This window comes from Nycticebus coucang, chromosome 12 (genome assembly GCF_027406575.1).
Source record: "Nycticebus coucang isolate mNycCou1 chromosome 12, mNycCou1.pri, whole genome shotgun sequence".
Lineage (NCBI taxonomy): Eukaryota > Metazoa > Chordata > Mammalia > Primates > Lorisidae > Nycticebus > Nycticebus coucang.
The window spans coordinates 67687924-67902385 of NC_069791.1; the positions used below are offsets into that span (position 1 = coordinate 67687924).

Below are 214462 nucleotides of genomic sequence, written 5' to 3' on the forward strand. Positions count from 1 at the left end.
CTTGTCCCTTATTTATTTGCCTGAGCCGAGTGGAACATTTTAATCTGTACAAGATCATCTCCATTCCAGGGATGGGTGTGGTGGCTCACGCCTGTAATCCTAGCACTCTGGGAGGCTGAGGCAGGTTCCAGTTACCTGCCTGAGTTACCAGGTTTGAGTTACCTGCCTGAGTTACCAGGTTCGAGACCAGCCTGAGCCAGAGCAAGACCTCATCTCTAAAAACAGATGGGTGCTGTGGGGGGTGCCTATAGTCCCAGCTACTTGGGAGGCTAAGGCAAGAGAATCGCTTTGAGCCCAAGAGTTTGAGGTTGCTGTGAGCTATGGAGCCATGGCACTCTACCAAGAGGGACAAAGTAAGACTGTCTAAGGAAAAAAAAAGAGTCAGATCCATTCCAAAGAAATGTTTTCTTTCTTAGATGAAATTAGATTTCAGAAAACATTCCTTCCGTGACTGTGAATTGACACTGAGCTGATCACTGAGCAGATATAATGGATTAGCCAAGGTCCCCATCTGTTGAGTCACTTCTGTGTCTGCATTTGTTGACCGTTATCAGAGAGATGAGAACTGTTCTGGAATTAGCCATAGTTCAGGCAGCATGGGTTGCCTTCTTCTGGACAAGCATAAAGAGATTGGCCTTGGCAGGGTTTTGGTTCTTGTGACCCTTATCACTAGGAGAGGACAATTCTGCCTGATTTCACAGACTTCCACTTGGAAGATGGAGATGAATGTACGAAGATGTCTTCTGACCTTTCCTTTCACGTTCTTAATTTCTTAAACTATTTCTGCAATGGTCGAAAAGCTGATAAATGGATTTCAACATGCTTTCAAAATGTTTCCCACTTCAATGGCCCTGTTCATCCAACAAAAATAGCAAATACTCTTGTTTTCTTCCTTTTTTGATATGGTTACACTTTGCAGTAGATAACGGAGATAGTAAATACCAACTACAATCTTTGTTCTGAAGGAGTTTTAAGGCTGCAAAGCCAATACACATAAAACAGCAAACTGTGAGAAAGTCTATAAGCAAGGTAGGACAAAAAATTACAGTTAAATAATTATTTTTTAATGGCTGTATTCCTTCTAGGTCATCAGTTCCATGAAGCCAGAAACTGAATTTGTCTTTTTATTTTTTCTTTTCTGAGACAGAGTCTCACTATGTCACCCTTAGTAGAGTGCTATGGTATCACAGCTCACAGCAACCTCAAACTCTTGGGCTAAAGCAATTCTCTTCCCTCAGTCTCCCAAGTAGCTGGGACTACAGGTGCCCACCAAGAAGTCCAGCTGTTTTTTTGTTGCAGTTGTTGTTTAGCTGCCCCTGGCTAGGTTAGAGCCCACCAGCCTTGGTGTATGTGGCTGGCACGGATCGAATCTGTCTTTTTCACCATCATTGTATTCCCAGCACCTAGTATAGTGCCTGGAATATAGGAGGTGCGTAGCTATTTATTGTCTGACAGAACAATAGCAGCAATTTAATAATTGGGTTTAATAATTGTTATCTGGGAGTGATGTTGCATGAATTTGCAGGAGTGGGGCATTGCATGCCTATTGCATGAATTTTTTTCCTTACAAATTCACTTATTAAACTTTCAACATCTGAGCAAACCACACATAAACTACCTTGTTTCCCCAAAAATAAGACAGTGTCTTATTTTAAGGTGTGCTCCCAAAGATGCGCTAGGTCTTATTTTCAGGGGACGTCTTATCGTTCCTGTAAGTAGGTCTTATTTTCGGAAGATGTCTTATTTTCGGGAAAACGGGGTAGGTATAACTTGAGTGCCTACCTTAGTGGATAACTGGGATACTTAATGTTCCTACATGTAGGGGCAATATGCACCTACATAGTTATCATAGATAACTGCTGTCTTGGTTGAATTTGAGAAATACTGGAAAGCACTTCTTTTAAAAAAAAAGTCTTATTTTTCCATTAGATATTCTCTGGAGTTGTGAAGGTGTTGAAGTGTTCCAATTTCTGATAAAAGCACAGAAATGACACCCTAAACCTTTATTCTTTCAGCATTTTTGCAGGCTCTATTAAAATGGGGGCCCAGGCTAAACTGTGGAGATAATATTCTGCTTGTATTATGACTGGGCTGTGCTTATAATGATGGAAATTAGATTAGATAGGGATCAGAGAAGCAACTTTCAGATTAAAACTCTGAGAGAAGCACCTATAGATCGTTCCAAAAAACCTAAAGAATTAGGACTTGACATTGAAAAGCATTTATAACTGATAGTATCTTTGGGTTCAAAACCCCTGATTTCACATTTTGAAGTTCAAAGGATTCTGTCATTTTTCTCAGTAACTATGCTGTTATCTCCAAGATAGCAAAGCTGACAGGAACAAGATCAGCCTATGGATTGGGAGCTAAACCTACATCTCCTGACTCCCGGACCCCCTTTCTTTTCTTTTCTTTTCTTTTTTCTTTCTTTCTTTTTTTTTTTTTTTGAGACAGATCCTCAAGCTGTCGCCTGGGTAGAGTGCCTTGGCATCACAGCTCACAGCAACCTCATATTCTTGGGCTTAATTGATTCTCTTGCCTTAGCCTCCCAAGTAGTTGGGACTACAGGTGCCCTCCATAGTGCCTGGCTATTTTTTTTTGCCACAGTTGTCGTTGTTTTAGCAGGTCCTGGCCAGGTTCGAACCCGGTTATGTGGCCAGCACCCTACCCACTGAGCTATGGGCACCAGCCAACCAGGCTTTCTGTTGCATCTTTGTTACACAAGCTGCCAAACATCCTTTCTGCACCCAGAAGTGTTCCCCATGGCTTTGGAAGCACTGGAATGCTGGGTGTTTAATTCTGGAGATTAGTAGGAGATTGAATTCTTTGGAATGATCCCACAACCCTGAACAAAAAGGTGAAACCTGTCCACTTTGATAGATGAAACCTGTCCACTTCGGTTCAATGGGCAATTCGAAAATACAAAACAGTTGCTGAAAAATTATATTAGAGATGAGCTATTTCCACCATTATGATGTTTGCTTTTCTTTAATGCAATTTAGTTCAAGCAGAAAGGCTTGGGAGGGGCTACGTGAGATGCTTTAGTAGTTACTGGAAGCAGATGCAGGGAGTGAGGAAGGCGACCACACAGATCTGCAGCAGGGCAATCAGAGGCTTTCCACCAGGCCTGTGCTTAGGACCCTGGCTGTGCCCACGGGAAATTTAATTCAGAGCTCCTTCTGCCTCATAAATCCAGGGCAGCTGGCAGCTCTCCCGGGGAGACTAGAGCTAAACTCCAAGGGCATCTGACGCCAGACTGGCCAACCCCTACAATGCGTGCTGAGGGTTGGGACCCAGGTGTGTCAGGTTGGAATTCTATTCCAACCTTAGGACAAAATATCTATTTACAAGCTCTACACTTACTTAATTTAAAGATGCACTCATCGCCAGGGAAGGAGAGGCTTCATTATACATCAGAAAGCTGAAAAGCTGGAATTATTCTGACATGTCTTAGGGCCAAAGGGGAAGGCCTGACTTTTGACTGTGTTCTGGATCTTTTTCCCCAAGTGCACGTGCGAAGTGGACCTCTGGCCACTGGGGTTTGTAGAGTGGGGCGTTCCCGTGTCATGGACCCCACGCCCGTCCCCAAGATGCTGGAAGGCGTCGGGCTATGGGTAGGCGAGAAGGCATCTAGCCACCTGCTGGCTGTCAGGCTCTGGAACGATCCGGCCTCCCTCCACCCCCACCCGCTGCAGAAGCCGCCGGGCCTGGCGAGTTCCCGCGGGTGGGGAGCCTCAGGCCCCGCCCACCGCGCCTGGGGAGGCGGGGCCTGTGCCACGTGACAGCGCGCCGAGCAGTGAGGCCCCGCCCGGCCGGAGGAGGCCCGGCTGCGACCCGGTCCGCTCGCTGAGGATCCTCCCGGCCGCCTGCGCGTTCCCTCAGGCAGCAGACCCAGTCTCCGGCCCCGGGCTCGCTGGCTGCGGGAGTGGCCTCAAGATGGATGAAGACGGCGGTGGCGAAGGCGGCGGCGGTGAGTGTCGGAGGTGTGGTCGGCCGGCTGGCGGCCTGGGGCCACGGATCGCGGGCGGGGACCCAGGCAGGGGTCGGGAGGTGAGGTCCGCCTGAGGACACGATACCTGCTGCCCAGCAGGTGCGGGCTGGCGACCGCGAGAGGCCCGAGGCGCGCGCGGCCGGGGCCTGAGGCTGGGGCCCTGGAAGTGGGGATTAGGAGGGGGCGGGCCGGGGTAGCCGCGCAGCCCGAACAAGGGTCCGGGTGCAAGGCAGGCGCCGCCACGGGCCGGGGTGGTACAGGGGCTTTGGGCCAGGGCTCGAGGGTCGCTCTTCGGAGGCGGCGGACCTTCTGGGGCGACCTTCCAGGCATTTTGTTGCCAAGGGCGTCTACGCCCTCCTGAGCCCGGCGTTTCCGATGACCCCTTTCAGCTCCTTTTCTCAGGTGGTCGGAAGCGAGTGAGCCGGTGGTAAACCGGGAGGGGAAAGTTTTGAATTGGGGCTCCCTCGGGGCACAGGAGGGGAGGTGAGGGGAGGGGGAGAGGTTGGAAATCTTGGCAATTTTTTTGGCTTTAGGTCAGAAGAGGTTGTTGGAATTTCTGAAACGAGGAGGGGGCAGTTCGAGTCCAGATCTGGTTAGCATATTATGAATTAGTAAACGTTACAGATACAGAGTAAGGGAAAAAAAAAAAACAACGAGTCGGTTCAGTCGAGGGTGGGAGTCAGGAGCCACGGCCAGCACGGGGGTGGGGTGAGGAGAGAGATGCAGGTGTGGAGAATACCTTTCTGAAGCGAGTGGTGTCATTGCGCCTGGTGTGGCCCAGGTTTTCTGAGTCGGACGTTCAGTTTCCTTTTGCTGGAAGAGTCGTGTTTGCTATAAATTATTTCGTGGGTTACAAATTACTGTTGGGTTATGCTATGAATTAGCTTTTAAAAACAGGATAACGTGCCTCTGTATAAAGTGGGTCATTGATTGGGAAAGCAAAGGGTTAATGCCCATATTTTACAGGAATAGCCGAAGTTGAGGTTCTCTATACTTTTGCAGAAGATCCTTTTTGCTGACAGACCAAGTCATCAGAACACCATGTAATACGGGAGCATTTAGAAAAGTCTTAATTACAGGCTGGTGGAGCAGCTGCCTGTAAGAATCAGCAGTATTGAATGCTTCAGGATGAAGTGGTTAATCAAGGTGCCTTCCCCGAATTCAAGTGCTGTTCAGAGGGAAATGTTTTTGCTGAGAGAAGGGATGTGGCGCGGTCGAGATGGTGGGAAGGGAAGTTGGCAACAGTCATGGCATTTGGCGACTTAATTTCTCGTAGTTGAAGCTAGGGGTAGCACTGTGGCACCGAGTGGGCGTGTTTATGAAAGAGGGTGCTGTGGAAAGAAGGAGCCCAGTTGCAAACCCTCCTACATACCCAGGCTGTCCTTCTGGAGACTGGAGATCCTAAGTAATGGATTCCCTGTTGGTGCCATGCTTCCTGCCTGTCACAATTTGGCATAGCTCTTTTCTCTTGTTAGAAAATAAAGACAACTGTAATATTTAAACGTTTGACATTAGACTCAAGGTAGCTAGCTTAGCTGGCTTGGTGATTTTGTTTGGAAGGTGCTTTCAACTCTGTGAGTGAAGAAATGTAGACTTAGAGGTAAAAGCAGGCATAAAAAGAAAAAAAAAACCCTAAAGTACTCCAGAAATTTACAGATAGATCTTGAGTATTATAGCAAAGGATGGTATTAAGTATCAAAAGTCTTAAAACAACTACCTTTGGTCTGTTAATAATATCCTTTTTGGGAATACATCACAGGAAAGCAAACTTGAAATAAATGCCTGAAGTTTATGCATTATACCATCTATAATAGTAAAAAATGGCAAATAGTAATGCACAATGGTAGGGGAATGGTGAAGTAAATTATGGAAGTTTACTGGATGAAACATTTTCCAACTTTTACAAATAAGCGGTTTTAGTCCGGGTGCAGTGTAAACCTAGCACTCCAGTAGGCCGTGGTGGGTGGATTGCTTGAGCTCAGGGGTTTGAGACCAGCCTGAGCAAGAGTGAGACTCTGTCTTTACTAAAATTAGAAAAACTGAGGCAGGAGGATCACTTGAGCCTAAGAGTTTGAGGTTGCTGTGAGCTATCATGATGCCATGGCACTCTACTGATGGTGACAAAATGAGAGTCTGTCACAAAAAGAAGAGGCACTTTTATACATCATGGTCTAAACATGGTAAAAACTGTTGGCATTATGAATTTTTTTTTTTTGTAGAGACAGAGTCTCACTGTACCGCCCTCGGGTAGAGTGCCATGGCGTCACACGGCTCACAGCAACCTCTAACTCTTGGGCTTACGCGATTCTCTTGCCTCAGCCTCCCGAGTAGGGCATTATGAATTTTTTTTTTTTTTTGGCCGGGGCTGGGTTTGAACCCGCCACCTCTGGCATATGGGACCGGCGCCCTACTCCTTGAGCCACAGGCGCCGCCCCGGCATTATGAATTTTTAATGTTCTTAGTTTTTATATTGTCCAGATTTCTAGAATAAAGTATATATTACTTTTAAATTTGAAAAAGAACCCACCTTATAAAAGGCATGCGAATGTTTTATTTAATTTTTATTTTTTGTTGAGACAGAGTCTTTCTTTTCTTTTCTTTTCTTTTTTTTTTTTTTGAGACAGACTCTCACTATGTTACCCTTAGTAGAGAGCTGTGGCGTCACAGCTCACAGCAACCTCAAACTCTTGGGCTTAAGTGATTCTCTTGCCTCAGCCTCCCAAGTAGCTGGGGCTACAGGCACCTGCCACAACTCCCGGCTATTTATTTATTTATTTTTTGCAGTTGTTGTTATTTAGCTGGCCCAGGCTGGGTTGGAACCCACCAGCCTGGGTATATGTGGCTGGCGTGGTAACCACCGTGCTACAGGCGCCAAGCCAAGTTTCGCTTTTTTGCCCCCAGGTGGCATCATAGCTCACAACAACCTCAAACTCTTAGCATTAAGTGATCCTCTTGCCTCAGCCTTCCAAGTAGCTGGGACTACAGGTCTTGCTCTTGCTCAGGTTTTCAACAGGTGAGCTCAAGCGATCCATCCGTCTGGGCCTCCTAGAGTGCTGGGATTATAGGATTACAGGCATGACCCACCATATCTGGCCCATGTGAATGTTTTAAATGTATCATTTAATTCACCTCACTGGAGCATTTAACAATGAACATGTATTTATTATCTACTGAAATGCTAGGAAGCATGCTAGATATTGGAAAACAACTTTTAAGCTTTACTGATTTGGCTTAAGATCTTTTTTCCTGGCTTGGCGCCTGTGGCTGAAACAGCTAAGGCGCTAGCCACATACACTTGAGCTAGAGGGTTTGAATCCAGCCTGGGCCCACCAAACAATGACAGCTGCAACCAAAAAATAGCTGGGCGTTGTGGTGGGCGCCTGTAGTCCCAGCTACTTGGGAGGCTGAGGCAAGAGAATCGCTTAAGTCTAGGAGTTGGAGGTTACTGTGAGAGGTGATGCTACGGTACTCTACCCAGGGGGATAGCTTGAGGCTCTGTCTCAAAACAAAACAAAACTTTTTTCCTTGCATTGTGGAAGTCACTTAAACATATTTTTTGGCAATCTTAGGATAAGTATTTATTTAAAATATGTCTATCTGGCCATTTATTTATTTATTGCCTAGGCTGGAGTGCTATGGCATTGGTGTAGCTCACAGCAACCGCAAACTCCTGGGCTCAAGGGAACCTTCTGCCTCAGCAGGCACCTGCCATGATGCCTGGTTAATTTTTCTATTTTTTTTTTTTTTTTTTTTTTTTTTTAGTAGAGATGGAGTCTTGCTTTTGGTTCATACTGGTTTTGAACTCCTGAGCTCAAGGGATCCACCTACCTGGGCCTCCCACAGTGCTGGGATTAACAGGAGTGAGCCACCACACCCGGCCCTAAGTATTTATTTTTGAATCGACTGAAAAATCTTTCAAAGTTTTGAAATATGAGTCACTGTGATTATTGTATAAACTCGTGCTTATATTTAACTCTTGATTGTTTTGCAGTTAATATGCCTGTTTACAGTTCTTATAGTTAAAGCCATTTAGATTTTTTAAAAATGCTTTGCTTTAAAATTCATGTTTTTAAAAAGAAAGCTCAACTCTTTGAGAGAAAAAAGTTTCAATTGCCAAGCTGATTGTAAGGCATAACATTTTGGGGGAATATTTTTAGAGTATACGAATACATTGAACTGTATCCAGGGGAGTCAATTTTAGTTTATTTAAATGATAAGGTAAATATTTAAACAGTGGTCACAGCAAAACCCAAAGAAAATTTAAAAGGTCTTTTTTTGTTAATGTATTGGTCGGGTTAAAAGACTTAAAAATTGATTCCTGCTTGCTGTTTCTATAATTTAATTTTGATTTTTTTTCTGAGGAATTATTCTTTTTTTTTTTTTAAATTTTATTTAGGGAAGAACAGAGACAAAGACAAAAGACAGACTGAGACAGACAGAGAGGAATTATTGGTGCAAGATAAGGACAGGGAGGATGGTGGCATGAATAACTGGAAGGCAGTTACAAGGAGGAGCAAGACAGGGTACAAGATCACAAGAACAAATTGTTCTTTTTTTTTAGAGACAGAGACTCATGCTATCGCCCTTGGTAAAGTGCTGTGGTGTAACACAGCTCACAGCAACCTCCAACTCCTGGGCCCAGGCGATTCTCTTGCCTCAGCCTCCCGAGTAGCTGGGAGTACAGGCACCTGCCACACTGCCTGGCTAATTTTGTTGTTGCAGTTTGGTCGGGGCCGGGTTTGAACCCATCACCCTTGGTATATGGGGCTGGCGCCCCAAGAACAAATTGTTCTTATAATGTGTGTGGAGTGTAGTTAAGGTATTTTTTATTTCTTTTGGACTTTGTTGACTTTCAGTTTTTGTAGAACAGTTCTCGAACTATGTCTCCACTTAAGAGGTAACTGGCAGTTTGGCTCATTGTCACCATCTTCATGCCCAGTTTGAGAGTCTGTGGGATTGATGTTCCTGGATAGACCATCCATGACACTTTAACTGGTGTTCCCTCCCCACCCGACTTCGCTCCCATCAATGTAGATGAGGGTTGAGTCTGTGCTTCACATGAAGAGATGCTACTCATCTCGGCACACACGTTGAAAATCACTCATAGTAAATTATGTGTAAATTAAGACTAGATTGTGATCTTCCTTTCACCTGTCAGACAAGCAGTAACTCCTAAGTTTGAAAACAGTCTGTTGCCAAGGTTGTCTCAAACGTTTATGGTAGTAGTGTAAATTAGTCACATCTGTAAAAGAGACAGAGCTAGCCTGTGTCCTGTTGGCTCAGATCCATTTCTTGCCCTTTCCCTGCAGGACTCACCTCTGCAGGCAGTATTTCCCAGGCGGCTGGGTTAGAGCTGGTTTATCCAGTGGGAGACTGAAGGGCAGAAAGAAGGATGAAACCAGGTTATTTCTCCTCCCCTCTAACTGCTTGAAACGTTATCTCTTCTGTCCTTTCGGCTCCAGCTCCTACACTTTGGAAATACTTCTTCCCTTTGACTTTCCAACCAAAAAGTGGAAGTCCCTTTTTTTCTTGCTGATCTCTGGATTGTCTTACTGTTTCCTTTTTGATGTTGCAGTTTTTCCATGACATATATAACCAGATCCTTATATTAAATTCTTTCTATTTCAGATCCTTAAAGGGATGACTTTCTCTGAATGGACCCTGATAGATACAGAACCATTGGACAATAGCTTTTAAATTATAGGCATATAAATCCTTTGGCCCAGTGATCCAGTTCTAGGAATTTAACCTGCAGATGTATTTGTATGTGTGCAGGATTACATAGGAGCAAAATTATTTATAGCCTTGTTTGAATGTCCATCAACAGGAGACCAGTCAGATAAATCATACCTTCTGAGATGGCAAACAAAGTTGTGAAGTTGTGGAAAGAAATGGAAGGCTCTTTCTAAATTGATATGTAAATATCTCCAAAATATCCTAAAGTTATAAGAGCAAAGTGTAGCAAAATGTGCATTGTATGCTACCATTTCTGGTATTTTTTTTTGTTTGTTTTTTTGACAGGGTCTCACTATGTTGCTCTTGGTGGAATGCTGTGGCATCACAACTCACAGCAACCTCAAACTCTTGGGCTTAAGTGATTCTCTCGCCTCAGCCTCCCAAGTAGCTGGGACTACAGGTGCCCACCACAATGCCTGGCTATTTTTTGGTTGTAGTTGTTGTTTGGCAGGCTCAGGCTGCATTCGAACCAGCTTCCGTGTATGTGGCTGGCGCCCTAGCCTCTGAGCCACAGGCGCTGAGCCTCTGGCATTTTTTTTTTTTTTTAAATAAGTGCTTGTATATGTATGAAAATTCTCTGAAGATTAAAGAAGGAACTAGTAACAGTGGTTACCTGTTTTGGAAGGTTGGTGGGAACTGAGTGGATGGATAGGGAATATAGGTGAGAAGGAAGCTTTTCACTATATGCCTTTTTGTTTTTGAAATTCAAAAAAGTTTCAGTAAGCATCTTCACTTTTTCTAAAATTGGAGTACAATTTCATGAAAAAAATTCTCTTTTTGAGGGAATTTCTATATATTAAAAACAACACAATATTAAATGTAAAGTTATAAAAATGTTGCTCATTTTTTCAGTCTATTCATAGGAAATTAACCAGTGTGTTTTAGAATGTTTAAAATGGACATGATAGATGCTGTTAGATTATGCTGAGAGCATATTCTTTTGTATTCTTTTACTTCAAATATCCATAGTGTCCTTACCAAATACCGGGTTCTATGCTTGGCATGAGAGGTATAGTGGTGAATAAGGCAGAAAGACTTCTCATGTTCGTGGAGCTTATGTTTAGCTGGGGAGAAAAATGAAAAAGGTAAACAGGTGTATATAAAATAATTGCAGATTATGCTAAACATGTTAAAGGAAATCAGCAAAAGGTTGGAGAAGGAGCATGGGGATGGGATGAGAGAAGTATAGGGAAAGCTGCTGAAGAAGTGATTTCAACCTCTGTGCTGAGAACATTTTTAAAGATTATTAATTAAATTATTTTCAGAAGAAGTTTAAAGCACAGTAAGTATATTCTTTTTTTCCCCTCTGTTTTGGGGTCAACATAATTTAAGTGTGCTGTGGAAGTTTAACTACAGGTTCAAGTGTGCATGAGATAAAAAAGGTTGAAACACTGCTCTAAGGCAGTTCTTTTCAGGTGCATCCTCTATAGTGGGCCAGGCAGAGGGTAAGGCACCCGGCAGGGATCCTCAAACTTTTTAAACAGGGGGCCAGTTCACTGTCCCTCAGACAGTTGGAGGGCCGTACTATAGTTAAAAAAAAAACTATGTAGTACAGACTAAAATCTGGTATGCTGATGCCCCCAGCTTTATTTTTATTACTAAGAACTGCCTTAGCTATATGGGTTTTTTTCTGGTTCCATACAAAACGCAGAATCATTTTTTCCAAATCTTGAAAGTATGATGTTGGTATTTTGATAGGAATGGCATTGAATAGGTAGATTGCTTTGGGAAGTATAGACATTTTAACAATGTTGATTCTTCCCATCCATGAGCATGGTATGTTCTTCCATTTGTTAATATCCTCTGCTATTTCCTTTCTGAGGATATCATAATTTTCTTTTCTTTTTTTTTATTTTTTGTAGAGACAGAGTCTCACTTTATGACCTTCGGTAGAGTGCCGTGGCCTCACACAGCTGACAGCAACCTCCAACTCCTGGGCTTAAGTGATTCTCTTGCCTCAGTCTCCCGAGTAGCTGGGACTACAGGTGCCCACCACAATGCCCGGCTATTTTTTGGTTGCAGTTTGGCCCGGGCCGGGTTTGAACCCGCCACCCTCGGTATATGGGGCTGGCGCCCTACCGACTGAGCCACAGGCGCCACCCATCATAATTTTTTTTATAGAGATCCTTCACCTCCTTCGTTAGGTATATTCCTAGGTATTTCATTTTCTTTGAAACTATGGTGAAGGGAGTTGTGTCCTTAATTAGCTTCTCATCTTGACTGTTCTTGGCGTATACAAAGGCTACTGACTTGTGGACACTGATTTTATATCCTGAAACATTACTGTATTTTTTGATGACTTCTAGGAGTCTTGTGGTTGAGCCTTTGGGGTTCTCTAAGTATAAGATACCAGATTTTAGTTTGTACTACAAAGCCATAGTGCTCAAGACAGCATGGTACTGGTACAAAAACAGAGACATAGACACTTGGAATCGAATTGAAAACCAAGAAATGAAACTAACATTTTACAACCACCTAATCTTCGATAAACCAAACAAGAACATATCTTGGGGGAAAGACTCCCTATTCAATAAATGGTGTTGGGAGAACTGGATGTCTACATGTAAAAGACTGAAACTGGACCCACACCTCTCCCCACTCACAAAAATTGATTCAAGATGGATAAAGGACTTAAATTTAAGGCATGAAACAATAAAAATCCTCCAAGAAAGCATAGGAAAAACCCTGGAAGATATTGGCCTGGGGAAAGACTTCATGAAGAAGACTGCCATGGCAATTGCAACAACAACAAAAACAAACAAATGGGACTTCATTAAACTGAAAAGCTTCTGTACAGCTAAGGAGACAATAACCAAAGCAAAGAGACAACCTACACAATGGGAAAGGATATTTGCATATTTTCGATCAGACAAAAGCTTGATAACTAGGATCTATAGAGAACTCAAATTAATCCACATGAAAAAAGCCAACAATTCCGTATATCAATGGGCAAGAGACATGAATAGAACCTTCTCTAAAGATGACAGACGAATGGCTAACAAACACATGAAAAAATGTTCATCATCTCTATATATTAGAGAAATGCAAATCAAAACAACCCTGAGATATCATCTAACCCCAGTGAGAATGGCCCACATCACAAAATCTCAAAACTGCAGATGCTGGCATGGATGTGGAGAGAAGGGAACACTTTTACACTGCTGGTGGGACTGCAAACTAGTACAACCTTTCTGGAAGGAAGTATGGAGAAACCTCAAAGCACTCAAGCTAGACCTCCCATTTGATCCTGCAATCCCATTACTGGGCATCTACCCAGAAGGAAAAAAATCCTTTTATCATAAGGACACTTGTACTAGACTGTTTATTGTAGCTCAATTTACAGTTGCCAAAATGTGGAAACAGCCTAAATGCCCACCAACCCAGGAATGGATTAACAAGCTGTGGTATATGTATACCATGGAATAGTATTCAGCTATTAAAAAAAATGGAGACTTTACATCCTTCGTATTAACTTGGATGGAAGTGGAAGACATTATTCTTAGTAAAGCATCACAAGAATGGAGAAGCATGAATCCTATGTACTCAATTTTGATATGAGGACAATTAATGACAAGGTTATGTGGGGGGAGGAAAAGCAGAGGGATGGAGGGAGGGGGGTGGGGCCTTGGTGTGTGTCACACTTTATGGGGGCAAGACATGATTGCAAGAGGGACTTTATCTAACAAATGCAATCAGTGTAACCTGGCTTATTGTACCCTCAATGAATCCCCAACAACAACAACAACAACAAAAACTATGAACAAATTCCTATGCATACTGCACATATCTTATTTTGAAGTAAAAAAACAAAATGGGAACAAATACAATCACACTGCCTCATGTGGCCGCGGGCTGTAGTTTGAGGACCCCTGGTTGAAAGCAGCTTTGTAGGGTGGTGCCTGTGGCTCAGTTGGTAGGGCGCTGGCCCCATATTCTGAGGGTGACGGGTTCATACCGGCCCTGGCCAAACTGCAACAAAAAAATAGCTGGCCATTGTGGCAGGCATCTATAATCCCAGCTACTCGGGAGGCTGAAGGAAGAGAATCGCCTAAGCCCAAGAGCTGGAGGTTGCTGTGAGCTGTGATGCTATGGCACTCTACCGAGGGTGACACAATGAGTTTGGCCGGGGCTGGGTTTGAACCTGCCACACTTGGTATATGGGGCTGGCGCCCTACCCACTAAGCCACAGGTACTGTCCATATGTTTCAGTGTTTTTAGCTACTATTTACTTAATGCCCTCTGTCCTGTGTGCTTTACTTACCTTAATTTAATTACTGTTTGCATTATCACTTTTTACAGATAGGGAAATGGAAGCATAGGGAAGCTATGTAATTTGCCTTAAATTTCACAGCTAATAAGTAGTGGAGCTGTGATTTAAACCCAGACTTTTTGTTTACATAGTATTCTTAACCATTGAACTCTACCTTTTTAAGAAGAGTTATCTTGATTCCTGACTGGATGATGGTTTGGAGGAGAAGGGAGGACTTGGGGGACACCAGTGAGGGAGTTGTTGCAGTAGTTCAGGTAAGAGAGGGGCTTGGTGGCTCAGGGTAGTGGTGGTTAAAAACATACAGGAAAGTACAAAAAGTAATGAAACAAGCACTCATGTTCAATGTTTACATTACTCAGAATTGATACAATAGCTGTTAGCGTTCTGGATTGTTTCAGGTCTTTCTATTTTTTAAAATATTTTTCTGTGTATAGTACACTCCCCTGAATAATGCACACCCATGTTTTTTGCCCAAACTTTCAGGAAAAAAACCTTTCATTTTAATTATTATTTTTTCATATTATTATTATTATTATTTTTTTTTGTAGAGACAGAGTCTCACTTTATGGCCCTCAGTAGAGTGCCGTGGCCTCACACAGCTCACAGCAACCTCCAACTCCTGGGCTTAAGCGATTCTCTTGCCTCAGCCTCCCGAGTAGCTGAGACTACAGGCGCCCGCCACAACGCCCGGCTATTTTTTGGTTGCAGTTTGGCCGGGGCCGGGTTTGAACCCGCCACCCTTGGTATATGGGGCCGGCGCCTTACTGGCTGAGCCACAGGCGCCGCCCTTTTTTCATATTATTTATTTATTTATTTATTTTGAGACAGAGTCTCAAGCTGTGGCCCTGGGTAGAGTGCTATGGCGTGACAGCTCACAGCAACTTCAAACTCTTGGGCTCAGTGGGATGTTTACCAGGGCCTCTTCTAGTTGGAAGCCCCCAAACTCTTAATTTTTCTTCCCCTCCCTCCCCTAAGGCTGGTGGAGAGTCTGCTGATCATCTTGGATTCTCATTCATCTGTTAAATTTGGTATTTTGGTTTCTGCTGTGAATTGGCAAATTACTTAGGAGAAAAGTGGCTCAGATGATTCGGCTCAGTTCCTTGCACTTCCGTTCTCTTTGGGATCCTGGCCTCCTGAATCCTCACTGCATGGGTAGCTCTCTGATACCTCCAAATAATTGTTTTTAATAATTTATTCAGTGTCTTTAGTTGTTCTTGGTAGAAGAGTTGGTCTGTAATGAACTAGTCAGCTTGTACTAGAAGCAAAATCTAAGGAATTCAGTTCTAGTATTTTTTTTTTTTTTTTGTAGAGACAGAGTTTCACTTTATGGGCCTCGGTAGAGTGCCATGGCCTCACACAGCTCACAGCAATCTCCAACTCCTGGGCTTAAGCGATTCTCCTGCCTCAGCCTCCCGAGCAGCTGGGACTACAGGCGCCCGCCACAACACCCGGCTATTTTTTGGTTGCAGTTTGGCCGGGGCCGGGCTTGAACCCGCCACCCTCCGTATATGGGGCCGGCGCCCTACTGACTGAGCCACAGGCGCCGCCCTCAGTTCTAGTATTTAAAATTGACTTGTCTATGAGATATCCAAGTAGAGATGATAGGTAAGGCAATTGGCTACTTAGAAAGCTAACTTGGGTCAACACTGAGAAGATTTTTTTTTTTTTTTTTTTTGTAGAGACAGTCTTACTTTATGGCCCTCAGTAGAGTGCCGTGGCCTCACCCAGCTCACAGCAACCTCCAACTCCTGGGCTTAAGCGATTCTCTTGCCTCAGCCTCCCGAGTAGCTGGGACTACAGGCGCCCGCCACAACGCCCAGCTATTTTTTGGTTGCAGTTTGGCCGGGGCCGGGTTTGAACCCGCCACCCTCGGTATATAGGGCCGGCGCCCTACCCATTGAGCCACAGGCGCCGCCCAACACTGAGAAGATTTTAATTCATGAGAATGGATGAGATCACCTAGGGGAGAGAGTTGAGATAGAGGAGAAAAATTCCAAGACTGAGGACACCACAGCAAAGGAAACTGAGAAGGGGTAACCAGTGAAGTCCAGGAAACCTTGAAGATTGTATGACATTGCAGAAGTTAAGCAAGGAGTGTTTTAAGAAGAGATAGCTGTGTTGAATGCTCCTGAGAGGATTAAAATGAGGCTGGAAAAGTGTTAACTAGACTTGGTTAACAAAGAAAAAGTATTTGGGGAGAGGCTTTGTTTCTTGGCTCAAAGAAAAACTATTTGGGGAGAGGTAGGGTCCTAGATATTGTAGATTAGAGTGGGCTAAGCATCGAGTGGGGAAAGATGTGTGCCTGCTGATGAATGAAGGCATGTGCCATGGCCCTTAAATGGAAGTTTGGTATTTTGGGAGAATGGAGGGAGAGGCCAGAGTGGTTGGAGTTCAGTGAGAGAAAAAGGCTTGTTTGTTTTGCAATGAAATATTTCTCAAGTAAGTCATCTTTTTTTTTGTAGAGACAGAGTCTCACTTTATTGCCCTCAGTAGAGTGCGGTGGGGTCACACAGCTCACAGCAACCTCCAACTCCTGGGCTTAGGCGATTCTCTTGCCTCAGCCTCCCGAGTAGCTGTGACTACAGGTGGCACAATGCTTGGTGGTTTTTTTGATGCAATTTGGCCGGGGCCGGGTTTGAACCCACCACTGTCAGTATATGGGGCTGGTGCCCTACCCACTGAGCCACAGGCGCTGCCCTTTTCTTTTTTGTGAGACAGCCTCACTGTGTTGCTCTCTGGAGAGTGCCATAGCATTATAGCTCACAGAAACCTCCAACTCTTGGGCGTAAGTGATTGTCCTGCCTCAGCCTCCCAAGTAGCTGGTACTACGGGTGCCCACCACAACGCCCAGCTATTTTTTGGTTGTACTTGTCATTGTTTGGCAGGCTTGGGCTGGATTCGAACTTGTCAGATCTGGTGTATGTGGCTGGCACCCTAGCCACTGAGTTACAGCCGCCGAGCCTCAAGTAAGTCATTTTGATAGAGGAACAAGTATTTCATATTGGGTGTGTTATAGCAATTCTGCGTGCATGTTCGAACTCTTTCGTATAGTAACTTTAAGAGAGGTAGATTAGTTTTAAGAAGTAATTGGCAGATCCTTTAGAAAGCTTGTTTGTAATATAGGACTTTGAAACATTCAAAGTGAAAGGAGATTTAAAAGTAGAGTTTATCAAAGTACCCTAAATACTGCTTAAGACATAATAGAACATATTTTGAGTTTGTGGGAAGATGGTAAATCATTTAAACAAGAATAGAAAAATTATAATTCTCCATCCTGATTTTTGAAGTTAACCAAACTTACAAACTTGTTTGTTTTTTGTTTTTTTTTTTTGAGACAGAGTGCTGTGTCATAGGTCACGGCAACCTCAAACTCTTGGGCTCAAGTGATTCTCTAGCCTCAGCCTCCCAAGCAGCTGGGATGACAGGTGCCCACCACGATCCCAGACTATTTTTAGAGACAGGGGTCTTACTCTGGCTCAGGCTGGTCTCCAACCAGTGAGCTCAAGCAATCCACCCACCTTGGCCTCCCAGAGTGCTAGGATTGCAGGTGTGAGCCACCATGACAGGCTAATTTACAAAGTTTTTTTTTGCAGTTTCTGGCTGGGCTGGGTTTGAATCCGCCACCTCTGGTATATGGGGACAGTGCCCTACTCCTTTGAGCCACAGGTGCCGCCCCAATTTACAAACCCTTTTTTTTTTTTTGTAGAGACAGAGTCTCACTTTATGGCCCACGGTAGAGTGCCATGGCATCACACAGCTCACAGCAACCTCCAACTCCTGGGCTTAAGGGACTCTCCTGCCTCAGCCTCCCAAGTAGCTGCGACTACAGGCGCCCGCCACAACGCCCAGCTATTTCTTGGTTGCAGTTCAGCCAGGGCCTGGCTCGAGCCCTCCACCCTTGGAATATGGGGCCGGTGCCCCACCAACTGAGCCACAGGCCCCGCCCAATTTACAAACTTTTTAATGTTAATGTCAGGCCCCCAATTAACATAGAATAGGCATGAGATTCTGTAGTGGTTTATAATTTGGCTAGAGGCAATTCAGCAAGCATTGATTTTTGGATAAATGTCTTTTAGTACTATGTAAATATTAGAAGAGATTCACCTGAGTCAATTCAGTTGGCCAAGAAGATGTTGATTTACTTTCCCAGAGCAAATTTACTCTTTCAGCTAACTTGGTTTTCAGTAAGTCACCAGGAGCACTGTTTAAATAGAATAATATAAAATTTCTTGTCTTATACTCTTTTCAAGGTTGTTGTTAATTACTGTACTCTTCTTTTTGAAAAATGTATTCTCGTAATTAATAAAATCAGTTTGCTATAAAACTAAGCATTTGGATAATGATTGAAAAGTATTTCCCAATGTCTAGGTAATTAGTGATCCCCTCCCACCCCCCCAGTTTTCATCCAGATGTTTGGCAATGTGTAGATACAGCCTTGCTGCAATTTTCTCATTCACTTTCATGGGAACATGTAATAGTCTCCGTTTATTTTGGACAACAGAGTTTCCTTTTTCTGTGGACAGATACATATGAACACATGCTCTTTGAGTGGAGCTTGTGGTCCTCTGAGAATTCTTTGAAGGAGGAAATGGGTTGACCTATTTCGTTGCTATGAAGCAAAAACAATCTTGTTTTCATTTTTTAGTGAACATCTGGGTTGCATTTCACATTTAGGAAGTTCTTTAAAACCACATTTTGATAATATGAGGGTTTATTAAAGTAGTAACTATTTAACTTTTTTTTTTTTTTTTTGCAGTTTTTGGCCAGGGCTAGGCTTGAACATGCCACCTCCGGCATATGGGTCTGGCGCCCTACTCCTTTGAGCCACAGGAACCGCCCACTATTTAACTATTTTTATAGTTGATTTAAGTACTAGGGTGGCCATTAGACTTTAAAAAATGTATACTGTAACTTTTTTTTTTTTTTTTTCCAGACAGAGTTTCATTATGTCGCCCTTGGTATAGTGCTGTGGCATCCAAATTCATAGCAACCCTCAAACTCTTGGGCTTAAGTGATTCTCTTGCCTCAGCCTCCCAAGTAGCTGGGACTACAGGTGCCCACCACAACGCCTGGCTATTTTTTGTTGCAGTTGTCATCGTTTCAGCTGGCCCAGGCTGGGTTTGAACCCGCCTACCTTGGTGTATATGGCTGGCACCATAACCACTGTGCTACAGGTTGTATATGGCTGGCACCATAACCACTGTGCTACAGGTGCCAAGCCAATATATATATTTTTAAGATCCAGAGAATTCAAGGCTAAACATTTTTTCTTTCTATAAAATAAATTATAAGTCTTGATATGAAACCATAAAATGGGATCTAGATAATTTGGGGTGGTAGAGGGAAGGATTAATTGATCAACCCGTTTCTTTCTCTTTTTTTTTTTTTGTAGAGACAGAGTCTCACTTTATAGCCCTTGGTAGAGTGCCGTGGCATCACACAGCTCACAGCAACCTCCAACTCCTGGGCTTCAGCGATTCTCTTGCCTCAGCCTCCTGAGTAGCTGGGACTACAGGCGCCCGCCACAACGCCTGGCTACTTTTTGGTTGCAGTTCAGCCGGGGCTGGGTTTGAACCCACCACCCTTGGTATATGGGGCTGGCGCCTTTACCGACTGAGCCACAGGCGCCGCCCCTTCTTTCTCTTTTTTTTGAGACAGTCTCACTTTGTCACCCTTGGTAGAGTGCCATGGTGTCATAGCTCACAGCAACCTCAAACTCCTGGGCTTAAGTGATTCTCTTGCCTTAGCCTCCTAAGTAGCTGGGACTATAGGTGCCCACCATGACGCCCAGCTATTTTTAGATATGATGTCTTGCTCTGGCTTAGGGTGGTGGTGAACCTGTGAGGTCAGGCAATCCATCCGCTTCCGCCTCCCAAGTGCAGGGATTATAGGCGTGAGCCACCGTGCCCAGCCCAAGCTGTTTATTTCTGTGTTGCTCATTGCCATATACAGTAGAACCTCCATAGTTGACCACTTCCCTACATCGACCCACCTCCTTAAGTTGACCTGATTTTCATAGAGCAGACATGCACCACATGTACATATCAATACAGTAGGTCTAGTTCCTTACATTGCCCACCTCTATGTTGACTATTTTGAACCTCAACTTACAGAGGTTCTACCGTAGTTTGTGGTCGTCGTTGTAGCCTTTTTTGCCTCTGTGTAACAGACACTTGGTTTTCTATCACAAATCCATCTTTTATTTATTTATTTTTTGTTTGAGACAGGGGGTACCATGGTGTCACAGCTCACAGCAACCTCAAACTCAGGGGCTTAAGCAGTTCTGTTGCCTTAGCCACCCAAATAGCTGGGACTACACGTGCCCACCACAGCGCCTTGCTATTTTTAGAGATGAGGTCTTGCTCTGGTTCAGGCTGGTCTTGAACTTGTGAGCTCAGGCAATCCACCCACCTTGACCTCGCAGGGTACTAGGATTATAGGCATGAACACCTCACAAATCCATCTTCCTTGTTTACAGAACCGTGATTTGTTTATATATCCATAAGAGAATGGGACCTTATCATCACAAAGGGGTGAAATCTTAAATGATTTGAGCAGACCATTTTTTGCGTCTATTGGAGGAGAGGTGGGAGTGTAACCCAAGTCTGGCCAATGTGAAGGCCAGTTTGTAGAGGGCTTCTCAGAGAAGTTTCTTCCTTCTAAAATAAGGAGACAGTTCCATTTCTTACACTGCCAGTGGTCCTCAAACTTTTTAAACAGGGGGCCAGTTCACTGTCCCTCAGACCATTGGAGGGGTGGACTATAGTTTAAAAAAAAACAACTATGAACAAATTCCTATGCACACTGCACATATCTTATTTGAAGTAAAAAAACAAAACGGGAACAAATACAATCACATCGTCACATGTGGCCTGCGTGCCGTAGTTTGAGGACCTCTGCTTGGGCCCAGGTAGATAGCCAGCCTCTATTCATGGTGTCTCTAAACTTTACCTATTTCCAAGCCCACGTGCTGAGGATGACCAACTGGATTCTTGCTGCTGCTGCTGAATTTATCCTACTCAGGAACCTCCTTGTCTTCACACTTCCTATAGTATGGGACAATAAATACTCTTCTTGTTTAAACAGTTGAGTAGGAGTATATAGTCCCTTAGAGATAAAGGTGCCTGGACTGATACAGGCTGTGTAGCAGATAGGTTTCATTCTTTCATTCATTCAACAAGGATCTCATTGTCATAGAGTGCAAAGGGAAAAGTATCTTTTCTCTTCTATAAATATTCATTAAGCATGTATATTTATTATTTTAAGAACTGAACTAGGTTATATTTTCTTTTTGGTATATTAACACTTTTCTCCCACTTTTAAATAAAGAAAATATATTTTCCTATGCTTAGAGATATGTTAGTAGTTTCATTTGGCAAATCTTTATGATGGTATTTATTTTAACAAACATTTAGGAAACTGCAATAATCAAAAGTGGCAGACAATTGGCAATTTAATATTCTGTTAGAATACAGGACTTTCTTTTAGTTGTTACCAGAGAGGAAATAGAAGAAAATGATCAAGAATGCTCTTTTCCGAGTTTCAACAATTAGATTAAAATTTTTTTGAGTTGAGGGAAGGATCAGACAAATTAATTCTTTTTTGTTTGTGTTAGAGTATGGGAAAATTGCAGAATTTAGTGTCTTTTAAATATTTGGCCTGTTCACATGATGAGGCTGTATTTCCCATGTGTAGGAGGAGAATGATTTCAGACTTTGATTCAGTATATGGCCACACTTCTGAGAGCATGAAACATTTTGAGAATAAAATGATGCCTTTCATTGCCTTATGTGTAAAGATTTTAATATTGGATAAGGGTTCTTCTAAAACGTTGCATTTACTCGGGAATCATAGGGTGTTTGCTATGGATTCTTAAAGTAATATGTTTCTGAAATTTAGCCTTTTCATATAAAATTGTGGTTAAGCTGTTTACCAGTCAGATGTTTACTAGGATGTTTCTGTTTTCACAAAAGAAAGTCATACCTTTTCTTCCTTTCTTTTTTTTTTATTTCTTTTTCTTTTTTTTCTTTTTCTTTTCTTCCTTTCTATGGTCAGACTGGTCTTTCTTTTTTTAATTTTTTTTTTTATTTCTCACGCCTGTAATCCTAGCACTCTGGGAGGCTGAGGTGGGTGGATTGCTTGAGCTCATGGGTTCGAGGGGAGACCCCATCTCTACTAAAAATAGAAAAGCGAGACCCCATCTCTACTAAAAATAGAAAAACTAAAGTGAGAGGATTGCTTGAACCCGAGTTGGAGGTTGCTATGAGCTATGACGCCATGGCACTCTACCCAGGCAATAGCTTGAGACATTTCCTCTGTGTTCTGCTTCTAATAGTGCTTGGACATTTGGTTTTAGGATTTAAGTCCCTTTCTATTACGTTTACACTGCCTTCACATGTCCCCCACCTCCTTTTTTCTTTTCCCACTGAAGGAATCTGGGGCCTTCTCTCTTTGCCCTGTCTTACTGACAGGTATTACATATTATGATCCTGGTGAAGAGTGGACTATCTTGCATCTAAAGATGGTAATTTTAGAAGTGTTTTGGCTAAGTTTTGCATTAAAACTTTTATTTCTTTTTTCCACTTTACCTATATAGGTTGAGATATGTTGAAAAAGAATTTCCCTCTTCAGTGAAAAGTCTGCTATCCTAGTTCTTCTAGCCACCTTGATATTTGGTGCAGTCCTGCTTAAGAGTTCTGAAATTGGGAGTGTGCCCTTGAGCCCATTGTTTGAACCAGTGGTCAATGGACTCCCTTTGGTGAAAATATCTAGCAGAAGTTTTTGAATTTCAGGAGTTTGGCATGGGTGGTTTTATTTTGGTTTCCGCAATCAAGAAATATAGTTGGTTGGATTGGTGACTGGAAATTTCGGGAAGAGATTTTATAGGAGTGCCATTTCTTTAAAGAATCATACCATTCCAACTTTGGTGAAAGGGATTAAAGGCCAAGCTTGTTGGGTGGTCTTTTTAAACTGGCGTCTTCCTTACATTATAGAGCAACGAGACTGTCTTTTAGTATAAGTCCTTAACTTTATTAGAGGCTTAAAATTGAAGATTATCTTTTTCCTAATTTCCCTAAGATTCTCCTCCCACTTTCCCTCCTTCCATCCATTGATGGGATGCTGAAGCACAGCAGCACTGTGATAGACAGCCTTTCCCATCCCAAGCCACACTTCTTTCTTGCTGACTTTGTCGGGATGAATCATGCTGGAGATAACCATGCAGCCATTCCTGAATAGTCTTACTCTTATGGGATGGGAGAGTTGCTCTACCCTCTGGTCTCTGGGAATTAGGATTTCAGAATTTTTGCTTATTTGTGATATCAGGTCAGCTAGTGAAGATATTTCAGATAATTCTAATTCAAGGCAGAAAGTTTTGTTGTTTGTACTTTATCTGGTGATGGTCAACTGCAATGTTAATGGTTTGTTTGGGGAATTTCTGTGTATACTTTCTGTATGCTGATGAGTTTAAACATTTGAACCTGATTGTTAAATTTGGCATCAACATATTTTTGTGTGAATATATGCAGCTCTGTTGTTTCTAGCCTTGTGACTTTGTGTAAGTTAATCTCCCAAGCTTCAATTTTCTCATGTAAAATGGATATTAAAAAACAAATGAAATGATTTATATTAAAAAATTTATCAAAAATCTTGAATAATTAGGCATTCAAAAATTATTAGTCATCGGGTGGGCATGGTGGCTCACGCCTGTAATCTTAGCACTCTGGGAGACTGAGGTGAGTGGATTGCTTGAGCTTAGGGGTTTAAGACCAGCCTGAGCAAGAGTGTCTACTAAAAATAGAAAAAAATAGGAGTAGTGACAAGTGCCTGTAGCCCAGCTAGTCAGGAGGCTGAGGCAAGAAGATTGCCTGAAGAGTTTGAGGTTGCTGTGAGCTATGATGCTATGGTACTGTACCCAGGGCAACAGAGTGAGGCTCTGTCTCAAAGAACAAATGAAAAAATAAAAACAAAAACCCAAAAACTGTTGGTCATCATCATAATTATGACCACCTTCCCATATTTATTTTTCAAGCAAGATGAGTTGGAAGAATTGCTATTGTTGGTTTTGGGAATCATTGATTGGCAATACGATTATTGTACCTTTTCTTCCCAACTTTGTATTTTGAAAATATTCAAATCTAGGGCAGCGCCTGTGGCTCAAGGAGTAGGGCGCTGGTCCCATATGCCAGAGGTGGCAGGTTCAAACCCAGCCCCGGCCAAAAACCAAAAAAAAAAAAAAAAAAAAAGAAAATATTCAAATCTACAGAAAAGTTGAAGGCACAGTACAGTGAATATGCATATACCCATCACTTAAATTCATAAGTTAACATTATAGCACGTTCATTTTGTCTCTCTTTAATATATATTATAAAAAGTGTTTTTGTTATGGAATCATTTGAAAGTAAATTTCAAACATCATAATACTTTTCCCCTAAATACTTTAGCATTTGTTTTTTAAGGACGTTTTCCATAACCACAATCATTATCACACTTAGGAAAACTAACAGTAATTCCATAATATTATTTCACACATAGTTCAAACTCTACTTTTCCCTAGTTGTTTCCAAAATGTCTTCTATAGCCTTTTTAAAAAAAACCTATGCAGGCCCTGTAGTCCCAGCTACTTGGGAGGCTGAGGCAGGAGAATTGCCTAAGCCCAGGAGTTGGAGGTTGCTGTGAGCTGTGTGATGCCACGGCACTCTACCGAGGGCAATAAAGTGAAACTCTGTCTCTACAAAAAAAATAAAAACCTATGTAGGCTATAATCAAAATTTACTCCTTGGATTTAGTTATCTCTTCAGTCTCTTAATTGTGTGTGTGTGTATGTGTGTGCGAGCACGCACATGCCATAAACTTTTTGGAAGAGTCCAGGCTCATTGCCCAAAATTATTATTTGCATCCTGTAGATTAGATTGTATGTAATAGCAGAAGAAATAAATGCTTTGGTTTCTTTACTGTCATTTTAAAAATTATAAATATGTTGAAATCATCTACTTGACGCAAGGACAAAGTCACATTCATTTTTCTTGTTCTTTGGTAAATGGGGATTGAGTTGGTAACTACCAAAAGGAATTACTAAAAGCCCAGATGTCAATGGAGTATGTGTGTGAGTGAACTTGGAATAAGCATATACAGTGGTTTCTTAGACCTACATCCATATGGAGGTGATTAGTTACCTGGCTTAACATAGTACAGATTTTATTTTAGTATTTGGCTGTGATTTTATAAAGACGTGAACCTCAGAATTGGAAAATTTAGTGAGACAAATTATATTTACATAATTTAAAAGAGGTGCTTTTGCTGTCAAATCCTTGGATGAAGAACAAACCTTAAATCTCTCAGGAATGGAGTCTTCCTTTTTCTTCTTCCCTCCCTCAACACTTTCCTATTGATAAAAAAAAAAAACAAAACAAAACTTGGGCGCTGTGCCTGTGGCTCAGTGGGTAGGGCACAGGCTCTATATAACAAGGGTGGCGGGTTCAAACTAGGCCCCAGCCAAACTGCAACAAAAAATAGCTGGGCGTTGTGGCAGGCACCTGTAGTCCCAGCTACTCGGGAGTCTGAGGCAAGAGAATCGCCTAAGCCCAAGAGTTTGAGTTTGCTGTGAGCTGTGACATCACAGTACTCTACCGATTGGGACAAAATGAAACGTTGTCTTAAAAAAAAAAAAAGCTTTCGCTGTAGCTGAGACTAATACAGGATCCAGCTGTAACTTTTTTGTTGTTCATATATCCGGAGATGGTCATAGCAAACTCATTGTATGAAAAGTCAATAAAGGAAAGGGCAGGGTGGGAAAAAAAACGACACTCTATAAAAGTATTCAAGAAATAGCAACAGGATCTAGGAGTCTCCCTTTCAGATGACTGATTTAAATTCCATTCTGAAGTACTAATTTTGTTTGTGACTAGTCTAGATGGAATTTTAGTTTTTTAATATTATGCACATACCATGTAACCAGAGAATATACATGAAGATGACACATTGTTTTTAGTGGGAGGCAGAATATATTAACACCGTGAGAATTCAGAGGATTGAACTCTGTCATAAAACAGGGCAAAGAGTCTTCAAAATATGGTTCATTCAAATGCGTGTTGGTATAGAGAGCAATGATGTGTGAAAGAAAGCCAAGTTCTCTTAAATTTGTTCAGGAGTACTCAAATTTTTGTGTTTACCATAAAGCAAATAAGTTTGTATTTATCTGTTTAATCAAATGAAATTTTAAATTTGTCTGCTTCAATGTTATTACTATAGAAGCTTTGCATTTTTAATCAACTCTGTCTTTAAGTACATATCATCACCCTGTAGTGGAAAATGAACTATGTCTTTTAAAACAGTTTTTGTGATTAATGTAACAATCATAAGACTAGCGATTTTCACTTACTTGAGTGTCTCAAGCATTTTGTTTTTCTTTTTTTGTGTTAAGGGGGTCATATTTCTTCTAATTGTAGCCAGACATCCTGTTTGGGGGCCATTTGAGACCAGGACTGCTTGTGAAATCATGCAGTTCTGTTATTCTTTTTAGGTTTGATTTTATGGACAGATTTCCTTGAAATCCCATACTCTTATTTTTAGATACTCTTTTGCATTTCTGTGTTATATAAAATAATTCAGGACTTCAGTAATAAATGTATTTTTCAGCACAAGAACGTTGTTCAATGTCTTAAGGCTGTTTAAACTTAATAGGAAAAATAAACCGATGGCGCTTCATCACATATAATCCACAAGTACTAATGAACACATTTATGGAAAGATAATTTTGCTTTCCTTCATAGATCGTTGCTGTATCTGTGCCAGCAAGAACGATATTTTGAAAAGTCCTTGCTATTTTACACTAAGAAAGTTCTGTCTCCTTGGTTCTCACAAGTTTCTATTTTCTGCCTCCCACTGAAAGAAACATTTTTTGTAATCTTTCAAGAAACTTCCTACATGTCTTCCCCCCCCCCACCTTATTTATTACTCTATTTTGTTTTTAAACTTTAAGAAAGGTTTTTTGAGACATAGTCTCACTATGTCGCCCTTGGTAGAATGCTGTGGCATCACAGCTCACAGCAACCTCCAATTCTTGGGTTTAAGGGATTCTCTTGGGTGGTGCCTGTGGCTTAGTGGGTAGGGCCCTGGCCCCATATACTGCGGGTAGTGGGTTCGAACCCGGCCCCAGCCAAACTGCAACAAAAAAAAAAATAGCTGAGCATTGTGGTGGACGCCTGTAGTCACAGCTACTTGGGAGGCTGAGGCAAGAGAATCTTGCCTAAGCCCAGGAGTTGGTGGTTGCTGTGAGCTGTGATGGGCGATAAAGTGAGACTCTCCTCTTTAAAAAAAAAAAAAAAAAAAGAACAAAAACAAAATAAGAGATTCTCTTGCCTCAGCCTCCCAAGTAGCTGGGACTACAGGTGTGGTAGCTTCTTTTTGGATTTATAAATTATTGATTTGCTGCTTTTTAGACCTCTGCATTTTTTTTTTTTTTTTTTTTTGAGGCACAGCCTCAAGCCGTCACCCTGGGTAGAGTGCTGTGGTATCACAGCTCACAGCAACCTCCAACTCCTGGGCTCAAGCGATTCTCTTGCCTCCGCTTCCCAAATAGCTGGGACTACAGGCATCCGCCACAATGCCCGGCTAATTTTTTTTTTTTTTTTTTTTCCGGCTAATTTTTTTGTTGCAGCTGTTGTTGTTTGGTGGTCCCGGGCTGGATTCAAACCTGCCAGCTCAGGTGTAAGTGGCTGGCGCCTTAGTCACTTGAGGCACAGGTGCTGAGCCTAGACCGCTGCATTTTTGAAGTAATTTCTGATGTAATGAAATACCCTGTTTCCCCGAAAATAAGACATCCTCCGAAAATAAGACCTACTTACAGGAAAGATAAGATGTCCCCTGAAAATAAGACCTAGTGCATCTTTGGGAGCACACCTTAAAATAAGACACTGTCTTATTTTCGGGAAACAGGGTATTATAGGAGAGTGGGATGGTGAACCTTCAGTCTATTTGGTTATAAAGTACCTGTTCTTTTTTTAATTTTTTTGTAGAGACAGAGTCTCACTTTATGGCCCTCAGTAGAGTGCCATGGCATCACACAGCTCACAGCAACCTCCAACTCCTGGGCTTAAGTGATTCTCTTGCCTCAGCCTCCTGAGTAGCTGGGACTACAGGCGCCCGCCACAACGCCCGGCTATTTTTTTTTTGGTTGCAGTTCAGCCGGGGCCGGGTTTGAACCCACCACCCTCGGTATATGGGTCCGGCGCCTTACCGACTGAGCCACAGGGGCCGCCCTAATTTTTTTTTGAGACAGAGTTTTAATCTATAGCCCTGGATAGAGTGCCATAGTGTCATAGCTCAGAGCAACTTCCAACTCGGGCTCAAGTATTCCTCTTGCCTCAGTTTTTCTGTTTTTAGTAGAGATGGGGGTCTCACTGTTTTTGCTCAGGCTGGTCTTGAACTCATGAGCTCAAGCATTCCACCCACCTTGGCCTCCCAGAGTGCAAGGATTACAGGTAGGAGCCACTGTGCCTGGCCTCAAACTCTCATTGAACACCAAACTTTCTTTTCTTTTTTTTTTTTGTCACCTGGGTAGAGTGCTGTGGCATCACAGCTCACAGCAACCTCCAACTCCTGGGCTCAAGCGATTCTCCTGCCTCCACCTCCCAAGTAGCTGGGACTACAGGCGCCCACCACAATGCTCAGCTATTTTTGTTTTTTTTTTTTTGGTTGAAGCCGACATTGTTGTTTGGCAGGCCAGGGCTGGATTCGAACCCGCCAGCTCAGGTGTATGTGGCTGGCACCTTAGCCTCTTGAGCCACAGGTGCTGAGCCAGAACACCAAACTTTCATCCCCGGTTCACCCTGAAATCCCAACAACTGATAGGAAAGTAATTTGAAATAGCAAAGAGACTGGGAAAAGGGGGCTAGGAGAAATGGGGAGACTTTGGTTAAAGTGTATAGTCCTTGCAGTTAGTTATAGGATGAATAATTGCTGGAGGCCTAATGTACAGTGCTGTGACTATAGTTAGTCATAATGTATTTTATACTTGAAATTTGCTAAGGAAGATTTTAAGTATTTTCACACCACACACACAGAAGGCAACTGTGTAAGGTGATGGGCATGTTAATTAGCTTGACTGTGGCAGTCATTTCACAGTGTTTCTGTATATCAAGACAACATGTTGTACACCTGGAATACGTATAATATATAATATAAAGTGAGACTCTGTCTCAAAAAAAAAAAAAAAAGCCTCTAGCTTTATTGCTCTCAGTAGAGTGCCCTGGTGTCACACAGCTCACAGCAACCTCCAACTCCTGGGCCTCTTGCCTCAGCCTCCTGAGTAGCTGGGACTATAGGTGCCCACCACAACGCTTGGCTATTTTTTTTGTTGCGGTGTGGCAGGGGCCGGGTTTGAACACGTCACCTTTGGTATATGAGACTGGTGCCCTACTTACTGAGCCACAGGCGCTGCCTAATTTTTTTTTTTTTTTTTTTTTTTTTTTTTTAGTGTTTCTATATATCAAGACAACAACTCGCCATTGGTAGAGTGTCACGGCATTACAGCTCACAGCAACCTCAGACTCTTGAGCTTAAGCGATTCTCTTGCCTCAGCCTCCCAGGTAACTGGGACTACAGGTGCCCGCCACAACACCTGGCTATTTTTTTTTTTTGTTGCAGTTGTTTAGCTGTCCTGGGCCAAGTCGGAACCTGCTGCCTTCGGTGTATGTGGCTGGCGCGTAACCACTGTGCTATAGGCGCTGAGCCAAAAATATTTTTTTATGTAGATTGAATTCCCTGCTTGGGGAGAGTAGGAGCTCTGTGGGTATGTATCAACAGCCCAAGTACATTTTTTATGTGGATTTTCTATTTTTATGTATTATGGGGGCATCTCAGCCTAATGGTTCTTCTCCTGACTTCAAGGGAAACCTATCATTGGGCAGGCTTTTCTCACAAACACAGAAAACACAGTGAACCTTCCCGTTTAAGAGGATATCTAGTGAGAAAAGATACTACGTATAACTCTAAGAAAGCCACACAACTACCTTCATCTTATATTTAACACATTGACTGCCACAACTAAAAAAATTCTTTTTGCCTTGGGGCCATGGTATTTTATTAGGTCAAGGTAGGTCAAGAAATGTGTGAGTTACATGTGCTTCAAGAGGCCCTGGGCTCAAAAGTAGTTTAAGTTAAATACAATTACATGATAGTTAATGTGTTAAACGTATATGGAAAGCAAAGACCTCCAGATGGATGAAAAAACTCAACAGCATAAAAGAGAAAATTTAATACAAAATTTCTATAGAAAGATAGACTGACTGTGAAAGAAAGAACGCAGAAGATAAAAGATCAGATTAAAAAAAAGATCATAGGTAACTTCCAGGGAAGACGTGACTTGGGCACTAGCATTTGTCTAACTTCCTACCCCACCTCTCTCCTTGAATCACCAGATCCTGATGTAAGTAATTGAGAGGAGAACAAAAAGGTTGAAAAGCTGAATCATAATAGATGGTGGGATCAGAGTGAAGAAATACCGGGACCTGACTCATCACTGTTTCCTAAGACTTCTGTAGGGCAACAAGAAGCACCAGAAGATGTGATGTTGGCTCTGCTAATTTGGAAGAGCAGAGTGAGTGAGGCCTAACAATCCCCAATGGTCACAGGCAGCTGGGGCTGGGCTTATTCCCGTGCAGCAACAACCGGAGGAATAGCACAAACCGGAGGCCAAAGGACATGTGTGGCTTCACCATGCTGAAAACTACTAGTGCTTCTCCTTGACACCACAGTCTTCCTTCCTGGTGTGTTGGGTGGTGTCCCACCCATCTAGAGTGGAAACCAGGTCAGAAGGAGTTAGGTATAGAAACTAGAACCCAGAACCAACACAATAGATTCATGAAGGAGACCCAACAGATCTAAAGTTCCCTTGAAGCTGGACCTTCCTGGAATTGGAAATGTAGTTCATATATGCTCAAGTCCTGTAGCTTACAAATTTAAAGAGTTGAAAAAAATAAAACAACAACAAACAGGCTCCTTCCCTGTCCCCCCCTTAGCATTCTAAAGAGAACCAATTATTCTTTTCTTTTGGAAAAAATTTGGCCTAAGTATCATTGTTCAATTGTTTTTCAAAGTAAAAGAGCAGCATGTTGCTGGAAGAAAATAGGAGGGGTATATAGTTTTTGAGGCAGAGGCAAAGTATAATGTTGGAAAAAGATTAATTATAGAAACTAGAAATAAATTTCAGATTGAATCTGCTGTGTGCTGTTTTTAATACAATTCAAAAAAGACTGAAGTAATTTGAAAGATGAGATAAGGCAACAGGCCAAGCTGAGAGCTAGTTGGTTGAGAGGCAGATGGAATTATAAAATGAACCACATGAGCTGGAGAGAGATACTGAAATGATATAAATGCATTTGCAGAATTTTAAAATGCCATTAGGGTTCATGAAGAGCAAAATTTACAATGTGGACAGTTAAATTATTGCTGTGAGTTAAGTGTTGTTTCTCAAGAAGATTCCTAACAAATAGAAACAGTAATCAAAGAGTCAATGGGAAAAAGTGTCTTTGAGCTGCAAAAGAATACCAGCCACTTCTGTATATTCAGAGTTTATTATGCATTAGATGAAATTAATGGAAAAAGCAAGATATATTCTAACATAAACTGGGCCCTGTGGCATACGCCTATAATCCTAGCACTCTGTAAGGTTGAGGCGGGTGGATTGCTTGAGCTCACGAGTTGGAGACCAGTCTGAGCCAGAGGGAGATCTCGTCTCTAAAAATAGCCAGGTGTTGTGGTGGGTGCCTGTAGTCCTAACTCCTCAGAGGCTAAGGCAGGGGAATTGCTTAAGCCAAGAGTTTGAGGTTGCTGTGAGCTGTGATGCCACGGCAATCAACTGAGGGCAACAAAGCACGACTCTGTCTCAAAAAAAAAAAAAAAAATATATATATATATATATATTCATTCTAATGCATATAGGACTAAGGAAAGTACCTTATAAATAGCCAGTGAGAAGTGGAATAGGGGAGAGATTATTTATGAAGAAAGAAAAGGATGGTTTTAGACTTTTCTACAACATCTGCTAGAAGATAGTGTAGTGGAGCTAAAGCCAAGAGTTTTAAAGGGAACAAAGGTAGTGACCAAAGAATTAAATAATTGTCCTAACTGTTGTTAATTTGTGAAGGCAACATAAAAATGTTCTCTGATAATAGAAGTGGGAGCTAGAACATGGCCTTCAGTGGGCATTCACCCTGCTTTTGGACTTTGGAGTTATGTGAGCTAATGTGTTTCTCTACTGTTGAAGGTTGTTTTAGCTTTTTTCTTCTACCTGTACCTGAAATCTTTCTATATGCCATCTGTAAGGTTTTCTTAAACCTTTGTCCCAGTGCAGCGGGCAGCTCATGGCTGTAATTCTAACACTTTGGGAGGCCAAGGCAGAATTGCTTGTTGCCAGGAGTTCAAGACCAGCTTGGGCAACATAGCAACATAGTGAGACCTTGTTTCTACAGTAAAATTAAAAAATTAGCCAAGTGTGATGGCATGTAGTTGTAGCCTGAGTTGCTTGGGGAGGCTGAGGCAGGAGGATTGCTTGAACCTGGTGAGTTCAAGGCTGCAGTGATATATATATATATATATATTTTTTTTTTTTTTTGAGACAGGGTCTCCCTCCATTGAGTGCTGTAGTGTCATAGCTCACAGCAACCTCAAACTCTTGTTTGGGCAATTCTCTTGCCTCAGCCCCCTGAATAGCTGGCACTACAGGCACCCACCATAACTCTGGGCTGTTTTTTTTTTTTTAAGAGATGGGGTCTTGCTGTTGCTCAGGCTGGTCTCAAAATTTGTAAAGTCAGGCAATCCACCCGCCTCAGCCTCATCCTGGGCATATTGACACTTGGGTGTCAGTGAGATCCTGTCTCTCTAAGAACAAAACTTTTTGATAGGTATATTCCAATCAACTAACAGACTAATTGGAATAACTCATATGGGGTGGTTTTATTATTAAAACTGATACTGAATTGAAGTAATTTAAGCATAAATGTAAATCTAAATAATCACAGGCTTGTACAAATATTACAAATCAAAGTTTAAATGTTGTAAATCTTGAAAGAGAAGATATGTAATGAAGAAAATCCCAATTATTCAATACCAATACCAATAATAGGCCAGGCATCATGGCTCATGCCCGTAAATCCTAGCACTCTGGGAGGCCCAGGTGGGTGGATAGCTTGTGCTCACAAGTTTGAGACCAGCCTGTGCAAGAGCAAGACCCCGTCTCTACTAAAAAAAAAAAAAAAAAAAAATAGAAAAATTGAGGCAAGAGGATCTCTTGAGTCCAAGAGTTGGAGGTTGCTGTGAGCTATGACACCATAGTACTCTACCAAGGGCAATACAGTAAGACTGTCTCAAAAACAACAACAATAATAATAATAAATCTAGATGCAGATTAGCTAATAGAAATTGGGAAGTAGCTTGGGAGGATTATAATGTGGGACATTGACTGCTGGGAGAAAATAAAAGCCCAGGCTTTACTGTTTTATTTTTCACATTTATAATTAGAAAAATATAGATGGTAGTATGATTAAAAAAATTAAAGATAACCTGCTAGAAAATTCAAAGTAGGATGTACATGTTCTTCACCACCAGAGGAAGAAAAACATAAATAAATTTGATCCTGGGACAAGGTCATGTCAGTCAGAAGGACCATGATTTGGTTTTTGTTTTCTTCATTGGCTTTTAAAACGTAGTTAGAGGATAATTACCTATGTGGTCATACATGTTAGAAAATCTTTAAGAGTCAAATGCCATTTTTAGGAGTGGATTAATAGGAGATTACCCATTTTGTGATATGTATTTGTTTAGAAATTTAGGTCATCTGCAATTAATCTCCACACTCTGGGGTATTTTTGGACAGATCTTTACTAAGGCCTTACAGTTAGTAGGGCTTGGGTGGTGTTATTGGAGATGAAAATGGGGAAGGTTGGGCGGCGCCTGTGGCTCAGTCGGTGAGGCGCCGGCCCCATATACCAAGGGTGGCGGGTTCAAAGCCGGCCCTGGCCGAACTGCAACCAAAAAATAGCCGGGCGTTGTGGTGGGCGCCTGTAGTCCCAGCTACTCGGGAGGCTGAGGCAAGAGAATCGCTTAAGCCCAGGAGTTGGAGGTTGCTGTGAGCTGTGTGAGGCCACGGCACTCTACTGAGGGCCATAAAGTGAGACTCTGTCTCTACAAAAAAAAAAAATAAAAACTTAAAAAAAAAAAAAAAAGGAAAATGGGGAAGGTTGCTCCTCTGGGCATGTGCACCTTTAAAGGTTGTTAAGGCTGCAGTAGAGTGGAGAGAGCACTATGAGCTGCCCCATTGGGGCATCAGTGGTCACCAGGGGAGGAGCCAGAATTTGTGAGGCTTGAAACTCTTATAATTTGAAAGGCCTTCTTTAAGAAAAATAATACAAATTTAGGTATCAGAGTGAAAATTCAGTTAGAATGATAAAAGTCAACAACTTACACATTTTAAAAAGTTTTTAAAACTACAGGGAACTAAAATGCAGAAGAATAACATTCTTTTATATACTTGGCACAATTTTGTGATACTTTTCCTCCCTACATTTTTTGTTGCCCACTCCAGCTAATTGATCCCTTTATATAACAATTTTGAAACATATTTCATTATAAAGAAATTAGAGGCAATTCAGTCTTCTAGGATGGTTGAGAGAAATTTCAATTATAATAATCTGAGAAAACCTCTCTTTCGAGGTTTTGATCAGAGTTTTATTTTCCATTTTAAAGCAAGACAATTTTGGACATTTTGAAGCTTCTCCCTATCTTTCAGTGTTTGGATTCTAATAGGGCCCGTCTTCATGTGATATTTGAATTTTTTTTCTTATTAATCCCCTTCCATTTTAGGACATACAGGTGGTCAAGGTATATCATGTAGAGGATAATTACCTCTATCTGAATTTTATGGCCATCCTGTATTTGAATTTTAGAATGATAAAATATTCTGAAAAAATACATAAAATTGGCCTGGTATGGTGGCTCGTGCCTGTAATCCTAGTACTCTGGGAGGCCAAGGCGGGTGGAGTGCCCTGAGCTCACAGGTTCGAGACGAGCCTGAGCAAGAGCAAGATCCCATCTCTAAAATTAGCCGGGCATTGTGGTAGGTGCCTGTAGTCCAGGTACTTGGGAAGCTTGAAGCAAGAGAATCACTTGAGCCCAAGAGTTTGAGGTTACTGTGAGCTATGATGCCACTGCACTCTACTGAGGGTGACAAAGTAAAACTGTCCCAAAAAGAAACCCATAAAATTTTCTGCAATTGATATAGATACAAAGCCAACTGAAATACATTGTTAAATTCACTGAGCGGTGAATAGGTTTAGGAGTTTTGTCATCTGAAAACCTGTTTCTGCTGGCTTTTTTGTTGGCTTTGCCTTTTGTGCCATTTCATTAAAACAAGATGCATCAGGCTTGGTGCCCTTAGTACAGTGGTTTTGGTGCCACACACATACACCAGGGCTGTGGGTTTGAACCCAGCCTGGGCCAGCTAAATAACAGTGACAACTGCAACAAAAAATAGCGGGGTGTTGTGGTGGGCGCCTGTAGTCGCAGCTACTTGGGAGGCGGAGGCAAGAGAATTGCTTAAGCCCAAGGGTTTGAGGTTGCTGTGAGCTGTGATGCCACAATACTCTACTGAGGGTTACATAGTGAGACTCTCAGAAAAAAAAAAAAAACCCAAAATGCATCAGATATTTTTTTGAGACAAAATTTGACACATCAAGCTGCATAGAATATGCAGTAAGCTTATTTTCTATTTTAGTGCTAGTATAGGTTTAAAATCTACAAATATAGGAATTCTAATAAATTCTAATTTCAACTTTAATGTCTTTTTTAATGCTTAATTTATAATATATGTTGTATGATCAGGTATATTTCTTATATTGAGTAGATGTTAATGAGAATCAGATTCTCTTTCTGAAAATTTACTTCTCTGCTGATTTAAAATTTTTTACATAGACTATTTTCTGACTCTGATTCAAACCTCTTTTCTCTTTTTACTACTTATGTTGGCACTGTAAGACATTCATATTAAAATATCACCTCTGACTTTACACTTTTGCATCATTTCATTGGGTAAGTAGGTATAGGGTACAGAAGTAATAATATTCCTGGAAGTCATTTGTCCATTTGGCATGACTGAATATGATTTAATTATACATAGAAGTGGCTGAAAGATGCCTGAGTATATCCCACTAAACCCAAATTAAATATATTTCCTGCTGAACCTATCTTTATGGATTGTCCAAATATCTATCCTTTTAAGATGCCACCTGCCAGGAGAAGTGTGGTGGAGGGGAAAGTAGAATGGAAAAAGCTGTCTCTTAACCAGTGAAGCTTTCTGGAGATTAAAGTGTCTTTATCTTAATCATGAGAATACATCCTCCCCTCACCCTTTCCCCACCCCAGCACTTTGGAAAAGCCATACAAAGTGTGGGACTTTGAAGCGTGGCTTAGCTGCCTGGTCACCAACCATTGCTAGGAGTTAGAAAGGGGTGTCCAAACTGCAGCTGGTGGGCCCGTGATGATTTTGTGAGGACCTTTTTTGCTTATCTCTTCTTACCAAGAGCAGTTTGTTTTCTTATGTCTGGAGATGAGATCCCTAATCTTTTGCTCTTAATTTCTGTTAACTCTTCAGGACAGATTTATGGCAGAGAGCCTGCTGGGTTAGCAATTTTGGGGGAAGGAATAGCATTTTTTGAGCGCTTGAAATTAGGCACAAAATTAGGTATGCATCTGTTCACTAGAACCACCTTGGAAGGCACAGGTTTTACCTTTCAGAACTGAAAGGCTGTACCCCAGGGCACCATTCTCCATCACCTGGCCTGGGTCTTTTTTTTGTTCCCAGGTCTCTCATGCAGCCTCAGGATTGGTGATTCTTGGTCCACTCTGGGGTCACAGCAAAGAGGCTGCCTGGGGAGTGGCAGTGGAGTTGGGGAAGAGTTTGGGAGGGACTGGACAGGCTGTTGGTTGTTGAATGACAGAGAATTCCTGTTAATGAAAACATCTGGGTTCCTTTCTTGAGCTCATGCCCTGTTAGGCCACGTTTATGGAAATGTAATGAACCCTGGCCCTGAGTAATGTTACCTAGAAGGTAGTATTTTCTAAAAAGGTAGCTCTGCCTCATTTATACCCTCCCTCCCTCTATTCCTCCTTCCTTCCTTCATCACATTACAGTAGTTTACACAAACATGAAGAGCCTTTTCTAGCCCCTGTCCTCCTACTTAGAAATAATTTTCATTAGTTTATTTATCTTTACAAATACTTATGCATAGTGTTTATGCAATTACAATAAAACATTTTTTTGAAATAAGATCTTGCTTTTTTTTTTTTTTTTTGAGACAGTCACACTGTCAACTTGGTAGAGTGCTATGGTGTCATTAGCTCACAGCAATCTCAAACTCTTGGGCTCAGGTGATTCTCTTGCCTCAGCCTCCCAAGTAGGTGGGACTACAGGCGCCCACAACACCTGGCTGTTTTTATTTACTATTATTATTTTTTTAGAGACAGAATCTTACTTTATCTCTCTTGGTAGAATTACATGGCGTCACAGCTCACAGCAACTCCTGGGCTTAGGTGATTCTCTTGCCTCAGCCTCTTGAGTAGCTGGGACTATAGGCGTCTGGAACAATGCCTGGCTATTTTTTTGTTACAGTTTGGCCAGGGCTGGGTTTGAACCCACTGCCCTCAGTATATGGGGGCCGCCGCCCTACCCACTGAGCCACAGGTGCCGCCTGTCCTGGCTGTTTTTAGAGATGAGGTCTCGCTCTGGTTCAGACTGGTCTTGAACGTGTGAGCTCAGGCAGTCCACCTGCCTCGGCCTCCCAGAATGCTAGGATTACAGATGTGAGGCACCACACCTGGCCCAGGATCTTACTTTTGCCCAGGTATTATCATAGCTTACTGCAACAAACTCCTGGGCTCAAGTGATCTTCCAGCCTCAGCGTCTGGAATAGCTGGGACTGCAGGCATGCACCACCACACTTGGTTAATTTTTTCTTTTCTTTTTTTTTTTTTTTTTCCAAGATTAAGTCTCACTATCTTGCCCTCGGTAGAATGCCATGGTGTCACAGTTCACAGCAACCTCAAACTGTTGGGCTTAAGCGATTCTCTTGCCTCAGCCTCCTGAGTAGCTGGGACTACAGGAACCTGCCACAATGCCCGGCTATGTTGTTGTTGTTATAGTTGTCATTGTTTAGCATGCCTGGGCTGGGTTTGAACCCTCCAGCCCTGATGTATGTGGCTGGTGCCCTAATCACTAAGCTATGGATGCCCAGCCAATGTTTTCTATTTTTGTTGAGACAGTCTTGCTATGTTATTCAGGCTGATCTTGAACTCCTGGCCTCAAGTGATCTCTCACCTCGGCCTCCCAAAGTGCTAGGATTCCAGGTGTGAGCCACCAGGCCTGGCCAAAAATATAAATTCTTATTGCTGTCTTCTTTTACACTTGGCCTTTTTCATTTAATATCTGGAGATCATTTTATATTACTACACAGAGCTCTTTACTTTTTTCTTTGAGCTAATAGCTGTTATTGTTTATTGAGTTCTTCCTATGCTCTGAGTCTTGTTCTAACCCTTTCTTTCCTTCAGTTTTTTTTTTTTTTTTGAGACGGAGCCTCAAGCTGTTGCCCTGGGTAGAGTGCTGTAGCATCACAGCTCACAGCAACCTCCAACTCCTGGGCTCAAGCAATTCTCCTGCCTCCGCCTCCCAAGTAGCTGGGACTACAGGCGCCTGCCACAACGCCTGGCTATTTTTTTTTGGTTGCAGCCGTCATTGTTGTTTGGCAGGCCCGGGCTGGATTCAAACCTACCAGCTCAGGTGTATGTGGCTGGTGCCTTAGTTGCTTGAGCCACAGGCACCGAGCCTTTCCGTCAGTTTTTTAACAGCTACATCAGTTTTTTAACAGCTATATAGTAGCCCATTGTCTGGATGTATCAGTTTATTTAACCAGTACCTTACTGAAGGACACTTGGATTGTTTCTAATTTTCTGGTACTTATGTTACAGAGAATAGTCTTCTTGTTGCAGGAAGATGACGCTCAATGGACAGAAAGAGCATCCAAACACCATGTTTATAAGAGGAAGGGCTTTATTTCAGCCAGTGGAGCAAATGGTATAGAAGAATTCAAAATGGCTACACTCCCTGACTGGCTTGGTCTTTCCCTTTTTATCTCCAGTCTAAAAATTCCAACCCATGGGTACCTTTCTCATTGGTCAGTTTGAATCAAGCTGGAGAAGCAGGTTCTATCTTTTACAGAATCGTGGGCTTTCACCTCAGCTTCCAAGTCCCAGGAAGTTAAGTTTTTATAAATTCCTGAGAGCTGAGTCCCCACGGGAAGGCCACTGCAGGTGTAATCCTTGGGGTGTCCTTGAGAAGACCTCTGTTCTCCTAGACCTCACCCTTCCCTAGTATCCTCTCTCACTGTGAATATGTCATTTTTTGCAGATTTATTTGAGAGAGAAATTTTCCCAAGTGTGATTCTAGAGCCTAAAAGAAAATGTTTGAAATGTTGGTAGACATTATCAAACGTCCATCCACACCCACTATTTTTTATTTCTACTATGAGAATGCCTGATTCCTCACAGTTTCATCGACAGAGTATTCTGTTAGACTTTTGGATTTGTAACAGTACAATGGGTCAGAAATGGTATCTCAGTTTAGTTTTCAGTCACTTTCTTTCATATGTCCATTTATCTATTGCATTATTAGTGTTTTTCTTTTCAATATCTAGAAGATCTTTGTATATTAGGATTATTTCCATGGATTGCAAATGCTGTCTTCCAATTTGCCATATCTCTTTTAACTTTATGACCTTTTGTTTGCTTGTTTTTTTTTTTTTTTTTTTGTAGAGACAGAGTCTCACTGTACCGCCCTTGGTAGAGTGCCGTGGCGTCACACGGCTCACAGCAACCTCTAACTCTTGGGCTTACGCGATTCTCTTGCCTCAGCCTCCCATGTTTGCTTGTTTTTTAATTGCTATTTTGCCATGCAGAAGATCTTGCTTTTTTTTATGCAGTAAGGTGTGTTTATTTTTTCGTTTTCAGCATCTAAATTTTGAGTCATACTTAGAAAGGCCTTTCCCATTTCATGATTATAAAGAAATTTTCCCGTGTTGTCTGTTTTCTTCCTTTTCTTTCTTTCTTTTTTTTTTTTTTTTTTTTGAGACAGAGTCTCACTTTGTTGCGTTGATATAGTGCTGGAACCCCAAACTTCTGGGCTCAAATGATTCTTCAGGCTTAGCCTCTTAAGTAGCTGGTAGTATAGTCGTACACCCCCATGCTCAGCTAATTTTTCTAGTTTTTGTAGAGACTGTTAACTCAGGCTGCTCTCAAAGTCCTATCTCGCCTTGGGCTCCCAGAATGCTAAGATTACAGATGTGAGCCACTGCGCCCAGCCTCTTCCTATACTTTTATGGTTTCCAGTTTAACATTTGAATCTTTGAACTTTTTGGAGTTTATCTTGGTGTATTATATGAGGCATAAATACAGCATTATTTTTTTTCTCCTAAAGGCTATGTTGTCCCAACACCACTTATGGTCCCAACACCATCTTTACCCTGTTGCTTTTATCATACTACTTTTTTTTTTTTTTTTAAATACAGTCTCACTTTGTTGCCCTTGGTAGAGTGCTGTAGTGTCATAGTTCACAGCAACTTCAAAGTCCAGTGGAGCCTCCTGAGTAGCTGGGACTACAGGCATCCATCACCATGCTTAGCTATTTTTAGACAGTTCTCACTGTTGCTCAGGCTGGTCTCAAACTCCTGAGCTCAAGCAATACACCAGCCTCAGCCTCCCAAAGTGCTAGAATTACAGGCATGAGCCACCATGCTTGGCCTCTTTATCATGTTCTAAATTTCCATCTGATCTTAGTTTTTCTGGACTTACTATTCTGTTCCATTTGTTTGTCTATTCATCAGTACCTCTTGGTTTTCCTCATTTGAGGCCATGGTATTTTAATATCAGCTAGGGTTAATCTCCTCCCCTTCTCATTTTTCTTCCTTTTGAGAGTTTTTCTGGCTATTCTTAGTTATTTTCCCTCATGATCTTCAGAATCTGTTCATCTAACAACAGAAAATAAACGGCTCCTGATTTCATTCTGATTGCATTCAATTTATAAATCAGAGAGTATGACATCTTTGTGATGTGCCTTTTTTGCTCCAAGAATGTGATATGCCTTTTCTTTTTTTTTTTTTTGTAGAGACAGAGTCTCACTTTATTGCCCTCAGTAGAGTGCCGTGGCGTCACACGGCTCACAGCAACCTCCAGCTCTTGGGCTTACATGATTCTCTTGCCTCAGCCTCCCAAGTAGCTGGGACTACAGGCGCCCGCCACAACGCCCGGCTATTTTTTTTGTTGTAGTTTGGCCGGGGCTGGGTTTGAACCCGCCACCCTCGGCATATGGGGCTGGCGCCCTACTCACTGAGCCGCAGGCGCCGCCCCCGTGATATGCCTTTTCTTTCTTTCTTTTTTTTTTTTTGAAAATCTTTATTTTGAACTTTATAAGAAGCAATGAAGTACCCCATAGACCTGTGTTAAATGTTGTCTACAGTGCAAAATCCCTGATCTAACATATGTAATAATTGCCAAGAGAACAGTGCTCTTGTTGAGCTTGTATTCAGTCAGGTTAAAACAATGGACAATAAAAGAATGAACACATTCCTCACATGTGTGATTCACTCTTGTCTAAATTCCCCAATCAGTAACATCTTTCCTTTCTATACTGCTACTTATTCAAGATCTTGAAGAAATATTGAACCTCTGATAGGCCGTCCTCTGGCAGACCTGTACAGTGAACAGCATTCTGGATCTTAGTTTTACCAGTTTCCTCTGAGGGTTCCAGGGAGTAAATGCCAAGCAATTTCAGGGTCAGTAGGTCCACAGAATTCTCGAAATGTCTTTGTAAGATTATTCTGTTGAATTTCCATTGCTACACAGGGCCAGAATATATTTCTGTTACCATCTCATTATACTCAAATACTACTCCTTTATAAACTTCATAGAACTCTTCCACATTAACCTGATCCATGTTGAACATCTGCATGGCTGAGATTTCAAAACCTGCATGTCGGATGGTCATCAGGATCTTCCCTAATAGTCCTTCACTGACAGCATGGGGCTTAAGAATGCAGCAAGTACAGTTGGTAAATTTAGCAGTACCTAATGGCCTACCACCTCCACTTGAGGGAAATAAAGAACTCTATTTCTTATAAAAGGGCCTTGATTGCTATTTTACATGAAAATCCATTGCTTCTCTCCTTGAAATCATCATCATTTTGAGTTTGGTTATAGTAAACCCAGCTTTGTTTATTAAGTCAATTATTTTTCTAGCCTTTGATATTGCATCTGGTTTAATCAAGGCTAACGTTTTTTTCTTTCCTACTGCCCAGTTCACGGGCTGTATATTGATCCCCATAGTGAAATAACACCAATTGTCGAGAAAAGACATTAACTTTGTTGCCTATAAATAAATCTTCAAAGTGTAGGTTTCCATATTTGGTCCTCTTTAAAAAGGTATGATGGGGTGGCTCCTGTAGCTCAAAGGAGTAGGGTGCTGGCCCCATATGCCGAAGGTGGCAGTTTCAAGCCCAGCCCCGGACAAAAACTGCAAAAAAAAAAAAAAGCATGATGATTTTTTTACATCTCGCATTTCAACAGATCTATCTTCTGGGTAAAATAAAAGTTTGTAATGACGAAGTGAAGCATTTAGATCATACCATTCTTAGTTTCAGATCTCGGCACAAGGAAACTGGTAATGTTGAGACAGGAAAACAGCACCACCAACACCAATATCCGGTTACTGTGGCAACAAGACCTGCCTTTTCATTTGTTCAAGTCTGTTATTCAAGGGTGTTCAAGTTTTCCTTTCACTTATATAAATTTTATACATGTATTATTAAATTTATTTCTGAATACTTGATGTCTTATTGCTATTGGAAGTGAAGTATTTTATTCCACTTTATCGACTATTTGAATTTATGAAAACCATTGATTTCTGTACATTGATTTTATCTTACTAGCTTAGTAAATTATCTTATTTTTTAATCTTTCTGTTTTTAGAAATATAGCTTATCGTTTTGTTCTCTTGGATATTCTACTTATATTTATTTCTTTGGCAGATGATAATTTTGTCTCCTTTCTAATTTTTATTCTTTTGATTTTTGTATCTTGTTTAATTGCATTGGCCAATGAGTTTTACTATGAAAATGTTCATTTTGAGCTATCAGTGGGCCTTCCATATGGAGATGTAGATTTAGAGCTTAGGAGTAATAATAGGGGTAGACATCAACTTTGGAAGTCATTAACTGAAAAATGGTGATAGAAATACTGGAAGCTTGGCTCAGTGGCTGGGGTATCAGCCACATACACCGGAGCTGGTGGGTTCGGACCCAGCCCGCGCCTGCCAAACAACAATGACAACTGCAACCAAAAAATAGCTGGGCATTGTGGCAGGCACCTGTAGTCCCAGCTACTTGGGAGGCTGAGGCAAGAGAATCACTTAAGCCCAAGAGTTTGAGGTTGCTGTGAGCTGTGACACAGCACTCTACTGAGGGTGACATAGTGAGACACTGTCTCAAAAAAACTAAAACAAAATATGGGTGGCGCCTGTGGCTTAGTGGGTAGGGTGCCGGACCCATATATTGAGGGTGGTGGGGTTCGAACCCAGCCCTGGCCAAACTGCCACAAAACATGGTTGTGCGTTCTGGTGGGCACCTGTAGTCTCAGCTACTTGGGAGGCTGAGGCAAGAGAATCACCTAAGTCCAGGAGTTGGAGGTTTCTGTGAGCTGTGATGCAGTAGCACTCTACCAAGGGCAATAAAGTGAGACTCTGTCTCTTAAAACAACACAAAACAAGGTGGCGCCTGTGGCTCAAGGAGTAGGGCACCGGCCCCATATGCCGGAGGTGGTGGGTTCAAACCCAGCCCCGGCCAAAAACTGCAAAAAAAAAAAACCCCAAAACAACACAACACAAAACAAAAGAAACAAACAAAAAAGAAATACTGGAAGCTTACATGTTTCCTAAAGGAGAAAGTGCTAAATGGGAGAGAACAGAGCTGAGGATGGATTGTGGGCAATGGTGGACAGAGACCCAGAGGAAACTGGGAATGAAGATCTCTTCTTTTTTTTATTTCTCTTTTAAATAGACTTTATATTGATTGATTAATTGATTCTCTATCACCCTAGGTAGAATGCCATGGCGTTATAGCTCACAACAACCTTGTCTCCTGGGTTCAAGCGGTCCTCTTGCCTCAGCCTCCCGAGTAGCAGGGACTGTAGGCTCCTGCCTCAATAGACTTTATTTTTAGAGTTCCCACATTCATGCAGCCTCTCCCACTATCAATACCCCCCACACAGTGGTCCATTTGTGCCAGTCCGTGAAGCTACACGGACACATCATTACCCAGAATCCATTAGGGTTCAATCTGGATGTGGTATATTCTATGAGTTTAGACCAATGTTTGATGATTTATCTATTATACAGGATAGTTTCATTGAAGCGTTTTCTTTTTAAAGTTTTCTTTGCTTAAAGTTTCAATATGTTTACCCATATGTAGAGGTTAGTTGCAACATATTTCAGGGTTTTTTTTTTTTTTTTTTTGTAGAGACAGAGTCTCCTTGGTAGAGTGCCATGGCATCACACAGCTCACAGCAACCTCCAACTCCTGGGCTTAAGTAATTCTCTTGCCTCAGCCTCCCAAGTAGCTGGGACTACAGGTGCCTGCCACAATACCCGGCTATTTTTTGGTTGCAGTTAAGCCGGGGCCGGGTTTGAACCCGCCACCCTCGGTATATGGGGCCGGCGCCCTACCGACTGAGCCACAGGCGCCGCCCGGTTTTTTTGTTTTTTTGTTTTTGAGACAGAGTCTCACTTTGTCACCCTCAGTAGCGTGCTGTTGTGTCTTAGCTCACAGCAATCTCAGACTCTTGGGTTCAAGCGATCCTCTTGCCTCAGCCTCCCAAGTAGCTGGGACTATAAGCGCCTGCCACAATGCCTAGCTATATTTTTAGAGATGGGGGTCTCGTTCTTACTCAGGCTGGTCTCAAACTCATGAGCTCAAGTGATCCACCTGCCTCGGCCTTCCAAGTACTGGGATTATAGGTATTAGCCACTGTACTCAGCCTACATTTCAGTTTGTATTTCTTTCCTAAGCATACTACTTAATATACTTTATTTAACCTAATACTTCATTGGTCTTGATTGACCTTCATCTAGTTTATTAGCAGTCATTCCTTTAATCTTCAGTGTTTTTTTCTCAGACTTTTTGTTCTTTTTAAAAGAGAAGTAAAGGCTGGGCACCCATAGCTCAGTGGTTAGGGTGCTCACAATGTGCTCCGGGGATAGTGGGTTCAAACCTGGCCCAGGCCTGCTAAACAACAACAACAACAAATAGCCAGGTGTTGTGGGTGTCTGTTGTCCCAGCTAGTAGGGAGGCTGAGGCAAGAGAATCGTTTGAGCTCAAGAGTTTGAGGTTGCTGTGAGCCATGATGCCACAGCACTCTACCGAGGGTGACAAAGTGAGACTCTGTTTCAATAAAAAAAAAACTCTGGTTCAATAAAAAAAAAAAAGAGAGAGAGAGAGAAGTAAAGAATTTCCTTTAGGGAATTGTTTATAGATGGCTACCTATGGGGGATTTATGCTTGAGGATTGTTCCTTTTTTGTTACAAAAGAAGCAATTAAATAGACACTAAGATTCACAATTTTTAAACATTTTTGTGGAAGTGAAATGACAAAACTATTTAAAAAGAACACAACTCATATATTACTAATAGTTTCTTTTTCTATAGAATTCTGTAGAAAGTTCTATAGTCATTTTCCTGAATTGATTGATAATTAACCTCCAAGGAGACTTGCTAAAGTAGAAACATTGTCTAAGATACTTAAAATGTATTTTCTTCTATAAATTAGAATGTTAAAAGTGAAAACCTTGTTATCTTTGCCACATAGGTGACTATTCATATTGTATAACATCTCAGCCAAATTGTTTTACATTTTCAGAATGCAGTAGAGGGTGAATACTTTTCATGAGTTGTCACTAAATCTTGGGTTTGCCACTCTTACCATCCTGGAAGTTGGTTGACTTTTGGACTTATCAAAAAAGTTAAGATATATTTATAAGTGATAGTCAAATTCCTTTGCATTGCTTGGACATAACTGTAACATTCTAGTTGGCAATAACTTTTTTTTTGGAGATGGTCTAACTGTCACCCATGCAGGCTGGAGTGTAGTGGCCTGATCATAGCTCAACCTCCAATTCTTGGGCTCAAGCCATTTACCTGCCTCACCCTCTTGAGTAGCTAGGACTATAGATGTGTGCCACCATGACTGGCTAACCTTTAAAAAAAAAAATTTGAGACAGTCTCACTTTATCACCCTCGTGCTGTGGCATCATAGCTCACAGCTACCTCAAACTCTTGGGCTCAAGCAATTCTTTTGTCTTCAGAGTAGCTGGGACTACTGGCATCTGCCACAATGCCTGGCTATTTTTTAGAGATGGGGTCTTGCTTTTGTTCAGGCTGGTCTCGAACCTGTGAGCTTGGGTAGTCTACCCCCTTCGGCCTCCCAGAGTGCTAAGATTACAGGTGTGAGCCACTGTGCCTGGCTGAACTTTTTGAAAAATTTTTTGTGGAAATGGAGTCCTGCTATGTTGGTCAGGGTGGTCTCAAATTCCTGGCCTCAAATCATTTTCCTGCCTGGGCCTTCAGAAGCACTGAAGGTGCTTACAGGATTACAGGTGGGAGCCACTATGCCCAGTCTTTGTGTTTGTGCTTTTAATAAAAATCAGAACAGACCAGGAGCTCACGCCTGTAATCCTAGCACTCTGGAAGGCCAAGCTGGGTGGATTGTTTGAGCTCATGAGTTCAAGATCAGCCTGAGCAAAGAGCAGGACCTTGTTTCTACTAAAAATAGAAAAAAATGAGGCAAGAGGATTGCTTGAGCTCAAGAGTTGGCGGTTGCCGTGAGCTATGCTGACGCCACGGCCCAGGCGACAGCTTGAGACTCTTGTCTCAAGAAATAAGAACAGAATGACAAAGGTGGGTGCTTCTAGCTTAGTAACTAATTTCACTGATGTTGTAGTTTTCTCACCTTTTTATCAGTGGGAACATGAGCTGTCCTTTGGAAACTAATGTAGCTGGAGTTGTCCCCCAGGCAACTGTGTACTCTGTGGCAATTTTGTTGCACTTGTGCCTCCAGTGTCTAACAGATCATCAGTTCTAGTCTAAAGTGGATTGTGAAGGTAGTTTGTGTAGAACTTGCTTTGAGAGAACTGAAACATTGCCTGATGAGGTGTCATGTTGGGAACTGCTCCTGTACTATGTGATGTCTGCTGTTGAGGACTTTTTCTACTTTTTGTTTTTTTGAGACAGTCTCAAGCCGTCACCCTGGCTAGAGTGCTATCGCATCACAGCTCACAGCAGCCTCCAACTCTTGGGCTAAGCAATTCTCTTGCCTCAGTCTCCCAAGTAGCTGTGACTACAGGCGTCCGCCACAATGCCCGGCTATTATTATTATTATTATTATTATTATTATTTGGTTATAGTTGTCATTGTTCTTTAGCAGAACTGGGCCGTGTTCGAATCCGCCACCCTAGGTGTATGTGGCTGGCGCCCTTGCTGACTGAGCCACTGGTGCCGCCCTCCTTTGAGAGGAGAGGAGGCTGCTTCCCCAAAAAGTATTCTTCCATTTGACATGAGTCTTCTGTGAGCTGTGAAGAAATCTGTTTCCCCAATAACAAAAGAAAAAAAAAGTCAGAAGCTGATCAAGGCCCATTAATCTTGAGGCAACTATTTTGATCATTGATCATTTGTATGGATAATTATAACTTTATTCATTTGTGTTAAAGAGAGCTTTCATAGAACTTTAACTGGTAAATTAAAAAAATTTGAAAATCTCTTTGAAACAATACTTTGTAGCAGGTAGATGTAAGTATACTATCAGAAGAATGGAGACTTAAAGTTAATTATAAGAAATGGTTATTTGCTGTTAATATATTCTCTGGAATTTCTAAAACCCTGTCTGTGTTTACATGGCATACTTTAAGATTCTACAGCTGTCTTCATATTTTTATCATGTAATCCTAGACTCTTTAGTTAGAAAATTAAAGTGGCCTATTGGCCCAACAATCCTCCTTAAGTACCAGGTTATTAGGTTTGCTGAAGCTGTTAATTATTGGAGGGATGTACACGTATGAGTTCCTAAATTGGCTAGGCTGATTTAATTAATTTTTTTTTTTTTTTTTGCAGTTTTTGGCCGGGGCTGGGTTCGAACCTGCCACCTCTGGCATCCGGGGCCTGTGCCCTACCACTTTGAGCCACAGGCGCCGCCCAATTTTTTTTTTTTTTTTTAGACAGAGTCTCAAGCTGTTGCCCTGGGTAGAGTGCTATGGAGTTACAGCTCATAGCAATCCAAAACTCTTGGTCTTAAGCGATTCTCTTGCTTCAGTCTCCCAAGTAGCTGGGACTACAGGTGCCCGCCACAACACCCGGCTATTTTTGTTGTTGTTGTTGCAGTTGTCATTGTTGTTTTAGCTGGCTGGGGTGTGTTTGAATCCCCCAGCCTTGGTGTATGTGGCCTGCGTCCTGCTGACTGAGCTGCAGGTGCTGCAGCTGATTTAATTTTTCAGCAATAGCCAATCCTAGCTGAAGGAATTTAAATACAAATCAGTATAGGTCAGCAGAATTTATTTATTTATTTTTTCTTTTTTAACAACCTGGATGGATTTGAAAGCAGAATTTTATTTTATTTTTTTTTTAGAGACAGAGTCTCACTATGTCCCCCTCAGTAGAGTGCTGTGGCGTCATAGCTCACAGTAACACTCTGCTCTTGGGCTTAGGTGATTCTCTTGCCTCAGCCTCCTGAGTAACTGGGACTACAGACGCCTGCCAGAAAACCTGGCTATTGTTTTTGTTGTTGCAGTTTGGCTGGGCCTGGGTTCGAGCCCGCCACCCTACTTACTGAGCCATAGGCACTGCCCCACAGTTTCTTTAAACAGTAGAAGAATTGTGTCTCCTGACCTATACTGGTTTTCCTTAATAGTTTTTTTTTTTTTTTCTAATGGGAGACTTTATCCTTTTGATAGTATAGAGATGTAAAGAGGAGAATGGGAAACTCCACACTTTAATGGGGTTTCTCTCCCTAACAATGGCTTTACAGTTTGCTTGAATGAGCAGCAAGATACCACCAGCTGTTGTCTTACTTGACTCACATGTGGCATTTTACTTTTCTTCTTCTTCTTTTTTTTTTTTTTGTAGAGACAGAATCTCACTTTATTGCCCTCGGTGGAGTTCTGTGGCGTCACAGCTCACAGCAACCTCCAACTCCTGGGCTTAGGAGATTCTCTTGCCTCAACCTCCCAAGTAGCTGGGACTACAGGTGCCCACCACAACGCCCAGCTATTCTTTTGTTGCAGTTTGGCCAGGGCTGGGTTTAAACCCACCACCCTTGGTATATGGGGCCCGTGTCCTACCCATTGAGCCATAGGTGCTGCCCAGCATTTTACTTTTCATTTCAATGTAATTTCTTCTAAGTGACTACCATGTGTAAGAGAGAACCTGTGATAATTTTCTGAGAGGATTTAATGAAACCTAGTGGCTGTTCTTAGGAAGCTTTGTGAGGATGCCATGGAAATAATTCATGAGTACTGAGCACGATCTAGCAAGCACTAAGCCAGTTTTGACTACAGTGATTCGGGCAGGTTGTGGGAAAGGTGGTCTTCAAGTCTTAAAGGATGAAGGTTGGTTAGGTATACTGTGAGGAAGAAATACGTGTGTGTCAGAGAAGTGTGATGTGCTCAGGCAATGAGCATTTAGTATGAGCAAGGGTTTGCCAGGAGATTAGGTTGGGAACATCATTCAAGGCCAGATAAGAGCCACTAAATGAAGGATCAGAGGTGTTCATTCTTTTGCTGAGTGGCTGGGGAAGAACCATTGGTAACATAATTAAACTCAATTATCTTATTTATTTATTTATTTATTTGTGACAGTCTCATTGTGTTGCCCTGGGGATCATAGCTTACAGCAACCTCAGACTCTTGGGCTCAAGCAATCTCCTTGCCTCAGCCCTAAAGTATCTGGGACTATAGACACTCACCACACCTTCTACCTAGTTTTTCTATTTTTAGTAGAGACATGGTCTTGCTTTGCTCTGGTTGGTCTCAAACTCCTGAGCTCAGGTGATCCACCTGCCTGGACCTCCCAGAATATTAGGATTACTGGCATGACCCACCACACCTGGCCTTAATTGTCTTCTTTACCAGCTTGTGCCATGTCCCTATTTTTTCAAGCCCTGTTGTTATTAACTAAAAGGAAGCCCAATGCCCATTGTCTCCTTCAGGATGATTCTTCTTGACCTAGGAATTGTCCTGTAGAACTCCAAGGATTCGTTATATACAGAGGGGTTAGTCCCATCATAAGGTAGGAAAACTGGAGGGCCTGAGAGGTACAGCTCTTTTAGTTTACACTCACATACTTAGCTCTTATTCCCTAAATGCAGCTGATTGATAAAGTCACTAGGTCCTCCAGGGGCTTCCAGTTACAGGTTTTTTGTTTTTTTTTGTAGAGACAGAGTCTCACTGTACTGCCCTTGGGTAGAGTGCCGTGGCGTCACACGGCTCACAGCAACCTCTAACTCTTGGGCTTACGCGATTCTCTTGCCTCAGCCTCCCAAGCAGCTGGGACTACAGGCGCCCGCCACAACGCCCAGCTATTTTTCTGTTGCAGTTTGGCCGGGGCTGGGTCCGAACCCGTCACCCTCAGCATATGGGGCCGGCGCCTTACTCACTGAGCCACAGGCACCGCCCGAATTTTGAATTCTTGAGAAGACAAACCTTGGTCAGAATCCAGAAGATAAAACTTTTATTTTATTTTTTTGAGACAGAGTCTTACTATGTCACCCTGGGTAGAGTGCCATAGCGTCATAGCTCACAGCAACCTCAAACTCTTGGGCTTAAGTGATTCTCTTGCCTCAGCTTCCCAAGTAACTGGGACTATAGGTGCCTGCCCCAACACCCAGCTACTTTTTGTTACAGTTTGGCCGGGGCCAGGTTTGAACCTGCCACCCTTGGTATATGGGGCTGGCACCCTACGCACTGAGCCACAGGCGCCACCCTGGTAATAGGTCTTAAAATAGGGGAGAAGCTGGTACTCTGATGAAGAGACAGATTTATTATCTCAAAACAAAAACTTACTGGGGAGGTAGAATCCTCAGGATTTGGTGACATGTTAGATACAGGTCAAGGTTAATCTTGTTTAACTTGGTAAATAGTAAAGACTGGAAGGTATGGAACAGGAGAAACAGAATGTGTAGAGGATGAGATAATTAATTTTGAGGCACACTGAGATATATGTGTGTGTGTATATATATGATCTAGTGAAGATGTCTAGGAGGCAGTTGAATACACTTGTGTGATCAACGTGTACATGATTGTTGAGGTTGTGAAAAAACTGGGATAACTAGACAAAGTTTAGAATTGAAGAAAGTGAATGACTGAGGATTAAAGTTTAGGGAACAGCAATATTTAAGGAGCTTGGGAATAAAGAGGAATACTGGGGTGTTAGGAGACTAAGATAGGATGGACTCAGGAAGTCAGAGTAGAAGTGCTGAAGAGTGGTTTAGAGTGAGTAAGGAGCAGAGGGCTGCAGGAAGGCAGGGGTGTGGTGTCAAGAGTACTAAACATTCTGGCTGAGAGGCTAGCCCCTGGAAATGGATATACCAGTCAGGATTTCGGGTTGCAAATCACAGAAAATGATACTGACTTATTTATATATATAAGGAAATCATTGAAAGGGTTTTGGGGAAGTTACACAACCTACAGGAAGTTTAGAGAGCTATGCCCAGAAAATTGACCATAGACAAAGGAAGTGGGGCAGTCAGTCCACAACCACCCCCAGACCACATGGACAGTTCTGTTCTTCTGCAGCTACTACTGCTGAGTACTCTTGTTGCTAGCACTAGCAAAATGATTTCCTAATTGCCTGTTCTTGTCACACTCTTTTTGGTCTGAGCTTTGGGCAGAAGCTTAGGCTTCTGTGATGTCAGGCTTATGACAGGGGGCTACAGGGAGAGCCACGGCATGGCTCTTTTGCTTCCATGATGGCAAATGGTTCATTACTGCAGACCATGTGGCCTGGCTGTCACTGTCTTCCTGGTGCTCTTAGCAGGTGCAGGGGAATAGCAGTTGGGAGAATAAATGGAGGATGGGAAGTGGTAGTGCCAGGGAGAGCCTGGGTAGAGACCCCTGCACCCTCTTGTTGGGAGACCTAACCTGAGTGTCCCCAAGGCCTACAGCCAGACTTAGAACTTGCTTAATCTAGGATTGTCACTGGGTGCTTCTTGTAGCCCCAATTCCTAAGGCCTCCCTGAGTTTGGCTGTGCTACTCTGCATGTTGGAGAATTAATTTGCCTCCTGGTTTATAGTAATAGCCAGAATTGTGCATATAATCTGGAATAGGTTTAAGGGTGGTTGAGTTTATCCAGGACTTGGGATTGGTAGTGAGTCTAGTGGAAGAGTAGAAGGTAAGGCAGCCATTGAGAAGGTGCATCTTGGGGAAGAACTGGGAGGGAAGTGAAGTCTTGAGGATACAAAGAGATGGAGAAAAGAAGTGGGCTTAAAGGCTTGGGTACAGATTGGGACAAGAATGCAGAGTAAGTAGACTTTTACAGGTAATGGCCAGAGAAGGATTTTAGGATTGGAGTATTGAGAAGAAGGCCTTGTCAGTTTTTCAAGACTGCAATGAGGTATCCTTAGAGTTGTGAAAGAGGGGGAATTGATTCCAATCTTAGCCATAAAGTTGATACTTTAAAACCAATGTAGTCTCCTTGGAGGGAAGGAAAGGGATAGCTGCCAGTCCAGTAAGAGAGGGAAGACCATCCAAGAGGGGTGTTAGCTGAAAGGACTGGCCCAGAGGCAGAGCTATACTGTGGTCTCTGGAGATCAGGCATCGGAGAGCCTGCCCCCAGAGTGAAGATGCAGGCAGTGTTACTAGTGAACTCGTGTTCTGTGGGTGTACTTAGGGAGAGACCAGTGCCTCCAGATCCTGATGCTCCCCCCCCCCCTTTATTTTTAGACAGAGTTCTCTTTGTTGTGCCCTGGGTAGAGTGCAGTGGTGTGATGCTAACTTATTTCGATCTCAAACTCCTGGGCTTAAGTGATCCTCCTGCGTCAGCCTCCTGAGTAGCTGTGATTACAGATGCCTGCCACAACGCCCAGCTAATTTTTTCTATTTTTGTGGAGACTGGATCTTGCTCTTGCCCAGGCTGGTCTCCAACTCCTGACCTCCAGCAATTCTCTCACCTAAGCCTCCCAGAGTGCTAGGATTACAGGCATGAGCCACCACACCCAGCCTTGATGCTTTTATTAAACTGTTGAGTTCATCCCCCTTGGATGTGTTCACATAGCAGTTTTCTAAGTATGAATGGGCTTCCTATTTGGAAGATGATGTATTGAACGTATTAACTTCTAGTGTTATCTTATGAGGTTTTATTTATCTCTATGAATCCATCAGTTAACATTGAGAGAGTACAGTAAACAAGTTTACTCAAGGACTCATTTGTTTGGCTGTTATTTTTATTTATTTATTTATTTGAGACAGTTTTACTATGTTGCCCTCTAGGGTGCTGTGACGTCACAGCTCACAGCAACCTCAAACTCTTGGGCAAAGCAATTCTCTTGCCTCAGCCTCCAAGTAGCAGGGACTACAAGTACCTCCCACAACACCCATCTATTTTCTTGTTGCAGTTGTCATTATTGTTTAGCTGGCCCAGGCTGGGTTTGAACCCATCAGCCTAGGTGCATGTGGCCAGTGCTATAACCACTGTGCTACGGGTGCCACCCTGGTTATTTCTTTTTTTTTTTTTTGTAGAGACAGTCTCACTTTATGGCCCTCGGTAGAGTGCCGTGGCCTCACACAGCTCACAGCAACCTCCAACTCCTGGGCTTAAGCGATTCTCTTGCCTCAGCCTCCTGAGTAGCTGGGACTACAGGTGCCCGCCACAACGCCCGGCTATTTTTTGGTTGCCGTTTGGCCGGGGCCGGGTTTGAACCCGCCACCCTTGGTATATGGGGCCGGCGCCTTCCCGACTGAGCCACAGGCGCCGCCCCGGTTATTTCTTATTATAAATTTGTAATGGGCAAACTGAACCCATTTTTTAAATTGATACAGAGTCTCATTTTGTCACCCTCTGTAGAGTACGGTGGTGTCACAGCTCACAGCAACCTCAAACTCTTGGGCTCAAGTGATTCTCTTGCCTCAGCCTCTTGAGTAGCTGGGACTACAGGTGCCCACCTCAATGCCTGATTTTGTTGTTGTTACTGTTTTTTAGCAGGCCCAAACTCAGGTCGAACCCACCAGCCCCAGTGCATGTGGCTGGAGCCCTAACCATTGAGCTACAAGTGCCGAGCCCATACACAGATTTCTAAAATATGATTAGTGTATGTATACCTGAATGATGGATTCATCCCTGGCATATAACCAATCCTACAGAGGACTATAACTGGGTGAAGCTCCTTTTGAAACTCCCATGGTGCTGCCCATGGTGCTGCCAATGGTGCTGCCAACCCTACAGAGATGTTGTCCTGATGTCACAGGAGCTGAGAACAAGTTTTGCCTTCCTGTAGCACTCATTTGAATCTCTGTGTTCATTCTTTTCCCTTTATCTAGGAGATGTTTCTCCCAGACCCTATTCTTTATCTGGCGAACTCCTCCTCCAGGTCCATCCCTTCTCTCTCTCTCGCTCTCTTTTTTTGGTTGCAAAGTTAGAATGCATGGTTTAGAGAGGAAAGGAAAAAAAGAGAAAGCTTGTTTCAGGTCTGAGGAAATCTAGGGAGAGAAAAAAGAAAAAGTAAGGGAGGATTAATTTGGGGAAAGTCCAGTGGCCCCAAATTCCAGTCTTCCACCCCCGCCTTGGGAGCATGAGTGAGGAATTAGATCAGTTTTATACAAGAGTTTTTAAAAAATCAAATCACAACAAAGCTGACTTGTCTACTCTTTAGGCCTGCTGAATCACTGTCCATCTTTCATTCTGGCCAGTCTTTCCTCTCTACCATAGACGTTATTCTGGCTCTCCTAGGCCTCCACCTGTGTCCCAGTCTGGGGTTTTCACAGGTGTGAACACCAAGTCAGAGTGAGGTTGCTTCAGAGTCCAGCCCACGTGTCTATCCAGACTCACAAGTGGAGTACAGGGCTCCCAGGGCAGAGAGGGTGAGAGGGGCAGACTCTGCCCAGAGAGTCCTTGCATTGGACAGGGCATCAGACAGCATCCCAAGGGCTTGCCCTCCCTCACTCCAACTCAGGTGGAGGGGGAGCAGCTGTCTGAATCTGAGGGCATCCAACATCAGCAGGAGGTTGAGAAGAGCTGTGTCACTGGGGTCACTGAACCAGGACTTGATGGGGATGGCATTGTCTGGATGGCTCCTGTAAGCCCCGGGTGAGTTATCTAGGATCATAATATTGAAGAGGTCACTGTGGACCACGGAGAGGTCCTTGATGTAGCTGCCCAACTGCAAAGTGCAGTGCTGTCGGTAGTATCTCCTCTTGAGAATGCTTCTGCTACTGTTCTGTTTATTTGCCACAGCATAGCCATAGATCTCCATGCCTGCTGTAAACACCACCAGCTCATCGCACTGGCTTACTACTTCTAAGAAGAAATATACTTGGGGCCTCTTATGTACAAAAAACCAGACAGGATGTTTGTCTATTACCACCTTGAAGATGAAGTCAGGAGGCTTTCTAGGCCAGACTGTGGGTCTCAGGACCCCATCAGAGTGGAAGTGAGTAAGTGTCTCATCCACATCCAGCACCAGGATCTTCCTCTTTACCTGGGCTAGCCAATTCTGGGACTTAAGGAGAGGATATCGTGTCAGACAGTTTGGTACTGAATTACTGTGTGGATCTGCTTCCCCAAAAGGCAAATGAAGAAGCTCCAGAGCTTGGTGGTGAAGGCCACGAATGTGTGCAGCCCCAGCAGACACTGCGTCCACATCATCCTGATGACCCTGGAACTGCCGGCCTCCCATGGCCCAAGCTCTGCCAGCTCCCTGGGGGCAGCCCCTCACCACCATGAGGGAAAACTGAGTGGCAGGAGAGGCTGCAGAAAGGGTCAAGCAGTGGGTGGCTCAGAAAGCCAAATCTGGCCAGGGAAAAGCCCAGCGGAACTGGGAGCTGGGGGACAGTGTGGGCAGCCCATAGGGGCCCACATGGGTTCCGAGAAGGTTGTTGGCTGAGATACATTGACTAGGAAGGGGTCCTCTGAGACCAGGAGAGAAGGGGAAGGATAATTGGGGGCGGGGGCTTTAGGGGCAGAGGCTAGAGGCGGGGAAGAGGGAAAAGCCTCTCTCTCTTTAAAAGTTTATTTCAAAATATGAAGGAGATGCAAGTGTTTTAGGTTACATGGATTGCTTTTGTAATGCTTGAGTCCCAGCTATAGATGTGCCCAACATGCAGATAGTGTTCATAGTACCAGTTAGGTAGGTTTTTCCTCCTCCCCTCCTTTTCCTTTTCCCCTGGCTGACTTTTCCTTTTCCCCTGGCTAAGTTTTGCTTCCCTTGGTGCATGTTTGCTCTTCTGTTCATTCCAATTTAATAGTGAGAACATGTGGTGTTTTTCCATTCTTCAGGTACTGTACTTAGGAGAATAGTCTCCAATTCTATCCAGATTTTTGCAAAAGGTATTGATTTATCTTTTTTATGGCTGTGTATTATTCTGTGTATACATATACCACATTTCATTTTTTTTTTTTAAGACAGAGTCTCACTTTGTTGCCCCTGGTAGAGTGCAGTGGCATCATAGCTCACAGCAACCTCAAACTATTGGGCTCGAGTAATTCTCTTGCCTCAGCCTCCCAAGTAGCTGGGACTACAGGTGCCTGCCACAATGCCCAGCTATTTTTAGAGATGAGTCTCGCTCTGGCTCAGGCTGGTCTTGAATGTGTGAGCTCAGGCAATTCACCTGCCTCAGACTCCCAGAGTGTTAGGATTACAGGCGTAAGCCACCGCTCCCAGCCTTATGTAACACATTTCGTTAATCCACTCGTGAATTGGTGGGCACTTGGGTTGATTCCACATCTTTGCAATTAATTATACATTGTGCTACAGTGAACGTGTGAGCATGATGTCTTTTTGATGAAAAACCTTCTTTTCCTTTGGGCAAATACCCAAAGGTGGGATTGCTGGATTGAGTGTTAGGATTACAGGCGTAAGCCACTGCTCCCAGCCTTATGTAACACATTTCGTTAATCCACTCGTGAATTGGTGGGCACTTGGGTTGATTCCACATCTTTGCAATTAATTATACAGTGTGCTGCAGTGAACATGTGAGGGTGATGTCTTTTTGATGAAAAACCTTCTTTTCCTTTGGGCAAATACCCAACGGTGGGATTGCTGGATTGAATGGTAGGTCTACTTTTAATTCTTTGAGGAATTTTCATGCTGTTTTCCATAGAGGTTGTACTGATTTGTAGACCTATCAACAGTAGCTGAGGATGTTCAACCATTTTTTTTTTTCCTTCTCCACGCATTGGAAGAATAAGAGTTGTCTTGGGTCATGTAGTAAATATACAAATACTAATAAATGCTAATTAGCAAGAAGAAGTCTATGCTTACTTTTCATGATACCTAACACTACAGATAAGCAAAAAACGCCTTCACAAAATTGGCATGCAGCCTGTGGGCCATAAATTGGACACCCCTGGCTTAATTGTCCCTTTCTGTATCCATGTCAGCATCTGTTGTTTCTGGACTTTTTAATAAAAGCCATTCTGACTGGAGTAAGGTGATATATCTCATTGTGGTTTTAATTTTGCATTTCCTTGATGATCAGTGACATTGGGAATGTTTTCATATGTTTATTCACCATTTGTCTTCTTTTGAAAAGCTTCTGTTCATGTCTTTTGCCCACTTAAATCTTTGTGCACATAAACTATAGAGAATGTAGAGAAAATGGACAAGCCTGGAAATACAACCTCCCAAGACTCAACCAGGAAGAAATAAAACTCCTGAATAGACCAATTATGAACAACGAGATCAAAACAGTAATAAAATACATCCCCACAAAAAAGCCCTAGACCAGATAGATTCACAGCTGACTTCTGTCAGACCTACAAAGAAGACCTGGTACTTACAATACAGAAATTATTGAGTAGGGAATCCTTACCAATTATTCTCCATAATAAATTGAAAAGGAGGGAATCCTTCTCAATTAATTCTGTAAAGCCAGTTTCACCTTAATAGCAGAACCAGGAAAGGACACAGCATAAAAAGAAAACTGCAGACCAATTTCCTTTATGAATATAGGTGCAAAAATCCTCCAAAAATACTGGCAAATCAAATTCAGCATATAAACACACACACAAATACTACAACCAAGTGGGCTTCATCCCAGGGATGGTTCAGCATGTGTAAATCGATAATTCACCACATAAACAAAATAAATAGTTCACCACATAAACAAAAGCAAAAATATAAACTATACGATCATTTCAGTAGAGGCAGAAAAAGCATTCAACAAAATTTAGCACCCTTTCATGATAAAAACCTTCAACAAAATAGACATAGAAAGAATATATTTCAGAATTATAAAAGCCATATATGACAAATCCACAGCCAACATACTTAATGGGGAAAAGTTGAAAGCACTCCCCCTAAGAACAAAACAAGGATGCCCACTGTCACCACTTCTGTTCAATGTGGTGCTAGAAGTCCTAGCCAGAGCAATCAGGCAAGAGAAGAATATTAAAGGTATTCCAGTTGGGAAAGAGGAGGTCAAACTATTGCTCTTCACTGAGGGGATCTTGTATCTAGAAAATCCCAAGGGTTCTACCCAGAGTCTCCTGTAATTGATAAATAAATTCAGCAAAGTCTGAGGATACAAAATCAATGTACATAAATCAGTAGCATTTCTATTTGCTAATAACATTGAGTGGAGAGTCAAATCAAAGATTCAGTACCATAGCTACAAAGAAAACAAAATACCTGAGTATATACATAACCAAGGAGGTGAAAGATCTCTACAGGGAGAACTACAAAACTCTGAGGAAACAAATGGAAAAGCATATCATGCTGATAGGCAGAATCAGCATTGTTAAAATGTCCATTCTCTCTTTTCCCTCATAGAATTTATCGACATTTTAAATTTGCTTTCCCTAGTAGAATGTCAAATACAGCTTTCCCTACTAGACAGAAAGTATGAGAGGGAAGAGGCCACCCATGTGCTTGGGTTCACTCATGAATTATTCTATTACAGACGACAGTGCCTGGAAAGAGAGCAGGTGCTGGTTAGTAGTTGGTGAAGTCTGGGGGTTGGGTTGGTGCACTTGAGAGGGAAAAGGCCAAGCTGAGGCACCATGATGAGTGATAAAATCATTTTGTATTTCTGGATGGAAGTGGCACTACTGATTTTTTTTTTTCTTTTGATTGTAAAGGTACAAGCTCTAAACTTTAGAACTGCAGAGGAAAATTAAAACTGTAATTCTGGGCGGCGCCTGTGGCTCAGTGAGTAGGGCGCCGGCCCCATATACCGAGGGTTGTGGGTTCAACCCCAGCCCTGGCCAAACTGCAACCAAAAAATAGCCGGGCGTTGTGGCGGGTGCCTGTAGTCCCAGCTGCCCGGGAGGCTGAGGCAAGAGAATCACGTAAGCCCAGGAGCTGGACGTTGCTGTGAGCCGTGTGACGCCACGGCACTCTACGAGGGCAGTAAAGTGAGACTCTGTCTCTACAAAAAAAAAAACAAAAAAAAAAACTGTAATTCTATCATTATCACTCTTTTGGTTTGCACGTCTTGACTTCCGTGAGTGAATATGTATAAGTTCTTTAAAATACAGATGGAATTTCAATATATTGCAGACTATGTCATCATTAAATGGCTGCACTGTATTTTTTTTTTTTTTTTTTTTTTGAGGCAGAGTCTTGCTATGTCGCCCTCAGTAGAATGCCATGGCATCAAAGCTCACAGCAACCTCAAATTCTTGGGCTTTAGTGATTCTCTTGCCTCAGCCTCCCAAGTAGCTGGGACTATAACACCCTCCACATGCCCAGCTATTTTTTTTGTTATAGTTATCATTGTTGTTTAGCAGGCCTTGTTGTTTAACCCACCAGCCCCAGTGTGTGGTCAGCTTCCTAACTACTGAGCTATGGACACGGAGCGTTTTTTTTTTTTTTTTTTTGAGACAGAGTTTTACTCTGTCGCCATTGGTAGAGTGATGTGGTGTCATAGCTCACAGCAACCTCAAACTCTTGGGCTCAAGTGATTCTCTTACCTCAGCTGCCCAAGTATCTGGCTATTTTTAGAGACAAGGTCTTGTTCTGGCTCAGGCTGATCTGGAACTTATGAGCTCAGGCAATCCACCTGCCTCGGCCTCCCAGAGCTCTAGGATTACAGGCATGAGTCACAGTGCCCGGCTCACTGTATTTTGTTTTATGTGTCCTCCTATTGTGGTCACTTAGGTCTCTTCTGGTTTTTTTTGGCAGTTTTTGGCCGGGGCTGGGTTTGAACCCGCCACCTCTGGCATATGGAGCCGATGCCCTACTCCTATGAGCCACAGGCACAGCCCTTTTCTGTTTTTTTTTTTTTGTTGTTGTTGTTGTTTTTACCACTGTGATGAGTATTCTTCAGATTATAATTTTAGTCTCTCAAGATACAGAATGTTATGTTTGGTAGCTGATAGGATAGGAGGTAAATTGGGATTCTAAGTTTTTTTTTTTTTTTTTTGAGACAGAGTCTCGCTTTATACCCCTTAGTAGAGTGGAATCATAGTTCATAGCAACCTCAAACCCTTGGGCTATAGTAATCCCCTTGCCTCAGTCTCCCAAGTAGCTGGGACTACAGGTACCAGCTACAATGGCTGGCTGTTTTTAAGAGATGGGGTTCTCACTCTAGCTCAGGCTGGTCTTGAACTCCTGAGCTCAAGCATTCTACCCACCTTGGCCTCCCAGAGTGCTAGGATTATAGGTGTGAGCCACTGTGCCCAACCTGGATTCCAAGTTTTTATTTTTGACTAGTTTTGTATTTTAGGGTTTGCATTAGTCATTCTGATTTTTTTTCCTTTGCATTAGTCATTTGATGCAAAAAGTTCCTTTTTTTCCCCTGGTAGAATGGGAATAGGTATTTTATCTTTAGATTTGTTTCATGGAGAAACTCCTTGTTTCTAGCTGAAGGATATTAATAGTAATTAATGTAATCATAACAATAATAGCACCAATAATAGTGGTTAAATGTATCACTTTCCATGTGGAGTATGAGTTCATTTGTAGACTTTACAGTAGCCTTGAGATAAGTACTATAAGCCCCATTCACAGGGTAAGAAAACCAAGGCTTAACCAAATCAAATTAACTTGCACAGGGACGTAAAGGTGAGCTGAGCTGTGGACCCATGGCTGCCTAATCCTATTGTCTGCGTTGGCAAGCACGCTCTCATCATTCTTTTTGTCTTTTAGGAAAGTAAGCACACCTGATAGTAGTGAGATATAATTCCTTTATAAGGTTAAAGAGACACTATTTTTTAAACTAGAAGCAGGAACATTTTGTCATTTTTAAGACATATTTAGATTTAAGATGTAATTGCTTTTCTTCGACAGTAGCAGATAAGAGTAGCTAATCAGTAAGAGGACTCTGGTGCTCTGGCCAGCTATGAAAACTATGTATTTCCTCCTTGGATCCCCTTATACTTTTTTTGGCTGATTCAAGTTTTACCTTCTGTTCCTGTTTTATTCTGTTGCTGGACAGCTGTTAAACATCTGTTACTCTGCTCAGAGAATGTGCGGTTCGTTTTGTATATCTATACAGTGGCGCTCTGTATCCTGTTTGTATGTGCCCTGGGAGGCTTCAGAATGGTCTCACACAGCGATTGTATAGTGCCTTATGTTTTCCTTGTCACTGCATCCTCAATAACTCACTAATTACCAATAAAAATGTCTAGGAAAATTAGATACTTTTTCTCCTCAGGGGAATAAAGGGAAAGAAGATAAGATAAAGTGGAAGGAGGAAATCTCCTATAAAAAAGGGCGGATTTTACATTCTTAAAAATACAGCAGTGTTCTCTAGTGTGAGGGAATCCTTTTGTGGATCTTGTCTGTGGGAAGAGTTGATAGAAAGCGTGGGAGGACACTGCTCAGAGCAGGAGCAGCCCGGATTTCCAGAAGCTAAATGTTAAAGTTGAGCATGGTTTGGATGCAGATAAGAAGTTCTTTGGCTTCCTCTACTTGCTTTAAAATTGTTCATTTTTTATTTTTAAGGTCATTTGGGGGGAAATTCTTTACTCCCAGCCTCGATCTCTCAGTGTGGCCTGACCCCTGAGTTCTACCCTCCCACACAACTTGAGAACTTGATTCTTTTCTCACAAAGACTTCTTTCCAACCCTCCCCCAACCCAAAAGACTCCATATTTGGAGCTAAGTATTTTGAACAGAGCTCTGGCTAGAGGGCATGTTACGTATATTCTTCTGTCCCATGTACGTGGAAAAGTACAAGCTTTAAAGCCCATGTATATGAAAATAGAAAATGTTCCTCTAAGTCAGGGGACACATCATTTTCAGTTTTGGGTATCCTATATGTATGTGATCCATTCCCTTTAACTTGCCTCTTTGAAACTGGAAAGAAGTGATCAGTAGTGACTTGAGATGATGAAAGGGAATAGAGAATCAAGAAAATAATTTCTTTTGTGAGCCTTGTTTTAAACAGAGTTAAACACTTAAATAAGAATGTAAAATAAGGGAAAAGTTTGTATTTTAACATTCTTTTTTTTTTTTTAACTCCAATCCCAGGAGAGATCACACATTTGTTATTAACAAATAATTTTTTTTCTTTTTTTTTAGAGATAAGAGTCTCATTATGTTGCCCTCAGTAGAGTGCCTTGGTGTTACAGCTTATAGCAACCTCCAGCTCCTGGGCTTAGGTGATTCTCTTGCCTCAGCCTCCTGAGTAGCTGGAACTACAGGCACCTGCCACAATGCCTGGCTATTTATTGTGGCAGTTTGGCCAGGGCCAGGCTCAAACCCACCACCCTTGGTTTATGAGGCTGGTGCCCTACCTGCTGAGCCACAGGCACCGCCCTTAACAAATAATTTTTAAAATAAATCTGTGTCAGAATGAACGGGAGTAATTAACTGGTTGTTGTTGAAATCTAGCCCATCTACCACATTTTCACAATTGCAGAAACACAGGCTGGATGCAAAGATCAGAGACTTCTTGTTGAAACCACAAGGGGATTTCAGTCTAGGTTAAGTTGCTCATCTTAGGAAGATCCAATTGTTGAGACAACAAGGATGGCCAAGGAAAAATAGAATTTATAAGTCTGTCTTGTTTGGAAAATAGGAAAAGCTACCTGTTTTCCATAGGTCTCTGTGACTATGGGAGATCATCATCACACCTGGCTAATTTTTAATTTTTATTTTTGTGGTGTTGGAGCCTTCGTCTTGGTCAGGTTGGTCTCAAACTCCTGGCTTCAAGCAATCCTCTTGCCTCAGCTTCCCAGAGTGCTAGGATTACGGGCATGAGACAATTTGCCTGGCCATGATTTTTTTAAAATCAGGAAGTGCTTGTTGAATTTTATCAAATGCTATTTTTTCATCTATTGAAATGAACATGTGTTTTTCATTATGAACCTTTCTGTAGTATTCAGCTTTTTAAGAGAAACCATTTGCACATATCTAATCCGTTGACTTGAGGCTTAGAACTCCTTCGAAATGCTAACTTTACAGCTGTCTTCTGCATGTGTTTTTCCTTGAATTTAATTTCTCCATCAATCTGTTCCTATCCGCTTTCTTTTTTTATAGGGATTTCAGCATTTCTGGGCGTTAGCGATTTATTCTTTAAAAAAACGCCTGTCATTTCTCGAGTTTAGACAAGGAGAGCATACTGTGTGCTCTTCTGAACCAGTCTCTGGGACTTTAAAACTGCCAGCCTTCGTTATTAAAGTTCTGTCCTATAGGAACCTTCAAGGTCTAATAACCTTTGAGATGTTGTGTTGCTTTGCTTTGAGATGCTGGCTGAGAATCAGAGTTTGGATTTGGATTACATAACCTGACAACAGGGGGTGAAATTTTGTGAGGTAACAAATAAAAAGTTTTTATCAGGGCCTTAACCATAAAGTGACTGGAAGAATCCCCTGGTGGCATTTCCAGCCCAGACTGCCAACTTCATCTTCTTCCCTGGACTGTGAAATAAAAACCAAAAGGATTCCAGTTTGCCTGCTGTACCTCAAAATAGCACTCTCTTAGCTCCCCACCCTCATCTAAACCTTAAATTCGTCAGGTGTCCTACCTTTTAGATGTCTGTGAATGGGAAATAGAATGCCAGATGTTCTATAGCTGTATCCAGTCTGCTAAAGATGGAGATGTGGTTCAGGCCGTCCATCAAGGAATGAGGAAGTATCTCTACTACTTTCTAAGCAAGTTTAATTGGAGACATTGTTTGTGGGTGTGGATGCATTGACAGGTAGGGGAGGATGTCAGGATAGGGAGACCTATCCAGTTTAAAAAGGAAGCCAATTACAGATGCATTTTTGTTTGTTGGTTGGTTTTCTAAACAACTTCTTTGAGGTAAGGTTTGTCAAGCTAGTAATAGAGGTTTATGTTCTGGGCCTCCCGGCGATGAGTATTACAAATTGGGTTTTCTTTGTTTAAAGATGAAACATTTTTCTTGCTTTCTTTTTTTTTTTTCTTTAATTTATTTTTATTTTTTTATTTTTTTTGCAGTTTTTGGCCAGGGCTGGGTTTGAACCCACCACCTCTGGCATATGGGGCCGGTGCCCTAATTCTTTGAGCCACAGGTGCCGCCCTTTTTTCTTTCTTTAAAAAAATGATATTTTCAGTGTAGACTCTGTCCATTTAATTTTTTTTTTTCAAGCTTCATCATAATATAGTCCCTGTTTGGACAATGTTTATCCCATAACTTGATCTTTGTATCCAAAGCGATTTCTATGCATAATTCATTGGCTGTATGACAGTGAATACATCTTCTTTTTCCATGTTGCTCAGGGAGGGTCCATATGGCATTGTTCTTGATTCTCACCATAACGTAAAACTTTCACAATGTCCGGAGCCCTTGATGTCCTGCAAATGAAGGAGGAGGTTGTCCTCAAATTCCTTGCAGTAGGTACCCACTTTAGTGGCACCGACCTTGATTTCCAAATGGAACAGTACAGCTACAAAAGGAAAAGTGATGGGATCTACATCCTAAATCTGAAAAGGACCTGGGAGAAGCTTCTGTTGGCAGCTTGTGCCATTGTTGCCATTTAAAACCCTGCTGATGTCAGTGTATCCTCTAGGAATACTGTTCAGTGAGCTGTGCCGAAGTTTACTGCTGCCCCTGGAGCCACTCCTATTGCTGGCTACTTCACCCCCAGAACCTTTGCTAACCACATCCAGGGAGCTGTTCCAGAAGCTGTGTCTTCTGGTGGTTACTGATCCCTGGCCTAACCACCGGCCTTTCACAGAGGCATCTTATGTTAATCTGCCTACTAGTGCTCTGTGTAACACAGATTCTCTTCTGCATTATGTGGACATCTTCATCCCATGCAAGGACAAGGGAGTTCACTCAGTAGGTGGTGGATACTGGGCTGGGAAGTTCTCCACATGTGTGGCACCATCTCCTGTGAACACCTGTGGAGGTCATGCCTGACCTCTAGTTCTACAGAGATCCTGAAGAGATTGAAAAGAAAGAGCAGATGGCTGCTGAGAAAGCTGTGACCAAGAAGGAATTTCAGAGTGAATGGACTGTTTCAACTCCTGAATTTACTATTACCCAGCCTGAGGTTGCAAACTGGTCTGAAGGCTGCAGGTGCCCTCTGTCCCTATGCAGCAGTTCTCAACTGAAGACTGGTCTTCAGCTTGCGGTGCTCAGGCCACGGAATGGGTAGGAATAACAACTGAGTGGTCTTAAGCTGTTCTTTCACAAGCTGTTTTTTTTTTTTTTTTTTTAGAGACAGAGTCTCACTTTGTTGCCCTCGGTAGAGTGCTATGACATCACAGCTCACAGCAACCTCTAGCTCCTGGGCTTAGGCGATTCTCTTGCCTCAGCCTCCCGAGTAGCTGGGACTACAGGCACCTGCCATGTTGGCCTGGCTGTTTTTTTGTTGCAATTTGACTGGGGCCGGGTTTGAACCTGCCACTCTAAGTATATGGGGCTGGTGCCTTACTCACTGAGCCACAAAGTGCCGCCCTTATAAACTCTTAAGATAGAAATAAGCTTGGTAGAAAATAAACACTAGTTTTGTTTTTTTTTTTTTTTTTTTGAGACAGAGTCTCAAATTGTCACCTTGAGTAGAGTGCTGTGGCGTCACAGCTCACAGCAACCTCAAACTCTTGGGCTCAAGTGATTTTCTTGGTTCACCCTCCCAAGTAGCTGGGACTACAGGTGCCTGCCACAGTGCTTAGCTGTTTTTAGAGACAGGGTCTCGCTCCAGCTCAGGCTGATCTGGAACTTGTGAGCTCAGGTGATCTGCTGCCTCGACCTCCCAGAGTGCTGGGGTTATAGGCAAGAGTCACCACGTCCCGCCCCGACTTCAGTTTTTAAAAATAGAAAAAAAATGTATACATCTTGTTGGACAATATGACATAAATAATACTGTATTGTCTTGATTTATACTTCAAACCTTACTAATACTAAACATTTTATTCAATACTGATAGGCTTCAGTGCTTCAGTAATCATTGGTTTAAAATTTGTTTTGAGGCTTGGCTCCCGCAGCACAGTGTTTATGGAGCTAGCCACATGCACTGAGGCTGGCAGGTTCAAACCCGGCCTGGGTCAGCTAAACAACAATGACAACTGCAACAATAACAAAAAAATAGCTAGGCGTTGTGATGGGCACCCGTAGTTCTAGCTACTTGGGAGGTTGAGGCAAGAGAATCACTTAAACCCAACAGTTTGAGATTGCTGTGAGCTGTGATGCCACGGCACTCTACCGAGGGTGACATTATTTGACTCTGTCTCAAAAAGAAAAACATTAGTTTTGAGAGCCACCATCGAGTATTGCTTGTTTTAGTTTTTCTGACGTATGTGTGAATTCATGGAAAATGAAAAATAGGCATAAGGTAACAGAATATGGAACCAAGGATCCTGGATTCTAGGATTCCAAAGTGAGTCACTAAAAAACTTACTTTATTTTTATTTTTTTTGAGACAGACTCTCAAGCTCTGGGTAGAATGCTGTGGAGTCGCAGCTCACAGCAACCTCAAACTCTTGGGCTTAAGCCAGTGGTTCTTAACCTGTGGGTTGCAACCCCTTTGTAACAATGACAACACATCGCAGCATTAGGAAGGTTGAGAACCACTATCTTAATTGATTCTCTTGCCTCAGCCTCCCAAGCAACTGGGACTACAGGAGCCCGTCACAATGCCCGGCTATTTTTTGGTTGCAGTTGTCGTTGTTTAGCAGGCCCAGGTTGGGCTCCAACCCGCCAGCCTCGGTGTATGTGGCTGGCACCCTACTCACTGAGCTATGGGTGCCTAGCCCCAAAACTTTTTTTTTTTTGGTAGAGACAGAGTCTCACTGTACTGCCCTTGGGTAGAGTGCTGTGGTGTCACACGGCTCATAGCAACCTCTACTCTTGGGCTTACGCGATTCTCTTGCCTCAGCCTCCCGAGCAGCTGGGACTATAGGCGCCCGCCACAACGCCCGGCTATTTTTTGGTTGCAGTTTGGCCAGGGCTGGGTTTGAACCCGCCACCCTCGGCATATGGGGCCGGCACCCTACTCACTGAGCCACAGGCGCCGCCCCAAAACTTATTTTTTAAAACAAACTTACTGAAGTACAGTTCTCATACCATAAAATTCAGCCATTTAAATGTAAAGTTCAATTACTTGTAGTAAATTCACAGAGCTGTGTGACTATTAATCTAGTTTTAGACCATTTTCATCACCCCCAAAGATCCCTCATTCCTGTTTGTGGTCAATTCCTGCACCAACCCCAGCCACCACTAATTTGGTTTCTGTTTCTGTAGATTTGCCTTTTCTGGATATGTAACACAAATAAAATCATGCAGTATATGGTATTTTGCAGCTGATTTCTTTCACTTCACATAATGTTTTCAGGTTTTATTTATGTTGTAGCATGTATCAGTAGTTTTTTTCTTTTCTTTTTAGTGGAATAATACCACATTGTAAGGATATGCCACAATTTAGCCATTCATTCATGCATTGATGGACATTTGGGTTGTTTCTACCTTTTAGCTGTTGTAAATTGTGCTATTATGAATGTTTGTATACAGGTATTTATTTGAATACCTGTTTTCAGATTTTGGGGTATATACCTGAGTAGAGTGCTGTGGCCTCACAGCTAACAGCAACCTCCAACTCTTAGGCTCAAGTGACTCTCTTGCCTTCGCCTCCCAAGTAGCTGGGACTACAGTTGCCCACCACAATGCCCAGCTACTTTTTGGTTGTAGTTGTCATTGTGGTTTAGCAGGCCTGGGCTGGATTCGAACCCGCCAGCTCTGGTGTATGTGGCTGGCACCCTAGCCGCTTTACCTATTTTTGTACCACTACCATGCTTTTGTTGTTGCAGCTTCAGTGAATACATTCCAGTACATACTTAACCAACTAAAGCTTCTTAATAGTATTTAGATCATCCCTCTCAATATAAGCAAAATTCAAGTACAGAGTATTCTCTCTAAGAGTTTATATGAGGAGAAAACAGTATGATAGATCTGGAGGAATGTGGGTTTGAAGAGGATGGGATGGGAGAGATTTAAACATGTTTATAGATTGATAGAAAAAAATTGAGAGAGAGGGTGTGTCTTAGGGATCAGGGTCTTGGAGGAGTAAAGGAATTAAAGTCCCCAGCATAGGCTTCTAGGTCCAGCATAGAGTAGACATCAGTGCAATGAAAGATGCTTACCTTTATCTGACACTGTACTGGCTATTCACTCCCTATGAAAGCTAAAATTACTGTAAACCGATATTAACCCATTGTTTTTGTTTTTGTAAACTAAATATGAAGGACTTGAAAATTGGGTTAAAAATTTTAGGCATTTAAAGTTAAATGTATGCATGAAAGAAATCTAGTCATTCTTCTTTATTAGATCTTGCCATCAGGATTGATTTTTTGTATTAATGAGTACAGTCTTTCCTCTTTGGGAGTAAGTTTTGATAAATCAAACAGGATTGAGATTAAGTTGTGACCTAAAAAACTTAATTTTGATATAAAAGGCATGTTTTGGTCCTGTAATATTTCAGATTTTTTTTTTTTTATTGCCACATCTTTACAGAGTTTTTTTTTTTTTGTAGAGACAGAGTCTCACTGTACCGCCCTCGGGTAGAGTGCTGTGGCGTCACACAGCTCACAGCAACCTCTAACTCTTGGGTTTACGCGATTCTCTTGCCTCAGCCTCCCGAGGAGCTGGGACTACAGGTGCCCGCCACAACGCCCGGCTATTTTTTTTTTCTTTTTGTTGCAGTTTGGCCGGGGCTGGGTTTGAACCCACCACCCTCGGCACATGGGCCCGGCGCCCTACTCACTGAGCCACAGGCGCCGCCCATCTTTACAGAGTTTTTTAAGAAAAGGGTAGAATGATGTTTTGTGAAGTGTTGGTTTGTGTGGTCAAGAGGACAAGTGACATAATTAAGTGCTGATTATAAAAGAAATAAGTAACACTAGAAATGGACCAAGCTATACTAACGCAGCCTGGATCCCAGACTGCTTACGCTATTAAAGTCTTTATCATTAGTAACTTGCCATTACTAATGGCCAAACACATTAGTGTTTTTTTTTTTTAGCTCTATCTTTATTTCTGTGTATATATGTCTATAACTTAGGATAAAATATGAAACGTTTATTTCTGTGTTATGGGGCTATAGCTGCATTTTCTTTAGCGTCTCATTTGCTTTTTCTGTATGAACATTTGTTTTTGCTTATTGTATAAGCAAAATAGGGTTGTTGCTGTGAGTTGTGACGTCGCTGCACTCTACCCAGGGCGACAGCTCGAGACTTTGTCTCAAAAAAAAGAAAAAAAGAAAAGAAAAAAGATTCAGCACTTCAAAGTAACATTTGCCTGGGATTCTTCTCAATATGTTAAAATGTTAATGACCTCTTCCTTGGGCAAGTGTTATCACTGTGACAGGGATATGGAGTAGGAAAGCAAGAGGCTTGCCTTGAGAGGCCCAGAGAGAATGGTTAGTGCTCATTTGGTATCATATTTTTAAATGAGTAAGCCCCGATGTTCCTTTAGTAATGTACCTTGACATTTCTGCCTTTAAAAGTCCAGCTGGTGTTGCATTAGCACTTTGATCATATCCCATTTGGTGGCTGTGGAGAACACCCTGGCAGAAGGGACTATAGCTCCTTTGTCCTTGAGCCAGGTGTTCTTCTTTGTCCCCCTGCTGGTTTTCCCTGGAATGGTTCACAGGACCTGTATAACTGGAGGTCAGGGTGTGCAGGTTCTTTTGTGTAGTCACCAGGGTATAGAAAACACCTGGTTTTTTCCTTAGACAACTTTATTTTGAACTAATTTGTGGATTCATAAAAAATTGCAAAGAGAGTATAGGGAGGTCTCACTTGCCCTTCACCCATTTCCTCATCTTGGTTATATCTTTTTTTTGTTGTGATTTTTTTTGGCCGGGGCTGGGTTTGAACCCGCCACCTCTGGCATATGGGATCAGTGCCCTACTCCTTGAGCCACAGGCGCCGCCTGGTTATATCTTATATGACTATAATGCAATATCAAAATCAAGAAAATCGCACTGATAAAAGTTGTGTGTATAGTTCTGTGTCATCTTGTCACATATGTAGATTCATGTAATCACCACTGCAATCAAAATACAGAAATGTCCCATCACCACAAAGATCTCCCTGTGCTACCTCTCCTGTCCTCTAATCCTTCCTTAACCTTAAATAATGACTAATAAATATATAGGGTAGACCTAAAGTTCATGTGCAATTTAAAGTTACAACTGTTTTAAATTGCACACAAACTTTCTGTGCACACTGTATTATCCATCTCTGTAATTTTATATAAATGTAACCATATAGTTTATAACTTTCTGAGGTTGGCTTATTGTGGTGGGGGAGGGGCAGAGCCTTACTCTGTCACCCTGGGTGGAGTACTATGGCATCATAGCTCACAGCAACCTCTGGCTCGAGCGATCCTCTTGCCTCAGCCTCCCAAGTAGCCTGGCAAGTTTTTCTATTGTTTTCTATTCTACTAGCCACAATGCCTGGCTAGTTTTTCTATTTTTAGTAGATATGGGGATCTTGCATGGGCTGGTCTTGAACACCTGAGCTCAAGCAATCCAGCTGCCTCAGCTTCCCAGAGTGCTAGTATTACTGGCCTGAGCCTGCTTTCTTGGTTTTTAACTGAGGATTTTACCCTTACATTCTATCAAATAGTTTTGTGTTTAGTTCATTCATTTTTATTGCTAAATAATATTCCATGGATGGGTGTGTCACAGATACAATACTTGGGTTGTTTCCAGATTTTGGATATAAGTAAAGCTTCTGTGAACATCTGTGTACAGGTTTTTTTTTTGTTTTTTGGGTTTTTTTTTGAGACAGAGTCTTACTGTGTCACCCTGGGTAGAGTGCTGGGCATCACAGCTCACAGTAATCTCAAACTCTTGGGTTTAAGCAATTCTCTTGCCTGAGCCTCCGAAGTAGCTGGGATTACAGGTGTCCACCACAATGCTCAGCTATTTTTTGGTTGCAGTTGTCATTGTTGTTTAGCAGGCCCAGGCTGGGCTCGAACCTGCCAGGTTCGATGTATGTGGCCAGCACCCTACTCACTGAGCTACAGGTGCTGAGCCTGCGTATAGGTTTTTGTGTGGACATACACTTAAGTTTCTTTGGGATAAATGCAAAAGAGTGATTATTACTGGGTCATATGGTAAATGTATGCTTAATTTGTATGAAACTGCCAAGCTGTTTCCAGAGAGCTATATCATTTTACATTCCCACTAACAATGTATGAGAGATCCAGATTCTCTGCATCCTTTCCAGCCTTTTGGTATTATCACTTTAATTTTAGCTGTTTTAATAGATGTATCATGAAATCGCTTCATGGTCTTAATTTGCATTTCTTTAACGACTAGTGGGCTGAACATCATTTCATGTGCTTACTTGCCATACCTTCATTGGTGAAATGTTTGTGTTTTGCCCATTAAAAAATAAAAAATTGGATTGTTTGCTTTTACTGCCAGGTTTTGAGAGTCCTTTATCAAATATGTGGCTTGCAAATTTTTTCTCTCCATCTGTAGCTTATCTTTTCATCTTCTTAACACTTTGTAGAGCAAAAGGTGTTCGTTTTGATGAGGTCTAATTTAATTTTTTTTAATGGATTGTCAGTCATGTTGGTATCATGTCTAGTAACTCTTTACTCAGTCCTAGCTCCCAAAGATTTTGGTTTTTTTCCTAGAAGTTTTATAGTTTTACATTTAAGCTTATGCTTAATTTAATTTTGGGGTAAAAGTTGAAGTTTAGATCAAAGTTCATTATTTTGCCTATGAATATATAATTAATTGTTCCAGCACCATTTTCTTTTTTTTTTGAGGCAGAGTCTCACTATGTTGCCCTTGGTAGAGTGCTGGGGCGTCACAGCTCACAGCAACCTCCAACTCTTGGGCTTAAGCAATTCTCTTGTCTCAGCCTCCCAAGTAGCTGGGACTACAGGCGCCCACCACAATGCCCAATTTTCTTGTTGCAGTTGTCATTGCTTAGCTGGCCTGGGCCAGGCTCAAACATGCCAGCCTTGGTGCATGTGGCTGGTGCCATAACACCGTAACCACTGTGTTACAGGTACTGAGCCTCCAGCACCATTTTTTTTTTTTCTATTGGCACCAGCATCATTTTTTGAAAGGAATATCCTCCTGGCCAGGTGCAGTGGTTCACGCCCGTAATCCTAGCACTCTTTGGAGGCCAAGGCAGGTGGATTGCCTGAGCTCACCAGTTTGAGACCAGTCTGAGCAAAAAAGCAAGACCCCGTCTCTACTAGAAATAGAAAAAGTGAGGCAAGAGGAGTGCTTGAGCCTAAGAGTTGGAGGTTGCTGTGAGCTATGACACCATGGCACTCTACCCAGGGTCACAGCTTGAGACTGTCTCATTAATTAAAAGAAAATAAAAAACTATATCCTCTCTCTATTGGATTGTTTTATACCTTTGTCTGAAATCACTTGGGTGTATTAGTGTAGACTCTTTTGTGTTCTCTGTTCTGTTCCATTGATTTGTGTATCTGCTAATGCCACAGTTTTGAATAATATGTAAGTCTCAAAATCAGGGAGAATGATTCCTCCAACTTAAGTTTTTCTTCAAAATTGTTCTAGATATTCTAATTCTTTTGACTTACCATTATAAATTTGAGAATGATCTTTGCTATATCTTAACTTCCTGGAATTTTGATAAGAATGATAATAAACCTATATATCAATTTGGGGATAACTGACATCTTTACTATGATAAGTCTTTTAATCTGTGATCATAGTATGTCTCTCCATTTATTTAGATACTTATTTCTTTCATCAGTATTTTGTATAATTTCCGGTACATGTTTTACTAGATTTATACCCAAGTATTAAGGATTTTCTTTTTTTGGAGAAAAAGAATAGGAAAAGAATAGATGGAGGTAATAGTGGTGTTGCATGTTAAATTTTGGCTTTCCTCATACTCATTGCTAAGAGAAATACAATAGATTTTTATATGTTGATCTTCCTTACATCCTGCAGTTTTATTAAACTCACTTATACGATTTAGGAGGTTTTTAAAAATTCTCTGGGATTTCCTGTATAGACTGTCCTGTAATCTGCTAGGAATATTTTTACTATTTCCTTGTAATATCTATCCCTTGTATTTCCTTTTCTTGCTTTATTGCACTAGCTGGAACTTCCTATACTAGTTGTTTCTAATATTTCTTTATCCTCTTAATATCTCATTATTGTTCATTGCTTCTTTTTTTTTTTTTTTCATTGTTATATTGGATTTTTATTTCTATTATTTTCAATTTTTTACACTTTTCTTTTTTTACTTCAGATTAATAGGTAACAATTAGGTTACAATGTTTGCATTTGTTAGGTAGAGTCCCCATTGTAGTTGTGTCTCACACCCGGAAATGTGCCATATACCCTTACATTGTACCCATTAAGTGGGAACACACAAATCCCTCTCCCTCTTCCTTCTTCCTCAACTTGAATTTAATTTTTTTTTTTTTTTTTTTTTTTTTTTATTGTTGGGGATTCATTGAGGGTACAATAAGCCAGGTTACACTGATTGCAATTGTTAGGTAAAGTCCCTCTTGCAATCGTGTCTTGCCCCCATAAAGTGTGACACACACCAAGGCCCCACCTCCCTCCCTCCGTCCCTCTTTCTGCTTCCCCCCCATAACCTTAATTGTCATTAATTGTCCTCATATCAAAATTGAGTACATAGGATTCATGCTTCTCCATTCTTGTGATGCTTTACTAAGAATAATGTCTTCCACTTCCATCCAGGTTAATACGAAGGATGTAAAGTCTCCATTTTTTTTAATGGCTGAATAGTATTCCATGGTATACATATAACACAGCTTGTTAATCCATTCCTGGGTTGGTGGGCATTTAGGCTGTTTCCACATTTTGGCGATTGTAAATTGAACTGCAATAAACAGTCTAGTACAAGTGTCCTTATGATAAAAGGATTTTTTTCCTTCTGGGTAGATGCCCAGTAATGGGATTGCAGGATCAAATGGGAGGTCTAGCTTGAGTGCTTTGAGGTTTCTCCATACTTCCTTCCAGAAAGGTTGTACTAGTTTGCAGTCCCACCAGCAGTGTAAAAGTGTTCCCTTCTCTCCACATCCACGCCAGCATCTGCAGTTTTGAGATTTTGTGATGTGGGCCATTCTCACTGGGGTTAGATGATATTTCAGGGTTATTTGATTTGCATTTCTCTAATATATAGAGATGATGAACATTTTTTCATGTGTTTGTTAGCCATTCGTCTGTCTTCTTTAGAGAAGGTTCTATTCATGTCTCTTGCCCATTGATATATGGGATTGTTGGCTTTTTTCATGTGGATTAATTTGAGTTCTCTATAGATCCTAGTTATCAAGCTTTTGTCTGATCGAAAATATGCAAATATCCTTTCCCATTGTGTAGGTTGTCTCTTCGTTTGGTTATTGTCTCCTTAGCTGTACAGAAGCTTTTCAGTTTAATGAAGTCCCATTTGTTTATTTTTGTTGTTGTTGCAATTGCCATGGCAGTCTTCTTCATGAAGTCTTTCCCCAGGCCAATATCTTCCAGTGTTTTTCCTATGCTTTCTTGGAGGATTTTTATTGTTTCATGCCTTAAATTTAAGTCCTTTATCCATCTTGAATCAATTTTTGTGAGTGGGGAAAGGTGTGGGTCCAGTTTCAGTCTTTTACATGTAGACATCCAGTTCTCCCAGCACCATTTATTGAATAGGGAGTCTTTCCCCTAAGGTATGTTCTTGTTTGGTTTATCGAAGATTAGGTGGTTGTAAGATGTTAGTTTCATTTCTTGGTTTTCAGTTCGATTCCAAGTGTCTATGTCTCTGTTTTTGTACCAGTACCATGCTGTCTTGACCATTATGGCTTTGTAGTACAGACTAAAATCTGGTATGCTGATGCCCCCAGCTTTATTTTTATTACTAAGAACTGCCTTAGCTATACGGGTTTTTTTCCGGTTCCATACAAAACGCAGAATCATTTTTTCTTTCTTTTTTTTTTTTTGTAGAGACAGAGTGTCACTTTATGCCCCTTGGGTAGAGTGCCATGGCATCACACAGCTCACAGCAACCTCCAACTCCTGGGCTTAAGCGATTCTCTTGCCTCAGCCTCCCGAGTAGCTGGGACTACAGGCGCCCACCACAACGCCCAGCTATTTTTTTTTTGGTTGCAGTTCAGCCAGGGCCGGGTTTGAACCCGCCACCCTTGGTATATTGGGCTGGCGCCTTACTGACTGAGCCACAGGCGCCGCCCCAAAATCATTTTTTCTAAATCTTGAAAGTACCATGTTGGTATTTTAATAGGAATGACATCGAATAGGTAGATTGCTTTGGGAAGTATAGACATTTTAACGATGTTGATTCTTCCCATCCTTGAGCATGGTATGTTCTTCCATTTGTTAATATCCTCTGCTATTTCCTTTCTGAGGATTTCATAGTTTTCTTTATAGAGGTCCTTCACCTCCTTCATTAGGTATATTCCTAGGTATTTCATTTTCTTTGAAACTATGGTGAAGGGAGTTGTGTCCTTAATTAGCTTCTCATCTTGACTGTTATTGGTGTATACAAAGGCTACTGACTTGTGGACATTGATTTTATATCCTGAAACATTACTATATTTTTTGATGACTTCTAGGAGTCTTGTGGTTGAGTCTTTGGGGTTCTCTAAGTATAAGATCATGTCGTCAGCAAAGGGGGAGAGTTTGACCTCCTCTGCTCCCATTTGGATTCCCTTTATTTCCTTGTCTTGCCTAATTGTATTGGCTAGAACTTCCAGCACTATGTTGAATAGTAAAGGTGACAGAGGACAACCTTGTCTGGTTCCAGTTGTAAGAGGAAAAGCTTTCAGTTTACTCCATTCAGTAAAATATTGGCTGTGGGTTTGTCATAGATAGCTTCAATCAGTTTTAGAAATGTGCCACCTATGCCTATACTCTTCAGTGTTTTAATTAGAAAAGGATGCTGGATTTTATCAAATGCTTTTTCTGCATCTATTGAGAGGATCATGTGATCTTTATTTTTGCCTCTGTTAATATGGTGGATAACGTTTATGGACTTGCATATGTTAAACCAGCCTTGCATCCCTGGGATGAAGCCTACTTGATCATGATGAATGACTTTTTTGATGATAAGCTGTAATGTATTGGCTAGGATTTTGTTGAGAATTTTTGCATCTATATTCATGAGTGAGATTGGTCTGAAATTCTCCTTTTTGTTTGGGTCTTTTCCTGGTTTTGGGATCAGGTTGATGTTTGCTTCATAGAATGTGTTGGGGAAGATTCCTTCTTCCTCAATTTTTTGGAATAATTTCTGCAGCACAGGAATAAGCTCTTCCTTGAAGGTTTGATAGAATTCTAGAGTGAAGCCATCTGGACCAGGGCATTTTTTGGTTGGAAAATTTTTTATTGTTTCTTTGATCTCAGTGTTTGAAATTGGTCTGTTTAGGAGCTCTATTTCTTCCTGGCTGAGTCTAGGGAGAAGGTGTGATTCCAAATATTTATCCATTTCCTTCACATTGTCAAATTTCTGGGCATAGAGTTTCTGGTGTTCATTGCTTCTTGAATAGCAGTGGTAAGAGCAAAATTTTTGCCCTATTCTCAATATTGGAAATCTCTCTTACCTTTATGTTTGAGGTTAGCAACATGTATGTATGATTTTTTTGGTAGATGTACTGTATCTAGTTGAGGAAATTCCCCTCTGTTTTTAGTGTCTGAGTTTTAATCATAAATTAGTATTGATTTTTTTCCATTTTTTTGTGTGTATCAATTGATAAGGTTTTTCTTATTTATCCTGTTACAATATGTTGGATTACATTGATTCATTTTAAAATATTGAAACAGATTTTTGTCACTGGAATAAACCTACTTGGTTCTGGTGAGTATGTGTGTGTCCTTTTGTTAAGGATCTTTACATCTGTATTCATGAAGGATATTGGTTAGTGAGTTTTTTGGTTTTTTTTTTTACACTATCTTTGTCTCATTTTGGTATTAAGGTAATACTAGCTTCTTTTTTTTTTTTTTTTTTGAGACACAGTCTCAAGCTGTCACCCTGGGTAGAGTGCTATAGCATTATCATAGCTCACAGCAACCTCCAGCTCTTGGGCTCAAGTGATCTTCTTGCCTAGCCTCCCAAGTAGCTGGGACTACAGGTGCCTGCCACAACGCCTAGCTATTTTTTTTTTTTTTGGCAGTTTTTGGCCGGGCTGGGTTTGAACCTTCCAACTGCGGCATATGGGGCTAGCGCCCTATTCTTTTGAGCCACAGGCACCACCTGCCCACCTATTTTTTTTTTTTTTTTTTTGCATTTGTTGTTTAGCTGGCCTGGACCAGGTTTGAACCCACCAGCTTCTGTATATGGCCGACACCCTACGCACTGAGCAACAGATGCTACCCTTAATTCTTCTATGTTCAGTAGAATTCTCCAAGAAATAAGGTACTTAGAGAATTCTTTTTTGGGAGTTTTAAAATTGCAACTTCAATTGTGTTTAGTATATAATATTATAGGCTCTTCAAACTATTTCATTTTAGGTGAGTGGCAGTAGTTTTCTTAAAGGAACTGTGCATGTCATCAGTTTAGTAGTTTGTAGTATTTCTTTATCCTGTTAATATCTCAAGAGACTGTAGTGATATCCTGTTTCATTCCTTATTATGGTAATTTGTGCCTTTTTCTTTCTTTTTTTTTTTTTTTTTTTTGAGACAGGGTCTTGGTCTGTTGCCTACGGTAGAGTACAGTGTTGTTGTCCAAGCTCCCATGTTTGATCTCTTCTCTCTTTTGATCTTGTTAGAAAGTTGTCAATTTTAATCTGTCTTTTAAAGGACTGTCATTTTTGTTTCATTGATTCCCCCCTCTGTTTCTGTTTTCAGTTTTATTGCTGCTTATTATTTCCTTCTTCTTATTTTAGGTTTATTTTGCTCTTCCTTTTTTAGTTTTTTTGAGCTGGGGATTTAGAATATTTATTTGATACTTTTTCCTCTTTTCTAATGGAATTATTTTAATGCTGTAAATTTCCCTCCTAGCACTGCTTTAGGTATGGTCCACAAAATTTGTTGATGTTGTCTTTTCATTAATTTCAGTGTATTTGTATTTTATTTATTTAATTTACTTTTTTGAGACAGGGTCTCATTATGTCACCCTCGGTAGAGTGCCATGGCATCACAGCTCACAGCAACCTCAAACTCTTGGGCTTAAGTGATTCTCTTGACTCAGCCTCCTAAGTAGCTGGGACTACAGGCACCCACCACAATGCCCAGTTATTTATTTTTTTGTTTGTTTGTTTTTGTTGCATTTGTTACTGTTGTTTAGCTGGCCTGGGCCAGGCTTGAATCTGCCAGCTTCGGCGCATGTGGCTGGCTCTGTAACTACTGTGCTATGGGCACTGAGCCTCTGGTTTGCTTCTTTTGTCAAAGAGTGCATTGATACGATTTCAGTTTTTTTTTTTTTTTTTGAGAGAGTTTCACCTTCTCACCCTCTGTAGAGTGCTGTGTCATCACAGCTCACAGAAAACTCAACATCTTGGGCTTAAGCGATTCTCTTGCCTTACCCTCCCAAGTAGCTGGGTCTACAGGCGCCTGCCACGATACCCAGCTGTTTTTTGTTTGCAGTTGTCATTGTTGCTTAGCAGGCTGGGGCCGGGCTCCAACCTGCCAGCCTCGGTGTATGTGGCTGGCACCCTACTCACTGAGCCATGGGAGCCAAGCCTGATTTCATTTCTTTTAAAAATTTATTTTTGGCTGGGCGTGGTGGCTCACACCTGTAATCCTAGCGCTATGGGAGGCCGAGGCAGGTAGATTGCTTAGCTCATGAGTTTAAGACCAGCCTGCACAAGAGCAAGAACCTGTCTTTACTAAAAATATAAAAACTGAGGCAAGGCTTAGCTGTTAAGCGCCAGCCACATACACCACCCAGGCCAGCAAAACAACAATGACGGCTGCAACCAAAATATAGCCAGGCATTGTGGCGGGCTCCTGTAGTCCCAGCTACTTGGGAGGCGGAGGCAAGAGAATCGCTTGAGCCCAGGAATTGGAGGTTGCTGTGAGCTATGATGCCACAGTACTCTACCCAGGGTGACAGCTTGAGACTCTGTCTCAAAAAAAAAAAAAAAAAAAAAACCTCAAAAAACTGAGGCAAGAGGATCACTTTAGCCCAGGAGTTAGAAGTTGCTGAAGTTGCTGTGAGCTCTGATGATGCCATAGCACTCTACTCAGGGCGACAGAGTGAGACTATGTCTCAAAAAAAAATTATTTTGAGGTTGTTTTATGCACCAGGATATATGGTCTATTCTGGTATGTAGTTGTGTTTGTTTAATATGTATTAGATTAGGACCTGCATATATATTTTTTTCTTTACAAAAAATAGTTTATTGCACAAAATATAGGGAATTCCCAAACACACTTAAGTTTATATATATTAAAACAAAAAACCATGCTTTTTGAAGTTACAATTTGTTATACATGGTGACACCTTTCCCCTGAATGCCACAACTTGAGGATTCTTTTGTGAGGAAATTTTTAATAGAAATGAGTAACTTTTATTTATTATTATTATTATTATTATTATTTTTGGCTGGGGCTGGGTTTGAACCTGCCACCTCCAGCATATGGGGCCGGCGCCCCACCCCTCTGAGCCACAGGTGCCGCCCGAAATGAGTAACTTTTAAAACCATTGAATTTTCTATTCCCTCTAGGACCTGCATATTTTTGAAGGACCATTATTCAGCCTACCATATGCTATTGTCTATCCCTTAAGAGATTAAATATCTATCCCACATGTAGTATACAGTTGTCCCTTGATATCCATGGGAGATTGGTTGTAGGAATCCCCTTGGATACCAAAACTCATGGATACTCAAGTCTCACAGCTGGCCCAGGGAAACCTGCGGATATGAAGTTAGCCTTCCATATCCCCAAGTTCTGCATCCTATGAACCATTCGATCCATGGTTGGTTGAATCCATGGGTGCAGAACACAAGGATACTGAGGGCTGACTCTTATTCCAACATCCCCACAGTCTCAACCCATATAGCATCAATTCACAGTTGAAAATATCTCATCTGGGGCGGCGCCTGTGGCTCAGTTGGTAAGGCGCCGGCTCCATATACCGAGGGTGGCAGGTTCAAAACCGGCCCCGGCTGAACTGCAAACCAAAAAATAGCTGGGCGTTGTGGTGGGCGCCTGTAGTCCCAGCTGCTCAGGAGGCTGAGGCAAGAGAATCGCTTAAGCCCAGGAGTTGGAGGTTGCTGTGAGCTGTGTGATGCCATGGCACTCTACCGAGGGCGATAAAGTGAGACTCTGTCTCTACAAAAAAAAAAAAAAAAAAAGAAAGAAAATATCTCATCTAAATATCATCAACTTGTAAGTCCCAAATCTCATTTCAAACAGGTGTGGGTGAGACTCTGGGTACAGTCTATCCTGGGACAAAATTTCTTTCCATCTGTGGACCTTCGAAGCTAGAAAACAAGTTGTCTGTTCCCAAAATACAGTAGTGGGACAAGCATAAGATATCAGTTGTAGAGCGGCGCCTGTGGCTCAGTGAGTAGGCCCCATATACCGAGGGTGGCGGGTTCAAACCCAGCCCCGGCCAAACTGCAACAAAAAAATAGCCGGGCATTGTGGCGGGCGCCTGTAGTCCCAGCTGCTCGGGAGGCTGAGGCAAGAGAATCACATAAGCCCAAGAGCTGGAGGTTGCTGTGAGCCGCGTGTGACGCCACGGCACTCTACCGAGGGCAGTAAAGTGAGACTCTGTCTCTACAAAAAAAAAAAAGATATCAGTTGTAGACATTTCCATTCCAGAAAAGAGAAAAATGGAAGGAAGAAAAGAGTTATCAATCCCAAGCAGCTTCAGAATCTAACTAGCGAACTTTCACTAAATTTCAGGGCCTGAGAAGAATCCTCTGTGGCTTGAGGCTCCATCCTGTGGGCCCAAGGCTCTACCAACAAAGTCATCTTTCCTTTTTCTTGAAGGGTAGCATGTGTTTGTAGCTGAGTAGTTTTAGCAACCTGTTTCCTGTCTGTAGAATTTTGAGAATTCAACAGCTTTTTTTCATTTTGTCCTCTCTCTGTCCTTTTCATTCCAAGCTGGCAGAGTTTCTCTACTGTTAAAAAATTCTCCAAAATCTTATGGGTCTCCTGTGTATTTCATAGGGATTTACTCCATTAGACAAGAGGCTTCTCCACAGATGTTTCCTTTGTAATCCCATTTCTGCTGAGATGATTGAAGAGATCCATGAGTGACAGCCCTAATCTTTTCAGAGCTTTTCTGTGTGAATGAATATTTTGACCTTTAATTCTTGCAAAGTACTAGGAAACTGTTGGCCAGCCCCAGTCTGGGCTTTTTCTTTAGAACATGTTTTTCTGACAGTGAATCGCCTAATTTTGTCTTTTGCAATCTGGGTAGCCTCAGAATTTCCCAAATTAAGTCCTAGTCTCTTTTTGTATGACAGTTTCCTTTTTATTTTTTAATCTCACATTTTACTGTAACCAACAAGCCAGGTTGTACCTTTAACACTTTGCTTGGAAATTGCCTCAGTTAAATATCTAAATTTATCACTTAGGAAGGAGTTTTCTTTTTCATATGATTTAGGAGACAGTTCAGCTAAGCTCTGATTAGGCATGTAATAGTTTAGTCTGTAATAGTTTCCAGAAACAGGTAGATCATGTCTTTGTGAGCCCTCACCAGTAGTACATTTAATGTCCTCACCCCACCCTTTTTTTTTTTTAAACAGAGTCTCCCTAAAGTTCAATGGTATCATAGCTCACAGCAACCTCAAACTCTTGGGCTCAAGAAATCCCCTTGCCTCAGCCTCCTGAGTAGCTGGGACTACAGGTGCCTGCCACAATGCCCAGCTATTTTTTTTTGCTGTTGCAGTTGTCATTGTTGTTTAGCTGGCTTGGGCCGGGTTTGAACCCGCCAGCCTCAGTGTATGAGCGCCACCTGAGCTATGAGTGCCACCCTGCCTGGCTATCTTTGGTAGAGATGGGGTCTCGCTCTTGCTCAGGCTGGTCTCAAACTCATGAGCTCAAGCACTCCATCTGTCTCAGCCTCCCAGAGTGCTAGGATTACAGGTGTGAGCCACCACTCCCGGCCTTAATGTCCACTTTTCTACCAACAATGTGTTTATTATGGTTTAGGTATAGACTTTCTCTATTGTGCTTCTTTTCTCGGTGTTCTTGGTGGCGTAGTCTTCAACGCACCTGTGGCTCAGTGAGTAGGGTGCCGGCCCCATATACTGAGGGTGGTGGGTTCAAACCCAGCCCCAGCCAAACTGCAGCAAAAAAATAGCTGGGCATTGTGGCGAGCGCCTGTAGTCCCAGCTACTTGGGAGGCTGAGGCAAGAGAAGCGCCTAAACCTAGGAGTTGGAGGTTGCTGTGAGCTGTGACGCTACGGCACTCTACCAAGGGTGATAAAGTGAGACTCTGTCTCTAAAAAAAAAAAAACAAAAAAACCCCAACAAAACCAAAAATTAACATTTCTACGAACAGTCGACTTAAGGCAATGTAGACTTTTTCTATCATTTTCTTCAAAGTTCTTCCGGTCTCTGCCCCTTACAATTCAAAAGCCAGTTTTATATTTTTAGCTATTTGTTATAAATACCTAAAACAGTACCCAACTAAAATCTGTATTTGTTTCCTGTGGCTGTTATAACAAATTACTGCAAACTTTACAGCTTAAAATAATGACAGGAGGTAAGAAGTCACTTTGTTTTGTGTCAAAGCAAAAATATCTGATGGGACTGTATTCCCTCTGGAGGGGAAAATTCACTTTGTTGCCTTCTCTAGCGTCTAGAGCTGCGTTTCTAGTATTCTTTGGCCCATGACCCCTTTCTCCTTTTCACAGTCTTGCTTCAGTCATCACATTGCCACTTTCTATGTTAAGTCTTACCTGTCTCCTCCTTAGAAAGATATTTCTGATTACACTTAGATCTCCTCTGGATAAATCTCCCTAAGATTCTTAATTGTATCTGCACAGTTCCTTTTGTCACATAAGGTAACATTCACAAATTCTAGGGATTAGAACCTGGGTGTCTTTTGGGAGTAATTATTCAGCCTACTAAAATTTTCTGTGGGCACTTGAAAAGAATGAGTACGGTGCTGTTTGGGAGTGTTCTACACTGTCTCTTAGATCTTGTTGATTGATAATATTGTTGAGTTCTTTCCTATCCTTCCTAGTATTTTAGTCTAAATTGTTCTATGATTATTAAGAGAGGGGTATTTATTCTCCAGCTATAATTGTTGATTTATCCATTTCTTCTTTCTGTTGTTGGAGTCACATATTTTGCACACATTTAGAATTGCCATTTTTTTTCTTTTTTTAGACAGAATCTCACTTTGTCACCCTCAGTAGAGTGCTGTAGTGTCACAATTCACAGCAGCCTCAAAGTCTTGGGCTCAAGTGATTCTCTTGCCTCAGCCTCCTGAGTAGCTGGGATTACAGGTGCCTGTTACAATGCCCAGCAATGTTTTTAGAAATCAGGTCTCGCTCTTGCTCAGTCTGATCTTGGACCCTGAGCTTAAGCAATCCACCTGCCTCGGCCTCCCTGAGTTCTAGGATTACAGGCATGATCCATTACACCCAGCCTCCTTTCTGTTTTAAAGAACTTCTCTTCCCCTAGTCATTCTTTTAGGGTAGGTCTGCTGGTAACAAATTTCTTTTAGTTTTCCTTCATTTTAGAATGTCTCAATTACCACTTTATTCCCAAAGATAATTTTGCCACATGTGGAATTCAGGGTTGACAGTTCTTTTCTTTCTTCACTTGAAAATGTTTTGCTACTTCTCTGGTCATTATGACTTTGATGAGAAACCCACTGATATTCAAATTATCTTTTTTGTATAGTAAGGTGTTATTTTCTATGGCTGATTTCAAACTTTTCCGTCAGAAGTGTATGTATGATGTGTCCTGGTATAGATTTCTGGGTTTGTTCTATTTTGAGTTTGTTCAGCTTCTTGAATTTGTAGGGGTTTGGGGGGCAAATTGAGAAGTTTTCAACCATTTTTTTCAAAAAATATATTTTTTCGTCTACCTTCTTTGTCTTCACTTGTTTTAGGGAAATTCTCTATCAAGTGCCCCTTTTAACTGTGGAATATCTTCTGCTCTTGGCTTATTAGAGTTGAAGGAATAATCAAAATTTTTCTAGTTGTGCTCATCTCTCTGAGATTTTCCTTTTTGACTCACATGGTCCATATTGTAAAATGGTGTTCTAAAATCTATCAGTATTCTTTTGAAATACTTCTGAAGAAATAGATATAATCCTCCACAGGGGGCATTTCATTCTGTGTTCTTCACATACAAAAGTTTGCGTAGGGTGGGTTTTGTTTAAAGTTTCTTCTGTTTTTATTTACCAGAAGACCTTACTCTTTTGTCTAAAGCTGATCAAAGTTAAGATAAGAAAATACTGTTGTCTCAATACCAACAATACAACTGGACAGTACTTGCTTATGGTGGTAAGGAAGTAGCCTTTCAGAAGGAGAATGTTAACACTGGCCAATATTAGTCTCTCTCTCTCTTTTTTTTTTCTAAGAGATAAGGTCTTGCTCTGTTGTCCAGGTTGGAGTATAGTGGCGTGATTATAGTTCACTGTAGCCTTGAACTCAAGCAATCCTCCTGCCTCAGCCTTCCTAGTAGCTCAGACATTTTATGTTACTGTTGGAAATCTTGGCAATCTTATGTCTCCTTCAGGTTAGATTTGAAGGAAACAATAGATTATAGGTTCTATTTGTTTCTTGATCTAGTAAGTTATGCTGGCTGAATACTTGTTAATTTTCTAATATGGTTTGGTTAGGGTATGCTCAATTTGTTTATTCTCTAAAGTCACTTCTGGGCTGAAGCTTTGGAGCAGAAGTGTGGCTTTTTTAGGTACCACCTCCATAGGGGAACTCCAGGGCCAAAAATATGTACTTCTCTTGGAAATAACACTAGTTTATGGTTTTGAAGAGCTGAATGGTGTAGGTTATTTAGGAATTCTTAGTAATATTTGAGAAGAAAATAAAAGTAATTTTTTTTGCAAAGCATTTCCCCTTATTCAGAAAATTAGAGGAAAATACCATTAAAATTGCTTAGGAATTTGTAGAGTTCTCTAGTAGTCAGTTAAGCTTTTAAAATTTGTTTTGAATTTTTATAATATTTTTAACATTTTATTATGAAAATTTCAAATATTCAGAACAGTTCAAAAAAATTTACAGTGACATGCATAAACTCACCACATACAATCTAGAATTAACTTTTTGCTATGTATGCTTTATCACATATCTGTCCATTTATCCATCTTTTACCTATCCATGAATCCATCTTTTTTTAGGTGTTTCAAAGTTGCAGGTATAAGTACACAGCCCAGGCCTGCCAAACAATAATGACAACTACAACCAAAAAATAGCCGAGTGTTGTGGCGGGCTCCTGTAGTCCCAGCTACTTGGGAGGTTAGGGCAAGAGAATCACTTAAGCCCAAGAGTTTGAGGTTGCTATGAACTGTGACACCGTGGCACTCTACTGAGGGCGACATAGTGAGACTCTGTCTCAAAAAAATAAACCAGGGGCGGCACCTTGGCTCAGTGAGTAGGGCACCGGCCCCATATACCGAGGGTGGTGGGTTCAAACCCAGCCCCGGCTGAACTGCAACGCAAAAATAGCTGGGCGTTGTGGCGGGCGCCTGTAGTCCCAGCTACTCGGGAGGCTGAGGCAAGAGAATCGCTTAAGCCCAAGAGCTGAAGGTTGCTGTGAGCCATGTGACGCCACGGCACTCTACCGAGGGCAGTAAAGTGAGACTCTGTCTCTACAAAAAAAAAATAATAAACCAGGCTCGGCGTCTGTGGCTCAAGTGGCTAAGGCACCAGCCACATACACCTGAGCTGGCGGGTTTGAATCCAGCCCAACCCACCAAACAACAATGATGGCTGCAACCAAAAAATAGCTGGGCGTTGTGGCGGGTGCCTTTAGTCCCAGCTACTTGGAAGGCGGAGGCAGGAGAATCGCTTGAGCCAGGAGTTGGAGGTTGCTGTGAGCTGTAATGCCACGGCACTCTACCCAGGGCGAAAGCTTGAGGCTCTGTCTCAAAAACAAAACAACAACAAAAAAACCCCAAAAATGAAAAAACAAAAACCTTTTCTTTTGGGTAATAACAATGGCAGAAGATGGAATACTTTCCTGGGATTGAGATTGTATTGCAAAGAATGGGATCAGACTTCCTCACTGTGTGGTAGATTTTTTTTGTTTTGTTTTGAGACAGAGTCTGACTCAGTTGCCCTGGGGTTGAGTGCCCTGGTGTTATTACTCAGAGCAACCTCAAACTCTTGGGCTCAAGTGATCCTCTTGCCTCAGCCTCCCCAGTAGCTGGGACTATAGGCTCCCTCCACAATGTCTGGCTATTTTTAAAGATGGGGGTCTTGCTATTGCTCAGGCTAGTCTCAAACTCAAGCAATCTGCTGGCTCAGCTTCCCAGAGTGCTAGGATTACAGGCGTGATCCACCTTGCCCAGCCTTGTATTGTAGATTTTTTTTTTTGCTGGGGCCGGGTTTGAACCCACCACCTCCGGTATATGGGGCTGGTGCCTTACTCACTGAGCCACAGGCGCCACCCTGTAGATTTTTAAAATGCTAGGCACTAATGTCATTAAGGCCCTCTGGATTTTGAATTTAACACAAAATTATAGAAATCTTACTAAAATGCTGCTAAAGGTTTTTTCCTTCTATACCTAAAGTGTTTTCTATACCATGTGACAATAGACAGTGTGCTAGGGCATATTTTCAGGAATCTACTAAGATCATGCAAATGAAGGAAATAGCTCTTAATAACTAATAAAAATGATGTCTCATCCCTGGAACAGTTTTTATGAAAAGCCTGTGTTGTGACTACTCTGATAACTCAGCAAATGCATGGTGGCTATAAAGTTCATATGCAATTTAAAATCACACACTATTTTTTTGGCTAGGTATGATGGCTCACGCCTATAATCCTAGCACTCTGGGAGGACAAGGTGTGGATTGCCTGAGCTCACCAGTTTGAGACCAGCCTGAGCCAGAGCAAAACATTATCTCTTAAAAAAAAAATAGCTGGGTCTTGTGGCAGGTGCCTATAGTCCCAGCTACTTGGGAGGCTGAGGCAAGAGAATCACTTGAGCCCAAGAGTTTGAGGTTGTTGTGAGCTATGACGCCAAGGCACTCTACCGAAGGTGAGAAAGTGAGACTCTGTCTCAAAAAAAAAAAAAAAAAAAAAATTGCACAGTATTTTAAATTGCACACAAACTTTATGGCACCCTGTATTTCTGAGCACCTGCTATGTGCTTGGTCACAATTCTTGGTGCTAGGAATTAAGTGATGAAACAGCAGGCAAGAGCCTTGTCATTGGTAGTTGATATTCTTGTAGGAGGAAACAGAAACTAAACAATAAATCAGGCTATGCTACTAATAACATTAAAACATAGCACTTCATTGTACAGTAGTCTGATGTAGTTACTATTATTATCCCCATTAAAGATGAAATAAGTGTGTAGAGAAATTGGAACTCTTGTTTTACAGTTACCCAGGGTGGTCTCAAACTCCTGACTCAAGTGATAACTCCTTCCTCAGCCTCCCAAGTTAGCTGGGATTACAGGAGTGTGTCACCACACCCAGCATCAACCTTTCTATTGCCCTGGGTAGAATGATGTGCTATCATAGCTCATAGAAATCTCTAACTCTTGAGCTTAAGCAGTCCTCTTGCCTCAGTCTCCCGAGTAGTTGGGACTATAAGCTCCCACCACAATTCCTGGCTAATTTTTTCCATTTTTAGTAGAGATGGGGTCTTGCTCTTGCTCGGGCTGGTCTTGAACTCCTGAACTTAAGCAGTCCACCCTCCTCGGCTTCCCAGAGTGCTAGGATTATAGGTATGAGCCAGCATGCCTGGCTAACATCAATTTTAACACATTGTTGACTAGGAATATAAAACAGTGCAGCCACTGTGGAAACTATGTTGGAGGTAGAATACCACATAATCTTTTATAGTAGCTGACAGATGGAAGCAACACAAGTGTCCATAGCCAGATGAATGGATAAAAAAGTGGTCTATTCATATAATGAATTATTATTTTGCCTTAAAAAAGGAGGAAAGCCTGCCACATGTTACAACATGGATGGATCTTGAGGACATCCATTATGCTGAGTGAAATAAGCCATTCCCCAAAAAGACAAATACTGTATGATTCCAATTACAGTATTAGGAATTATGTGAGGTACCTAGAATAGTCAAATTCATAGAAAGTAGAGTGGTGGCTGCCCTGGAGCTGGGGGAAGAGGGAATGGGGAATTAGTATTTAATAGGGACAGTTTTAGTTTTGCAAGAGGAGAAGTTCTGGAGATGGATGATGGTGATGATTGCATAAGAATGTGAATGTGGTTAATAGTACTGAACTGTACACTTAACCCATTGTTGATGGGTCACAAGTTAACTTGTGTTTTCATGCCCAAATGTTGATGACCAATCATGAGTTAACTCATGTTTGCACTTGCATTAGCTATTGCAATTTTTAAGACACAGGGTAATGTAGGCTATTGTAAAAGCTTTCTTGATCGTGTCACTAGAATAATAGCTGGTGACGTGGGCTAGCTTCTGTGTAAAATTGCCAGTCAACAATGTGTTAAAAATGGTTGGTGCTGGGTGTGGTAACACACTTCTGTAACCCTAGCTACTCAAGAGGCTGTAGGAGGAGGATCACTTGAGCCAGGAGTTTGAGACTGGCCAGGGTAAAATGTGAAACCCCCATCTCAAAAAAAAAAAAAAAAAAAAAAAGAAGAAAGAAAATTGAGATGGTAAATTTGATGTTATATGTTTTTTACTACAATTAAAAATTTAAGTGGGATAAGTGAAGCACAGGTATCTGATCTCACACAGCTAATTAAGTGGCAGGGCCAGGAGTCAAGCTTGCTGTGTTACTCCAGAGCACGTGCATTTCGTTATCATTCTGTACTGTGTACTGCTTCCAAAACACTTGATAATGGTAAGTGCTATGAAAAAAATAAAACTGATGTCTTAGAGACAATGATTGTGCAGGGAGCTGGGGATGCTACAGGGAGATCAGGGAAGCCATATTTGAGGTCTAAAGAAGAGGAAGGGAAGTAGCAGAGGAAGCTGGGTGTTTGGCGTGTGGATGGGGACAGGTAGAGGTAGATGGGGTCAATCAGGGAGGGCATTGTAGGCTCAGGTAAGGGGATTGGATTTTATTCTGAGGCCTGTGGGAAGTCACATTTGCTTTAAGCAGAGACAATACATGATTTAATTTATATTTTGGTGTGTACTGCCAAAACTCCACTTGGAAAGGAAATTGAGAAGAAATTCTGGAATATTTATTTGTCCATTTTGTAATCAAATGTCAAATTGAAGACTTCAAGGTTTATACAAGATCCTTGCCCCTCATTTTTGTGTGTGTGCTGTTGAAGCATATTTAAGTGTGATGAATATACCAATGAAGGCCTGCTTTTCTTCTTCTTCCCTTTCCTCCCCTTCTTCCTCCACATATTCCTCCGTCCCTTCCTCCTCTCCCTCCTCCCCCTTCTCTCTCTCTTTTCCACCTTCCTTCCCCCCCTCGTTAAACTTTCTTTCAAACTTTATTCCCAGGCGTCTTCAGCTTAACTAGCTGCAAAGGAAGAATTATTTATAAGCAAAAACTATAAAGAGCTGCAGTGTCCAAGGGGCATGTGCTTAGAAATATTAGAGATCTAGATTTTATTAGATCCACAAACAAGAACAATTCTAAAAAGCAAACATAATATAAAATAGCAGCTCCCAGTAACTTCAAGTTTCAGCTTCAGAAGTTGACTCAATTCAATTTGCCTCATTCTTGAAAGCCTCATCAAAATTCTCCATGAGATCTGGAACTTCATCATCATTATCCTCTCCAGTAGCAAGTGATGCTTTTCCATCCACTGATTATTTAGGCAGAGCGTCAGCCTGCCTCCTTAAACTAGTGAGACTGTCTGCACTAAGCTGGCTTAAGATGCTGGGCAGCATTTCTTTCAGCTCTTTTGTCTCAGCATGGGCTGTAATGGTGAAAGTGTTTGCTGCCATAGATGCCTGAACTTTTAGAGTTATGAAAGTGGATCACTGCTCCTTGGTTTGTAAACATACTTACCTCTTCAACACCAGAGATATTGTTTACACCTAACTTCCTTAAGGAGAGCTGAAGTTTTTCATCATCTGCTGTAGCTGTTGTATGAACCACCTTCTTTCTGTGAGCAGTTCCTTTCTCACCAATGCACACTTACGCCGTAGTTTGTCAAGTTTCTCTTGGTTCACTATAGTTTCTTTCATCTGAGGCTCTTTCCTTGGGTCCGCTGGCAGGTGGAGGAAGAGACAGTGTCGTGTTGCCCTGCCCCCAGGACAGCCACCCCTGGCTTGACCTCACCCCCTTTACCCTGGAGAGTCAGCCTGAGTTGGTGAGCTGGTCAGTTGGTCAATTGCATTTGACTTCCTCTCCTCAGCCCTGTCCCTCCCTGCCTTGCTTCTTCTGAGACACCCGCCCCCCACCACACACAACTGTTGCTTCTTGAAAGATACTTAGTTACAGATGCTATGGAAGAAAAAATACTCCTTTGCTAAGCCTGGGAACCACTACTTAAGATGATGTGTGAGGTTGTGAGATGATGTGTGAGGTTGTTTCAGAATTCATCAGAGCTAAGGAAATGAATTGAGGAAAAAAGGACTGAAGGTTTCTTTTGGTGACACCGGTAGCATTGGATATGAATTCAGATTTCATGCATTTTTAGCCACAATTCCACCTATGGATACAGCAAATTGGTTTTGAAAATGTTTTTGTCTTCTCTTAATGATGTTCTCAAGGACAAAGTTTTTGAAAATAACTTTGATGAAAAGAATACAATCTAATCTTAAATTTCAGGTGATAAATTTCTGACATCATAGTTGTGAGCTCATTTGAAATCCAATGAGGAATCTTCTCATCTGTCAGATCTTTTAGGAGTTTTTCGAAGTTTGCGTTGATTAAAATGTCAGAAATGAATTTCAGAAAGATGTTTTAGAGAATTATTTTGTAGCTTTGAATGTTATTATCCCTATTTTAAAAATGTTATTAATAGACTTTATTTTTTAGAACGGATTTGGATTTACATAAAAATTGAGCAGATAGTACAGAGTTCCCATCTATTCCCCTCTGGCTCAGAGTTTCCCTATATATTCGTGCCATCCATTTGTTACAATTGATGAGCCAGTATCAGTAAATTATTATTAATTAAAGTTTACAGTTTACAATAGGATTCACTCTTGTGAATTCTGTAGGTTTGTGGGTACTGACAAGTGCACAATGACATGGATCCACCATTATAATATCATATAGAAGAATTTCATTGCATAAAAGGTCCCTTGTGCTCAAGTATTCATCCATCTTTATGTCCTCCTAAACCTTTGGCCATCAGGCATCCTTTTACTGGCTCTATAGCTTTTGCAGAGATTGACTTTCACATAGTTGAAGTCATACAGTACGTATCCTTTTCAGATTGGATTCTTTCAGATAGCTATATGCATTTAAGCTTTCTTCATGTCTTTTCATGGCTTGACAACTCATTCCTTTCTATAAATGATAATATCTCATTGTCTGAATGTACTGCACTTTGTTTATTCACCTATTGAAGGACATTCCTGCTGCTTCTCGTTTTGCGCAATTAGAAATAAAGCTGCTATAAGCATTTATGGCAGGTTTTAATGTGGACATGGTTTCCAACTCAATTGGGTAAATTCCTAGGAATGCAATTGATGGATTATATTGTAAGATTGTTTAGCTGTGGGAGAAACTGCCAAAACTGTCTTGCAAAGTGTTATTACATGGCTTTTTACTCATGAGTATTTGTGAAACTGTTCTCTCTTCCCTGAACCACAACTTCTCACTGTCAAAAGAATCAGTTAATCAGGGTTGATGTTACAAGTTGTTTATTTCTAAATAAACAAGGTAAGAAGTCTCAGTGTCCATTATTTTTCATGATTGAGGTAAAAATATGTACTTTCCTTTAAAATATTTATTTTTGAGATGCAATACTTATTTTGAAATTTCAAATAATATTCCAGAAGAGGTTTTTTATTAGCTTGAGATGCTAATAGTATCCCAATTACAAGCGAGGAAAGTTAGGCACAGAGGTGTTAGGTAAGTTGTCCAAGGTCACATAGCTCGTAAGTGGCATAGACAAGATTTGAGACAGGAAGATCAGCTGTAGTATTCAGGCTCTTAACTACTATGTTTCACTATCTCTCTACTCAATATATATTATATTGGTGATTTGTGTTTGGGACTTATATAGTCATTGCTGCATTTTAGCAGTCGTTCTCAAATTTTAGTGTTGAAAAAAATCATTTGGGAAGCTTATTAAAATTCAGAATTCAAGGCTTTATACATAGAGGTTCTGATTTGGTGGCTTGGGGGAGATACTTAGGCAAGTACCTTGAAGTGATTCCAATGGAGAAGGCCTATAGACTGTTGTATTAAACTGTTGTAGCAAATGAGCTAGAATCAGTGATTCAAATGAAGTACTTTTGATATGGATTCCAGATTGCTGGCTAACTCCTGGCTGTTATGTTTAGTTTTGCCAGATGGAACCAAGGAGTAAACTGTCCTTTACTACTGTATTTAGTAAGGCATATGCCATTGCCGTGGTTCTCCTGTTGCTTGTTGGTGGTTGGCTACATCACCAAGCAAGATCAACAATTGTGGGTTTGCATGTTGGTTGTCTAGAGGATAAGTCTAAAAGACTAATTTGGATAGGTTTGCAACACCGTGTTTGTTTTGCCTGCAACACCATGTGAATACAAAGCAATTATTAAAAACTTGTTTTTTCAGGATATTACAAAAACCTTGAAAAGAAAAAAGAAAGGGTGGCGCCTGTAGCTCAGTGGGTAGGGCACTGGCCACATACACCGAGACCGTTGGGTTTGAACCTGGCCGGGGCCTGCTAAACAGCAATGACAACAAGTCCCAGCTACTTGGGAGGCTGAAGCAAGAGAATCGCTTACGCCCAAGAGTTTGAGGTTGCTGTGAACTGTGATGCCACAGCTCTATATCCAGGCTGACATAGTGAGACTCTGTCTCAAAGAAAAATAATTGTTCTAGCCCAGGCAACAGAGCAAGACCCTATCTCAAAACAAATGACACACCTTACAGTCCCTTCTCTAATACCTCATTTATTGCTAATTTTAATCTATCATCTTTGTAGTATATGGAAATTCTTTTTTTTCTTTTTTTTGGGCCGGGGCTGGGTTTGAACCCGCCACCTCTGGCATATGGGACCGGCGCCCTTCTCCTTGAGCCACAGGTGCTGCCCAGTATATGGAAATTCTTTACCTACCTCATCCAGTGATAGATATGTGTGCCTTTCTTATAGAAAAATTAGTAATTTTTTTATATGCTCCAAAAACCAATTTTGAAGAAATGCTATTGATTATAAAGTAAGCTGTTCTTTATAGCTATATGTGATTGATTCTAAGATACACGGTTTAATATCTCTGAAATTGGAGTATATCTTATAGTCTGGCATCTTAAAGTTAGTTGTGTTAGAATTTTTTCTTTAACAGAACATAAAATAATGGTTTACTTAATGGTTGGTGGATTTTTAGATTTTATGAGTATGTTATTCTGTAATTAGTAATTGCTCTAAAAAGTCCTCCTTCCCCCAGTGTCCTTGATAGTACTTCAAGGACTTGCCCTTTACGTGGTGCTTTGTATTTCAGAGCCAAAGGGTGTAAGGCACAGGTGGCAGGGAGGTCAATCGACTCATGCTTGTACCTCAGACAAGGTTGTCCTGAAATTTTCCTAGGTGGATTAGCATTGGTTCTGTTAATGTGTGACAGGTTATTAGAATGCTAGTTTAATGTCTTTTTCAAGAAATTCTTCCCTCTCTCTGTCAAGGATTAAAGAGGATCAGTTATTGGGACATAGTCTTTAAAGGGCAATAAATAAAGGTCCTAAGTTTTAAGTGTACCTAGAGGTCAAGTTTTTTTTTTTGGTTTGTTTGTTTTTGAGACAGAGTCTCACTATGTCACCCTGGGCAGAGTGCCGTGGCGTCACACCTCACAGCAACCTCAAACTCTTGGGCTTAAGCGATTCTCTTGCGTCAGCCTCCTAAGTAGCTGGGACTACAGGCACCTGCCACAACGCCCAGCTATTTTTTTGTTGTAGTTGTCATTGTTGTTTGGCTGGCCCGGGCTGGATTTGAACCTGCCAGCTCCTATGTATGTGGCTGGCGCCCTAGCCATGGAGCTCCAGGTGCCAAGCCGTCAAGCTGTTTTTTTATCAGTACATGCATACATGTGTGTATCTACTACTCAAAAACAGGTGACATTTGCAACATCACAAAGGCTTTTTAGGTTTTCTTTCTCAGGCAGTAGTACCTTCCACATTGCCAGATTACCCACTATTCCGATTTCTATCATGTAAATTTGTTTTATCTGTTCTTTACCTACTCTGCATATTTCCTATAAATGGAATCATGTAATATGTGGTCTTTTGTGGCTGGCTCATTTCACTTAGCTTAATGTATTCAAAGTTCATCTGTTGTAGCATGTATCAGTACCTCATTTATTTTTGTGGCTGAATAATAATAATCTATTATATGTATATACTATATTTTTTAATCTATTCATCTAATGATAGATACTTGGGTTGTTTCTGCCTTTTTCTTACTGTGAATAGTGCTGCTTTGAACATTTGGGTATAAGTTTTTATGTGGACGCATGTTTATGCTTTGGGGGAATATGTAACTAGGAGTGGAATTTCTGGGTTACATCATCAACTTTTTGAACAACTATGCAACTGTTTTCCAAAGTGGCTGTACTTTATATATATATATATATACATATACATATACATATACATATACATATACATATATATATACATATACATATACATACACACACATATATATACATATATATACACATATATATATAATTTTTTTTTTTTTTTAAGAGACAGAGTCTTACTTTATTGCTCTCGGTAGAGTGCCATGGCATCACAGCTCACAGCAACCTCCAACTCCTGGGCTTAGACGATTCTCTTGCCTCAGCCTCCCGAGTAGTTGGGACTACAGGCACCTGCCACAACATCCGGTTATTTTTTTATTGTTGTTGCAGTTTGGCTGGGACTGGGTTCAAATCCACCACCCTTGGTATATGGGGCCGGCACCCTACTCACTGAGCCACAGGTGCTGCCCCACTTTATTATATTTAAAAAATTAATTTCTTTTGCATATTCTTTGGATTTAAACAGTTGTTTTTCTAATTTTTAAAGGTGAGTGTTTAGAGTGTTTTTCTTTTTTTTTTTTTTTTTTTTCAACAAACAAGTATTTATTAAGCGCCTACGTGTGCCAGGCACTGTTCTAGACCCCCCCCCCAAAGAAAAAAAAGATAAGAGGCAGCAAACACGAATTCTGAGGTAGAGGAAAGGGGTAGTTGAGGAAGAAGGTTAAGGGGACTGAGAAGCTTGAGGTGATGGGGGCTGTGCCTTAGGCCTCCTCTTCAGCCTCTTCACCAAAATCTTCCTCCTCTTCTGCGGTGGCATCCTGGTACTGCTGATACTCAGAGACGAGGTCGTTCATGTTGCTCTCAGCCTCGGTGAATTCCATCTCGTCCATGCCCTCGCCTGTATACCAGTGGAGGAAGGCCTTCTGGCGGAACATGGCTGTGAACTGCTCTGAGATGCGCTTGAAGAGCTCCTGGATGGCTGTGCTGTTGCCAATGAAGGTGACTGCCATCTTGAGGCCACGAGGTGGGATGTCACAGACAGCTGTCTTGACATTGTTGGGGATCCATTCGACGAAGTAGCTGCTATTCATGTTCTGCACATTGAGCATCTGCTCATCTACCTCCTTCATGGACATCCGTCCACGGAAGACAGCAGCCACAGTGAGGTATCGGCCATGGCAGGGGTCACAGGCAGCCATCATGTTCGTGGCATCAAAGACCTGCTGGGTGAGTTGTGGCACAGTGAGAGCCCGATACTGCTGGCTTCCACGGCTGGTGAGAGGGGCAAAGCCAGGCATGAAGAAGTGGAGACGTGGGAAGGGCACCATGTTGACTGCCAGCTTGCGGAGGTCAGCGTTGAGCTGGCCAGGGAAACGGAGGCAGGTGGTGACACCACTCATGGTGGCTGAGACAAGGTGGTTCAGGTCCCCATAAGTTGGCGTGGTCAGCTTTAGGGTACGGAAGCAGATATCGTAAAGGGCCTCGTTGTCAATGCAGTATGTCTCATCAGTGTTCTCTACCAACTGATGGACAGAAAGGGTGGCATTACAGGGCTCAACCACGGTATCAGACACTTTGGGTGAAGGCACCACACTGAAGGTATACATGATGCGCTCAGGATACTCTTCTCGGATCCTGCTGATAAGGAGTGTGCCCATTCCAGAACCTGTGCCCCCACCCAGCGAGTGGGTCAGCTGGAAGCCCTGCAGGCAGTCACAGCTCTCTTCCTCCTTCCGTACCACATCCAGGACTGAATCAACCAGCTCAGCCCCTTCTGTATAGTGGCCCTTGGCCCAGTTGTTGCCTGCCCCAGACTGACCAAAAACAAAGTTGTCTGGTCTGAAGATTTGGCCAAAAGGACCTGAGTGAACAGAGTCCATGGTCCCTGGTTCTAGATCCACCAGGATAGCACGAGGAACGTATTTGCCACCTGTAGCTTCATTGTAGTATTCGGTCTAGCTGCAGACCGCTGTCCCCGTGGTAGGTACCGGTGGGGTCGATGCCATGTTCATCGCTGATCACCTCCCAGAACTTAGCACCGATTTGGTTGCCACACTGACCGGCCTGGATGTGCACGATTTCCCTCATAGTTAAAATTTATTGTTTTTGCTCGCCTCGAGGTGTTTACGGGGCAGATTTTTTTAAATGTTTTTTTTTCTTTCTGCTGGTCGCAGGCTAATAGAATGGAACGTGCCCCAAAAGATGGAGCAGCGAGGTCTGAACGCGCCGACAGGAAGGTTCTGAGAGGGAGCTAGAGTGTTTTTCAACTTAATTTTTTCTAAAATAAGCATTTTGAGTTGTGATTTTCTAAGTTATTTTTAGTTGTAGCATACAAATACAGTAGAACCTCCATAGTTAACTACCTTCCTACATTGACCACCTCCTTAAATTGACCTAATTTTCAAACACCACATGTATGTGTCAGTATAGTAAGCCTAGTTCCTTATCTTGACCAGTTTTTATCTTGACCAGTTTGTTACAGTTCCTGGGTGGTTAACTTACAGAGGCTCTACTGTATTGATAATGTAGTTTTTTGTTTGTTTTTTTGTTGACACAATTTCACTCAGTTACCCTGGGGTTGAGTGCCCTGGTGTCATAGCTCACCAAAACCTCAAACTCTTGGGTTCAAGTGATTCTCTTGCCTCACTTGAACTACTGAGTAGCTGTAGTTTTTTTTTTTTTTTTTTTTTTTTATTTTAAAACTTTATTTCTGCAAAGCCAATCAACAAGTGTTGGAAGGAAAAAGTGTAAAAGTTATTCTTGCATATTTGGGAACAGCAAGCACTTAGTTTGAGAAAACAAGGACTTAAAATAGTTCAATCAAAAGCAGTACCCTGCTACTTGTATTTTAAAACAATGGTGATGTTCTTTCTTAAGCAACAATCTTTTTTTCCCCCCTAATAACTACAATATGATACAGTATGCAACAGGTCATTTGAAAGTGCTCCTCCTGAGTAGCTGGACCACAGGTGCCTGCCACAATGCCTGGCTATTTTTTTGTTACAGTTTGGTCAGGGCCGAGTTTGAACCTGCCACCCTCCGTATATGGGGCCGGCACTCTACTCACTGAGCCATAGGTGCCGCCCCTGAAACTTCATAATCAGTTTCTTCTGAATCAGTTTTCTACTCAGGGTAGTTGATATTTGTGTTTTTCCACATAATATTGTCACCATAGAAGGCATAGTGACATGGCATTATCTTTCAGATTTTGCAGACTTTTCATGCTGAGACTTTCTTGATCTTACCAGCGGGTGATGATGAAAATTTTGTAGCAATAACAAGATTCAAATTCCTCCACCACATTGTTCTTAAACTTTGTTTTTGGCTGAAACATTAAGGAATAGCTTTTGTTTAGTTATGCCTCTATCAATAATAAGCAAATTCCACCAGGAGGGAAATGTGTCCTCTCTGGATAGAAGTGGTGTGTTACAATACTGGTGTCAGTGGTTTAAAATGCTGTTATGAGGATTTTATGTCCTGTGTGATGTGAGTGGCTTTTGTTCAGATTATAATCATTGTCAAAGCTGTGTACTTTACTTTCAAACCATTCATAGTTTTTTTTCTGTTGTATCAAGTATAATTTGAACTTGGAGTTACTGGGCAGGAATTACAGGAACCACATAGAATTCAGTAATACCTGGGTGCTCTTGAAGGAAAGAGCACCTGTGTGCTTCCCTGGCTGCTTCTGGCTGGAGAGGGAGAGGTGTGGATGGAAGCCTGGGCACCTGTGTGTGTCCCAGTCCCTGTCCCCCATGGGACCAGCCTCATGAGGCAGCCACAGTGGGGCCTGGGAATTCACTGTCAGTAGAATTGAGCCTGGTATGAGATGCATACTGGGGGTGATGGTGAGCTCAGATCAATTCCCTGCCAGAACTTCCTAAGATGCCCACCTTCTCAGCATCTCCATTGCTTAGCGATGCCTTTTCTTAAGTGTGTGAGTTGGAAGAATTTTGTGTGAGTTGGAAGTTTGAGTAAGTATTTTCCTTCCATGTGTACTTTTAAATGATGATCTGTACCTGGGAGAAGTTAGCCATTGACATTGTATACATGCTGATCTGATTGTCCTTTTAATTTTTTGAGTTAACTTCAGGGTCTTGGATATTAAAGAGAAGAAGGAGACCTATAAAAATAATAATAATACTAAGCAAATTCCATAGATTTGTAAGCAATGATATATATATATGTCACATTTGATTTCAGAGGTGTTAATATGTAGGAAAATGCATCTTATAATTGGCAAAGTATGTTATGTTTGTTAGATCAAGCATGTTATTGTGTTAGCCATATTTTCTACATCTTTCCTTTGCCTTTGAGCAAAAAATTTATTTTTACATGTCTGTCCATTTTTGCTTTTTAGATTTTGAGGCTATTTTGTTAGATGCGTATAAATTCAGACTTGTTGGCTTTGTGATTAATTGAACAATTGTCATTATCTAGGGACTCCTTTTACCTTTAGTCTATTTTTCTTTTCTTTTTGTAGAGACAGAGTCTCACTGTACCGCCCTTGGTAGAGTGCCGTGGCGTCACACGGCTCACAGCAACCTCTAACGCTTGGGCTTACGCCATTCTCTTGCCTCAGCCTCCCGAGCAGCTGGGACTACAGGCGCCCGCCACAATGCCCGGCTATTTTTTTGTTGCAGTTTGGCCGGGGCTGGGTTTGAACCCGCCACCTTGGCATATGGGGCCAGCGCCCTACTCACCGAGCCACAGGCGCCGCCCTAGTCTATTTTTCTTAAAGTCTGTTTTGCCTCTCTGATGTTTGTCTAGCAGTACCAGATTTTTTCAGTAAGGATTTGTCTGGTATATCACTTTCTACTGTTTTACCTGCAATTTTATTTGTTCATATGTTTTAGCTCTTACAATAGGGCATTTAGTGGGATTCTTTTTTGCTCATTTTTTTGAGTCCAGCTTTTAAAACTTGGTCCTTTTTTCCATTTATGTTCATTGCAAATGCATCAGGTACTTATTACTACATAACAAACTGCTCCAAAGTAATTGACTTAAAATAAGTTAGTTGTCTCTCTCAGTCTGAGTTGGCTGGCATTCCACATGCTGCTCTTGTCTGGGTTCACTCATGTGGCTGCATTCAGGTGACAGGTCAGCTGTGGCTGAACCCATCCCAGATGACTTCACTTATGTGTCTGGGGTTTTAGCTGAGGTGATGCAGCAGTGGCAATGTCTACGACTCTGTCCCTGTGGCTTCTTTACACAATAGATTTCATTCTCAAGGTTCCTGGCCTAGGCTTCTCCATTGCACGGTGGCCTCAGAGTTCCAGGATGGTGGAGGGGCAAGACCTTAGGGCTTGGGCTTTTGATTCTGCACACTGTCACATCTGCCATCTTCCCTTGGTCAGAAGTCCCAGCTGGGTGCGGTGGTTCATGCCTATAGTCATAGCAATTAGGAGGCTGGGGCAGGTAGATTACTTGAACTCAGAGGTTGGAGACCAGCCTGAACAAGAGCAAGACCCAGTCTCTCCTAAAAAAAGAAAAATTAGCTGGATGTTGTCATGGGCACCTATAGTCCCAGCTACTTGAGAGGCTGAGGCAAGAGGATTGGTTGCTGGAGCCCAGGCATTTGAGGTTGCTGAGCTAGGCTTATGCCACAGCACTCTACCCAGGGCAACAGATAAGAGAAATGGCAAGATATTATGGACTTGTTTTTCTGTCTACCATAGTAAAGATTAGTATATTTGGATTTTTTTCTACTCCTATATTTAGCATTTTGTATTTCAGATAGTTTTTCTGTGCTGTTCTTTTCTTTGTTTTTTTGATAATTTTTTCTCATTCCAGTTATTTCTCTCTCCCAGTTTCAACATTTTGAACTCCATTCCTTTCATGCTTAGCCTAGAAATTTTAGTATGTATTCTTAAATTGCCAAGCCTAAACTTAATCACTTATACCTTCTGCCTTAAAACTCTTTTTTTTTTTTTTTTTTAATCAAGAACAACTTTTATTAAGTCCACAATTAGTAAAAGGTTACAGTCTTTTAAAAATATCCCAGCATCTACCACAAGGAACAAGTGCTAGGAAATAAACATCAAAGCATAACAGTAAATAGCGCACTAATGTGTTTGTTAAATAATTTTCATTTGTTTCATTATATCCACCTTTACTCCACCTTTGTGTTATGAGTGGTCCATAAAACGGAAGTAGCTATGTTTCTGTATCTTCTTCACGTCACCTTCTACACATATTACATAATGTTTAGATTACATATGCTGGGTTTGTTTCCTGAGTGGTGATCAGCTGAAAAACAGACATGGAAACCTTGTCCTTATAATTAGACCTAATAGAAGTGTGACTTATTTATAGGCTCAATGGACTGTAGAAAAACAACAAATTATGTGTAATTAAAATAGACAAAGAATAAATTCAGTTTCTTTCGGTTATAAATGTGTATTTAAAATTTCCTAGTAAACAAATAACACTTGTAAGTGAAGAATTTCCTGTAGTTCAAAAAATAATAATAATGTTGAACAGCCTTTATAATGAATTTTATATTTGATCTCATTTTTCTTGGTAAATTTGGTTGCAAAAATCAAGTTATATAATGCTTTTTTGTAAAAATTCTGCCCTTAAAACATACTGGTCAAGACAATTTGGCACACGAAGGCACCACCACCAGGAGGGTGGCTGAGAAGGCAAGCGCGCCTCCTCTGACCTGCTCCACGATGTTTTACTTCGAGGTTTTAATGTTAAAATATAAACTTTTATAAGGTCTTAAAATAATCTTTTCATAAAATAAGATATTTTTATGCTATAAAAACATTTGTTCTTGGGCAAAGACTATGTTCTTCCATCATCATCTGTCACCAGCTGTCAGTGTCTTCCTTAAAGATCTGTTTTTTCTTTATAACGGCACCTACATGCAGCTCACTGTCCAGGTACAGTTTATAGCCTAAATGTATGACACTGTCAAACAAGAGCTCCACCGTTGTTTCACATGCCTGAACATGCTGAGCTAGTCCTAGCGTTTTCTGCACATTTTGGCAGATCTTGGAGAGGCAATACTGGAACTTCTCCTCACAGTCATTCTTGCTTTTGCCACAGGTCTCATAGCACCTGTCATGTTGTTTGCAGCACTTTGTCAGGGAAGGGATACCAATGTTAAGATGAACACCAAACAGTGGAGAACCACATCCATTCGGCGGGGAGGGTCTGTAACCATAACGTGGGAAAGGTTTACATCCGTCACTGCACTTAGGCAGATCCCGTCCTCCCCTCCTAGGAGGTCCAAGTCAGCGTTCTGGTAGGTGTCTATCTTGTGGACGCCGTTCGGATGGTCTTCAGGGTGGCCCTCCAGTCGGTGGTCTGGGCCGGCTCCTGGCACCTGACCCCGGCGACCAGCAGGAGCAGCAGGAGGGTGAGCGTGGGCCGCGGGAGCAGGGCCATCTGCGCAGCGCCGGGCTCCTTGGGTCCCCGGAGCCGGGGGAGCCTCCAAGGAGCCCCCGGGACACCCTAAGCGGTGGCGCGGGCCCCGGGCAATACGGCTGCTGCTGGCTCCATGCCCACGCCTCCTTCCTGCCTTAAAACTCTTAAGACAGTGGTTCTCAAACTTACTAATGCCACGACCCTTTAATACAGATCCTCATGTTCTGGTGACCCCAGGTTGCTGTGAGCTGTGATGCAATGGTACTCTATGGAGGGCAACATAGTGAGACTCTGTCTCAAAAAAAAAAAAAATTTAAAGATTTTAAAATTAAATTTGTATAAGAGTTTTTGTTAGCAAAAGAACATTAACATTTCTTCTGAAGCATGCTGAGTTTCCCTTTTCTGGTCCTATGCCCTTTCTTCCCTCCTAGGAGGTAATTATTCTGAATTCTGTATTTTTTTCTAATTAATTTGAGTTGTTTTGCTACACCTAAACAATGTTATTATTCAATTCTTCATGTTTCTGTAATATTTCTACATTATTCTTATGAGATCATTTATTCTTTGCCTGTAGTTGTATGTATTTATTTTCAAGACTATTTGGGATGTCTTTGCATAAACATGCAACAGCACATTTACCCATTTTACTCTGGGTGAGCATTTAAGTTATTTATTTATTTTTTATCTACTAAATGTGCTGCTTTGGTGGGTGGGGAGCCCCAAGTGTGGGCTCTTAATGATGTAGCTGGCCCGGCTCTCAAAGTGTTAGGCGCTCCAGCCAGATCCCAAGGTGGCTGAGGGCGTGGTGGCCCAAGCAGTGGAGACACTGGACTGCAAGACCTAGGAGGATTTGGGCCAGCCCAAAAGTTGTGAGATCTGACACCGTGGACCAGCCAAGTAGGTCAGCACTGCCATTGAGTCTATGGAGTAGGATTTAGCCATCTAGACTGACTTTACAAAACTGAACATCTATATCCATTTCAAAAATGAGAAAAAGATGAAAATACAGATGACAGCTCCAGTGACAAGCTATGGGGAACTGGGTTCAGGTCCTTTTAGTGAGCCTACCTTTACCATTTTCCTGTATAACCTCTCTGATCAGCAGTTTGATCTGCCCAGGCCTTTAGGGTCAGATGTCTTCCTTTGAGGACACAGCTGAAATGACTGTGTTTACGTGCTCTTTCAATGGATTCTTTAGTGTTAAAAGAATCAAGAACAATTTTTGACATTAGCAAACATTTTGAGGGAAGAAGGAAAAGTGTTTTTTGTTTGTTTGTTTGTTTTGAGACAGTTTCACTTTGTTGCCCTTAGTAGAGTGCTATGGTGTCATGGCATGGACCCCACCTCATGTCCATATCTTTAGATCTAAAGCTAGTCAAGATGCTTTGGAGAAGACCCTTGTCCCAACCTCTTGTCCTGGATGGTGCAGAAGGGCAAGAGGGCTGATGGCCTCTAATCCAGGAGCCCAGAAGGGAAGAAGATGTGGGGTGCATGTGTCTGTACTTACCTCTCCATACTGTTTTTGGTAGGATACGCTTGTCCTCACATGTGTTTGGTATCCCCAAATCCCCTGTTTTACTTTATACAGGGTGTCCCAAAAGTTGCCCATAAAGTCGCCACACATAGAGAAAATGGAAATTGTAGGTACCTTTATTTACAAAATATTCACTACAAAATTTTACAAACGATTTATATTCTCTATGTTGGCCACCTCTTTTTAAATTTTGTAATGAATTTTTTTTTTTTGGTTTTTGGCTGGGGCTAGGCTTGAACCCGCCACCTCCGGCATATGGGACCGGCGCCCCACTCCTTGAGCCACAGGCGCCGCCGTAATGAATATTTTTTTTTTTTTTTTTTTTGTAGAGACAGAGTCTCACTGTACCGCCCTCGGGTAGAGTGCCGTGGCGTCACACGGCTCACAGCAACCTCTAACTCCTGGGCTTCCGCGATTCTCTTGCCTCAGCCTCCCTAGTAGCTGGGACTACAGGCGCCCGCCACAACGCCCGGCTATTTTTTTTTGTTGTTGCAGTTTGACCGGGGCTGGGTTTGAACCCGCCACCCTCGGCATGTGGGGCCGGCGCCCTACTCGCTGAGCCACAGGCGCCGCCCCGTAATGAATATTTTTTAAATAAAAGTACATTTAGCTGTAATTTCCCATTTTCCCTATGTTTGGTGACTTTATGGGCAACCTTTGGGACATCCTGTAGAAGTAAATAGTCTTCTACGGAGTGGGGGAGGAGAGGAAGGGCTGGTCTCTGAATTCCTGAGCAAGAGTGAGACCCTGTCTCTACTAAAAAAAAAAATTAGAAAAACCAGCCAGGTGTTGTGGGCTTAGCTATTTGGGAGGCTGAGACAAGAGGATCCTTTGAGGTTGCTGTGAGCTAGGCTGACACTATAGCACACTATCCAGTCTAAAATAAATACATACAATAAAGAATTGACACTTTCACATGTTACTGTTTTGATCTTGTGCCTATTCAAGTCATTTGTTTCTTTTGTTTTATTATTATTATTACTTTTTGTTAAATCATAATTTTGTACATTGATGCATTTATGGGGTTCAGGGTACTGCTTTGATATATAATATTAAATGCTTACATTGAACTAAGTAACACACCCATCACAATTATACTCATTTCTTAATAGTTTTGAAATGTACCATTGCATCATGAACATTAAGTGAGGTCCCCCCATATATACCCCTCCTCCCATATCCCCCCTCCCCTCCCCCCTCCTCTTCCCTTCTACTTTCTGGATGATAGTTATGTTTTGTCATTCATATGAGTGTATAGGTGATTATATATTGACTTCATAGTAGTATTGAGCACATTGGATACTTTTTTTCTCATTCTTGAGATACTTTACTAAGAAGAATATGTTCCAGCTCCATCCAAGTAAACATAAAAGATGTGAAGTCTCTGTCTTTTTTTTATGGCTGCATAGTATTCCATGGTGTACATATACCACAATTTGTTAATCCATTCATGGGTCGATGGGCACTTGGGCTGTTTCCATGTCTTGGCTATCATGTACTGGGCTGCAATAAACATTCTAGTGCAAATGTCTTTGTTGTAAAATAATTTTTGATCATCTAGGTATTATATCTAGTAGAGGAATTGCAGGATTGAATGGTAGGTCTACTTTTAGTTCCTTGAGTGTTCTCCAAACTTCTTTCCAAAAAGGTTGTATTAGCTTGCATTCCCACCAGCAGTGCAGAAGTGTTCCCTTCTCTCCACATCCACGTCAACATCTGTAGTTTTGGGACTTTGTAATGTGGGCTAATCTTTCTGGACTTAGATGATATCTCAAAGTGGTTTTGATTTGCATTTCTCTGATGATTAAGGATGATGAGCATTTTTTCATGTGTTTGTAGGCCATGCGCCTGTCCATCAGAGAAGTTTCTGTTCAAGTCTCTTGCCCACATAGAAATGGGGTTATTTGTTCTTTTCTTATTGATTAGTTTGAGTTCTCTGTAGATTCTAGTTATCAGACCTTTGTTGGAAGCATAACCTGCAAAAATCTTCTCCCATTCTGAAGGTTGTCTGTTTGCTTTTTCTTACTGTGCTCTTGGCTGAGCAAAAGCTTTTTAGTTTGATCAGATCCCAGTAATGTATTTTTGGTGTTGCTTCAATTGCCTGGGGGGGGGTACCCCTCTTAAAATATTCTCCCAGGCCAATTTCTTCAAGTGTTTTCCCCGCACTCTCTTCCAGTATTTTTATAGTTTCATGTCTTAAGTTTAAATCTTTTATCCAGTGAGAATCAATTTTTGTTAATGGTGAAAAGTGGGGGTCCAGTTTCAGTCCTCTACAGATCGCTAGCCAGTTCACCCAGAACCATTTGTTAAATAGGGAGTCTTTGCCCCACTGAATATTTTTGATAGGCTTATCGAAGATCAAATGACGTAGCTGGGTTCATCTCTTGGTTCTCTATTCTGTTCCATAAATCTACCTCTTTGTTTTTGTGCCAGAACCATGCTGTTTGGATCACTATAGATTTATGGTATAGCCTGAAGTCTGGTAATGTGATTCCTCCTGATTTGTTCTTATTTCTGAGTAATGTATTTGCTATTCGAGGTTTTTTCTGATTCCATATAAAATGAAGTACTATTTTTTCAAGTTCTTTAAAGTATGACAATAGTGCTTTAATAGGGATTTCATTAAATCTGTAGATTGCTTTGGATAGAATGGACATTTTAGCAATGTTGATTCTTCCCGCCATGAGCATGGTATGTTTTTCTATTTGTTAACATCTTCAGCTATTTCTTTTCTCAGAGTTTCATAGTTCTCTTTGTAGAGATCTTTCATGTCCTTTGTTAGGTAAATTCCCAGATGTTTCATTTTCTTTGGCACTTTTGTGAAAGGAATAGAGTCCTTGACTATATTTTCAGCTTGACTATTGTTAGCATATATAAAAGGTACTGACTTGTAAGTATTGATTTTGTATCCTGAGATGCTGCTTTATTCCTTGATCACTTCCAAGAGTTTTGAAGTTGAGTCCCTGGGATTTTCCAGGTAAAGGATCATATCATCAGCAAAGAGTGAGAGTTTGATCTCTTCTGACCCTATTTGGATACCCTTGATCGCCTTCTCTTACCTGATTACAATGGCTAAGATTTCTATTACTATGTTGAATAGCAGTAGAGACAGTGGGCATCCTTGCCTCGTTCCCGATCTGAGTGTAAATGTTTTCAGTTTTACACCATTCAATATGATGTTGGCTGTGGGTTTGCTGTAGATGGCCTCTCTCAGTTTAAGAAATGTCCCTTCTATGCCTGTTTTCTTAAGTGTTCTTCTGATCATGAAAGGATGCTGGATATTATCAAAGGCTTTTTCTGCGTCAATTGAGAGAGTCATATGGTCTTTGTTTTTTATTTTATCAATGTGATGTATTATATTTATAGACTTGTGTATGTTGAACCAACCCTGTAACCCTAGAATAAAACCAACTTGATGATGGTGTATAATTTTTTTTTGATGTGTTGCTAAATTCTGTTTGCTAAGATCTTATTGAATATTTTTGCATTGATATTCATTAATGATATTGGTCTATAATTTTCTTTCTTTGTTGGATCCTTTCTTGATTTGGGCATCAGGGTGATATTTGCGTTGTTGAATGTGTTGGGAAGTATTCCTTCTTTTTCTGTGCTTTGGAAAATGTTGTATACTATAGGTACTAGTTCTTGAAAGGTTTGATAGAATTCAGATGTGAAGCCATCTGGTGCCAGACTTTTCTTTTTTGGGAGATTTCGTATTGTTTGATGCTATTTCAGTGATTGATATAGGTCTATTCAAGATTTCTAATTCTTTCTGGTTGCGTCTAGGAAGGTGGCATGCTTCCAGGTATTGGTCTATTTCAGATTTTCATATTTCCAGGAATAGAGATTTTTATAGTAATCATTGACCATTTTTTGAATTTCTGAAGTGTCTGTTGTTCTTTCTCCTTTATCATTTCTGATAGATAATATTAGAGATTTTACTTTTCTTTTTTTTTTTTTTTTTTTTCATTTTCTGTAGCATTTATTCATTCAGCAAACACTTACTTTAGGTCAGCACTATTCAAGGGGCAAGATTTTTCCTTCCGAGACTCAAAAAGTTAATATGTCCTGTTTCAGATCACCAAGGCATTAAGCAGCAGACTAGGCCCTCAAGCAGAGTTCTTTTTTTTTTTTTTTTTTTGTAGAGACAGAGTCTCACTGTACCACCCTCGGTAGAGTGCCGTGGCCTCACACAGCTCACAGCAACCTCTAACTCTTGGGCTTAGAGTGATTCTCTTGCCTCAGCCTCCCGAGCAGCTGGGACTACAGGCGCCCGCCACAACGCCCGGCTATTTTTTTTGTTGTTGTTGCAGTTTGGCCGGGGCTGGGTTTGAACCCGCCACCCTCGGCATATGGGGCCGGCGCCCTACTCACTGAGCCACAGGCGCCGCCCTCAAGCAGAGTTCTTATGACTACATCCTTAATAGCCAGAACAGTGTAACATGCTGCTTCTCAGCACCTAGTGATAACTGGTTTGGTTCCTGCTCCACTTAGCTTTCACATTCCTTCCAGCAGCCTCCTCCCACAGTAAGAGACTGTTTTACTTTTCTATTTCTGGTGGGGTTGACCAAAGGTTTATCAATTTTGTTAATCTTTAAAAAAAAACAACTTTTTGTTTTGTTGATCTTCTGAATGATTCTTTTGTTTTCAATTTCATTTAATTCTTCCCTAATTTTGGTTATTTCTTTTCTTCTGCTGGGTTTGGGGTTGGAATGTCCTTCCTTTTCCAGTTGCTTGAGATGATCCATTAAGTTGTTGGCTTCCTCTCTTTCTGTTTTCTTAAGGCTTCCAGTGCTATAAGTTTCCCTCTTTGGACTGTCTTTGCAGTATCCCACAGGTTTTGATCATTTGTGTCTTCATTATCATTTTGTTCCAAAAATTTGGTGATTTCCTTCTTAATCTCGTCTTTGACCCAGCTATCATTCAGCCTAAGATTATTTAGTTTCCATGTCTTTGTTTGAGAATGAAGATTTCTGTTGCTGTTGAGTTCAACTTTTATTCTATGGTGGTCCGAGAAGACACAAGGAATAATTTCTACACTTCTAAATTTGCTGAGGTTAGACTTGTGTCCTAGGATATGATCTATTTTTTTTTTTTTTTTGTAGAGACAGAGTCTCACTGTACCGTCCTCGGGTAGAGTGCCGTGGCGTCACACGGCTCACAGCAACCTCTAACTCTTGGGCTTACGCGATTCTCTTGCCTCAGCCTCCCGAGCAGCTGGGACTACAGGCGCCCGCCACAACGCCCGGCTATTTTTTTGTTGCAATTTGGCCGGGGCTGGGTTTGAACCCGCCACCCTCGGCATATGGGGCTGGCACCCTACTCACTGAGCCACAGGTGCCGCCCAAGAAGTAGATTTTTTTTTTGTTTTGTTTTTGTGGTTTTTGGCCGGGGCTAGGTTTGAACCCGCCACCTCTGGCATATGGGACCGGCGTCCTACTCCTTGAGCCACAGGCGCCGCCGGATATGATCTATTTTGATGAATGACCTGTGGGCTGATGAGAAGAATATATATTCATTTTTATTAGGGTGAAATGTTCTGTAGAGGTCTGTGAAGTCCATTTGTCTAGGGTCAGGTTTAAGTCTAATATTTCTTTGTTTAGTTTCTTCTTGGAGGATCTATCCAAAACTGTCAAAGGGGTATTAAAATATCCAACTATTATAGTGCAGAAAGATATCAAGTTGTTCATATCCATTAGGGTCAGCTTTATGAATTGAGTATTCTCAATTAGGGTGCATAAATGTTAATTATTGAAATCTCTTCATGTTGGGTGTTTCCCTTGACAAATATGTAGTGACCTTCCTTATCTTTTTTTATCTTTGTTGGTTTAAAGCCAATTGTATCTGCTACTAAAATTGCAACCCCTGCTTTTTTCTGGTTTTCATTTGCCTGTATTATATAAACCCATCCCTTCATCCTGAGTCTATTTTTATCCTTTAAGGTAAGGCGAGATTCTTGTATACAGCAGATATCTGGTCTGAGTTTATGTATCCAGTTAGCCAGCCTGTGCCTCTTTAGAGGACAATTTAAACCATTCACATTAATTGAGAGAATTGATAAGCCTGGTTGTGTTTTGGGTGTCATGATTTTCAGATGTCCAGTGGACGTTTTTAATCCTTTCACCACTGTGGAAGTTGGGTTTTGTTCAACAATTTCTGGGTGAGTTTACTGAGGAGAGGTAGAGCATTGTGTTGGTCATTGTGGAGGATGGGTCTGAGAATATCCTGGAGAGCTGGTTAAGTTATGGCAAATTTCTTCAACATATCTATGTTATTAAAATATTTGATTTCTCCAACACAAATGAATCTCAGTTTAGCTGGATACAGCTGGAAGTTGTTTTGTTTTAGGAGATTGAAGGTCAATGACCATCTTCTTCTGGCTTGAAAAGTTTCGGCTGAGAGATCTGCAGTCATTCTGAAACTTCTCCCTTTGTAGGTGATGCTTTTCTTACATCTGGCTGCTTGCAGAATTTTCTCCTTTGTCTTAACTTTGGCAAAGTTAATCACAAGGTGTCTAGGAGATGCTTTATTTGGATTAAGTCTTGCAGGGGTTCTGAAACTGTCTGCTATCTGAAGTTCTGTATCTCTTGCAATGCTTGGGAAATTCTCCTCCAAAATCCCTTTGGAGTAGAACATCTGTACCTTTAGGGCCATCCTCTTCTTTGGGACTTCCTAGAAGACAAATGTTTGATCTTTTGGAGTGATCCCACAACTCTCTCAGGGAATGATCAGTTTTTGCTCTCCATTTGTCTGCCTCTTTGAGTGTTTGGGAACATTCAAAAGCTTTGTCTTCGGTTTCAGAGATCCTTTCTTCTACCTGGTCAACTCTATTACTGAGGGATTCTACTGTATTTTGGAGTTCCTCAAGTAACTTTTTCATTTCCTTGAGCTCTGCTATCTCTTTTCTCATTATGTCCATATCTTGGTGACTTGGGTTTTGAATTCATTTGTTTCTTGAGACAACTTTAGAACTTCGGAATTCAATTTCTATCTTTTCTTCCATTCTATTTATCTTATTTGCCATCCATATTCTGAATTCAATTTCTTTTATTACTGCCATTTGTCTATGCATGGCATCCTCAGTTGTATCTCCTTTGTCATTTCTAGGGGGTGGGTTGATCTACTCTGGTTATTCATATTGTTAGGGTTCTTCTGTTGGGTCCACACCATGTTTATTTTCCACTGTTTGGTTATCATAACTGGTAGGGTGAGATTGAATTGGGGTTCCCAGGTAGTAGAGATAGCCCCTTACCAAAGCGCTAGGCTTTGTAATTGTGGCTTATCTCCTACAACCTTACAAAGGCTTCTTTCAGAGTTTTGGCTGGAGACTCTGAGGAGTCTTGGTGAGACTTGGGGGATGGTGCAAGCTAGCTATATTTTGATATCAGGCAACCTCTACCCTTTTCTAAAAAACCACAGTATTAAGTTTAAATCTTGACTGTGAAGAGATACAAACAGCTGTGGTGACCACCCTCCACCCTTCAGTTCTTTTCTGTTACAGAACTTCAAAGGTCAACTCAGAATGTCCCCAAGTGGACAGCCCCAGACATGGGTTCCAATTAAATTGACTCAGGCAGTGCAAACCCTGCTCAACACAGAGGGATTCAAGGGCCTCCAACAGCACAATTGGAGCCAGGGATCCACACTCCCAACTGCCAGACTCAGTCCACACGGTTGTCTGCTTCTCTGCTTACAGGCTCAGTTGGAGCCAGGGGCCACACCCCCACCCACCGGTCTTAGTCCACATCCAGCTAGCCTGTGCTTGCCAGACCAGTTGGAGTCAGGGAACCACATCCCAGCTTGCCAGTCTCAGTCCACTGGTTGGCAAGCCTCTGTTCACAGGCTCTGTTGGAGTCAGGGCACCAGACCCTACCCTCTGGTCTCAGTCCACACCCAGCTAGCCTCTGCTTGCCAGACCAGTTGGAGTCAGGGGACCACGCCCCCACCTGCCAGTCTCAGTCTACTGCCTGGCAAGCCTCTGTTTGCAGGCTCTGTTAGAGTCAGGGCACCACACTCTGCCCACAGGTCTCAGTTCTCACCAGCCCTGCTGGAGACAGTGGACCACATCCTAGCCCTCAAATCTTGATTCACACCCAGTAAGCCACTGCTTGAGGGTTCTGTTGGAGTCAGGGGGCCATGCCCTTGCTCTCAGGTCTCAGTCCACACGTAGCAAACCTCTGCTTGCAGGCCGAGCAGGGGCTGGGGACCAGACCTATCTGCCAAACTTAGTCGACATGGGGCAACCATTCTTCCTCTGTGGGTGCCATCAGAGCGGGGGTTTTGTACTCCATCCTGCCAGACACAGCCCAAACCGAGGGTCAACACCACCACTGGCTGGGCCTAGTCATAACCAGGGGACTACTCCTGCCAAGTGTCCATTTCTTTCAACACCCTCTTTCTTCTCTGTTAGTCAGATTCCATCCTGATGGTTGGCAGTCCACACTATGTCCAGATCTCTCAGGACTAGACCAAGCACTCTGTGCTCTGCAGGGGACAGAACTTCAGACTGCTTTGCAAGGGGGAAAGGGTGGACTGGGAGTTTGGACTTGTGAGGGAAAATATCTGTTCAGTTTTATGCCTGGTGGAGTGGTGTCTAGGTTCATAAGTCGGACCTCCCTGGAGAAAGAGACCTGGAATTTAGCAGCTCTCTCCAGTGAGGTAAAATGAGAGGTCTTTTGTTCCCTGCTCATTTGCAGATAGCCTGTGGCAGGCCTCCTGTTTGGGGGAGGGGTATCCTGTCCTCTAGTCAATAGACTTTGTACTTGTAATTTGTTTTCTTGAATGCTCTTTCTTGGAGTTACAGCTTGCCAAACTTCTTTCTTGGCTCAGCTCTCCACCTTTGGCTTCATGGAGTCCAATTCTGTCCAGTTTTTCTTCCTCTTCTCAGGAACCTCTGCTGAGGGTTGCTACCAGTCAGCCATCTTCCCGGAATTCCCATTTGTTTATTTTCTTGCATTGGGTTGTTTTTGTGGTGGTTGTTGTTGCTGTGTGTGTGTGTGTGTGTGTGTGTGTGTGTGTGTGTTTGAGACAGGGTCTTGTTCTGTCTCCCAGGTTAGAGTGCAGTGACATGATCATAGATCATAGCAGCCTCAAACCCATGGGCTCAACAGATCCTCCTGCCTCAGCCTCCCAAGTAGCTTGGACCACAGCTAATTTCTTTTATTTTTGTACAGACAGGGTCTCACTATGTTGTATCACTTCATCTCCAACTCCTAGGCTCCAGTGATTCTCCCACCACTGTGGCCTCCTGAAATGCTTTGATTATTAGGCATCAGCTACCATGCATAGCTGCCTTGTTTTGCTTTGTTTTCTTTAAAGTGACTTGTAGGAATTCTGGATGCTAATGTTTTGACAGTTTCTGGCTTAGCTCATCACTTTATGGTACAGACCTTTGGTAAACAAAAGGTGTAGATTTAAATATTATTAAATTTATTAATATTTTCCTTTGTGATTTACAGTTTTTTCTATCTAGGAAGTCCTTCCCTATCCTGAAATTATAAAAAACATTCTCGTGCTTACTTTGGTTGCACATATGCTAAACAATTGTAATGATAGCTCTACCCAGGGTGTCAAAGTAAGACTGTTTCAAGAAAAAAGAAAAGATTAACATGGGCTCTGGGCAAGGATGACATGCAAATTTGTGAGTATTTTTAAAAAAATAAATTAAAAATACCATTCTCTATTTTTTTTTTTCCTTTGTCGCCCTCAGTAGAGTACTATGGTGTCATAGCTCACAGCAACTTCCAACTCTTGGACTCAAGTGATTCTCTGGCCTCAGCCTCCCAAGTAGCTGGGACTACAGACGCCCACCACAACACCTAGATATTTTTAGAGATGAGATCTAGCTCTGGCTCAGGCTGGTCTCAAACCTGTGAGCTCAGGGCAATCCACCCACCTCAGCCTCCCATAGTACTAGGATTACAGGCAAGAGCCACCGCACCCAGCCTATTTTCTTATAAAAATTGTATAGTGTTGCCCTTCATATTTAAGCCTTAATCAACTTGTGATGGATTGAAAATATGTGTGATGATAACTGAGGGTCTCATTTCACTTTTCCCCTGTAGTTGGCTGGTTTCTCACATGTTACTTATTGTAGAGTCCAGACAGTCCTTTGAGCTGTATCATCAGCTCTGCTGTAAATCTCATTTCCTTTGGTTTGTGGGTATTATTCTGGGCACTGTATTCTGGTTCAGTGGTCAGTGTATCTACCCCTTATCACTATCACATTCTCTTAATATGCTGCATGTTCTTTTACAGTTTACTCATATTCTTAATCTTTTATATCTTTAAACAAATTAATGAAATAGGAATTAAATACATACCTGAGGACTATTAAGTCAAAAGCTATTTCTTTGAAAAACTTAGTGAAATAAACCAACTCCACTATTATTAATCAAGGAAAAGAGAGGGAATGTATACATTATAGAAAGGCAAACATTGCAGAAGTTAATCATTAATAAGAGGACATTATGAATGACTCGGTGTCAGTAAAAAACTTCATCAAATATCCATGCACCCCTACCATCTCTCATCCACTAAACTGAAGCTATTGATATTCCTTTGGATTTTATTCCCTCCTACCCCAACTTTTTTAGAAGGAATCCCTATCAAGAATTTGGTGTTTCTCATTCCTCTGCATTTATTTATACTCTGCATATATGTGTCTATCCCCAAAATATTTACAAATTGATGTGCTGGATTTAAAACCCTGTATAAAATGTATCACATACAGTGCCCAGAATAATATCCAGCCTGCTTTTATAGTGATCATTTTATTTGTAAGACTCAAACATACTGATAGACTTAGTTTGTTCTTTTCTTAAACTGTAGGGTATTCTATTTTGAGTATATTACAGTTGATTTCTTTTCCTATTGATGGATATTTATGTTGTTTTTCTATTATAAACAGTGCTGCTGTGAATATCTTAAACATGGTCTATATGACATTTCTTTTTTTTTTTTTTGTGGTTTTTGGCCAGGGCTGGGTTTGAACCCACCACCTCTGGCATATGGGACCAGCGCCCTACTCCTTGAGCCACAGGCGCCACCCTATATGACATTTCTTTAGGGTAAATGCCTATGTACAGGATTGCTGGCTGGTAGCACATGCTTGTGTTCAACCTTGCTAGATGTTGCCATTTGTTCTCCAAAGTAGTTGTTTAATTGCTTTTTTTTCTTTCAGTGCCTGAAGACCTCTCATTAGAAGAGAGAGAAGAACTCCTAGACATTCGTCGAAGAAAAAAGGAACTTATTGATGACATTGAGGTAAAAAACATTATTATGGGTAAAATAGTAGAGTAGCTTTAAAAAAAAAAATGTAAAATATGGGTGTTTACTGTGTGATACACAGTGAAAGAGTTTTTCCTCATTGGTAAAGCAAAGAATACACACTAGATTGTGCAGACCCTGGATTGGGATAATACAGCTATGTACCAAGTGCCTGCTAGGTGGTAGGATAAAATGACAAATTAAACAAAGATGAATAACAGCATAAGCAAGTAAACCTTGTCTTCCTCACATCTGTTTACTTTGCTCAGAGGGACAGGGTGGAGGGGGTCCCATAGGAGAAGCAAATGAATAAAACCACAGTCTCCGAGTTGGATTGTTACAGAGATTATTCAGAAGGCCATCCCGGCTCCTTCCATTTGGAGCTTCCTTGGGAAAGTCAATCAGACGGATGTCTTCTCTTTGAGAAGCTTCTCTGTCATTGTCATTGCCAAAATAAATGTGGTCTCATAGACTAGGCCTTGTCTCACATAATAGCTCCTTTCTAGGAGCTTGGATTTTAAGTCTGAAGTTTCTTGGCATACAATAATAGGATTCTGAATAAAAAATGTATTTGTAAGATAATTCGTGGAAGTTATTAAGGTTACCCTGAGGTACCCACACAGTAGGAGCCACATTGAGGGAAAGGGGAGTCTATCTCATTCTCTAAGTGTCACGGGGCAGTTCTATTTTCACCCCTTGGCTCTGTTCATAGTACTTTATGTCAGACAAAGTGATAGAAATCATCTTGAAACTGGTAGTCAGGTAGCTTGATAACAACCTAAACATGTTTGAGTTTCGACTTCTCTCCTGTTCTTCACAAGAATGTAGGTAGCCTTGAAGGGGAGAAGATAGATGACCATGTATGGGACAAGGTTGAACAATGCAGTTAAGTGAACTCAGGATTCCTGGTTTTCCTTTTGCCGGTTTTCTCTTTTTATACCTGTGATACTTGTCTAGTGTCTCAACTTGATTTTACACACAAATACCCTAGGATCTGCCTAATGGACTCCTCTGATCTGGTATCTGACAAGGAGACAAATAATTTTGTTTTCTCCTAAGTTGACCATGAAGCTCTAGCCATAATGATGGAAGTATTGGTTTTCCTATCCCTATGGTAAGACCTCAAGGAAGCCTGTGCCTGGAAGGTTAAACTTTCTCTGAGTCCAGGAAGAGGAAATTTAAGGCCCTTGCCCCCAAATTCCTCCTATTTTGACAGAGACTGAAATATGAAATTGCAGAAGTGATGACAGAGATCGACAATCTAACTTCTGTAGAGGAGAGGTAAGCAGTTTACGGTTATACGTTCAAGTTATTTAGTCTGTTTACTCTGCACTTCCACCCTCTAGCTGAACTTGTAAGAACTAGTGACTACAGCAGGGGTGAGAAAGGTTGGGATTAGAAAGTGGGGAGTCTTTGGAGTCGTCGTGTGCCTCCCCCATTCCTTTCTGCTTTTTATGGAGGGGGTCAGGACATCTCTGGATGTTACCTCTCTTTCAGAATCATAGGTTTTTGAATAAGCACGGGCACTTCAGAGTTAACCATCCTATAATATAAGGAACTGTGCTTTATGAAAATCATTGGTTTTTATTAGTAGCTTTTTCTGAAGAAATATATCTCAAGTTTATCTAATGTTAAAAATAGTGGGCTCAGTGCTTGTAGCTCAAGCGGCTAAGGCACCAGCCACATACACCAGAGCTGACAGGTTCGAATCCATCCCGGGCCTGCCAAACAACAATGACAACTACAATCTATAGCTGGGCGTTGTGGCGGGCGCCTGTAGTCCCAGCTGCTTGGGAGGCTGAAGCAAGAGAATCGCTTAAGCCAGGAGTTGGAGGTTGCTGTGAGCTGTGATGCCATGGCACTACCCAGGGCAACAGCTTGAGGCTCTGTCTCAAAAAAAAAGAAAAAGAAATAGTGAAGGCTGGCTCAGTGCCTGTAACTCAGTGGTTAGGGCGCCGCCTATATACATGGGACTGTCGGGTTCAAACCTGGCCCAGGCCTGCTAAAAACAACAATGACAACTACAACATAAAAACAGCCAAGCATTGTGGCCAGGGCCTGTAGTCCCAGCTACTTGGGAGGCTGAGGCAAGAGAATTGCTTAAGCCCAAGAGTTTGCGGTTGCTGTGAGCTGTGACACCACGGCACTCTACCAAGGGCGACATAGTGAGACTCTGTCTCAAAAAAATTAGTAAAGGTAGACACATAACTCCTGCTTCCACCAAGAGAGCCTGTGCTTTTCTTTCACTAAATTGTTGAGAAGGAAATTTTGCTAAAGGGCCATGATTCAGCTACATTGGGGAGAGAAGAAAGTCACTGCACTGTGAAAACAACTGCCAATGATTTTTTTTTTTTAATTATTTCATATGAATAGCAAAACTACTCAGAGGAACAAACAAATAGCTATGGGAAGAAAGAAATTCAACATGGATCCCAAAAAGGTAAGAGAATGCTTTGTTTTCTGAAAGTCATCAGGACATTGACATTTTTTCTATAGTAGCCTTTTATTTTTAATACCTATTATGCCATGAATTTATAGGGAAAAGGTTCCAGCAGCTTGGGGAGGTGCCTGTTCATTGAATGTGACAAAGCTTGCTATGCCTATTATGTCATGAATTCATGGGAAATAGGTTCCAGTATCTTATGTTCCTGTTCCATTCATTCTCTTGGTTCTCCTGTGTGCTACACTGTATACCTATTATGCCATGAATTCATGGGGAATAGGTAACAGCACTTTATGCTCCGCCCAACTGGTTCTCTTAGTTCTCCTGTGTGCTATGCTGTATGCCTATTGAGCCATGAATTCATACAGAATGGGTTCTAGGAGCTCAGGCTCCTTTCCGTTGGTTTTCACAAAGTGTGCTTCTCTATGTGGAACAGGCTGGTGCTACAGTTGAACCCAGACACCTTTCTCTTTGGCTTCTTCCTTTTTCTGATCATTTTCCTTCATGTGCTTTAGGAAGCTATCTCAGCTCTTAAAGTGCTTAATAAGCTCAATATGCACATTAATCCTCTTGGCAAGAATCTTGCCTTTAACTTGTTTGTTCATAACAATGCCAACAGCATGCTGGGTAACATTGTAGAATCTTCCAATTTTGCCATGGTAACATTTGTGCAGCATACCTTTTTGAACAGTACCCACTCTTTTGATGTCTACAACATCACCTTTCTTGTAGATTTGCATATATGTGACCAAAGGATCAACTCCATATTTTCTAAAAGGCCTAAAAAACACATATATTGGTTACCTCTCCTCTTTCCCTTAGTGTTCATCATTTTGGTGAATTACTGGAAGATGGTGTCTCTGGGCAAAAGGCAGATATTAATTTTTAATGGCTGTCTCCCTTTTGGATAGAGGTGGTGTATCATAAAAAGAATAAGAGTTGATGTTAAATTTGTATTAGAAAAATTGCTGCTCACAAGTGGATGAGCAGAAGCATCCTCTTTGGGCTGGTGCTCTGTGTATGAGGAAATGGCCTTACAGGAACACTTGGACAACTTCTGCAGGCCCAGCATGGAGCCAAGCAGTGCCCTTGTGGTCAGGGTTATTGCCCTTTGTCTTCCCTATTAAACTGAGCCTTACAGCTGGGAATCATGTGATCAGTAAGGGGCAGAGGTAGGAATGGAATCCAGGCGTACAGAGTTTGTAGACCTTAATCATCTATATAGGGTGTACGTAAGAGGATTTTATTCCTTTCATTCACCTTAAAAAGAAAGTATTGTATGAAAGAACAAGCAGTCTCTCCAGATTTAAGCCATCATCTTGCTCTTTATTTGAGTTGGACTATTTATTTATTTATTTATTTATTTATTTATTTTGAGCAGAGTCTCTCTCTGTTGCCTGGGCTAGAATGCCATGGCACCATGATAGCTCACTGCAGCCTCAAACTCCTGGGCTTAAGCGATCCTCCCCCTTCAGCCTCCTAAGTAACTGGGACCACATCTACGTAATTTTTTCTATGTTTTATAGCAATGTAGTCTCGTTCTTACTCAGACTGGCCTTAACTCCTGACTCCAGATAATCCTCCCACCCCAGCCTGTCAAGTAGCTATGACTATAGGCGAGTACCACCACACCTGGTTAATTTTTCTTATTTTTTGAAGAGATGGGGTCTCACTGTATTGCTCAGGCTGGTCTTGAACCCTTGGGCTGAATAGATCTTCCTACCTCAGCTTCCCATAGTGCTAGGATTGTAAACATGAGCCAGCATGCCTGGCCTCAAGTTGGATTTTTTAGGAAAACATCTGAAAATGGTAAAACCTGAAACATGTAGTTTCTTATTTTTGAGATTGAGCTGAAGGATTTGGCAGAGTGTGTGAAGCTTTTGAGAACATGTGACTCAGTTGTAACATTTTGATTCTGGTAGAACAAAGGTAGAAAGAGTAGAACTGAGTCTTTAGGGCTTAGGAGAGGGACGATGTGTCCATTCTAGGTCTTCTAGCTGCAAAGCTTGTTTACTTCATTCCTTGTGGTCTTTTTATTTTTTCTTTTGGCCAGGGCCACGTTTGAACCCGCCATCTCCGGTATATGGGGCCGGTGCCCTACTTCTTCAGCCACAGGCCCCGCCCTCCTTGTGGTCTTTTAAGAGTGTTTACTTCTGGGCGGCGCCTGTGGCTCAGTCGGTAAGGCGCCGGCCCCATATACCGAGGGTGGAGGGTTCAAACCCAGCCCCGGCCAAACTGCAACCAAAAAATAGCTGGGCGTTGTGGCGGGCGCCTGTAGTCCCAGCTACTCGGGAGGCTGAGGCAAGAGAATCGCATAAGCCCAGGAGTTGGAGGTTGCTGTGAGCTGTGTGAGGCCACGGCACTCTACCGAGGGCCATAAAGTGAGACTCTGTCTCTACAAAAAAAAAAAAATTAAAAAAAAAACAAAAAAAAAAAACAGTGTTTACTTCTGAAATTTTTCCTTGTTTTTCTGACATTGAGCTCTTTGCTAATTAGTTAATTATTCATTCAATAAATGTTTATTGATTGTAGGAATTACACTATACGAGGTTTAAGATCTATAAACTTAGATTTATAAGTACAAGTGCAGTTAAAAATATTTAAAGAAATACGTGTCATTATTCCCTGTTCACAGTTTGCATATTTGGATTCTCTTAAGGTACAGCACATCTGCAGCTGGAAGCAGGTTTTTGTTTAATTTGGACACTCCAGCTACTGTGAAAATTTTCCTGTTGCTTCCTAACTTTCTGCCAGTGGTGCATAAATCAAGTCCCAAATGGAATGAAATGGAAAGTCACTTCTGTGAATTTGGTAATGAATTGATATTTAGGGTTAGTTACAGGGTTTTTTTTTAGGAGTTTAGTCTACAGAATTGAATTAATAGGAGATTTAATAACCATTGGGAACATCTCAGGATGCTTTACAAGAGTAGAGGTTTTCAAAACTGGACCTTGTGTTTTATTTATTTATTTATTTTTGTGGTTTTTGGCCAGGTCTGGGCTTGAACCCACCACCTCCGGCATATGGGGCCAGCGCCCTACTCCTTTGAGCCACAGATGCTGCCCTGGACCTTGTGTTTTAAAGGGACCCAGGTGCAGCATAAGTACACCGATAAGTTCATAGATAAATTCTAATCTCATGAAGTATAATCAACTATTAATTTTTTTAAGTGATGCTACCACTGTAGCATCAGGTTTTAATTGTGATCATGAACTTACTCTAATTCTTGTGAAGTCCTCTCTGTCAGATTCTTGCCTATCTTATTTTATATGTACAGGTGTGTCAGACTTAACAGTAATAAGGGCCAACATTAAGAACTTACCATTTGCCAAGAACCATAAGAAGGAAGCACTTTATTCCTTACATACGTGCTAAACCCTTATAAGGTAGAGGCTTTCATTTTCATTTTTTACTTTTTCTTTTTTTTTTTTTTTTTTTTGAGACAGAGTCTTACTTTGTCATCCTTTGTAGAGTGCTGTGGCGTCATAGCTCACAGCAACCTCAAACTCCTGGGCTTAAGCGATTCTCTTGCCTCAGCCTCACAAGTAGCTGGGACTACAGGTGCCCACCACAACTCCCAACTATTTTTAGAGACGAGGTCTTGCTCTGGCTCAGGCTGGTCTCGAACTTGTAAGCTCAGGCAGTCTACCTGCCTCGGCCTCCCAAGTGCTAGGATTACAGGTGTGGCATCCCCAGCCCAGGGCTTTCATTTTTATTCCTGTTTTATAGTTAGGGAATGAGACACAGAGCAACTAAGGAACTTACCACCATCCTGAGCAAGGAACTCAGCTCCAGGACTCAACACCTGTAATTGTTGCTGTGAGCCGGGTGGAGGTAGATGATCATCTCCTTTGCCTGGGCTGTGGCAGATTGCTCGGAGGTTTCATTTTTCATTCCTTTTCACCGTAAAGATTTTTTATATTAAAGGTTCTGTTTGACAACTAATTTGTAATTATGTTGTTTGATGAAAGCAGATGGCACATTTAGTCTGCGTGTGGCCTTTTACTGCGAAAAATTATCAAAATTCCTTGATTTTGTAGAGTTGGACATAGCATTTGTCTTTGTCTGCTAGGGCTGCCATAACAAAGTACTGCAGACTGTTGGCTTTTTTTTTTGTTGTTGAGACAGAGTCCCACCCTATGCCCCTGAGCAGAGTGCAGTGGGCGTGGTAGCTCACTGCTACCTCAGACTCGGGGCTGGGGGCACCCCGCTGCCTCAGCCTCTGGAAGCCGCTGGGATTACAGGCGCTCACAGCAGCGCCAGGCTGGGTTTTTCCATTTTTTTCATGAGTTGGGGGTCTCACTGTCGCTCAGGTGAGTCACGAACTCCTGAGCTCAAGCAATTCTCCCTCCTCAGCCTCCCACGGTGCTGGGATTACAGGTGTGAGCCACCGTGCCCAGCTAGATTGTTGGCTTAAACAACATAAATTTATTATTTTCTCATAGTTCTGGAAGCTAGAAGTCCAAGACAGGGTCCCAGCAGAATTGAGTTCTACTGAGGGACTTCTTCCTGGCTTGCACATAGCTGCCTTCTTCCTGTGCCCTCACGTGGTGGGGACTGGGGGAGCTTGCTTGCCCTGGAGCAGTGTTTTTCAACCATTTTTTTTTTTTTATCTCACAGCACACTTGAACCTATAGTTAATCTTTTGCCACACACTTAAATGACGTTGTTCAAAAAGAGTTTAAAAAGAATATACTTACCGTGCTTTGAACTTCTTTTGAAAAAAATTTAATCTTTAAAAATTTTTGAGGCATACCTAAGATCCTCTCACAGCACACCAGTGTGCCATAGCACACTGGCTGAAAATCACTGTTCTAACAGCTGTACCAGGTGGCTCACACCTGTAATCCCAGCACTTGGGAGGCCAAGGCAGGTGGATTGCTTGAGCTCAGGAGTTCAAGACCAGCCTGACCAAGGGTGAGACCTGTCTGTAAAAAATAGCCAGGTGTTGTAGTCCCTGTAGTCCCAACTACTCGGGAGGCTGAGGCAAGAGAATCACTTAAACCCAAGAGTTAGAGGTTGCTGTGAGCTGTGATGTCCAGGCACTCTACCGAGGGTGACAAAGTGAAACACTGTCTCAAAAAAAAAAAAAAAGAAAGAAAGAAAGAAAATCACTACTGTAGCAATAAGAACACAAAGCTCATCAGACCAGCCCCTCCCATGACTTCATATAACCCTAATTTCTTCAGAGAGGTGCCATCTTCAAATACTGTCACATCAGGGGTTGGGCTTCAACATACGAATTTTGGGAGGGTACAAACATTGAATTCATAATTGTACTGGATGATCTCACATGCTTCAGATGTAATTCAAAATTATATTTACCCCCTCAAACCATGTAACTTTGTGAAACATGAAGATATTGTTAAAGTAAAAAAATTATTTTAGGCTAGGAGGAAATTTCTTTTTTTCTTGAGACAGAGTCTCACTGTGTTGCCCTAGGTAGAGTACTGTGGCGTTACAACTCACAGCAACCTCCAACTCTTGGGTTTAAGTGATTCTTTTGCCTCAGCCTTCCAAGTAGCTGGGACTACAGGCACCCACCACAACACCCAGCTACTTTTTTTTTTATTTTATTACAGTTGTCATTGTTGTTTAGCAGGCCCGGGCTGGGTTCGAATCCACCAGCCTTGGTGTATGTGGCCGGTACCCTAACCACTGAGCTATGGGTGCTGAGCCTAGGAGGAAATTTTTTAAGTTTCAAAGTGATAACATTTTAAGCAAAGAGCTTTGATTTGTTCAGATATGTTAAATTATAGAAGTATCACTTGAGTTTGTAAATAATTAAGAGGAAAGCTTTGATTAGATCAAGGAAGCTGAAAACATTTTACAGCCTCTCCCTTTTATTCCCACTTTCCCAGAAGTGTCTTAAGTAAAAAAAAAAAAAAAAAAAAAAAATCTATATAATAAGCAGAAGTTCAGTTAAGGGAGGCTGGGCACCCGTAGCTCAATGGTCAAAGCTCCATCTCCATGCACTGGGTTTGAACCTGGCTAGGGCCTGTTAAACAAACAAACAAAAAGTTCACTTAAGGGGGTTGAAATTGAAGAATCCCTAAAAGAAAGAAAATATAATATATGGGATCAATTAAAGAAGGAAACAATGCCTAAAACACAAGTAAGAAAGAATGCTAGAGGAAAAGAGAGCAGCGTCACGGCTCAGCAACCTTAGAGGAGACAGGTTCAGAGAATAAGACTTTAGTGGGGACATCTAGACTGTTTACCCTTTGCTGAACTTGGGCAAAGCAATGGTGTATAACCCTAGGTGAAAAAAGCAAGAGGAAGCACTTAGTCCATCCTAGGTGACTGGCAGCACCAAGGAGGAGAAAAACCTATTTCCAAAGACGAGCTGTTGTCACCCTGCACCTGGCTGCCTAACTTTCTCTGCCACATTACGGGAGGTAGCTTTGGTAAAAACCAGAAGCAGACCTCATTTTGTTGGGCTAACAGTGACCCTTACATACATAGATGAACACCCTGCCAAGTACCATGAAGCACTGGAGGAAACCAACACCATGAAAAAGACATGAACCTTGGCAAGCAGAGGTAATGCTGGAGGAAATACACAAAAAAGAAACAAAAGAAGGAAACTTTTAAAAGTAGGATATATGTCGTGTTATAAATATCATCATAGGGTTATGATAGAATGTATTTTATCCATGATATAAAAAACAGGGCTGTGAAAAAGAATTTTAGAAATGAGGGCTGAGTGAGGTGGCTCATGCCTGTAGTCCTAGCACTCTGGGAGGCCAACCTAGGTGGATTGCTTGAGCTCTCAAGTTTGAGACCAGCCTGAGCAAGAGTGAGACCCTGTCTCTACTAAAAATACAAAAACCGAAGCAAAAGGATCGCTTGGGCCCAAGAGTTGGAAGTTGCTGTGAGCTATGATGATACTATGGCACTCAACTCAGGGTGACAGCTTAAGACTCTGTCTCCAAAAAAAAAAAAAAAGAATTTTGGAAATGCAATATAGGAGTGTCACATAATTACTTGATCACTGGGCTATACAAGAGAGAAGACATAGCTGAAGAGAGTGCAAGAATTTTTATATGGTTTTGTGCAGCATGACAACAAAATATGGAAGGTGGGACCAGCAGCCCAAATTTTGTCTGATAGAAGTCCCAGATAGAGACAGGGTGTGGTGGCTCATGCCTGTAATCCTAGCACTCTGGGAGGCCAAAGCAGGTAGATCGCCTAAGCTCACGAGTTGGAGACCAGCCTGAGTTAGAGGGAGACCCTGTCTCTAAAAATAGCTCAGCATTGTGTTGGGCTGCTGTAATCTCAGCTACTTGGGAGGCTGAGGTAAGAGAATCGCTTGAGCCCCCGAGTCTGAGATTGCTGTAACCCCTGATGCTACAGCACTCTACCAGGGGCAACAAAGTGAGACTCTGTCTCAAAAAAATAAAATACAAGTCCCAGAAGGAGAGAATGGAAAATGGAAGAGAGGAAATATTTCAAGGAAATCTTAAAATAGTTTAGAACCAGACTAGGGTAAAATTCTTGGATTCAGAATTCTTACCATGACAGAGGCCAGGCACGGTGGCTCACACCTGTCATCCCAGCACTTGGAAGGCTGAGGCAGGTGGATGGATTGCCTGACCTCACAGGTTCCATACCAGTCTGAACCAGAGAGAGACCCTATCTCGAAAAAAATAGCTGAGCATTTGTGGTGGGCACCTGTAGTCCTAGCTACTTGGGAGGCTGAGACAAGAGGATCACTTGAACCCAAGAGTTTGAGGTTGCTATGAGCTAAGACACCACCGCACTCTACCCAGAGTGACCAAGTGAGACTCCGTCCAAAAAAAAAAAAAGAGAGAAACCGAATAAATTTTTTAAAGACTATATGGCTAGATGTCATGGCCCATGCCTGTAATCCTAACACTTTAGGAGGCCGAAGTGGGAGGATTCTTTGAGGACAGGAGTTCAAGACCATCCTGAGCAACAGTGAGACCCCCAGCACTAAAAAAAAAAAGAAAGAAAGAAAGAAAGAAATCTTATCTGGGCATGGTGGCTTGTGCCAATAATCTGAGGTACTATGCTCATGGATGGGCAGAATCAACATTGTTAAAATGTCTATACTTCCCAAAGCAATCTACCTATTCAGTGCCATTCCTATCAAAATACCAACATCGTACTTTCAAGATTTGGAAAAAATGATTCTGCGTTTTGTATGGAACCAGAAAAAACCCCGTATAGCTAAGGCAGTTCTTAGTAATAAAAATAAAGCTGGGGGCATCAGCATACCAGATTTTAGTCTGTACTACAAAGCCATAATGGTCAAGACAGCATGGTACTGGCACAAAAACAGAGACATAGACACTTGGAATCGAATTGAAAACCAAGAAATGAAACTAACATCTTACAACCACCTAATCTTCGATAAACCAAACAAGAACATACCTTGGGGGAAAGACTCCCTATTCAATAAATGGAGAACTGGATATCCACATGTAAAAGACTGAAACTGGACCCACACCTCTCCCCACTCACAAAAATTGATTCAAGATGGATAAAGGACTTAAATTTAAGGCATGAAACAATAAAAATCCTCCAAGAAAGCATAGGAAAAACACTGGAAGATATTGGCCTGGGGAAAGACTTCATGAAGAAGACTGCCATGGCAATTGCAACAATAACAAAAATAAACAAATGGGACTTCATTAAACTGAAAAGCTTCTGTACAGCCAAGGAGACAACAACCAAAGCAAAGAGATAACCTACACAATGGGAAAGGATATTTGCATATTTTCGATCAGACAAAAGCTTGATAACTAGGATCTATAGAGAACTCAAATTAATCCACATGAAAAAAGCCAACAATCCCATATATCAATGGGCAAGAGACATGAATAGAACCTTCTCTAAAGAAGACAGACGAATGGCTAACAAACACATGAAAAAATGTTCATCATCTCTATATATTAGAGAAATGCAAATCAAAACAACCCTGAGATATCATCTAACCCCAGTGAGAATGGCCCACATCACAAAATCTCAAAACTGCAGATGCTGGCGTGAATGTGGAGAGAAGGGAACACTTTTACACTGCTGGTGGGACTGCAAACTAGTACAACCTTTCTGGAAGGAAGTATGGAGAAACCTCAAAGCACTCAAGCTAGACCTCCCATTTGATCCTGCAATCCCATTACTGGGCATCTACCCAGAAGGAAAAAAATCCTTTTATCATAAGGACACTTGTAGTAGACTGTTTATTGTAGTTCAATTTACAATTGCCAAAATGTGGAAACAGCCTAAATGCCCACCAACCCAGGAATGGATTAACAAGCTGTGGTATATGTATACCATGGAATAGTATTCAGCTATTAAAAAAAATGGAGACTTTACATCCTTCGTATTAACCTGGATGGACGTGGAAGACATTATTCTTAGTAAAGCATCACAAGAATGGAGAAGCATGAATCCTATGTACTCAATTTTGATATGAAGACAATTTATGACAATTAAGGTCATGGGGGGGTGGGGGCAAAGAAAAGCAGAGAGAGGGAAGGAGGGAGAGGGGTGGGGCCTTGGTGTGTGCCACACGTTCTGGGGGCAAGACATGATTGCAAGAGGGACTTTACCTAACAAATGCAATCAGTGTAACCTGGCTTATTGTACCCTCAATGAATCCCCAACAATAAAAAAAAATAATAATAATAATCTGAGGTACTTGGAAGGCTGATGCAGGAGAATCACTTGAACCCAGGAGTTTGAGGTTGTGGTGAGCTGTGATGACATCACTGCACTTTAGCTTCAGTGACAGAGCAAGAACCTGTTAAAAGAAAAAAAAAATCTATACATAGATGCATTAAATAAAATGTCATAAAACTTGTGGATAAGGAGAAATTCATTAAAATTTCCAGGAAGGAAAGCTAGATTAGCTAAGAAGAAATGAGAATCACAGTGAGCTTGTTGTTAGGGACCATTGGATCAAAGGCAGTAGGGAAATGATGTTCCCTAAGGTCTGAGGAAAAATGATTTATAATTCAGAATTCTGAATATCCAGAATATCATTCACAAGAGATGGTCAGTAAAGACATGTTCACCTGTGCAAAGACTCAAAAAGTTAACCACCAAAACTTTTCTCTGATCTGAGAGATTGGAATATTGCACCCCTAGATAAGAAATGAATCCTCACAATGAAAAAGGAGAGACATGCAAAGAAACCAGCAAAACTTATTAAATCTAAATGAGAAATTGAGGCTCGGTGCCTACGGCTCAGCATCTAGGGCTCCAGCCACGAGCCATGTACACCAGGGCTGGCAGGTTTGAACTCAGCCCAGGCCTGCCAAACAACAATGACAGCTACAGCCCCAAAATAGCTGGGCGTGTGGTGGGTGTCTGTAGTCTCAGCTGCTTGGGAGGCTGAGGCAAGAGAATTGCTTAAGCCCAAGATTTAGAGGTTGCTGTGAGTTGTGATGCCATAGCATTCTACTGAGGGCAACATAGTGAGACTCTGTCTCTAAATAAATAAGAAATTGATAGTTAAAAAAAAATTTTTTTTTTTTTAAGCTGGATGTAGTGAACTGTACCCATAGTCCGAGCTCCTGAGAAGACAGAAGTGGAAGGGTTGTTTGAGCCCAGAAGCTTGAGGCCAGCCTGGGCAATATGAGACCCCTCTCTAGAAGAACTTGAAAAAAACTTAAAAATAATTTTAAGTCCCAGTTTATCTCAATATGTAAGTAGCAGAGAGGAAAAGGTTTTCTAAATGTTGATAGATAAATATAAGTTTAAATATTGGCTAATTTTCTTTCTTTCTTTTCTTTTTTTTTTTTTTTTTTTTTTTTGAGACAGAGTCTCACTCTGTTGCCCAGGTTAGAGTGCCGTGGTGTCATCCTAGCTCGTGGCAACCTCAGACTCCTGCATTCAAGCTATCTTCTTTCCTTAGCCTACAGAGTAGCTGGGACTATAGGCACCTGCCATAATGCCCAATTAATTTTTCTATTTTTAGTAGAGACAAAGTCTTGCTCTTCCTCAGGTTGGTCTCAAACTCCTGAGCTCAAGGGATTGTCCTGTTTTGGCCTCCGAGAGTGCTAGAGTTATAGGCATGAGCCATCATGCCCAGCCAAATATTTGTTAAAATTTAAGAGTAATAATCGAAGATAGGAATAAAATAGGATTTATAAATTTTTGAAAAAATACAGCAGTGTCTCAGGATACAAAATCAATACCCACAAATCAGTAGGCTTCATATACCAATAATCATCAAGCCAAGAATAAAATCAAAAACTATATTCCTTTACAATAGCACCAAAGATGATGAAATACCTGGGAATATATCTAACAAAAGACATGAAAGAGCTTTATAAAGAGAATTAATGAAACTTTGAGAAAGAAAATAGTAGAAGATGTCAACAAATGGAAGAACATACCATACTCATGGCTGGGAAGAATCAACATTGTTACAATGTCTATATTACCCAAAGCAATCTACAGATTTAATGCAATCCCCATCAAAGTACCAATGTCATACTTTAAAGATCTTGAAAAAATAGTACTTCAATTCATATGGAACCAGAAAAAAACCCTAAGTAACAAATACAGTTCTTAGAAATATAAACAAATCTGGAGGCATCACAGTGCCAGATTTCAGATTATATTACAAGGCTGCAGGGATCAAAACAGCATGATACTGGCACAAAAAAAGAGATCTAGATCTATGGAATAGGATAGAGAATCTAGAGATGAACGCAATTATCGTCATTTAATCTTTGAAAAAACATGCAATGGGGAAAAGAATCCTTATTTAACAAATGGTGTTGGGAGAACTGTTTATACATGTAGAAACTTCTGTCTGAAACTGGACCTGTACCTTTCACCATTGACAAAAATTGATTCTTTTTGGATAAAAGATTAAATTTAAGACACAAAACAATAAAAGTTCTTGAAGAGGGTGTGGGGAAAACACTTGAAGATACTGGCCTGGGAAAAAACTTTATGAGGAAGACTCCCCCAACCCCCAGCAATTGCAGCAATACCAAAAATAAATAACTGGGATTTGATCAAGCTAAAAAGCTTTTGCACAGCTAAGTGTATCAAAAACAAAGCAAATAGCCTTCAGAATGGGAGAAGATTTCTGCGTGTTATGAATCTGACAAAGGCCTGATAACTAGTATTTACAGAGAAACAATAAGAAAAGTATGAACAACCCTGTCTATAAGTGAGCAAGAGATTTGAATAGAAACTTCTTCCAGGATGACAGACAAATGGCCAACAAATACATGAAAAATGCTCATCGTCTTTAATTATCAGAGAAATGCAGATCAAAACCACTCTAAGATATCACCTAACCCCAGCAAGATTAACCCACATCACAAAGTCCTAAAACACCAGATGCTGGCATGGATGTGGAAAGAAGGGAACACTTCTACACTGCTGGTGGGATTGCAATCTAATACAGCCTTTTTGGAGAGAAGTATGGAGAATCCTCAAAGTTCTAAAAGTAGAATTTCCGTTTGACCCTGTTATCCCATTACTAGGTATCTACACCGAAGAACAAAGGTCATTTTACCACAAAGACATATGCACTAGAATGTTTATTGTGGCTTAATTCATAATTACCAAGTGTGGAAGCAACCTAAGTGCCCATCAACCGGTGAATGGAATAGGCTATATGTATGTGGTGTATATATACTATGGAATATCATCTAGCCATTAAAAAAGATGCAGACTTTACATCTTTTACATTTACCTGAAGTTGAAGTACATTCTTCTTAGTAAAGTATCACACGAATGGAAAAATAAATGTCCAGTGTACTCCATACTAATATGAAATTAGTGTATAAATAATTACATGCTCATAAGAACAATAAAACACTAATATAGTCCATTCGGGGGTTGAGGGAAGCATGAGGGTGGAGGGGGAGGACATTTGGCAGAAGGAGGGAGGGCATGAGGCAGGGTCTCACCTAATATGCACATTGTCAGGGTGTATAACACACCCCCTGGGTGAGGGGCTCTTCTACAAATGGAAAACTAAATTAATTAATTAAAATTTTCTTGGCCGGGCATGGTGGCATATCCCTGTAATCCTACCACTTTGGGAAGCCGAGGCGGGTGGGAGCTCCTTGCTTGAGCTCAGGAGTTCAAGACCAGTCTGAGCAAGAGCAAGACCCCAACTCTAAAAATAGCTGGTTGCTATGGTGGGTGCCTATAGTGCCAGGTACTCGGGAAGCAAGAGAATCACTTAAGCCCAAGAGTTTGAGGTTGCTGTGAGCTATTACACCACGGGACTCTACCAAGGGCAACAAACTGACGCTGGAAAAATTTTTTTTCTGAAAAGATAGAATTAAAGAGTGATCAATTTAGTAAGAGACTGAAAAGGCATGTGAAATAGAAAACACAAAATAAGAGGTAGGAATAAGTACCTAAGAAATTAATGATCACCATAAATTTTATTGGACCAGATTAATCTCTTAAAAGACAGACCTGATATTAAGTTTTTAAAAAAATCAGCAAAATTCATCTGTCTTCTGATTAAAATTTGTACTTAGAACAAATGCCAGGAAGGTTGGAAATAAAGAAATAGAAAAAGATATACTAGGGCGGTGCCAGTGGCTCAAAGGAGTAGGGTGCCGGCCCCATATACTGGAGGTGGCGGGTTCAAACCCAGCCCCGGCCAAAAACTGCAAAAAAAAAAAAAAAAGATATACTAGATGCAGTGAGTCAAACGTGCTTCCCCATTTTTAATGTATGACTTTTGAAATAATATTTTTAAAATGTTAACATTTCTTAATAATACTGGAACATTGACTTTCTTTTCGAGGGAGACTCCTTTCCGTACCTGCTCCTGGCTTGTGGCTGCTGCCAATCCTGGCGCTTCTGTCTGTGGTTCATTGCTCCTGTCTTACTCCAACATCATACGGCCTTTCCCTCTATGTCTCTGTTGACTCTGCCTTCGTTATGGGACCTATAAGCACAGAAGAAATCATTTTGTCCAGAACCCGTTTGTTTTTCTCAAATCCCTGTAGATCAGCAGTTCTCAACCTGTAGCTCACAACCCCTTTATAACAATGAAAATACATCCTGCATATCAGATATTTACATTATGATTCATACCAGTACCAAAATTACAGTTGTGAAGTAGCAAGGAAAGTAATTTTCTGGTTGGGGGTTACCACAACATGAGGAACTGTATTAAAGGGTCGTGGCATTAGGAGGCATTAGGAAGGCTGAGAACCACTGCTATAGATTCTTTTTATTTTTTTTTTTATTTCTTTTTTTTTTTTTTTGTAGAGACAGAGTCTCACTGTACCGCCCTCGGTAGAGTGCCGTGGCGTCACACGGCTCACAGCAACCTCTAACTCGGGCTTACGCGATTCTCCTGCCTCAGCCTCCCGAGTAGCTGGGACTACAGGCGCCCGCCACAACGCCCGGCTATTTTTTTGTTGCAGTTTGGCCGGGGCTGGGTTTGAACCCGCCACCCTTGGTATATGGGGCCAGCGCCCTACTCACTGAGCCACAGGCACCGCCCTCTTTTTTTTTTTTTTGAGACAGAATCTCACTATGTCACCCTTGTAGAGTGCCATGGCATCACAGCTCCCAGCAACCTCCAACTCTTGGGCTTAAGCGATTCTCTTTCCTCAGCCTCCCAAGTAGCTGAGATTACAGGCACCTGCCCCAACACTCAGCTATTTTTTGTTGCAGTTGTCATTGTTGTTTAGCTGGCCTAGGCCGGGTTCGAACCTGTCACCCTCGTTGTATGTGGCTGGCATCATAACCACTGTGCTACGGGCGCCGAGCCAAATCCCTGTAAATTCTTTAATAGCACTTCATGGGAAGCATCCTAGTTTTTTATTTTAATGTTGAATTTTGGTGCAGGCATGAGCATTCAGAGGAGCTCATGAAAGCCTCATCAGTTCTGGGGGCTTCTATTGACAGTGGTCAGGGCCTTAGCTGTGCATGCTTAGGTCCCCAGCCTTATGACTGCAGAGATTGTGGGACCACTAGTGACCACTAAGGATTAGCTCTGCTAATCTCTTCTTGCTTCCAGCCACTAGTTTCTTTACTTGTTTCACTTTTTCTGCATATAAAGCAAATAAAAATCAGCGGAGCTGTCATTCTTGTCCCAGGCTTTGTTTTTAGGAAACTTGGACTAGGACAGACATATTTTGGGATTAGAGCTTTGTTGTTATAGTGTGTGCATGATTTAAATGATACCCATTTAAACTCTCACAAGAAATATACGATAGCTCGGTGCCTGTAGCTCAGTCAGCCACATAACACCAGAGCTGGTGGGTTCGAACCCAGCCTGGGCCTGCCAAACAACAATGACAACTACAACCCAAAAACAGTTGGGCGTTGTGGCAGGCACCTGTAGTCCCAGCTACTTGGGAGGCTGAGGCATGAGAATTGCTTAGGTCCAAGAGTTCGAGGTTGCTGTGAGATATGACACCATGACACTATACCTAGGACGACATCATGAGACTGTGTCTCAAAAAAAAAAAAAGAAATATATGCATAAATTTCGTACACAGCTGAAATCTTTACAAATTAATATATTCATGTAACTGCAATCTAGAACAAGACATAGTTGTAGAACCTTATGGGGAAGCTTCTCTCCTCATGTGCCATTTGCCCTGGTAACCAATGCTCTATCACCATAAATTAGTTTTGCCTTTTTAAAACCTTTTATGAATTAAAACATACTAGTCTGTGTCATCTTTTAGTCTGTATCATCTTTGTGAGATTTATTCATCCTGCTGAGCAGATCCCCAACCTTCTTGGTAGGGGTGGTGGCAGGGTGAGAGGAGAGAGGAGACAAGAGGTGCAGAGCTCAGGCTTTGATGTAAACGATGGGGAGTGGCTGTTAATAATAGAGGAAGCTTCACTTGCTTGCCTCTCCTCCTGCTTTGAGGCCCAGTTCCTAACAGGCCATGGACTGGAACTGGAACCTTTTTGGCACCAGGGACTGGTTTCATAGAAGACAATTTTCCACAGATCGGGGCTGGGGGGCTGATCGGACAGGAGACGGTGCTCAGATGGTGATGCTGCGCAGCCTGGTTCTTAACAGGGCATGGACCACCTGGGGTTCAGGGACCACAGCTATTAAGTATGCATTCTATTTTATTGCATATAGTCTTCCATCATTTGAATATACCAGAGTGGATTTATCTGTTTTCTTATTGACGGATTCTGGGCTGTTTCCAGTTTTTACAAATTCTAAATAAGCCTGCTGTGGACTTTCATGTATTTAAAAAAAGAATAGAAAATCTTCATATGTACCATGGAGGTATGAGGCAGCCCTGGTATGAGGTATTATAAATTCTAGCTGGAAGAGCCTCTCTGAATTTGTAGAATAGCCTCCTGGCAAATAGATTTCTAAATTCCTTATTATCTTACTAACCTTGCCAATATGTATTTTGAAACTAACTCCAAAGCTATGTCACAGGTATATTTTTAATATTACTATGTATTTTAGGTCCCTGGGACTTCACAGGAGACAGACTGTAGCTGATTCAGGACAGAGGCAGCCCCTTGGTTTTTGAGATTGTCAGCTATGCTTAAAGTGGGAAGCATGAGTTTTGACTGGTGTAAGCTTGGTGGCACAATATGTCAGTTAACATATTTTCAGCCTAGATAATAGAAAATTCAGCAAAAAAATAGCTCACACAATGAAGGTTCATCTTCTCCTTCTGCTGTAGCAGTAGGTGGTTCCCAAATGCAGGATTGAGGTCTGCATGCTTGTCTCAACCTTTGTCTTGTAAGATGGCCACTAGGGCTCTAGTTATCACATCTTTGTTCAAGGCAGGAAGGAGGAAAAGGAGCAGCGCCTCCTTATGAATCCCCTTTTGCCAGGAAACCAAAAGCTTTCCCAGGTCCTCCCTAAAGGCCAGCTGTCTGGCCAGTTCTTTGTCATGAGGTCATCTCTGGTTCCAAGGGTGGCTGGGAATTGATGATCTAGTGAAGGATGACCGGGGAAAAGGAGAATGGAGATGGCTACTGGGTTGGCCAGCAACATCTGTAACTTACACTATGTTCCTCTCAGACACAAGACAGATTGATTTCCTAAGCTTGGGAAATCTAAATACTGTTAGTTTTGCCTTTTATTTCTAATAAGCATATATAACGATTTGTTCAGTAACCCATGTTTTAAAATCTGTTAAGTTTCCAGGAGATAAAATGTAGTGTGATGTTGTGAAAATCAGATTGTGCAGTTGTATTGGTCCCTCTTGTATTTTTGCTGTGTCTAAACCAGTGAGGTCATTACACTGAGTGTATTTCTCTTTGAAAAATGAGTTTGAATGACCTTCTTAACCAGTGCTTCCTTTCCAATGTTCTCCTTCAGGGAATTCAGTTTCTAATAGAAAATGACCTGCTACAGAGTTCCCCAGAAGACGTCGCCCAGTTCCTGTATAAAGGAGAAGGCCTAAATAAGACTGTCATTGGGGACTATCTAGGGGAAAGGTAAGTTGAAGGAAGATGTGCAGCTCCATCTGGGCTCACCCATTCCTGTAGCTTGGGATGGACTCACCTTTCACTTCAGGGGCTCTCATAGCGTTCACAAATGACAGAGCCATGGGCTATTGGTGTGCACATGCTCCTCCCCAGTGCAACTTTCTGCCCTGGGTCTGTGTTAGGATATTCTGAGGTCAAGTGGAATTTGTGTTCCTTTGGAATCCTTTATTTAGGGAACCATTACAGAACCCACAATGCTTCTTTCTCTTGCTCTTGAACAGCAACTTAATTACCTTCTGTTTTACCCAGAAATACACTAAATTTCTCAGTAGTTTTCTTTCCCCTTTTACTTGGGGTATGAGTAAAGGTGGAAACTTATTAATTTTTTTTTTTTTTTTTTTTGAGACAGAGTTGGTAGAGTGCCGTGGCGTCACAGCTCACAGCAACCTCAAACTCTTGGGCTTAAGTGATTCTCTTGCCTCAGCCTCCCAAGGAGCTGGGACTATAGGCACCCACCACAATGCCCGGCAGAAAGTTATTAATTTTTTAAAATGAAAAACAACAGGTCAGGTTTACTTTCTTAGTCTTCTCCACTGTAAAGTTCTTTTGTTATGCTTAACAGAGGTTAGGGTAAGAATGCTAAAGCAACACATCCCTGAGCGTGCCAAAATAAACTTTTTATAAGGGACCAGAAAATGAGTGTTTTTTAAACAAAATTCCAAGATTTGCTAAATTAGGGTGATTTCTGTTTCTAACTTTATATTGAAAATACTTGATTGAAAGTGGAACACTTTCCAACTCATTCTATGAGGCCAGCACTACCAGATACCCAAAGAAGACAAAGATATCAGACAAACACTATAGACCAGTATCTCTATAACTGTGTAACAAAAATCTCAACAAATTATTAACAAATCAAATCTAGGAATTTATAGAAAGGATTATACTTTGAGTAGGTTTTATCCTATGAATGCAAGTTTTCTTCAATATCCGAAAGTCAGCAGTGGAATAAAGGGCAAAATCTACACGATCACCCTAATAAATATGGGAAAGGCGTTTGTCAAACTCCAACACTGTATCATTATGAAAACTCTCAAACTAGGACTAGAAGAAAACTTCCTCAACATGGTGGAGGGTACCTATGAAAAACCCACAACATAACATCATACTTAATGGTGACAGGCTAAATGCTCTCTCCCTAAGATCAAGAACAAAATAAGGCTGTCTTTTCTCACCACTTCAGTGTTGGCACTTCTTGCCAGGGCAGTTAGGCAAGTAAAGACATCCAGATTAGAAAGGAAAAAAATAAAACTGTCTGTATTTGCAGATGATGTGATCATGTATGGAGAAAATCCTAAGGATTCACTAAAAAACTATTAGAAATAATAAATTCAGTAAGGTTGCAGGCCACAATAGCAACATAGAAAGATCAATTGTATTTCTATACATTATAGTAGTAACAATGAATGAACTGAAAAGGATATTAAGAAAACTGCTTTATTAAAAAGAATAAAATATGGGTGGCGCCTGTGGCTCAAAGGGGTAGGGCGCCAGCCCCATATGCCAGAGGTGGCAGGTTCAAACCCAGGCCCGGCTAAAAAAAAAAAAGAATAAAATACTTAGGAATGAATTTAACAAGAGAATTGTAAAAATACAAAGCATTGTTTTGTTTATGAAAAATACAAAGCATTATTAAAAAAAATTAAAAGACCTAAAGAAATGGAAAGACATCCCATGTTCACAGATTAAAAGACTTACTGCTAAGATAGTTGCACCCCCCACATCGATCTACAGATTTAATGTACTCCCTATTGATATCCCAGACTTCTTTGAAGAAGTTGACAAGCTCATCCTAAAATTAATATGGAAATTCAAGGAATCCAGAACAGCCACCATAGTTTTAAAAAGGAACAAAGTTCGAGAACTCACACTTTCCAATCATGAAATAGACTAAAGCTATACTAATCAAGACAGCGTGGGACTGGCATAAGGGTATAAGGATCAAGACAGTGTGGGACTGGCATAAGGATCTACATATAGATCATGGAATAAAACTGCAAATTCAGCCCTGGCATGTTAGCTCATGCTTATAATTCTAGTACTGTAGGAAGCCAAGTTAGGAGGATCTCTTGAGGCCAGGAGTTTGAGACCAGCCTGAGCAAGGATGAGACCTTGTCTCTACAAAAAAAATGAAAGAAAAATTAGCAGGCTTGGTGGTGGGCACCTGTAGTCCTAGCTACTTGGGAGTCTGGGGCAGGAGGATCACTTGAGCCTAAGAGTTTGAGGTTGCAGTGAGCTACGAGGATGCCACTATACTCAAGCACAGTGGTTCTCAACCTTCCTAATGCTGCAACCTTTTAATACAGTTCCTGGAAGTCATGACCCACAGGTTGAGAACTGCTGCTCTAACAAGAGACTCTGTCTCCAAAAAAAAAAAAAAAAAAAAAATCCAGAAATAAACTCTCACATTTACTGTGAAATGATTTGCAACAAGGTTATCAAGACAATTCAGTGGGAGAAAGAATAGTGTTTTCAGTAAATGGTGCTGGGGCAACTGGAAATCCACGTGCAAAAGAATGGCATTAGATGCATTACCATGTACAGAACTTAAAATGGAGTGAAGACCTAAATCTAAGTACTGTAAGTTTTAAGACATTTAGAAAAAAACACAGGGGTAAATCTTTATGATCTTGAGTTAGGCAAGGGTTTCTAAAATATCGTAACATGAAAACCACAAATGACAAATGAAAAAGTTAAACTGCATATAATCAAAATTAAATATTTTGTGCTTCAGAGGATACCATCAAGAAAATGAAAAAACCTACTGAGTAGAAGAAAATATTTGCAAATCATATATAAACCTGTTAAGAACTTACATCTAGAATATGTAAAGATCTCTTACAACTAAGAATAAAGATAGGGCAGCGCCTGTGGCTCAGTGAGCAGGGCGCCAGCCCCATATACCGAGGGTGGCGGGTTCAAACCCAGCCCCGGCCAAACTGCAACAAAAAAATAGCCAGGTGTTGTGGCGGGTGCCTGTAGTCCCAGCTACTCAGGAGGCTGAGGCAGGAGAATCGCCTAAGCCCAGGAGTTGGAGTTTGCTGTGAGCTGTGTGACGCCATGGCACTCTACGGAGGGCAATAAAGTGAAACTCTGTCTCTACAAAAGAAAAGAAAAAAAAAAAAATAAAGATAAAAATAATATAAAATGGACAATCTGAATAGACATTTCTCCAAAGAAGATTACACAAATGGCCAGAAACACATGAGAAAGTGCTCAACTTTATTAATCATTGGGAAAATGCACATTGAAACCACAACGAGATACAACTTTATACCTATTATGATGGATGTAATAAAAATCATCATAAATGTTGACAAGTATGTGGGGAAATTGAACCCTTATACATTGCTGATGAGATACAAACAAGTACTTTGGAAATCAGTTTGGCATTTCCTCAAAATAATAAACTTAAACTTAGCATATAACCCAGCAATTCCACTCTTAGACGTATGCTCCAGAAAAATAAAAGTGTATGGTCACTTGTGCATGAATGTTCATAGCCGCATTATTCATAATAGGATATGTGTTTCTTTTAAAAGGACTGAGATAATGTACATTAGGCTTAAAACTTTTTTCTTTCCTAGGGATGAATTTAATATTAAAGTTCTTCAAGCTTTTGTGGAACTCCATGAGTTTGCTGATCTCAACCTCGTACAAGCCTTAAGGTTAGCATTTGATTGTACATGGAGTGTAGACCAGATGTGGAAGGCCAGAGATTTGCTGCCTGAGTAGTAGTGGTTAATTCACTCTGGGCAGCTCAGCAGAAGTCATAGGAATCTCTGCAGACATTGGCTCCTTGTTCCAAATGCTGCTGCTGACGTTGCAGGACATTCAGTAGCCCTAGATAGAAAGCAGGACATGTGCTAAAGGATAGGTATCATATTCTCCTCATTGTGACTGCTGGTTCTGCCTACTGTTCTCAGTTTGCTTTCTTTCATCTTTAATGATATTTAGTAATTGTGTGCATGCTCCTCCCCCCACCCACAATGCTCTGTACAGCATGGCCTCTACTCCATGCAGGCCCACTTCCTGCCAGATTTGGCTTTAAGTACCGAGGCATGGATGCCCAGGCCAGGGAGGATGTAGACTTCTCACCATAGGAGACCACGTCTAGTACCTTCTTATCCTGGGAAAGCGGGACCTCTCTCTGTGTCATCTAAGGAGGCCGTCACTCTGTGGATGGAGGAGGATGGCCCTAGATGCCCTTGTAAGGTCCAGTTAAGGCCTCCATGATGCTTTGCCTGGATGCTCTTCTAGCTGCCTTTCCTGTACTTCTGAAACAGAGTTTTTCTTGTCTCTTTCCTTGGTGTCCCAGAGGGGCTTTAGGTTCTTCATCATTCTGGTCTTGATCCTGAACTATTACCTAGCAGCAACCGGGGTCTGGTTTGAGGGATGCAGGGGCAGGGAAAAAACAGGGCCTCTGGTGGGAGCTGCTTCTGCCTTTTCTTGGGTTCAGGAAATCATGGCCATGTCTAGTTAGTGGTCTCAGACCATATATTCTGGTTTGTGTGACCTTATCTTAGCTGCAGACTGAGATGTTGGCATTATTTCTGTGTGATCCTTCTGACTTAGCAGTTCAGCCTGGGGCTGAATGGTGCACTGATGGTTAGCAGCTGAATCCTGCAACCATAATTCAAGTTTATCAGGTTCCGTTTTTGAAAGCTGTACATCCAGGGAGAGGCACAGGCCTGGTCAGTCTCTGACGTTTGTCCAGCATGACCAGTGTAGCTGTGATTCCATTCCTTTTTGCTTGTCAGTCTCTGGCTTAGAGCCAAAGAGGTTTCTTATTAGAAACCCATAGGTGTCAACGTCTGGCAGAACCCTGTAGTAAGCCCAGGTGAAGGGTAGGGACATGGGTAGGTCCTCTAATCTGAGGAGATGGCATAAGGGTTTTGGCTTTTACTCTGAAGGAAACAGGAAGCCTATGAGGGGCAAAGGGCATGCAGGCTGACTTAGAGCCCCTCACCTGCTGTGGGGTGGGGTAGGGTGGCGGATAGGTCAGGCGCTTTGCTGGTGAAGATGGGGCAAAGAGGAGAGTCAGGGATGGCCCCAGGGCAACTGGCCCAAAAGAGCAGAGGATGGGCAGCTGTGTGGAACCTGAAGTCTGCTGATGCAGCCTGGGCTGAAGGGGGCCTGAATGTGGCTGGAATCGCAGAAAGAGAGAACAGAGGAAGGACCCTAGGGAATAGCCTCATCTGATTGCTAATAGGATGGGTATTTTAAAACCTTGGACAGCTCAGAAATTTAATTGGCGCCCTTAGGTCTACCGTGAGAACAGTGCTTAGACTAAATCTGTTGCAGTGTCAGGGCACTAAATCTAAGCAGCTGGTGTGTGAGGCTGTGGCTGTGCATGGGGACCCAGCTTTGCAGCACAGGCAATGGATGAGGAGTTGGTGGTGGTGAGTGACAGAGAAGGGTAGGGTGGCAGTTCTAGGCAGGGAAACCTTGGAAAACAGGAACTATCTGAGGATGGCGATATGTGCTGGCTGGGCCAGGCCCAAGGTGGGGGTGCATCTGCATCTACCCTGCAAGATGGACCTTGGAAAGCCATCTTGCTGACTCTGGCTTTGCTCTGTGGGTGGAAGTCCTAGGAGGGTCACGTGGTCCTGTGAGTGCTGTCAGGATTGTGTAGCATGGGGACGTGGCAGGGCTCTGGTGGTGGTAGAAGCAGGTGGTGGTAGAGAAGTATAGGGGTTCTGAGTATTTCTTTTTAAGGTGGTAACAGCAGGCCTCATTGCTGAATCGGTTGTAGTCACAAAAAAAGATGGGCTGTCATTAAGTGTGTCTTGGATTATTGAACAGAAGGAGACTGTCTGCATCCTCTTCTGTGTTTATACGCCTACCTGAGCTGTACCCTGGGCTGGGAAGAAGCTGCCCTTTGTACCATGAGGCTGGGTCTGTTCTCATGCACATTCCATGAGGTTTCTGTTTCTCTGCAGGCAGTTCTTGTGGAGCTTCAGGCTTCCGGGGGAGGCTCAGAAAATTGATCGCATGATGGAGGCTTTCGCTGCTCGATACTGCCTGTGCAACCCCGGGGTCTTCCAGTCCACAGGTCAGTGCAGAGCTTGAGCTCCAGCCCTTCACTGGCCAGAGCCTCTGTCCTTCAAAGAGGGGACCCCCAAATGGCATAGTCCTAGCTTGTGTTCCCAGGGACCTGCCTTCTCCTAACTGGGACAGCCAGCCTGCTTGTGGCCACTGGCCAGACCTCCTCACCCTGGCAGGAAGCTGCCATTTAAGAGGATAGCCTGCAGGACCAGGCGCCTCCTGCCAGGAGTCTTCAGTGGGTGTGCCTGCAACACATGTGGGTTTCACACTCTACATGTGGCTGAGCCTTCCGCTGTCCTCCAATTTGTTGCAGACACGTGCTATGTGCTGTCATTTGCAATCATCATGCTCAACACCAGCCTGCACAACCACAATGTGCGTGACAAGCCCACAGCAGAGCGGTTCATAACTATGAACCGCGGCATCAATGAGGGCGGGGACCTCCCTGAAGAGCTACTAAGGGTGAGTTCCAACAGGAGCCTGCTTGTGAGCTGTGTCTCGGGAGTGCGCTTTAATATCCAGGATTATCAAATTCTATGAAAATTGGCAGTGCCAGCTTATGTTCCTTAAACACATTTTTCAAGAGTCTCCTCATTGCCCTATTCCTGCTGAATTTTATGCCTGTGCTGCACTTAGAAGGAGAAAGGATAGGCCCTTCTCCTCTATTTGAATTGCTAACTTGGCTGGGTTTTTTTCTCCTTGCAGAATTTGTATGAAAGTATTAAGAATGAACCATTTAAAATCCCAGAGGATGATGGGAACGACTTGACACACACCTTCTTCAACCCCGACCGGGAGGGCTGGCTCCTGAAGCTGGGTGAGCCCACAGCAGCAGCCCCCGAGGGTTCCTCCCAAGTTCATCGTAGTGGTTGCCCCTAACTGCAGGCAGAGACATTAAAAAGAAAACGCAGTTAAGCCAGAGCCCACTCTTGGTAGCTTCAAGTCCCACAATCGCTGACCGCTTCTCTAAATTGTAGAGCAAGGCCAACCTTGCGGTGTCCATGGCAGAGAATAATACCCAGAAAACTGCTAAGTTAGTGTCCAGATAAGTCCAGGGCAGTTTTCTGTTTGAGAAGCAAGTGCCTTTATCTCCAAAAGAGCCTGTGTGCCTTTCTCATGGTTTGGTGTGGCTGTGATTTCTGACGCGTGGTTTAAATGTGCCTTCTTGTTGTTTTCCTTCTGCCTGTGGCTCCCACCTTTCTGTTCTGTGACGGGCTGTCCCTGCTTGTCCTGCGTTAGGAGGTACGTACCCAGTGGCTTCCTGCCCCTCCTCAGTGGCTCATTCCTCTCTCAGTTTCTCTCTCCCACGTTGGTCTGTGTGAAGCTTCGATCTGTGGCTGCCATTCATCTGATCCATTTGGCTTTGGACTTGCTGGGGTCAGCGTCGTGCACGGTGTGGTGAATGCAACACCCACCCCCAGGGACAGGGCCTAGCGTGGCGGGACCTGGAGCGCATGGGGACGCTGTGTGGGAACAGGCTTGCCCCCTTGTCTTTAAGGTCTGCGGTAGCAAGGAAGCTGGTCACCAGTCCTATCCCTGTGGCATCACTAGTCACCCCTCATATAACCAGCAGTGCATGTTTGCAACCGCCATGGAAAGATTGAGAATGTTCTAAAGGCTTTCTCACCATTGATAAAGAAGCCAAATGGCTTTTATACTTTATTTGGTATTTTAGGAAATTTTAGGGGTTATTTAAACTTGGGTGGGGATGTTTCTACCTTACACTGACAGTAAAGCCAGTAAGATGTGACAGCTTTTATTTAAGCACTTCTGAGGACAGATTATTACTATGTAGCATCTCAGACATGAAAGCTCAAGAATTCTGATGGTTTGTTTTTTTTTTTTTTGTAATTTTACTGAGGGAGGATGGGAGATGGCACAATAATAATGTGACAAGCGTAGGCCTCCTGAGCTGATGGGATGGGTTCGCCCCATAGGTCTGCTATTCCCATGGGGGTCTTCGACCTTGGCCATTGCTCTTTTTCTGGCTATGCTCAGGTTTAGGAGAGCTCTGGTAGACATTTGCCTAAAATCCTAGTACCATGCTCTTGGATGTAGGTACATGAGCAACCCTAGATCTACACCTTATTCAAATTGCATCACACCTGTGGGCCTAGAGCAGGGAAAGAGGAAAGATGCATCAAACACTGGCAGTTGCACATGGGCTAGAAAAAAGGAGGTGTTTTTCAGATTCAGTGCCTCTCTTCTGGTTCCCACAGTGCCCCTTCAAGGGACAGTGACAGTGTCAGCCTTCCTGGCAGCTAGGTGATCTCAGTGTTCCCAAGAAGGGAGCTGGCTCTAAAGACATAAATGAGTGAATGAAGGGAAGGCGTAACAGAGCCTGTGTGGTCTAACCCACTTTCTGGGTGGGCAGTTAAATGGACCCTGCAGTGAGGGCAAGGAGCACATCAAGAGCTGCTTCTGCCTGGTGGGTGGCCAGGAGGGCATGGGGCTGGCCTCTTGTCCAGACAGCCTCTGTGTCTGCTCTGTTCTCAGGAGTTAAGTCCAAGACCAAATGCTTGCAAGCCGTCACTGTCCCTAGAGCAGATTTCCTGCTCTCTGATGGGCTGGATTAATCAGTGGTGGGTCTTCTGACCAGAGCTTCTGAGAGCCCAGAGATGCTTCTTCCCATGGGACTCCTGTTAGCTCTTTGGATGAGCCAAGCTTACTGGGCACCAAGACCTCGGCCCTGCCACCACATAGCCAGCCAGGTGGTGTCAGTCTCCAAAGGGCTGAGGAGGCAGCCGGGGTACTGGAAGCCAGTTCTCAAGGCTCATTGGATCAGCCCCAGTATGGTCCTTCTCTGAGGTCACAGAATCCTTCCTAGTACAGGGCTAGCACAGCTGGGTCATGGGGGCCCTGGCTAGAGGCATGAGGTAGGTATAAATTGAGAATGTGTGTTTCCAAGCATGCACTCAAGTAGGACTGTGACACCCTGTATTCTTACTGTAAACTTAAATTTAAAGCAGGGTTTTTTTTTTTTTTTGCTCGCTTGTTTTGTTTTTAAAGAGACAGGGTGGATTTGTAGCAGCATGAGCATAGCCTCCCAAGTGGTTAGGTTCACAGGTGTACCCAAGCCTGGCTAATTCTCCTGTTTTCTTTCGTTTATTAAGAGACAGGGGTCTCCAATGAATCCCCAACAATAAAAAAAAAAAAAGAGAGACAGGGGTCTCACTATGTTGCCCAAGCTGGTTTCAAACTCTTGGCCTCAATAAATAAATAATAAAGTGATCCTTCAGCTTTGGTCTCCCAAAGTACTGGGATTACAGACATGAGCCACTGTGTTAACCCCTGCAGATGGTCTTTTAAAAAGACCTGAATGTTTTGCCAGAGCATGGGAGCATTGTAGTGTGCACAAGTGTGGCTTATGATTATTAAGAAATTTAAGACACTGAGTTTTGAGAATCACCTATGTTTTGTTTTGTTTTTGAGACAGTGTTAGTTTGTCACCCTCGGTAGAGTGCTATGGCATCACAGCTCACAGCAACCTCAAACTCTGGGCCCAAGCGATTCTCTTGCCTCAGCCTCCCAAGTAGCTGGGACTACAGGTGCCCACCACAATGCCCAACTATTTTTATTTTTTGGTTGTAGTTGTCATTGTCGTTTGGCAGGCCTGGGCTAGATTTGAACCACCAGCTCCCGTGTATATGGCTAGTGCCCTAGCCGCTGAGCTACAGGCACTGAGCCTGTTTTCATTTTTTTTTGAGACAGAGTCTTACTATGTCACCCTTGTTAGAGTGCTGTGGTGTCACAGCTAACAGCAACCTCAAATTCTTGGGCTTAAGCGATTCTCTTGCCTCAGCCTCCCAAGTAGCTGTGACTATAGGCGCCCTCCACAATACCCAGCTATTTTTTGATTGTAGTTGTCATTGTGTGTGGCTGGCCTGGGCTGGGTTTGAACCCACCAGCCCCACTATATGTGGCTAGCTGCTGAGCTATAGGTGCTGAGCCGGAGAATCACCTATGTTATAAACATGGAGTGTGGTCAGAGCTGAGCTGAGAAACTTGAGAAAAGTACATGGGTATGCATGTTCCTGCGTGTGTATACATGTGTGCATGTACACTTGCCTGGGAGTAGCAACCAAAGTAGGGGGAAATTTGCAAAGAGAAGGTGGGTCTGACTTAATTTAGGAGAAGCCAGATTTCTGTTTGTAGGCGAGAATGTGGTGTGGTATGGCCAGAAACATGCGTGAACAGTCTGCTGTGGCTCTTTGATCAGGGACCTCACCCTGGACCCTGCTGGCCCCAAAATCTAAGCCGAGAAGGGAGAGTGCTTGGGCTGTGCTGGGCTCCAGGGCCAGCCTAGATGACACACCCATCTCAACATCTGCAGCCCATGCTGTGAGGCTTCCCTGGACCCCAGAATTGGTTAGGGATTGGGCTCTCTAAACATGCTGCCGACTATGGTACCATGAGAGGCCAGAGCCCAGGTAGAAGCTGAGAGGGCCAGCCAGCATAGAGGGGAGCAGGACACACAGACCAGCCCTTATTATCTACCATGAAAGGAGTGCAAAGGAAAAGAACAGGTGTAGGACAGAGACAAGGATGCACAGCCTAAGGCTCCTTAACCAGATGCTCCAAGAACTGAGGCTGTCCAAAGAGTTTAGGTCTTTTGTTGAGCAGTTGGGCTCTTTGGGGGCTTCAAGCAGGGAGAGACGTGGTGAATGCATGTTTTTCAAAAGATCTCTCTGCCTCCTGTTACAAAAGTGGCTTGGCACCAGCACCACTGGTGAAGTGTGTGAAGGGAGACTTCCACTGCTCTGGAAGTCTCTGGAGGGAGGCAGATGTCAGTGTGGTAGTGACAGATATCAGGTTAGTTGGTGGTAGTGATTACCTGATTCTGCTATAGCTTCTCCAGGCTGGGGACAAGTACCTGGGAAGAATCAGCATTGTCCTCCTGTTCTGTGGTCTCCGGGGTATAGAAGGCCTCTCTCTGTTCCCATGCCCCTGATGTCACTGGAAGACTTTGGGACAAGGCAGAATTGCCCTGATGGTTTCACCTTCCCCCTGCACTGGGTCTCCCTCTTGTGCTCCACAGAGCTGGGGGAGCATGAAGCCTGAGATGAGATCAGGGATGTGGTCCCCCCTGGGGGCTACCGGCCTTGGTGTGTGTACAGCCTGTGCTGGGTCTCCAAGGTGGTGAATAGGATGGGCCCCGTGCAGTGGGAAGCAGAGGGTTCCAGTGGTGAAACTGCACATGGGTTTGGGGAGCTGAAGCCCAGGCCAGAGGTCAAGAGAGATGTTGGCAGGAAGGAATGTTGCTTCAGATTGGAGGAATGTCCTGAGCAAAGGCCCTATGGCATGAAAGCATGAGCTAGGGGTTTCAGGAAGGGTTTGAGGACTGGAGAGATGCAATGGCAGTCTTGGGAAGGACATGGTCAGATGAATATTTGGATAGACCTGCCAGATGGGAGTGGGACCCTGGTGAGGATGGAGCTGTGTGGCAGATCTGTTTGGGAAGAGGCAGGGACAGCTGGACATGCTTTGGTGGTGGTAGCCCATTACAGGCTGCTTTAGGCCATCTGGAGGGGCTGAAGTGTGAAGCGGAGTTAAAGGGCCCCAAACAGGCTACAGAGACATCCCTCCACCCTCCAACACTACCAGGCCTGGCTGGGTCAGGCCACCTCCTTCCTTAGCTGGTTGTCTCCTCACCCTGGGCCTCTGCAAACTGAAGCCCAATCAGAGGCTAGGGAAGCCCTCATGTTTCCTCGCCTGGTGACTGGCAAGGCCCTTCCAAGTCCCAGCTCCTGCATTGGCCTTCATTCAGGAAGGGCCTTTTACCCATGGCCCCTTGCCTGCTTGCTTGTCCTAGAGAAAACTGCCATGAGAACCACAGGGCAGGAGAGCCACTTCTTACCTAGTACCCAGGCAGTGCTTAGATTTGTTACCATGGAAATGTTTTTCTCTTTGAATTATTTAAATAAATCAAAACTTCATGTCAGGCCAGATGAGGCTCTCATACCTGTAATCGTAGTACTCTTGGAGGCCAAGGCAGGAGGATTCCTCAAGATCAGGAGTTTGAGACCAGCCTAATCACAAGCAAGACAACGTCTCTACTAAAATACAAAAAATTAGCTTGGCATTATGGCAGGCGCCTGTAGTCCCAGCTACTTGGGAGGCTGAGGCAAGAGGATCACCTGAACCTAGGAATTTGAGGTTGCTGTGAGCTAGGCCGAGGACATGGCACTCTGGTCTAGGCAACAGAGTAAGACTGTTGTGAGACTTGAGAGGGCCTTGCCAGTCACCAGGAGATATGAGGGCTTCCCTGGCCTCTGATTGGGTTTCAGTTTGCAGAGACCAGGGGTGAGGAGACAACCACCTTAAAAAACAACAAAAAGAACTTAATGTCAGAAGCAAGGGCTAGCTGACTGCCTCTGCTGAATATTTAAGGGTAAAGTGATTTCTTTTTCTGTAGTAAAAGGAGAGTAAGTATGGATCAGCCCTGTGTGTATATACATAGTAAAAGGAAAGAAACTAGGTACAGATGAGCCGTGTGTGTGTGTGTGTGTGTGTGTATGTATGTATACGTGTGCTCCAGATCTCATTAAAAGTTTAATAATTCCCTGGGCAAAGGGGTAATTGATTTTGATGGATCCCAGGACTGCCCGAAGTACTCAGTAATGAGATAACCACCCTGACGTAACAGGATTAAGCCCTGGACAGACCCGGGTGAGCCGGCACTGACTTCATCATGTTGTCATTTCATGTGGGAAATTACGCCCATTCATTATGACTAACTCTTCCAGGAAGCAGATTTGGAAAGCAATTGTATCAGGGTACCCCACGGTGCTGTGAAGCGGGTACCTATGCTGGCCTGGGTGGGGGTGCATGCAAGGCCCACTTGATAGCCAGGCCACATAGCTTATCCCGGACTTAATGACTGTGGTCAAAACATCGAAGGATACGTAAAACCAGGCTTGGCTCCTGGTGGCCTTTCTGAAATGCAGTAGTTTTTGTAGGTCCTGGGCCCCAGGCCCTCTGCAGCACAGGGCACCTGACTCACGAGGCCCTTCTGCTTCTAGGAGGGCGTGTGAAGACCTGGAAGCGCCGGTGGTTCATCCTGACAGATAACTGCCTGTATTATTTTGAATACACGACAGTAAGTAAGAGCTAGCCTGCCTGGAGGACCAGAGTTACCTCTGTGCTGGGGTACCCTGAGGCCAGTGACCTGCAGTGAGTCCAGTTATGTACCTTTCTCTTGCAGGATAAGGAGCCCAGGGGAATCATCCCGTTGGAAAATCTCAGCATCAGGGAAGTGGAAGACCCCAGGAAACCTGTAAGCTGTGTTTTGAAACTTCTTTCCTTTCAACCAACTAGAACCTGCGCTCCCTGGCTGCATGAGAACCTTCTTTTGAGGCCCCCATGACAGTCTTTCTTCTCTTTCTCCACCAGAACTGTTTTGAGCTTTATAATCCAAGCCACAAAGGGCAGGTCATCAAAGCTTGTAAAACGGAAGCTGATGGCCGTGTGGTGGAAGGGAACCATGTGGTGTACCGGATCTCTGCCCCAAGCCCTGAGGAGAAGGAGGAGTGGATGAAATCCATCAGGTGAGCATGGGTTCTAGCACAGGAAGAGTGTGTGTGCCTACCTGAGGACACACATGCTTTGTGTGTGGGAAATGACCCGTCTGCCTCCACAGACTCCCAGGAGGCCTGGGCTGCTGGCCACCTCACAGCTCTGAGTCTGTCTTGTCCCAGGGCTGTCAGGGGGTGGTGAGAATGGGGCTCTGTGTTCCTTGTGGCCAGTGCCATTCTCTGACCTGACCTGTTTGTTTTCCTTTTACGCCAGGGCAAGTATCAGTAGGGATCCCTTCTATGACATGCTGGCCACAAGGAAACGAAGGATTGCCAATAAAAAATAGAGCTTGCCTGGCTCAAGCAGGTGGAAGTAAAGACTCAACCCCCAGAGCAGAAAGTGACTGGAGGCCTCCCGCAGATGGCATGGCCAGGAGTGGTCCTGTGGGTGCTTGCAGCTTCTCCAGAATGAGCACCGTGACCCAAACTACATATCCTGAAGCCTTGTGCTGTGGTCTGGAACTGGGTCCACTTTGAGCTCCCGGGAGCACTTCCTTCCCGTGACTGTGCCCACAGTGGGAGGTGTCCAGATGTGCTCCCCGCTTTCTCAGCAGCAGCGCCTAGTGGTTCAGTCACAAAACCTGCAGCAGACACGGGACCCATTTCCATAGGTGGGAGCCTTGTTTGAACAATGCCAAACGTGCTCACTCGCAGCAGTGTTAACTGTTTTAGAAGCCACTGTTTTATATCAAAACAGGAAAGGAAAAGTTACCAGTTTTTTTTATTCAGAATTTTTTCTCAGATATATAGCATTATAGCTTTTATATGCCTTTTTATATTCTGAAATTATACTGAAAGATACTTTCTAACAGTAGTATTTTTAGAATGGCAGCTATAAAGTTAACTCCTGGACACAAGTATATACTGTGCACTGAAAAAAAAAAAAAAATATATATATATATATATGCAGCACCCAAAGGGTAGGTTATGGGGGCACTTGCACTTGGGTAGAAGCTGGTGCAGGGCTAGGGAGGCGCCAGGCAGTGGTGGGTGACCACTCTGGAAAAGAAGGCACCCATGTCCTAAGAAAGCTTCAGTGTGGCGGCGCCTGTGGCTCAGTGAGTAGGGCGCCGATCCCATATGCCGGAGGTGGTGGGTTCAAACCCAGCCCCGGCCAAAAACCACAAAAAAAAAAAAAAAAAAGAAAGCTTCAGTGTGCTTCAACTCAAGACTTTTTGCCCCACAAATACTTTTGTGTATTGGTTTGGAGGTACTCATCCTGTAACTGCTGAATCCTAGGAAACTGAGCTTTTTCCCTGGACACAGATTGTCCATGTGTTGAACACACATAACTGCTTGTATTTGACTGGTTTTGATCCACACAAATAGCAGTTTCATACGGTTTGTATGAACATATGGTTAAGACCAGCTTTTGACCACATTCATTGCTGTTTAAAACCTTTGGCAAGATGTTTATTGACCTTATAATTTGACCAGATTTCTTAATATAATGAATAGACATGTAACTAGAAATTAGAACCTCTTGTAGTTCACTACGTTGTCATAGATTTGATCTCTGCTATCAGGAAAGAGTGAGCCATAGCGTGCAGAGGTGTGGCTTGTAGGGTTTCTAGGGTTAACATCTGTGGTTTTATTGAACAGTTAGAGCCCTAAATAGACACCAGTGGCGGAACTTGGAAAGCTGCGTCCAGGAGGTGATCAGGTTGCTGAGTCCTAGAGTAGGAGGTGCTCAGTACATATCTGCTGACGGGGGGCTGGATCTGGCCCCTCATAGAGATGTAACGAGGCTGGATGAGGTGCTGTATGTTCAGACTGAGATGGCTGATGGCAGATGCCACACTCCAACAGCAGCATTATTTCCACCTCTCAGATGCCTGTGTAACACACAGGACCCTCCTTGCATGCAAGGGCTTTTCCCCACGGAATCTCCTCCCCCTTCTGTCTGGGCAGGCATATATACCTTGAATGTGCAGCCTGTGGAGGTCCTTTGTACACCAGTCAAAATGATATTCCAGGAGATAGAACCTCAGACTGTATGTGCAATGTTCCATTCTAAATAGCAGAACTAACTTCCTGTAAGTTGCCTTGGTAGGGAGATGGAGCAGCCTTGGGCCCTGCCTCCAAGTGGCTGACCCTAGTGTAGCTTTAAGTCACACTATGAGTGCCACAGGGTCCAAGGCTGTAACTCTCCATCATGCATCGAACTGAATTTTTTGTTTATTCCCAAGTTTTAAGGCATTGTTACTGTACTAATACCTCAAATTTAAAACTTTAGTTTTTGAGAAAGACAAGTCAGCATTCTTAAGATGCCTGACTGGTATATATGCAATTCTGGTCTCCAGTCTTCCATGAAAACAGAAACTCTGCCTGGACCCCCAGCCAAACACCAATGACCAGTCTGCTTTCGCAGTGCCCCACACACCCAGTGCCAGTCCTAGTGCCTGTTCTGGCAACCTCTCATGTGGACACACAGTTTGCTTTCTCCTGGCTGTCTGACCCAGGTATAATCCTGGGGATGTGGAGCCTTCTGTCTTTTTAAGCATGAAAGGAGTCACCTAATGATGAATTTCTCTGTTGTGGGCATCTGTGAATAGGCTTCACCCAGGAGTCATGCAAAAGGCCATGGTGCTTTAAGTCCAGATAACATGCCATCAGAATGTTACGTGGTATCACCTAATTCCAGGTTTTGTTATATCAGTATTAACACAAAGGGCACGTAGCTATCATGCCCACTGTGAACTCGGGCACACCTGATCCAGGTACCATGTGGGGCTGGCCTCCACCAAGGCTGCCCTGAAGCAGGATAGCTATGTCGTGACCCCTCTCGTTGGGTGGGTGTGGTTTTGTTGCCTGAACCTCAGTATGATCCATCATGTTCAGCCGCCTCCCCTTCCTAATATCTACGCATAGTGCTTGTACTATCAGTCCCAACTCTGGCCAAAGACAAACTTTCTTCCAGAGACAAAGAGCAGTGGGCAGTGAAGAGGAACCCTGGATGGAAGAGGGTAGCTTCCACAGCCCCTCCAGCCTGTCTTGTTAGGCCCTGGTTAACATCTGTGGTTTTACTGTACTAACTCTGGACCTAGACAAGCAACGTCTTCAGGGCCACAGAATGTTTGGGGGTAGTTTAATGTGGCACCAAACTGGGTCAAAATAAGAGCTATTTATAGATAAAGCAGCACTTAATGCTTCATATAAAGCAATGCATATTTTTAAACTTACAAATGCATATATCTACATAGATGTGCTTTGTTGAGAAGTTAGGTCTGTTGTAGACCAGAAACCAAGTTGTGATTCCTCGTTTTCTTATTTTTTCTTAGAGAACATTTCTATTTACAGTAAATATAGTAATATGTAAATAATGTATATATTGATTTCTGGAGTGTTGTTATTCAGTGTATATACTCCCATAACTTGCATGGAGAAATATCCTGTATCAGATATTTGGTTGTAAAGTGAACAATAAGACTGGGTGATATGACTCTCAAAACGCTTGCAAATACTGTGTTCACTAAATAAAAATCACATGTATTATGAAAATAAGATTGCAACTCGGTTCTTTCAACCAGAAATAGTTGGGTCCTGCAAACTCTTTCCCTTGCTTGTGGGGTGGGGGGTTGGCACCAAAGGGACTGCTGCAGGGGCTCTGCTGGTTTCAGAAAAAAGAGTATAGATGACAGGAAGGAGTCTAGAAACAAATAGGGCAAAAGCAGTAAAAAGACACAAAATATGTAATTTGCTGCCATTTATATACTATATAAATTTTACATGCTGAATATTTACAGTGGGGCAAGTGCTTTTTTAATCTTTAAAAAAACAAAGATCAAACTTTAGACATCTCTGAACAACACAAACTGTATAAACCATACAGATTATTCAGATACAAACTGTATTAAATACAGTTTTCCCCACTCCATCTCCTGATGCAGGACCAGTGAATTATAAGTGTATCACAGTTTGATAGCATATCCATATTAAAAATAAAATCACAGTATGATTTTTGTCTGTAACTAGAAACTTGAAGGGACCAAGTTGACAACTCAGACTCCAATATCATACAGTCAAGACAAGAGACACTGTATAAAAAAGTGTTATGTAATAAAAACATACTGTAGGCTTTACAAATAATGTTTGGGTTATACATTCATAATGTAAATACTCATCATAACTGGGAAATTGATTGGAACAGTTCCACAAAGTTCAAAAACAGAACTTGTCTATAAAATACATCTTCAAATCTTGAATACAACTAAAATGTGAAGCAAATTAGTTTCTAGTATCAGACATTACAGAAAACACTGCTCTCTAAAGTGTAGTTGAGAGCTTGTGAATTTTTAAATAAGTCTTTAAATTAAATATACACACTGTCAGTTTGTACTTCTAACAATTCCATGGTTTCCCGGTTGGTCTTGCACCAGATGTCTAGCTTGGAGGAACATTACATGAAATACAAGTGATCAACCTGAGTCTGTAATTAAGCAGCATTTGAGATGTTCTATTCCAGGGCATTATTTTCAATGTGATTTATATATACACGGTATTTTACAATGGTCAGCAGTTGTAGAAAGTGTTCATCCATTTGGAATAAGGGTAATTAAGAAAAGGTAAAAACTAAAAAAAAAGTTCTCCATGGTAAAATCTGTACAGTATTTACTAAAGAAGCACCACGCAGATTTGAATAAGGTTATTTTGTATATTTATAATTTAAGCTGGGTTGGGGATGGCTTCTGTTGAACATGTTGAATCTGAAAGAGAAGAGGCGCAGCGTCAGTAGGCCTAGAAGCAGGAAGCTGGAGCAGAGCCCAGTAAGCCCCAGGGAAGGTCTCTCCCTCTCATAGTCCCTGCCAGCTGGTCTCCAAAGTCTTTAGGGAAACTCTTCCTTGAAACGGTCACTTTGCCTTCCTAAATTGAAATAAGAGACCCTGACAACACTGGATGGATGTGCAGAGGGTGTGGCCAGTGGCTCAGCCAGAGAGCTGCCATGTGCCTGCCTGACCCAAACTGCTATCTGTCTCAATATCCGTATTTAGGTTTGGGTCTTTCCCTTGAGGATACACTGATAAAGCACATTAATAGCAAATTAATCTTCTGTAGACAATTCACTTTGAAATTAATTTAAAATCCCACTTGCTAATTAGCTGTGACAGACTGTTGGACACAATTTCCTTTCCATGGTAAAATAGTTCACTTGCCTCTTCTCAGCAAGCAAAGGGTCTGAAACATGAATTACTATCTCCCAGACCAGAGGAGTTAAATAACTTGAATGCAGCCTTGACACTCAAGGCTACTGACTACTGAGCAGCCAAGTCTCATTCAGATATAGCAGTCACTCCACATGAGGAGACTGCTCGGTCCTGTGCTCAGGGTGACTTCCAAGTCTGGTGCCATGAGGTTCCCCAAGCTCAGATCTCAGATCAGAGGATGCCCTAGCAGCACAAACGGGACAGGGCAGGTGGTGGGATGGGGCCTCCTGGGCTTCTCTCCTAGGACAGGCCAATCAGGAAGGTCTGGGAGGGGAAAATGGGCTGCTTCTGCTCCAGCGTCAGTTCTGATGCTTTGAGCTTGGTTGGCTTTTCTTACATGAGACTAGGAAGGGCAAATAGAATGACTCTGCCTTAGTTATGGGACATGAAATCTCCCCTAGCAAGCAAAAGAAAGGCTAGTGAGACAAGGCTTAAGCACATATCCAGGGGTGTGGCCCCTGCTGGGCCAGGAGAACTAGTTGAGGCACACCCCAGTCCCTGGACTGCAACAGTGCCTCAGGGTCCTATATTTTCCTTCGGAATTTAAATTCTTTCATCTGGTTCCCCTCAGGGACTCTACAATTATGAAATATACAGATAGGAAAACAGCTTACCATAACTAGTGAATTTTTTATTTTGAGGCCAAGCTTTCAATCACCTAGAAAGCAAAGGTTAGGAAACAAGGTTTAAATGATGGCTTTGCAAGATTTCAGAGCCTGTGCTGTGTGCATTAAGTGACTACAATGAGAATTAATTCTCTCTAGTTTAATGTGTTACTGGCCTGAATTCAATCCCATATGAGGATGGGCAAGTATATACTGGCACACAGACTAGCATGTAGCATTTCTCCAAGTATTTCACAGAAAACAAGTTTATGTGATAACTAAGGGCTATGGTCCTGGTGGAAGGGTACAGTGAAAGCCATGCCCTGGTAAATAGGCCATCCTCACCCATCACACTGATAAGCATTTATGTATATATTTTTGAGGCAGAGCCTCACTCCTAATCACCCTGTGTAAAGTGCTGTGATTTCACAGCTCACAGCAACCTCAAACTTGGGCTCAAGTGATCCTCTTTCCTCAGCCTTCCAAGTAGCTGGGACTACAGGCACCTGCCACAATGCCTAGCTAGTTTTTGCAAGGTGTCATGCCTGCTCAGGCTGGTCTTGAACTTCTGAGCTCCGACAATCCACTCACTTCCCAGTCCTAGGCACGAGACATCATGTGAACTCTGATAAGCATTTCAACATTAAAAAAGAATAGATCTTAAGAGAAAGAAATACTGAGTGCCACATACCAGGGCTTGAAAGAGAAAGGTAAGCAGCCAAAGCCCAGGACAGTGGCAGGCCTGGAGGACAGTGTCCTCAGCCAGCTGAGAGGGATGCTCAGTGTGGCAAGGCCAACCAGGTGGCCCTTCTAGGACAAAAAGATAGGCTCCTCAGTCTGTGCTCACGTTCACAGCAGGAATGCCAGCTGCAAACCGAGGACAAACATGGGGGCCCCACTCAGACACAAAGCCTAACAGTAGAACCCCTAAGATACTCATCTACCAAATGGAAGACAAATACTGAGGTTCGTATTCAACCTACTTCCCCTCTAGACTAGCATCTCTGGGGGCAGAGCTGCCACCCACTGTGTCCTTACAACAGAGACCTGTGGAGCTGGAATGGGAGGTTCTGAAAAAACCTGTATAATACACAGAACAAGTCCATCTCACTAGTTCATCCTCAAGTACCAGGCAGAGGTCAGAAGGAAATCAATCCTCACCAATCTGGTTCCCCAAATCGCTAAATGTTAACATGAAACCAATTTTAAATTGTATATAATTAATTAAATTTTTTTTTTTTGAGACAGAGTCTCACTATGTTGCTCTGGGTAGAGTGCCATGGCGTCACAGCTCACAGCAACCTCAAACTCTTGGACTTAAGCAATTCTCTTGCCTCAGCTTCCCAAGTAACTGGGACTACAGACACCCGCCACAATGCCCAGCTATTTTTTGGTTGTAGTTGTCACTGTTGTTTGGCAGGCCTGAGCTAGGTTTGAACCCACCAGCTCCAGTGTATGTGGCTGGCGCCCTAGCCGCTGAGCTTTAGGTGCTGAGCCAAAATGTATATAATTAATTTCTAAAAAAAAACAAAGAGCAAATACCACTTTAGCTATCCTTTCTTGTTGGCAATGGTGATTCTTCTCATGGACCACATGAGCCACAGATTTCCTCCCAACCCTTCCTGGTGCAACTGTTCTCCCCAAAGAATAATTCACATTCACATTCCCACTCTGGAGACCATTTGCCCCTCAACACCACACACGGACTATGGGCCCCTGGAGGGGACAGGCCTGCTCCTTCCTGAGCCTCTCCCAGAACACATATCTCAGTTGAATCTACATGGTTCTCAACAAAGATGCTGTGTCAAAGTCCCTGTAGTGACGTGCATGCGCTTAGTTCAAAAACATGAACCTCAGGTGTCAGGACAAGATTAACATTTTCTATAAAGAGCCAAATAATAAACACTTTCAGCTTTTCAGACCATACAGTGTGTTGCAACTACTCACCTCTGCTGAGTACCAACACCAACTCAGTCAGACAATATGTAAACAAGCCTGGCTGTTTTCTGATACAAAGCTATAGACAGTAAAATGTACCTTTCATCTAATTTTCATGTGAAACAAAATATAATTGTTTAGAAATTTTTTCTACTCACTGAAAAATGTTAAAGCTGGCCAGACATGGTGGCTCATGTCTGTAATCCTAGTACTCTGGAAGGCTGAAACAGGAGGATCACTCAAGAGTGAGACACCTTCCTCCCCATGCCCTCCCCCCCCCCCCGCCATCTCTTCTAAACGTAGAAAAAAATTAATCAAGTGTGGTGATGTATGCCTATAGTTCCAGCTACTTGACAGGCTGGGGCAGGAGGATTGCTTGAGCCCAGGAGTTTAGTTTGAGGTAGTGGCTATGATGATGCCACTGCATTCTAGCTTGGGGGATAAAGCAAGACTCTGTCTCAAGAAAATAAAACAACAACAACAAAAAAAAAAAACACCCCAAAAGTTAAAGCTATTCTTAACTTGCAAGTCACACAGACAGATGATAGAACAAAGCCAGCCTGAGGCCTCTGCTCTAGGTCCACTGACTCATTACATCCATTTTAACAAGCTTGGTATTCCTTTCCGGAGCCAAAAGTCATTGGAAAAAGTCAGAAAGGAAGAGAGAATAACATAAGTGCAATCAAAGAGCACATAGGGCTACTAAATTATGGGGGAAGATACAGTTGTCCAAAATAGACATAAGAATCCGACACCCATCAACCTGGTGGGAGCCTGAGACCTGTGTGGTACACATGCCTCAAAGGCATTGCCCTGGTGGGATGGCAGCTACTGTTTTTACCAGGCTAGAGCAGGAGTTAGGTTATACTCAGAATGCTACAGGCTTAAGGATTTAGGAGAATAAAGCATTATGTCCCAGGGGGTTGATTCCATGGAGCTTAGGCCATCAGCAGATGCTAAGAGATCAGTGCTGAACAGCCAAGCCACACAACTGAATCACACTCCAAGTCAAGAGTCAAGGCTGGATGAAGTGGGGCGGGAGGTCGATTCCTACTTAACTGCATACCATTTGATGCCACTGGAGGTTTTCTTCCGATATGATAATCATTTTTTTTTTTTAATTATTAAAATAGTTTCTAACTTCTTATTTCCAAGTATCTCCTCTTACCCTGGCCAAATTCTGACAGATGACACTTGTCCCTATTTTCCATCCTTAAATGTTTTGTTTTCTCACGGAAAGGTCCAACACCTTCCAGAGGCAGGCTACTGGTGAGAAGAAAATCGCCCTCGGTTCTCCGGAAACGGTCAATAGTCTCATAGCTAGTGGACTTAGGTAAGTATTGTTCTGAATCTTTAACAAAGTCCTCTGATTTTCTTGAATGTCTCTTCTTTTTCTTTTTCTTCTTTTTGTGTCTGTGGAGGTCGGCATCAGAGTAACCTACTGAAAGGTCAGAATCCTGATGCCTGCAGAAGAAAAAGTCGGAATTCAAACCACCAAGAAAACAAAACCAGCTCAAACAAGCCTTGATACTTGGCTATCATACCCCCTTACTGAGGATATTCATTGTATAAACAGGGTACAATTCTTATCTAATTAACAATATGTTGTTTGCTTTTACTATAATAATTTAAAATTGGGATCATAAATTCACCAACTTTAAGTCTCTCAACACTCACTCCTCCTACTTGCCTTTAGCACTGTCAGGAGCTAAGGTTGTGGGCCAACCTTTTGCTAGCTTTTCCAGAAACCAGCATCTGAGGGAAAAAATAGTATTGTTGCCATATGTCTCAGGCACACAGGAGGAAAGGAGACTTGTGGTTTCCTTTTCCTAAATGCAAGATCTAACAATTAAGTTTGTGAACTCATCCTATAAAAAGTGATACATACCTCATCGCTCAATTATCGCCAATGGTCACCAGATGGCCAAGGGGAGTACTTTGAAAGTAATTGTAGTGATAATTCAGCAATGAGGTATGCAGCATGTTTTCTAGGATTAGTTCATGAATTGAATTGGTATGACAACAGTTCTGATGGCTATACCAGACAAAGAGTACCACAACTACTTTGACGGGTGGCATAGCCACTAGCAATGGTGCCTAGCTTCCCAAGGAGAGTACCCCGAAGGTACTGGGCAGGCAGGCAAACGGCAAGCACAGTGCCCTCCATCGCCGGCCCACCTCACAGTCACCACATGTGAAGAAAATATAACAGATACAAAAACACAACTACATCTGACAAGCAAGAATGTTAACACCAATTCTGTCAAAGACTTATGACTTTTCATTTACAGAACACAGCATACTTAACTCCTGAAAGTGTTATAAAGCATTAACCAAAAATGACAGTATCATTTTGAGAAATGAGATTGTTAGACATTTAACAATACCATGAAATTAAGATACAGCTTAAAAGCAGAGATAATTTTTACAAATAGGTAAAAATACTGAAATCACAAAACTCACAGAGACGAAAAATACAAATCAAACAAATGTAACTATGACCTTCAATCCACGAGCTCCTAAGCCAGGCCACGTGAGCAGACACGGGAACAGAACGTGTGTGAATGTGGTAAGGATGGCGTGAGCTCCTCCTGCCCAGCACCAGGCGCCCACAGTCCCAACCTCACCTGGAATTGCGATCTCGGTGTTTGTCTTTGGATTTCTTTTTCTTCTTTGATTTTTTGTGCTTCTTAACTTTAGACTCTTCTAAGGGATCATTCTGTAAGCTTCTCCGGGCTTTCTTTTCTATGTAACTGTCACTATTTTCTAGATTATCATATCTCCTCTTCTGTGACTTTACATTTTCATGTTCATGAAACCGATCAGAAAGGTTATAATTGTCTTCAGTTCCAAGTGCAATTTTTTCATGGGAGAACTTCTCAGGGTAGAGGGGAAGGTTGTGGGGTGGGCCTACTCGGGGAATGCTGAGATGGTGCCGGGGCTTCTCTTTGGCAACCACTTCGTAGCCCTTGCGGCTTCTGTAGTAGTCCTTGTGCAGCTGGCCATGGCGCTGCCCTGCTCTGTCAGGCTCCCGGCTGCTAAGGAAGGGCTTCCACTCCCGAGCCTCCCTGGCTGTGTAAGGAGCGTACCTGTCATGGTAGTACCTGCACTTGTCCCATCTCATTTTATCTGGGTAGTATTTCTCCCGGCCCCAGATGTGTTCACCTTCCACATGGTGGTACCTGATCCAGTCCTGGTCGGATCCACTTCTATTTCGAGAGTGGTGGTAGCTGTATCTGCTCAGTGAGTGGTGCTCGCCAGGGCTGACTCTCTCACTGTGACTCAGGTGGTGCTGACTCCCATTGCAGTAGTCTGTGGTGTAGCGGTCCTGCCTGGGCCGCTCTCGGATATAGGAGCGATGTTTTTTATAATAATGGTCGTCAGTTTTGCTCCTACTTTCCTTTGCATGCTCTCCACTTGAAGAACGATCTCTTCGATTACGATAATGTCCTCGATCAACTTTTCTGAGGCTACAGATCTTTTCCTTAATTGGAGAATGATCCTGGACATTTTGTCCCACTTTACTTTCATCACCTCTATCCCCATGACTCTGTTTGGTGGCCCCATCTGAAGGATTTCCTATGGTCCTGTCTAGCTGGGGAGAGGGCAACCTCTCTGCAGGCACACCTACACTTTTAGGAAGGTCCTCCACATCCTTGCATCTGTCTCTACTGAGGTAAACCAGAAGGTGATGCTCACATTCATCTTCTGAATGTACTGAGGGAACTGGGCTTAACTTCTCCACAGTTTCCACTGACACCAAGTCCCGTGGACTCTCGACTAATGCCCCTTTTACATCTTGGGAAGGCTTGCTCTGATCATCTGTTAAATCCCCAGGATCACACAGTTTAGAAAACTGATCATCACCCATGGTATTCTTGTTGGTGTTACAAAGAATGCTCATACTGGACAAAGACTCATCAGGTTTTGCTGAACTGTTTTCTGAGACTTCTTCTTTGGTAAAGCTGACACTGGGGTCAGGAGGTGGCAAAGCCTTCTTTAACTTGCTGCTGAGACTTGCAACAATCTCCAGCTTCTCATGGGAATCAGCAGTGGAGCCGCCAGCTTTGAGTTCCATGTCGTGATCCTTTGGAGGATTTTTCTCAATTCCAGGTGTACTGCAGGCCCAAAAAGAACAAGTAAACCAAGTGACAGGGACAAATACTTTAAAACATTCATTTACTAAATATTCTACACCTTTAAACACATCAGGTTTATCATCTCTGGGAACTTCAAATTTTCTTTTCCTCATAAAATAAAACTAAAATTTTATATCAAGTCTATCTCTGTTGTATCCTGTTTCTACAAATATCTCCAGGTTTTTTTTTTTTTTTTTAGACAGAGTGTCTCACTTTATCACCCTCGGTAGAGTGCCACTGGCATCAGGGCTCACAGCAACCTCCAGCTCCTGACTTAGGCGATTCTCTTGCCCCAGCCTCCCAAGTAGCTGGGACTACAGGCACCTGTCACAATGCCCTGCTATTTTTTGTTGCAGTTTGGCCGGGGCCGAGTACGAACCCACCACCCTCGGTATACGGGGCCAGTGCCCTACCCACTGAACCACAGGCGCCGCCCATTTCTCCAGTTCTTAATAACTAAGTTTAAACAACAAGTCAAATGATGACAGGGCCTCCTGGTATTCCTCTGGATCCCTTTCTTTGGTATTTCTCTTGGAGACTCAGAGACAGAAAAGCTACCTCCAAACAGAGTCAGCATCTCCCTGAATACCGATCACTGGTGAAGAATCACTGAGGATTCAGAAGAACTTTCTGTAGTAAGTTAACTCTGCCCTTGATTGTTGTAGAGCTTTTGATATCTTTCCAGTTAATTAAAACTGCCAGGAAATAATTAAAAAAAACCTACAGTGGCCTCCATTTCAAAGAGGGAATGTATCTTGGGGAGATGACACACAGGAAGAAGTCAACACCAAGAAGCTACCTAGAGTGTGCACAGGGATTCTCCAGCCAGCATGTAAGCTCCAGCCTCCAAGGCTACATGTGCTTGGGCATAGTCCATACGCAGCTTTGTTTATATGACCATCTATGGCAACTCTCACGCACATTAAATCTGAGGACCACTAAGCTAGACTAGAAAAGAAACAAGAGGAAAGTCACATCCAGGTGCAGTGGCTCACTCCTGTAATCCTAGCACTCTAGGAGGCTGAGGTAGATGGATTGCCTGAGCTGAAAAGTTCAAGACCAGCCTGAGCAAGAACAAGACCCCGTCTCTTAAAAAAACAAAAACACCTGTAGTTCCAGCAACTCAGGAGGCTGAGGCAAGAGAATCACTGAGCCCAAGAGTGTGAGGTTGCTGTGAGCTGTGACGCCAGCGCTCTCAACTCCAGGGAGGCTCTGTCTCAAAAAAAGAAAAAGAGGAAAGTCACTATGCAAGTGACTAACTTCAAGTTCTTTTGCATGTATCTTTAAGTTAAACAGGGAATAAATGTGCTCTGCCTGCACGATGAATCCATTCCATGTTAATAATTAAGCCTACCAGCCAGCACAATACCTCATACTTACAATCCTAGCACTTTGGGAGGCCAAGACAGATGGACTGCTTGAGCTCAGGAGTTTAAGACCAGCCTGAGCAAGAGTGAGACCCCATCTCTACTAAAAATAGAAAAAAACAAGCCATGTATTGTGCCAGGCACCTGTAGTCCCAGCTCCTCAGGAGGCTGAAACAAGAGGATCACTTGAGCCCAGGAGTTTAAGGTTGCTGTAAGCTATGACACCACAGCACTCTGCCCAGGGAGACAGTGAGACTTTGTCTCAAAAAAAAAAAAAATTAAGCCTACCTAACAGGGCTGTCATAGTGATAAGGAGCCCCACCCCATTACGGGTAGGACATGGCCAACAGTCCTACATGTAAGGGAATATCCTCACGATCCCACCAGTTCTGATTGCCATGGGAGTGAAAACCCCAGGCATATTATTGACACAGTTTCCACAGTAAATTTTCCAGGAAAACAACTACTGTGTAAATCTAGAGATGGTGGTACTATGATTTAGTCAGAACATCACCAAAAGCTGTTCACCATGAGAATGACACCCCTGATGTTACTGAGCATGCCAACATCAGGCCACATTCTAAAGTGTCCTGCTCACAGCCAACATGTGCACAGATGCAAGCACCAGGTTGTGTTACTATATTCTGCAGCAGAGCAGTCTCCCCTGGTTCTTTACATATTAAAACAGCTATCATTGCATTATAAATTCCTTTCTTTTTATTCCTGAGTAACATTATAGTTAGGTCAATGTATTGATTTTTTTTTTTTTTTTTGTAGAGACAGTCTCACTTTACCGCCTTCAGTAGAGTGCCATGATGTCACAGGACTCACAGCGACCTCTAGCTCTTGGGCTTCCGCGATTCTCCTGCCTCAGCCTCCCGAGCAGCTGGGACTACAGGCGCCCGCCACAACGCCCGGCTATTTTTTGCTTGCAGTTCAGCCGGGACTGGGTTTGAACCCACCACCCTCGGTATATGGGGCCGGCGCCCTACACACTGAGCCACAGGTGCCACCCTCAATGTATTGATTTAAAAACAAAAAGTGGAATCAGGGCGGTGCCTGTGCGTAGGGTGCCGGCCCCATATACTGAAGGTGGAGGGCTCAAACCTGGCCCTGGCCAAATTGCAACAAAATATAGCCAGATGTTGTGGCGGGCGCCTGTAGTACCAGCTACTTGGGAGGCTGAGGCAAGAGAATCTCTTGAACTGAAGAGTTTGAGGTTACTGTGAGCTGTGCGACACAGTGAGACTGTCTCAAAAACAAACAAACAAAAAGCTTATAAAATAAAAATGTAAAGTATTTTTGCATAGCTATACTAAGTATTTGTGTTTTAAACTGTTATCCTGAGTCAAATTTTTTTTAAAAATCAAGTTTATAAAGCAAAGAGTTATAGTAAGCTAAAGCTAATTTATTACTGAAGATTTTTTTTATAAATTTAGCATAGTATAAGAGTACAGTGTTTATTATAAAGTTTATAGCAGTGTATAGAAACGTCCTAGGCAACCCACCACTCACTCACTGACTCATTCAGAGCTATGCTGTATCTTGCGAGCTCCATTCATGGTAAATGCCCTATACAGGTATGCCATTTGTTATCTTTTATACTGTATTTTTACTGTGCCTTTTCTAGGTTTAGATAGCTTATCAGGCGTCCTCAAACTTTTTAAACAGGGGGCCAGTTCACTGTCCCTCAGACCGTTGGAGGGCCAAACTATAATTTAAAAAAAAAAAAACTATGAACAAATTCCTATGCACACTGCACATATCTTATTTTGAAGTAAAAAAACAAAACGGGAACAAATACAATCACACTGCCTCATGTGGCCCGCGGGCCGCAGTTTGAGGACCCCTGGTTTAGATACACAAATACTTACTGTTGTGTTTCCACTGCCTATAGTACTCAGCACAGTACCATACTGAAGAGGTTTGTGAGAATACACTCTAGGATGTTTGCACAATGACAAAATCCTCCCACAATGCATTTAGGGGATGGAATAGACTGCAGTGGTTCTCAACCTTCCTAATGCCATGACCCTTTAATACAGTTCCCCATGTTGTGGTGACCCCCAACCATAAAATTATTTTCGTTGCAACTTCATAACTGTAATTTGCTACTGTTATTGAATCACAATGTAAATATCTGATATGCAGGATGCATTTAGGCGACCCCTGTGAAAGGGTCGTTTGACCTCCAAAGCGGTCACAACCCACAGGTTGAGAACTGCTGGTACGGAGGATACTCAGAATGTATTCTCATCATTGAGGCATAACTGTGTTTGCTCCTTGGTAGAACTGAGACCCTTGCCTTATAACCTTAGTACAATTTCACACATTTGGTTCATCATTAAAAAGATTAAATGAGACAGTGCTTGGTATCAAATTTAAAAAGTATGCCAACAACATCCCTAAACAGAAAATAGGCTATGTGGAAGAAGAAAACATCAACTTGAGTTCATCGAGTTTTCATGGACTCAGTCCCATATACTAAATTTTTTTTCTTCTGAAAAGGTAAATAAACATAATCTTCATATTATGTTATCAAATCATTCCAGGATTCAAAACATTCATTATGACTTCTACAGAGTTAAAATGCTGACACATCCATAGACACTACTTTTTCCTACTATGCAGTTCACTTCCCTCTAACTTATTCTTATTTTACCTGGTTTCATCTGTCGAGCCTTTCACTGTGTTGTTAAGTTTGAAGGTCTCTAAGATTTTGTCTTCTGGGAGAGATGGCAAAAGAGCAGGCATCAACTACAATAAAAAACAAAGATATGTCAACTCTAGCAGCCAATGCCATGCCTTCTGAAATCACAAGGGAAATGCCATAAGAGAGACCCAAAGCAAAACCACACCCCTTTACCCCACCTCACCTTTCCAGGAAGACCATTTGCCTTAGAAAAGGGATTTTCTGAGTGCAAAGCAGGCTGGACTTGGCAATCGGCACCATCAAATGGCAGACCGTTTTCTTTCAGGTCACTGTCTGCACTGTTAGCACCATTTAGAGTAATAGGTTCTTGAAGCTCGTGTTGAGAGACCTCTTCATCTTCAGCACCTTGACTAGGAGCGAGTGAGTTTGAGATCACACCAACACCATTCTCCTTGCCTAGTCCCTTGGACTCCTCGTCAGAGTCTTCAGATGACTCGGCGCCGTAGGGAACCAATACGCTTGAGTTCAACTTAGACTTGCCATTCATCACAGGCTTGGAACAGGCTTCACTCAGGGTAGTTGTTTTTGTTACTTTGCTGGAAATTGACATCGTAGATGCAGTCGAGGTAGATGGTATTGCAGAAGAATTGGTAATAGTAGAAGAGGGAACAGACTTGTTAGGGTTCTCCAAAGAATTGCTATGGAGATTAGGCTGAGATGGACCCTGGCGACCAGGCAACTTGTTGTGAATACTGATAGTAATCTTCTGTTTCTTGGGATGTTCTGGCGTAACAGAAGACCTGTTAACTGACCAGTTTTGAACAGAAGTTGAAGCATTAACAGGACTAGTCCTGTTGACGCTGGAATTTCCATTAGGACTTGATAGGGAACTGCTTGGTGTATCTTTCAATGGTCCAGTCCCATTTAAGTGAGGTGGATTCTGGAAGGAAGAAAACCACAGCCAAGATCAGAGCTCCAGAAACATGGTCCTAGAAATAGAATCCATTTTGGCTTATGTCCCTTTCCCATTTTGTCCTTCTCTTTTTGTAACTTGTAAGTTTCACATACCTACAATGCCTCCCTATTCTTTCATCTGTTCCTACCCATGTGTACCTTTCACAGGTCTCTTCTAGCAATTAATCAACAAACAGGGCACATATGCTTGTTACAATACAACCATGAGATCAAATTCTCTCTGTTCTAAATATGACAGGCATAAGCAGGCGTCTTTGAGCATGAAGTCACATATGTTCTCCTTGGTTGGGTTTCTTGGGAGCCCACTACTATACAGAAGGAAGTGCTAGGAAGCAGGCATCACCGCTGACCTTGGACCAAGGGAAGACAGTCATTTGGCTGAGTGTGGTGGCTTATGCCTGTAATCCTAGCATTCTGGGAGGCCAAGGCAGGTAGATTGCTAGAGCTCAGGAGTTCAAGACCAGCCTACGCAAGAACAGGACTCCATCTCTACTAAAAATAGAAAATTAGTAGGGAATGTGGGGCATGCCTGTAGTCTCAACTACTCAGGAGCTGAAACAGGAGGATCACTTGAGTCCAGGAGTTTGAGGTTGCTGTGAGCTAGGCTGACACCAATGCACTCTAGTTGTCTGGGCAACAGAGTGAAACTCTGGCTCCAAAAGAAAAAAAAAAAACTGAGTGAGGCTGCTTCAGGTACCATTCACTAAGACATCATCACCCCCACCACCACACGTCTCTAAATTTTATGCATGCAGTTCTTTTGCTCAGGTTCCCATTACTACTGCCACCTTCCCATGGTGGCCTAGGAATGAAAGCTGGTTTACAGATGACCTGTTTGACTTTCACAACGTTTTCTCAAATATCTGAATTAGCTGCTATCTTAACAATGGAAAATTTCATGATAAAAACAAATCAGATTCTGGCTGGATGTGGTGGCTCCTGCCTGTAATCCTAGCACTCTGGGAGGCCGAGGATGGTGGATTGCCCTGAGCTCAAGAGTTCGAGACCAGCCTGAGCCAGAGTGAGATCCCATCTCTACAAAAAAAAGCCAGGCATTGTGGCAGGCACTATAGTCCCAGCCACTTGGGTGGCTAAGGCAAGGGAATCGCTTGAGCCCAAAAGTTGGAGGTTGCTGTGAGCTCTGATGCCACAGCACTCTACTGAGAGCCACAAAGTGAGACTCTGTCTCAAATAAATAAATAAAATTAAAAAAAGAAAATTAAAAACTTCAAACTAAAACAACTGAATACAAAATTCAAACAAAACAAAACAAAAAACAAATCAAACTGTCAGAAAATCAATGACAGCCACCCCTTTCCACAGGGCATGTGCTCTCTGGTACATCAGCACCCTAATGTCACTCTGAAGTAGAGACCAACTCCAGCCCACTGCCTTCCCAGGTCGTAAAGGCATTTGATTCCTACTATAATTCAAATACTATCTGATGTCCATTAATAAAAAGGCATACAAGTAGACAATGTGTATAATTTTGAAAAGTTATAAAGATATTAAGATACTTCGGCACAAATCATGCAGACTGCTGGATTCAATTGCCCACAAAAGTTTGACTAGAGCAAGGCCCCTACTAGAACACTGGGCTTCCTGTGATACAGGCTTACTACCGGTCCACCCCCATGACTGTCAAGGAGTATGATCAAGCCAGACAGACAGCAGCCAGAAAACGCTCCACTCCTGAAATGACTGAATGAATGTAATGGAAGTGGCCTTGTGAACAAATCTCTTTCTTGGAGCCCAGGATGAGTTAGGAATATCCCAAACGTTTAACCCTTTGTGTAGAATGAAAGTCCAAAATGCGAACTAAAGTTTACATACACTTATAACCCAGACTTCCCTCTTGATCATCTACTCTACTCTGTATTTGAAATACTTTAAAAGGCTTAAATAAACTTTTTCACGAGAAATCCAGTTGCATATGAGGATGTTGCAACTACAACAATGTTAACTTCAGAATTTAAAGGATATATTTTAAAAATTAACATAAAGATTATATTCTTTCTTGAAGGTAACATGGAATGTTACCTTCATCACATGAGAGGGAAGCTGTGGTCCGATAAATCCTGCCGAGGCCTGCTTATTGTTACTGACAACCCGCTGACTGATCACTGGGCGGGGAGAGGACTGGCCAGGACTATGGGTGGAATGAGCAAGTTCGCTTCCATTTTTCACATCATGGGACCTGGACACAGGGAGAGTAATATTGATTAGATTGACAGCATTTCCTTAAAAGAGACTCTTTTACAAATTCAACAGCACTATAACCCTCAAGCAGAAAAGTGATGAAAAAATAGTTACTTTCATGTTACATTGTACAGAACTACACACATTCTCTCCTTTTGTTTAGGTTAATGTCAAGTACTCAGATGGGGGAAACAACAAAGTTAAATACTTTTATCTGGGTAAATAGTATTTTGTAACTGTGTATTCTAATGATCCTACTACTTGAAAAGTATTTATTTGTATTTTTCGAATTATAAAACATACCATTGTAGAAAATCTATAGTGTTCAGAAAAGTTAGAAACAGAACACTGTTCCTCAGCTGCTCCTCAGAGGCAGCTCCTTGTCTGATTTAGTCAATTACCTTCCATGCCTTACTCATATGGTAGTTTTCAATATCAGTGCTTAATATTCCAAACTGCTTTTCTTCCACATATATTCAGTACTTTCTCAAAATTAAAAAAAAAAAATGCTTCATAGAAATCACTCTTAAGCTGTGTAGTATTTCAATATTGGATAGGAACATTCTGCCACTGTTGGACAGATCTTAGGACATTCTTAATTTTTACCTATTAAAAAGAGACACATTGGAACACACATCAGATTTTTTTCCACAAATGGAATGAGCAAGTCAAGAGTATGCAGTCATAGTAAGACAGACACAAGCAGTGGTGCTGGCCCAGGCTTTAACCAGGAAGGTGACTGACTGGCTGTCCGTGCTCAGCCATTGGGAAGTGCCAGCTGGAGTCCCCTTCCTGAGGTTTCTACCCACTGACACCAGAGTGCTGGCCCATTGCATTTTTCACCAGCACCAGAAGCCACCCTCCTCAGCTATCACCTCTCCTTTACTCTGTACATTTCAGTGTTAATCTGCAAAAGAGCTGGAAACTAAAGCAAACTCAAAATCCACACTCAAAAACTGTCTTCCTCACTCTACAGGTACATGCCACAATTAATCTTTAAGCTGTTGTTTTATTAAAAAATAACTAATATTAAATTTTTTTTCTTGGCTCAGTGCCCATGCTCAGTGGTTAGGGCACTGGCCACGTACACTGAGATTGGCGGGTTCGAACTCAGCCCGGGCCAGCTAAACAACAATGACAACTGCAACAAAAAAATAGCCAGGCATTGTGTTAGGCGCCTGTAGTCCCAGGTACTTAGGAGGCTAAAGCAAGAGGATTTCCCAGGCCCAAGAGTTTGAGGTTGCTGTGAGCTAAGATGCCATAGAACTCTACTGAGGGCAAGATAGTGAGATTCTGTCTAAAAAAAATATATACTTTAGACAGAATCTAAAGTATATTTTAGATTCTGGGGGGAAATAGGATCTCACTATGTTGCTCAGGCTGATCTCAAACTCCTGATCCTCCCACCTTGGCCTCCCAAAGTGCTGAAATTATAAGCATGAGCTACCATCATGCCCAGCAATGGATTTCAATATATTGGTAATAGAAGAAATGAAATAACAGAAAATATGGCAATCTGCTTTCATGTCAATACCTGATATAAAAGAGCACATAGGCTTGTTGACTAAGTACCGATCTAATATCACTGGTGGATACGATGGAGTCATTCATTTGATACCAGAGGCCATTGCTAGCCTGCAAAAGAGAGCCATTAAAAGAGAAATAAGAGATTTAATTAAAGAAACATGGAACACAGTCAAAAATATAAAAAAAGAGGGACATTCACATATTTGCTGTAAAGGTCCCAGCTTTCCTCACAAAAATATAAGTGCTGTATCACAGCAATAGCTATTTGCGAATTCTGGACAGCTTACTTTGATGTAGCAGAAGTAATGTCCTGCATGGCAATTAAAACCAGTATGCACCAGCACTGCATACAAGACATAGATAATTGGCTCTCCATTTGGTTGAGACATGTATGGCCGAATATCAAGATACTCAGGGTACTTTACATCCTAAACAGAAATGGAAAAAGAAGGGAAAAAATGTCATCTCTGAGGGCATAGACTATTCTGCATATTCAAATAAGGGTATTTAGAGAATCCTAACAGGAGATCTGTAAGACACTACACGCTGTTATTCCAGCAGAAACCTAACACATTCTACCATCTTTCAAAGTACATGATTACCTGAATCTAAGTGTATTTAAGGCCACCCACTGCAATTTCTATTTCCTCTAAACAGTAAGAATCTACGTTTATATTAAGAAAATTGTTTAAATCCATCAAAGGAGATAGGAACAGCATGATAACCCTAGTGTTTTTTCAATCTTTTTTAATCTCACGGCACACTTGAACCTACAGTTAAATGTCCACAGTATACTTTAATTATGTTCGTCAAAATAAATAATAAAAAAAGGAATATACTTACTGTGCTTTGGACTTCTTTCAAAAATAATTCAACTAATGATCTTTAAAAATTTTTTTTTGTATTTTCTTTTTTTTTTATTTCAGGTTAATTTGAGGGTTTAAAGAATTAGGTCCCAGTGTTTGCATTTGCTAGGTACAGACCCTGTTGTAGTTACCTTCCGCCCCAGGAGTTGTGCCACATACCACCACACGGTGCCCAGTAAGTGGGAGCACACCAATCCCTCTTTCTCCTCCCCTCACCCGCCCTACATGCTCTTCCATTCTTGTGATACTTTATTAAGAAGAATGTGTTTCAACTACATCCAGGTTAATACAAAAGACATAAGGTTTCCATCTTTTTATGACTGAATAGTATTCCATGGTATACATATACCACAGCTTGTTAACCCATTCCTGGGTTGATGGGCACTTAGGTTGTTTTCACATCTTGGTGATTGTAAACTGAGCTGCACTAAACAATCCAATGCAAATGTCCTTATGATAAAAAAATGATGTGTTTTCTTCTGGGTAGATGCTAGTAATGGGATTGCAGAATCAAATGGAAGGTCTATTTTGAATTCTTTGAGATGAATTCTCCATACTTCTTTCCAAAGAGACTCATTTAGTTTGCAGTCTCACCAACAATGTAAAAGTGCTCCCTTCTTACCACATCTGCGCCAGCATCTGTAGCTTTGGGACTTTGTGATAAGGGCTTGATCTTCAAAAATTTTCCCATACACTTAAGATATTCTCATGGCACACCAGCTGAAAATTACTGCTGTAGAGATTGGTCATCACTTACTTTTATTTTTTAATAATTCAAGAATGGATTATTTCCCTTGCAATCAAATTTTTGACTATTTTCAATCTCAGAAAGCAGAAAGGAAATGGGAAAATTCAAGTCCTGGACTTCAAGTCATAGCAGTGAGCCATGATGGCACCACTGTACTCCAGGCTGGCTGATGAGCAAGACCTCATCTCTAAATAACTAAAAAAAAAAAAAAAAAAAAAAACCCAAACAAACAAAAGAGAAAATAGGAAAATTCAGTGAACTACCAATCATAAAAACAAATGAACAAATAAAAACACAAACTCTAATGAAAATGTGACATCATCTAGCAGGGAAGTACTCTTTAGATTTTAAATAATACAAGTTTTCTGTGTACCCCCCCACCATCATTACCTTGGATACTAAAAATTGGACTATGAAGCTAAATGCAGACAACAGTTACTAATTTTATCGTTAGAAAGTCTAGGTAGCTAAGGATATAATAAAAACACATACACTCATTAACTGCACATAACAAACTACTGGCTTTATTCTTACACCTTTTTTTCCTGCTATTAAATGCTGGAAGAACTTTGCCAGTCAATAAAAAATTGTTTAGTTAGGTTGTTTATGACCCTTAATAGCTACTGACGTGCCTTCCAAGGATCAACATAAAAGGTTAACAATAACATCATCTACATACCTTAGCAATTTTTCCGCCAGTAAAATTTGCAAAACGTTTCAGAGAAAGTGTAAGAACATTAGAGGATCTATGTATAGTGAATCTCTTTGAAGCTGTAACCATCTTTTTACACCTTGAAATAAACAGAAACAAAACTTTCAGGAGATTAATACATATATTTTCTTGGTACTTAGTCTTTCTCTTATTATTTCTTTTTTTTAGAGACACAGTCTCACTTTATCGCCCTCAGTAGAGTGCTATGGCATCACAGCTCACAGCAACCTCAAACTCCTGGGCTTAGGCGACTCTTTGCCTCAGTCTCCTGAGTAGCTGGGACTATAGGCGCCTGCCACAATGTCCAGCTGTTTTCTTTTTTTTTTGTGGTTTTTGGCCAGGGCTGGGTTTGAACCCGGCACCTCCGGCATATGGGACCGGCGCTCTACTCCTTGAGCTACAGGCGCCTCCTCCAGCTGTTTTCTTGTTGCAGTTTGGCTGGGGCCAGGTTCGAACCCACCACCCTTGGTATATGGGGCCAGCGCCCTACTCACTGAGCCACAGGTGCTGCCCTCTTATTTCTTTTAAACATTCTAAATTAAGTTCCTAAAAGGGGGACTCTAGATAAGAAACAAATATATGGAACCGGGCTTTGTAAAATAGGCTCTCTTGACTTCATGGGGAAACAAATTAATGAACAATCAAAATGAGAGGTATTCAGAAGACACTACCCCAACCCCCAGATACATACCATAAAAGAAACATCCTTAACTATCCTGGGAGAAAATGACTCCTTACTCTATCCAAACCCTTTCACAATAGGAAAGTCGAGGAAAATGTTGCTCAGCAGACATGCCATCCTGAGCTGCACTTATAAAGCAATACTAATGCATGGTGTGTGAACCACCTTACCTCTCTCTCTTCCCATCAACTCCTACCAGTAATGACCTATCAGTTGCCCAAAGGCACAGAGTTGTACATCTTGAAAGTGTAAACATTGAGATTCTACAGGCTCCGCCTTTGGAAGATAGAGACCCAGTGACTTCCCAGTTGGTATAAGAAGTTAAAGGCAACCCAGAGGGGACATTCTGACACACCACACTCTTTCACATCAAGCTTCCCTGCCATCCCCACTGAGCAGATAGCAGCAAAAACCAGTAAGTCACCACCAATCATACTTGCTGCACTTGTATGCATTTTCTCCATCAAGCTGTTCTGGCTTCACAAATTGCTCCAATGCTTTGTTAACAGTCTGAGCAGCCTAGGAAGAGAAGCAGCATAAACACCACATTATCACATATGGCCATTTTGCTGAAAGAAGAGACAGAAAGAACAGAAGTCTCAAAGATATAAAAGCAAATTAGGAATTTTTATGTATAAAGACATATTTCCTTATTATGATGGTCATCTTTACACATCAAATTATTTCCCCTCCCATTAAAAAATAAGTAAACAAAAATACCTAAGGAGGCTACTCACCACAACTTTACTTAACACAGTATAAAACTAGAAGCAAACCAAAGCTACCAACAAGTATTTAGGCAAATAAATTATGGTATATCTGTTCATTGGACCACCACACAACTGCCCAAAGAACACAACTTATACAGAAAGGTCTCCAACCAGAATTAGCTGCAAACAGCAGGTGGCCAGACAGACATTAGGCATAATCTCATTTTTAGAAAAGTAACCAATATATTCTAAAGTAATGTATATTGAACTGTTAAAAAGAATTCTGAGGGATAGCATTTTATATATATCTGAAATATAGTAATTCTCATCTTTTTTTCCCACCCCACCCCCAGTATTTCTCATTTTTATCATAAACATGTATCTCACTGATAATAAGAAAAATGAAAGTGCAAGAAGAATAAACAAACTTAAAAAGTACAAGAAACAGGGCGGTGCTTGTGGCTCAGGGGAGTAGGGTGCTGGCCCCATATGCCGGAGGTGGCAGGTTCAAACCCAGCCCCAGCCAAAAACTGCAAAAAAAAAAAATAAAAAGAGAAGGGTTTTTTTTAAAAAAAAAAAAAAAAAAAGAAAGTACAAGAAACAAATAATGACTATGTTTGGCTAAGAGAGGCATCAGAATCTGGTTTTATTAAGATGTATCAAGTGAAAAGTCACAGGGTAGTAAGATTGTTCTAAGTTTTGTTTTTTTGTACTTTGTATATTTTTGAGGAAAGGGTCTCATTCTGTTGCCCGGGCTAGAGTATGGTGGCATCGTCATATCTCACTGCAACCTCAAACTTCTGGGTTCCAGCTATCCCCCTGCTTCAGCCTCCCAAATAGCTGGGACTACAGAGACCCGTCACAACACCCAGCTAATTTTTTCTATTTTTAGTAGAGATGGGGTTTTGCTCTTGCTCAGGTTGGTCCTAACTCCTGAGCTCAAGCAATCCTCCTGCTTTGGTCTCCCAGAGTGCTAGGATTACAGGATGAGCCACCACATCTGGCAGCATCCAACTGCTTTATAATTTTTTCATAATGCATCTATAAAGCTTGAATTATCACCTCCAAATAAAATCTTAGCATGTTAAATTGTGCAATTCATATTCTTTAACAAATGTAGTCTAACTTATAAATGAACTATAAATACAAAAGGTTAATATAAAATGACATTTTTTATAACAACCACCGTAACAATTACCAAATTTACCTTTATCTCCAATGTTATATCGAGATATGGGTCAAAAGTATCTGAAACGCCCTTGCAATTTAAACATTTGACTGAAATAAAAATAAAATGCAAAGGATAAGCAAAGTGCAATCATTACAGCAGCACCAACTAACAAAATGATGAAAGACAAGTACTATTTCCAAATTAAAAATTAAAGTATAATTTTTCTCCTATCAGATTGAGCAAAAACAGTTTTATTTATTTATTTATTTATTTATTTATTTATTTATTTGAGGCAGAGTCTTGCTATGTCACCCTTGGTAGAATGCTGTGGTGTCACAGCTCACAGCAACCTCAAATTCTTGGGCTTAAGTTATTCTCTTGCCTCAGTCTCCCAAGTAGCTGGGACTACAGGTGCCTGCCACCTGCCACAACACCAGGCTTTTTTTTTTAGAGACGGTGTCTCACTTTTGCTCAGGCTGGTCTCGAACTCATGAGCTCAGACAATCCACCTGCCTCGGCCTCCCAAGCGCTGGGATTACAGGTGCGAGCCACTGCACCTGACCAAATTTTTTTTTAAGTTTACTATACACAAGGTAAGTAAAAGTGTCATGAATTTAGCCCGTCAGATAACTGGTTGGAATATAAATTAGTATAACCTCTTAGAAAGACATGATTAAAACACAAACACTCTATTATCCAGAAATTCTCAGACTTAAGAATTTAAACTACATGTGTGCTTTTACATAAAGTAAGTATACATGGACGTTCAATGAAGCACTAATGGTAATAACAATGACTGCAACAAAATAGAAATAACCTAAGTATCCATCAGGAAGGGACTAAAATAAATGGAATGCTATTGAAACTATAAAAGACTTTGTTAAACCTATGTGTACTGTAATGCAAAAAGCTTGCTAATATTAAGAGAAAAATGAAAGCAATACACATATATGCTCTCAGTTTGTTCACATACAGGAAACTACTGGAAGGATATACTACAAATTGGTATAGGCGTTGCTTTTGAGAAGGAAGAGGAATCTGGAAAAGACATCTACTTTTCATTACTAACCCTTTCCTATTGTACTTTTTTTTTTAACCACATGCATATATCTCCTAATCAATTATTAAACAAAAGTTTACCTCTAGATCGTAGGTATCCTCCAAATATCTGACAAACGAATGTAGTGGCCTGGGTGTGTCTGTCTAATCTGAAAAAAAAAAAAATCAAACAGTAATAAGAGAGATGAGTTCTACAAAACCTACACAGATGCTATGACCAGATTTTAAAAGCATGTACAAGGCGGGGCATAGTGGCTCAAGACCAGCCTGAGCCAGAGTGAGACCTCGTCTCTAAAAATAGCTGGATGCTGTGGTGGGCACCTGGAGCCCCAGCTACTTGGGAGGCTGAGGCAAGAGAATTGCTTGAGCCCAAAAGTTTGAGGTTGCTGTGAGCTATGATGCCATGGCACTCTACCAAGGGTGACAAAGTGAGACTCTGTCTCAATAAAAAAAAAAGGAAAAAAAAAAAAGAGGCTGAGGCATGAAGATCTCTTAAGCCCCAGAGTTCAAGGCTGCAATGAGGTATGACTATATCACTGTAATCCAGCATAGGAGACAGAGCAAGACTGTCTCTTAAAAAAATAATAAAAACTGCCCAGCTTGCTCAGTCAGTTAGTAGAGCATGAAATTCTTAATCTCAGAGTCATGTAAAAATAGCTGGGTGTTGTGGTGGGCGTCTGTAGTCCCAGCTACTCAGGAGGCTGAGGCAAGAAAATCACTTGAGCCCAAGAGTTTGAGGTTGCAGTGAGCTTTGTTGCCACAGAACTCTACTGAGGGTGACAAAGTGAGACTCTGTCTCGAAAAAAAAAAAAGTATGTTTAGAACATAATAAGAATTCTTGCTTCTCAGCCTTTTGGCTAAGATCAAGTAGAAAAGAATAAGAATTTAAATCGGAGAGCCACAAAAAATAAAAAGATAGTATGTGGCAGGCAGAGAATAGCCCTGAGTGACCAGAACACAAGTGAGGGTTTGAGGAGTGGTAGGAAAAGAAGTAGAATAGGAGCTACGTTATAAAGGGACTTGAAGATCAAGGGAAAAATTTGGTCCCAAAGCACAAAAAAGACACCCTTAGCAGGAGAATGGCTTGAGAAGGCAGACTCCTTCAAGTCTGGGACCCTTCCCAGGCTTCCCAATGCTGGGGCAGTGGGAAGGCAAAGGTTTGCCAGGTGTGTTCAGCAACAAACAGGTTAGCACTTATCTAATTGTCTCCCCAATCGTCCTTTTAAGTCTGCATTTAAGTGTTAAGGAATAAGCTACAAGAATCAGTAACTAACCAGAAAGAGACAGAAGCAGGAAACAAACACAGATTTTCAAGGCTGGAAGTCAACAAAGAAAATGTCAGGCACAATTAAAAAGTGGCAGCAGCTAGTTGTAGATCTACAGAGGTACACTGATACTCAGAAATTAAATAAAAGCAAGACTACCGTTCATTTTCTGACATCTATAGTTCAACAAATTCAAACTATTATGGTAGGCATATCTTTTTAAATTTTAACCATTTTAAAATAATGCAAATCAACTGGGGAAGAGACAAAGCTAAAAGGTGAAATGAACATACATCTATGAACTTTCAACATAAAAGGCAAAACTGCCAGACACAGTGGCACAGGCCTATGTTCCCAGCTACTTAGGAAGCTGAGGAAGGAAGACCCCCCTGTGCCCAGGAGTTCAAGACCAGCCTGGCAATATAGCAAGACTCTGTCTAAAAAAAAAAAGGCAAAACTGAATTTTGATAACCAGAGATACAAAATGAAGAAATGACTTTATTGTACTTACTTATTGCTGCCATTTAAGCATGCTTTTTGCATAGCATCAACAGTGTACTGAAGAAATTCATGGGCATCTTCTTGGTTTCCAAAACGGAAATGTCTAGCTATACCTGTAAAATTTAAGTAGACACAAAGGCTTCATCATTACATATATGCCTATGATATACCCCCAAAATGTATCTTTTATCACAATTTCATGATTCGACCATATGTATCTGTGGATGTATGTACACACACACAGAGCAATGACATTTTCCTTAACAACAGATTTGAAAATATACTTATGCCTGCTATATACATATATACAAATAAATATGTGTATAAATAATCAACATCTGCCCTGCTTAAAATTATGACAGACTCCAATAATGTTTTAAAGACTTTTGCATTGTCTGTTGTGGACTATCAATGATGCCAAGAACCAACATAATACCTCCTTAATCTTCAGCAGCTTTTTAGGCAAAAGGATTATAATTTATCACTGTATAATTATGCACCCCACAATCATCCAGCTAGGCACTAGATTAAAAGTTAGAGATTTCTATTTTTATTTATTTATTGAGACAGAGTCTTACTCTGTTGCCCAGGCTAGTATGTTGTGGCCTCACAGCTCGAAGGCTCAAGTGATCCTCTTGCCTCAGTCTCCTGAGTAGCTGGGACTATAGGGACCTGCCACAACACCCAGCTAGTTAAAAGTTAAGGTTTTTAAAATCTGCATGCCTTTATTCCAACTCAATTAAGATAATATAAAAGTTTACTGGAAAAACACAGAAAATGCATAAGAAAATTTCACGAAATCTATTGGTTTAAAGTTTAAAAACAGAAAAAGTAAAATATACTCACAAATTTGTTAAGCTATGAATTTAAGTCTGTCTTTAAAAACACAATTCCAGCCTGATCAAGAGTGAGACCTCGTCTCTACTAAAAATAGAAAAACTAGCTCAGTGTTGTGGTTAGTGCCTGTAGTCCCGGCTACTTGGGAGGCTAAGGCAGGGAGATCACTTGAGGCCAAGAGTTTGAAGCTGCTGTGAGGCTAATGCCATGGCACTCTAGCCCAGGGCAACAGAATGAGACTCTGTCTCAAAAAAAAAAAAAAAAAAAAAAAGTACAATTAATTTTATTTTGACAATTCCTATCACTATGTATAATATTTACTCACCAAATTAAAACAAAGAAACCTGTGGAACAGTATCAAAGTCAATATTACTCAGCACAGAAATCCAAAATACCTGGGGGAAAACACTGTAAAACTTACCAATTATTTTATTAACAGAGTTTAAAGTAATTTAAAATTTGCTTATATTAAGTTGAATAGTAGGCCAGGTGGGGTGGCTCACACATGTAATCCTAGCACTACCCCGTCTCTAAAAACAAAAAGGCTGGGAGCGGTAGCTCACACCTATAATCCCAGCACTCTGGGAGGCCAAGCTGGTTGTATTGCTTGAGCTCAAAGGATGGAGACCAACCTGAGCAAGGGCAAGACCTCGTCTCTAAAAATAGCTGGGCGTTATGGTGGGCACCTGTAGTCCCAGCTACTCAGGAGGCTGAGGCAAGAAGAAATACTTTAGCCCAAGAGTTTAAGGTTGCTGGGAGCAAAGGTGGCAAAGTGAGATTCTGCCTCAAAAACAAAAACAAAAACGAACAGTTCAGTACTGTTTTCATTATTGTCATCTTTTTTGTTACAGTTTCAAAATGAGTTCATACAGAAAATGTTTTACTAAAAATTTATTAATTACAGATGTAATCTATGTATGACAAAATACATTGTTTTATAACAAGCAAAGGGTTCATTTTTTTAACCAGTTAGACCATTAAGACTAATAGTTAGCTAAAAAATATTAATGTAAGATACTATAGTTAATACTTACGCCGCATCTCATTGATGACAAACATTGGTTTAATAACATCCCCAGGATTACTGAGTGCCTGGGTAATATGTGCCTGCATTATACACATCATACAAAATCCTTCTGCATGACCTTAAAGAAAACAGATGATGATCATCCAAATTAGCAACATACAACTGTATACACACATCAAGGTAAATTATAATAAAGGGCACACACCTGAAATGAAATAATAACAGCAACTATGTGTGTGCACTGGTTACTATCTACTTTATTTTCATTTAGTTCTCTAATGAACCTAGGAGTTAAGCATATAGTGGCTTTATTTTACAAGAAAAGAAAAAGGCTCAGAGAGTAAAAAATTTGCCCACTATCAGAGTTATGTGGCAGGCACATAATCAGACTCAAATCATATCTTTTGTAATTTCAAGGTCTGTGCTCTTAACTACTCTCTATATTGGAAAAAACAAGACCCCCCCCCGCCCACCCCATACTATAATTTGTCTCAAATACTAAAAGAATGTCTCCCACAGCAAGGTTAGAAATCTCTTGGCCATGGATGGTGGTCTCTACCACATATTTTTTTTAACAACTTTTAGAAAATATAAAAATCATTCTCAACTCACACGAAGAGGTGCCACTGGCATCTAAGGGGCAGAGGTCAGGTGTGCTACCAAATATCCTACAAAACACAAGATGGCCCCTCATGACAAGTAATTACCCAGACCCAAATGTTAATATGGGTACTGAAGATGAGAAACTACCTTGGACTTCACACCTACCTAATAAAGCTTAAAACTCCTTGAAAAGATCAAACTGTTTCCAATTAACTACATGCCACAATAAATCTCAAAAATACTACAGGGAATAAAAAAAAATTCCAGCACCAAACAACATAAAGTTCACAATGTCTAACATTCAATGAAAGACTATTAAGGCATGTAAGGATGACAGAAAATAAACAGAAACAGACTCAGAAATGACATAGATAATAGAATCAAAAGACAATGCCATGAGCAGCGCCTTGGGTGGATCAGTGGGTAGGGTGCCGACCCCATATGTAGAGGGTGGTGTGTTTGAACCCAGCCCCGACCAAACTGCAACAAAAAAATAGCCGGGCATTGTGGTAGGCACCTGTAGTCCCAGCTACTAGGGAGGCTGAGGCAAGAGAATTGCCTAAGCCCAGGAGTTGGGAGGTTGCTGCGAGCTGTGATGACAGCACTCTACGAAGGATGATAAAGTGAGATTCTGCCAAAAAAAAAAAAGACAATGCCATTAAAAAAGATATTATAAATATGTTCATATGTTCAAAGAGGTGAAAAATACAAGGGCACATTAAGGAGAGACAGAAATAGTTTCAAATCTACTTTAACAGATGAACCAGAGAATATCTGAAATGAAAAATTTACTGAGTGGCATTAATAACATATTAGACGCCATAGAAGAAAAGATTAGTGAAGTTCAAGATAGTCATTATGGATAGGATATATCCATAATGAAACACAAAAGGGGAAAAAATCTCAAAATAACAGTATCAGTGAGCTGTTGGACAATTATGAGTTGTCCCTAATGTACACACAATTGGAGTCCGAAGGTGAAGGGACAAATATTTCAAGAAATAATAATTATCCTACTCATGCCTATAATCCTGCCACTCTGGGAGGCCAAGATGGGTGGACTGCCTAGGCTCACAGGTTCGAGACCAGACTAAGCCAGAGCAAGACCCCATCTATAAAAATAGCTGGGTATTATGGCAGGTGCCTGTAGTCTCAGCTACTCAGGAGGCTGAGGCAAGCAAATCGCCTTAGCCCAAGACTTCGAGGTTGCTGTGAGCTACAACGCCATGACACTCTACTGAGGGCGACAAAGTGAGACTGTACCCCCCCACCAAAAGAAAGTAAACTGCAACAAATTAAAATGCATACAATAGACCAGGTGTGTTGGCTCATGCCTCTGGGAGGCCAAGACCAGTCTGAGCTAAAGCAAGAACCCTATCTCTAAAAATAGCTGGCCATTGTAGTCCTAGCTACTTGGGAGGCTGCGGCAAGAAGACTGCTTGAGCTCAAGAGTTTGGGGTTGCTATAAGCTATGACACCACAGCACTCCATCAACGGCAACAAAGTGAGATTCTGTCTTAAAATAAAAATAAAATAAAATAAATAAATAATTGCGAGGACAATTACAGTATTTTGAACCAAATAAAAATTAAGACATGGCCTGCGGGGTGGCGCCTGTGGCTCAGTGAGTAGGGCGCCAGCTCCATATACCGAGGGTGGCGTGTTCAAACCCAGCCCCGGCTGAACTGCAACCAAAAAATAGCTGGGCGTTGTGGCAGGCACCTGTAGTCCCAGCTGCTCGGGAGGCTGAGGCAGGAGAATCACGGAAGCCCAAGAGCTAGAGGTTGCTGTGAGTCCTGTGACATCATGGCACTCTACCGAAGACAGTAAAGTGAGACTCTGTCTCTACAAAAAAAAAAAAAAAAAGACATGGCCTGGGCATAGTGGCTCACCCCTGTAATCCCAGCACTATGGAAGGCCAAGACATGTAGATTACCTGAGCTCAGGAGTTCAACACCAGCCTGTGCAAGAGCCAGATCTCTGCCCCATCTGTACTAAAAACAGAATAGGTAAACTAGCCAGAGGTTGTGGCAGGTCCCTTAGTCCCAGCTACTTGGGAGGCTTGAGGCAAAAGAATCACTTGAGACGAAGAGTTTGAGGTTGCTGTGAGCTATGACGCCATTGTACTCTACAGTGGGCAACAAAGTGAGACTCTGCCTCAAAAATAAATAAATAAACAATATAAAAATAGAAAAATTAGGCAGGTGTCTTTTGAGGGGGCACCTGTAGTCCAGCCACAGGTGAGGCTGAGACAGGAAGATAGCTTAAACCCACGAGTTTGAGGTTGCTGTGAGGTAAGCTGATGCCATGATACTCCAGTCTGGGCAACAGAGAAAAATTGTTTCCGCCCCTCCATCCCCCCAAAAATTAACATATGACATATCAACATGTCTGAGATGAAACTAACGCAACACTTACAGGGAAACTGATAGCATTTAAAATTTATATTGGAAAAGAAAGAGTATCTTTTTTTTTTGAGACAGAGTCTTACTGTGTTCCTCTAGGTAGAGTGCCATGGTGTCATAGCTCATGGCAACCTCAAACTCTTAGGCCTGGGAAATCCTCTTGCCTCAGCCTCCCGAGTAGCTGGAACTATAGACGCCTGCTGTAACACCTGGCTACTTTTTCTATTTTTAGTAGAGATAGGGTCTCGCTATTGCTCAGGCTAGTCTCAAACTCCTGAGCTCAAGCAATCCACCTAGCCTCCCAGAGTACTAGGATTACAGGCCACTAGGCCTGGTCAAGGAGTGGTCAAGGAGTATCTCAAATTAAATAACCTACAATTCCAACTTAGAAACTAGAAAAGAGCACATCGAATCCAAAGCAAGCAGAAGAAAAGGAATAACAGAATTAGTGACATATGTAAATGAAACAAAAAGCAGATTAACAATCAAACCAGAGCTAGTTCTTTGAGAAGATCAGTATGATTTTAAAAACATCTGTCAGATCGATCAGGACAAAAGAAAGGAGACACAAACAATCCCAGGAATGACAGACAGGAAATCACTACAAACCTGAACGGAATTAGAAGGAAAATAAGAAAACAAAATGAACAGGTTCACGCCAATATATTCAAAAACTAAGACAAGTTCTTAGAAAGAGATACTCCCTGAATAAAAAGTAGCTAACCTGAATAGCTTCATAATTACTAAAGAAATTAATTATACAGTTTAACACCTGCCTGTGAGAAACTCTGAAGCCCATATGGTTTATGAAATCTACCAAACATTAAGAAAGAAATAACATCTATGCTGCACAAACTCTACCAAGAAACAGAAGAAAATATATCCCAACACAGTCCATGATGCCACCATTACCCTAATGCAAAAACAAAAGACATTATAAGAAACTACAGACTAATAAAACTCAAGCTATTAAAATTATTTTATAATTTTTAGCAAATCAATGCCAATAATACACAGAAAAGATAATGCATCATAACCAATTGTGGTTCATCTCAGGAATGGAAGGTTGCTTTAACATTCAATTGGAATAAAAGACATCTGTGAAAAACCTATAGCTAACACCATACATAAAGGTGAAAGACATCGTCTTTTTCCCCGAAGAATAAGAAAACAGCGCCCGGCAATTTGTGTGTGTCTACTCACATCTGTTTAATATTGCAAAGGAGCTGTTAGTCAGTGCAAAACAGCAAGAAAAATAAAGAGCATACAGAGACTGGAAATGTAGAAGTAAAATTATCTTTATTCACAGATCACATGATTATCTCCATAAAATCTTAAGAAATCATTTCTAGGCTGGGTGCAGTGGCTTACACCTTAATCCTAGCACTCTGGGAGACTCATGAGGCAAGTGGATTGCTTGGGTTCAGGAGTTCAAGACCAGTCTGAGCAAGAGCCACACCCCATCTCTACTAAACATAGAAAAACTAGGAAGGTGTGGTAGCATGAGCCTGTAGTCCCAGCTACTTGAGAGGCTAAGGCAAAAGGTCTGCTTGAGCCACGGGGCTTGAGACTGCTGTGAGCTATAACCCCACGGCACTCTATCCAGGGCAACAGAATGAGACTTTTTCTCAAACAAACAAAAATAAATCTTTTTTTTTTTTTTTTTTTGTAGAGACAGAGTCTCACTTTATGGCCCTTGGTAGAGTGCCGTGGCGTCACACGGCTCACAGCAACCTCCAACTCCTGGGCTTAAGTGATTCTCTTGCCTCAGCCTCCCGAGTAGCTGGGACTACAGGCGCCCGCCACAACGCCCGGCTATTTTTTTGGTTGCAATTCAGCCGGGGCCGGGCTTGAACCCGCCACCCTCGGTATATGGGGCCGGCGCCCTACCGACTGAGCCACAGGCACCGCCCCCAAAATAAATCTTTTTAAAAGAAAAAATACTACTGGAATAAGTGAGTTATGCAAGGCTCACTTGCAAACTTGTATCAATTGCTCACAGTATCAATATCCCAAAATGTATTCTAACAACAGATGTATTCTAGTAATAAACAATAAGAAAGTGAAATTTAAAAAACAGTACCATTTATAATAGTTATCAAAAATATTTACTATGTAGGATACAACAAAAAAAACTATGTACACTGTATTTAGAAATGAAAACGATACAAGATCACTAAAAAAGCTAGGCGCAGAGACTCATTCCTATAATCCTAGCATTCTGGGAGGCCAAGGCAGGTGGATTGCCTGAGCTCACAGGTTAGAGATCAGCCTGAGCCAGAGTGAGACCTGGTCTCTAAAAATAGCTGGGCACTGTGGTGGGAACCTGTAGCCTGAGCTACTCAGGAGGCTGAAGCATGAGAATCACTTGAGCCCAAGAGTTTGAGGTTGCTGAGAGCTATGACACCATGGCACTCTACCAAGGGCAAAAGAGTGAGACTGCTGAAAAAAACCACTGCTGAAAGAAATTAAAGATAACCAAAATATTGCATTAAGGTACACAGCTATGATTTAATAATAAATAATAATAAAAAAAAAGATAACCAAAATAAATGGTGAGGTATACCATTGTATGTGGGTCAAAAGATAGTAGTATTTATTGGCAAGGTCAAGGCAGGAGGATTGCTTGAGTTCAGGAGTTTAAGACCAGCCTGAACAGGAAGGAGCAAGACCCTGTGTCTACTAAAAATAGAAAAAATTAGCCAGGTGTGCTGGCATATGCCTATACTCTCAGCTATGTAGGAGTCTGAGGTAAGAGAATCACTTGAGCCGAGGAATTTGAGGTTGCAGTGAGTTACAAGAATGCCACTGTACTCTAGCTGTGGCTGAGGTGACAGAAACTTTGTTTCAGGAGGAAAAAAAAAAGACAGTATTATTTAGATGTCAATTCACATAAAACTGAATTAGAGATTCAGGACAACCCCAATCAAAATTCTATGAAGCTTTTTTCATAGAAACAAAACAAACTGATTCCAGAATTCATTTAGAAATATAAATGACCATGAATGGCCAGAACAACTTTGAAAACAAGAACAAAGAGGACTTTTCTAATTTTAAAACTCTTAAATAGAACCTTTGTAGGTTGACCACCCAACCACCCAAAGAACTGTCAACAAACTGGGCAACATACAGAAAAGGTCAACATAAGGAACTAAACCAACTGTACTGATCTGTACACATGGTGCACGTCTGGTCTCTGAAGATTAGGTAAACTTAAGAAGACCCTATGTCTACTAAAAATAGAAAAACCAAAAAACAGAAAAACTAGCTGGGCATGGTGACACACATGGGAAGCTACTAGGGAGGCTGAGGCAAGAGAATTGCTCGAGTCCAACAGTTTGAGATTGCTGTGAGCTATTGATACCATGGCACTCTACCCAGGGCAACAGAGTGAAACTCTGTATCAAAAAATAAATCAATAAACATATACATACATACATAAATAAAGACCTACCCTTATCCAGAGGAGGGCAAGCCTAGTCAATTGATTTTTGATAAAGAACAAAGACAATTCAAAGGAACAAGGATTATCATTTCAATAAATGGTGCTTGAACAATTGGATATCTATATGCAAACATATAAACTTTTCTATTCTTTATACCACAAAAAATTAACTGAAAATGCCTCACTGGCCCAAATATAAAAGGTAACACAATAATACTTCTAGAAGAAATCATAGAAAAAAATCTCTGTGACCTCCAGTTAAAATGTCTTAATACGCGTCTTAATACACATACAACACCTAAAGCACAATTGATTAAAAAAAAGTAATGAAGGCTTGGCACCTGTAGCTCAGTGTTTAGGACACCAGCCACATACACTAGAGCTGGCAGGTTCCAACCCACCCTGGGCCTGCCAAACAACAATGACAACTACAACCAAAAAATAGCCGGGTGCCGTGGCAGGCGTCTGTAGTCCCAGCTACTTGGAGGCTGAGGCAAGAGAATCACTTAAGACTAAGAGTTTGAGGCGGCGCCTGTGGCTCAGTGAGTAGGGCGCCGTCCCCATATGCCGAGGGTGGCGGGTTCGAACCCAGCCCCGGACAAACTGCAACCAAAAAATAGCCGGGCGTTGTGGCAGGCACCTGTAGTCCCAGCTGCTCGGGAGGCTGAGGCAAGAGAATCGCGTAAGCCCAAGAGTTAGAGGTTGTGGTGAGCCGTGTGATGCCACAGCACTCTACTTGAGGGCGGTACACTGAGACTCTGTCTCTACAAAAAAAAAAAAAGACTAAGAGTTTGAGGTTGCTGTGAGCTGTGATGCCACAGTACTCTACCCAGGGCAACAGCTTGAGACTCTGTCTCAAAAAAAAAAAAAAAAAAAGGATGGTACCTGTGACTGAATGAGTAGGGCACACACCAAGGCTGATGAGTTTAAACCTGGCCCCAGTCAAATTGCAACAAAAAATAGCCAGGCATTGTGGCAGGCGCCTGAAAGTCCCAGCTCTTGGGAGGCTGAGGCAAGAGAATCACCTAAGCCCAAGAGCTGAAGGTTGCTGTGAGCTGTGACACCACAGCACTACTGAGGGTGTCAAAGTGAGACCCTGTCTCTTAAAAAAAAAAAAAAAAGTAATGAAATGGAATTTCTCAAAATTAAAAAAGGTGTGCTCTTTAAAAGATACTGAAGAGGGGTGGCACCCATAGCTCAGTGGGTAGGGTACTGGCCACATACACAGACGCTGGTGGGTTTAACCTGGCCTGGGCCAGCTAAAGCAACAATGACAACTGCAACAAAAACAGCCAGGCATTTTGATGGGTGCCTGTAGTCCCAGCTACTTGGGAGGCTGAGGCAAGAGAACCGCCTAAGAGCAAGGGTTTGAGGTTGCTGTGAGCTGTGTCGCCACAGCACTCAACCAAGGGTGACATAGTGAGACTGTCTCAAAAAAAAAAAAAGAAAAAAAGACACTAAAGATGCTGAAGAGAATGAAAAAACAAGCTTGAGTCTGTTAGTTATGGCTAGGCTCGGCGCCTGTGGCTCAAGTGGCTAAGGCGCCAGCCACATACACCTGAGCTGGCGGGTTCTAATCCAGCCTGGGCCCGCCAAACAACAATGACGGCTGTAACCAAAAAATAGCCAGGTGCATTGTGGCAAGTGCCTGTAGTCCCAGCTACTTGGGAGGCATAGGCAGGAGAATCGCTTTGAGGCTCCGACTCAAAAAAAAAAAGAATTCTCAAAATTCAAAACTACAATGTTTTATTTTTATTTTATGTTTTTTGAGACAGTCTCAAGCTGTTGCCCTGGGTAAAGTGCTGTGGTGTCACAGCTCACAGCAACCTCAATCTCTTGGGCTCAAGTGATTCTCTTGCCTCAGCTTCCCAAGTACCTGGGACGACAGGTGCCTGCTACAACACCTAGCTATTTTTTTGTTGTTGTTGCAGTTGTCATTGCCATTTTAGCTGGCCCGAGCCAGGTTTGAACCCACCAGCCTTGGTATATGTGGCTGCCACCCTACCCACTGAGCTACGGGCAAGGCCAAAACTACAATGTTTTAAAATGGGTGAAAGATCTGAACAAGCATTTCAACAAAGCAAATATACAAGTAACAAATAAGCACATGGCCGGGCACAGTGGCTCACACCTGTAATCCCAGCACTGTGGGAGGCCGAGGCAGGTAGATTGCTTGAGCTCAGGAGTTCAAAACTAGCCTGAGCAAGAGCAAGATGCCATCTCTAAAAATAGTCAGGTGTTGTGGTGGATGCCTATAGTCCCAGCTACTTGGGAGGCTGAGGCAATAGAATCACTTAAGCCCAAGAGTTTGAGATTGCTGGGAGCTCTGATGCCATAGCGCTCTACTGAGAGTAACATAGTGAGACTGTCTCAAAATAAAAAAAGCTGAAAGATAATATAAAAATGTTCATGTTAGTACAGAAAATCAAACTAATCTATAGTAACAGAGAAAATATATTGGTGGTTTCCTAGGATGAGAGATGAGAGAAAGGGTAGAAGGCATGATTTCAAAGGGGTATAAGAAAGTTTGGTGGGGTAGGGGTTCGGTGCCTATAGCTCAGTGGTGTACAGGGCTGGCAGGTTCGAATTGGCCCAGGCCTGCTAACAAAAAAAATAACAATGACAACTACAACAAAAAAATAGCTGGGTATTGTGGCAGGTGCCTACAGTTCCAGCTACTTGGGAGGCTGAGGCAAGAAAATCGTTTAAGGCCAAGAGTTTAAAGTTGCTGTGAGCTGTGATGCCACAGCACTGTACCCAGGGCAACGTAGTAAGACTCGGTCTCAAAAAAAAAAAAAGCTTGGGGTGGTAATAATTATATTCATAATTTTAACTGTAGTGATAGTTTCATGGGTATATGCAAATGTCAAAATGGATCAGACTGTATATTTTAAATATGTGTAGTTTATTATGTATCAATTATACCTCAAAGCTAGGAAAAGAGAGAAAGAGAAAGAGAAAACTACCAATAACATAAAAGATAGGCACCAAATTCTGGATACCAGGAGCTTCTAAATTTTGTTTTGGTCCTCTCTTGCTGTTCTAGTGTCAGTGCTAGGTTTTCCTCCACACCCTACTTTCATTAAACACAAAAGTGATAGGAAAGCTGTCTGTGGTGAATGAATTATTGACTTAGAAAGGGAGAAAATGAAGGCAAACAGAATGTTCATTCCTTAATTTAAAACCCCTTGGCATAATAAGCACCTCTAGATGGTGAGATCCTAGGTGATGTTTCTTTGGTTTCTTTAAACTTTTCTGTACTTTCCATTCGTTACAAGCATTACTTTGTTCTTTGAGAGGGAAAAAAAAACAATTTTAAAATAAGTTTAAATTCTCCATTAAGAATTACTCAAAAAGTGGCTCGGCACCCATAGCACCTGGTTACAGCACCAACCACATGCATTGACGGTGGTGGGTTGGAACCCGGCCCAGGTCAGCTAAACAACAATTCCAACAACCAAAAAAATAGCTGGGCATTGTGGCGAGTGCCTATAGTCCCAGCTACTTGGGAGGCTGAGGCAAGAGAATCACTTAAGCCCAAGAGTCTGAGGTTGCTGTGAGCTGTGACATCACAGCACTCTGCTGAGGGTGACATAGTGAGACCCTGTCTCAAAAAAAAAAAAAAAAAAAAGGGCAGCGCCTATGGCTCAGTGAGTAGGGCGCCGGCCCCATATGCCAAGGGTGGTGGGTTCAAACCCAGCCCCGGCCAAACCGCAACAAAAAAATAGCCGGGCGTTGTGGCGGGCGCCTGTAGTCCCAGCTGCTCGGGAGGCTGAGGCAAGAGAATCGCGTAAGCCCAGGAGTTGGAGGTTGCTGTGAGCTGTGTGACGCCACGGCACTCTACCAAGGGCGGTACAGTGAGACTTTGTCTCTACAAAAAAAAAAAAAAAAGACAAGAAAAAAAGAACTACTCGGGGCGGTGCCTGTGGCTCAAAGGGGTAGGGCGCTGGCCCCATATGCCGGAGGTGGTGGGTTCAAACCCAGCCCTGGCCAAAAAACGCAAAAAAAAAAAAAAAAACTACTCAAAAAGAAACCAAGATTTTATCCTAATAATTAATAAATGATACCAGATCATACATACATGAATCGAAGTATTACTTTAGATGAAAGAACACAGAGATGTCATTTATAAAGGATGAAAGATTTTTTTTATTTTAGGATTTATATTCAGGTTGCATAAAAAGGTTTTTTTACTTAATTTGACCTGTGAAGGTACTTAAAAAAAAAAATCAGCTTTTGGCCTTTCTGAATTTCCTGCTGGTTTTCTACACTTACTTAAAAAAGGCAACCTAAATGATGCTATATAATGGCTTGGGGCAAGCAAGGTTAGAAGTGCTGCCCCTCCTGGCATTCATCCTGTGTTAGAAGGCTTCATTCATTCAAGGCTTAGAGGAGAGGAACCCTCTTTTTGCTGCCGCCAACCTTCTGGAATTCATGTAGGACTTTTCCTAACCATTCAAGGGTTCTGTCTTCAACCCACAGGGTAGGAAATCAGTTAAAACTTACTAAAATTTCTTTAATTTTTTTTTTTTTTTGAGACAGAGTCTCAAGCTGTCACCCTGGGTAGAGTGCTGTAGCATCATAGATCAAGTGATCCTTGATCTTGGGATCAAGTGATCCTCTTGCTCAGTTTTTCTATTTTTAGTAGAGATGGGGGTCTTACTTTTGCTCAGGCTGGTCTCAAACTCAGGAGGTCAAGCTATCCACCCACCTCAGTCTCCCAGAGTGGTAGGATTACAGGTGTGAGCCACCAGGCCCAGCCTAAATTTCTTTAATTATTATTGATGGAAGCCAACTCAGTGTTGACTATCAGAATTTTAATTTGAGATTTTGACCTTCTACAGATAGCATAAATAGCCAGGTGTTGTGGCGGGTGCCTATAGTCCCAGCTACTTGGGAGGCTGAGGCAAGAGAATCGCTTAAGCCCAAGACTTTGAGGTTGCTGTGAACTGTGATGCCATTGCACTCTACTGAGGGTGACATAGTGAGATTCTGTTTCAAAAAAAAATAGCTGGGCTTTGTGGCAGGCACCTGTAGTCCCAGCTACTTGGGAGGCTGAGGCAAGAGAATCGCTTGAGCCTCATAATTGGAGATTTGTGTGAGTCACAATGCCATAGCACTCTACCCAGGGTGACAGCCTGAGATTCTGTCTCAAAAAAAAAAAAAGGGCGACACCTGTGGCTCAAGGAGTAGGGCGCCAGCCCCATATACTGGGGTGGCAGGTTCAAACCCGGCCCTGGCCAAAACTGCAAAAAAAGAAAAACAAACTAAAGAAATTTTAGTAAGTTTTAACTGATTTCCTACCCTGTGGGTTGAAGACAGAACCCTTGAATGGTATAGGAGAAGTCCTACATGAATTCCAGGAGGTTGAGGGCAGCAACAAGAGGGTTCCTCTCCTCTAAGCCTTGAATGAATGAAGCCTTCTAACACAGGATGAATGCCAAGAGGGGCAGCACTTCTAACCTTGCTTGCCCCAAGCCATTATATAGCATCATTTAGGTTGCTGTTTTTTTTTTGAGACAGAGCCTCAAGCTGTCGCCCTGGGTATAGTGCCATGGCATCACAGCTCACAGCAACCTCCAACTCCTGGGCTCAAGCGTTTCTCCTGCCTCTGCCTCCCAAGTAGCTGGGATTACAGGCGCCCGCCACAATGCCCAGCTATTTTTTGGTTGCAGTTGTCATTGTTGTTTGGCGGGCCCAGGCTGGATTCTAACCTGCCAGCTCTGGTGTATGCGGTTGGCACTTTAGCCACTTGAGCCACAGGCGCTGAGCCTAGGTTGCTTTTTTTAAGTAAGTGTAGAAAACCAGCACTAAGTTCAGAAAGGCTAAATGCTGATTTTTTTTTTTTGTAGAGACAGAGTCTTACTTTACTGCCCTTGGTAGAGTGCCGCGGCGTCACACGGCTCACAGCAACCTCCAGCTCTTGGGCTTACATGATTCTCTTGCCTCAGCCTCCCGAGCAGCTGGGAGACTACAGGCCCGCCACAATGCCTGGCTATTAATGCCTGGCTATTAATGCTAATTAATACCTCCACAGGTCAAATTAGGTACAAAATGCTTTTTATGCCACCTGAATACAAATCCTAAGAGTCTTCCTCCTTGGTTTCTAAATTAAGAGAGCCTCTTGGCTTAATTCTTCACCTTCACTTCAGAGAAAAAACTGAAAGTAATTTACCTTATCACAATACTACAAAAATATCATAACACAGAACACTTACAGGTCTTGGAGTGTTCATGTGATAGCATGTAATTGGCGAGAGGTGGTGTGTAAGTTAAACACTGCAATGCTGCATTGGCAAAACAGGTATTGCCCAAGTTCTGGAGCCCAGCTCCAACTCTGTGAGTTTGTTGCCACTTAAGACAAATCTTCTCAGATGGAAAAAGAACCTTCTGTGGAGGAGCAATGCCATCACCTGGGGCTAGAAAAATAAATAACAATCATTTAAAAACAAAGTTTTGCATGCTGCTGAAGCTAAATAGCAACACTCAATCAAACCTCATTCTGATTAAGGTTTAAATCTCATTACCAGCTAAATACAGGGAAGAAAGAGACATTTTAAAAGACAGAACCCATAATAGGAGAAAATTTAAATGATTTGATTTCTGCAATAAATTGCAAGGACAATTAAAAGACATATCTACCAAATGCAAAGTGTAGACCCCATTTTGATGTTGCTTTGAACAATAAATTCTTTTAAAAAATAATTACATGACAACCAGGGAAATTCAAGTAGATTTTTAATATAACGACATTTTTAATTTTTAGAAAATAATCTTTTAAACATACATACTAAAAATACTTGTAGATGACCAGGCACAGTGGCTCACACTTGTAATGCCAGTACTCTGGGAGGCCAAGGTGGTGCTTGAGCTCATGAGTTTGAGACCAGCCTGAACAAAAGTGAGACCCCATCTCTACTAAAAATAGAAAAACTAGCTGTGCATTGTGGCAAGCACCTGCAGTCCCAGCTACTCAGAAAGCTGAGGCAAGGGGATTGCTTGAGCCCAAGAGTTTGAGGTTGCTGTGAGCTATGATGCCCTGGCACTCTACTCAGGGTGACTGAGTGAGACACTGTCTCAAAAAAGAAAAATAATCATGATAATAATGGGGAGGGTAGGTGCAGGTATAATTGGCTATGAGTTAACAAACATCAAAGGTGGCTGACAGCTACATAGAGAATTCATTATTATAACTCTTATATCTACTCAGAATTTTTCATAATAAAAAGTTTTAAAAATAAGTAACACAATCACTAGAAAGTTCAGGATAGGGCCGGGAGTGGTGGCTCATGCTTGAAGCCCTATCACTCTAGGAGGCCGAGGTGGATGGATCCCTTGAGCTCAGGAGTTTAAGACCAGCCTGATCAAGAGTTATCTCTACTAAAAATAGAAAAACTAGCCAGGCAGTGTGGCAAGCACCTGTAGGTGGAGCCACTCAGGAGGCTGAGGCAAGGGGATTACCTGAGCCCAAGAGTTTTAGGTTACTGTGAGCTTAAAAAAAAAAAGTTCAGGGTGGTGCCTGTGGCTCAGTCAGTTAAGGCCCCGGCCCCATATACCGAGGGTGGTGGGTTCAAACCCAGCCCTGGCCAAACTGCAACCAAAAAATAGCCGGGCGTTGTGGCGGGCGCCTGTAGTCCCAGCTACTTGGGAGGCTGAGGCAACGGAATCGCTTAAGCCCAGGAGTTGGAGGTTGCTCTGAGCTGTGTGAGGCCACGGCATTCTACCGAGGGCCACAGAGTGAGACTCTGTCTCTACAAAAAAAAAAAAAAAAAAGTTCAGGATAAGTCAAGTCCCTGTAACATTTGCTTTGGATACTAACTCAGCACCACCACTATCACTGTCACCCTCACCTACTGATCCCTGAGTAGGAGTCACTCTCAATCCTTAGGGCCGGTACTGATGTTATCCCCATTTTACCATGGAGGAAATGGGCTTTAATTAAGCCTGTCAGATGATTGCAAGAGGGACTTTACCTAACAATTGCAATCAGTGTAACCTGGCTTATTGTACCCTCAATGAATCCCCAACAATAAAAAAAAAAAAAAAAAAAATTAAGCCTGTCAGTCACTGCTATACACTTTCAAGTATACTGCATGTGAACTAAAAAGGTTTTATATTTTTAAAACTTATAAACAGATATGCTAACAGAACTCAAGCGAAGCTCAAGAAAGAAATTTAGGAAAGTTCAAAATCATTAATAGCAAGACTAATTTTTCAACAGCTTGGCAGTTCCTTGGTGCTATACAATGATCAGATGCTCTGTAGATCTACAGTTCCCAATCCTCAGGTTACAGACCATATTGGTCTATGACCTGTTAGGAACCCAGCCATACAGCAAGAGGTTAGCAATCAAAGCTTCGTCTGTATTTATAGCTCTTCCCCAAGGTTCATATCATTGCTGGAGCTCTACCTCCTGAGCTCTAGCTCCTGTCAGATCCCTCTCCCTTCTAGTCTGCAGAAAAATTGTCTTCCATGAAACCAGTCCCCATTGCCAGAAAGGTCAGGGACCACTGCTATGGATGCATAATAGCTCACAGCAACCTCAGATTCTTGGGCTCAAGTGATTCTGTTTCCTTGGCCTCTCAAGTAATTGCGTCTAGAGGTGTGCCACAAAGCCTGGCTATTTTTAGAGATGGGGTCTTGCTCTTGCTCAGGCTGGTCTCAAACCTGTGAGCTCAGGCAATCCACCTGTCTAGGCCTCCCAGAGTGCTAGGATTACAGGTGTGAGCTACCCTGCCCAGTCAATACATATGTTAATCATGAACAAAGGAAAATGAAACTCATCAAGTAATACAACCCCGCTGGCCACTCAAGAGGCAATACACCTTGTAAAGTAGTCCCCTCTCTAAAACTAGGCACCATCAACATGTATACAGGAGTTTCTGGCAGAGATTCTGTCTCTTAAAAAATAGTACCTTGATCCTTTTGTGGTGATTGCTTTGACTTATCGGGTACAGATGAACTTGAATAAACTACAGCACCAGGTACTGGTCCTAAAGAAAGTGTGTGATTTGAAACATCATTTAACGAAGACACAGGTCCCCAGCTGGCAGAACTTGCATCCATGTCTCCAGTTGAGACTGCCTCAGAACTGCCAGGCTGATTCTGACAGCTTGATGGGTCTGAAGATTCAGAATTTTTGTCAACTATGGTCATTGTTCAACTCTGCAAAAGACAAAAGCACACATTTTTTGATAAGATGAGAAAAGTAATCTACTTATTTACCATTAGATTCTGGAAAATTATTTCAGTCATTTTAAATTATTTTCAAACATACCACCCAAATATAAAAACAACAGTATTTTCTAACCCTTCTGTAATAACTTCCTTGGGACAATGAATATCATGCTAATTTGAATATCAACAATTTTTATTTTGACATATTTGTCAAATATGAAGTATTTGATTAGAACTTCTCTTTCTATTCCATGTACCCTAAAAGTCTGACATTTCAGTCTATAATCCAGCACCTCAGTTTCCAAGTCTATTTGCTAAGTACCTATTTCTCCTTCTCTATTGCTTAAAACCAGAAACCTTATAGGCAATAAAATTTGGCTATAAGCCAGGTATGATGAGAGGCCAAGATGGATGGATTGCCTGAGCTCAGGAGTTCAAGACCAGCCTAAGCAAGGAATACAACCTGCTGGTCACTCAAGTGGCAATACAACCTAAAAATAGCCAGGTGCTGTGGCTAGCGCCTTGTAGTCCCAGCTACTTGGGAGGTTGAGGCAAGACGATTTCTGGAGCTCAAGAGTTTGAGGTTGCTGCAAGCTATAATGCCATGGCCCTCTTCTGAGGGTGACTCTGTCTCAAATCAATCAATAAATCAATCAATCAGGCTAAATCTTCAAATCGTACATCATAATTTCTAAGGGAAAAGGCCTAATGAAAAGAAAATCTAGGCTTAATTTTGTGTTTAAAGACCAAAATGTCATTCTAGAAAATATATTACTTTTATTTTTTTTGAGACAGAATCTCACTTTGTCTCCCTTGGTAGAGTGCCGTGGCGTCATAGCTAATAGCAACTCTAAATTCTTGGGCTCAAGCAATCCTCTTGCCTCAGCTTCCCAAGTAGCCAGGATACAGGCACCAGCCACAATGCCCCGCTATTATTTTTCTATTTTTAATAGAGACAGGGTCTCACTTTGCTCAGGCTGGTCTTGAACTTCTGAGTTCAAGCAATCCACCAGCCCTGGCCTCCTGGAGTGCTAGGATTACAGGAGTGAGCCACTGCATACCATTATATTACGTTTTTTTAAAAAGTATATTTATACAGTTTCACCTTTGAAACCCATTTTTCTGGTGAGGCTCATTTATACATTATGTATGACTTTCTAAATGAAACCCACAGACATTAGTGACATCAAACTTTAACACAAATACATATTACAAAAGTACTGAGGCTTGGAGCCTGTAGCTCATTGAGTAGGGTGCTGGCCACACACACCGAAACTGGCAGGTTCGAGCCTGGCCCAGGCCTGCTAAACAATGACAACTGCAACCAAAAGATGGCCAGGTATTGTGGCGGGCATCTGTGGTCCCACCTACTTGGGAGGCTGAGGCAAGAGAATTGCTTAAGCCCAAGAGTTTGAGGTTTGTTAGCTGTGATGCCACAGCACTTTACTGAGGACAACATAGTGAGACTGTGTCTCAAATAATAATAATAGGGTGGCGCCTGTGGCTCAGTGAGTAGGGTGCCAGCCCCACATACTGAGGGTGGTGGGTTCAAACCCTACCCTGGCCAAAACTGCAAAAAAAGAAAAACAAACTGAGGGTGACATAATGAGACTCTGTCTCAAAAAAAAAAGTACTTAATAATAATTTTGTCTCTGAATCCTATTTTAAAATTTTAGGGTTATGACTAATCGAGTATTTTCTATGTGCTGTATAATGTGTTACTGAACATACATTAACATTTTTAATTTCCATAATGAACCTATGAGAGATCAGACAGAATCCACAGAGTCTATTAAATGAAGCAACTGAAACTAGGAGCCAGGGTGGACACTGCCAGCTGGGCTTCCTTCTAGCTATGCTACCTGGTCAACAGACTTTTCCAAGTATTTCCAAAATTACCAAACAGTAATTATCTTTAATTACTGTTAAAAAAAACACTCCACTCCTTTATCTTATTAAAGATGAAATATCTTTTAGGAGTGCCCCAACTGCCCACAGCACATCATCTCAACACCTAGACTTTGTCACTGTCTGACCTAGTAACCTCTCAAAATTCGCTCCATGCAGCATTGTCATAGTTCACAGCAACCTCAAACTCTTGGGCTCAAGCAATCCTCTTGCTTTAGCCTCTCGAGTAGCTGGGATTACAGGTGCCCACCACAACACCTGGCTAGTTTTTCTATTTTTGGTAGAAACGGGGTCTCACTCTTGCTCAGGCTGGTTTTGAACTCCTCAGCGCAAGTGATCCACCTGTCTCGGCCTCTCAGAGTGCTAGGATTTCATGTGTGAGCCATTGCACCTGGCCTCCACCAGACTGAATTCATTTATTGTTCCTGCCATCTCCCAGCTCTACACATGCTGTTTGTTTTTTTTTTTTTTTTAGACAGAGCCTCAAGCTGTCGCCCTGGGTAGAGTGCCATGGCTTCACAGCTCACAGCAACCTCCAACTCTTGGGCTCAAGCGATTCTCCTGCCTCCACCTCCCAAGTAGCTGGGACTACAGGCGCCTGCCACAACACCTGGCTATTTTTCGGTTGCAGCCATCATTGTTGTTTGGCGGGCCGGGCTGGATTCGAACCCGCCAGCTCAGGTGTATGTGGCTGGCACTTAGCCGCTTGAGCCACAGGCGCTGAGCCTACACATGCTGTTCTTTGCCTATTCTTTTTTTTTTTTTTTTTTTTTTTTGTAGAGACAGAGTCTCACTGTACCGCCCTCGGGTACAGTGCCATGACGTCACACGGCTCACAGCAACCTCTAACTCTTGGGCTAAGCAACTCTCATGCCTCAGCCTCCCAAGCAGCTGGGACTATAGGCGCCCACCACAACACCTGGCTTGCCTATTCTTTTTGATTCCTGCACCTTCAGCCAATTAACATTGCCACTTCCTAGTTTAAAATTCATTTCCTCTGGGTCACTTTCCTAGACAACCTCTTTCCCCCAAAATTGGTTTAGAAACCCTCTTAAAACTCCACAGAACCTTGTGTTGATGTATATCATTGTCCATTAGCATTTACACCACAGCTGTTTCACTTGTTCTATCATGTAATTATTTATAACCCCTGACCCAGTATAAAGAAAGCTTTCCATGTATACGTTTAACAAATGAATGAGCAAATTCTGGAAATAGGAAGCAACTAGCATTTACTTTTAGCATTAGCTTGTGCTGAATGATTTGTATACAGTATCTCATTTAATCCTTAAAAAACTGCAGTAAGAACAGCCTTTAAAATTTGTTTTTAAAAATACTATAAAGTACAGAAAAAGTACTATCCATACTGTGAAGCATAGATAATAAAATGCCCAGGTATCTGCCAGTTCAATGAACTGAGGTCACCATAATCTGATTGCTCACAGTTTGTTTTTAAAAAGCCTCAATTTTGGATTACCTGTAATTCTAGTACTCTGGGAGGTTGAGATGGGTGGATTCCTTAACTCCAGAGCTTGAGATCAGCCTGAGCAAGAGTGAGATCCTCTACTAAAAATAGAAAAACTAGCTAGGTATCATGGCAGGTACCTTAGTCCCAGCTTACTTGGGAGGCTGAGGCAAGAGGATTGCCTGAGCCCAAGAGTTTGAGGTTGCTGTGAGCTAAGATGAAGCCATGGCACTCTACCCAGAGCAATAGAGTGACACTCTGTCTCAAAAAAAAAAACAACAAAAAAACCCCTCAATTTTGTTGTTTGTAATTTTTAATTGAAAATTCCCACTCAAAAAAGTACAATTTTAAAGTTTTCAGATTCCTATGTAAAAACACAAAAGATATCAGATTTTAATGAACTAAGAAAAAAACTGAGTTAAAATTTTAAGTCAATTGGAGATATATATATGATCCTCATTCAGGAAGAAAGTTTGAGGTGTATCATCCAACTAAAGTTTATCCTTTCCTCATCTAATAGTCAAAGGAAATTATGAAACAGTGTGGGAGTAAAGAGAGGAAAGAAAACAAGAGGAGGAAGAGAAGAAAGAAAGCCAAAAGAGAGTAAGAACTTAATCCAGCCTAATTTACAATAATATTAAGTGGCAACAAAAACTTTTATTTTCCCAGGATAAACAGGACAATTATTAACAAATGACCAAATAAAAATCACATTACTGGCTCCAATTACCTTTTTGAAGGGGGAAAAAAAAACTCTTGCAAAAAGTAAGGAAAACACAACTCATCAATAAACATACAGCATTATGATTTCAGAAAACAAGCCAAAAGCATCCAGTCTTCTTTATTTGTATATTTAGCCATCAGGTATCAAACTAAACTCCATTTGTTACAGACATAACCATTCTTTTCTTTTTTTTTTTTTGAGACAAGAGTCTCACTTTGTCCCCCTTGGTAGAGTGCAGTGGTGTCATACTTCGCAGCAAGCTCAATGTCTTGGGCTCAAGTGATTTCCTTGCCTGACCCTCCCAAGTAGCTGGGACTACAGGTGTCTGCCACAACTCCCCGCGATTTTTAGAGATGGGGGTCTTGTTCTTGCTCAGGCTGGTCTTGAACTCATGACTTTAGGGAATCCACAATTGCCAATTGTAGAGTGTATAATTCAAATGCTTGTGTGTTCTTTACTGTCAGTAAGCCTTCTGAATATTACTTTAACAAATACCAGGACTTTTAAAGCAATTTCTTCAATGAAAAGTTAAAATTTCTCCCAACATCATCTGCTGCTATACACAAAGTTTCAAGAGCATGTTTTTAAAAAAACAGCAGCACACAGTGATGCATTTCTGTACCCTCACCTACTCAGGAGGATTGCCTCACCCCAGGAGTTCAAATCCAGCCTGAGCAACACAGACGGCCTCCTTTCTACCAAATAAAAATGATAATAATGATAATAAAATAGCAACAACACAAACATGAATCAAGGTTGGATGTAACTAGAGGAATGAGACTTCACAAGAAGTGTTTTTTTGGCTTCAATATTACAATCTTTTACCCACAAGCCTTAAAATCCCGGTCCTTTATGTGGTGTGTCTCCCTAGTGATGATCAAATGCTAGAATGCACAGCTCTTGTTTCATTTTTAAAAGAATATCACTAAACACTGTGACACTCCACATACATTGAGATAATATCAATATTTAAAAAGATAGTGTTACACTCTGTTTCTTCCTAAACAATGTAATAAAGTTCTTACGGTATTTCCATCTTAAGAGAAAAAAACACACACAAGCTTTAAAAAGACACAATCTTGATTTTAATGATATTTAAGTAAACAAAACAACTAGCCGTGAGGTTTACAAACCAAACACTTAACTGCTGACTTGACTCAATGATATAGAAAAGAAAATGAAACTGATAATTAAAAACAGGTAAGTGAAAGTAATTATTCATATCCCCTAGGCACACTGAGTGAGCAATACAAGAAAAAGTACAGTTATGTTTAAAATTTACAACTCTTTGAAAAATTTTAAGACTTACAAATACGTAGGAGAATCTACACTATACTGTTGTTACCTTGAAAAAAGAGGCGTTAACTAAACATCTTTTCAAACAGTTACTATTATTTGAGTGTATTTACATTACCAACATGTTTTCCCATAAACAAACAAGCCCTATGGTCTCCAAGAATGTAAGAGCTATTCGACAAAAGTAGTCTCAACTGCATTCACTATAAACAGGTTAAAGTCCTAAATTGTAAAACCTGTACTGTCAAATTTCCATTTCAAACATCTGAAACGGATTCCCCCGCCTTTCAGGTAAGTTGGCTCTTCCTGCCCCAAAGATAAAGAACGTGACCGAGGCACACATGTTTTCGGGGACGCGCCGCCGGCTCCTCTTCTCCCCTGGCCCGTCGCGGGCAACTTGGACACTCCGCTGAGGAGCCAGGCGGACCGCCCCGCGAGGGCGGGCTGGGGAGGGGCGCCCAGGGTGGGAAAGTTTGTCTATCTGTTGGGGGTGGAGTGGGGGTGGGGAAGCAAGCCCCAGAGCTCCCAGGGGCTCTTGGAGACGGGAGGTGGCAGCCATGCGAGGGGTGGCGGGTGGGCCGAGATCCGAGGTCCGTGGCCAGAACACGCCCACCCTGCTGACCCCACCGGGCCACACCGCCCCGGTGTCTCCCGCTAGCCCGCCCGGCCCACAGGCCGAGGGGGCGGGCTGGGGCGGGCAGGGGCCGGGTGGGGGCGGGAGAGCAGTGTCCATGGCAACCGGGGGGCCCAGCCTCTTCGCGCCGCCCGGTGCTCCCGACGCCCGACCGCCGCGGCCGCCGCCCCCTTCACAGCGGCCAGGCCCGGCCGGGCGGTGGCTGCGCTGCCCCCAGCGCGGCGGGGTCCCGGGCGGCCCGCGGCTGCGGAGAGGGCGGCGCGCGAGGGGCCGCGCCAGTCCCCGGCGGGCCGCGCCGGCTAAGAGGCAGCCGGGCCAGCTGCGGCCGACGCGAGCAGGACGCTCCGCGAGCCCCACGCCAGCCTACAGCAGGCGAGAAGGAGGCGGGAGCTTACCTGACCCGGCTCGGCGCTCGCTCCATCCCCCTCGGCCGCCGCCGCCGCCGCCGCCGCACACAGCCCAGCCGCCCGGCGGGGGACAATGACGTGCCTCCATCCGGGCACCGCCGCCGCCGCCTCCGGGTCAGCGCCGCGGCCGCAGCGCCCCGCCGGGCCGCCAGGGGGCGCGCCAGGGCCGCGCCTGCACACGCCACCGCCCACGGGCCGTCGCACAAGAGGCGCTGCACTCAGCTAACGGGTCAGGCGAGCGCGGGAGGGGCGGTCGCCAAAGGGCCGCGGGCAAAGCCTGGACTTGCGCGTCACCAAAGCGCCGGCCGGCCGGCGTAGGAAGCGCGCTGATTGGCTGGCGGACGAGGGCGCGGCGCCGGCCAGGGTCCCGGTTCCTTCCGCTGCGTGCTCCTGGCTCAGAGCTTCTCCGCGCGCGTTGTCCAGTGGACTGTTCATCTTGGCCTTCGCAAGGGCCCGGACGCGCTCTCGTAAGCGGGGTACCTGGAGCCGCAGGAATAAGACTCTGATCACCCCACCCAAAACGGCCCTGGCTGGTGAAAACCTCCTCCTCGTGCACTTTCTCCTGTGCGGCTACGGCTCGCGTCCTCGGCCTAATAGACGCTGCCATTAAGTAAGCTGGACTGCCCATCAAACGCGCACGCTGTTACAGGAAGGGGAGAATTTTAAACTTGGCTCCAGAAGAGGTAGCCCACACCACCACGACAAGATTTCACTTCAGATCCTAGCACTGTACAGTTTGTGAGCAGCCAATCCTGTTCTTTTTTGCTCCGAGTGCCAGCTCCATACTTCAATTGTATTGTACAATTGGACAATATTGTATTGGACGCCCCCACCTCGAGGCCTAACCTGGAACTAATTCGTCGCATCCATCTTCACTGTGACCCTGCTCCTTCCGGCTTTTGATTAAGGACGCTGCACCCTTCTGCAATGACCAGAGTCTTCCTCTCTCACTGCTTCTCTCCCTCCCCACAAGATAACCCCTTTCACCAGGTCAGGTCCACCTGATCTACCCAGAGGTTGTGGTGTTGACCTTCCTCAGTCAACCTTTCTTCGCTCACCAAGCCCCTTCCACCAGTCTCATTTCTGGTGCGCCACTTTTCCACTCTAAACTGTGACCTGGCTGATCTTTTGAAAGGACAGGTCAAATTGTGTAACGACTCCTTCCTTGGCCTTCAAGTCTAAACTCGTTAGCCTGGCATTGAAAGCCCCAAGTTCCCTTCCCTCTTTTATGTGTTCCAGCCATAACAGACTTACAAACTTCAGCTCCCTGCCCACCCCACGCCTATGTGCTAGAAAGCCTATTCATGTCTTCTTTTCCACGCAGTCTTCCAAGAGTCCCCCGTCAGAATCTTATTACTTTCCTTACAGGGAGCATATATGTTGGGGGTGGGAAGTTTGCTGGCTATGTTGTCCGTGCTGGCCTCAAACACTTGGGCTCAAGGGATCTTCCTGCCTTGGCCTCCTAAGTAGCTGGAACTATAGGCACTGGACACCATGCCCAGCTGCATTTATCTCTTATGGTAGCACATCACTACTAGTATGGAAAGAAATTACTCAAGTGATACATATCTCAGTTGCATTTGGGGGCAGGATGCTGAACTACATTCAGGAAACAACAGCAGGGGAAAGATGAATTCAGACCTAAATTCAGTGCCCATTTTCAGGATTAACATTGCAACTTTCTTTCTGATGAATAGTTGTGGAATTTCACCTCTAAAGCCCTTTTCAACAGTTAAAGAGATTTGCAATAACAACAGCCATAGGGATGGACTCAGTAATTTGCTTGCCTTTTCCAAATGACTTTCAAATTAATAAATCAAAATGCGGGTGGCGCCTGTGGCTCAAGGAGTAGGGCGCTGGTCCCATATGCCAGAGGTGGCGGGTTCAAACCCAGCCCCAGCCAAAAATAAATAAATAAATAAAACGCAAAGGAACTGAAGAGTGTTTAATATTCATCTGAACTTTGTGGTATTTCAAAATGCTTCCTTTGGAAATCAGAAGTTTGACTTCTAATTTCATTTTCCATTTCACACTTTTTTTTTTTTGAGACAGAGTCTCACTTTGTCACCCTTAGTAGTTTGCCATGACATAGAGGTGTCATAGCTCACAGCAACCTCAAACTGCTGAGCTCAAGCAATTCTTCTGCCTCAGCCTCCCAAGTAGCTGGCATTTCAGTCAGCCCCTAAAACCTCAGTAGAGTACCTGAGCAACTTAGATAGGAAAAGGAATTAAAAAGAAAACAAACAAACATCCCTTTGAGTTCTCTACTCAGATCAGGCACTTGGAAGAGGAATTGCACTTCCCCACTCCACCTTCCTCCATGCAGTCTAAGCAAACAGAAGCCCTTTCCTCTGACCAGGTGTCCTCAAACTTTTTAAGCGGGGCCAATTCACTGTCCCTCAGACCGTTGGAGGGCTGGACTATAGTTTAAAAGAAAAAACTATGAACAAATTCCTATGCACACTGCACATATCTTATTTTGAAGTAAAAAAACAAAACGGGAACGAACACAATCACACTGCCTCATGTGGCCTGCGGGCCGCACTTTGAGGACCCCTGCTCTAGACTTTCAGCACCACTTTCTCTAGCAAATTGACTAAATGGAGAAGTTATTGGCTCAGTGCCTGTAGCACAGCGGTTACAGTGCCGTCCACATAACACTAAGGTTGGTGGGTTCAAACCCGGCCCAGGCCGGGTAAACAACAATAACAACTGCAACAACAAAAATGGAGAAGTTACAAAGAATGTTGAAAACCCCCTGCCTTCTTTTTTTTTTTTTTTGGCTGGGGCTGGGTTGGAACCCATCACCTCCAGCATATGGGGCCGACGCCCTACTCCTTGAGCCACAGGCGCCCCCCTACCTTCAAACATCTGGGTCTTTGGCGGAAAAGGTAAGCAAAGTAGACCCACAAAATTGTTTTTCTACAGACTAGAGTTTTATCCAAAGTGAATGTTAGGCCAGGTGAATGGCTCACGCCTGAAATCCTAGCACTCTAGGAAGCTGAGGCAGGTGGATTGCCTGTGCTCAGGAGTTCAAAACTAACCTGAGCCAGAGTAAGACCTCGTCTCTAAAAATACCTGGGCATTATGGCATACCTGTAGATCTAGTTACTTGCGAGGCTGAGGAAAGAGAATCACTTAAGCCCAGGAGTGTGAGGTTACTGAGCTGTGACGTCACAGGACTCTACAAAGGGTGACAAAGTGACACTTTGTCTCAAAAAAAAAAATGTGAACGCTGTTTGGAGCTTTCACTTTGCCTCTGTTCTCGTAGGCCGTGTGACCTACAGAAATTACGTAGCTTGTCTCCTTTACCAAAATTGTCTTTATGCTAAAAGCCAGTTGACTCAAAAGTGTCCCACCTCCCAGCCTGAACAATCACAGATCACAGAGCAATAGGTGTCAAAGGAGAATGTATGAGGTTTTCTGAGGACCTCTGGACAGGGAAACTGTGGTTAGTTCTGTTCAGTCCCTGCTCACCCCCTCCCAGCTGCTTTGAAAGTTAGCTTCTAATAACTCACATCTGCCCCTTCTCCTGAGCACTGTTTTTAGCTGAAGGGGAGACTCTTCTACTGAGACTGGATCCTTGCTTAATTGACCTTTTTTGCTGGCCTCTCATTACCTTCCTCCCCAAAGTACTCAATACATCCCACATCAGGCATCCTCAAACTTTTTCAATAGGGGGCCAATTCACTGTCCCTCAGACTGTTGGAGGGCCGGACTATAGTTTAAAACAAAAAACTATGAACAAATTCCTATGCACACTGCACATATCTTATTTTGAAGTAGAAAACAAAACAGGAACAAATACAATTCACACCGCTTCATGTGGCCCGTGGGGCACAGTTTGAGGACACCTGTCCCACACACTTGAATTCTCAAGTCCCACTTGTGGGTAGCCTGATTTAAGATAGTGGGTACCAGGAATGGTCCTGAGAAACAGCATATAAAGATAGGATTCCAGGCAACAGATGGGCAATTGTGTCAGGCTCCCACCTCTGAGGACTAGGGCTAAATATGGATAGAAAGGGTTATGTTGGTTAACTCAAACTCCTGGTGTTTTAGGACGTGGAGGAAGTAGTAATTAGAACTGTGAAATTGGCAGCGCCTGTGGCTCAGTGGGTAGGGCGCCAGCCCCATATACCGAGGGTGGTGGGTTCAAACCCAGCCTCGGCCAAACTGCAACAAAAAAATAGCCAGGTGTTGTGGCAGGCGCTGTAGTCCCAGCTACTCAGGAGGCTGAGGCAAGAGAATCGCCTAAGCCCAGGAGTTGGGAGGTTGCTGTGAACTGTAACGCCATGGTACTTTACCGAGGGCGATAAAATGAGACTATCTCAAACAAACAAACAAAACTGTGAAATTGAGGCCGGGTGTGGTCGCTCATGCCTGTAATCCTAACACTCTGGGAGGCTGAGGCTGGTGGATTGCCTGAGCTCATATCTTCGAGACCAGCATGAGCCAGACACTGTGACAGGGCCCTGTAGTCCTAGCTACTTGGAAGGCTGAGACAAGAGAATCGCTTAAGCCCAGGACTTTGAGGTTGCTGTGAGCTATGATGCTACGGTACTCTACCAAGGGTAACAAAGTGAGATGTGAGACTCAGAAAAGGAAAGAAAAAAACAAAACTGTGAAATTGGGTAAGCACAGATGCTTTAAACGGGGAAAGTGATGGGCTCTGGGCAGTAAGTCATCCGTATAAAGCAAAGTGTAAAAGCCAGAGAGCCTTCTTAGCATCGTGTTCTGTCCTATGTAGTCAGATGGCAGACAGTCCTGAGGAACAGGCGCAAGACTTAAAAGGAGCAGAATTTTAGAAAGAGTCAAATTGTCAGTCAAAATTGGTCTTTAACATCAAAATCAGGAGATGAGCACATGAAATGTAGTATGATGTGCCTGAGAAATTGCATTTTTAATTTTATTTAATTATCACCAATTTAGGCCAAGTCAGTGGTTCACATCTGCAATCCCAATTTTTTTTGGAGGTTGAGGAGGAATGATCGCTTAAGGCCAGGAATTTAAGATGAGCCTGGGCAACATAGCAAGACTCTGTCTCTAAAAAAAAAATTAACTTTCCTATGGCTCAGTCGGTAAGGCGCCGGCCCCATATACCGAGGGTGGCGGGTTCAAACCCAGCCCTGGCTGAACTGCAACCAAAAAATAGCTGGGCGTTGTGGCGGGCACCTGTAGTCCCAGCTGCTTGGGAGGCTGAGGCAAGAGAATCGCTGAAGCCCAGGAGTTGGAGGTTGCTGTGAGCTGTGTGATGCCATGGCACTCTACCGAGGGCCATAAAGTGAGACTCTGTCTCTACAAAAAAAAAAAAAAATTTAACTTTCAATGTCCACATGTAGTTACTGTATTAGACAGTAAGCTTTAAGTTATTCTGATTAGAATGTGTTCATTATAGCATAATTTTTGTTGTTTTGTTTTGTTTTTGAGACAGAGTCTCACTTTGTGGCCCTCAGTAGAGTGCTGTGGTGTCATAGATCACAGCAACCTCAAACTCTTGAGCTCAAGTAATCCTCCTGCCTCAGCCTCCCAAGTAGCTGGGACTACAGGCCCTTGCCACAATGCCCACCTATTTTTAGAGATGCTCTGGCTCAGGCTGGTCTGGAACCTATGAGCTCAGGCAATCCACCTGCTTTGGCCTCCCAGAGTGCTAGGATTGATTACAGGTGTGAGTCACTGTGCTCAACCTCACTATAGCATTTTGTAACAATACTAAAAATTGGGCAGTGCCTGTGGCTCAGTGAGTAGGGCACTGTCCCCATATATGAAGGGTGGTGAGTTCAAACCCTGCCCCGTTCAAACTGCAAAAAAAAAAAAAATAGCTGGGTGTTGTGTCAGGCACCTGTAGTCCCAGCTACTCAGAAGTCTGAGGCAAGAGAATCGCCTAAGCCCAAGAGCTGGAGGTTGCTGTGAGCTGTGATGCCATAGCACTCTACCGAAGGTGACAGGTGAAGACTCTGTCTCTAAAAAAATAAAATAATGAAAATTTGAAATACCTTTAAGAGAGAAATAACTAAATGAACCATGAAATATACACAGGTCCATTGACATGAGTGGAGAAAGCTGTTAAGAATTCTGGACAAGGGCCAGGCGTGGTGGCTCATGCCTATAATCCTAGCACTCTGGGAGGTTGAGGCAGGTGGATTGCCTGAGCTTACAGGTGTGAGACTAGCCTGAGCTAGAGTGAGACCCCCACCTCTAAAAATAGCCAGGCCTTGTGGTGGGCACCTGTAATCCCAGCTACTTGGAAGGCTAAGGCAAGACAATCGCTTGAGCCCAGTAGTCTGAAGTTGCTGTGAGCTGTGACGCTATGGCATTCTACTGGGTGTGACAAAGTGAGACTCTGTCTCAAAAAAAGAATTCTGGTTCTACACACAGCCAGGTACCATAGCTCATGCTTGTAATCCTAGTACTATGGGAGGGTGAATCTGGTAGATTGTGTGAGTTTAGGAATTCATGACCAGCCTGAGCAAGAGTGAGACCTCATCTTTATTAAAAATAGAAAACTAGCTGGGCATGTGGTAGGCACCTATAGTCCTAGCTATTCAGGAGGCTGAGGCAAGAGGATGCTTGAGCCCAAGTGGTGAGCACACAGCAACCTCAAACTCCTAAGCAAACCTCTTGCCTCAGCTTCCTTGAGGTTGTGGTGAGCTAAGATAGCACAGCACTCTACCCAAGGCAATGGAGTATGTCTAAAAAAAATAATAATCTGGACATCAGGAAAGAGAGGCTGGGGTGTTTAACATTGCAAAACATTTAGATCCACCTTTCCTGGGATCTCGGATTTTTTTTCAGGTCCCCAACCAATACTTGTGGCCCTGAATAAGCCGCCTATAGCAGTGCTGTCCAATAGAAATACAATATGAGGCCAGGCTCAGTGGCTTATGCCTGTAATTCTAGCACTCTGAAAGGCTGAGGCAGGTAGATTTCTTGAGCTCAGGAGTTCAAAACCAGCCTAAGCAAGAGCAAGACCCCTTCTCTACTAAAAATAGAAAAACTAGCCGGTGTTCAAGAGAATCACTTGAGCCCTAGAGTTTAAGGTTGCTGTGAGCTTTGATACCACAGCACTCTACTGAGGGCAACAAAGTCAGACTGTCTCAAAAAAAAGAAAGAAAAAGAAAAACTAGTCAGTGTTGTGGTAGGCACCTATAGTCCCAGCTAGTTGGAAGGTTGAGGGAAGAGTATCTCTTGAGCCTAGTAGTTGAGGTTGCTATGAGATATGATGCCATGGCACACTACCCAGGGCAACAGAGTGAGACTCTGTCTCAAAAAAAGAAGAAAATATATATGTATATAATGTGAGCTACTTATGTAATTTTAAAAAAATCAATAGATTGATTTTAATAATTATTTAACTCAAACACCAAAAATATTTAAACATGGGGCACTAACCACATTTCAGATGCTCAGTAAGTAATTCAGATACCCACAATTGGTGGGTAGCCATAGTATTAGATGCTGAAGGTCTATAGAATGCTAAACATCAACTAGAAAGAAGGAACTTCTATATCTAATAAACATGAAAGTTCTGTAAGGCATATTATCAAGTAATAAAAAGCAACTTAAAGAACTCACCATATATCATAAGAAGCCCCAAAACTCTTTCAGAGTGATTTTTTTTTTTGTTTTTGAGACCAAGAGTCTCACTCTGTCACCCTAAGCAGAGTGCTGTGGTATCACAGCACACAGCAACCTCAAATTCTTAGGCTCCAGCAAACCTCTTGCCCCAGCCTCCTGAGTAGCTGGGACTACAAATGTACACCACCACACTTGGCTATTTTTTTTTCTATTTTTAGTAGAGATGGGGTCTCACTTTTGCTCAGGCTGGTCTCAAACTCCTGAGCTCAAGCAATCCACCCGCCTCAGCCTCCCAGAGTATAGGATTACAGGCATTGGCCACGGCACCTGGCTACCAGAGTGATAGTTTGAGTTTCTGTTTACTTCAGAGAAATTCCTTATAGATCCTTCCACTGAAAATTATCACTTTTATATATATCTTTTTTTTCCTTTTATAGATACTCGGTCTCATTCTATCACCCAGGCTGGAATACAGAGGCACTATCAGAACTCACTGCAGCCTTGAACTCCTGGGCACAAGTGATTCCCCCTGCCTCAGCCTCCAGTGTAGCTGAGACTACAGGCATGTGCCATCACACCCAGCTAAGAATTTTCTTTTTTGCAGTTTTTTTTTGGGGGGGTGGGGGGGCTGGGTTTGAACCCGCCACCTCCGGTATATGGGGCCAGGGCCCCACTCATTTGAGTCACAGGCACCACCTTTTTTTTTTTTTTTGACACAGAGACTCACTTTGTTGCCCTGGGTAGAGTGCCATGGCATCACAGCTCACAGCAATCTCAAACTCTTGGGTTTAAGTGATTCTCTTACCTCAGCCTCCCAAGTAGCTGAGACTACAGTTGCCTATCACAACACCCAGCTATTTTTAGAGACAGGGTCTTGCTCTGGCTCAGGCTGGTCTTGAACTCATGAGCTCAGGCAGTCCACCTACCTCCTAGCTAAGAATTCTGATTGGAAGGCACTGACAGAGTAGAGAGAGGAAGTGAGGAAGCTGAGAGGGGAGTATTGTGTTGAATTGTGTCCACAAAGAGTGATAAGATGGTGTTCTAAACTTCAGGACCTGGCTTGGCGCCTGTAGCACAGTGGTTATGGTGCCAGCCACATACACCGAGGCAGGAGGGTTTGAACCCAGCCTGGGCCAGCTAAACAACAATGACAACTTCAACAAAAAATAGCTGGGTGCTGTGGCAGGCGCCTGTAGTCCCAGCTAGTTGGGCGGCTGAGGCAAGAGAATCTTATGCCCAACAGTTTGTGGTTGCTGTGAGCTGTGTGATGCCATGGCACCCAACCGAGGGCAAAATAGTAAGACTCTGTCTCAAAGAAAAAAAAAAAGGAAAGTCAGTGTTGTTTAGTAAAGTTAGTGTTGTAATGCTCATTTCGGCAGTACATATACTAAGATTGGAACAATACAGAGAAGATTAGCATGGCCCCTGTGCAAGGATGACACGCAAATTCGTGAAGCATGCCATGTTATTTTTATTACAGACAAAGAAAAGGCCCAGAAACTGAAGCAGTCTCTGCCCCCTGGTTTGGCAGTGAAGGAACTGAAATGAAGCAGATATGCTGATTTGAGTTGTATTAAATTTTAAAAATTAAAAAAAAGAAATGGAAAGTCAGGGAAAACTGGGGCTGGAACAGGGGTAGTTTCTTCATCGAAGGAATAGAATCTGTATGTATTGATCACATTGTTTTTCTTTTATGTATTTTATGATCTGATATATAATGAAGCTTGTTGGCCTGGTAGACACTTCCCGTCCTGGGGGTAGCCAATACCTTGGCATACCAAAAGACTCAACTAGAAGCATATCTTTCTTATGCAAACCAATGAACCCAGAAGTTTATACACATAAATACTTCATTCTCTAACTCTCACAAAAAAAAGTCAATGTTACCCCTGCCATAGATAAGCTATGACCAGGTACCAGGCAACTCAAGACTACCCCTACAACCCACAGGGCACTCACATTATTCCAGTGGGCCAGTCACAAGCCCTATAATCTGCCCTGCTTGCCTGTCTTCAGGACCCCACCAAAGGGTCTATCTCAGGCTCTCCCCTCACTCCTGTCTTCTGCCCCCTTACCAAAATCTGGAGCTTCCCCTATGGCCTTACATGCCATTTGATGACCTCTGCCTGCACCTGTGGACATATAGAGGTCTTTCTTCCAACCTCGGTTCTGCTGCCCTACCATGGCTGCAGCAACTTTATCAGGCCACGTGCAACATGTCCATTCTCAGAACACTGCAGGTTTCAAGGACAGGGGCAAGGGCAGAAGAGGAGAGGAGGGAAGGAAAATATTTAACCCCTCTTGACGACTTAGTGAAGATACAGATAGATATATAGTTAGTCACACACACCACAGAATCTTTCTGCTTAGGAAGACTGAAGTAGTGAAATACCAATGAAAACACTGCAACCCACTTCAGAGGATCTCTGCCCTGAATGAGGTTAGGCTTGAATTGTTTGACAGGACAAAAATGGCCCCTAAGAAGGATTGTGGATAAAGCATTACTAGCTAACAGTTGTAAGCAATGTTTTTCAACCTTTGTAATCTCACGGCACATTTGAACCTATAGTTAAACTTCCACAGCACACTTAAATTGTGTTGATCAAAAGAAAAAAGAGGTGCTTTGAACTTCTGAAAATCATTTAATGATCTTTAAAATTTTTTGCAGCACACCAGTTGAAAATCACTGAGAGGTTGATTTGTCCCACATATCTCTCCTAAACTATGTGGATAGTAATGTACCTATCATGAAGTACAATTAATACTCCCTTCTTACAGATTAAAGGTTAAAGTATATTGCTCACCATCTCACAATTAGTGTCAGAACACATGTTCCTCAAAGGGCTGGGGACTAGTGGATTTTCTAGACATATGAAACAGCATATGCAAAGACAGGGAAAATCTCAGAGTGTAGCTCAACTCTTTTTTTTTTTTTTTGTAGAGACAGGGTCTCACTTTATGGCCCTCGGTAGAGTGCCGTGGCCTCACACAGCTCACAGCAACCTCCAACTCCTGGGCTTACGCGATTCTCTTGCCTCAGCCTCCCGAGTAGCTGGGACTACAGGCGTCCGCCACAATGCCCAGCTATTTCTTTGTTGCAGTTTGGCCGGGGCCGGGTTTGAACCCGCTACCCTTGGTATATGGGGCCGGCGCCTTACCGACTGAGCCACAGGCGCCGCCCTGTAGCTCAACTCTTAAAGGTGGTTGGAGAAAGTTCACAACACTCTGAAAAATAACTTAATACAATAAATGAGAATTAAGGGAGTGTGACTACCACCGGCTGGGTTCTCAGGTCTCCATGTTTCAGCCAGTGTCTGTGCTGGAGTGAGGTCTCCTAGAGAGAGTTGCTTATAGGATATTAAGGTAATAAACACATAAAAGTGAATATAAGAATGTATTAATAAAATATGTTATTGAGACATTATTATGTATCAGGCCATATGCACCATACACATAAATATTAATACTAAAGTTCAGCACTGTGAGGAAAATTTAATTGGGTTTCCATTTTCCCAGCTCCAACACCTAAAAGGGAATGGCTAAAAAACAAAGACAAATGAACCTATGAAAGATCCACCAAGTAACAAAATGTAATGGGCAAGTCACTGGGATAAAGGGTATTGATGGCAGTGAGAAAGGGGTACCCTTTCTCAACAGACAACTGGTTGCACACAGGTACAGGTCCATCCTTGCTGGGGGATCTGGAAAATCTTTTTAATCTGGGCCTTAACTATACTGTAGAAGCAGTATGAGTTGTATGCAGTAATGAGAAAAGAAATGAAAAATGCAATAATAAAAATTTCTTGACATCAAATTGTATCTTTTGAGTTTTTTCTTGTGCTTTTTTTTGGTCTTTTTGCTTTTTGAGATAGGGTCTCTCTCTGACACCCAGGCTGAAGTGCCGAGGCATCCTAATAGCTAGCTCACTGCAGCCTCTGACTACTGGGATCAAGAAATCCTCCCATCTCAGAGTAGCTGAGACTATGGGCACACACCACTGCATCCAGCTCAGGATTTTTATAGGCAGCACTGGCTGACAGAATGGAGTGAGGAAGTGGTAAGGGGAATATTATGTGTTAAATTGAATCCCCAAAGGCAGTATGATGATGTCCCAAATGTCACAATGTAACCTTCTGTGGACACAGAGTCCTTACAAAGCGGTCAAGTAACAGGATCTTAATTCAATGACTGCTGTCACTATCAAAAAATCGAACTTGACACATACACAAGGGTGGGGGGATGGCACATGAAGGCAGAGGTCAGGGTAATGTGGCCATGAGCCAAGGAAAACCACAGATTGTCAGCAGCCACCAGAAGCCAGGGGAGAGACGTGGAGCAGATCCTCCACTACAGCCTCACAAGGAGCTAATCCTGTCAATTCCTTGACTTTGGACTTCTGGCCTCCAAAGCTCGGAGAGAATTCTCTTATTTCAGCCACTCAGGGTCCTTTTTAATGGCAGCCCACTGGGAGATAGGTGTCCCTCCAATAAGCCACATTTCCTTATAGACTTAAGGAAAAAGAAATGGAAAGTCAGGGGAAGGGGGATTGGGATGGAAATGTCTAGGTAGAAGGAACAGAATCTTCCTATGTTGTTGTTGAAGTTTTTCCTATTTAAGATATTTTATGATATTCTGATCTCATACCTAGCTTGCTTATCTGGAAGAATCTCCCTCCTTCCCCTGCCGGAGTAGCCAATGCATCTAATACCCAAAGGCTCAACTAGGACCATGTCTTCCTTAGGCAAACCAACGAACCCCAAGTCTATACATAAAAAACTTCCATCTCTAAACTCTCACAAGGCCATATTACCCCTGCCGTAGATAACATACTATACAGCTAGGTACTACCCTGTTTCCCCGAAAATAAGACAGTGTCTTATTTTAAGGTGTGCTCCCAAAGATGCGCTAGATCTTATTTTCAGGGGACGTCTTGTCTGTCCTGTAAGTAGGTCTTATTTTCGGAGGATGTCTTATTTTCGGGAAAACAGGGTAGGCAACTCAAGACCACTCCCACAATGCAAATAGCCATTAGCCAATGCCTAGCTATTTACTCTGCTCTGCTTACCTGTGCCTCCGAAATCTCACCAAAGGCCCTGGGTCAGGTTTTCCCCTCACTCCTGTCTTCTGACACCTTTCCAAACACTGGAGCTTCCCCTGTGGCCCTGCTCACCATTTGGCATTTGGTGAGCCCCTTTGTGTGCACCTGTGAGCACATACATGTCTTTCTTTCAATTGTGCTTCCCTACTGTGGCTGCAACAACTTTACCAGGCCACATGCACCATATCCATTCTCAGACTCTGCAGTTTTCAAGGACAGGGCATGGGCAGATGAAGAGACAAGGGAACTTCATGTCTAACTCACCTCACTGGACTGCTGATGATGGATAGTCCCAAAACTCAGAAGAAGTCTCTCTGCCTATGCAGGTTCTAATAGAAATAGGACTACAGGGACACTTCCCTGAGTAGATTGGGTCTGCCTTTGCCCACAGAACCCAGAGGCCTCCTAAAAGCAAAGAGGAAAGATGGTCAAAGGAGCAGATAGTAATACCAGCTAACTATTGAGAGAGTGCTATGTCCCACATACATCTCTAAATGATGTTAACTTGTCTACT

General features: G+C 42.3%; 3 protein-coding genes, 1 non-coding gene and 4 pseudogenes across 6 annotated transcripts; 4 read left to right on the forward strand and 4 right to left on the reverse strand.

Moving 5' to 3' along the window:
- The first annotated feature begins 3823 nt into the window (after positions 1 to 3823).
- CYTH3 (cytohesin 3) lies at positions 3824 to 159376 on the forward strand. Of its 2 annotated transcripts, XM_053554508.1 has the most exons (14): positions 3824 to 3970; positions 115419 to 115501; positions 116721 to 116785; positions 117878 to 117944; positions 135232 to 135350; positions 138989 to 139069; positions 141344 to 141456; positions 141763 to 141911; positions 142155 to 142266; positions 148472 to 148548; positions 148654 to 148725; positions 148842 to 148996; positions 158011 to 158039; positions 158203 to 159376. In XM_053554508.1, exons 1-14 carry the CDS (start codon positions 3937 to 3939, stop codon positions 158205 to 158207), a joined length of 1161 nt encoding a protein of 386 aa, XP_053410483.1. In that variant the 5' UTR covers positions 3824 to 3936; the 3' UTR covers positions 158208 to 159376. The 2 variants fall into 2 exon arrangements, with proteins under 2 accessions (XP_053410483.1, XP_053410482.1); XM_053554507.1 differs by lacking the exons at positions 158011 to 158039; positions 158203 to 159376 and adding an exon at positions 149238 to 149883.
- Positions 55155 to 56027, reverse strand: LOC128561061 (CTD nuclear envelope phosphatase 1-like; annotated as a pseudogene).
- Positions 65021 to 65870, forward strand: LOC128560901 (40S ribosomal protein SA-like; annotated as a pseudogene).
- LOC128560900 (tubulin beta chain-like) lies at positions 95901 to 97578 on the reverse strand. Its single transcript, XM_053554509.1, has one exon. It carries the CDS (start codon positions 97209 to 97211, stop codon positions 96093 to 96095), a length of 1119 nt encoding a protein of 372 aa, XP_053410484.1. The 5' UTR covers positions 97212 to 97578; the 3' UTR covers positions 95901 to 96092.
- LOC128560902 (group XIIA secretory phospholipase A2-like) lies at positions 101276 to 102723 on the reverse strand (annotated as a pseudogene).
- On the forward strand, positions 103308 to 104071 carry LOC128561063 (heme-binding protein 2-like; annotated as a pseudogene).
- USP42 (ubiquitin specific peptidase 42) lies at positions 152719 to 201397 on the reverse strand. Of its 2 annotated transcripts, XM_053554505.1 has the most exons (18): positions 201261 to 201397; positions 194577 to 194826; positions 191880 to 192080; positions 179216 to 179326; positions 177355 to 177457; positions 175660 to 175727; positions 174556 to 174626; positions 173075 to 173157; positions 171924 to 172035; positions 169918 to 170058; positions 169638 to 169738; positions 167945 to 168101; positions 165153 to 165869; positions 164939 to 165033; positions 159398 to 160888; positions 157939 to 158234; positions 154842 to 154885; positions 152719 to 153729 (listed from the first exon to the last, which is right to left on the reverse strand). In XM_053554505.1, the coding sequence occupies exons 2-17, from the start codon at positions 194815 to 194817 to the stop codon at positions 154878 to 154880; spliced, it is 3996 nt and encodes a 1331-aa protein (XP_053410480.1). In that variant the 5' UTR covers positions 194818 to 194826; positions 201261 to 201397; the 3' UTR covers positions 152719 to 153729; positions 154842 to 154877. The 2 variants fall into 2 exon arrangements, with proteins under 2 accessions (XP_053410480.1, XP_053410481.1); XM_053554506.1 differs by lacking the exon at positions 191880 to 192080.
- An 8813-nt stretch (positions 201398 to 210210) lies between these two features.
- LOC128562872 (U6 spliceosomal RNA) lies at positions 210211 to 210320 on the forward strand. Its single transcript, XR_008373571.1, has one exon. It is a non-coding gene; the product is annotated as a U6 spliceosomal RNA (small nuclear RNA).
- The last annotated feature ends 4142 nt before the right edge of the window (positions 210321 to 214462 follow it).

Bases quoted from the DNA above. Each gene is read 5' to 3' on its own strand.
- CYTH3 (XM_053554507.1), top strand. From the start codon at position 3,937: ATGGATGAAGACGGCGGTGGCGAAGGCGGCGGCG. The intron at 117,945-135,231 runs GTAAGAGAATGC...GTTCTCCTTCAG, and splicing joins TCAACATGGATCCCAAAAAG to GGAATTCAGTTTCTAATAGA. The intron at 148,549-148,653 runs GTAAGTAAGAGC...TTTCTCTTGCAG, and splicing joins ATTATTTTGAATACACGACA to GATAAGGAGCCCAGGGGAAT.
- LOC128560900 (XM_053554509.1), bottom strand. From the start codon at position 97,211: ATGGACTCTGTTCACTCAGGTCCTTTTGGCCAAATCTTCAGACCAGAC.
- USP42 (XM_053554505.1), bottom strand. From the start codon at position 194,817: ATGACCATAGTTGACAAAAATTCTGAATCTTCAGACCCATCAAGCTGT. The intron at 192,081-194,576 runs GTACTATTTTTT...TTATTTTTCTAG, and splicing joins ATCACCACAAAAGGATCAAG to CCCCAGGTGATGGCATTGCT. The intron at 160,889-164,938 runs GTAAAATAAGAA...TTGGGCCTGCAG, and splicing joins GGCTCGACAGATGAAACCAG to TACACCTGGAATTGAGAAAA.